Here is a 288,358-nt window from a genome sequence, read left to right on the forward strand (position 1 = left end):
TTATGCAATATTTTATTATAAAATCATAAAAATTTGCTACAATACAATCTTAAATGCAGCGAAATGCTTTATTTAAAACTTTCACTTTTAAATGCATAGGATTTATCTTGGTGTTGCTTCTTATCAAAAAAGTTAGTAAAACATAAAATTGAATATTTATTATACATAAATTGTATTATCGTGTCATGATAAAGTGTTAGCTTTGAAAAAGACGACGAAGTAGTTTTGGCAAAAAAATGAGAGTTTATCTCATATCGATTATGGATAGTAACCCAACTCCAGTTGCGTTGCCAATAATAAATTTAATAATAGAAATTTCCATTTCCGGATTGAAGTTCATACTTTTTTCCAATTAAGTTAAGCTAAAGGTTCGAAACACTGATATTGATTGAATTTGACAAAAATTTCTGTCGTTTCAATTATTTTAATTGTACGATTTTCTGTTCTGCCAACGCAATTTATCCATAACCGACCCCTTAAAGTCAGAACGGCGCACAATGGTTCAGGAATCGATTTTCCTGGCCAAAAATCAAAATTGTGCTTTGTCAAAAATGTTTAATTTCTATATGGAATTCGATAGTAAACATATTGAAAGTAAGGAAACCAAAAAATTAGGTAAAAATTTTGGAAGGTGTGGGCGTGGCGTGCCCCTAAAGACGAGCATTTTCCCCATTTTTGGGAAATGCGTAATTTTTGCAAATTTCTAGAGAAAGACGTAGCTATTTCTCGGAAACTATAACAGATATTGTGTTAATTTTTTTTTGTAAGGTAGGCAGGGTTGTGGCCTTTAAAAGTCGTTTTAGTAAATTACCGTAGCGTATACACTACATGAGCTATTTTATTTTTCCTTAGGTACTAAGTTTTATGAAATTCCAAATTTAGTGGATTAGCACTTTTGTGAAACAACATGGAACAAAGCTCTGTTTTCACAGAACGATGCCGGAGAGTCGCCTCTTTCAGTCCATGTATACTTTTGTACCCGTCCCGTCCGTTTAACACTTTTTTCAATTTAATGAAATTACATGGGTAAAAATGTGTGTTTTTCTATACTGTTTTCATATGAATTACAGATTTTTGGCACAAATTATAATTTTTTGAGTATATGAGTTTTTATACGAGTTATATAAGTTTTATGAAAACCCAAGGAGTATTTTTTTTTAATTGTTGAAAAAATTAAAAATTTTTTTGTAAAATTTTTTTTTACAAATTTTTGAATAAAATTTTTTTCGACATTTTTTTTTTAATTTTTTGGTAATTTTATTGTTTATTTGTTCGTGTTTGACCATCTTTAATACATAGGAAGATATAAAATTCACAAAAACACTCATATTTTGATGAAAAATGGTTAAAAAACTCAAAAGTTTAACTTTGACCATGAATTTCTCTGCAACTACCGGACCGAATTTGACCGATTATAATTCGTCTGAAAGCTGATTGTGTTATCTGTCTAAAAAAAAGAATTATACCCTACACCACTACCATTGTGCTTAAGAATTTCTTTTAAGGAGATATTAAAAATTTCATCCACTCTGGCTTTTATATCAAATGACTTAGGGCTAGCTGAACCAAAACAATTAATTACCAAGTAGATTGTCAGCAGTAGTCAATGCCGAATACTAAGGGGTCGATCATCGATAACAATTATCGTTGAGAGGCGTTGCCAGTTGTCAAAATTGATCCACGTATGGCAACTCTCAACTGAAGTTGCGAATCTCAGTTGACGAAGCGGCTGTTTTTCAGCAACCACCAATTTTCAGTTGCAGTAAACATTTTCGAAGAAACAAGAAGTAAAATAGAAGGAAAAATAAACATTTTGTTAACAATTGATTCTTTGCATCATTAATTAATTTTGTGTATCAATATGGTGAAAATAACGACAAAGCAGCAGTTCGAAATATCATCGATAACAATTATCGTTGAGTGGCGTTGCCAGTTGTCAAAATTGATCCACGTATGGCAACTCTCAACTGAAGTTGCGAATCTCAGTTGACGAAGCGGCTGTTTTTCAGCAACCACAAATTTTCAGTTGCAGTGAACATTTTCGAAGAAACAAGTAAAATAGAAGGAAAAATAAACATTTTGTTAACAATTATTGATTCTTTGCATCATTAATTCATTTTGTGTATCAATATGGTAAAAATAATGACAAAGCAGCAGTTCGAAATATTAATTGCTAAACTGTAAGTAAATGCCTCAAAATAAAATAAACTTCAACGACACTGGTGGTGGTCCATCACAATAAGTGAATTTATCGCCTTTGGAGCGGACAGCAGCAAATTTTTTTCAAATGAATTTGGTGACAAATACAGATCTTTCCACATGATCATCAGCTTACAGTGCAGATGGCAATTCCTATGGATTCGTCTTGTCCCTCAAATTTCTTCTAATATATGCAATGTCCTGTACATTTTCTTCATCATCAAAAAATAATTCCACCGAACTTATCATTTTTTGGGACAGCAAATAAAACTTGACAATCCGAAGATTCAATGGGCAGGTTATATCCAATCTTGGGTTGTTTTCCAAATTTGCTCGAAAACTCAGCCAAAATATTAAAATATTGTCCAGAATACACAAAAGAGTTATCCAAAGCGCAATTATTTTTAAAATGTTTTTTTTTGGCGAATAGAGGTCACAAGTTTGAAAAAACACTGATCGATAACATGTTTATCGACCACCCAGTTGAGTTGACATTCATGGTACAACATTTCGTCTCAGTCGCGCAGACAACTGACAACGCAACTCAAGTTTAGTGGCAATACAAGATAGACCCATTAATTGATAAACTGAGTGAAAATCCAAACTTAGCCCGAGGAGTTCGGGAGTTTTGGTGAAACCAAAGCCACAGCGGATGAAGCGTGGAGGTCCATTTCGGGCAGTTTAAACAGCCATGAACCTCCACCACGAACACCTGAAGAGTGGCAGAGTCTGGATTCACTTTAAAGCAAAGTTGAAAAAGAAAATGCCTCAAAATAAAATAAACTTCAACGACACTGGTGGTGGTCCATCACAATAAGTGAATTTATCGCCTTTGGAGCGGACAGCAGCAAATCTTTTGCAAATGAATTTGGTGACAAATACAGTAGGTTCAGTTTAAGTATTACAAATGACGAATATCCTCCATCTATATAGCCAACTACACCAGGGAATTTCGTTTTTGAATAAAATTGGTTTTTATTTTGCCTTTTTTCCTCCTCTGTCAACTTCGAAACGATCCAATTTTGGCACAATTTGTCCTCTATCAAGTGGACAACTTCCTTCAATACTCTCGACAATGTAGATTGAGCCATGCAATTGTTGAAATCATTGCCATGGGACTTTTGGAAACTTCCGTCCTCCAAGAATCGCAACGCTGCGCACACTTTTAAGTGGGGGTATTGCTGTTGATCTGTAACTTACTTTGAAGTCATCCTTTAACGTTTCCACAATGTAAACTACGGCATCCTTTGGCAATCGAAAATACGCCTTAAACCTGAAATAATTTACTGATTATACAGATCTTTCCACATGATCATCAGCTTCCAGTGCAGATGGCAATTCCAATGGATTCGACTTGTCCCTCAAATTTCTTCTAATAGATGCAATGTCCTGTACATTTTCTTCATCATCAAAAAATAATTCCACCGAACTTATCATTTTTTGGGACAGCAAATAAAACTTGACGATCCGAAGATTCAATGGGCAGGTTATATTCCAATCTTGGGTTGTTTTCCAAATTTGCTCGAACAGCAAAAATATTAAAATATTGTCCAGAATACACAGAAGAGTTATCCAAAGCGCAATTATTTTTAAAATGTTTTTTTTTTTTGGCGAATAGAGGTCGCAAGTTTGAAAAAACACTGATCGATAACATGTTTATCGACCACCCAGTTGAGTTGACATTAATGGTACAACATTTCGTCTCAGTCGCGCAGACAACTGACAACGCAACTCAAGTTTAGTGGCAATACAAGATAGACCCATAAAAGCTCGGATGGTCTAGTTTCACTATCAACCTCTCCCCATCATTGGAAATTAAATTCCACAAATTTAAAATTAGGATATCTGAGAGTTTTTTTTTTCTATTTCTCAACTATTTGGCCACTTTCTGTAACGCAATTGGGATTAATTTTAAGCTCAGAATGTCTTGATTATTATAGGTCACTTTCCGTTGTTGACTACCTACGTCGACCTATTTTATATCATTGTAAATTTGAGATTTTCTACGTTGTTTGGCTTTGCTTTTAGAATTTCCCTAAACAAAGCCTTGATATTTGTCATTAAAATTAAAATCCCAAAAATGAAAAATCGATATCGATATCAGTAGTGCGATTCCAACAAATAATTTTCGGAAACAACAAATATTATTTGTGAGGAAATTAAAAATTTGGAAAACTTCAACACAAAATCGAGTTCTGGAGGAAAATTCATCATTTTTTGCAATATGGATTGAAGGAATGCCACACACTATTCAATCACACACGTACACGAGGGTTCATTTGGCAGTGCAGTTTGGCAGTATAGTGTATGCCCCGCATAAAGGGGAGTACACACTTGCTCTGTTCCAGAACCTACAAGAAGCTACTATTTTTTACTACGATAACACTTTTTTTCCTTATGTTATCGAAAAAAATAGTTAAAATTAGTAGATTCTTGCAGTACTGGAACAAACCAACTATCATTCAAAACTGACAGTCAACGTACTTTTAGGACAATTTTCCGGAAAATAACAACTTTTATTTAGCTTAAAACTGTTGAAATACAATATATACGGTATTATTTAGAGATTTCAAAAGAAATTTATAAGTTAGGCTTTGATATTCACGAAATAGTCCTCGATGACTGTCAGTTTTGCTTGTCAATGTGTATCCGACAAATGTCGGTAAAATTAAAAAGCAAAATTATGACTGAAAAATTCAAATAAAAATTGATAATACTGTTGCTATCGCTAGAACGTTACGACTACTTTCTTTTGGTAGCTAACTTACCGAAATGTATCGTTAATTACCGAATATATAAGCATTTTAGATTTACCGATTTTTGTCGGTAACTCAAAATATGTGTTAGAGAATCGCACTACAGGCTTTGCTTTTGGAATGCTCTTAACAGAAACGAGGGTTTCGCATACGAATAAAAGCTTGAAGTTTTTTGCCCATTCCGACCCCTGAATGCGATCCTACCATCACCAAAATCAATAGGCTTCTTCTTCTCCGGGACCCCCATCAACGCCCAAAATTTGGTGACGATCCGATCAAAATGCGACCCGTAGTGTGATTACAAGGTTTAGATGGACAGACGGACGGACGGACACACATAGCCAGATCGACTCAACTCGCCGAGACATTCATTTTGGTATATATATGTATGGGTCTAAGACCATTCACGGTGCGCCTTAACTAATTTTAAATGGAATGTGCTTACAGGTGGGAAGTTTTTGCAGATTCTGAAACTACAATGCTCATAGATGAGAAATATCAAGAAACAATAAGTAAAAAAGTATCAGTCGGCTTTGTCGACAGAGATATACCCTCAGCTTGTGTATATTGAAACAATTTTTTCCCAAAAAAACGTATGTATTTAGGATGTTTTAAAAATGTTGGGCGTTTGAACCGACATACATACATAAATGTTGATTAGGATTAAAGATCAAAAGTTTTGCGGAGGAGGTACTAAAAAGAATGGATGTCCAGTCACTACATATGGTGCCATAGGGGGTTTTTACGCCCTTCGGGCTGTTTGCTCAAGAAGTATGGACTTGCCCCTGAAAAAACGTTTACAATCGTAATTGAGGCAGCTTATGCAAGTTGCTTCAACAAAAATCAAAGTGATTCCATATCAGATCTTAAAGTGAACTTATCCGAAATTTTGTGTGAGAGGTATCGGATGGAATGGACAAATATAGTCCATATTTGAACCTGATCTATATCTGGTAGATATATTAGGATGTGTAAAGTATGGACCAATTCGGCCACTCCCTTCAAGAGTTACCGTACGAACAATTTTTCCGAACATTTTTGAACTTTTGTGGGGGAGGTACCTAAAGGAGTGGACCGATATGGCTTATCTTCGAACTTAAACTATGTTTGGACAAAATATTACTAAGGCAAAATTTTGGACCGAATCGGCAGATCCGTTCGAGACTTATCGTGCGCTCCAACCACCTCACACGGTGTCATAGGGGGTTTTTTTTTTGTAAATTTCAGGCTATTTTCTCAGGAAGTATGGACTTGCCCCTGATGAAACTTGTACCGTCGTATGGGGGGCAGTGAATACAAGTTGCTAAAACAAAAATCAAAGCGATTCTAGAGATGACTCTAAACTGAACTTTTTCGAAATTTTGTGTGGGAGGTACCCGAAGTAGTGGACCGATTGTGTCTATATTGAAACATTATCTAAGTCTGGTACACAGTTTACGATGGGCAAAGTATGGACCACATTGGTTACTCCCTTCCAGAGTTATCTTGCGCACAAATTTTCCGAACATTTTCGAACTTTTATGGGGGAGGTACCGGAAGGAGTGGACCGATATAGTCCATCTTCGAACTTATCGTGCGCTCCAGCCAGCCAGACCAGCCAATCCACTCAAAATTGTCTGAAACACATTTCGTCAACACATTTTGCTCGTATGAAAGTTAGTATAAATGCTGAGGGTATAAAAAAATCGCCGGAGGGATTTTCAAAAAAATCGCGATTTCATTTCATTTATTATTCATACATTACAATGCCAGTAAGTCTTTCAGACCGATTTAAGTTCACATTTTTAGGGGTTCTTTAGATTTTCAAGATTTTGCTTGGAAGCCGCGAGTGCTATGCAAATTGGCCTAAAGAAAATGTTGTAGCTTTGAAAATTCTCCACAAGATTGACTTTTATGATACTTCCGTAGGTTTCACCGTTTTTGAGATATAGAAATTCAAATTGAGACAATGCACTGACTGTATCGCCTCCTTATAAAACAATGTCATTACTGCAATTTCCCAAATAACACTTATATATCTTGCAAATGGTACAACCTAGGAAAAAATAAATCATCCAATCTTGTAGAGAATTTTCACAGATTCAACATTTTCTTTAGTCCCATTTTGATATGACTTGCGGTTCCCAAGCAAAATCTTGAAGACTTAAGATAAAAACCTAAAAATTTGAACTGAACCTCTACATCTCTACGAAAAAACCTAAAGATCAGTCTTGTTGAGAATTTTCACAGCTACAACATTTTCTTTAGACTTATTTCGATACGACTTGCGGTTTCCAAGCAAAATCGTGAAAACCTAAAAACCCTAAAATTCTGAATTTTTATCGCGATTTATTTAAAAATCCCTACGGCGATTTTTTCTGTTTTTTTTTTTTTTTTTTTTTTTTTTTTTCTTATCTATGAATATTGCTATTTCAGAATCCGCGAAATCTATCCCATGTGTAAGTGGTTTTCATTAAAAGCTAGTTAAGGCGCACTGAGCATGATATTGTTTTATAAGGAGACGATACAGTCAGTGCATTGTCTCAATTTGAACTTATTTATCTAAAAAACGGTAAAACCTATGAAAAGACCATAAAGGCCAATCTTGTGGAGAATTTTCACAGCTACAACATTTTCTTAAAGTCTTTCTCGCGGTGGTGGTATTTTTGATATTTGCAGAAAAGTGCAAAAAGTTATATCCCTAATGCATATATGGTTAGGATGGTCGTAGAGAAAATCTGATTAGACAGAAACTCGTTTTATAACAAAATAAAACGAATTAGGCTCAGAAATTTTTGCATATCGTGCATATTTTGACATATTTTTACATATCTGCATAGTTCCATGTCTTCATATAGCCCCCATAGAATGGTACCTCCCGATTTTCGGTATTTTGAAGGTTGTGGCCTCAATATCCTACTGAACTGACTGAAATTTGGCATTTTGTCTTCGTTGTGGGTATAAAACTTTCCACCTGAAATTTGTCGGTATAGGTCCATGTCTTCTTATAGCCCCCATAGGATGGTACCTCTGGATTTCTGGTATTTTGAAGGTTGTGCCCTCAATATCCCTCCGAAATGGCTGAAATTTGGTATTAAGTCTTCGTTGGGGGTATAAAACTTTCCACCTGAAATTTATCGGTATAGGTCCACGTCTTCATATAGCCCCCATAGAACGGTACCTCCGGATTTCTGGTATTTTGAAGGTTGTGCCCTCAATATCCCTCCGAAATGGCTGAAATTGGGTATTAAGTAATTAACTTTCCACCTAAAATTTGTCGGTTTAGGTTCAGGCCTTCAAATAGCTCCCACAGATCTATACCACCAGATTTTCAGTATTTTGAAGGTTGTGGCTATACATTTCTCTATATTATTGACTTGTCTGAAGAGAATTTTAAACAGAAATTTATGCATTTTGCATAATTTTGCATATGTCATATGTTTCGATTGCAATGTAATCAGAAGCCAAAAGTATGCCCAGTCCCACAATTTGACATGAATCGGACCAAAAATAGGGGTTGCATAAAATTCCCCTGTCTAGTTATAGGGCAATCATGAATATTTTCCTCGGAATTTTCCAATTTTAAAAGTGAAGTTCTGAAAATACTTGAATCACTTTATTCTTGCGGAATCAACAGAAATATTCCCTTTTTTTGACAAAAATATAGAAATAAAAAATTGAGGAAAGTGAACAAATTCCGCACGTAATTTTTATTCATGATTGCCCTGTATGTCATGCGAAATTGATATGATGGTGTGAACGCAAAAACTGAAAGTCGTATGGACTTTGCCAAACATAAAGAATATCGTGCGTCCCTGCCCTAAAGCCATGTTTATATTATGGCTTTCTGCAGGGTTAACCGTCTTTATGAGGATTTATTTGAAAAATAATACCCCGTTTATATATAACCGGATTTAACAAACCGACTGGGTTTTAAATGTCAATTCCATTGCTTATATTTCAAACAAATCCTCATAAAGAAGGTTAACCCTGCAAAAAGCTCTAATATAAACAGCATATAAGCAATGGAATTGAAATTTGAAACCCAGTGGCTTTGTTATATCCGGTTATATATAAACGTACTATAACACTGTGCAACATTTTTAAGGTGATCTTGTGCAAACAATTCGAACTGACGATTTTTTGAAAGTACAGACCCAAACGACAAGAAACCCTAGTTGGGTTTTGTTGTGTCAGATCCAGCTCAGATTTTGTGGCCCCATCTAAACATGGTTAAATATTGAGTTTTTAAAGAAATTCGGGGCTATATCTCTAAAACCAATGCGAATCTTCTTCTGACCTCTGAAGCAAATTTGTAGATAAGGACAAGAATAAAATATTTGGAGAAATAATGAACTCGAAAAACTACATTTATTGCCCCAAATTTCAAAATATATGCAAAAATTCCACAATTTTTATACATTTCGCACCGTATATCCAAAACCGTTAATTTTTTCTGAACATTTTCTTTTGGAAAAATATTCCCTGGAATGTAATACACAACTTCAGAACATGTCATTGTTGTAAAATGCCTCCAAGCCGTTGTTTTCAGTACATTTTTCAACGACGATTTAATAAAAATGCCAATAATGTAGTGAAATCCGAAATGCGAGAATAAGCTGTTGGTGTGAACTGTGTTTGAAATACGTGTAGTAAAAGATATGATGCAAAATACCGCTGAAACAACATGAAGTAAGCATTTAAGAGTTTCAAAGTGTTCTAAAGAATTGTTGAGAACTTTATTTGGAAGATTTTTGCAAAAGGTTACTTGGTTCAACTCCCAATAGTTTAGCCGATACTGACCAGAATTTCAGCAACTATGTAAATTTTTCTATATTTTATATATATTTTGATGCCCTAGCTGGAGTTTTTCTTATTTGGTTTCTTCAAAAGATAAGGTCTACTAGTTAAGGGCTAAAGACAGCAAGGCCAAATTCCTATTCGTTTCTGAGATAAAGGCCTGATAAATGCAAAAAAGTGTAGATTTAGCCCAGTTTAGATGAGGCCATAAAACCGAACTGGATCTGACAGGACAAAATCCTACTAGGGTTTTGTAGTCCAAATATGTACTTTCAAAAAATGCATACAAGAAGTTGTTTGCATTTTCAGTGTTGCATAGTGTAATACCCCGGTTACACTTAACCGGATAAACCCAGTGGGTTTGGGTTTCAAATGTCAATTCGATAGCGCAAACGTCAAATAAATCCTCATGAAGTGGGTTTACCCGGCAAAAAACTCTAATGTAACCGTACTATAAGTCCCATTTCATTATCGACAAGTTCTATCCTGGTGAAACAACGAAAAGAACTTTCAATTTACGTAGATATACTAATTAGTTGTGTCAAGAGCAATGAATTTTGGTAACTGATATGTGTTACATTCGTTATGGTGTTATTGAGTTTTATACAAAGCAACTTATGTTTCTGAGGTCTTCCCGGCACGTTAAACGAACGGATAAAGTCGTACAAATGCAAGAAAAAAACCAGTCAATGTAATGGTGCTACGCCAATCGCTATCGGTAGAACTTTACGACCACATTTTATTGGTCGCTAACTTACCGAATAATATCATTAATTACCGAAATTATAAGCATTTTAATTTTATCGACATTTGTAGGTAACTCAAAAAATGAGTTAAAGAATCGCACTACTGATCTCACGTGTAATCATTTCCATTGCAGGAAATATCGTAAAGAAATTGTCAAATTCATTGACCTGTTTTCAAAATAGATACATTAGCTTACACCGCCAATGAGTTTACGAACCAACAAAAACAGTTTGTTTCTTATTTTATAAGTACATTGGTGTTAGCGATTAGAAGAAAATCATTTCTTAATTTATACTATTATGTATTTTTTTTTTTTGCTTTATAATAAACATATCATATTTTTATACATTCATATATAAAATTTATTTATACAGTCTCCAGCGTTTTTATTTGTCTTATGTTAACAAATTTGTTTTTGAGTATAATAGGTAAATATTTTTGTGGTATGTTTAATTATAGTGTAGATAATAGTTTAGTTTTGATGAATTGATCTTAATTGTTCTATATTAAGGTAATTGGCGAATTAGATAGGTATCATAATAAGAGAAATATAGATTTGCTTAGTTAATAGAATCTAGAATAACACTGTATGTAAATATGTATGTGAGCTATAAAATGTAAAATGTTGTTTTTTTTTTTTTAATTAGGATATTTGTATTATTGTGTTGTTAAAGGAATCTTGTGTTTTATATATTTTTTGCTTTTCTTTGAATAATCTACAACCAGAGCAGAGTGTAGTTTGTTTCTGCAATATGTAAATGCTTTTTGATAGTTCATATATAAATGTATTATTTGAATGTAAAATATTGAACAAACTTGTTCATAATTTCATCTCTTCATGATGGATGAAGTATGTAAACATTTTTTTCTTAAAACGGGAAATGTAGCATGACTTGACTAATGGTATCAAAAAAAATGAAAATGAACATATAATAAATCTAACACTATGTTTAATATCTAAAAAATTAAAATGCATAGCTCGTTTAAAACATTGGCAAATTATTTGATTTGATTAATTTAAATTAGGTAAGGTTTTTCGCCACAAACATACATCTAAACAAATAAAAATAATACTAGGCAAGGAGTAGTATTTATAAATAAAATTTGTTGCCCTGTTCCAGAACGAACTTGTAAGAATCTATTATTTTTTAATTGTCAAAATTTCAAAAATAGTAGACTTTTACAGGTTGTTTTGGTGCAGAACATTTATTATGTAATTTAAAAAAGGACCAGACCAAAGTTTTTCACATAGTCAATAAAATAATACTATTTGGAGGGAATTAAAGAGTCGAGTAGCAAGTTTGGGGCATTGTTTGCGTTTTGTTTCTTTGTAGAAATGAGTATTTTTTTCTAGAGATTCATATTTTGATATGTGAGTTTTAAGGAATAAATGAGTGTGTGAGTTTTCATTAATGAATGAGTGATTATGTTATGCTTTTTGTTTTGATACACTGGGATTTTGTTGTCGAGTTTTTTGTTTGTTATTTTGAGCGTATAACTTTCCTATATCTATGTATGTACCTTATATTAAAAATAATGCCATTAAATACATGACCTTTAGTATATATGTATATAGATCTATACCAACATCTTATCAGTCTCTTGAGTTTTCTATACGAAAACATGCAAATAGGATGACTGAGTAACGTTGCTGTGCGTTGGTGTCAAGGTGGGTGTCTGTGATTGTTGTTGTCATACCGATGTCTCTGAATTGAGTTTCAATACAAATTTATTGCTTTTAGGATCGACTACCTCCTCGGCTATATTGAAATGTGGCAGTTTGTGTATGGAAACCATAAGCGAGACATCATTTTGTATCAGCTGAAAGGTAACATCACCTGCCACTGGCCGTGAAACTAGTTCATCACATATCAGAGACCACGATTGTACCCAACGTCGTTCTTTTTCACTTTGCATAACTGGTGCTTCGGTGAGATATGGCTCTAAGAAGGCCCGTGGCGAGAGGTCATGTTTCAAACAGTGAGCCAAATGTTTCAATATACTTTCGAATGTGTGACGCGGTTGTTGTCTTGTTACCCTTAAATATTTCTGCAGTGCCCGGGCCATTGATGGAAATACAGCTTGAGCTGCTTCATGCGGATCCAAGGGTACAGCAGGTGCAGGCTCATTGTGAATACGTTTAACATGTGTAAATGCCTCTTCGGCAGCCGTTATCAAACGTGCCCTACGCTTTTTAACCCTTCGCTCATATTCATGTTCCTCATAGAAGCGTTCATTGTGCGATGAATCTCTTCGTCGTGCATTTGCAGCCAATACTGCACGACTTTGACTTTGCTGTTGTGAGTTATTTACACCGTCTACTTCGTAATATTTGAAACTTGTTGTAATTTTATTTCTTTGTGATTTTGAGATGGGTATACGTTCCAAATAGGGATTATAAATGGGAAAATCGACGTAGTAACGTTGAAGAACCCAAACAGCTGCACGCTGTATACTCAATTGACCCAAGGTATAGGATCGAGATACGCCATCTGGTGATCGTATTATTTTCACATAATACATAGGCTGATTATGACGCAGTTCCAACAAAACAACAGCAATATAATGAATAAAGAGTAGCGTGTCAACGAGGTTTGTAGCATAGGCAACTAGTGATTTATAGTCGACTGCATCTCCTCCAGTTTCTACAACGATTTTTGCTCCATTTGTTACCTGCAAAATAGAAAAAAAAAGATTTTTGATTTTTATACAAAAAATATTTATTTCCTATAACCATTTTGGGCCCTCAGGAATTGGTGTGGAACTCAAAGACTTATTTTCGCTCCTCTTTCCTCTCAACAAACTCTACTATCTTTGTGGTTATAACCCATGGAACTAGCCCCATTCCTAGATGAAAGCAAAGGCAGATTGATCAGAAAACGCAACAACAAATATATCAAATGCTGTCACAACAACATTAACCATAAACCAGTGTGCTACACGTCCGATTGATCTGTCAAGATACTCACACGCCTTAAAGATTAGGTTACGGTGAGTAGTGCGATTCTCTAAATCATTATTTGAGTTACCGACAAAAATCGGTAAAATTAAAACACAAAATTATGAATGAAAAGTTCAAATAAATGTTGAAGACACTATTGCTATCGGTAGAACTTTACGACTACTTTTTATTGATCGCTAACTTATCAAATAATATCGTTAATTACCGAAATTATAAGCATTTTAATTTAACCGGAATATGTAGGTAACTCAAAAAATGAGTTAGAGAATCGCACTACAGGATTGTTAAAAGCTTGCTGGAAGCGAATTTCACATATGAAAATGATACATCGGCATATTAGGTCAAAGAACATACTTTTAGGTTTCACAATCTGTTGTGCACGTGCGTTTCTTAATCAACCTCGGCTTGATGTGTTTTTCTCTGCGATGTGCCCTCAATGTGCTTTCGCAATTTGTCATCGTTCACTCGAATTTCTCTCCTAGGCATATTAGGATACATTTCCTCATATTGTTGAGTTACAGCCTGACGATTGGGTCTGTACCATCCGCAAAAACAGCAGCTTTTCTAACAATAACAAGTAAGAACGGCGTTACCACCACAATTGTATTGAAGCAAAATGGAACAAATAGTTTCCTTTCTTTTATGAAGAAGGCTAAATACCAAATTTCGATTAAAACGTCGATCTATACCAACAAATTTCTGTTGAAAAGTATTTATACACAAAGAAGACTAAATACGAAATTTCCGATATTTCGGTAAGGTTATGTTGCTAAAACCTAAAAAATACCGAAAATCAAGGAAGACGTGGATACTGATAATTCTCTTCTGGAATATTTTATAACCCCATGGAAGACTAAATAACAAATTTCAGTCATTTTGGTGGGATATTGACGTCACAACCTTCAGAATTGCGAAAATTTGGAGGTGACGTCCTGTGGGGGTATATGGAATTGTCGACCTATACCGACGGATTTCATGCGAAAGGTTTTTACTTCCAACGTAGACTAAATACCGGTGGGTTATTGTAGCCACAACCTTCAAAATACCGAACATCGGGAGGTACCGTTTAATGGGGGCTATAAAAAGGCGTGGACGTTTACCGACAACTTTTTTGGGGAAAGTTTTATACCACCAACGGATACCAAACATCAAATTTCAGACATTTCGGTGGAGAGGTAGGTACCGTTCTATGGAGGCTATATGAAGGCGTGGACCTATACCGACAAATTTCATATGGAAAGTTTTGGTGTATAAAACTGAAGACTTAAACACCAAATTCTAGCCAATTCGGTGGAATATTGAGGCAGCAATCTTCAAAAGACCGAAATTAGGATGGTACCGTTCTATGGGGGCTATATAAAGGCGTGAGAAGTTTTATATCCCAAATAATGACTAAACACCAAATTTCAGCCATTTCTGTGGAATATTGAGGCCTCAACCTTCAAAAGACTGAAAATAGGATGGTACCGCTCTATGGGGGCTATATGAAGGCGTGGACCTATACCCACAAATTTCATGTGGGAAGTTTTATATTCCAAATGATGACTAAACACAAAATTTCAGCCATTTCTGTGGAATATTGAGGCCTCAACCTTCAAAAGACCGAAAATATTGAGGTACCGTTCTATGGACGCTATATGAAGACGTGGACCTATACCAACAAAATTCTAGGGTAAAGTTTCATACTCCACATGAAGACTAAATACCAAATTTCAGCCATGTCGGTGGAATATTGAGGCCACAACCTTCAAATTACCGAAAATCGGGAGGTACCGTTCTATGGGGGCTATATGAAGGCGTTGACCTATACCAACAAAACTCTGGGGGAAAGTTGTATACCCCCAACGAAGACGAAGTACTAAAATTCAGTCATTTCGGTGTGATAATGAAGCTAAAACCTTAAAAATACAGAAAATCCGGTTGTACCGTTATATGGGGTCTATATCAAAATGTGGACTGATAAAGCCCATTTGCAATACCAAGCATCCTAAGAGTAATATAAACTTCTATAACAAATTACAAAGCTCTATCTTAAAAATTGCGAGCTGTATCTTGATTTCAACAGACGGACGGACGGCCAGACGGACATGGTTATATCGACTTAGAATTTTACCCTGATCAAGAATATATATACTTTATAGGGTCCCCGATGAATATTTCGATGCGTTACAAACGGAATGACAAATTTAATTATACCTTCCAAGTTATGGTGGAGGGTATAAAAAAATAAAATTTAGTTGCTGACTTCTGAACCTACCTGTCCATAGGAGAACGCTATAAATCCCCTGAAATATCACTATTTAAGTAGGTTTTATGTACCGCCCTGCGATTAATTGAAATTTTTTCCACAGATAGGAAAAATATATGTTTTTATCTGGGGGAAATTCATACTTCCGAAACGAGCGTAACAGGAGGAGCAAACTGCCAAGTTTATCTTATCAGCGCGCAAAGCCTCAAATAGATTTTGACACACTATATAAGTTAGAAACCACATTTTTGGGGAAGTTAATGCCTTTATACACCTCCGTACTGCCATAAATCAAACAAACATGAGTATACTATCTCCAAACATTCTACAGAATAGTGATACAACCCGTGTTGCTATTGTGTGGATCCGAGTCTCATGGTTACTAATTAATAAAATACGTCAACAAGACATTCTTGAATCAATTGGAATTAGGCTCGGAGCATGTTGATTTGAAGCATTAAGCTCGGATAAAATTATAATTTTTTCCTATATAGCCGGCCTTCGACCGGGGATTTAAGAATTTCTCCTACGGACATGAGCCAATCTAGGGAAGGGGAACATTTTCTTTTAAATTAAAATTTTTCTCTAAGTAGCCGACATTAACCAAGGGAATTTTCGGAACTTCGGAGGTCCATATCTCGGGAAGTATGGACTGCCGCAATAAATGTGGAAAAAAAATTTGGTCCCTTAGGTTTTTGATATTTCGGAATTTCTGCATGGGAAATCTCTTAAAAAAGTTTATAGAAAGCATGCATGGGTTGGGAGAAAATAACATGGATTTAATAAGTTCACTTCCCACATCAACATATTAGAAAAAATTTTTATTGTTGAGAAAATGGGGAATCCTCGACTTCCATCTATTCCGCTAAATTATTTCTTATAGGTATGTCTACACTCTACTGAATCTCTTGTCTTTTTTCCTTAAAACACTATCTGCAAAAGTACAGACATTAACTATCAATACATCCCTAAAAGATAGCTAATAGCTAACCACAATGTCCTGACAATACAAATAATAAAAAACTAACTGTCTTTGAACTTTCTGCCTTCACCATCCCCCCGTCCAAAGGTTATACAAACAAATACCAATACTCTAACTGTTGTAGGTATTTTCCAAAACAATACATACCTGTACAATATAAAACAGCCAATATGCAAATGTACTTAACGTTACCAAGAGCAACACAACAGCTCTGTACAAGAAAATGCGAGGCATTGTTGCCGCTGATCTTCGCATAAATAATGCCCATAAACCAATTGCCAGTAGTAATAAACGCACCGATATCGATATCAAAAGGCCCTTACATTCACTACCACAGGCCAATAATTGGGTACGAACGGTCTGCGTTAGTTCGGGGTGGTCAAATGCCGATGGGAAGAATCCCATGTGAGGCATTACAACCATGGCCACTGGAGAGAAAAAGGCACCAAATCCAAGTAGAAATGAAAATGTTGATTCCAAATAACGTCGACATTTGAAACCAAATCCTGTTTCATTCATTTCACGATGCCATGCATTGTTTATATCCTCCATGGAGATGCTTTGTTCTGATGTATTTCCCGTAACAGCTGTAGTATTTTCACCCCAGTTATCATCCTGTGGCAATATTTGTACCTCAATTATTTCTTGGCCATCACGCCCCTCCTCGCCGGTCATATTGACAGTAGTCTGATATGGATTTAAATCACTGCTTCTATTACTTTTGGACTTTGAATGTGAGTTGCTGCGATGTGAATGTCTTGTACGGTCACGGTGATAGCCATTATTTACAGATCCTCCGCCATTGCCTCCATTATTATTGTGACTTCGGGAGCGCCTTGAACGACCACTTTGTTCCGACTTAACAGACTCGTTCTCCATGCTAGCTGGTTAAAAATTCCTAAATAGGGCGTAAGTTGGCCAAATCCTTTGAGCTGTTACAGATACCAAACACGCCCACCTTGGCACCTGTTACAATTTCTATCACCTTTCACACCACCACCACGATTCCTCTCACTCTACTATTTCACTTGTCGATTCAAGAAAAGGCAGAGGAAAACAGAATTGTTTCTTTTAAATGAATTCTTTCACATGCACAAACACATTCACATTATCTAGCCACTGAACTCGACAGGTAAAATACACTGTTCAAGAATCGCCACAATGAAAATGAATGACTTTACGTCTACTTGACTTCACTTGGCCGTAACGTTGTTTTGTTCTTCTTGTTGTTGCACTCTTGTAAATTGTGAGGCTTTTCTTGTTTTCGTCCATTTATAGACAACAAAAGAGGAAAGTATATGAAAGGGGATGCGGGGTGCGGTCGTTGTATAGATGTTTTTTATTACATTTTTCTTGTGGATATTTCAACACGTTTTAAAAACAAATTTCAATATTTCTATTCATTTTTTATATACACTGTTGTTATATTTACGATTTTCAATCCATTTTACACAACATTTCGCAAAAAATTAGCAATATTTAAACAAATTGTAACAACAAAACCCCGTCTACAAGATAAAAAACGCAACGGATCTATAGATTGAAATGATGCTAGAATGGTAGGGATACACAAGTCGACTATCGATTAATCGAAAAGATTAGTAGATTTGTGTGGAAAAATGCATATCCATGGTTTGCTCGATTTCAACTGTAATAGCTGGTTTACATTACGAAATCGAGTCGATTTCAAACTGTCAATCCCTTTGCTCAAACGCCAAATGAAATCGAATTGATTTCATTTGAGTTTCCATTTGACGTATACACAAAGGAATTGACAGATGAAATCGAGTGGATTTCGTAAATGTAAACCTAGTCTATGCCAGAAATGAAGCAGGAAAGGCCTTAAAAAGAAAAGGGCAACTTAGACCATGTTTATATTATAGTCGTTTGCATGGCTAATTCTTCTTAATGAGGATTTATTTGACGTATACGCAAAGGAATTGACATTTGACATTCTGTTTCATTTCATAGAAACAGAATTGAGCCCCTGTACTGTAAAGCAATGTTGGACAAAATCACACATTTGCAGATTATAACTTAGGCTAGTGTGAGTGGAAACGTAAACAATGCGTTAACCGAACGAATGTGTTTACAGTGTACGTGTGTGTCGTATGCCCGCGGGCATAGGAAAGTTGTTGTTGGTGACCATCGCTGCAGTAAAGGTAGAAACACATTGAAATACGCCTCTTTTTCACACTCAGTTTCATGTAAAAGACTAAAGGCCAAGTACTACCTAATTCAAATGAATGAGGCAGCATTTAAATTAGGTAGTACTTGGCCTTTAATCTTTTACATGAAACTGAGCGTGAAAAAAGCGGTATTTCATTCTGTTCACACCTTAATGGGGCTTCTACACGGTATGTTTTACGCATAACGACTGTCACTTTTTACAAATCTGAATTTTGTACACATGGGGCTCAATTCTGTTTCTATGAAAATGTAAAATGAAAACTTTTATAATGGAGAAAACTGTCAAATGATAAAAATGATAAAGGAAATATTTTTCATTTCAAATTTTCATAGAACAAGAATCCAGCCCCAGGTATGAAAATCGCTGAAAAATACAACCCTGCAGCCATGGTTAAAAACGTCAAAAGGCATTGTACAATAAAAAAGGTAGATGTTATGTAGATGATATTTAGCCCGTTTAACAAAAATATATGGAATTTAGAACTGTTTATACGTTAGAAGCACCAAATAGAGCAATATAAAAACGAAAACAACAGAAAACGAATGTAAAATAAAATTTTGCTGTGCAGAAGGAATTACATATGGGTGAAAAAACAGTGACAGTTGCTATATATAACATATATGAAACATACCGTGTAGAAACCCCATATGACACTGATGGATAGTGTAAACACCCCTTAACACATTTTCTGTGTGTACAAGAAAATCACGACTATGGAAAAAGGTTGGACAATAAATCGTTTCTGGGATACAGCAACAGCTGCCCGAAAAACAATTGAACACAGCCACAAATCAGAATCAAATTTTGACAGGTAGTTGTTTTTAATGCATTTTCATATTTCGGATGTTTTCTGGGATGCATTGGTGAAAATAATTCATATGAGAGCAGTTCACAACTTTTGCCGGTTTTACCATTTTCAAAAGTAAAGGAACAGACCAAAAGGCAACCTGTTGCATATGCCAGTATAACAATTCTGACAGGAACGAAGCTAGTGTAAACTCCCCTTAACATATTTTCAGTGTGTACAACAAAATCACGACTATGGAAAAGAGTTGGACAATAAATCGTTTCTGGGATACAGCAACAGCTGCCCGAAAACCAATTGAACACAGCCCAGAATCAAAATCAAATTTTGACAGATATTTGTTTTTAATGCATTTTTCATATTTCGGATGTTTTCTGGGATGCATTGGTGAAAATAATTTTTGATTTGCTGAAAAAATCACATATCATTCGAAATACAAAAAATAAATTCGCAAAATGAATTCGGAAGTATTGGCAATGCATGATGTCGATTTGGAGGAGGGCGAGGTAAGTGAATGACAAAAATAAACATGAACAAAAGTTGAGATTGTGGATAAGATAATGTATTAATGGTCAATCACCTTTGTCGGATTGCAATTGCTTTTCCAGCTTTCGGATAGCTCTGATGAAGTTTATATACCACTTCAAAGACCAGTATTGAATAAAACTGCTCCAACCACACCAACACCTGCCTCCAATCAATATGCTAATAACTCGAACAAAATGGAAGATGACATTCAGGGAGGTGGCGTTCTTAATGCTGCAACAAATGACGATGACGAGGGTCAAAGTGATAGCTCTAGTTCATCTAGCTCTTCAGATGATTCCTCAGATACATGCCTACAAAAAGTGAATAAAGAGAAGAAGACACGTCCTAAAAAGCACATAAAACGTACTGTAATGGTACGCATAAATGCAACGGCTGAAGATGGTTCAGAACAGAAAAGATCTCGCTTTAAAAGATATGACATTTGGACAGCAGCATTACAGGAAGAGGCCTTAACGGAAAATATGCGTGGCTGCGATGTGACACAGAATGGATTTAATGATCGCAATGTTGAAAATTATGATTTCTCGCTGCATTACCGTTTGAATGGTGGTAATAGTTTGAAACGTCGCCTATCCGGCGAGGAGGACACTTCCGACAATGAACAACAACAACCACAAAATAAACGTAAACGACCATCAAGCCGTGGAGAGTGTCATAGCCGTTCATCGTCAAAGCAATCAGTACACCAACGTTTGGGTAAAAAGAGATGTGTTTCTGATAGCCGTTATTCATCAACAAACAGTTCCGATTCATCATATGAACCACGTCTAATCGATGATCTGGCCGAGATAGGCGATCGTAATGCGGTAGAAGTGGCCCGAGAAATGGCAAAAAAATTGCATGAAGAAAAAGATGATTTAATAGGTAAGGTTGTTGCAAAGTATAATACATTGGAAAAAAATTTAAATTAATGTATTTTGGATTTTTAGTTAGAATTGTTGAAGTACTAGGCCTTGAACTGCCATTAAAAATATTTAAGGAAACACAGCGCATTGAAGCCGATGGTGGAATGACTATAAAGGTAATTATGAAAACGATAAAATAAGAAAACTATTCGTGGACCAAAATTGGCCGACATAGCTCATCAAGAACAGAACTATCAATCCCACGGCAGCGGGTTCTTGCGTGCCGGATTGACCCGAAGCAGTTGTTGTTATCAAAAGCGGACTAATCTTAGACTTATAATTTGATGTGCAGCATACTTATATTTTTCCTTGCCTCTTTCAGAATGGTCAAAGGCGACGCACCCCTGGTGGAGTATTTCTTTTTCTAATCAAACACAATGAAACCATAAGTGCCGATGACCAGAAAGCTATTTTCTCCGAAGATCGTTCAAGTGCCAATAAAAAACATAAAGACATGAAAACCTTAATGCGTGAACGCAAGGTCGAAGAATTGAAAAAACGTCTCAGTGAACAAGGAGCCGAATTAAATACGCCACTTTGTACGCGCAAAGATTTAATATTAATGTGTGATGACACATTAAAAGAACAACAAAAAGGCAATCGTAAGAAAATATTTTGTTGGTATTTTTATATATTTTTTAAATGTATTTTGCATTCCAGTTTCTAATCCACCACCATCACCAGAAGCTGCTGAACAAAGTCCCGAATATAAATCCTTACCCATAAATGTTGTTAGTAATGAAACAGTGGAACCCTCGGAAAAGCCATCTACTTCTCGTGGTGTCTGTTCAGCTGTTGATGACGAATTAAAAACATACGAAGATGATTTTCTAGATGTTCATTGTGGTGATATGGATTTCTTTTGAAAGATTGAACGAAATATTTACGTAGATAATTTTCTATATATTGTATAGCTATAAAAAAATGTTTATTTTTTAATTTTCACTAATGTGAAGTGTATAAAAAAATAAAATTATAACAAAGAATTTGTTAACACACATTAATGTTTTTAATTTAGAGAAGTAAATAATACAATTTCTACACGAAAGATTTGGGACCATAGTGCAATGTCCACCTTTGGTCAGGTTTTTTAAGTAGTCGAGGTTTACTCCTGCCAGCAGGTATGCAATGTGGTGAAGCGGTGATTGGTAAATTCTCTGAAAACATGCCAATCAGTTTTTCCATGGTTCAGAAAAGTCGGGCGGGCGGATGATACCAACTTTGTCTGCGCCAAGCGAAATGAAGGGTTGCCAGGACACGTCATTTGTCAGGCCGTGCCACAATGGCAATGCCTGGTGGATTGTGGCATTTTCCACTTATCCTCTGGAGCGTCTTCTTTCGCCATGAAAAATGTAGATTTATCAATTTGCTCGCACAGCGCTATACTCCTTTTGTCATTGCCTAGGACGGAATGCCAAAGCTCATGTTGAGGACCTGACGACAAAAAGCGAACGAATGTTAGGCATATATGGAGGGCGGTACTCATTAAAAGCACCTCTACCTCGGCAGTCCCATATTTACTGCTACCCCATACAATCAATGTCTGCCTCACTACAGTCACGCTCAAGCGAGTTAGTTTTGTACTTGACATACTGCTGTTTAAGGAAGGCAATTCCTCCTGCTCCGCTTCATATTCGATCCTTCCGGAAAACTTTGTAACCAAGAATATTGTAACATCAGAAGACCAAGAGGTCCCCATAACGAGGTCATCCCCTAGAAGACCAAAAGTTCTTCCATAGAATACTAGATCTCCCCATAGAAGACCCAGAAGTCGTGGTCAGGTACATAAAGGATCAAGAAGTCTTCGTACATATATAGACCAATAGGTCTTCTTAAAAATGACTAACAGGCCGTCCTACAGAAGGCGAAGAGATCTTTCAATAGAAGATCTGAAATCATTCCATAGAAGAAGGAGGACGGAGGACTTCCTATAGAACATCTAGTGGTGTTCTTATAGATGACCTCAAGATGACCTGGAGGTCTTTCTATAGATGACCTGGATGTCTTCCTAGAGATGACCTAGAGCTCTTCCTATTAAAGACCAAGACGTCTTTCTATAGAAGGCCAATACGTTATACTTTATAACACCAGGGGTTCTTACTGGAGAAGACCAAGGCGTCTTTCTGTGGAATATTAAGTGGTCTTCCTATAGAAGATCAACAGGTATTTTTATAGGAAGATCGATAGGTATTTCTACAGGAAGACCTGAAATTCTTTTATAAAAGACCCAGAAGTCAACCTATAGATGACCTGAAGGCCTTCCTATAGAAGATCTAGAGGACTTCGTTTAGAAGACTTGGATGTTTTCCTATAGATGTTTTGACGCAGCAAACAGCAACAAAACTCCCATTGCAGTAGTCCTGCAGCCAGCTAAAACCTGGGCCCTATTCCACGAAAAAACTTATCGCTTTTCACTTTGCACTTATCAAAAAGTAGTTATTTTGAAAAGTGATAATTTTTGTTCCACGAAATAACTTTTCACTTTCTCTTTGCACTTAGCAAAATTTTTTAAACCGTTCTCTTTAGAAAAGTTGTTGTGCTCGCTTGCTTCATTTTTCCGCCATCTTGCTAAGTCTCTCAGTTCTCTTGCAAAGAATGGATGCTATTTGTTCCTGTAGTGGGCTTGTGATGTCCCAGCAAACCAAATGTCGGATGTCCGACACGTCTGAACAATTTCGGAAGCAACGTCGATCAGATTTCGTTCCGATTTCTAAACGATTTTTTCGGAGCGGAAATAGTTCAGATTTTGTACCGATTTCGTTTCGATTTCGGAACTAATGTCGGAAAGAAATTTCCTTTCCGAATTTCCCAAGGATTTTCTTCAGATTTCGTTAAGAAATCGGATCGAAATCGATACGATGTCGCTCCGACATTTCGTTCCGAAATTATGTCAACCACTTCATACAACTTTCGTTAAGATATCGTTACGATTTAGGATCAGACATCGGACGTATCGTCCGAATTTTGTTCCGATTTCGTTAAGATGTCGGTACGATTGGTTTGCTGGGGTGTTTCCTGTTTGCTTGTGTATTGGTAGTACCATGGTAGAATCATTACAAGGTAGGGCATAGCAAACAGCTGATTACAATTTTTTCTATTGGTTTGCTTATTCTTTCAAATCAGTATTTATGGTTTTGAAAAATATGACAAAATATTTTATACATATTAAAATTCAGTCGAAATAAAAATTGTTATTACAACATTTTTTATTTGTATTTATTACAACATTGTTATGAAACAAACTTTTGAACATATACAGAAGCTGACTCTATAAAGAAAACTTAGCCTTCCATTCATTTTGCGCGTTTTTAGTTAATGATCCAAAATATCAAATAAACAGTACAACCTGTTGCATATTTAGTTATGGTAATTCTGACAGAATAAGCAAATACACCCAGGCCTTGCTTTTCACAATTTGTTCGAACCTGACCTACCTTCCAAATTATTGTACCATGGGTAGTACTAATACATTAACGCCATTGGTAGGTAATAGTGTTCAGGATATGAGAATCATCCTTAAGGTATGCTGTGGTAAATTGGCAGTTAGCCTAATTAGATAATTGAGTCTATTTGCGATTGAAAATAGATCTGTTCTTGTCTGTGGCAGACATTTTTCTTATCACATTGAGGGCGTATTTGTAAGGAGAAGTATATACTAGCACCTAATTGGAATGAAACCGAGATTAGAAAAGGGACTCCGGCGGTAGCCATTATGCCCATTTTCGTTCGTTAGTCAACCAGTTCGCAACATTTCCTTGTCATTGTGGAAGAAAATTATTGATCTAAGTACACAAGTTTTTGAAGTCAGCCATGGTTTAATAAGAAAGGTTAGCTAAAGCTTTCTGACAATTTAATTTTTTTTCTTTCGACTGTTCTTAAAACTTCAAAACAATATACACAATCTGTGTATGTGTGTGTGCTGTTTGAATAATATGCCAAACAATTTTAAAAACAATCGAATTCAATGATTTTTAAATTTGTATTTAGAACATTTGTATGGAAGAAATTCGTCAGCTTTGCATTGAAACAAACATTTTATCATATCCACAACTCGATTATGTGGAGAAACCTTGACACTTCATTCATTTTTCGCGTTATTTGTAAAATGCTTAAAAATGGTGTTGTAAACAAACCCACTTGTTGTTTTTGTGTTTACTCATTTTGACGTTTTAGGAATTCAGGAAAAACAAGGGTTCTATAGATTATTTTCATTTAAATCTACCTCTTTACTTATACCATGAAGTCAGCTTTTGCACTCATAACCTTTGCAACACATAATACCCTAGACAGACGGCAGCGTTAATTTGAATTAGGAACTGCATTTATTTTTACCCTGACAGACGACAAATTCTGCATTTACGAAACAGCTGATTGCTGGTTAACATGTATTTTGTTGTTGTTTGAACTGCAAAATTTTGGTTGCACTGCATTATCTGTTTTTCCACTGCAATATCGGCCTTTGTCCTCTGTGCAAATCAATAGAATTTCCTACAGTATTGCCATATTAAAATTTAGTAAATGCAGATTAAATACTGTTCTATCTTCTGCATTAAGAATGTGGATAATGCACGAATTAATGTGCATTAAGGGAGTTAATGCAAATTAACGCTGCCGTCTGTCTAAGGTATAACATTCATAAGAAGTGCAAGTGGAAGTAAATGCATTGGATGCCTTCTTTGATATTTTAAGAATCACAGTGATTCACTTTCTGCACTCGGAAATATTGTGTTAAACAAACTTTTTGAATTGACCACCGAAGGCAATATCAATAGTTATTTTTTTTATCGCTGGCTTTGCTGTACTTTGGTTTTCATTTGGATTGTCTGTTTGGATGAAATCGTGTCGACTGCATTTATTTACATGCACATCAATATGTGATTTTGGGTAAGGTGAATTGCCATTCTCTTAGGTGATGTGATTCTCATAGAATTATTTTACTTCTGTCTCCTCCATCAGGTTTGTACAATTACTCCCAAAAATTCATTTAAACACTGAAAAGGAAGAAGGGGAGAATTGACATAATCAGTTGCGGCGAGATTCTCAGATCGTTGGCTGTTGTACGGTTAATTTGTGACCAAATTTCTAATCTGAGGTCTTTTATTCTGCAACTTTACCTTAAACTTGAGATTATAATCATCAAATGCTGCGTCTTTGACAGAGGGACGGGAAAAGGTGCCGCTTAAACTAATTAAAATTTCTAAGTTGTCAATTTTGTGGAGTCAGATTTCATGCAAATCTAATGTTTTAATACGTAACAACAACCAGAAGAACGTATGTGTGTGCATGTGTGTTTTTGAGAGAAGAAGAAGAGCGCTGAATTATTAAAAATTACCCATAAGAAAGGAAAATTATATTCACAAATTTGAAGTATGTATATACATCCCAGGTGAAGGAATCAATTAAGGAAACATCAGAAAGGTCTGAAATAATATAATACGTGTTATAACCAGAACCGCATATTGTTCCATTATATTTTTTTATAAAAAGAGAAGAAACCCAAAATTATTGAAACAGCATCATATACCGGCGACTGTGGATGGAAGGCCTTTCATCGGGGGAGCCAATGTCAAGTAAGTTTGTGTCAAGTGATCTATTGCTGTGTATTCTCTTTATTTCACTAATTGTTGTGAGACAATTTTTGATGATGTTTTTTTGTTGCTCTGTCATTGTTAGAAGCGGTACCGTTATTCTCTTACTAAAATCAATTGTGTCAAAACAAATTGAATAATTGTGGTTTAATTGGAAAACACGTAAATTAGTTTATATAAATTTTGGATAAAAAAAAATATGGTTATCCTTTCCTTTTCCGGGAAATAGAGTATCCATTTTCTTTCTGAATGCTAATAATTCAGCACTTTCAGTAGTACCAACGTTATCAGAATTTCTTGTATGTGCTAAAATAGTTGACATCACTTGTTTAGAGCCGAAGAGCATTCAGATTGAAACTGTTATACAAATTGTTAGGTAATTTTTTTGTTTGCAGAGGAATGGACACTAACAAACTAACTGTGTTTCTATTTTGATTCTTCACGAGCTATTTTCTATTACCATTTCATCTCTCTCTGCTATTTATTTTTGTCTAATTGTTCAGTGATCATATTCGCGTTGGGGTTATTGACCTCAATGGCAAATCAGATGTTACAGTTTGGTTGTCTTTGATAATTTACAATTCGAATTTATACACACATACATTCTATTGGATTTTCAATTCGTTACGATTGAATTATTATAGGATATGATCATAGTTATTTTCTATTATTTTTGGCATGTTATTTATACTTTATAATTTATGTTAATAATTTATCGTTAGTCTTCTTGCTATGTTATATTATGTTATTCGCTGAATCTTATATAAATGTGTTGGGCTTTCTAGCCATGAACTGAATACTTTTCTTTGTTTGACTTCGTAAGGCACCAGGGTTAGTAGGAGAGGGGGGTAGATGGTATGGGTTATCACCGGCTAGGATTGGGATAGGTGATAACATGGATGGGAGGGCAATTGATAGGCGCAACAACACCTGCGCTAATCCACTATGGTTAGTATAAGATCAAACCAATCTTTCTTTTTCTTTACTCTATATTTTCTTTTCGTGCATGCTCCTACAGATCTATTAAAATTCTTCGTGTAGCTTAACTCCCATAGACTGTGGCAAGACCCCACCCCCGCTGACGAGCAATAAGGCCGCGGACATAGAGCATGCCTTCGCCGTAAACGTTTATGCTAGGAGTAACGACGTGTCCCTCGGTACACTCAGAACATTTCTCTTTGGTTATATGCTACATTCCACAGAACATTTTATCACCTTTGCATTATTTTCTACTTAGCAATGATAAATTATAAATAAAAAAATTAAATAAAATAATATAAAATGAAGTGAAATAAAATAAAGTAAAAAAAAAATAAAATAAAGTGAAAAAAAAAATAAAATAAAATGAGATAAAATGAAGTGATATAAAAAAATTAAATAAAATAAAATAAAATAAAACAAAATAAAATAATAATACCAAGGTAAAATTAAATAATGTAAAATCAAATAAAATATAATACAATAATATAAAATAAACTTTTTTCAATGGTAAATTATAAACAAGTAAAAAAGCATCAGTCGGCTTTGACGACAGAGATATACCCTCAGCCTATGTGAATTGAAACTTTCATCTACGGTCAGATCGAATGTATTTATGGTATTTTCATTATTTTGTGGCCTTTCTTGGACATTTTGATAAGGATTAAAGTTGAAAAGTGTTGCAGAGGAGGTACTTAAAGGAATGGACCGGCATAGTCCATTATGGAAGTGGATCTTATTTTAAGAGCCATATCTTTTCGATAGATATCGCGCCCACTAGTCATTTCAGTGGGTCATCGTATAACTTATGGACCAGTATGCCAGGAAGCATGGACTTGTCCACGGAAAACATAATACCGTTGTAAGCAGGGCAACAACGAACAGCATCGGCATACATTTCCGAAGGATCTTCTAACAGACCTTAAACTGCACTTAAACACAAAAGTTTAACTTTTGTGGAGGAGGTTTCCAAAGGTACCTCCATCCATTTTAGAATTTAAACTAAATTTGGACAAAATATTAGGAGATCCAAAGTTTGGACCAAATTTGTTCAAGAGATATCGTGAATACCATTTAGGTGACATTTTCTAAATATTCGGGGGAACTACCGGAAGTTGTGGGCCGGTATTGCATATCTTCGAACTGAAAGTATGACAAAATATCAGGAAGGCAAGATTTTGGACCAAATCGGTTAGTTCGAGAGTTATCGTGCTCCCCAGCCACTACATATGGTTCCATAGGGGTTTTTACACCTTTCGGGCTGTTTTCTCAAGAAGTATGGACTTCGTCGTAATTGAGACAGCGAATCCAAGTTGCTTCAAAAAAATCAAAGTGATTCGAGAGCAGTAGTGGGATTCTGTAACTCATTTTTGCTGTTACCGACAAAAATTGGTAAAATTAAATCGCAAAATTATGACTAAAAACATAAAGAAAAGTTGGCATCACTGTTTGTGTCGGTAGAGGCTAGCGACTACTTTTTATTCATCGTTAACTTACCGAAAAATGTCGTTAATTATCGAAATTATAAGCATTTTAAGGGAAGTACACACTATCATTCAAAACTGACAGTCAACGTAGTTTTAAGACAATTTTCCGGCAAATAACACCTTTTATTTAGCTAAAAACGGTTGAAATACAATATATACGCTATTATTTAGTGATTACAAAAGAAAATTTTCAGATAGGCTTTGATATTTACGAAATAGACCTCGATGACTGTCAGTTTTGCTTGTCAATGTGTACTATACTTTAGTTTTACCGACAATTATCGATAACAGCAAAAATGAGTTACAGAATCACACTACAGGTCTTAAGGCCCCCACTCATTAGTCAGTCTGACTGCCAGCATTTATGGTAGTATGTGTAAATTTTTGAAATTTTGAGAATGTATGTGTGAGTTTTCCAAGACTGATGAAAATCAAAATAGTTTTGATTTCAAAATGAACCCCCATCAGTCTGGGTGAATTGTGTTTATTTTCAAATTGTCAATAAATAATTTTGAAAAACAGAAAATAATGTTGGTGTTGGAACACAAAAAACGTAGAATTCATTCATTTTTGGAGGAGAAATTCAAGATTTTTAGACTTGACTGATGGTTCGTGCTACACACTTGTCAGTCACACATACAAAAAGGGTTCATCGGACTGACGGCGCAGACTGATAAATGAGTGGGGGCCTTTAAAGAGAACTTATACGTAATTTTGTGTGATAGGTACCCGAAGGAGTTGACAAACATAATCCATATTCGAACCTGATCTATATCTGGTAGAAATATTTGGATGTGTAAAGTATGGACTAAATCGGTCACTCCGTTCAAGAGTGATCGTGCCAATTATTTTTCGGAACATTTTTGAGCTTTTGGGGGAGGTGCCTGAAGGAGTGGACCGATATGGCTTATATTCGAACTTAAACTATGTTTGGACAAAATATTACGAAGGCCAAATTTTGGACAGAATCGGCAGATCCGTTCGAGATTTATCTTGCGGTCCAAACACTACACATGGTGTCATAGGGGTTCTTTGTACCTTTCAGGCTATTTTCTCAGGAAGTATGGACTTGCCCCTGATGAAACTTATACCGTCTTAGGGTGGCAGTGAATACAAGTTGCTACAACAAAAATCAAAGCGATGGAGGTACCCAAAGGAGTGGACCGATTGAGTCCATATTGGAACATCATCTAAGTCTGGTAGAAATTTCACGATGTGCAAAGTATGGACCAAATGAGTTAATTCCTTCAAGAGTTATTGTGCGCACAAATTTTCCGAACATTTCCGAACTTTTGTGGAGGTGGTACCGGAAGGAGTGGTCCGATATAACCCATCTTCGAATTTACACTAAGTTTGGACAAAATATTACGAAAGCCAAATTTTGGACCGAATCAGTTGATCCGTCCAAGAGTTATCGTGCGCTCCAAGCCAGACAGACGGACGGACATGGCTAAATCAACTCCAAATTGTCTGAAACACAAAACAAAATATAACAAGTAAAAAAGTATCAGTCGGCTTTGCCGACAGAGATATACCCTCAGCCTGTGTATATTGAAACAATTTTTTCCCAAAATAAGTACGTATTTAGGGGGTTTAAAAATTTTGGGCGTTTGAACCGAAAAAAATGTAGATTAGGATTAAATATCAAAAGTTTTGCGGAGGAGATCCTAAAAGGAATGGATCGTCATCGACCGTTATAGAAGTGGATCTCCAGCCACAACATATGGTGCCATATGGGGTTTTTAGCTCTTCGGGCTGCTTGCTCAAGAAGTATGGACTTGCCCCTAAAAAACGTTTACCATCGTAATTGAGGCAGCGAATGCAAGTTGCTTCAACAAAAATCAAAGTGATTCGATATCAGGCCTTAAAGTGAACTTATCCGACATTTTGTGTGGGAGGTACCGGATGGAGTGGACAACTATAGTCCATATTTGAACCTGATCTATATCTGGTAGATATATTAGGATGTGTAAAGTATAGACCAATTCGGCCACTCCCTTCAAGAGTTACCGTACGAACAATTTTTCCGAACATTTTTGAACTTTTGTGGGGGAGGTACCTGAAGGAGTAGACCGATATGGCTTATCTTCAAACTTAAACTATGGTTGGATAAAATATTACTAAGGCAAATTTTTGGACAGAATCGGCAGATCCGTTCGAGAGTTATCTTGCGCTCCAACCACCTCATACAGTGTCATAGGGGTTTTTTGCAACTTTCAGACTATTTTCTCAGGAAGTATGGACTTGCCCCTGATAAAACTTGTAGTGTCGTATAAAGGGCAGTGAATACAAGTTGCTAAAATAAAAATCAAAGCGATTCGAGGGCAGGTCCTAAACTGAACTTCTCCGAAATTTTGTGTGGGAGGTACCCGAAGGAGTGGATCTATTGAGACCATATTGGAACCTCATATTACTCTGGTACAAAGTTTGCGCTATAAAAAGTATGGACCAAATCGGTCACTCCCATCAAGAGTTATCGTGCGCACAAACTTTCCGAACATTTTCGAACTTTTGTGGGGGAGGTACCGGAAGGAGTGGACCGATGTAGGCCATCTTCGAACTTAAACTAAGTTTGGGCAAAATATTACGAAAGCCAAAATTTGAACCGAATCGGTTCATCCGTTCGAGAGTTATCGTGCGCTCCAGCCAGCAGGACAGACAGACAGACGGACGGACATGGCTAGATCGACTCAAAATTGTCTGAAACACATTTCGTCCAAACATACTTGGGGTCTAAAACCATTATTTCGATGAGGCACATTTTCATCGTATCAAAGTGTATATCACGAATATTGTCAAATATTTCATATTCCATTTCAGAAAAAAGGATAAATTTTTTTCGCGCTACATCAACGATTTTTGATATGTAGGTTAAGAAAAAAATTCCCAGTACGAATCTGGTCGCGAGCCAATTTTTGGTTGTTGCGGACAAAAGATATGGCGCTTTTATTTCGCTTTTTAAGAAAGAAAATATTATAAAAACGCTAGTTATTTTAATGAGCACAATTGTTACAAAAAAGTTCTCTCGAAGTGACTTCAGCGAGTAGATTGCATAATACCTGCAAAATGTTACACAGAACTCGCGGAATGTACATAAAATTGATAAATTTTTGAATGTAAGTCAACTTTTTTCAAAATTGAGGCCCATTTTGTGGTCATAAAATTACACAAAAATTTGTTGTGGATCAAAACTTCACGGCGAATCAAATGGGACTACAATCACATAGATTGGTGTTATAGTTTCATTGTTACAACTAAAATAACCACATATTTTGGTCAAAAAAATAATTTTTTGTTTGAAAAAATATTTTTTCACAAGCATTATGTAGTAAAAAATATTGTAAAAATCTACAGGAATTCTTCCTTCATTTCGCTTAAGTCTCCCAATAAAATAGACGGATTTTGCTTTATTGACATTCATATTAAAGCTTTCCCATTAGGGAAGGTAATTGGGTTGATGAGGATAAATCTCAATGCTTCTAAAATGGAAAGAGAGGTCAAATAACCCATTTTAATTTATATGCATTTTAAAATACGTGTAAATCGCGTAATTATCAAAATCATTTTGTCCGCATGTGATTTTCATGTACAGCAAGGCCATATCTATTAAGTTGTATATATTTTTCGAAATATAATTTGGGCTCTAAGATGTAGCATCGGCTGCATCTTAGCATTAAAAAACCTATAAAATATCGCTAATTTGCGCAAAGTGCATACAATTTTTGTCCGCATCCGATTTCAGTGTTCACCATGAAAATCTACATCGATATATATCTGTTTGAAGGCGATCAATCAAGAACCGTGGATGTAGCATCACACATTATTTTTTGGTATAAAATTAATGTAGCTTCCTTATCAGTGAAGTTTTCAAATCTCTGTTTCCTCTAAAACGAAGATGCCGCACTAGTTTTTTCGTTGCAATGGAAACGATCCGCAGAAAACGCGATAAAATACGCGATATTTTCAAAAACAATTTTAGGTGATTTTTCTACTTTGGAATTTCTCGTAACTCGTGTTTTAGTAGATGGATTTTCACGAGGAATGATTTATTGGATCCGGAACGTAAAAAACTAAAATGTGCAAAGGAGTACGAGGTATTCTAGAGACAATTGCAAATATAAGACCCGAAAAATATGATTTTTAGAAAAAAGTTCACATGAAATATCCGCATTTGGATGCAGATTTTTATGAAGCTGTGCAGACTATATTCACAATATACGTATCGAATAACTCAGAATCGCAAGTACTACAATCCTATATATGATTTTTTGAAAAACCTGTTTGCGGAATGAAATTAGAAGAAAATTTCAAAAAACACTGTAAATCTGGCTTCAAAATGTCAGCATCATTTAATGGTAGAAGCAGTTCAAATTTTGAAAAGTAATACATAAGTGAGATGATCCTTATTTAGATTGCTTCTACTTTTACTTTGACAGGAAAATCGAGAGAAGTGTGGTTTACTCACAAATCGAGAGAAAACAAAAAAATACATGGTGGCTTCAACCCATTTTTACCCATTTTTTAACATAAATATAGCCACAGCTTCCACGCATATTATCTTTTAAGTCCAATATTTTTTTCCACGTCCAAAAACATTTCATTTTATCCAAAAATATTTAATTTGTATAATATACAATCACAAGTCGCGTGTTCTAAAAGGGTAAACCTTGGCTTCAGCTATATTAAATTTTCAAAAATATTGGTGATATACCCTCCCTAGCCTAAAGACTGAGGGTATAAAAGGAAGTGCTTCTAGAGATCTTCTTTAGATGAAGACTATCTTTAGATAGAAGACTTCTTAAAAGTCTTTTTTGGATAGCTTAAGGAGGTCTAGAGGTCACCAAAAATAAGACCTATAAAAGAAGTTCTTAAGACTTAAGGCTTCCTAAAGGTTTGAGTTCTTCCTTAAGATCTTCTTCATGAAGAGGGCTTCATATAAAAGCTTAGACTTAAGACTTCCTATAGATTTGAGATATTCTTCACATAGTAGAGCTTCTAAATGTGTTTATCAGAAAAACGACCTTAGAATACAAAACCTATTAACCGTATTCTTTATGGGTACTTTACACGATATGTATTTTACATATGGGCTGTCACTTTGCGTATACATATTGTATATAAAAAGTTACAACCCATATGTAAAATACATATCGTGTAAAGTACCCATTAGACAGAAGCCCTCCCAAAGATAGACGTTTTCCTCTATGCCTTATTTAGACTGAAGGCCGCCTAAAGGTCTTCTTGGGATAGAATATCTCCTAACGCTCTTCTTTAGATACAAACCAACCTAAACGTATTGTTCAGAGGGAATACCTCCCAAAGGACTTCTTTTGTCTATCAAAGACCTGTTAAAGATCTTCTGTATATCGAAGATCTTCCATCCATTTAACAGACCTTCGTTAAAACTCTTCTGTCGATGGAAGACCTGTAAAAGAACATTTGTCTATAAATGACTTGCTAAAAGTTTTTTCTAAGAAAGATTTATTAAAAACCTTGAAAGAATCCACGCCTATTTGTCCTTCTTGAGTCCTACTAAAAACATTGAAAGAATCCACGCCTATTTGTCCTTCTGGAGTCCTCTTAAAAACCTTGAAAAAATCCATGCCTATTTGTCCTTCTGGAGTCCTACTAAAAACCTTGAAAGAATACACGCCTATTTTTCCTTCTGGAGTCCTCTTAAAAACCTTAAAAAATCCACGCCTATTTGTTCTTCTGGAATCCTCTTAAAAACCTAGATAAATCCACGCATATTTGTCATTCTGGAGTCATCTTAAAACACTTTAAAAATCCACGCCTATTTGTCCTTCTAGAATCCTCTTAAAAATCTTAAAAAAATTCACGCCCATTTGTCCTAGAATCCTCTTAAAAATCTTAAAAAAATTCACGCCCATTTGTCCTTTTTGAGTAGCCTTAAAATCTTTAAAAATACACGTCTATTTGTTCTTCTTGAGTCCTCTTAAAATTCTTTAAAAATCCACGCCTATTTGTCCTTCTATAGTCGCCTTAAAAATCTTTAAAAATCAATGCCTCTCATAGGTTTCACAATAAAGATCGACGAAAAATTCATACTTTCCCCAAATAAAAATACCCATTTATGTTTTAAAATTCAATTCATTTTTATTTGTGTATTTAGGAAAAGTTAGAAAAATAAATAAAATAAATTAAAAATAAAATTCATATGTATGTATGAAAGTTGCATAAAAACACCAAGTGGATAATATGTGTTTATCCATGAAATTATGTATCCAATAGATATCCTTAACTTGTTGGATGTGTATAATAAAGATTTTTATATGGCATCGGTATTGGTTTTACTATAATTTTGCTTTGACCTTGAGAGTTGACTGCAGATGTGACGTACATGTTTCTGAATATTGTTGTATTTGAATTTGTCGCTATAAATATTGGCATGCCTTGAAGAAATTAAGAAGCAAACAGTTACATTTAAATACATATTAAAAAACCAAAAGGAGAAAGCTTTTAACAAGGTCTATATGAGGCGTTCAGCGATGAAATGGCCTAACCCACCTTTTAAAATAAATACTAAAAAATCCATAGTGTTATATAATGCAATAGGGTTCTTTTTAGTATTTATTTCAAAAGGTTCCGGTTAGATCTTTATAGTCTTTGATTTTTTAAAACATGTGGTTTAGGCTGTTTTGGCGCTGAGCCCTTCATATAATATGGATGCACAGGAGATGTATTCGCAACTTAAGACGGAGACACTTAAACGGCAGGCAATAATGCTTTAAGTCCTATCTCAAATTGTAGTTCCTTATTCCATAAAAGCAGCAAGTTTATCATGTGTAACACGTTTATGTTTCCAGTTTCATTAATAGGTAATCTATAATGTCATTTTTAGCAAATGATTCACAGAAAGTATGTTGACATTTATATTATAAACTTGATTTTATATCACCATGCTTTTGACTTTGCCACATACCCTAGTTTTGTAACTTTTACGAGACATTTTCAATTTCTTTGCAAGATATTTGGAAAGGCATCTCATCCATTCTTTGGCTAGAAAAAATTTTATTTACATATTTTCCACGCAAAGTACTTTTTGGTGTCATCTTCTGCAGCAAAGTTTTTTTTTTAATATTTTCTTTAACAAAATAATAACGATCTTAAATTTATATGTTATCACATTTCTAATTTGGATATTACTAAAATCCATCATTGGTGTATGGATTTACACACAATTAGGTCTTAATTTGTTTCTGTCAATATTATAAAATAACTAATTTATGATATCAAATTAGTGGCATTTGTACTAGAAAATTTCCGAAGGAAATCAGGATGTCTGACACTGCATCTTCGTATGCAGTGTTTTGCAAAACTTTCGGTACTGTTTCAATAATTACCTATATGTTGTATGGGACTACTAGGAGCAGGAGGTGATGGCGAGTCCAATGATATAATCTCCATTTCTGTAAATAAATAGTAAAATAAGAAATTTGTAAATAAAAGTACATTTGAAAATAAAATAAAAAGTTTAGGATTATCACTTAGAATAACTTATAATGAAACCTATTGGTAATTGGTAGGTATTTGAAACATTATAACGAATCTTTCGAAAACAGAAGGTGGGTAATAATTCAAATGAATTTGTTTTCGGATTGTCAAGAGAATCACACCAATAGCTCTTTATATAAAAAAATATTGGGTTTATTCTGAAGGAAAATTCCCCGTGAGTTTTTTCCCTCTCTTCCTTAAGTTGAATCCGCGGAAAGACAAGAACTCACGGCACCAGCTTAGGAATGTGTAAATTCTTATTCAAGTGAATTTACCAATCAATTCACTTCACAACAACAACAACTATATTTACTTCATGGACTAGGAGGTGAAACGGCAACTAAGGGGTCGATTATGGATGGCAACCCAACTCCAGTTGCATTGCCGACAGCAAATTTAGTAATAGAAAATTCCATTTCTGTATTGAAATTCATACTTTTTTACAACTAAACAAGTAAAAAAGTATCAGTCGGCTTTCCCGACACAGATATACCCTCAGCCTGTGTGGATTGAAGTACTTTTTCCCAAAAAAAACTTATGTATTTAGGGGGGTTTTCAAAAATGTTTGGGCGTATGAACCGACAAAAGTATAAATAGGATTAATGCTCAAACATTTGCGGGGATATCGATAGATAGGGCTTTTTATGACAGGGCCACTAGGATAACCTTTGGTAAAAATATCCAAAGGATCCTCGAACAGACCCTTAACCACACAAAAATGTTGAACATTTGTGGGGGTGGTAGCACAATGATTGGGCAGATAGGGCCCAAATTTAAACGTAAACCATTTTAGCCATTTTAGCGAATATTTTCGAACTTTTGTGGGGAAGATACAGGAAGTAGTAGGCCTATTAGCACCACCTTCGAATTTCATCTAATATTCTAATAAAAATATTACAATATCCAAAGTTTGGACGAACGCAGTATTCGGTTCGAGCTCTCCAGCCACTACATATGGTGCCATAGGGGTTTTTACAACTTTCGGGCTATTTTCTCAAGAAGTATGGACTTGCCCCTAAAAAAAAACTTTAACTATCGTAATTGAGGCAACGAGTACAAGTTGCTGCAACAAAAATCAAAGTGATTCGAGAGCAGTTCTTAAAGTGAATTTATCCAAAATTTTGTGTGGGAGGTACCCGAAGGAGTGAGCAAATATAGTCCATACACGAAACTGATCTATACCTGGTATATTTATTAGGATGTGTAAACTGTGGACCAAATCGGTCACTCCCATCAGGAGTTATTGTACGGACAATTTTTCCGAACATTTTTGAACTTTTGTGGGGGAGGTACCTGAAGGAGTGGACCGATATGGCTTATCTTCGAACTTATGCTAAGTTTGCACAAAATATTACGAAGGCCACCTTTTGGACCGAATCTGCAGATCCGTTCGAGAGTTATATTGCGCTCCAACCACTACACCCGGTGTCAGAGGGGTTTCAGGCTATTTTCTGAGGAAGTATGGACTTGCCCCTGATGAAACTGGTACCTTCGTATGGGGGACAGTGAATACAGGTTGCTGCAACGAAAACCAAAGTGACTCGAGAGCAGGTCCTAAACTGAACTTTTCCGAAATTTTGTGTGGGAGGTACCCGAAGGAGTGAACCGATTGAGTCCATATTAGAACCTCATCTAAATCTTGTAGAAGTTTTACGATGTGCAAAGTATGGACCAAATTTGTTACTTCCTTCAAGAGTTATCGTGCGCATAAATTTTCCGAACATTTTCGAACTTTTGTGGGGGAGGTACCGGAAGGAGTGGACTGATATGGCCCATATTCGAACTTAAACTAAGTTTGGACAAAATATTGCGAAGGCCAAATTTTGGACTGTCATATTGGACAGCCACTTCACTCGGAGACCTTATGGTCCATTGTGTTCATCCTGTAGGGGGTTGGAAAGAGAAGAAATGTATATTACCTGTAAAAGAAGAATAGATGTCAAGGAAAGAAGTAGACAAAGTAATGGAGTAAAAGAGTATTAATGGTAGAGAAGTCATTAGGTGTGTCTTTTTACGTGATAATTTGTAATAATTATTACGAAATGTTACTAAAGAGAGCGAAGTGAGAGAAAAATGTTGACAGTTGTTTGCTGAGAAATTGCTAAAAGTTGCTGAAAGAATTTTTCACAGCAACATTTAGCAAGTTCGATCAGCTGTTTTTTAATCATCTGCTAATGGTCGGCTGCTTAATGTTTATCATTTTTTTAATGGAAAAATACTATAAATATTACGACTCAGGTTTATTTATTGATTATTTTATTAATATATTCATTATTTTTTATTTATTTTGCTTAAAATTGAAGAACTTCTTCATTGCTTTGGAGTTATTTTTTCGTTCACGCATTGGCGCCAATGTTTTTATTTTGGTTATCAACTGTTATCTTGCTAAAGTTTGCTAAATGCTGTCTTTTTACTTTTTTCTCTATTTTTGTATCAAAGAGCAAAATCTCTCTTACTCTCTGAAAAGAAGTTACTGAATAATTATTACTGAAAAAGTAAAAAGACACAACTAATGAAAAGGATGTTTTAGATATAAGAGCGAGAGAGGAGAGTTTGCCACGCTAAGGCGCATTGGTTGGTTCTCGTTGAAGCCATTTTAAACCTTTGGCCAAAAGAAGCAGTTTCGTCGGCTCGACTTGGCAGAACGTTGTCAGAGATGTTGTGGTGTGTTCACCCACCGTTCGAAGTCTCCTGGTCATGAACACTGGAGTTGCCACCCATAATCGATTCCAAATCGGAGACAGGACAATTCCAACTGTCTAAAATCCAAAGATACAGGGAGGAATTACCTTCGACAGCCTGCTGGCAATCTTCAAACATGCATCAGTTCTGAAGACCATAGTCCAGAAACGAAAAAACTACACAAAATCATGTAGGACATCACGTAGGGCAATAATAAGGAGATATTACTCTAGAGCTCAGTACGTTGTGATGGTTACAACGTAATAAGCAAGGATCGCACCAGATGTAGAGGTGGGGGATTAGCTTTCCTTTTGCACCAGTCTGTCCAAAACAGACCTATCTCGCTTGAGCCTGCCTCTAACGACCCGTACATGGAATGTATGGGAGTAGCAGTCAGGTGTGGAACTGCCGAGATAGAGTTGCTCAACGTATACATCACGCCGAGAAATAGCTGTATCTCAGATTATAAGCCTGACAATAGCCCGCTTTTGGAAGGACATAATCGTCTGGTCCTGGGGGACTTTAATGCGCATCATGAGATGTGGCATTCGGCCCTCGGAACGACCAGAGAGGTATAGCGCTGGCTGAGCAGATTGATAGCTCTACGTTTTGCACGGTCAATGAGGACGCCCCTACCAGAATTAAAGGAGCGTGTCCAGTTCGCCAGACATAACCATCGTGTCACCTGGTCTGACAAATGACGTCACCTGGCAACCCGTCATTTCCCGTGGATCAGACCATCTCCCCATAATTGTCTCCATTAGCAGACCACCCGATTTCATCACCTCTGAACGCTGCACATTGGTCAATCACAGGAAAGCTGATTGGCCGAGTTTCAGAGAGTTCAATCACCGCTTCAGAGAACTGCCCAATCCTTCTGATGTTCGTGTAGCGGAAAAGACGTTCCGAGACATCATCTGTGCTACAGACGCTCGCCATATACCTGCTGGTCGAATATCCGAAGTAAGACCAAATTTCCCAGCAGAGGAGACGGGATTAGCTTCGTCGAACCAACCCCGACGACCCCAGAGTCAGGGAGCTGACACTGGAAGTTAACAGGCTGGTCGGCGAACATAAGCGGAACAAATGGTTAAATCATTTAAAGAGTTGCAACATCGGAGCCGGAATATGTGAATTGTGGACAACGGTTAAGTCACTCTCGAACCCCGAAAGGAGTTATGACAGGACCTCAGTCACGTTTGGCGACGTTACGTTGACTGACCCGAAGAGATGTGCAAGTTACTTCAATTGACTGTTTGTTGAGCACCCCGAGAGTGACAGGGCAAAGAGAAGAGTGTTACGTCGCATTAGATCTCTTCCTGCCGAGGATGAACCACCACAGTTTACAATGGATGATGTTGCGAACGCCATCAGGAACGCTAAGTCATCCCAAGCGTTGGGCCCTGACGGAATTTCCATGGTAATGTTGAAACAGATGCATGAGCCGGGAGTGGAGTATCTCATTAAATCTCTCAACCTGTCGCTAGCCACCCTTATTGTTCCCGAAGTCTGGAAAATGGGCAGAGTGGTCCCGCTCTACTGAAGCCAGGCAAGGATGCCAGCAAAGTTGAACCGTACAGGCCGATTTCTCTTTTGTCACCTGTAGCGAAGACCCTAGAGGCCTTAGTCCTCCCCAGCATTAGAAATAGCTATCAAGTTGCCGATCATCAGCATGGATTCCGTAAGCAGCACAGCACGACAACAGCGCTGCACGTCATCTCCACACATATTTGTCGAGGACTCCTTTGATACTGTCAAGCACTCCACGCTGTTCGAGGACATCGAGCAGACAACCCTCCGGCCAAGTCTGAAACGTTGGATAATCAACTATATGTGTGGTCGCCAGTAGTATGTGGAATTCAGGAACAAGAAATCCAAGCCCCGTAGAGTGAAACAGGGAGTTCCCCAAGGAGGGTTGATATCTCCGGAACTGTTTAACTTCTACCTCTCCTGTATTCCGCCCCCTCCAGACGGCATTGAGATCGTAACGTATGCGGATGATCGTACGATCCTGGCGTCGGGTACCTATCCTGATGACAGCTGTGAGAGACTGAACAACTATTTTACCGATCTTACCACCTTTTTCCACGTGAGGAATATGCAGATATCCGCCACTCTGTTTACCACATGGACGGCGCAGTATAGAAAAGAGTTGAATATCAGGGTCGATGGTAGCAGAAAACTGCCCCAAAATTCTAGGGGTCACATTCGACACCACTTTTACGTCGTCCGCTCATGCCACAGCTATCTGCGATAAACTGAAATGTAGGAACAAGGTCGTCAAGTCCCTAGCCGGCAGCACTTGGGGTGCAGATAAAGAAACTTTGTGGACCACGTATAAAGCGATAGGTCGGTCTGTGGTAAGCTATGCGGCGCCTGTTTTTTCCCCGAATTTATGTGACACGCAGTGGGATAAGATTCAAATTTGTCAGAACGCCACCCTGAGAACAGCAACAGGGGGGTTACTCTGTATTGCGTTTAGTATTTTGTTAACGCAAGATATTTGCGTTAACGCACGATTTTTATATTGGCTTTTGTACTACATATTGTGGCGGTGTCAGAAAGAAAAAATGAACAAAAATACTTTAGAAAGGAGATACGAAAACGCAATAGAGACGCTTTTAATTTCCTTACGCATGGCATTTTTCTTACGCATCGCAATAGAGAGTAACCCCCCTGGGGTGCCTCCTCAAATCTACACTGGACCATCTACACGTGGAGGCAAACATTCTTCCAGTACGACAACATAATGAGATGCTATCGTTGCATTACTTGCTCGGGTGTTACCGTGAGAGCCATCCCAATCACCATCTGCTGGCCACCGATACACCCAGGCATATGAAGAAGGATATTCATGCTCTGAGACGGCGGTCCAACAATATAGGAGAGAACCTCTAGATCAACAGGCATATCAGACAGGTTTGAACAGCATTCACACGGACACAGTTGCTAAGACCATAAGCAATTATTGTGTGAACGCAGTCATCGGAGTACTTCCCACATCTATCGCAGCTGAAGAGCGTCAGCTGCCACGACAAACCAGAGTAGTTTTGGCTCAATTACGCTCGGGATATTGCAGTCGCCTAAATTCCTATTGGGCGGGAATCGATCGCACCGTGCAAGACATCTGCCCAGTATGCGGCATGGGCCCGCACTAAGCACCTATTCAACTGCCATGCCAAGCCTACTCATCTGACTCCAGTGGATCTGTGGTTACATCCCATCGAAGTAGCCAACTTCCTGGAACTGGAGATAGACCCAGATCCAGATTTAACTGGAGAACGAACATACAAACATAATAATAAAACACTTTTACTTTGTTTGATTGCCCAGCTAAAACCAAAACCTGTCGCCTAATTCTTTATGGATACACCCATTTCGAATTGCAGATTTTTTTAATTTGGACACAGAGGAACCAGGTACCTAATTATGGCATTTGATTTGATCGATTTGATAAGTTGTCGACACGAAAATAAAAGGACATGTAGGTGTTGAGAAAAAAGCAAAGAAACCATTTCATTACCTTGGATTAAATTTGTATTTTCTTAGAACCTCTTTGAGTGTACCTTGCCTATTTTGTTTAACTGAGAAATAAAACAACAGTTTTTTGGTAGATTGTTTTAATGTGTTTTTTTGTTTTTTCTTTACAATATGTTAATATATATTTCATTTGTTTTTTTTTTCATATAACTTATATTTTTAGTACGTTTTTATATTCACAAAAAATAAAAAAAATCTTGTTTCTTTTTTTTTTTTGCTAATAATATTGTGTTTTGTATTTTAAAAAATTGTGTCATCTATGTATGTATGCTTTTGTTTTGCATAATATTAAAACTAAGAACAATAAAATAGTTTTTTTTTTGGTTTATTTACATTTTTAATTATATTCTTATACTGTAGCAGTATTTTTATATTTATTGATATATAATATTCATTTATATTAAATAGCCATTTTTATGTGTTTTTGTTTTTATTCTAAATTATATCATTTTTTTTTCTTTGTAATAATTTTCCTTTTTTCATGTTTGTTAATTTTTTTTTCTTATATTTATTTTTTAGCTTAGGATTTTGTTGTAATTATGATTCAGGTTTTTTATTTTTTCTTATAAAATAATGTAGCAGAGTGGTTCGCTTACCTAAAGTTTAGTTTTTTTTTCAAAGAAAAAAGAATTTTAAATAAAATAAAAAGAAAACAAAAAAGTGAAATACACTGAAAATTGTAAGAAAAAATATTGAAAAAAAAAAAATAAAAGAGAAAAAAATATTTTTGCTTTACTTAGATAAATAAATCAAGATAATGAAATGATTTCTTTACTTTATGTTGTATTTTTTATTAACACCAAGGAAGTCAATATAAAAAAATAACAATAAAGAATGGAGAACATTGTTAAGTGATAACGAGAGAATATGTATTCCGTCAAGGCATTTGAATTATTCGATACTCAGGGATAAATCAAGATACAATTGAAATTTTGATTTTAAATTCTGTTGAGAGTTCAGTGAAACATACATACATATAAGTCTTATGCCAGACTATGAAAATTTTCATTAACATGAAAATTAGTTTATTAGTAAGAGATGTGAAGGGGGTGAAACTCTGTACACAAGGTTCTGTAATCTGAAATTATTCTTTGTGTTTATGAAAATTTAAAAGAGAATAACAAAGAATTTTCTAATGAAATTTTTCATAGTCTGGCATAAGACTAATATAGAATTAGAATATATAGGATTAATGGCCTGTTTCTCTAAGACGATTCGAATTCAAATTCGTTCGAATTACTACCAAACTCCTGTTGTTGTAGGTTATATTTGTTTGATTGAAAATAAAAACAATTCAAATATTTTTCAAAAAACAGAATTTTTTTAGTAGTTCGAACAAATTTTTATTCGAATCGTCTTAGTGAAACATGCCATAAATAAAACATGTTCAACTTGGTCAAACCATAACAATAAATAATATACTTGAATGTGTCAAATCAAAGAACAACATTCTGAAAGTGGACAAGTACGGACCCCTATAATCCCTTTCACCACGAACAAAAACCTGAAGCGATTGTTTGGAGAATAATATAACAAAGCATGAGACTATGTTAACTTCATCTTGACCTGATAAGGCTCAGTGATGATTGTTCGTTCGATTAATTTATGGAACATACATTAATTAAAATTAAGTTTTGAGAAAGTTACCACACTTAGCCTGACATCAGAATCGTCAGATGCTTTGTAGTTTTTATTCCCCGTTTTTGTAACTAATTCTATATTCGTAATAATTTAGGCATCCATAGCTCTGCCTCCATATGACATACATATCAATTTTTCGAAGATGCGTTCTAAGCGTACTCAGGTCAGTTTGATATATGACCATGTGTTGGGTTCTTTACAGTGACCTGAAAAAATTACTTTGCGAAAAAAATTGAATTTACTTGTGAACATTTTCGTCCGAAAATTTTTCACAACTTTCGACGTGGATAATCACGGCAAGAGTCGATCAAACTAAATCTTTGTATGTCGATAAAGGACCATCCTATAGGACTATTAAAAACTGGTTCAATGAATTCAATCGTGGCGGACAATCTCTAAAAAAACGAAGGTCGTGAAGGTCACCCAAAAACGGCCGTTGTGCCAGAAAAAAATTAAGCCGTGCGTGAACGGATAATCCAAGGTCGCCATGTTAAAAACCGTCATATAGAGATATCCTTGGGTATTTATGCCACCAACTAACATCCGATATTGCATGAACACCTGACCACAAAAATGGATTTTTCTCGCTAGATTCAGCAAAATTGGGCAATCGCTCAAAAAAACGGATCTCGTGGATTAGTGCAAAGAAATTGTGCATAAAAACAATCGCGGTGCTTCAAAAGGCATTTATAAGATCGTCAAAGATGACGAATCTTGGATTTATGCTTAGAAGCCCGAAACAAAACAGGAATCGACCGTTTGGGTCTCCGAAAGCGAGCCAAATCCAATCAGAGTTGTTCATGGAAATAGACCTTCGAAGCAAATGTTCGCCTGTCTCTTCGGCAATACAGACCGTGTGGCGGCGACTCTACGGCTTGTAAAATAAAGGACGGTTAATTCTGAGCGTTACACTACAATATGTTTGCCTGAAGTCTCCTGAGAAATTCGAAAAACGAACAAGAGAAGAGGAATTGTTGTGCATCATGACAATGCGAGCTCTCACACATCGATTCAAACCAGCGCCTGTTTGACCGGACAAAACGTGGAATTGATGGGTCATACGCCGTACAGCCCCGACTGGGGATCCAATGACTTCATTTGATTCCAGCAAATCAAGAAAAAAAGGCGTGTGTTCAGCGATTTTTGTCGCCAGAAAATGTTGTAATGGCGTTCAAAAACCATGTTTGGAGATGTCTCAATCAAGCCACTGTAAACAACCCAACACATGGTCATATGTCAAACTGCCTGAGTACGCTTAGGCTAAAAACAGTCAAACTTTCCAAAAAAAAGTCAAATGACACCTGGCGACACTGTGACTTGCCTAGGCCAGAAGGTTTTTTTAGCACCCCTCATAGTAAAAGTGCAGTTTTATTTGCAGCAGCAGCAAATCCTCGTGACGGTATAATTTTTTCGGTGTCAAGTCCATAATTTCAGAGATAAATTACTGATATACCCGATTTGTAAACAGCGGAATTTTATGCAACCCCTTTTTGTGGTCCGATTCATGTAAAATTTTGGAACTGGACATATTTTTGACTTCTGACTAAATTGCAATCGAAACATATGACATATGCAAAATTATGCAAAATGCAATATTTTTGCATATGCAAAATGCAAAATTTATGCATTTTACATATTTTCTTATGCAACAAATATTTCAATAATAGGTTCAAAAATGTTTGTATGTACAATATTTTCTGTTTAAAATTCTTTTCAGACAAGTCAATAAAATAGAAAAATTTATAACCACAGCCCCAACCTTCAAAATACCGGAAATCGGGAGGTACCGTGCTATGGGGGCTATATGAAGGCCTGAACCTAAACCGACAAATTTTAGGTGGAAAGTTGTTTACCCCCAAGGAAGACTTAATACAAAATTTCAGCCATTTTGGCGGGATATTGAGGCCACAACCTTCGAAATACCGGTAATCGGGAGGTACAGTTCTATGGGGACTATATGAAGACGTGAACCTATACCGAGAAATTTAAGGTGGAAAGTTTTATACCCCACAAATCCTTGTACATATTTTTGCATATGCTTATTTTATGCAAATATGTCAAAATATGCAAAATATGCAAAAATTTCTGGGCCTAATTCGTTTTATTTTGTGATAAAACGAGTTTCTGTCTAATCAGATTTTCTCTACCACCGTCCTAACCATATATGCATTTTTTGCAAAGGATTCCGCTGTCTACCGATTTGTTCCAAACTTTCCAAATAGTAATATTTCTTCCAAATTTATAGCAGATTCGAATATGGAGAATTGGTCCATTCCTTCTGTTACCCACCCTCCCTCCACCACAAAGTTGACACATTTTGGCTTATGTACACGTTGAGAGCCGCCGCTAAATCTATTGCCACACTCACTATTCACCACCAGGACGACTGAAATGAAGATCTCCCCCTGAACATATTGGTCTATGGTGTCTGATTCCTACCACTAACTAACCGAAGATATTGCGTATAACGTAGTGCGTATATCAGTATAATTGCCGACAATTATCGATCAATTCCACGGCAGCGGTTTCTTTCCTACCGGATTGACCCGAAACCGTAGTGTTTCGGACAGCGGCTGCCAACCCAGCATTAAACCAATGCTTCTACGTAGGTTTCTATGCTGCTACAACGTCAACAACAGGAACAAAATCCTCAAATCCTTAACTGGAAGCACATGGGGTAAAGAAAAAGAAACCATTGTAACAACCTATAAAGCTATAGGCCGTCCACTACTTGACTACGCGGCCCCAGTCTGGACCCCCAATATTAGTGACACTCAGTGGGATAACCTCCAAATAACACAAAACACTGCCCTCAGATTGGCAACGGGATGTCACTCTAAAACGCCGAAGACCATCTGCGTCATGAATGCCAGATGCTGAATGTCAAAAGACATTCAAAACTCCTCAACAACACCAACTGAAGTGTCTCTCCCCAAACCACCCAAACCAAATCGGGGGTTATCATGAATGAAATTTCCCCTTGAGTTTTGTTTTTCCCCCTTTGCAACTTAAGGAAGTGAAAAAATTCACGGGGAATTACCGTTCATGATAACCCTAATCACCTCACATTCATAAATCCCCCCTGAGAAAGGGACACACCAATCAGGTGGGACTTCAGGAGGGACAAGCACACCATTCCCCCACTGAACACACCCAATGAGGCAGAAATAAAACGAGCAATAAACCTAGCTCACACAAATGCTGTGCAAGAAGCTATATAAGCATACACCTATAGTGTCGTCTTAGGCAGCAGACCTCCTCCAATCAGCGAAGAGGAAACTAAGCTACCACGATAGACCAGATGCATTCTAGCACAGCTCAGGTCTGGACTATAGAGGTACCTAAATAGTTACCTCGATGTCTCATAAACCCTGAAGTAGCCCAGCAAACCAATCGTACCGACATCGTAACTAAATCGGAACAAAATTCGGACGATACGTCCGATATCTGATCCGAAATCGTAACGATATCTTAACGAAAGTTGTATGCAGTGGTTGACATAATTTCGGAACGAAATGTCTTAGCGACATCGGATCGATTTCGGTCCGATTTCGTAACGAAATCTGAATAAAATCCTTGGGAAATTCGGATAGAAAACTTCATTCCGACATTCGTTCCGAAATCGAAACGAAATCGATACAAAATCTGAACTATTTCCTATCCGAAAAATCGTTTAGAAATCGGAACGAAATCTGAACGACTTTGCTTCCGAAATTGTTCAGATGTGTCGGACATCAGACATTTGGTTTGCTGGGAGAAAACGAATGCCCAGATTGTGGACAGTCTCCGCACATCACTAGGCATCTTTTCATGTGCCCACAAAAAAAAAACACAACACTGACACCTGAATCGCTTTGGACACATCCAATCCAAGCAGCAATATTCCTTGGATTGGATGTGGATATGTAAAATGTCTTATTTTTAACCTTAAATTTTTCTTTGTCTTTATTTTCTTTCTTCCCTCGAACATACATACGTGGAAAACCTGCAGGGGCTACAGCAACAACAATTATCGATAATTGGAAATTTTGGAACAAATTGAATACTCTAACAGCTGGCGGAAAAATCTGATTTTTTTTTAAATTGTAAGTTTTTTCTAATTAGGCGGGGGATCTAAAACTTTCTCCTATGGAAAGGAGCCAATTTAGCGTACGGGATCAACATTCTTTTTAATTTAAATTTGTTTCTTACTTTAACAAGGGAATTTTGGAAACTTCAGAGGCCCATATCTCGGGAAGTATGGCCTTCCCCCCCCCCCCCCCCCACAACAAACTTTATATTTTTGTAATCAGGACGTAAAGATCTACCTGTGGTATACATTTCAGATTTTTCCGCCAGCTGGTAGAGTATTCAATTTATGCCGAAATTTTTATTCGCATTGATCAACGACCAACATAAAGTTGTCGCTAACCCCTATTAATACCGCAAATTTTGCCAACTTTTATTTCAACTTTTCATTCATAATTTTACATTTTTATTTTTACCGATATTTGTCGCTAACGGCAAAAATGTTACAAAATCCCACTAAAGAAGTATATTTTTTTGGTACCGACAAAGAAACCTTGTTGACCTCTTATAAAGCAATAGGCCGGTCTGTGGTTAGCAGTGCTGCGCCCGTGTGTGGTATGCAAATGTTAGCGCTGCGCAGTGGAAGAATATTCAAAGGTACCAAAATGTCGCACTGAGAAGGACTGCACAGAGTGCCTTCTCATGACACAAGTGGACCATCTATATGAGGAAACGAAGATTTTACCGGTCACATCAGCACAACAAGTTGTTTTCGTGCAGTATCTGATTGGGTGGAGCATCCCTGAAACGATATAGTGGACAGGCTTCCCCCTCGCAGGAACGTTAGAAGAGGGAGGTCCAAAGGTACAAGCTAGAACCTCTGGATCAACGAGCCTATCAGACAGGCTTGAATAACAATCACACAGTTGCGCAGGCAGTACAAAAGAAGACCACCTCCCCCATCCATCGTTGCCTTCAACAACCACAACATTAGCACAGGAAATGTTGGCATAAAAAGTATTACAATTCAATACAATTTTTAGAATACAATCTACAGGAAGGATCAATAAAATATATGTATGGTTTTGTAGACTATAATTTAAATCATGGAAATGCATTTAATCCAATAAAAAAGTAAATAAAGCAATAAATTATTACATTGACTTATCAATCAAGACCTTAATATGCCTAAACCGAGTATCGTCACACCTAAACATCAATGGTATTATGTAACTCTTTTTTGGGTTACCCATAAAAAACGGTTAAAATAAATTATAAATATATAGGGGGTTATTCTGAATAAAAATTCCCCGTGAGTTTTGTTTTGCCGTCGCACAATGGTTCTGGAATCGATTTTCGTGGCCAAAAATCAAAATTTTGTTTTGTCAAAGATATTTAATTTCTAAATGGGATTCGATAGTTAACATATTGAGGGCCATTATTACATGTGTTCTTTTACTATCTGATGGATTTGAAAATGCAAAATAAACTAATTTGGAGGCATTAAGAATATAATTTTCACATTAAAGTTTAATGACAAGGAGCTCCTCCTTGAAATTCAATCATCACTTTCAACTTTAAGTTAACCGGAACGCTATAAATCTGTACGGTAAATCGAAACTATAACAAAAGAAGACTTATAATAATGGGGGTGAAACTAAGGAAAACAAAAAATTTTGTCAAAATATTGGAAGCTGTGGGCGTTGTGTGCCCCCATTTTTGGGAAATACGTAATTTTTGCAAATTTCTGGAGAAATACGTAGCTAATTCTCGCAAACCGTAACAGATATTGCGTTCATTGTTTTTTTTTTTTGTAAGGTTGGTAGGATTGTGTCTTACACAACATGATCTATTTTATTTTTCCTCCGGTACTACATTTTGTGAAGTTCCAAATTTAGTGGACTACAAGTTGTGTGGAACAACATGGAACAAAGTTCTGTTCTCACAGAAAGATGCCCGATAGTCTCATTTTTCAGCCTATATATACTTTTGTAACCGTCCCGTTCCGTCCGTTGAACACATTTTACAATTTATTGAAATTACATGGGTAAAAATGTGTGTTTTTCTATACTGTTCACGGTGCTCTTGAAACAATTTTAAATGGAAGGTGCTTACACCTTGGAAGTTTTTGCGGATTCTGAAACTACAATGTTCATAGATGAGAAAAATCAAAAAACGAAAAAAATCGCCGGAGCGCTTTTTAAATAAATCGCGATTTAAGTTGACATTTTTAGGTGTTGTTTAGGTTTTCACGATTTTTCTTAGAAACCGCAAGTCCTATTAAAACGGGACTAAACAAAATGTTGTAGCTATGAAAATTCTCTACAAGATCGACCTTTATGGTATTTTCATAGTTTTTACCATTTTTGAGATATAGAAGTTCAAATTTGGACAATGCACTTACTGTATCACCCCTTTATAATACAATGTCATGAAGGGTGCGCCTTAACTAACTTTTGATGAAAACCGCTTACACAGGGAAAGTTTTTGTGAATTCTAAAACAGCAGTGTTCATAGATGAGAAAAATCCAAAACCAAGAAAAAATCGCTGTAGGGATTTTTATATAAATCGCGGTCAAAATGCACATTTTTAGGTGTTTTTTAAGTTTTCACGATTTTGCTTGGAAACTGCAAGTCCAATCGAAATGAAGCTAAAGAAAATGTTGTAGCTGTGAAAATTCTCTAGAGGATTGGCGTTTATAATTTGTTCCCAGGTTGTACCATTTTTGAGATAAAGAAGCTCAGTTTACATTTTTAGGTTTTTTTGTTAGGGTTTTGCGATTTTGCTTGAGTACAGTAAGTCTTATCGATATGGGACCTGAGAAAATCTTAAAGCTGTGAAAATTATCTACAAAACTGGCTTAAGTAATTTATTCTAAGTTGTAACATTTTTTTAGATATATAAGTTTAAGTTGGAAATTTGCAGTCATGACATTGTTTTATAAGGGGGCGATACAGAATTGAATAGAATTTGAATTGTCCCAATTTGAACCTCTATATCTCAAAAACAGTGAAACCGACGAGAATACCATAGAGGTTAATCTTGTAGAGAATTTTCATAGCTACAACATTTTCTTTAGTCCCATTTTGATAGGACTTGCGGTTTCTAAGCAAAATCGTGAAAACCTAAACAACCCCTAAAAATGTCAACTTAAATCGCGATTTATTTAAAAGCGCTCCGGCGATTTTTTTTTGTTTTTTTGATTTTTCTCATCTATAAACATTGTAGTTTCAGAATCCGCAAAAACTTCCGAGGAGTAAGCACCTTCCATTTAAAATTGTTTCAAGAGCACCGTGTGTTTCCATATGAATTACAGCTTTTTGATACAAATTAAATTTTTTCTTAAGTACATATATGAGTTTTTATACGAGTTATATACGTTTTTTAATTTAATTTATTTGACAAACACAGTAACCTAGCCCATAGGACCATGAGCGGTTCCAAAAACAGCCAAAACCCCAAGGAGTATTTTTTTAATTTTTGAAAAAATTTAAATTTTCTTGTAAATTTGTTTTTTTAAAAATTTTTGAAAAAAAATTTTTTCGAAATTTTTTGTTTAATTTTTTTTTGAATTTTGTTGGTAATTTTATTGCTTATTTGTTGGTGTTTGATTATCTTTAATACAAAGGAAGATATAAAAACCACAAAAACACTCATATTTTAATTTTAATTTTGAACTTTAATTTCTCTGCAACTACTAGACCGAATTTGAACGCCTGAAAGCTGATTGTGTTACCTGTCTAACAAAAAAAAAATTGTGAAAATATCTCTATCCGTTCAAAAGTTACAGAATTTTGACCAGGAAAAAACCATTCTGAACCACTGTGCGCCGTTTCAACTTAAGGGAGAAATTGAAAAACTCACGGGGAATTTTCGTTCAGAATAGCCTCAATAATAAATTGGACATTTTTTTAGTTTTCCCCGCTTTTTATATACCATGGGAACAATTCCTAGGGGGAAATAAATGATTTCCCTTGAAGATGCCTTCTTGTCTCGACATGTTCGTTTGGTATTTTTTAGATTTTGAGAACTCGATTTCAAATTTGTCTATGCTACGTTTGAAATTGTCCCATTTGATTTAATCCATAGATTATATGACTTATTACATAATGGATAAATCTTTAAATCATACAAAAAGCCGGTTGACTTCATAAATGCAGCATAATGCGTCACGAGACATTGTCTTGACTTCATAAATGCAACAAGATGTGTCATGTTGCGCAGTAATTGCCAAATTTGTGCAGCGCTACCACTTGTGCTGCACTACAATTGGCATTTCTTTAGTACTGTTATGACAACTGACGTTTACGAAGAAAACAAGAAAAATACATAAAAAGTATTAGAAATGGCGGATTTGTGGTATGTAATATAATAAATTTATTTTCAATAGCACCCGAATTTTTTTGACAATATCAGTGTTGCCGCACGCACATTTTTACTTTGTTTTCATATTAGATTGTCAATATTTGCAATGCAAATGTTGCATTTATGAAGTCAGCCGTCATTATCCATATACTAAACCGTAAATGTCACACTACATCTCTTTTTGTGATTACGCAAACTGAAGAATTTACATATCCGCTGCATTATTATTATTATTTGTAATTTGCGTTGATGATGTAACAATACCGGCATGGGTTAAACGCGTAGCAGCTGATGGTGATGAGCCGGCAGATGCCAAGGATGTAGAGGAGCCTGTTTTAATTGTTGTATTATTTTGACGTAAATCCATAAGAATTTGATCCGGCATCAAATCGCCACCTTCTGAAGAATTGTGTTTTATCAAAGAAATCATTTGAATTCAATAAGAATTGGAAGAAAGGAGAACAAACAAAAAAAAAAAAAAAAAAAAACAAACAACGCGAGGCATCCAAAAATTCCATATTTGGAACGATGTTGTGGCAATTGCAAGCAATAAAAAAACAGAGAGAAGGAGAAAAACCAAACATAGAAATGATTTACATTGATATTTTTTTCAATATTTAAAAGAATTATATAAAACACAATTTTTATTATAAATACATATCAATGGTTTGATTTACAAGTTGTGGTAGTACAAAAAAAAATTAACCTAAACACTTTGTTGTGATTATAAAAATATAAAATACAAAAGAAAAAAATCTTGGAACACATTTTTAACGAAACATGGAAAATGAAATAATTACTCTTTTTTTTCAATAAAAAACAAAGTTGTTACATATATATGTGTGTGTTTGCACTATTGCATGATATAAAGATAAACAACACAGGAACAACAAACATGTAAAAGAAAAAAAAAACTTTGAGCTTAAGATTTTTTGGGAACACGACTAATGGTAATTTCATTAATTTGTATATTATTGAGGGCATTTAAATTTTTGGAATTCGTGCAATTATTATTATTATTGTTGTTGTTATTATTAACAGTTGTAATGACTTTATTGGTATTTATCATATTCTCAATCCGATTCAATATAACAGAACAACTTTTTAGAACATCATCGCCACCATTATCTTTACGTCCTCGTTTCTCAGTTGCACGTAAAAAACGTAACTGTTGAACGGTAGTGGAAGAAGTTACAGAAACAATGCGGGGAGGAACTAAATGGGAAGAAAATAAACTATTTATGTAAAAAATAAATTTCATAGATGAGACATTTACATGTGAGAGAAGGAGAGTCAAGGTGTCACAACACGTCGCCGTTCATTATTGTCACCAATTAACAATGGAAACGACTACTGGCAATAATGAACCGAGTGGCCTGCATTGATCCTTCTACTCTTACAAATAAATGTAACTTCAATGTCACTAAATTTAGGGACAACAACAAATCAAATTTTTTATTATATGTAATAGGATTCAAATGAGAGAGCTTTATATACATTTTTCACACTTTAAAAACAGAGAAATTCCATTTAACAACAGGTATTCACATACACGGCATAAGCCATTAAATAATTTAAAACCACTTGCCGATACTAGGCTGAGGTCTGAGGAAGGAGCATAGTATAAGATGTTATGCTTATTCTTGTTCAGCCACCCCCACCCACCTTCATATATACATACATACATCACCATTGATTTGGCGTTACTCTGTCCTCACTTAAGAACCAAGAAAAACAATAAAGAATCCCAAAATTTTTAAACGTGAATTTTAAATAATCTCTTTTACGATTTCAAATTCGCTTCATTTGCTTCAAGAGCACCGTGAAACTCTTGAAAGGAATAACGCATTTGGTTCAAACATGGAACATTTCTTTTTGTACCCTCGTCCTTTAGGCTAAACAGGGTATATACGTACATATATTGAAATAATGGTTTTAGATCCTAAGTTTGTTTGGATGAAATCCGTTTCTGACAATTTGGAGTTTTTTTAGTCATATATGTCCGTCTGTCTGGTGCGTACGATAACTCTATAACGGGTCAAACGATTTGATTTAAAGTTTTGTCTAAATTTTGTTTATGTTCAAACTCCCTTCAAACTCGTTCTATGGGGGCTATATGAACCAACAACTTTTAGGTGGAAAGTTGTTTACCCCCAAGGAAGACTTAATTTCAGCCATTTTGGCGGGATATTGAGGCCACAACCTTCAAAATACCGGAAATCGGGAGGTACCGTACTGTGAGGGCTATATGAAGACGTGGACCTATACCAACAAACTTCAGGTTGAAAGTTTTATACCCCCAAGGAAGACTTAATATCAAATTTTACCCTTTTCGGAGGGATATTGAGGCCACAACCTTCTATGGGGGCTATATGAAGACATGGACTTATACCGAGAAATTTCAGGTGGAAAGTTTTATACCCCCAAAGAAGACTAAATACCAAATTTCAGCCATTTCGGAGTGATATTGAGGCCACAAACTTCTAAATACCAGAAATCCGGAGGTACCGTTCTATTGGGGCTATATGAAGACGTGGACCTATACTGACAAATTTCAGGTGGAAAGTTCTATATTTCCAAGGAAGTCTTAATACCAAATTCCAGCCATTTCGGAGGGATATTGAGGCCACAACCTTCTAAATACCAGAAATCCGGAGGTACCGTTCTATGGGGGCTATATGAAGACGTGGACCTATACCGACAAATTTCAGGTGGAAAGTTTTATACCCACAGCGATGACAAAATGCCATATTTCAGTCAGTTCAGTGGGATATTGAGGCCACAACCTTCTAAATACCAGAAATCCAGAGGTACCGTTCTAAGGGGGCTATATGAAGTGGGCCCATGCGTACAAATTTCAGGTGTAAAGTTTCATACCCCTAACCAACGATTTTTAGACCACAAATCCTTGTATTTATTTTTTGCATATGCTCATTTTATGCAAATATGCACAAATATGTCAAAATATGCACGATATGCAAAAAATTCTGGGCCTAATTCGTTTTATTTTGTGGTACTCAGATCTTCTCTTAGACCATCCAAACCATATTTGCATTTGTATAGGATTCCGCTGTCTAGGCATAACTTTACATACATATGTTCCCACAACATCCCTGAAGGGACAAGGGAGACTTCTGTCATATCAATAATGAGTACACACCGATTCATATTGGCACAATGATGTGGGGCCAACTTTTTATTGCCGAGTCCAAACGCCGTATCTTACGACAACACTTTGTAGAGAAGTTTTTTCATGGCTGAAATACTCAGGAAATGTAAGCCGACATTATTATACTGAGGGGATTTGCCACTGCCGAAAATTTTGATCTTCCAGTTAGGGATTGAACCGCCGACTTTCCAAGTGCAAGTCCAAGGTCGTCGTGCTTACCATTGCAACACGATGGGTCATAACTTTGCATATGGTAATATTACCACGGTGCTCTTGAAAAAATTTTAAATGGAAGGTGCTTACACCTTGGAAGTTTTTGCGGATTCTGAAACTACAATGTTTATAGATGAGAAAAATAAAAAACAAAAAAAATCGCCTGAGCGCTTTTTAAAAAAAAACGTGATTTAAGTTGATATTTTTATGGGTTGTTTAGGTTTTCACGATTTTGCTTAGAAACCGCAAGTCCTATCAAAATGGGACTAAAGAAAATGTTGTAGCTATGAAAATTCTCTACAGGATTGACATTTATGGTATTATCGTCGGTTTTACCGTTTTTGAGATATAGAAGTTCAAATTGGGACAATTCAAATTCAATTCTGTATCGCCCCCTTATAAAACAATGTCATGACTGCAAATTCCCAACTTAAACTTATATATCTAAAAAATGGTACAACTTAGAATAAGTTACTTAAGCCAGTCTTGTAGAGAATTTTCAAGATTTTCTCAGGTCCCACATCGATAAGACTTTCCGGTTTCAAGCAAAATCGCGAAACCCTAACAAAAAACCTAAAAATGTAAACTGAGCTTCTTTATCTCAAAAATGGTACAGGCGGGAAACAAATGATAAAGGTCAATCCTCTAGAAAATTTTCACAGCTACAACATTTTCTTTAGCACCATTTCGATTGGACTTGCGGTTTCCAAGCAAAATCGTGAAAATCTAAAAACACCTAAAAATGTGAATTTTTACCGCGATTTATTTAAAAATCCCTACAGCGATTTTTTCTTGTTTTTGGATTTTTCTCATCTATGAACATGGCTGTTTCAGAATTCACAAAAACTTCCCCTGCGTAAGCGGTTTTCATCAAAAGTTAGTTAAGGCGCACCCTTCATGACATTGTTTTATAAGGGGGCGATACAGTCAATGCATTGTCCCAATTTGAACTTCAATATCTGAAAAATGGTAAAACCTACGAAAATATCATAAAGGTCGATCTTGTAGAGAATTTTCATATTCCCATTTTGATAGGACTTGCGGTTTCTAAGCAAAATCGTGAAAACCTAAGCAACCCCTAAATATGTCAACTTAAATCGCGATTTATTTAAAAAGCGCTCAGGCGATTTTTTTTTTTGTTTTTTGATTTTTCTTATCTATAAACATTGTAGTTTCAGAATCCGCAAAAAACTTCCAAGGTGTAAGCACCTTCCATTTAAAATTGTTTCAAGAGCACCGTGTTACTTCCAGGCATAGATTAGATTTGAATATGGACTAAAATCGATATACCGCAAGCAATTTGGAAAAAGTACAGACTCGGATTGTTTTGAAATTTTTTTGCAACAAGTTCTTCTTGCATTCCCTGTTACGATGGCTCAATTTTTTTCGGGGGCACATCCTGAGATAATGGCCCGAAAGCTCCAAAAAACCTGACGGCACCAACTAAACTGGTTAATACGTATGATAACCCCCGAACAAAGAAACCGATTTGGTCCAAAGGTTATATACATCGTACTATTTCTTTCTAATCGAATCACTCTTTCGGGTACCTCCCAGACAAAGATTGGAAAGAGTGCAGTTTAAGGACTCGTCAGGAAAATGGCAAAGAGAATTAATTTGTCTCCGAGTCAAAACACAGAATGGATGTTCCACGTTTTTAAGACATTTGCAGATTAATGAACTGGTGGCATAGTAACAAATATTTGTCTATGTATAAAATATATGTACAGTGGAGCCGATAGCCATAGTTGCTAGTGCTTCTTAGCTTTAAGTATAATTTTAAAATGTAATAAATAAAAAAAATGTACAGTGGAGTTAAAAATGCAGCAAATTCCATACAGGGTCTGTAAAAACATTCACTGTGAATTAAAAAAAAAACCTAATAGTACGTTTATACATAACCGGATTTAGTAAACCCACTGGGTTTTAAATGTCAATACCATTGCTTGTATTTCAAATAAATCCTCATAAAGAAGGTTAACCCTGCAAAAAGCTATATAATATAAACATGGCCTAACAATCATTAAAATGTTCGGAAAACATAATTTATACAATGGGGTATGTGATGGAAAACGATTCGACTCCTTTTGGCATAAATCGAAATCGTATATCTCTAATTTTGGTGAAAATTTTAATGAAATTTAAAATGGATTTTAAAAATATTATTCAAATAAGGGGCTTTTGCGAAGCAAAACTATATATATCAACGGCACTCCGATTATATACCATTTCGATTCTGCAAATCGAGTCTATTCGGTTTTCATCACATACCCGAATATTTTTGTTTTATTTACATTTAGAAAACAACACTAATGAGACGAAATATCGACTTAAAACGCACTCTTCTTTTAATTTTTAATTGAAATTTTAGCTTGCGATAATGGTTTGGCAATACTTTAAGCATTTCAAGTGAAAAATTGGGATTTGTTTATGTTGACATTGGTTATTTGTTGAGTTTTTGTAACGCGATAGAGGTATGACAATACTCAAGTGAAAAATTGGGAGTTGTTTATGTTGACATTGGTTATTTGTTGAATTTTTGTAACGATTCTTAGTCAAAAGATTATTTCATAGTTATAAGGAGGATCTTCTTACCTTTAAATTTGATCGGTATCTTTAAGTTAAGTTTCATAATATTGGCTGACTTCATAAATGCAACATTGCGTCGTCATCATGTGGGACAAAGCAGTATCAAGTTAAAAAAAAATAACATGTATCACCACACTGATTTGTCGAAAATGACAAATCATTCTTCCAAATGACCAATTAGAATTCTTTTAAATCAACCTGAAGATAGACACATTTCGAAACTAATGTATACCCAGCACTTCTTAGATAGAGCAAAAATAAAACCACTGTAATTTTGATCGATTTTTCATTTTTTTCAAATATTTGTATTTGTTTATTAAAAAAATATTGTCTTTACAAAAAAGCAGAGACCATATGCCACCAGTTCATTAATGTATTTCATTTATAAAACAAGTTTTTAATGCCGATCCATCTATGTATATCGAGGAGTTACTTGTTCCCCTTGCACCCACATCTTTTGGAAAATATAGACCAAACTCGACATCGAAATTGTAGCAAATTTAAAAAAAGAGAATTCAATAAAAACTAAATAAATCGCAACCATAGAATACGGCGACAAACATATGTACAAAAACAATATAAAACATGTTTTTAATTGCAGGTCTGGGCAATGCTAATGAAGAGGGAATTCCACTGAATTATATAAATTGACCTACTATGAGGCCTATGAGAAATAATTGTTTTGAGTTCCCATTGTTTCAATAAAATATTTTCAAAACGAAAATCAATGATGTTCCATGTAATGAAAATAATGTGTAAAATATGGTCAATTGCCAATGTTTTTATGTTTTTCTAACGAAAAATAAATATTCTTTCCTGTATTTTCTTTTCGTTAGAAAAACATAAAAACCTTCCAAAAGTTGCAGCTCACACTGTCTCCATTACATGGCAAAGAAAAGAAAGAATAAAACAAAAATACATCAATTTCAACTTCTTTGGAGAAATTTAAAAATTATAAAAAAGAAAACGATTTAACTAACCACTGCAATCTTGCTGGGCTTGTTACAAGAAAACAGTAACAAAAAAATTAAAAATAAAAAAACATTTACATTTAGAAAAAAGTAGACCTAGAAGAAACTAAAATTAAATACAAACTAATTTAAAAAGTTTTCTCAAAATGTAAACTTAGTTGGAATCTAAATAAAGTATATGAAAATTTATACTATTCTATAGAAAATAGTGTTTGATGAATGGAGTAAAAACTAGATGATTTTGTTTGTGTTTTTTTCTTCAAAGATGTTGGTAAAAATGTATAGTGCGTATGTGTATGAATTAGTTATAACATATACATAGTTATGTTATTTTTGTTTTGTATGGGTATAATTTTCTTTTTTTGTCAGTACGAGACATAGTGTTTTGTGTTATGTTCCTTCTTCTTATCTTTGTGAGAGTGTGTATTTCTTTAAAAATAATTTGTTTACTATTTCGAGTTGTTTTTTTTTGTATTTAGTACGAAAATGAATCCAACGTACCATTCTTTTGTGGCATATACATGCCTCTTTGATTGTTACCACCATTACCGTTCATCGTTGATGATGCTGCACCGGCTTGTGAAGTTTGTTTTGCAATTGGACGACGCTTTGCCAATGGTAAATCATCATCTGAATCACTGAGCGTTAGATCCACCTGAAACAAATAATGTATTTTAATATTTTTGTCATTCGACATGGATTTTCAATAGAAATTTTACCGTTTCACTGTTTGTGGTCGATGATGGTTGTTCATTTGCAGAGGCGGCTACTGATGTGGGTGCTGGTTTCACTGGCTTAACATCTTCGGTAGTTATTAATTCTGTAAATGGAACAATGTAAAGGATGATGTGAGTCGTTAAAAAATGTAAACGAAATTAAAAAATAATCAGTCGGCTTTGCCAAAGGCTAAATACCCCCAACCTTTAACTGTACAAAATAAGAGAGTGGCGGACCTAAGTGTACTATGAACTGGGGTTCTGTAACCTTTTTGTCGTTACCGACAAAAATCGGTAAAATGAATACGCAATATTATGAATGAAGTGTTGCGGTATCGGTAGGAGTTAGCGACAGCTTTATTTTGGTCGGTAACTTAACGACAAATTGTGTCAGCAGAATGGACTTGCTCACGAAAAAGATCATATCGTCGTTATCAGAATCACAAGGAATACCATCAATAATTTCAAAACAACCGTGAAACTGTCCTTAACTTTTGTGAATCTTTATCTTGGAGGTTGATTTAAGTTTAAGACAAAGGTTGGACCAATACCAGTCATTTCTTTCGATACTTCACGTTCCCAAATAACCATTTTAGTTGCCGGACTTGCCCACGAAAAACATCACATCGCTGTAATCGATCCTTGAATACCCCTTAAACGGCGCTTTAGCGAAAATTTATAACTTTTTAAGGGTGAGTACCACACTCAGCTATGTCCCATACACCCAGTACATTTGGAAGAAATTTTACCATGTGCAAAGTTTCGGCCAAATGGATACTAAATTCCTAAGTTATTGTGCTTATCGGTACTTTTAGTTGGTACCGGCTGGGTTTTTAAGAGTTTTGGGTCATTATCTATAAATTGTTTTGTGCTTCCATAACACATTAGTGTGAAGAAAATGGGAAATGTTGTTTCAGGGATTGGAGCTTAATGGATCCTAGTGTGTTTTTACTGAAATAATGAAATCGTGTTGCAAAGATTTTCCAATGTTATCAGATTTCCGTGGCTTCTGACTTCCACTCGTTCTGGGAACGTTTTTGAAATCATTTTCACTTTTTTGAGATTGGATTCTCGTGTTTCGTGTGCCCGAATACCTACAAGATGACTGAGTAACGTCAAACACTGACGATTTTCTACATGGCACTAATCCGGATTGAGAACTTTTAAAACAATGCCTTTCATTCTAAGCGCTTTTGGTCCCACAATCGTGATCGTTAATATGCATCTTACCTATGTCATCCGAAATAACTTCAACTTTTTCAACTGGTTTGGTGGGTGTATCCAACACTTGTCCTTCATTGCGCAGGCTGTGTGTACTCCATGAACCATCTTTGTGTAATTGTATTTCTGTATCGTCGGGTTTAAGCAGATTTGATGCCAACACTTCTTGGAAGTAGCTGAAAGAAAATACAGGAAAAAGGAACAACTTAATATCTTTGTCAGTTAGGGAGGATAACACGTTTGCAAATTACCCATCAATAACAAGATTATCATAAACGGCAGGTTTATCACACACCGGACAATTCCATGTGGGTTTACGTTCATTCATTTGCAGGTAAAGGCTGGCATCAAAACACTGCAAATGTGAACATGTTGATGCACGACATGGTATTGACATCTTCATTTTTCCCAGGGGACAATTCAATGACACCTTCAACATTGTGGTTGCAATTTCACAATCAGCATCTTCAGTCAATTTCTCTTTGACTAAAAAGCGCAAAAACAATTTTTTTATAAGAAATTACAATATGAGTAAGCATAGGGCAAACTTACTTAGAGCTCTGGTATAATCGGCAGGTTTAACACCCTTTTGTTTCATTCTTTGTAATAACTGGGCTGATGTTAACTTCTTAACTAAATAAACTGCAATACAATAGCCTCGTGTATAGTCGGGACACCATTGAACTGTGATTGTATTGGTAACTGTGGGTGATAGTTTAACATTGGATGTAACATTAACTGGTCGTGGTGGTCTTTTTGGCTCAACATTAGGACGATTTGTTGGAATGACATTCTGCAAATAAAGAAAACAAAAAAATGTAATTAAGTAAGTAAAGACCAAATGAAGAGAGTCTTTAAAAATGAGCCGAAAGTGGTCCGCGCTAAAGGAGTCGAGATATAGCAAGTGTTTATATACAAGCTAAGGGAGTCTTTATAGTTGAGTTAAGGGAGTCTTTATAGTCCATTTTATACGAGTCATTACAAACAAGGAGAAAGGGAGTCTTTATATACGAGTCGAGGGGGAAGTCTTTATAGACACACGTGCTGAAGGAAGCCTTTGCAGACGAGCTGAAGGGAGTCTTTGCAGATGAGCTGAAAGGAGCATTTGCAGACGAGCTGAATGGAGTCTTTATGGATAAACTGAAAGAAGTCTTTATAGACGAGGTGAAGGGAGTCTTTATAGATAACCTGAAGGGAGTCAGTCTATAGCCGTACTGAAGGGAGTCTTTATATACGACCTGAGGGGAGTATTTATAGACGTCCTGGAGAAGTCTTTATAGACGACCTGGAGGAAATCTTTATAGACAAACTGAAGGGAGACTTTATAGACGACCTGGTGGGAGACTTTATAGACGACCTGGTGGGAGACTTTATAGACGACCTGGAGGGAGTCTTTATAGACGACCTGGAGGGAGTCTTTATAGACGACCTGGTGGGAGTCTATATAGACGACCTGGTGGGAGTCTATATAGACGACCTGGAGGGAGTCTTTATAGACGACCTGGAGGGAGTCTTTATAGACGACCTGGAGGGAGTCTTTATAGACGACCTGGAGGGAGTCTTTATAGACGACCTGGAGGGAGTCTTTATAGACGACCTGGAGGGAGTCTTTATAGACCACCTGGAGGGAGTCTTTATAGACGACCTTTAGGGAGTCTTTATAGTCGACCTTTAGGGAGTCTTTATAGACGACCTGAAGGTAGTCTTTATAGACGACCTGAAAGCAGTCTTTATAAACGACCTGGAGGAAGTCTTTATAGACGACCTGGAGAAGTTTTTATAGACGTCCTGGAGGAAATCTTTATAGACCACCTGGAGGGAGACTTTATAGACGACCAGGAGGGAGTCTTTATAGACGACCTTAGGGAGTCTTTATAGACGACCTGAAGGTAGTCTTTATAGACGACCTGAAGGTAGTCTTTATAGACGACCTGAAGGTAGTCTTTATAGACGACCTGAAGGGAGTCTTTATAGACGACCTGGAGGGAGTCTTTTTAGACGACCTGGAGAGAGTCTTTATAGACGACCTGGAGGGAGTCTTTATAGACGACCTGGAGGGAGTCTTTATAGACGACCTGGAGGGAGTCTTTATAGACGACCTGGAGGAAGTCTTTATAGACGACCTGGAGAAGTCTTTATAGACGACCCGGAGGAAATCTTTATAGACAAACTGAAGGGAGTCAGTCTATAGTCGAACTGAAGGGAGTTTATAGACGACCCGGAGGAAATCTTCATAGACGACCCGGAGGAAATCTTTATAGACGACCCGGAGGAAATCTTTATAGACGACCCGGAGGAAATCTTTATAGACGACCTGGAGGGAGTCTTTATAGACGACCTGGAGGGAGTCTTTGTAGACGACCTTTAGGGAGTCTTTATAGACTACCTTTAGGTAGTCTTTATAGACGACCTGAAGGTAGTCTTTATAGACGACCTGAAGGTAGTCTTTATAGACGACCTGAAGGCAGTCTTTATAGACGACCTGGAGGGAGTCTTTATAGACGACCTGGAGGGATTCTTTATAGACGACCTGGAGGGAGTCTTTATAGACTTCCTTTAGGGAGTCTTTATAGACAACCTGGAGGGAGTCTTTATAGACAAACTGAAGGGAGTCTTTATAGACGACCTGGAGGAAGTCTTTATAGACTACCTTTAGGGAGTCTTTATAGACGACCTGGAGGGAGTCTTTATAGACGACCTGGAGGGAGTCTTTATAGACGACCTGGAGGGAGTCTTTATAGACGACCTGGTGGGAGTCTATATAGACGACCTGGTGGGAGTCTATATAGACGACCTGGAGGGAGTCTTTATAGACGACCTGGAGGGAGTCTTTATAGACGACCTGGAGGGAGTCTTTATAGACGACCTGGAGGGAGTCTTTATAGACGACCTGGAGGGAGTCTTTATAGACCACCTGGAGGGAGTCTTTATAGACGACCTTTAGGGAGTCTTTATAGACGACCTTTAGGGAGTCTTTATAGACGACCTTTAGGGAGTCTTTATAGACGACCTTTAGGGAGTCTTTATAGATGACCTGAAAGCAGTCTTTATAAACGACCTGGAGGAAGTCTTTATAGACGACCTGGAGAAGTTTTTATAGACGTCCTGGAGGAAATCTTTATAGACCACCTGGAGGGAGACTTTATAGACGACCAGGAGGGAGTCTTTATAGACGACCTTAGGGAGTCTTTATAGACGACCTGAAGGTAGTCTTTATAGACGACCTGAAGGTAGTCTTTATAGACGACCTGAAGGGAGTTTTTATAGACGACCTGGAGGGAGTCTTTTTAGACGACCTGGAGAGAGTCTTTATAGACGACCTGGAGGGAGTCTTTATAGACGACCTGGAGGGAGTCTTTATAGACGACCTGGAGGGAGTCTTTATAGACGACCTGGAGGAAGTCTTTATAGACGACCTGGAGAAGTCTTTATAGACGACCCGGAGAAAATCTTTATAGACAAACTGAAGGGAGTCAGTCTATAGTCGAACTGAAGGGAGTTTATAGACGACCCGGAGGAAATCTTCATAGACGACCCGGAGGAAATCTTTATAGACGACCCGGAGGAAATCTTTATAGACGACCCGGAGGAAATCTTTATAGACGACCCGGAGGAAATCTTTATAGACGACCTGGAGGGAGTCTTTATAGACGACCTGGAGGGAGTCTTTGTAGACGACCTTTAGGGAGTCCTTATAGACTACCTTTAGGTAGTCTTTATAGACGACCTGAAGGTAGTCTTTATAGACGACCTGAAGGTAGTCTTTATAGACGACCTGGAGGGAGTCTTTATAGATGACCTGGAGGGATTCTTTATAGACGACCTGGAGGGAGTCTTTATAGACTTCCTTTAGGGAGTCTTTATAGACAACCTGGAGGGAGTCTTTATAGACAAACTGAAGGGAGTCTTTATAGACGACCTGGAGGAAGTCTTTATAGACTACCTTTAGGGAGTCTTTATAGACGACCTGGAGGGAGTCTTTATAGACGACCTGGAGGGAGTCTTTATAGGCGACCTGGAGGGAGTCTTTATAGACGACCTGGAGGGAGTCTTTATAGACGACCTGGAGGGAGTCTTTATAGACAAACTGAAGGGTGTCTTTATAGACTACCTGGAGGGAGTCTTTATAGACGACCTGGAGGAAGTCTTTATAGACGACCTGAAAGGAGTCTAGGAGAAAGTCATAAACGCAGGCCGAAGGCCGGCTATTACAAATTTTTCGATTCAAAGAACATCTTTTTATTTTCTTCTGCGAAAGTTCGTTAAAGGAAATTGGTTCCTTAAAGATCAGCTGAACGGGAGTTTTTATAGACGAGCTAAAGGGAGTTTTTTATAAAAGTACTGTATTACTTTCACTCTATTATTCAATCAACTTACCGGCAGTTGGCAAAGTTTATTGTTGACCTTAACACTGACACTGGGTGGAAAACAATCCTCCTGTTCGCACGATGTTTCTAGCAAACAAAAACGCAATTGGACCTGTATGGCATGTTCGATTTTAGAACTGTTGCGTATGTCACGGTTAGATGCTATTTCTGTGGCCTGTTGTGGTGTCAATGTGAAATAAAATGGAACTTCTTGTATACGTTGTGCATTACGTGGCATTAGCGAAGATGGTTTAATTAAAGTACCCAATACATCGTAGAACGCTAATTTTTTCAATCGAACATCTGGATGTATGGGCATTTGTGTTGGTATGGCGTGCATAAATGGCACCACATTATTGCCTTGTGGTACCCCCGTTTGCATAGCAGCCGGGTTAGCTGGATTCAGTATTTGTTGACCACCGACCATGGGTGAACCGGCTGGGGCACCAACCATGCCACCAGCATTTGCTTGCATTTGCATTTGAGAATACATTCTTTTGGGATCTGTTGGTCCAAATTGATTGGCTTGTTGATCAACACTAAAAATGTTGAAGAGACAAGGTTTTTCTTAGCTTTTGTTGGTTTAATAAAATATAGGAAAATACTTACATGGATTGTGTATAAACTTCACGTATTTTAGGAGCAATCAAATCAAAATTTGTTCGTAACAATGACAATATGCGCCTTTGGTAGTCGACTTTGCGTCCAGTAAATGAAAGATTTAAATATGAAAGTATTTTTTGTAGCTCTACCACACGAAGAAGACTTAGCTTCTCCTCACATTCCTGAAAATAGAGAAATATAATTTTCATTAGTTTTTAAATTTGTTACTAAAAATGTTATTATTGGTAGAGCCGCAGGGCTTAAGTGCGGTTCAAATAAATTTCAGGAGAGGAGGAAACGAGGAGCTAAGTAGACAATGTTGGTGACAATTGGTTTATAATTTCACTGATTTTGTTCTACCGTATCCAAACTGAAACTATGTGTAGCCTGAACAGGCTGCAACCATAAAGAATCGGAAGACAGGTGATATTTAGCCAGGTTCATTCTGAAAACTTTCTGGACAATTTTTAAGTTGTTTTTGGTAGAGAGCGGAAATTATGGAGCTATTGCCTCTCCGATCTCTTAAAAATTAATTACAATAAAGAGTATTCACTTTTTGGCTGCCTTCGTGTGGTTCAAGTCCACATGCAGGCCATTGTGTTGTCAGTTCGGTCCCAATACCGCCCTGATCTTATCTTTGCATTGGTAGTTGGTGTTTTGCTCTAAAGGAACGTGGTGGTGAACGCTATTCACACCTCCCTATACATCTTTCTCCAGATTATGAAAATCTTTCCCAATGTACGTGACGCCTCCAAAAGATTGTAGCAGGAATTCTCGTGCCGATAGCACCCAATCAGGTACTGCATAGAAAACAATTTGTGCTGATGAACTCTTCAAGATGATAGCCAAGAGGTGACATAAAGAGGCACTCTGTTTCAATACTCAGGTCGGCGTTATGACAATTATGAGTCTATAGATTTGTAAAGAGGATCTTTGAAATGTTTACCACATATAGGTGCTACTGTCCTGAACACAAAAAAAAAAATAATATTTATATACCTATGTATATTTTTTTAGGAAGGCCACACTTCCCCATATATGCGCTTGTTCTCAAGATTTCTTTGACATTTTTAATACTTCAGGTTTAATCGGAAATAACAGTGATAGTTAAATAAGCATACACTAAATATGTTGGGGTAGTTGGTGGCAGGAATCGGACTTCATTTCAGTAGTTAATGCGGTGAATAGCGTGGTAGCAGAGGTTGAAAGTTATTACTCCTGAACTCCACAGCTTAGCTATTCTATCTAGACTAACTAAGCCTATCCGTAGACACACAAAAACAAAAACTAAGGGGGCAATTGTTGTACGGTTGAAGTGGTTTGTTTTTAAGACTATTTCGAAGTTAAGCTCACTAGCTTGCTATTATCTATCACCAGCTTCAAAATCCCCTTTTTAAAATTTATCGCCAATAATAGTAAATTACCGGAGATGGAAAACAAAATTATCAAAATATACAACAAAAAACCACAGCTTAGAAACAAAACTAACAGAGACAGATGGGCCAAAGAATTAAGAAAATGTTGAGTAGTTGTGGAAAACATACGCACTCACACAAACACAAAGAAAAATGTATATAACAACACACATACACTCGTATACCGCACTCACACGTATAAATGGACACACATACATTAACACAGTACACACACACCCAACAATAACAACAATTGTTGGTGTAAAAACTCTGCACAAACACACTGACAACAATACTAACACATACCTGCCGCGCAACAACTACAATTGCAATAACAAATATATGTGCATTATACATATACGCCAAAACACACACAATTTCACGAGTGTCAAAACAAAAGAAGACGAATAAATGAAGACCCAGCAATAAAACATAATAGTTGGCAACCTCATTTGTTACAAAAAAAAAAAAAACTATATGAAAAAATACAACACAAAACAAAATAGGCGAAAAAAGAAGTATAGAAAAAATGTTGGCCACTGTGTTTTGTTGCAACTCCCATTTACCTAGAAATTATTTAACATTTTCGCAAATGCGAGGTTTCTTCATATTATCATCGTCGGGGTATACAGCACAGAAAAATATTGTCTTCGATTTTGTCACACAGAATAAAACTCTTGTTCGTCTTCTTCTTTTCAAACTTAAGGATATCGTGTTTTCTTTTGCTGAATTTCTCCGACTTTTTCTTCACACACACGCACTACTCTGCTCAGCTTGCAAAAAAGACTTTGACTTTGTTTGCTGCCGTCGATTTTTTTTCTTAGAATTTGCGTAATTTTTTTGTTTTCTCAACATAAATAATCTTTTCCACTTCGACCAATATTTTGGCTGTGTGATTTTAATTTATTTGGCAGTTTATTTTACATTAATTCCCTCTTGATTTTTTTATTCTGCACAACACTGCGCTCTCATGGGGAAATCGAAATAATTCTGTCGTCAAGAATATGATGGCGGCGCGACGGGACTTTACTTTCGTGTGTAGAAAAATTTCCCACTATTTGTGATATGTCAAACATAGGTTTGTTAGTGAACACAGCCAACGCCGGCATACAGAGTTGCTTTGCGCTCATACCACAATAATTAAGGTAGATGCAACAGCCCAGCCGTCGAAACATTTTGTTACAAATTAAAGTTGTTTTGCAAAAACATACACGAAATTAGAACTACAAAATTTATGTTGGAAATTACCGCAAATAAAGTTAATAAAATTAATATATATATATATATATATATATATATATATATATATATATATCACAACAATAGATTTTTGTTTTAACAATTTACTGAGTTATATATGTAACTTGATTATTGTGCGATGCGTTGGGTAAATGTGTCTTCCAGTTATTAGTAACGTAGTGTAAGAGTACGTTTACACTAGGCCCTCATGATCATGATTGTCGTTTCTTAAGCGGGGTACACACGATCAGTTTTGACTGTCAGTTTTGCTCAAATAATCGGTTGCTTGCCAGTGTGACCGTTCACTTTTGTCAGTCATCAGGCAACCACAAAATATTTTGTGGTTGTTGGACTGTTTGACATTAATCGATAATTCCGAAAAATCGACAGTCAAAACTGATCGTGTGTACCCCACTTTAGAGGTAGTTTACACTATCTATCGACGTCATATGACACGAAATAAAAACATTCAATATTTACCCACGGACGCAGTGTGGAGACGTAGTTTTTTTACATTTTTGCTGGTGTGGACGCATAGAGTAAATGGCGTAAGGAAAATCTCCAATATTACATATCGACGCCTCCAAACAATAGTATGCTAAGTCGACTTATGCTTGGTTTACATTTACGAAATCCACTCGATTTCAACTGTCAAATCCATAGGTTAAACGTCAATTGAAATCCAGATGAGATTTCATTTGACGTTTGAGCAATGGAATTGACAGTTGAAATCGAGTGGATTTCGTAAATGTAAACATAGTGTTAGCATGTTTTCAAGTTCTTTACATTTTTATATTTAACGTCCTTTAACTTAAAATTTGGTAATGATCGGACAATCCGAACAGAAGTTATAAACAAATATTTCCTTAGCATAGTACTGAAGGTCAAAGAAATTTCCAAACTTTTAGAGCTTGTCCTGCAAAACTCACTATTCAGAATTAGCAAACTATTATTTAGAGGTGTCGAACGTCCTTTAACTTAAATTCTGTCAAATTTTGGTAATGATCGGTCAATCCGAACAGAAGTTATAAACAAATATTGACTTAGCATAGTACTGAAGTTCAAAAAATTGTCCACACTTTGAGAGCTTCTCCTGCAAAACTCACTTTTTAGACTTAGCATACTATTATTTGGAGGTGTCGATATATTAGCGAATATATAACGATGGAAAATTTCATGTCATATGACATTTACATATAGTGTGAGATTGTTTAAGAGATGTAGGAAGTGGAGACGCCAAGAGCAAATCTCGTCGAAAAATATATAATTGTAATTATATATAAATTTAATTTAATTTTAATTTAATTTATTTCAAGATTGGTAACCAAGCCAAAAAGGCCGTATATGTTACAAAAACAAACTTAACACAAACTACACTCAAATCTTATATTAGAACTTAAATCTAAAAAATACATAATAATGCAAAAAAAATTATTTTCCTAAAAAAAGACATGGGAAAATGCTGACTACTCATAAAAAAAGAATACAAACATTACAATTTTCATAACATAATATTACAAATTACATCATATTACAAATTTTAATAAAAATAAATTAATTATTTTGTTTTTCAAAATAGTCAGGCTTAATCCCATAGTCGTTGTCTTAATATTTTATTAAAACAACTTTAATTTATTAGTGGGAAAAAATTGCAAGTGAAGTTGCTAGAGTTTAGGTAGTGCCAAAGAAATTCTCGATCAGAGTGTTTCTTTGCGCACGTATCTATTTGAGCTAGCAATTGACACTTGGGTATAAAAAGTTTCTTGTTGAAAAACAAGAAATAAGGGAACTGATGAAGATCTGTGGCGAGATCTGAAACTATAGTATTCCCTGCCTTACCCCTTGGTATACATCGCCAATTTTTTCCCACTAATAAATTAAAGTTGTTTTAATAAAATATTAAGACAACGACTATGGGATTAAGCCTGACTATTTTGAAAAACAAAATAGAAGTCGTCATCCCAAACAAAAAACGCCAACCCACCTAATAAATTAATTACACTGTGATACAAAAGTGGACAAAATTTTTTTGCAGGATTTCTGATGCACAAATTCGGTTTTGTGGGAGTCCATAGAAGACGAAAATACCATTGGTTTCTTTGGGTCACTTCGGGTTTTGATTTTATAACGGTAAATGTAGTGAAAAATGGGCTTTCCTGGATTTTCAAATTTAAACGGACATTACTTCTTTTTTCCACAACCGATTTGCACACACTAATTTTCGTTATAAAGGGGAGAGTAATGCCTTTCGAACAAGCCATAGATTTTTAAAATCGGTTAACAAATGGCTAAGTAATAGTGGTTTAAGTGTGACAAAAACGCATTAAAAACAGTAAAATGTTTTTCCTTGTGCTCCAGGCTGCGTAAACGACACCTAACAGTACAATTATTTACTGGTAGCAAGTAGGAAATTTAGTTGGCTTTCCAAAATGGGAAACACCAACGAAATCGGTTGAAAAATGAATGCGTTACGGCATATTTTGTGTTTCAACTTTTTGGTTTTTTTCATATTTTCCTTTATAAAAGATGGGTATCTTAGCATGTATGATTCTAATTGTGATTATCCTGCTTAACAATTACGCACAAGGTATCAATGTTTTATAAAGGAAAATATGAAAAAAAACCAAAAAGTTGAAACACAAAAAATGCCATAACGCATTCATTTTTCAACGGATTTTGCTGGTTTTTCCCATTTTGGAAAGACAACTAAATTTCCTACTTGTTAACAGTAAATAATTGTACTGTTAGGTGTCGTTTACGCAGCCTGGAGCACAAGGAAAAACATTTTACTGTTTTTAATGCGTTTTTGTCACACTTAAACCACTATTACTTAGCCATTTGTTAACCGATTTTAAAAATCTATGGCTTGTTCGAAAGGCATTACTCTCCCCTTTATAACGAAAAACAGTGTGTGCAAATCGGTTGTGGAAAAAAGAAGTAATGTCCGTTTAAATTCGAAAATCCAAGAAAGCCCATTTTTCACTACATTTACCGTTATAAAATCAAAACCCGAAGTGACCCAAAGAAACCAAAGGTATTTTCGTGTTCTGTGGACTCCCACAAAACCGAATTTATGCATTAGAACCCCTGCAAATTTTCACTGTAGCACAGTGTTATTAAAGAAAATACAAAATGGACCAAAAGAAAAACAGTATTTCATTAACCCAGCTATGCAATAAATAATAAATATAATAAATGGTTTATAAATAAGGACTAAAAGGGAATTGAAACTCTCAAATTTACCGAACCTCGTTTAATTCACCAAAATGTGTGTAACATACAATAAATTAATGGATAAATGCTAATTATAATTCTAATTTATTCCCATTTTTGATATACGGGGACAATTTTTGTCTAAACAAGAAACAGCTATTATTAACCAACAAAAGGGTAGTAACTCAAAATTTGATATTTTTCAGTAAGAGACCCCAAAAACTGTTGATTCGTAGTTAGTTACTCTCAAGGTATAAAGAGAATAAAAGAGAAGAAAATCATTGATTTTCACAGCGGGTGGAGTTGATTATTGTGTATCGTTTTTTAATAAAAAGACACATTTTCAAAATTATGAGTTACAACCCTTTTGTTGAACAGGTGCGATATCTGTCTGTTCCAGAACCTGCAAGAAGCTACTTTTTTACTACGACAACAATTTTTCCTTTATGTTATCGAAAAAAAAAATAGTAAAAATGAGTAGGTTCTTGTAGTTCTGAAAAAGACCAAGAGTTAACAAATATTAAATTGAATATCAACTGCATTTCTAAAATGCTAATACAGAATAGTCTCGATATTCCGGACACTAGAATTTTTTACATTGAAGACTCTGTAATCCGGACATCTCATAATTTTCGTACCTCGATAATCCGGACATCGACATTTTTTTTCCTATATTGAGCATTAGATTCTTATTTATTTCATTGGTATTTTCGTACTTAGCAATAGCAATTGGTGTATAAATAAGAAAAATTAACTTTTTTAAAGTTTTCGGTCCACTTCTCGTCTTTCTAGCTAGCCACTGCTGACTCAGTTATACAGTCAATATGGAATTAACTATCTGAATATGTCGAAAGATTTTTTTTCCGGACATCGCCGAAACATGTGGTGTCCGGATTATCGAGACTATACTGTAATTCAAATATAAAGTGTGTCTGCGTACTCGATAATTTGTAATAATTATTACAAATTATTACTGAATGTTGTTTTTTTACACAAATGTTCAGTAAAAGAGAATGAATTGAGAAACTTGTTTTGAAATTTTTATTACTAAGAACTTATAATTTTTACTGAAGGAATTTTGTTCAGTAACATTTTGTAGCTTTAGGCAGTTGTCAAAAGTTTAAAATATTCAAATATCATAAATATTAGGGCGAAACCTATAGCTCTGCGTGTTGCGTGTGCGTTCAAAAATACAAAAACAAAATACATGTATTTCAAATTGAAAACAACAACAAATACATGTATTTTGTTTTTGTATTTTTGAACGCACACGCAACACGCAGAGCTACAGGTTTCGCCCTTAATCAAATTGAAAATTTTTACTGAATGTTGTCTTTTTACTTTTTATTTTGAAAGAGTATAAAATGCTTTACTCTCTAAAAATAAGTTACTGAGTAATATTTACTGAGAAAGTACAAGGACAAACCTATATTTTAAGATGAAAAATAAATTGATCTGAATGACATATACTCTGATTTTTAAATTTATAACTAGAAATAATTCATTTACAAAGATAATTTGTGAAAAATTCAGCTACTCATAACTCAGAATTTCAAACGTTTGCGAGAAGTAATCTCGGTTCAATGAAGTTTTTGTCTTTGTTTTTTAGTCAAAAATTGCAGAAATATTACAAAATACTACGATTTTGTAGGTTCCGGGACACAACAATTGACAGCCTCCCAATTATTGCAGAATAGATGGAATTATTATAGATGTGAAGGCATGTGTATGGCCTGTTTCACTATTACGATTCCTGTTTTTGTAGAAAATGTTTGTTTGATCGAAAATAAATATTAAGCTGACGTTTTTTTTGAGACTTGTATAAAAATTATGGTAGAAGAATATAACCCGATGATTACATATGCAAGTAACTTTCGGACAGTGGTGTATACCACGGAACAATTACCAAGGTAGTGGTATCGTAAAATTTTGAATATGTTATGTCAAAACTTTCTTCAGTATCCTCTATACCTATAAGATGTGCTTGTGTCATCCAGAATAGGGATACGCAACGAAATGTTGATATCAATAATTTTTGTTGTATCTCAAATTGGGGGGTGCTTTAGTTTTGTCCGCTTGTATTTCCGACCTTAAATGTTTTTTTTTTAATTTGTGTATTAAATTCAGAATTCCTTATTTTGTATTTTCCAATAATAAAGATAAAAATAAATAAATAAAAAGAAAGAAAAATAAATTTATAAATTTTCTTTCTTAAAAAATTATCATTTAAAAAAAATGTACTGCTTTAGTTTTGGCAGACACTGTACATAAAATCGAGAGAAACTCTCGAAAACATTATTTGTATATTTTTTTTTTGGTCCCTTTATTCCTCCAAAATAGTATACATATACAATTTGTATATCGTCACCATACATTCCCGAAGATGTAAACGCAAAAAATAAAATTTGTTTTTGACTGAATCTATTGCCTATTACATTAGGTACGTCCAAGCCGAATTTAACAAGGTGGTCCAAAAGGCGAATTTAGGCCCTAGTCTTCTTTTACCGCCATTTTTGTTTTTTTTTTGCTCGAAATATCCACAAATGTAAGCTGTAAAATATTCTTTGCGAAGCTTAAATAAAGATGTTGTACACAGATATTCACTATAGAAGGGAAATATTTGTTATTTATTTTTAATTAAAAAAATGTTTTGACAGCATAATTAAGGCATCAGTACCTACGTCCTTGTACTCCAAAATTTTTGATAAATGTTGCCTGAACACTTTTTTAGCAACTTTTCGGTTATACAACTGTCAAAATTCGAAACATTTGCAGTAATTATTACAAATAATCGAGTACACGGACAGGGATATTTTCTTGTAATATTTCAAGCCTCTACGTTCCAAAAATAATGATACTATTCAAGAAATGACATTTCGGAATATGGAATAACATTGCACATGAATGTAATTCATCAGCCTTGTGATAAATCAAACGTTTGAGCCTGTACAGAATCCTTAAGGAACACTTCATTAATTTTTTGCGTTTTAAGTTAATGACCCAAAAACACAAATAAATTATTGTACCCTGTACCCAGAGGATCCTTTTTATACCTAGGCAATAAATACATTGGGTATTTAAGATAAATTCGATTTGTTAATGTGGCACAACGTTTAAAATACATCAAATGGCAAAGTAACGCTACATGGAGACTACATTAAAATTTGGATTCATATAGCCGATTATCAATTTCAAACATCCAATGACTAACATAGTTTGGCATATCTCTTTTTAAGCGACAGCTTTGGAGAAATTGCAAATATTAACCCAAAATAGGCATTTTTATTCTGATTCCATAATGTATAACTTTTGTTCCGCAAATCTATACTTTCAGTGTTATGGGCCGTTAAAATTCAAGAGAAAGTCTTAATTAAACACCATGTGATGTTCTAATTTTAGTGTAAATTTTAAGAAAAGTAAATTAATTTAATGGAATCTTGATACAAAGTATCGAGACCACCTTCAATGAATTGTTTAAAGTTTACTCTCGTGACCAGGAAATATGTTTTTAGAACCCAAATATATTTGGACGAAATCCGTTTCAGGCAATTCGTAGCCGATTTAGCCCTGTCCGTCTGTCTAGCTGGAGCGCAATAGAGCAATAGAGAGACCTATCTGTGGTAAAAATTTCAGAAGAATAGGGAAGTCGCAGGTTTACCCGTCATAAAGGGTATGACAACTTACAAATTTTAAAATATCGGTACTTTTATTGCCACATTTTAAAGTACAGATAGAATAGAATGTGTTTCAAAAATTTCGAGTCGATTGGACAAAAATTAACTGAGTCCCAATTTACATTGGGCGAGTTTACTTGCGGCAACTGTCAGGTTGTGGGTGAGAGAAGGTGTTGAGAGGCAAAGGGTTACCATATACCTCACCTCTCTCTCCATCAAACTGACAATTGCCGCAAGTAAACTCGCCTAATGTAAATTGGGACTGAGATATGAGCATTAGAAAGAGAAAATTCATTAAAATCGAAATTTTGACTTTAAGCTTGACTTTCGCTTATGTACAAGATGCTGATCGGTTTATTCGTTTTCGAGCTACAGTGTCATTTTTCGTGCTCAGTAACACGATGCGTTGGGTAAATGTGTCTTCCAGTTATTAGTAACGTAGTGTAAGAGTACGTTTACACTAGGCCCTCATGATCATGATTGTCGTTTCTTAAGCGGGGTACACACGATCAGTTTTGACTGTCAGTTTTGCTCAAATAATCGGTTGCTTGCCAGTGTGACCGTTCACTTTTGTCAGTCATCAGGCAACCACAAAATATTTTGTGGTTGTTGGACTGTTTGACATTAATCGATAATTCCGAAAAATCGACAGTCAAAACTGATCGTGTGTACCCCACTTTAGAGGTAGTTTACACTATCTATCGACGTCATATGACACGAAATAAAAACATTCAATATTTACCCACGGACGCAGTGTGGAGACGTAGTTTTTTTACATTTTTGCTGGTGTGGACGCATAGAGTAAATGGCGTAAGGAAAATCTCCAATATTACATATCGACGCCTCCAAACAATAGTATGCTAAGTCGACTTATGCTTGGTTTACATTTACGAAATCCACTCGATTTCAACTGTCAAATCCATAGGTTAAACGTCAATTGAAATCCAGATGAGATTTCATTTGACGTTTGAGCAATGGAATTGACAGTTGAAATCGAGTGGATTTCGTAAATGTAAACATAGTGTTAGCATGTTTTCAAGTTCTTTACATTTTTATATTTAACGTCCTTTAACTTAAAATTTGGTAATGATCGGACAATCCGAACAGAAGTTATAAACAAATATTTCCTTAGCATAGTACTGAAGGTCAAAGAAATTTCCAAACTTTTAGAGCTTGTCCTGCAAAACTCACTATTCAGAATTAGCAAACTATTATTTAGAGGTGTCGAACGTCCTTTAACTTAAATTCTGTCAAATTTTGGTAATGATCGGTCAATCCGAACAGAAGTTATAAACAAATATTGACTTAGCATAGTACTGAAGTTCAAAAAATTGTCCACACTTTGAGAGCTTCTCCTGCAAAACTCACTTTTTAGACTTAGCATACTATTATTTGGAGGTGTCGATATATTAGCGAATATATAACGATGGAAAATTTCATGTCATATGACATTTACATATAGTGTGAGATTGTTTAAGAGATGTAGGAAGTGGAGACGCCAAGAGCAAATCTCGTCGAAAAATATATAATTGTAATTATATATAAATTTAATTTAATTTTAATTTAATTTATTTCAAGATTGGTAACCAAGCCAAAAAGGCCGTATATGTTACAAAAACAAACTTAACACAAACTACACTCAAATCTTATATTAGAACTTAAATCTAAAAAATACATAATAATGCAAAAAAAATTATTTTCCTAAAAAAAGACATGGGAAAATGCTGACTACTCATAAAAAAAGAATACAAACATTACAATTTTCATAACATAATATTACAAATTACATCATATTACAAATTTTAATAAAAATAAATTAATTATTTTGTTTTTCAAAATAGTCAGGCTTAATCCCATAGTCGTTGTCTTAATATTTTATTAAAACAACTTTAATTTATTAGTGGGAAAAAATTGCAAGTGAAGTTGCTAGAGTTTAGGTAGTGCCAAAGAAATTCTCGATCAGAGTGTTTCTTTGCGCACGTATCTATTTGAGCTAGCAATTGACACTTGGGTATAAAAAGTTTCTTGTTGAAAAACAAGAAATAAGGGAACTGATGAAGATCTGTGGCGAGATCTGAAACTATAGTATTCCCTGCCTTACCCCTTGGTATACATCGCCAATTTTTTCCCACTAATAAATTAAAGTTGTTTTAATAAAATATTAAGACAACGACTATGGGATTAAGCCTGACTATTTTGAAAAACAAAATAGAAGTCGTCATCCCAAACAAAAAACGCCAACCCACCTAATAAATTAATTACACTGTGATACAAAAGTGGACAAAATTTTTTTGCAGGATTTCTGATGCACAAATTCGGTTTTGTGGGAGTCCATAGAAGACGAAAATACCATTGGTTTCTTTGGGTCACTTCGGGTTTTGATTTTATAACGGTAAATGTAGTGAAAAATGGGCTTTCCTGGATTTTCAAATTTAAACGGACATTACTTCTTTTTTCCACAACCGATTTGCACACACTAATTTTCGTTATAAAGGGGAGAGTAATGCCTTTCGAACAAGCCATAGATTTTTAAAATCGGTTAACAAATGGCTAAGTAATAGTGGTTTAAGTGTGACAAAAACGCATTAAAAACAGTAAAATGTTTTTCCTTGTGCTCCAGGCTGCGTAAACGACACCTAACAGTACAATTATTTACTGGTAGCAAGTAGGAAATTTAGTTGGCTTTCCAAAATGGGAAACACCAACGAAATCGGTTGAAAAATGAATGCGTTACGGCATATTTTGTGTTTCAACTTTTTGGTTTTTTTCATATTTTCCTTTATAAAAGATGGGTATCTTAGCATGTATGATTCTAATTGTGATTATCCTGCTTAACAATTACGCACAAGGTATCAATGTTTTATAAAGGAAAATATGAAAAAAAACCAAAAAGTTGAAACACAAAAAATGCCATAACGCATTCATTTTTCAACGGATTTTGCTGGTTTTTCCCATTTTGGAAAGACAACTAAATTTCCTACTTGTTAACAGTAAATAATTGTACTGTTAGGTGTCGTTTACGCAGCCTGGAGCACAAGGAAAAACATTTTACTGTTTTTAATGCGTTTTTGTCACACTTAAACCACTATTACTTAGCCATTTGTTAACCGATTTTAAAAATCTATGGCTTGTTCGAAAGGCATTACTCTCCCCTTTATAACGAAAAACAGTGTGTGCAAATCGGTTGTGGAAAAAAGAAGTAATGTCCGTTTAAATTCGAAAATCCAAGAAAGCCCATTTTTCACTACATTTACCGTTATAAAATCAAAACCCGAAGTGACCCAAAGAAACCAAAGGTATTTTCGTGTTCTGTGGACTCCCACAAAACCGAATTTATGCATTAGAACCCCTGCAAATTTTCACTGTAGCACAGTGTTATTAAAGAAAATACAAAATGGACCAAAAGAAAAACAGTATTTCATTAACCCAGCTATGCAATAAATAATAAATATAATAAATGGTTTATAAATAAGGACTAAAAGGGAATTGAAACTCTCAAATTTACCGAACCTCGTTTAATTCACCAAAATGTGTGTAACATACAATAAATTAATGGATAAATGCTAATTATAATTCTAATTTATTCCCATTTTTGATATACGGGGACAATTTTTGTCTAAACAAGAAACAGCTATTATTAACCAACAAAAGGGTAGTAACTCAAAATTTGATATTTTTCAGTAAGAGACCCCAAAAACTGTTGATTCGTAGTTAGTTACTCTCAAGGTATAAAGAGAATAAAAGAGAAGAAAATCATTGATTTTCACAGCGGGTGGAGTTGATTATTGTGTATCGTTTTTTAATAAAAAGACACATTTTCAAAATTATGAGTTACAACCCTTTTGTTGAACAGGTGCGATATCTGTCTGTTCCAGAACCTGCAAGAAGCTACTTTTTTACTACGACAACAATTTTTCCTTTATGTTATCGAAAAAAAAAATAGTAAAAATGAGTAGGTTCTTGTAGTTCTGAAAAAGACCAAGAGTTAACAAATATTAAATTGAATATCAACTGCATTTCTAAAATGCTAATACAGAATAGTCTCGATATTCCGGACACTAGAATTTTTTACATTGAAGACTCTGTAATCCGGACATCTCATAATTTTCGTACCTCGATAATCCGGACATCGACATTTTTTTTCCTATATTGAGCATTAGATTCTTATTTATTTCATTGGTATTTTCGTACTTAGCAATAGCAATTGGTGTATAAATAAGAAAAATTAACTTTTTTAAAGTTTTCGGTCCACTTCTCGTCTTTCTAGCTAGCCACTGCTGACTCAGTTATACAGTCAATATGGAATTAACTATCTGAATATGTCGAAAGATTTTTTTTCCGGACATCGCCGAAACATGTGGTGTCCGGATTATCGAGACTATACTGTAATTCAAATATAAAGTGTGTCTGCGTACTCGATAATTTGTAATAATTATTACAAATTATTACTGAATGTTGTTTTTTTACACAAATGTTCAGTAAAAGAGAATGAATTGAGAAACTTGTTTTGAAATTTTTATTACTAAGAACTTATAATTTTTACTGAAGGAATTTTGTTCAGTAACATTTTGTAGCTTTAGGCAGTTGTCAAAAGTTTAAAATATTCAAATATCATAAATATTAGGGCGAAACCTATAGCTCTGCGTGTTGCGTGTGCGTTCAAAAATACAAAAACAAAATACATGTATTTCAAATTGAAAACAACAACAAATACATGTATTTTGTTTTTGTATTTTTGAACGCACACGCAACACGCAGAGCTACAGGTTTCGCCCTTAATCAAATTGAAAATTTTTACTGAATGTTGTCTTTTTACTTTTTATTTTGAAAGAGTATAAAATGCTTTACTCTCTAAAAATAAGTTACTGAGTAATATTTACTGAGAAAGTACAAGGACAAACCTATATTTTAAGATGAAAAATAAATTGATCTGAATGACATATACTCTGATTTTTAAATTTATAACTAGAAATAATTCATTTACAAAGATAATTTGTGAAAAATTCAGCTACTCATAACTCAGAATTTCAAACGTTTGCGAGAAGTAATCTCGGTTCAATGAAGTTTTTGTCTTTGTTTTTTAGTCAAAAATTGCAGAAATATTACAAAATACTACGATTTTGTAGGTTCCGGGACACAACAATTGACAGCCTCCCAATTATTGCAGAATAGATGGAATTATTATAGATGTGAAGGCATGTGTATGGCCTGTTTCACTATTACGATTCCTGTTTTTGTAGAAAATGTTTGTTTGATCGAAAATAAATATTAAGCTGACGTTTTTTTTGAGACTTGTATAAAAATTATGGTAGAAGAATATAACCCGATGATTACATATGCAAGTAACTTTCGGACAGTGGTGTATACCACGGAACAATTACCAAGGTAGTGGTATCGTAAAATTTTGAATATGTTATGTCAAAACTTTCTTCAGTATCCTCTATACCTATAAGATGTGCTTGTGTCATCCAGAATAGGGATACGCAACGAAATGTTGATATCAATAATTTTTGTTGTATCTCAAATTGGGGGGTGCTTTAGTTTTGTCCGCTTGTATTTCCGACCTTAAATGTTTTTTTTTTAATTTGTGTATTAAATTCAGAATTCCTTATTTTGTATTTTCCAATAATAAAGATAAAAATAAATAAATAAAAAGAAAGAAAAATAAATTTATAAATTTTCTTTCTTAAAAAATTATCATTTAAAAAAAATGTACTGCTTTAGTTTTGGCAGACACTGTACATAAAATCGAGAGAAACTCTCGAAAACATTATTTGTATATTTTTTTTTTGGTCCCTTTATTCCTCCAAAATAGTATACATATACAATTTGTATATCGTCACCATACATTCCCGAAGATGTAAACGCAAAAAATAAAATTTGTTTTTGACTGAATCTATTGCCTATTACATTAGGTACGTCCAAGCCGAATTTAACAAGGTGGTCCAAAAGGCGAATTTAGGCCCTAGTCTTCTTTTACCGCCATTTTTGTTTTTTTTTTGCTCGAAATATCCACAAATGTAAGCTGTAAAATATTCTTTGCGAAGCTTAAATAAAGATGTTGTACACAGATATTCACTATAGAAGGGAAATATTTGTTATTTATTTTTAATTAAAAAAATGTTTTGACAGCATAATTAAGGCATCAGTACCTACGTCCTTGTACTCCAAAATTTTTGATAAATGTTGCCTGAACACTTTTTTAGCAACTTTTCGGTTATACAACTGTCAAAATTCGAAACATTTGCAGTAATTATTACAAATAATCGAGTACACGGACAGGGATATTTTCTTATAATATTTCAAGCCTCTACGTTCCAAAAATAATGATACTATTCAAGAAATGACATTTCGGAATATGGAATAACATTGCACATGAATGTAATTCATCAGCCTTGTGATAAATCAAACGTTTGAGCCTGTACAGAATCCTTAAGGAACACTTCATTAATTTTTTGCGTTTTAAGTTAATGACCCAAAAACACAAATAAATTATTGTACCCTGTACCCAGAGGATCCTTTTTATACCTAGGCAATAAATACATTGGGTATTTAAGATAAATTCGATTTGTTAATGTGGCACAACGTTTAAAATACATCAAATGGCAAAGTAACGCTACATGGAGACTACATTAAAATTTGGATTCATATAGCCGATTATCAATTTCAAACATCCAATGACTAACATAGTTTGGCATATCTCTTTTTAAGCGACAGCTTTGGAGAAATTGCAAATATTAACCCAAAATAGGCATTTTTATTCTGATTCCATAATGTATAACTTTTGTTCCGCAAATCTATACTTTCAGTGTTATGGGCCGTTAAAATTCAAGAGAAAGTCTTAATTAAACACCATGTGATGTTCTAATTTTAGTGTAAATTTTAAGAAAAGTAAATTAATTTAATGGAATCTTGATACAAAGTATCGAGACCACCTTCAATGAATTGTTTAAAGTTTACTCTCGTGACCAGGAAATATGTTTTTAGAACCCAAATATATTTGGACGAAATCCGTTTCAGGCAATTCGTAGCCGATTTAGCCCTGTCCGTCTGTCTAGCTGGAGCGCAATAGAGCAATAGAGAGACCTATCTGTGGTAAAAATTTCAGAAGAATAGGGAAGTCGCAGGTTTACCCGTCATAAAGGGTATGACAACTTACAAATTTTAAAATATCGGTACTTTTATTGCCACATTTTAAAGTACAGATAGAATAGAATGTGTTTCAAAAATTTCGAGTCGATTGGACAAAAATTAACTGAGTCCCAATTTACATTGGGCGAGTTTACTTGCGGCAACTGTCAGGTTGTGGGTGAGAGAAGGTGTTGAGAGGCAAAGGGTTACCATATACCTCACCTCTCTCTCCATCAAACTGACAATTGCCGCAAGTAAACTCGCCTAATGTAAATTGGGACTGAGATATGAGCATTAGAAAGAGAAAATTCATTAAAATCGAAATTTTGACTTTAAGCTTGACTTTCGCTTATGTACAAGATGCTGATCGGTTTATTCGTTTTCGAGCTACAGTGTCATTTTTCGTGCTCAGTAACACCTTAGGGATTTTTACAATATCGAAAATAGGGAACAAATTTCCTTTACCGACAATTCGCAGAAAAGAATGCAAAAATTTCCTTTAAATCGCAAGTTTTCTTAAATAGACGGCCTTCGGCCGGGTAATTTGGACTTTCTCCTATGAACAGGAGCGAATTTCGACTACCCGAACAAACTTCTTTTTAAGTCATAAATTTTTTCCTGAAGTAAACAAGGGAATTTTCGGAACTTCGGAGGCTTATATCTCGGTAAGTATACATTTCCGCAACAAAAGAAACACATAGTTGGAATCGGCATGAAAAGCACTATCTGTGGTAATTTTTTCATAATTTTCTGTGGTGGGTCGTTAAAGGAAAGATATGCCATTGACTTTTTGACAGATTTATGTCAAAAAAAAAAAAAGAAAACTATCCATTTTTCAGTTCAAATCGAATTTTTGACATCGATATTTCACTATTTTTTCAAAAATGGATATTTTTCTTAATTACTATATGTTTAGGTTCTAAATGATTCCACTAAAACGTATACTGATCGGGGTTTATCCGTTTTTGAGCCACAATGGTACAGCTTTCAAAAAATTCCGAATGTATTGCAAGGTGTGACCTTTCAGATGAAAACAAAATCTTTTTAAAAAATATGGAAGATTTCAAAAAATTCATGAAAAATGTTTATTTAATGGAACAAGTTGAGTTGACGCACTATGCTCAAAAATTTTTTTTATTGTATTTTTTTATGTAGCGGGCCTTCGGCCGGGGATTTATGACTTTCTCCTATGTACAGGTGCAAATCTAGGGCACGGGAACAACTTTTTTTAAATTTAAAATTTTTCTCTTATCAGCTGTCCTTTAACAAAGGAAATTTTGGAACTTCAAAGGCCCATATTTTGATCCGAGCATAGTTGGCCAGCTCGTCTTATGCCCATTTATTAAAAAAAAAAATTGCTGCGTTCCAGAACCTGCTAGAATCTAAATTTTTTTACTGTGATAACATTTTTTCCATTATGTTATCGTAAAAATAAGTATATTCTTGCAGTTCTGGAACAGACCAATAATGTCTGTTCCAGAACCAGCAAGAATATACAAATTTGGCTTATTCCTAGTTTAGCTATAACTGTCGGATAAATCTGAAATTTTTACCATAGATATATCTCGATGCCCTGATTACAAAAATATATAACTTTACCGGCGGTCAAAACCGGTTATCCGATTATTTGAACCGAAATTATGGGTAAAAAGCGGATATATAACCGATATGGGTATCAAATGAAAGCTTAAAATATCACCCTTTTCATAATATATTTTCTGTTAAGAAGCTAAACCCGGTTTGCAAGTTAGAGAAAAAAAGAGTATTTTTAGTATATTTTTTGCTTAAAAATTGTGGTAATTATTAAAATTTTAAGGAAGAAAACTTACAATTTTAAAGAATCTTTTGTCCGCGTAGCCGAAATTCAAAGAAACTTTTGCCCGAGAACCAAAAATATGCTCTAGAATTGTAACCGGTTTATATACAACCAGAAATATTACATTTCTGAATAGGTGTTTTCCTAAGCTTTCTTTTGATATCCATATCGGTTCACAAACCCGGTTATATACCCTGTTTTTGACCCGTAATTTCGGTTCAAATAATCGGTTATGACCGCCGGCAAAATTTTATATTTTCATAATCAGGGCATCGAGATCTATCTATGGTGAAAATTTCAAATCGATCGGACGATTATAGTCAAATTAGGAATGTTCCACAAATTTTTATTAATTTAACAACTTTTCAAAAAAACAAAAACTAGGGCATGCGTTGAATTTAGTGGCTGGAATCAGAAAATTATGTAATTTTTATACCAATTCAAAACATTCTTATATATACCAATATCTAATTTGTTTGCCATTTAGGATTCATATAAACGTGGTTTTATTTATATCCTCCAAAAAATTTAATACGGAACGTTTTTAGTATGGTTGGCACGTAACAACATCATGTTTTTATGAACACAACCAAGCCGTTGGGAAATTTTGTAATACTGGGAATTTCCCACCAGAAAAAAAATCATTTGCAAATTAAACAAATCAAAACATTAATTAAACAACTTAAAAAGAGCGGTACCTCTCATACCCCGACAGCACTATGCATATCAATCAATGTAATGTAAACAACAAATATATCACTTGGTTAGATTTTGCTATTTATCTATGACAATGACCAAGAATATTCCTAGGACCTACCTTAATCCGTGCAGGATCAACATAGACGCCGCCCGCCGCCGCAGAAGCCGAGGATTGTTGTGTGTTGCTGCGTTTCTGTTGTGAATTATTGGCATTAACTTGATATTGTGGCGAATGCTGTTGCTGCTGCTGTGACGATGAATTTGATGAAGTGGAAGAGGATACAACACCAGAACGTGATGAATTATTTCGCGTACCACCAGAGAGTATTGCATTTTCTGCATGGGTTTGTGATCGCGTCTTACGCATTACTAATGTTTTATTCTTGTTCCAAGTAGTTTATCAGGAGGAAAAATTGTATCAAAATATAAAAACCACACACACACCGCACATGAAACAATATAAACAATCTTAAATTTGCTTATAGTTAGTTTCCACAAATATTTAACAAATTGTAATTCAATTAATGTACAAATTTTCTTTTTTTAATTAAAACAATACAAATGGGCCAGCAAATGTAATTCAATGTTTTCACTTTTAAACAATTTAAGCGGTGGAAATTTTTTTTGGTGATTTGTGTCTCCTTGATAATCTGTCTGAATGCAAGTGTTGAAAACAGCTGCAGAGGCTTGCAGTGTTGCCAAACCGGTACTTTTTATAAATTCCCAGTATTTCTTGGTTGTGTTCACGGTGCAAGTGTTGTCAACTAGATTAGGTTTAACAAAAACGCTTATTCGTTATATAGGTAATTATGTTTATGCAGTGTTTACATGAACATGATTTAAAGATATGTATTTGATGGTTATTGATCTGTTCCAGAACTGCAAGAATCTATTAATTTGTACTATTTCTTCGATATTATAAAGGAAAAATTGTTATGGTAGTAAACATTTGAAGATTCTTTCAGGTTCTGGAACAGACATATTTATTTGGTATTTGGTTTATTCTTCTAAGGACATGTTTACATTAAACAGATTTAATTAATCACTCTATTAAATTTATTAAAAAATAATTTTGAAATCTGCTGTATGTAAACACGTCTTAAAGGTGTGAACAGAATGAAATACGAGAAGATTAAAGGCCAAGTACTACCTAATTCAAATGCTGCCTAATTCATTTGAATTAGGTAGTACTTGGCCTTTAGTCTTTTACATGAAACTGAGTGTGAAAAAGCGGCGTATTTCATTGTGTTTCTACCTTAACTGAAACATCAAATTTATTCGAAAGTATTAATTTGTTACCCTAAATTTTTAATAGTAATAGCATGGTACAATAATGTAAAAGGTAGCTAACAGCTGATTACAATTTTTTTCTTCCCAGCAAAAAGTTTGCATCCGTGGATGCAGTTTAATCGTTACAAGTGTACAGTACAAGTGCCGTTGGAGTATATCTTTTTCTATGAATTCACTTACAGCCAGTTTCTGTATGTCGAAAGAAGAATGTGTGCGAATGAAACAGTTTTCGAAATAATTTTACCTTTGCTTTTGCTTCAAAACAAAAAACAAATTTGAAAAACACACAAGAGTTTGGACGTTGCACACATTCTTCTTACGACATACAGAAACAGGCTGTTAGTCCCGGTCTACACTAGAGTGATTTCATTAAAAATACTTCATGAAATTATGCTTTTCTAGATCGAGTTTCATAGTAGAGCAAAATCATAAAATGGCTGTAGTGGGGAATCCGATCTAAGAACGCCTAATTTCATGACATTTTTTAATGAAATTCTCTTTAGTGAGGACCGGGACTTATGAATTTAAAAGAGAGCGCGTAGCTAGGATGCACTCCATTTTGCTTCCACAGTACGCAGCTAGGATGCAGTCCATTTTCGATCCAAATCACGGCTTTTGATGTAGTGTTTTGGATTGAATTTAGATGCAGTCTAATGCTATGTTTAACAAAAAAACATTGTTCCACAACATCCCATACGGGACAAGGGAGACTTCTCTCATATCAATGAGTGCACCCCGATTCATATTTAGCTCAATGATATGGGACCTACTGTTTATCGCCGAGTCCGAACGGCGTGTCCTAAGACACCACTTATAGAGAAGTTTTTCAAGGCTGAAATACTCAGGAAATGTCGCCAACATTACTGAGGGGTATTTTGCCACCGTTGAAAAATGTTTGATGTTGCCTGGCCGGGGAATCGAACCACCGACCTTCTGCGTGCAAGGCGGGCGTGCATACCATTGCACCACGGTGGCACCCTATGCTATGTTTACATTTACGAAATCCACTCGATTTCATCTGTCAAATCCATAGGTTAAACGTCAAATGAAATCCAATGGATTTGAGATGAGATTTCATTTGACGTTTGAGCTATGGAATTGACAGATGAAATCGAGTGGATTTCGTAAATGTAAACTTAGCATAAAGATGCTATAAAATGCAAGCCATTGAATAATTAAAGCGCATTTATTATTTGTGTAAAATAAGAACTTTATTACATTAACACAAATTATAAAAACTCTTCATTAAATTTAATCGTGACTGAGTTTACTTCCTCTCCTCTGCATTTTATGCCACCGCAATTGATTTTGCTTCGTCATCCAAAGGGTTTTATACGTATTGTCCTCCCACTCCAGCTAATGCTTGGTTTACATTTACGAAGCCCACTCGATTTCAACTGTCAATTCCATAGCTCAAACGTCAAATGAAGAACCATCCGAAATACATTGGATTTCATTTGACGTTTAAGCAATGGAATTGACAGTTGAAATCGAGTGGATTTCGTAAATTTAAACTAATATGCCATTTAGATATGACATCATTAGCCGGATTTAGCCCATTATCAGGTTTTATTTGCTAAATCCAGCCAAAATCTACCAGATTTCCCATACAAAAATAAATCCTCCTATTGAGTGGATTTGTTTTAAATCTGGCATAAATCCTCGTATACAACTCTGTTTTTTGCAACATGTTGCTAGAAAAAACAAAAAGTTGCAAGCTGGCACAAGAAACAAGGTAGATGCATCGATGAATTGCTACACTAAAAATAATTTAAAATGTAAAAATTTGTAAACAAGGAGGAAAAATTAAATTTGTTTTGATGTACAAAGTTAATTTTAATCAACCAAGACTAATATTTATGATGTCTAAACGATAAAATAATTCGTTTATTTATTTTAGATGTTCAAACAGCGATAAAATAATTCTTTATTTGCTCTTTAGTTAGCATTAGTAGCATAATGTGCTAACATTTTACGTATTAAACAATAAATTTGTAATTTGACGTATGTTTTTTTAGACGAATTCAATTTACAAAAAATTCTTTTGACGTTTCAAATTCTTTCAGATGGGCTAATGCATCTACCTTGGTAATTGTGCTATGAACAAAAATCAGCTGACTGCCATTTAAATCCTCCAAAATGTATATCTAAATGCAATGAGATTTGTACTGGATTTATTAAATCCAGTCGAGGATTTATGGCTAGTCTAAATGAGCTATAAGCACAATTGTGTGTACTTCCTCCGTTCTCCATTTAATAGCTCATTTAGACTAGTCATAAATCCTCGACTGGATTTAATAAATCCAGTACAAAACTCATTGCATTTAGATATACATTTTGGAGGATTTAAATAGCAGTCAACTGATTTTTGTTCATAGCAAAATTACCAAGGTAGATGCATCAGCCCATATGAACGAATGTGTAACGTCAAAAGAATTTTTTTGTAAATTGAATTCGTCTCAAAAAACATACGTCAAATTACAAATTTATTGTTTAATACTGAAAATGTTAGCACATTATGCTACTAATGCTAACTAAAGAGCAAATAAATAATTATTTTATCGCAGTTTGCCCATCTAAAGTAAATAAACGAATTATTTTATCGTTTACCCCCAGTTTTTGTAACTTATTTTTGTTCGTTCGTCTATATTCGTAATAATTTAGGCATCCATAGTTCAGCCCACAGGCGATATACAGACTTAATTTTTCGGAGATAAGGTCCATATATAGCTAAGAAATCCTCATTTAAAAATCAGCGCTTTACATTTGCACTAAGTCGAATAAATTGATCTACAAAATTTGACAATTCGTGTGAGAAGATTAAATTTTTTTACAAAAACAGGGGGTTAGACATCGTAAATATTAGTCTTGGTTGATTAAAATCAACTTTGTATATCAAAACAAATTAAATTTTGCCGCCTTGTTTACAAATTTTTACATTTTAAATTATTTTTAGTGTAGCAATTCACCGATGCATCTACCTTGTTTCTTGTGCCAGCTTGCAACTTTTTGTATTTTCTAGCAACATGTTGCAAAAAACAGAGTTGTATACGAGGATTTATGCCAGATTTAAAACAAATCCACTCAATAGGAGGATTTATTTTGTATGGGAAATCTGGTAGATTTTGGCTGGATTTAGCAAATAAAACCTGATAATGCGCTAAATCCGGCTAATGGTGTCATATCTAAATGGCATATAATCTAAGCGCAACTGATTTTGCTTCGTCATCCTAAAGGGTGTTTATGTTGTACAGTCGGACCTCGATTATCCGTGATGGTCGGGACCGGAGGCATTACGGATAATCGATTTTCCCGGATAATGGAGGTAATGTTTTTATGCAGTTTTTGAACATATTTTTAAGTAAAAATGACATAATAATGTGCAATAATAATAAACTCGGTAATTTTGATTATATTTGTTAAGGTAATCCACCAAATTTTAGAAAGATACATACATAACATCATCATCAGATTCATCTTAATTGAATTTGTCCCGTGGGTTTTGTAATTTATGGTATTACAAATTGTGTAATGCGGGAGAATTTCCAGTTTTCTTTTGTTTGCCTTTTGTTTACTTAATCAAATTAATTGGAAACTGTGTTTTTCTCCCGGATAATGACGTTTATAACGAAAAATACAGGAAATGGAAAAATACCAACACTTCTTTTCTATCCCGGATAATGGAGGTTCCCGGATAATCGATTCACGGATAATCGAGGTTCAACTGTATTCCCATGACTAGTTCAGCTTTCGGCATGGACTCCACTCCATTAAAAATTTCCGTCTCGTAAATTATCACGAAATGTTCGCAACATTAATTTGTATTTTTTTTTTATTTTATAACAAATTCTTTGAAATATATTCACACTTGTTTCTCTTTTCAAGAAATTATAGCTCTGTTCCTTTACGCGCAAGAATCTTCAAGTTTTACCACTTTTTACTTGAAAAGCGTTCCTTTACTTCAAACACTGTACAATTCATATGGGAGCCGTTTACAAATTTTACTACTTTTGCCGGTTTTACCATTTTCAAAAGTAAAGGAACAGACCATATGTCGGCAGCGACGGGTAGGGATCAACCAATTGTTTTTGTTTTGTAGGGATCTCTAAAGCAACTGCTTATAAAATGTATCGAACGGAGTGCATTTTTCATAACTCTGTTGCACTATGTTTACATTTACGAAATCCACTCGATTTCATCTGTCAATTCCTTTGTGTATACGTCAAATGAAATCTCATCTGAAATCGATTGGATTTCATTTGACGTTTGAGCAATGGAATTGACAGTTGAAATCGAGTGGATTTCGTAAATGTAAACATAGTATTGGACTACATCGAAATATGTTGTGAAATCATAACTTCAATTACACAACTTCCAATTTTTTTGCTGGGTTTGCCCTCAATTTTTTCTTGTTTTTGGTGAAGCATACTCTCGGGCACACTTCAATTTTTAAAAGGAAAACAAACCTCCTTTTAATTTGTCTGACACTTATTATTAAAGGAAACATGTAAAAACAAAAAAACGGGTTATCTGTCCGATACCGACCAAAATTTAACTACAGAAAGAATGTAATAATGGGCCTAAGTATGTTTGGACGAAATGTGTTTCAGACAATTTGGAGTTGATTTAGCCATGTCCCTCCATCTGTCTGGCTGGAGCGCACGATAACACTCGAACGGATCAACCGATTCGGTCCAAAATTTGGCTTTCGTAACATTTTGTCCAAACTTAGTTTATATCGGTCCACTCCTTCCCGTAACCCCCAAAAAAGTTCGAAAATGTGCGGGAAATTTTTGCGCACGATAAATCTTGAAGCGAGTAACCGATTTCGTCCATACTTTGCACATCGTGAAATTTCTACCAGACTTAGATAAGGTTCCAACATGGACTCAATCGGTCCACTCCTTCGGGAACATCTCACACGAAATGTTGGAAAAGTTCAGTTTAGGACCAGGGGCTGGATTCTTGTTCTATGAAAATTTGAAATGAAAAATATTTCCTTTATTTTTTTCCATTTGACAGTTTTCTCCTTTATAAAAGTTTTCATTTCACATTTTCATGGAAACAGAATTGAGCCCCTGCTCTCGAATCGCTTTGATTTTTGTTTGTAGCAACCTGTATTCACTCGCCCCCATACGACGGTACAAGGTGACATGTCCATATTTCCTGAGAAGATAGCCTTAAAGGTGCAAAAAACCCCTATGACGCCGTGTGTAGTGGTTGGTGCGCAAGATAAATCTCGAGCGGATCTGCCGATTCGGTCAAAAATTTTGCCTTCGAAGATAAGCCCTATCGGTCTACTCCTTCAGGTACCTCCCCCACAAAAGTTCAAAAATGTTCGGAAAAATTGTGCGCACGATAACTCTTGAAGGGAGAGACCGATTTGGTCCATACTTTGCACATCCTAATATATCTACCAGATATAGATCATGTTCGAATATGGACTATATTTTTCCACTCCTTCACTTTAAGTCCAGCTCTCGAATCACTATGATTTATATTGATGCAACTTGCATTGGCTGCCTCAATTACGGCAGTAAAAGTTTTTCCAGGGGCAAGTACATAAATCTTGGGAAAACAGCCCGAAACGTGTAAAAATCCCTATGACACCATATGTCGTGGCCGGAGAGCTCGAACCATTATCCACACTTTAGATATCGTAATATTATGCTTGGTTTACATTCGGCGTCGTTTCGTGATTTCGCGCGGAATCAAGCAAAAATTATCATGATTTCGCATACAAAAACTTTGTTACAATGCTATTTTTTGTTGTGTTCTCGTACTTGTTTAATGTTAGTGCTAGAAAAAAGAGCGAATTGTCAAAAATTGCTTCCCCATACAAATTTCTTAAAAAATAGGGAAACGGAAAAATGACGGAAATTGCAAAAACTCCAGCAGAAATGTCAAAATCAACGTATCAGCGTATTCAGATGCCAATAAACAGACAGCAGAAAACAGGAGAAGAGGGTGTTACTCAGCGCTATTTTTGCTAGATTTCGCAGTACGGGAACGCATTTGTAGCACTAAACGGGAAAACTACTGCAAGTACTAATATTTTGCAGGTTCTGAACACAACTTTTATATATCAAAATTAATTATTATGATGTCTCAACGATAAAATAATTTTTTATATTTTCATTTGTTAGTATTATACAAAATTAATACGATATATAGATAATTTTTGAAATTAAGCGGTAAAGTTCTATATTGTTGTATGTTTTTGATGATTAATTCAATTTACAACAACTTGTTTTGAAAATTCATGTTCGATCAGCTGCTCATATGCATCTACCTTGATTATTGTGATATGTTTGAAATCAACAAAAAATAAGTGTAAACACCGGGGTGTATTTCAGAATTTCATGAAATCCAGTGAGTTTTGGAGCGTAATGCTAAGTTTACATTTACGAAATCCACTCGATTTCAACTGTCAATTCCATAGCTCAAACGTCAAATGAAATCTCATCTGAAATCCATTGGATTTCATTTGACGTTTATCCTATGGATTTGACAGTTGGAATCGAGTGGATTTCGCAAATGTAAACCAAGCATAAGTGTAAACTTGGTTCCGGGCCACACTAGCGTGAATTTCATTACAAAATTTCATGAAATTAGGTGTTCTTAAATCGAATTCCCCACTACAGCAATTTTATGATTTTACTATTCTACGGACGTCGATCTAGAGACGCATAATTTCATATCAAAATTTCAATGAAATTACGGCAGTGTGGCCCGGGACTTGGCATTAGATGAAATTCGAAGGTGGTGTTTATAGGTCCACTCCTTCCGGAACCTCCCCACAAAAGTTCGAAAATATTCGCTAAAATGGTACGAGCGATATCTCATAAACGATAATTTCCGAAATAAAGCGTTATGCTTGGTTTACATTCACGAAATCTACTCGATTTCAACTGTCAATTCCTTTGCGTATACGTCAACTGAAAACTCATCTGAAATGTATTGGATTTCATTTGACGTTTAAGCAATGAAATTGACAGTTGAAATCAAGTGCATTTCGTATATGTGAACCTAGCATAAGTTTACATTTACAAAATCTAGTGGATTTCATCTGTCAATTCCTTTGTATACGTCAAATGAAACCTCATCTGAAATGTATTGGATTTCATTTGACGTTTAAGTCCCGGGCCACACTAATGGGTAGTTTACACGATATGTTATTTTACATATGCGTTGTCACTTTGCGTATACATTTTGTATATAAAAAGTGACAACCCATATGTAAAATACATGTCGTGTAAAGTACCCATAAGAGTAATTTCACTGAAATTTTGACATGAAAGTAAAAGAAAATGTAAAATAAAACGGTATGTTTGTTTCATACGAATATTGAAACAAAGCAAAATTGCAGAACCCATGAAACCGTGTACACTAGTTTCTTGAAATTATGAATTTTTCCCAAAAAATGCAAAGTTTCACTCAAAATTCCATTGAAATTATTCTACAGTGGCCCGGGACTAAGCAATGAAATTAACAGTTGAAACAGAGTGGATTCCGGCAATGTAAACCTGGCATAAGAAATATATGGCAAAAATGCAAACCACATAGTAGATGTAAATGTAGCTTAACGTGTATCGCATTACTGCCATCTGTTGGTATTCTTAATGAACTAAAAACGTTTCTTTGACCGCCTAATCTGGCATCTCCATTTCATTTGACAAAATTCTCATTCTCTCTGTCTCAAAACAACGTTCTCAGTGCGAAACTGTCAAATCAGAATGGAAAAAAAATAGAATTTAACACGAAAAAATAAGAATAATAAGACAAAAATTCACGACATATTTTACTCAGTTAAAAAATTAAAAAAAAAAACTATTATATCGGAAATCGCGGCAAACTTGTATGCCGATAATGTGGTTTTACGCCACCTGTGAAAATTAATATTATCTAAAAGGTAAAACACAAATAATCATGAAAAGACTAAAAAACGTAAAATCATCGGACGGATAGTGGAGTGAGAAAAACATCGACAAAGTTGAGCAATCTAAAAGTTTTTTTCTTTTCATTGAAAAACAACAATAAAAACAATAAGAAAGAATTTGTGATATATTTGATATATTCTTCAGCAAATAGACTTTTTGTGGAAATTTATTTTATTGGAAATATTTTATATTCTGTGAGAAAGTGTAAAATAGAATAACAATTGGGGAACACACCACACACCTTCGTATTTGATTTTTATTAGTTGTTGTTGTTGTGTTCCGTGAATATTAAAAAAAGGTTTGTTGATTTGTGTTATATTTTATTTTTTATTATTGTTTTTGTGATTTGGCAAAAGCTGAAAACACAACACACTCGCCAGAAATAATTAAGAATAACCACCGCCACCACCTTAACAACTATAACAACAAAAAGCCCAACATAAATTATAACTAGAAGTTTTTTAATTTTGAACTATGGGATGAAGGAAGGTTAACTATAGAGCCAATTATCTTTGTTTCAATCAGGTTAGATTGAATTGAAATCAAATAAACTCAAAAACAAGTAGAAAATTAATGCCATTTTAGGCGGAAGTTTCGCTCTTCAAAACTTATTTGGCGTTTTTTAAATGATTTTAAAATCGATCGGATAATAAACAAATCGTTATAAACAAATTAAAAGAAACGTGATACCAGCTACTGATGTGAAATGTATAACCCAATATCGTTTCAATGCAAAAACGCGATGTGGACAAATTACTTACCCATGGAAGCGGTAAATATTTCTTGAAAGTTCATCTCGTCAGATGTGGAATTTTCGCAGTTATTATGGGAGTGTTGTTGTAACAGTATTTGATATGTTTGGGTCTATCTCCAGTTCTAGGAATGTAACCACAGATCTACTGGAGTTGAGTAGGCTCGACAGGACAGTTGAAAAGGTGCAGTGTGTCGTGCGGCCTGTGTCGCATGCTGGGCATATGTTTTCCATGGTATCATCACTCCTTGTCCTATAGGAGTTCAGACGGCTGCACCATCCCGAGCGTTGTTGAACGGTCGTGGCAGCTGACACTTCTCGGCTGCGATATATGGGGGAAGTTCTCCGAAGACCGCATTCACATGATAATCATTTATGGCACCAGTGACTGCATCCGTGCGAATGCCTTTTAAAGGTGCTTGATAGGCTTGTTGTGTTCTTTCTTGTAACGTTGAACCTCTCTTTCTAGACCATGAAGATCCTTCCTGAATTCACCACCCAATGGAGATTAGGATGGCTCTCACACGAGCAAGTACTGCAACAAAAGCATGCCTTACCGGTAGAATCTTTATCTCCTCATGTAGATGGTCCAATGAAGACATGAGGAGGCACCCTGTCGCGGTTCTCAAGGCGGTATTCTGACAGTTTTGAATATTTATACCCTACACCACTATGTGGTAAGGGGTATTATGTGTTAGTGCATTTGTATGTAACATACAAAAGGAAGCGAGATAGACCCATAGTTCCTTCTAGGGATATACATAGAATCACTTTCTGAGTCGATTTATGCTTGTCCGTCCGTCCGTCCGTTCGCAACATACAGGTCGCATTTGTTGACCGATTTCGCTGAAAATTGGGGAATACCATTTTTTTAGCCGTCGGAAGATCAAGTTCGAAGATTGGCTATATCGGTCCAAGTTTTGGTATAGCCCCCATATAACGGTACCTCCCGATTTAAGGTATTTTAAGGATCTTAGCCGCATTTGTTGCCCAAACCAGCTGAAATTTTACATTTGAGGTTCCCAATGGCCGCGAAATTGCTCCACTAAAAATTGTCAAGATAGGTCCACGGTTCGGTATAGTCCCCATATAACGATACCTCCCGATTTAAGGTATTTTATGGATCTTAGCCACATTTGTTGCCCAAACTAGCTGAAATTTTACATTTGAGGTTCTCAATGGCCGCGAAATTGCTCCACTAAAAATTGTCAAGATAGGTCCACGGTTCGGTATAGTCCCCATATAACGATACCTCCCGATTTAAGGTATTTTAGGGATCTTAGCCACATTTTTTGCTTGAACTAGCTGAAATTTTACATATGTGGTTCACAGTGGCCACGAAATTTCGCCACTTAAAATTGTTAAGATAGGTCCATGTTTTTTTGTAGCCCCCATATAACGGTACCTCCCGATTTTAGGTATTTTAACGATTTCCCCCAAATATGGCTCCAATTTGCCATTTGGAGTTTAATGAGTTCAAAAAATGTACTTTAATGTAATTCTCTTCTGGAATATTTTATAACCTAAAGGAAGACTAAATAACAAATTTCAGTCCTTCGGTGGGATATTGACGTCACAACCTTTAGAATTACGAAAATCGAAAGGTACGAACATTGGGGGCTATAGCGGGCCCGACCGACTTTGGTATTTTCCTACTGGTTTTCAATTGCGTTGCGCTTATATTCGCGAACCATACTGGCGCCGCATAGCTTACCACAGACCGACCTACGACAAGGTCTCTTTATCTGAACCCCAGTACTGCCTCTAGGACCTTGTTTCTACATCTAAGCTTGTTGCAGATAGGATGTGACCCCTAGAATTTTGGGGAGTTTGTGGTCGGAATTCTGTTACCATCGACCATGACATTCAACTCTGTTCTCACCTCTGCCGTCCATGTTGTGAATAGAGTGGTCGTAGATTAATTGGCGGATATTTGCATATTCCTCGCTTGGGAAAAGGTGGTAAAATCAGTCAAATAGCAGTTCAGCCTTTCGGAAATTATATCATCGACATAAGTTACGATCTCAATGCTGTCTGGAGGGGGCAGAATACAGGGGAGGTAGAGGTTAAACAGTTCCGGAGATATCACCCCACATTGGGGAACTCCATGTTTCACTATGAAATTTCCGGAGATTTGGGCCTCTGAAGTTACCTAATTTATAAGTCCGGCTACATAGAGAAAATTTAGTAAAGACAATTTTGTCCATAGGTGAAAGTGTCCCTGGCTCGGTATTTCTTATAAAGTTCCTGTAAAGTTAAATTAAAAAAAATTAATGTTGGCCTTCAAGATAGGAAAAGGGATTATGGAATTGACCTTGTATTCATTATCATTATCAGATATAGACTGACGCTACCACCAGTTCCTTGCCATTTCGACCGTTTCCTTGTAGTTAGGAGTAACTCCGTTCAATACGATGATACTGATCGACATCTTCAATGTGTACATTCCGATTTTCAGCAATCGTAGCATAATCCATCTGCTTCAGGGGAATAATAGAATTGTCCTTGGCGATATCAATGCTCATCACAGGATATGGCATTCCCAGCTTCCGAACGATCCACACGAAGCTCTTATTCCAAATCAGACCCAGCAAATGAATGAATTGTACAATTGTTCGCAGAAATAGTGGCCAAGTGGCTACATCTTGACTGGAAAGAGGTAGAAATAGATATATTAGTGAGTAAGTTAATATGGCTACAGGGTCTATGGAGCAAAAACAAGGGAGAAATACCATCTCATGTACACCACACAGCCAATGTCTTCTGGGTGACAGTCTAAAGCAACGGCAGAGAAGGTGCTCTATTGTTTTAGTCTCTTCCACATCCTCCAAAAACTCAATGTTGTTATGCTCCCACTTACTTATTGATGCCTCAGTGACCAGTAATGACCCCATATAGCCATTTTGATTTTTGATTTACGTAGTGAGAGAAGGCCAGGTACGTCTTGCCAAATAATTTTTTTCTGTACATAACTTACTGAGTTTTTGAGGAAGAAGCAAAGCGGTGCCTTGACACAGTCCTCCACCCGTAGGTCTCCTGCAGAGTGCCCTTTGTTCTCGATACTCTAAAAAGGTTCCCTCCTGCCGTCAAAGCCCTCATTACACAAGGCACCTATTCAACTGCCCGTCCGCATTCGCGAATCTAAATTCTACCGATTTGTGGCTACAGTCAACAGCTGCCGAATGCAAATGAACTGTTACATTCACAACACAAAACATTTGTTCAGTCTTCAGCTTAAAATTGAAGAATTTTTTAATATCATTCTACGTCATAATTAGTGGTCAAGAAAACTCCGTATAATGTGTAACGTCGTTTTATTTATCCAAAACACTAGGAAGTGCATAGATTTATTCGAAATATGTATATGTTGGGGTTTTTGAACTTTAAAAACAAATCAACAGCTAATTATTCATCATCATCTAGTCAAAACTTGTTTTCTGTTTTTATAATTCTAGCAAGCGGGTTGGTGCTCTGCTTCTCTTTGTCGGAAGTTGTGCTTCAGATATTAGTCAATGTTGTTGGCGCTGCAGTTGGCATTTTTGTCCAATAGAAACCTCACGTTAGCTTAGAAACGCAACAACAACGCCGACAATATTTGTTTATAATGTCGGAATCAACAGCAACGGATGCATCCCAACATCCTGGGGATGTATCAAGGGACTCTTCCAATTCGACAACAATGGAAAATCGTGAGGGTCAACATGAAACATCACCAACAGTAACATCCACAACAAGTGGCGGGGAAACTACAACAGTGACCAGCCAACAAGAGACCACAACAACATCAACAGTATCGTCGTCACCATCACCATCAACATCACAGCAACAACAACCTCAACAGCAAAATTCGTCGGAACCTCAACAACAAAATGCTGGCCAGCAGCAGCAGCAACAACAACAAAATCCAGCTCAACAACAAGCACCACCACAACAGCAAGCAGCTGGCGCCGGCGCTGCTGCTGTAGAAATTGATGTCAATCAAATAGCAAATGTAATTAGCGTTAGTTATTTAGCCGCCAATGGCTTAAATAATCAACGTAATCGTGGTGCCGCAGCTGGGGGTGTAATTGGAATTGGAGCACCTGGACAGGTATACTTTTTTTTTAAATTATTTTATTTCAAATACTAAAATTTCAAATTGGTTTTGTTTTATTTTCTTGCAGAACAATATTATGAACATGCGAAACCGTTTATTCCATGCTATTTACTTCAAAGTGGCACTAATTTATGCCCAAATGTTTCCCAAGTAAGTACCATGTTCAGCGTATACTAATTTAAGGTTAATTGAATATGTAAATATTTAAAAACAATCGAATTCAAATGTACATATACATATATTTTGCTTGTTGAATATTATTTAATTTCAAAACAAACGCAAGTGCCAAGTTCAGATTGCCGGCCAGATTGCATCCATGGCTAATGAGAAAAAATAGAATGTTTTAAATACTAAGTAGAATTTTTATACCCTCAGCCTTTAAGCTACAGAGTGTATATACATACACTTTGCTACGATGAAAATGTGCCTCATCGAAATAATGGTTTTGGACCATTTGACAATTTGAAGACGATATAGCCATGTCCGCCTGCCTGTCTGGCTGAATGGAGCGCAAGATAACTTTCGAACGGATCAACAGGTTTTCTTCTCATAATATTTTGTCCAAACTTAGATCAAGTTCGAAGATGGACCCTATTGATGCACTTCTTAGGGTACCTCCCCCACATAAGTTCCAATTTTTTTTTAAAAATGTTGATGTCGATTTGGTCAAAACTTTGAATGAATATATCTTCCAGACATAAATGAGCTTCGAATATGGACTACATCGGTCCACTGTTTCGGGTACCTCCCACACAAAATTTCATAATTTTTTGTACAAGTGCATTTTAGGAACACTTTTTGGATCGTCATTAAATTTTTTGCAGAATGTTGTGCTTGCGGCCCCTTTAAGGATGGTACAATGTTTTTATTGCGTAAGTCCATACTTCGTGAGATAATGTCCCAAAAGCTCTAAATAAGCAACAGGGTGTGCCTTAACCAAATTTAAATGGAAGTTGCTTACACCTGAGAAGTTTTTGCAGATTCTGAAACTACAATGCTCATAGATGAGAAATCTCAAGAAACAAAAAAATCGCCGGAGGGATTTTCAAATAAATCGCGATTTAAGTTCACATTTTTAGGGGTTCTTCATGTTTTCACGACTTTGCTTGGAAACCGCGAGTCCTATGTAAATGGGCCCAAGGAAAATATTGTAGCTGTGAAAATTCGCCACAAGATTGACCTTTATGATATTTTCGTAGGTTTTACCGTTTTTGAGATATAGAAGTTCAAATTGAGACAATGCACGCACTGACTGTATCCCCTCCTTATAAAACAATATCATGCTCAGTGCGCCTTAACTAACTTTTGATGAAAACCGCTTACACATGGGAAGATTTCGCTGATTCTGAAACAGCAATGTTCATAGATAAGAAAAATAAAAAAAATCAGAAAAAATCGCCGGAGGGATTTTTAAATAAATCGCAATCAAAATTCACAATTTTAGGGGTTTTTTAGGCTTTCGCGATTTTGCTTGGAAACCGCAAGTCGTACAGAAATGAGTCTAAAGAAAATGTTGTGGCTGTGAAAATTCTCTACAAGATTGTCCTTTAGGTTTTTTCATAGGTTTTACCATTTTTGAGATATAGAGATTCAGTTCGAAGTTTTAGGTTTTTATCTTAAGTCTTCAAGATTTTGCTTGGAAACCACAAGTCATATCAAAATGGGACTAAAGAAAATGTTGAAGCTCTGAAAATTCTCTACAAGATTGTATTTTTCCTAGGTTTTACCATTTTCAAGATATATAAGTTTAATTTGGGAAATTGCAGTCATGACATTGTTTTATAAGGAGGCGATAGAGTCAGCGCATTGTCTCAATTTGAACTTTTATATCTCAAAAACGGTAAAACCTACGAAAATATTATAAAGGTCAATCTTGTGGAGAATTTTCACAGCCATTTACATAGGAATCGCGGTTTCCAAGCAAAGTCGTGAAAACCTAAAGAACCCCTAATTATTATTTATTTAAAAATCCCTCCGGCGATTTTTTTTTTTTGTTTCTTGATATTTCTCATCTATGAGCATTCTAGTTTCAGAATCTGCAAAAACTACCCAGGTGTAAGCACCTTCCATTTAAAATTAGTTAAGGCGCACCGTGACAACCAACCCCAGAGTCAGCTGACACTGGAAGTTAACAGGTTGGTCGGCGAGCATAAGCTGAAAAAGTAGTTAAAACGCCTGAATAGTTGCAACATTGGAGACGGAATAAGTGAATTTTGGGCAACGTGACAGAGCGATGAGAAAAGTACTACATGGCATCAGATCTTTTCCTGTCAAGTATGAACCACCATAATTTAGAATGGATGATGATGCAAATGTTATCAGGAACGGAAAATCATCCAAAGCGTTGGGCACTGATGGAATCTCCATGGTAATGCTGAAGCAGCTGGCTGAGTCGTAAAGTTTTCAACCTGTCGCTAGCCATCCTCATTGTTCCCAAAGTCTGATAAATGGGCAGGGTGGTCCCACTACGGAAGCGGGGCAACTATGCCGGCAAAGACGAATTCAGGAATAAGAAGCCCAAGCCCCGTAGAGTGAAACAAAGAGTTCCCCAAGGTGGGATGATATCTCCGGAACTGCTTAACCTCTACCTATATTCCTGTTTTCTACCCCTTCCAGACGGCATTGAGATCGTAACGTATGCGGATGATTGTACGATCTTAGCGTCAGGTACTTTCCCTGATTTCATTTATTAAAGGCTGAACTCCTATTTGACCGATCTTACCAAATTTTTCCACGCGAGGGAGAGGAATATGCAAGTATCCGCCTCTAAATCTATGGCCACTCTGTTCACCACATGGAGGACAGAGAACAGAGTTGAATGTCATCATTCACATTCTATCTGCAACAAGCTTAGATGTAGGAAGGATAAAGAAACCTTGTTCCCCACATATAATGCGATAGGTCGGTCTGTGGTAAGCTATGCGGCGCCAGTATGGTCCGCGAATATATGTGCAACGCAATGGAAAAATATTCAATTCTGTCAGAATGCCGCTTTGAAAACCTCGTCAGGGTACCTCCTCATGTCTTCATTGGACCATCTACATGAGGAGACAAAGATTTTACCGGTATTGCATGCTTTTGTTGCAACACTTGCTCGGGCGAAAGCCATCCTAATTACCATTTGGTGGTGATGTGAGCAGGGATCTTCATGGTCTAGAAAGAGAGGTCCAACGTTACAAGAAAGAACCACAACAAGCCTATCAAGCACCTTTAAACAGCATTCACACGGATGCAGTCGCTGATGCCACAAACAACAACCTTGTGAATGCGGTACTCGTAGAACATCCCCCATCTTTGGCAGCTGAGGAGTGTCAGTTGTCACGACAAACCAGAGTAGTTTTGGCTCAAACTACGTTCGGAATGATGCAGCCGTCTAAATTCCTATAGGGCAAGAAGGATCGATGACACCGTGCAAAACATCTGCCCAGCATGCGGTACAGGCCTGCCGACGCACTGCACCTTTTCAACTGCCTGCCAAACCTACCTAACTCCAGTAGATCTGTGGTTAGATCACATAAAAGCAGCGCCATTCCTAGAACTGGAGATAGACCCAAATTAATAGAGCCAAATTAAGCAGGAAAACGAGCATACAAACATATCCATTCCATTCGAGGAATATGCAGATTTCCGCCACAAAATCTACAGCCACTCTGTTCACCACATGGACAGCGCAGTTTGGACGTGAGTTGAATGTCGTGGTCGACGGTAGCAGAATTCCGACCACAAACTGCCCTAAAATTTTAGGGGTCACATTCGACACTACATTCACGTCGTGCGCACACGCCACAGCTATCTGCGACAAGTTGAAAAGTAGGAACAAGGTCCTCAAGTCCCTGGCCGGCAGCACTTGGGGTGCAGATAAAGAAACCTTGTTGGCTACATATAACGCGATAGGTCGGTCTGTGGTAAGCTATGCGGCTCCAGTCTGGTCCCCGAGATTGTGTGATACGAACTGGAAAAAGATTCAAACTTGCCAAAATGCCGCCCTGAGAACAGCGACAGGGTGCCTCCTCAAATCTTCAGTGGACCATCTACATGAGGAGGCAAAAATTCTTCCTGTAAAGCAACACAATGAGATGCTTTCGTTGCAGTACCTGCTTGGATGTTATCGTGTGAGCCACCCAATCACCATCTTGTGGGTAGGCCCGGCCCATTCAGGGAGATCAGGAAGGATATCCATGCTCTAGAGGGAGAGGTCCAACGATACAGGAGAGAACCCCTAGATCAACAAGCATATCAAGCAGGATTGGATAGCATTCGCACGGACGCAGTTGCCAAGGCCTTAAGCAATTATAGTGTGCATAAAGTACTCGGAGTACATCCTCCATCTATCGCAGCTGAGGAACGTCAGCTGCCACGACAAACCAGAGTAGTTTTGGCTCAACTACGCTCGGGATATTGCAGTCGCCTAAATTCTTATAGGGCGGAAATCGATAGCGCCGTGCAAGACATATGCCATATGAAACCAAATTGACTATATCGGTCTATTCCTCCAGATACCTCCTCCGCAACACTTTTGCTCTATAATTCCATTAAAATTTGCTAGCAAACGTCCTAATTTATTCCGCCCACAATCGTTAGGACGAATTAGAAAGTTTTTTTACACCCAAAAAAATGCCACAAAATTCTGAAAAACTCCTAAATACATCATTTTTGGGGATCTGTTTACATATCAAAGTCTCAATTCGCGAACAACGACGAAGTCCTGGCAAAAGTTCTGATTCATAGAACCGGCCAGTTTCTGTGTTGGTCTGGTCGTACATTTTTAACTACGTTATAGGCAGCGAACTGATGTTTGCTCCTCGAGGGGCACATACAAAACATTCGGACCACAATATGATCAAGATGGTGCCTTTAACAATGATTTGGAGACAGCCACGGGGCTTATTGTATATGAAAGTGCAAAATCTTTTGCTTTCAAATACCCGATTCCGTTGTCGGATGGTTCTCTGCGGAGTTTCAATTTTCAAGCAATTGGGCCAAAGATGTTCTTTACTCGTCAAATGTATATATATGTATTTGGGTGGCCATGGGAAGCACTAATATTGAAGTTTCATATTTTTAAAAGAAAAAAAAAAAAAAGGAAATAGGATATAGGATATAGTCAATCCAAGTGCAGTAGACAGATGGAGTAAAAACATTCTCCAAAAGGTTTGGGAGCATTAGAGGATTCATTCGTGTTTACAAGTTTGTATCACTCTTAGGGGTGAACGAATTGTGTCGTACATGTTAGTTCATAAAAGGTAGCCTCTTAGGTTACCCTATGGGAAGATTATTGTCCATTTAATAAATGAGGAATCGTAATCAATTCCGAATTTCAATGCTTATCAAGATCATCATAATTTTTAATCATGTTGCATTTCTTCTCCACCTCTTTATTGAAACTGTATTTGAATTTGAATTTAATTTAAATTCCTTTTTTTTCATTTTCAGACCCTTCCAACGTGCATTGGAATATTTTTTCCTTGCTAAAGCTTTACTCTTCTTCTCGGCTTTAGTATATATCCATATGTCATTTATAAAAAATCCAGCTACTTGTTTAGAGCACGTACAGGATTGGCCAAGAGATGGAGTTCTGAGGTAAGGGAACAATAGATTATTTTCCAAAAAAAAAGGTTAAATAAATTGTAATATTTTTTCTTTTAGAGTTGAAGTCATTCCTAATTTAGATAAACGCATGGAATTGTATGAAGAAAGTCAGGTCTATGAAAGAAATATGCGAAATCTTTACTATGATTAGTAAGTAAAACAATAAAAATTTAGAATATACATATGTACATAACACACCATTTAAATAAAAAATTGCTAAACAGAGCAGAGCAAATAATTACAAATTAATAATTCAATTATTTTTTTCATTTGTTTCTCCCCCTGCCCCTCACCTATAGTTTTTATGGGATTGGACCAAAAACTAAAAATCAATTGTATCATCATAAATATGCTACAAATGAAACGTTTACTTATTATCTACAACATGAAGGAGTCTATCAAAGTTACTTAAAAGACAAACAACAACAGGCAACAGAATATCATGAAAATCCCGAAATGGAAGATGGTAAGTACCAATATGACAAGATCTACATTAAAGTCACGTTAAATATTTATCCTTCTTTACAGATGAACAATATATTGTGGAATATTCTCTAGAATATGGCCATTTACGTTTATCACCAGCCACACGAAAACGTTTGCAAATACCCGTTAGAGTTGTACGTTTGGATCCCATGACCAATAAATGTTTTGGTGATAAATTTAGCAAATTTTTACTTAAAGAACTTTTAGGGTAAGTAGTTTGGAATTCTGTTTTTTTTTTAAATTTCAATTCCTAAATTTGTTACTTTTTTCACAGCTATGATGATTTACTTATGACTTCTGTACGTGTCATTGCTGAAAAGGAAGAAAATAAGGGCTATCTGCGTAATGTTATTACTGGTGAACATTATCGTTTTGTTTCAACATGGTGGACAGCATGGAGTTCATATCCTACGGCATTTTTTGTTATGCTATTATTTGTAAGTACATATTTAATTGTTTAAAGGTAGATAAATTGATACTATTACTATACAAAGGTTGATCCATTTCGAGGTTCTCACCTATAAAGAAGAAGAAAAAACCCAGAAAATTCAAATTAAATGAGAAATGTTAATTATAATTTGAAAGAGCACTCTTCGTCATTTTTTTAACTTTATGGCTAATTGTCGCGTCCACGTCCGTAGAATCCAATTTTCGATGACTCGCTCGAGCATTTCAATTGGTAACTGACGAGTGACACGCGTGATGTTTTGCTCCAAGGCCGGTATCGAAGCGGGTTTGTCCGCATAAACTTTAGACTTTATATATCCCCACAGGACCGCCCCAAAACATGAAATTCTCTGCTCATCGAAGAGTTCTCTTAATAAATCCAATGATTGATGCCAAGTGTGGCGTGGAAGTGGCTCTGTCTTGTTGAAACAAAATATCGCCGAGATCAGTAGCTTCAATTTCAGACATCAAGTAGCATGCTGTCATGGCACGATAGCGTTTGTCTATCAAGGTTAGGTACTCATCGACATAATTTTTGATGTAATATGGGCTGATATTCCACCGGCAAAAAAAAACACACAAAACCGTTGTTTTTCTGGATGAAGTGACATCTTTTGAATCTCTTTAAGTTGGTCTTCATCTTAAATGCGTCTATATTTCCTTGTTTAACTAGCCACTAAGATAGGTTTCATTGCTGAACAAAATTGGGCTCGAAACACATTCCTCAGAGAACGCGAATTCTCGTAATTAAGTCGAGGGCTTCTATTCATGAAACCAAATTAATTATCATATCAAAGGCGACCAAATCGAGGAACAATCATTGATACACTACTACGATGTAGAAAAGAGTCACTGCCTTCCAAACAATCGTTGGTGTTCGCTTATATCCCATAATGCTTTTCCCGAGCTGTTTTGAATCGTGCCGAAATAACGAAGAACTCCGGGACAGGGTTTTGTTTTGTTTGCCTGATCCACATCTACCTCATATCAATATCAGTGAGATATAATAGATGTTCGGAAAGGGTGCATCGAAGTTGTACTGGTCTTAGGCGCCTCCGAAATTACTGTGATATCTGCTGCGCCAGAGCATATCCCAGCGTGTCTCCAACTTCTTTGTTGTCCGATTCATCATCGACGCCGTCCTCTTGTTGTTGTAGCAGTGTTTTATATTACATGTTGGTATATTCGTTCTTCTGAACTGACTCCTGACTCCTTATAATACAATGTCATGCACGGTGCGTCTTAACTAACTTTAAAATGAAAACCACTTACACCAGGGAAGTTTTTGCGGATTCTGAAACAGCAATGTTCATAGATAAGAGAAATCAAAAAACTAACAAGAATCGGCGAAGTGATTTTTAGATAAATCGCTGTCAACGTTCACATTTTTAGGTTTATTTTAAGTTTTCGCGAATTTGCTTGGAAAGCGCATCTGCAACTGCGTCCGTACGAATGCTATTCAACCCCGCTTGATATGCTTGTTGATCTAGAGGTTCTCTCTTGTAACGCTGGACATCTTCTTCTAGATCATGAAGACTCTCCTTAATCTGCCTGAATGGGTGGGACCTATCCACCAAATGCAGATTGGAATGGCTCTCACGATAACACGCAAGCAGGTACTGCAACGAAAGCATGTGTTTGTGTAGTGGAAGAATCTTTGTTTTTTTAAGTAGATAGTCCACTCGAGTGGGTGCCACCGTGGTGCAATGGTATGCACGCCCGCCTTGCACAAGAAGGTCGGTGGTTCGATTCCCCGGCCAGGCAACATCAAACAGGAGATGTAGGTGTTAACAGTTTCGGAGATATCACTCCACCTTGGCGAACTCCCTTTTTCACTGTACGCGGCCTGGACTTTTTGTTCATGAATTCCACGTATGACTGGCGTCTACACATATAATTGATTGTACAACGTTTCAAACTTAAGCGGAGGGTAGCCTGCCCAATATCCTCAGACAGTGGGGAGTGCTTGACAGAATCGAAAGCTTTCACCGTTCTATCGCACGGCTTGCTCTGGTTGAGTCCTCGACTAATATGTGGGGAGATGGACTGAGTTCCTACCTTCCATTTTTCCTGGGTTCCAGAGTGACTTAACCGTTGCCCAGAAATTACTTATACCGGCTTCAATGTTACAACTCTCCAGGTGATTTAGCCATTTGTTCCGCTTATGCTCATCACCCAACCTGTTAATTTCCAGTGTCAGCTCCCCTACTCTGTGGTCACTGGAGTTGGCACGAGGAAACTCATCACGCTCATTTACTAATACCGACGCCTCTGCTTGGAAATTTGGTATCACTTCGGGTATACGACCAGCAGGTATATGACGAACGCGTGTAACGTAGTACTCTTTTCTTCACCTGTCACTCCCGCCGTTCCCGACAAACTGTCAACTGAAATAACTTGCACACCTCTTCGATCAGTCTGCCTAACGTCGGCAAACGTGCCCACAAATTACTTATACCGGCTCCAATGTTGCAACTCTCCAGATGATTTTGCCATTTGTTCCGCTTATGCTCATCGCCCAACCTGTTAATTTCCAGTGTCAGCTCCCCTACTCTGTGGTCACTGGAGTTGGCACGAGGAAACTCATCACGCTCATTTACTAATACCGACGCCTCTGCTTGGAAATTTGGTATCACTTCGGGTATACGACCAGCAGGTATATGACGAACGCGTGTAACGTAGTACTCTATTCTTCACCTGTCACTCCCGCCGTTCCCGACAAACTGTCAACTGAAGTAACTTGCACACCTCTTCGGATCAGTCAGCATAACGTCGGCAAACGTGATTTAGGTCCTATCTTCTTTTTACCAGGGTACGAGAGTGACTTAACCGTTACCTACAATTTACTGATACCGGATCCAATGTTGCAACTCTCCAGATGATTTAGTCTTTTATTCCGCTTATGCTCACCGATTAACCTGTTAATTTCTAGTGTCAGCTCCTCTACTCTGTGGTCACTGGAGTTGGCAAGAGGAAACTCCTCACTCTCATGACGCCTCTGCTGGAAAATTTGGTCTCACTTCGGGTATTCGACCAGCAGATACATATATGGCGAACAGCTGCAGGTGATAATGTCTCGGAACGTTCTTTCTCCTATCCAAAGATCGGAAGCGTTGATTGACAGGATTTTTCCACTCAGTCACGTCAGGAGAGATCCTCATTATCTAGAAAGAGATATCCAATGTACAAATGCGAACCTCTAGATCAAGGAGCCTGTCAAGCAGGCTTGATGCAGTTGTACAAGCTGTATTATATCTCAGATACCGCATCCATTGCAGCGGAAGATGGCCATCTGCTGTGGCAAATTCAAATAGTTTTACTCCAGTTAGGATAAGGGTGCTGCCGTTTAGTATCTGTCTGAATTGGCATCACACAGATAGTACAATGAACTTATACACATACAATCTAATATGAGTTGGACATTGTGTCCTTTTGGTGTTGAGCCGTTCGATCGAAAATATGTTTGCAAAAGAGAAAGAAAAGCCGCAGAAATTCTACACAACCACCAAAAAATCGTTAAAAAAATAAAATAAATAAGTAAATTAAATAAATAAATAAATAAATAGCACATACTTTTATTCATAAATTACATTATTTTATGTTTTGAATTTTAATAATTTTAAGCAAATTCTCTATGAAATCAAAGAACTAAATAATTTTATATCTCTCATTTCAGACATTTTCAATATCAATGTTATTGAGATTTTCTCATCATCAGATATTTGTATTCATAGGTGAGATTTGATTACAATTATTTAAGCTGTTTTATTATAAATATATTTTTTGGTATTTTAGTGGATCTTCTACAAATGTTGGAATTCAATGTAACTGCACGTTTTCCTATAGCTCCTCTGTTGATTGTCATATTAGCTTTAGTTGGTGAGTAAGAAAAACAAGAAACGCGCATAACCTGCAATTTTTTAAATCTCATTTTCAATTTCCTTTTATAGGTATGGAGGCTATAATGTCGGAATTCTTCAATGATACCACAACGGCATTCTATATAATATTAATTGTGTGGGTTGCCGATCAATATGATGCCATATGCTGTCACACCAGTATTACCAAAAGACATTGGTTAAGGTAAGTGCTTAGAATAAGTTTAGGACAAAGAACGTAATTATTATAATAGTATAAAAAATGAAAATTCAACAGTCAGTGATCATGTACTGACTTAAACGTAAAGTTTCCAAAATTTTTTATTTTGCATTATATCTGCCAAACTGCAGGTTTTTGTCGTAACCTGATATTAAAAAAACATTCACTTGAGTATAATACAAATCTTCAGCACATTGTTTGTAAAGTTTCTGCTCGCTGAAAAGTAGAGAATAATACTGCGTAACTGCAATATTAGATCGATGTCTTGCAAATGGAAAGAAGGCGAGATTGCTGTCCACTGCTGTCGGCTTTACGAAGATGTAAACGGAATAGGGACAATAGAGCACTTAGTCGTTGTCCAATGGCCACGACCAAAGTTCTCATATGTGAACGTGGAGGCTTTAGGCATGTAAAAGGCACGAACTTTTAATCCGAGACCTTTCTCCCAGCTACGTTGAATTGTCAGCGACTGTTTATTGTTATTCGTACATCAATCTGCGGACATGACTGACTGGTAGGTATGCCCCTCTATAGCGTGGATTTGTATTTTAACTTGTAGAAGGGCTATAGGCTCAAAATAGGGTTTTAATCCTAGAATGATACACTGGCTATACAGAAGCGTAATAAGACCGATTCTTACTTACGCATCTGTTGTATGGTGGACAGCTATGGACAAAAAGTACAATGTGGAAACATTGCAAAGAGTCCAAAGAATGTGCTGCCTAGGCATTAGCGGGGCGATGAGGACTACACCAACTAGGGCTTTAGAGGCAATTCTATTTGTCCACCCGATAGAAATACAGGTAAGGTATGAAGCAGCCATCGCGGCTATAAGACTGAAAGCGATGAGCGAGTGGATCGAAAGAGACCACCAAACATACCACCAATGCATATTACGGTTCACAACGGGTGAATCTATAAATCAAATAGTATCGGACCGGATCAAGTGAAGTAGCTCTGTGTGAAGTTCTAATACCGGACAGAGATATGTGGATCGATGGAACCCTTGCACAGATTCCCGCTGGAAGCTGCGGGTTTACGGACGGGGCTGTGTTAGGGGGGAGAACGGGACTGGGTCTTTATATCGTAGACACGGAAACGAGGATCTCCCTTCGTCTGACGGATCATAACACGATCCTCCAGGCCGAAATCCGAGCGATCACAGAATGTCTGAACTGGTTTAAAACAAATACAAGGCCACTCACAGTTAACATCCTTACGGATAGTAAAGCAGCAATTAGAGCTATAACAAGTAAGGCAACAATATCGAAAACTGTCTTAGAGTGTAAAAATTCAATTAACGACTATTCCCATTATGGCTCGGTAAACATTATATGGGTACCAGGACACATAGGGATTACGGGAAACGAAGAAGCAAACTCCTTAGCAAAACAAGCCAGGGAGCTACCTACAGTAAGTCTAGACAATGCCAAACCATTAAAGGCGGCGCGTATAGAACTAAAAGCTTGGGCAAAGAATGCTCATGTATCCCTATGGAATGACCAGGAAAAGGGAAAAACTACAAAAATCCTATGGGGAAAACCAGACCAGGACAAAACAAGTGACCTCCTAGTGATGAGTAAAAAGGATATCAGTAGACTGATCGGTGTCCTCACAGGGCATCTAGGACTACAAGCGCATCTGCACAGGATAGGCTGTGCAGAGAATAGTGAATGTAGGGCATGTGGCGAGGACAACGAAACGTTGCAATCCCACGGCAGCGGGTTCTTACGTACCGGATTGACCCGAAACCAAAAGTGTTTCGGCCAGCGGCTGCCAACCCAGCATTATATGCTGCTACAACAACAACAACGAAACGTTGGAACACTATCTCTGCCACTGCCAGGCTTTCCCAAACTTGAGAACTTAACTAATGGGAAACGACATAATTACAGGACTCGACCATATCAAGGACATCGGGTTCAAAAACTTGAGGGACTACGTCAATGGGACGGAACTCCTAAACTAACAACAACAACAACTTCCAGGACACATAAAATTAGAGCGCACAACAGGCCTCTTCTGGCTTAAGTGTATGCCCTTTCTTTTTAAGGACATGTGGTGATCTTAAATCACCCCGCTTCTCAACCTAACCTAACCTATACAAATTGGATTTGTATGCAAATGAATGACTAAGTTTACTCCAAACCAGGTATGACCAAAAAGAGAACGGAGAAAATGTGAATGTATGTATTGGAGTCCAAACACATGAAGCAAAATATAATAAAACTTAAAAACTTCATATCTTGTATAATTCGAAAAAAATGGAGGTTAAAAACAGTTTTGCCGGGGGGTTCTATTTAAATGAGCGGTAGTGTATAACCGTCCGTCTCGGTTTGAGGTTAGGTTGTAGGATGCGCTGTTGTCATTAATTATAGACAGCTGCTTCTCTAGGAGAACAGAAGTCCACTGTGTTAATCCTGAAAAGAAATAAGAGAAAGAAAATGAGATATGGAAAAAAGGAAGAGGAGTCTATAGATGAGAGGTAATACCATTGGTGAAGGCTTCATGCGAGTAATTGCGAGCGAAATTAGACGATGACATTGATCTACTTATATCAGAAGACTTTGATCTACTTATATCAGAGATATGCCTTATCTGGACAGCCACTTAAGATACTTCGAGTATTTTACAAGGGTGATTCTATGAAAGAGAGGTAGGCGAGATAAACGATCACATAAGCCCTAAACAGATACTTCGAGTATTTTACAAGGGTGATTCTATGAAAGAGAGGTAGGCGAGATAAACGATCACATAAGCCCTAAACAGTCTGTGCTAGTAATTATAATATCAGCTATATCGAAGTCAAGAGTTAAGAGGATATAGCTGAGTTAAGATATTGTTCCCTTATAACCCATATCAATCTGAGTACAAATTCCTATACAGGAAGTTGGATATTTAGTTTCGCATGCTAGGCAGTCTGATGAGAGTTTTTTATAGTTCCAATATCAAATATTGAGTAGAGTTGCGTCGTTCATGAACGAACCGGCTCAAAGGAACGATTCCGTGAAAAGAACGAACGGATCCGTATCCAGCTTATTCTTTTATATCGTTCATTTAGATCCCCGATGGACGAGTCATTGCTGCTTAGACCGTGTTTAGAAAAGAAAATTTTTCTTCTCAATTTCTTTTAAAATTTCCTTGTTGTTTAGACACGGAAATCATGTTTGTGTCAATTTTATAATTTTTCTTATTCTTCTTCACACTCATTTTCTCATTGCGCCGTTCAAAAACAAAGCCAAGGCAAAATTGTAATGAAAAGTAAAAATGGACGTGTATGATAAACAATTAATTATTAAAACCCTTGAATTGCATTTTAATTTTGATATTTCCACTTATTTCGAATTGTTTTTGCTTAAAAAAATAGTTTTTCCTCCAAATGGGTTTTTTGCAATTGTCTCCGCTGTTGTTAGTTTCTCGACAGAAAAAATAAAATGAAAGAAAATGCAAAAACAAATCTGCAGCCAACTTCAGGTTGTATACGAAGAAAAACGAAACAAAACAGATTTTGCCAGTACAGAGGTGTGTGTACCCCCTCTTATTTCTCTCTACTCCCTCGCCCAAAAACTCAATTTTCTTTCCCATCAACTTTCCCTGTGTACACACGGACTTACAAAATTAGCAGCATTGGTTTTGCAGTCAAACTCTAAACAAACGCTGCGTTAGCGCAAGCAGCACAAATTTCCACACAAAACAATGATTCATAGAGCTACTCTCGCTCAGTAACTCACCTCATTCATTATCACATCTCGGTCATATCTTTCGTTTGCATCATTCGTTAATCTCGTTCTTTCGTATCAAAACCACCATCACTACGTTCAGAAACATTTTTGCAAGAATTCTACTTTCTGCGAGATATTATCCATTTAGTGGAATGATATGGAAACATTCAAATTGAAAATCTAACGAGTTTTCATTCATGTTTTCCAAAATATACAATCAAATGTGAAAAAATATTAGTTTTTTAAATTCCAATAATTTATAGACATTTCCTTATTTTGTTTACATTTACCGTTGACACTAACATTACAAACCAAAACAAATTTCTATGTGGTTGCTGATGAGTTGTATTTGTTGTAGTATTTACTTTACCAGGTTTGTTCTAACATGTCTATGAGGAAAGAAGCCCTTAATTTTTTGTTTAATGTTTTTAAATTGAATGCCCTTTTTACTTTCTTCCCTTTTTTTGGGGTGGATTTTTTGTCGAATTGTGTGTTTTTCGCCCTAGAACTTCTCATGTTAAAACCTATCAAGACCTTTGCTTGGTATCTATCTATCCTCCCTCACATTTCTCAGAGATAAAAATATATTTTAATTAACAAAATATTCTATTGGTAATTATGCAACAAATTTTTAGCTCTAGGCGGGCTTAAATTAATTGATTCTTTATTATTTTTTGGTAGAATTCCCATGGCATTATTATGTGACATCACGCCGTTTGGTTAATTAGGTTGTCCCCCATCACCCCCACCCGCTACGCACTTAGAAACTAATAAGCATTGTTTTCGTTCGCATACATAGTTCTCTTTCCTTCTTTCTAGTTGTTCCTGGTAATTGTTTTTTGTTTTTCACAAAAACATGCGTTAATTAATTTCATCAGTTTCCTCCTCCTTCTCATCCTTTCACAAACAAACAAAAACAACACTAACAAACCCACACAAAAACAAATACCTTAAACGTTTGTTGCCTTTGCAGAGAATTTACTTTCAACGAAATGGGGTATTATTTCAATAAAATTTCAATTTATTAAAATCGCAAGTGTAAATGAAGAAAAGGACTCAGCGCTGTTCTGCTCAGCTGCGACACTTACAACGTAAATTTGTTGCTTGCTACACCAGTGTTGACGATGACGACCTACTTTAATGTTGGGTCATAATACCCGTAATTAGTATGTTATTAATTAAATATTGTCATAATACCTTTCTAATTCCCGAGTTTCCTGTGTGCTGCCACTCTACCCCCTTTTCGCCGCTTCCATTCATCCGTTGCCCGTGCGTCAAGTGGCCAAAAAAAGAGGTCTTCATTTTTTCTTCACATTTTTCTTAAGTCGCACAATCAACAACAGATAAAAGAAGGAATAACAAATAAAACAGCAGCAGCAACAACAACAACGGTAATGAGCCATAAAATATACGATGTTAAAAATAAGTCTTAAATAAATAATTGGGATTGGTATCCTCCTCCAAAGCAATCAACCAACCAGGCAACACCAACCAACATCATTATTTTGATTAGTTGGTAAACACGGGGCGGGCGGGTACTGTTTTGATATAGGCTCTGAAATGGTTAACATAATGAAATTTATTGTTAATCAAACTATGAGGTTACGCAAAGAGGAACATTTATGCCCGTAGTAGCGGAAATGTATCTTTAGAAGACTTTTAGAAGGTCTTCTCTGTATTGAATTCATTAAGACCTTTCTTTCTATAGAAGACCCTTAAATGGTCTTCTGTCTATAGAAGTCCTTTGGAAGGTCTTCTGTCTATAGAAGACCTATAGTAGACTTTTAGAAGTTGTTCTGTCTACTGAAGACCTTTGGAAGGTGTTCTGTCTATAGACGACCTTTCTTTCTATAGAAGACCCCTAAAAGGTCTCTCTAGAAGACCTTTGGAAGGTCTTCTGTCTATAGAAGACCTTTGGAAGGTCTTCTGTCTATAGAAGACCTTTGGAAGGTCTTCTGTCTATAGAAGACCTTTGGAAGGTCTTCTGTCTATAGAAGACCTTTGGAAGGTTTCCTGTCTATAGTAGACTTTTAGAAGTTGTTCTGTCTATAGACGACCTTTCTTTCTATAGACGGCCCCTAAAAGGTCTTCTGTCTATAGAAGTCTTTTGGAAGGTCTTCTGTCCATAGAAGACCTTTAGAAGGTCTTCCCTCCGTAGAAGAACTTTAGAAGGTCTTCTGCCTATAGAAGACCCTTAAAAGGTCTTCTGTCTACAGTAGACCTTTAGAAGATAATCTGCCTATAGAAGACCCTTAAAATGTATTCTGTCTATAGAAGACCCTTAAAAGGCCTTCTCTCTATAGAAGACCTTTGGAAGGTCTTCTGTCTATAGAAGACCTTTGGAAGGTCTTCTGTCTATAGAAGACCTTTTGAAGGTCTTCCGTCTATAAAAGACCCTTTAAAGGTCTTCTGTTTATAGTAGACCTTTGGAAGGTCTTCTTTCTATAGCATACCTTTGGAAGGTCTTCTATCTATAGAAGACCTTTGGTAGGTCTTCGGTCTATAGAAGACCTTTGGAAGGTCTTCTGTCTATAGAAGACCTTTGGAAGGTCTTCTGTCTATAGAAGACCTTTGGAAGGTCTTCTGTCTATAGAAGACCTTTGGAAGGTCTTCTGTCTATAGAAGACCTTTGGAAAGTTTTCGGTCTATAGAAGACCTTTGGAAGGTCTTCTGTCTATAGAAGACCTTTGGAAGGTCTTCGGTCTATAGAAGACCTTTGGAAGGTCTTCTGTCTATAGAAGACCTTTGGAAGGTCTTCTTTCTATAGCATACCTTTGGAAGGTCTTCTATCTATAGAAGACCTTTGGTAGGTTTCCTGTCTATAGTAGACTTTTAGAAGTTGTTCTGTCTACAGAAGACCTTTGGTAGGTTTCCTGTCTATAGTAGACTTTTAGAAGGTCTTCTGTCTATAGAAGACCTTTGGAAGGTCTTCGGTCTATAGAAGACCTTTGGAAGGTCTTCTGTCTATAGAAGACCTTTGGAAGGTCTTCTGTCTATAGAAGACCTTTGGAAGGTCTTCGGTCTATAGAAGACCTTTGGAAGGTCTTCTGTCTATAGAAGACCTTTGGAAGGTCTTCTTTCTATAGCATACCTTTGGAAGGTCTTCTATCTATAGAAGACCTTTGGAAGGTTTCCTGTCTATAGTAGACTTTTAGAAGTTGTTCTGTCTATAGACGACCTTTCTTTCTATAGAAGACCCCTAAAAGGTCTTCTGTCTATAGAAGACCTTTGGAAGGTCTTCTGTCCATAGAAGACATTCAGAAGGTCTTCCCTCCGTAGAAGAACTTTAGAAGGTCTTCTGCCTATAGAAGACCCTTAAAAGGTCTTCTGTCTACAGTAGACCTTTAGAAGATAATCTGCCTATAGAAGACCCTTAAAATGTATTCTGTCTATAGAAGACCCTTGAAAGATCTTCTGTCTATAGAAGACCTTTGGAGGTCTTCTGTCCATAGAAGACCTTTGGAAGGTCTTCTGTCCATAGAAGACATTTAGAAGGTCTTCCCTCCGTAGAAGAACTTTAGAAGGTCTTCTGCCTATAGAAGACCCTTAAAAGGTCTTCTGTCTACAGTAGACCTTTAGAAGATAATCTGCCTATAGAAGACCCTTAAAATGTATTCTGTCTATAGAAGACCCTTGAAAGATCTTCTGTCTATAGAAGACCTTTGGAAGGTCTTCTGTCTATAGAAGACCTTTGGAAGGTCTTCTTTCTACAGCATACCTTTGGAAGGTCTTCTGTCTATAGAAGACCTTTGGAAGGTCTTCTGTCTATAGAAGACCTTTGGAAGGTCTTCTGTCTATAGAAGACGTTTGGAAGGTTTTCTGTCTATAGAAAACCTTTGGAAGGTATTCTGTCTATAGAAGACCTTTGGAAGGTCTTCCGTCTATAAAAGACCCTTAAAAGGTATTCTGTCTATAGTAGACTTTTAGAAGTTTACTGCCTATAGAAGACCCTTAAAAGGTCTTCTGTCTATAGTAGACCTTTAGATGTTCTTCTGCCTATAGAAGGCCTTTAAAAGGTCTTCTGTACGTAGAAGGTCATTAGAAAGTCTTCTGCCTATAGAAGACCTTTAGAAATTCTTCTGTCTATAGAAACCATTGAAGGGTCTTCTGTCCATAGAAGACTTTTAGAAGATCTTTCTATAGAAGACCTTCCGAAGGTCTTCCGTCTACAAAAGTCCCTTTAGAAGGTCTTCCGTCCACAGAATTCCCGTAAAGGTTTTCTGTCTATAGCAAACCTTTCGAAGGTCTTCTGTCGATAGAAGACCTTCCGAAGATCTTCCGTGCATTCCAGACCTTTGGAAGGTCTTCTTTCTATGGAAGACCTTTGGGACGTCTTCTGTCTATAGAAGACCTTTAGAAGGTCTTCCGTCTATAAAATTGCCTTAAAAGGTCTTCTGTCTATAGTAGATCTTCTTAAACTTTGTTTTTGCTATACGGGAAACTAAGTGTCCCTATAAGGGAAACTATGTATGCCTTAGTAATTTTCGTTTCCCCTTAGAGATATTAAAACGAACTCAACGTAACAAAGATTGCATAGTTACTCCAAACTCCACTCCAGACTAGCACCTGCCAATCAATGGTCCGATTTCAATGGTCGTGAAGCCACACAAATTCATAAAAAACCACACAATTCCTGCCTATTCCCCAAAATAAAATACTTTTGACCACAAACAGAAATTTAATGAAAAATGGAAAATTAATGAGATGTGTATGTACGTGTGTATGTTTGGGTAACAAAACAGCATGCCTTGATGGTTCGGAAGAACTTTAAAAGTGGCGACAATAATACCACGCTTCAACACTCACAAGCAATACTTTGAGGTTAAGAACATTTTGTTATGAAAAAAATGGACACGCGCGGTTAATTTTATGGCCATCGACCTAAAGGTTGACTAATTAATTGTGCAACCAAACTATGCCCACATAAACACCTTCGCTCCTTTTCCTCTTACGCACACACACACACACCCAGTAAACCACCATTCCCCAACATAATGAGAACGAAATTAAAACAGATTTCAAAGCAAATTAGCCAAAACAGTTATGCAAGAAAGCATTTGCTGGTATGTATCATTGTGGTAGTGACGACCTTGGTTGAAAAGTTTAACTTTCTCTGTATGTCTCTTTCTGCCTTTTTGTCCTGACATTCTGTTTTCAACATTAATTATTCATCATTGATATAAAAATAAAGAGGAAATATTCTCCACTTGTTGAAGTCTTTAAATCTCCATTTTTCTTATTGGCCATTTAACGGTCGTTTAACTGTTAATGACCCTTCTTCACTTTTTTTGGCAATGAAAGGAAGTAACATTTAGTCGGCCAGTCAGCCAGCGAGTCATCCATCCATCCGGTGCTACATATTTAATCAGCTTTTAAAATCATTGTACTTTGGCGCTTCTGCTTGGCCTCCCTCTAAATGATGGTGATGATGACGAGGAGGACTATGTTTTTGATGTCTGTTAATTGCTAGTCGGTCGGTTTCAATTTCAATGAATAATTCATTGATTTGTGGTGAGGGTGGAGGAGGTGTACGAGGGTGGTGGCTATCTACTAAGTGCCACTTGAAGTTTCAATTTGTAAAAGGGACTCCAGACTAATTGAAGGAAATGAAGTGATTAGTCGGAAAGAGGGATATAATTGTTTTGGCTAAATTGCGCTGTGTGATTTTAATCTAGAAGTGTTGTCCTACAAAAATATACTCAGAATACCCTCTAAAGGTTTTCCATAGCCTGAAGACCTTCTAAAGGTTTTCTATTGAGAAAAGATATCCCAAGGATGTTGTATAATTAAAAGACTTTCTAAAGGTCCACTATAGAAAGAAGACCTTCTGTAGAGAGAAGGCCTTCTTCTATAGAAATAAGACCTTCTGTAGAAAGAAGGTACTCTTCTTCTATAGAAAGAAGACATACCAAAGGTATTGTAAAAAAAGAAGACCTTCTAAAGGTCTTCTATAGAAAGAAGACTTTCTAAAGGTCTTCAATAGAGAAAAGATCTTCTAAAGGTATTTTATAGAGAAAAGACCTTCTAAAGATAGCAGATCTTCTAAAGGTCTTCTATAGAGAGAAGACCTTCTAAAGGTCTTCTATAGAAAGCAGATCTTCTAAAGGTATTCTATAGAAAGAAGGCATTCTAAAGGTCTTCTATAGAGAGAATATCTTCTAAATTTCTTTTATAGAGAAAAGATCTTCTAAATGTCTTCTTTATTGAGAAGACCTTCTAAGCGTCTTCTATAGAGAGAAGGTCTTCTATAGAGAGAATACCTTCTTAATTTTTTAATAGAGAGAAGACTTTCTAAAGGGCTTCTATATTAAGAAAGTCTTCCATAGAGAGAAAATTTTTAAAATTTTTTTATAGAGATAGGGAGAGACCCTTCTAAAGGTCCTCTATATACAGAAGATCTTCTAAAGGTCTTTTTTATTAAGAGGATCTTCTAAAGGTATTCCATAGATAGAAAACCTTCGAAATTTCTTCTATAGAAATAAAACTTTCTGAATGTCTTCTATAGAGAGAAGACCTTCTAAAGATCTTCCATAGAGAGAATATCTTATAAAGGACTTCTACACAGAGTAGAACTTCTAAAGGTCTTCAAGGAGAGAAGACCTTCTAAAGGTCTACTATATAGAGAAGACCTTCTAAAGGTCTTCTATATAGAGAAGACCTTCTAATGGTCTTCTTTAGAGAGAAGACCTAAATGTCTTTTATAGAGAGAAGCCCTTCCAAAGGTCTTCTATAAAGATAAAATCTTCAAAAGAGAGGACATTCTAAATGTCTTCTATAGAAAGAATACCTCCTAAATTTTTATAGAGAGAAGACTTTCTTAAGGGTTTCTATGTTAAGAAGACCTTCAAAAGGTCCTCCATAGATAGGAGGCCTCATAAAAGTCTTGCATAGAGAGCAAATTTTCTAATTTTTTTATAGAGATAGGGAGAGAGCCTTCTAAAGGCCCTCTATAGAGAGAAGAACTTCTAAAGGTCTTGTTATTAAGAGGATCTTCTAAAGGTATTCCATAGATAGAAGACCTTCGAAATTTCTTCTATAGAAATAAGACCTTCTGAATGTCTTCTATAAAGAGAAGACCTTCTAAAGGTCTTCTATAGAAAGCAGATTTTCTAGGGGTCTTCTATAGAGAGAAGGTCTTCGAAAGGTCTTTTATAGAGAGAAAATCTTCTAAATGTCTTCTATAGAGAGAAGATCTTCAAAGGTTTCTATATTGAGAAGACCTTCTAAAGGTATTCTATAGAGAGAAGACCTTCTAAAGGCCTACTATATAGAGAAGACCTTCTAAAGGTCTTCTATATAGAGAAGACCTAAATGTCTTTTATAGAGAGAAGACCTTCCAACGGTGTTCTATAAAGATACAATTTTCAAAAGGTCTATAAAGAGGACCTTCTAAATGTCTTCTATAGAAAGAAGACCTTTTGAACGTCTTCTACAGGGAGAAGACCTTCTAAACGTCTTCTATAGAAAGCAGATTTTCTAGAGGTCTTCTATAGAGAGAAGGTCTTCGAAAGGTCTTTTATAGAGAGAAAACCTTCTAAATGTCTTCTATAGAGAGAAGATCTTCAAAGGTTTCTATATTGAGAAGACCTTCTAAAGGTCTTCCATAGAGAGAATATCTTATAAAGGACTTCTACACAGAGTAGAATTTTTAAAGTTCTTCTGAGGAGAGAAGACCTTCTAAAAGTCTTCTAAGGAGAGAAGACATTCTAAAAGTCTTCTATAGAGAGAATATCATCTAAAGGTCTTCAATAGAGAGATGACATTCTAAAGGTCTTCTATATAGAGAAGACCTTCCAAAAGGTCTTCTATAGAGAGAAGACCTGAATGTCTTTTATAGAGAGAAGACCTTCCAAAGGTGTTCTATAAAGATAAAATCTTCAAAAGGTCTATAGAGAGGACCTTCTAAATGTCTTCTACAGGGTCTTCTAAAGGTCTTCTATAGAAAGCAGATTTTCTAGAGGTCTTCTATAGAGAGAAGGTCTTCGAAAGGTCCTTTATAGAGAGAAAACCTTCTAATTGTCTTCTATAGAGAGAAGATCTTCAAAGGTTTCTATATTGAGAAGACCTTCTAAAGGTCTTCCATAGAGAGAATACCTTATAAAGGACTTCTACACAGAGTAGAACTTTTAAAGGTCTTCTAAGGAGAGAAGACCTTCTAAAAGTCTTCCATAGAGAGAATATCATCTAAAGGTCTTCTATAGAGAGATGACATTCTAAAGGTCTTCTATATAGAGAATACCTTCTAAAGGTCTTCTATATAGAGAACACTATATAGAAGAGAGAATACCTTCAAAAGGTCTTCCATAGAGAGAAGACCTTTTAAAGTCTTAGATAGAGAGAAGACCTTCTAATGGTCTTCGATCGAGAGAAAACCTTCTAACGGTCTTCTATAGAGAAAATACCTTCTTAAGGTCTTCCATAGACAGTAAGAGATCTTCTAAAGGAGTTATATAGAAAGAAGACTGTCTAAAACTCTTCTATAGGGAGAAGACCTTCTAAAGGTCTTCTATAAAGAGAAGACGTTCTAACGGTCTTCTATACAGAGAAGACCTTCTAAATGTCTTTTATAGAGAGAAAACCTTCGAAAGATCGTCTATAGAGAGAATACCTTCTAAAGGTCTTCCAAAGAGAGCAGACCTTCTAAAGGTCTTCTATTGATAGAAGACCTTCTAAAGATCTTCGATAGAGATAAAACCGCGTTCTGCATTTTCCATAGAGAGAAGACCTTTTAAAGGTATTCTATAGAGTGAAGACTTCTTCTATAGAAAGAGGACCTTTAAATGTCTTTTATATAGAGAAGACCTTCGAAAGATCGTCTATAGAAAGAAGACCTTCTAACTGTCTTCTATAGAGAGAAGACCTTCTAAAGGTGCTCTATAAAGATAAGATATTCTGAATGTCTTTTATAGAGAAGACCTTCGAAAGATCGTCGATAGAGAGAAGATCTTCTAATGTTTATCTATAGAGAGAACAACTTTAGAGAGAAGACCTCGTTCTACAGTTTCTATAGTGTGAAGACCTTCTAAAGGTCTTCTATAGAGAGAAGACCTTCTAAAGGCATTCTACAGAGAAAAGACCTTCTAAAGATCTTCTATATAGGGAATACCTTCTAAATTTCTTTTATAGAGAGAAGACCTTCTAAAGGTCTTATAAATGAGAAGACTTTCTAAAGGTCTTCTATAGAGAAAAGACTTCTTAATGTCTTCTATAGAGAGAACTTCTAAAGGCTTTCTACAGAGATACGACCTCCTAAAGGTCTCCTATAGAGAGAAGACCTTGTAAAGGTCTCCTATAGAGAGAAGACTTTCTGAAGGTCTTCTATAGAGAGAAAACTTAAATGTCTTCTATAAAAAGAAGACCTTCTAAAGTTCTTCAGTAGAGAAAAGACCTTAAGGTCTTCTATTGAGAGAAGGCTTCTTAAAGTTTTCTATAGAAAAAATACCTTCTTATGGACAGGAGGTTTGCTATAGGGAGAACATTTTCTAAAGGTCTTCTTTAAAGGACAATCCAAAAGTTTAAACTGAAGAACTTCTAAAGGTCTTCTATAGACAGAATACCTTCCATAGAAAGAAGACCTTTCAAAGGTATTCTTTAAACAGAAGACACTCTAATGGTCGTCTATAGACATAGGTTCTTCGGTCTATGGACAGAGTCGTTATTATGGTCGTCTATGAACAGCAGACCTGTTCAAAAACTTCAACAGCCAGAAGACCTTCTAAAAGTCCTCCATAGATAAAAAAATCTTCTGAAGGTCTTCTACTGATGCTAGACCATCTTAAGGTTTTCCATTGACGGAAGAGTTTTTAAAGGTCTTCTATAGACAGAAGAAGACTTCCTTAAATTATTCAGATGTCATTGATGTTGACAGCTACTCCACTCAGTGATCAGTGGTCCATTGGAGGATACTGAATCCGAATATCCATATGCTGAATATTCAGTGTAATATTTAAGGCCGCATTTAGGAGTGCATTTTATTGCTCCAGTAATTAGAACTGTTGCAGCTCACTGTAAAGTAGCTAACTTGAAGAGGCTCACATTATTACTCAAGACATGCCATCCGACCAGACATCCACAGCTTAATATAGGACAGACTAGTGTACACTATACAAATATTCTTTAATAAATCCAAGCCTTGAAATGCCAAGTAAAAATATTCTTTAATAAATCCAAGCCTTGAAATGCCAAGTAAAAATATTCTTTAATAAATCCAAGCCTTGAAATGCCAAGTAAAAATATTCTTTAATAAATCCAAGCCTTGAAATGCCAAGTAAAAATATTCTTTAATAAATCCAAGCCTTGAAATGCCAAGTAAAAATATTCTTTAATAAATCCAAGCCTTGAAATGCCAAGTAAAAATATTCTTTAATAAATCCACGCCTTAAAGGATCAAGTAAAAATATTCTTTAATAAATCCACGCCTTAAAGGGCCAAGTAAAAATATTCTTTAATAAATCCACGCCTTAAAGGATCAAGTAAAAATATTCTTTAATAAATCCACGCCTTAAAGGGCCAAGTAAAAATATTCTTTAATAAATCCACGCCTTAAAGGGCCAAGTACAAATATTCTTTAATAAATCCACGCCTTAAAGGGCCAAGTAAAAATATTCTTTAATAAATCCACGCCTTGAAATGCCAAGTAAAAATATTCTTTAATAAATCCACGCCTTAAAGGGTCAAGTAAAAACATTCTTTAATAAATCCACGCCTTAAAGGGCCAAGTAAAAATATTCTTTAATAAATCCATGGCTTAAAGGGCCAAGTAAGAATATTCTTTAATAAATCCACGCCTTAAAGGGGCAAGAAAAATATTCTTTAATAAACCCACGCCTTGAAAGGCCAAGTAAAAATATTCTTTAATAAACCTACGCCTTGAAGGGTCAAGTTCAAATATTCTTTAATAAATCCACGCCTTGAAGGGCCGAGTAAAAATATTCCTAAATAAATCCACGTCTTGAAGGGCCAAGTAAAAATATTCTTTAATAAATCCACGCCTTGAAGGGCCACGTAAAAAAATCTTTAATAAATTCACGCCTCCAAACCCAAATAAATCCGATTTGGCATTTTTGCTTTTTCGATTTGACATACATACTGATTTTCGAACATTTTAAGTTGTACCTCAGATTGTAGCCTAGAAAAAGTTCCTTGGCGATATTTTAAATTTAAGTGAATTTTAATGTTTTTCTTCCTGCAAAATACCAACAAAAAAACTTTTTCTCATTGATTTAAAGTCGATGTCCGTTCCCCAATTTTTATGTTGCTGCTCCATGTTCCAGGCTTGTTTATGTTTTCTATTTGTTAAATTGGATGATGAATACAACAAGCACAACAATGTAATGTTTGTGTGGCCTTATTTCCTGTGTTCCTTTTCCCCAGAACATATACCCAAAGTAGCTGCCGTCGCTTGGGTATTGTTGCTTTTGTTTGTTATAATCAATTTATATTATTGCTGTTTTATGTTATGTTGTTCGATAATTTTGTTGTTGTTGTTCCTAGCGTGGTTGTGTGGTAGTTGTTGTCTTGTTTGTTTGGTCAGAAGTACTTTGGTGGTTGTTGCTTGTTCTGCCATCCTGCCATCCGTCCATTGTTGACTTTTTTTTTTTGATTCTGTTTATAAAAGTGCTTATTTAAATGTTTGCTAATGGTTGGGTTCCACCGGAAAACTACAACAAAAACAACAAAAATATAGCGCCATAGCTTTCTACACTCCCAATTCGTCTTTACGACCACTACAACTTTAACTTTCTAGTCAATTCGTTTCTGGGTGGGAGAGAGGTGGAAATATTTTCAAGTATTGGTGTGTGTGTGTGTATGTGTGGGAGTGTGCTTTCGAATATTGACTTAAATGATGATGTTATGAGTGGTGGCCAACCGACAACAAACCCTTGTTATGGAAAGTATACATATCACTTATAAACAGAATATTCACATCCGCTGGGGTTAATGGTACTTTTCAACATGGTTGCAGCCAGCTGTTGGCCTAGTAACACACTGTAATAAACATAGTCTCAGTTCTCACAAAAATCTGTATGGAAAACTTAACAAGTGGAAAAGCAAATTTTCATCCGAATTTATATCCGCATAGACCTCAAGTAGAACTTACCAAAATTTCCTTTTCTTAAAATGTTACTGAATATCTTCTCATCTCGGGGCATAGAAGTTTCAGCTGCAAATCATGGTAACTATTGTTATAATTTCATTCTTCTTTAATAGAACATATTTAGGAGGTCGTCCGTCTATTGAAAACCTTTAGCAGGTATCTTATCTACAAAAGATCTTTAGAAGTTGTTTTTTTGTAGAAGATCTTTAGTAGGTTTTCATCCAATACAAGGTCTTTAGGAGCGAGATCGTCTTTCTATAGAAGGCCTCTAGGAACACTTTATTCTTTAGAAACTCTTTATGAGGTCTTCCTTCTACAAATGACCTTTAGGAAGTCTTTTATCTATTGAAGGTCTTTAGGAGATCTTTCAGACAATTTGGAATTTATTTAGCCATATCCGTCCGTCTATATGGCTGGCTGGAGCGCACGATAACTCTCGAACGGATCAACCGATTCGGTCCAAAATATTTTGCACAAACTTAGTTGAGGTTCGATGATGGGTTATATCGGTCTACTTCTTCCGCTACCTCCTCCACAAAAGTTCAAAAATGTTCGGACAATTTGTGCGCACGATAACTCTTGAAGGGAGTAACCGATTTGGTCCATACTTTGCACATCTTGAAATTTCTACAAGAATTAGATGAGATTACAATATGGACTCAATCGGTGCACTCCTTCGGGTACCTCCCACAAAAAATTTCGGAAAAAGTTCTGTTTAGGACCTGCACTCAAAAACCTGTGTGTAGTGGTTCTAGCGCAAGATAACTCTCGAACGGATCTGCCGATTAGGTCCAAAATGTTGGCTTAGTAATATTTTGTCCAAACTTAGTTTATGTTCGAAAATAAGCCATATCGGTCCACTCATTCAGCTACCACCCCCAAAAAAGTTCAAAAATATTCGAAAAAATTGTGCGCAGCATACTTTACACATCCTAATATATTTACCAGCTATAGATCAGGTTCGAATATGGACAATATTTGTCCACTCCTTCGGGTACCTCCCACACAAAATTTTGGATAAGTTCACTTAAGGACCTTCTCTCATACCACTTTGATTTCCTGATGGCATTCACAACATTCATCCATTGTAAACTGTGGTGGTTCATCCTCGACAGGAAGAGATCTCCGTGTCACTCCCGGGGTGCTCGACAAACTGTTTGAAATAATTTGGGCACCTCTTCGGGTCAGTCAACGTAATGTCGCCAAACGTGACTGAGGTTCTATCTTCATTTTTTCCAGGGTTCGAGATTGACTTAACCGTTGCCCACAATTCACTTATACCGGCTCCGATTTTTAAAATCTTCAGATGATTTAACCATTTGTTCCGCTTATGCTCCCCGACCAACCTGTTAACTTCCAGTGTCAGCTCCCTGACTCTGGGGTCACTGGAGTTGGCTTGACGGAGCTTATCACGCTCATTTGCTAATCCGGTTGCCTTTGTAGGGAAGTTTGGTCACACTTTTGGTATTCGACCAGCAGTTATAAGGGGAGCGGCTGGAGCAGTTATGATATCTCGGAACGTCCTTTCCGCTACCCGAACATCAGAAGGATTGTGCAGTTCTCTGAAGCGGTGATTGGTGAACACTCTGAAATTCGGCCAATCAGCTTTCCCATGATTGACGAAAGTGCGGCGTGGAGACAATTATGGTCTGATCCAAGAGAAATAACGGGTCGCCAGGTGGCGTCGTTTGTCAGACCAGGTGACACGATGGTTATGTCTGGCGAACTGTGACATTCCCCTCATTGACACGTAGAGCTATCTTTTAGACCTTTAGGGGGTCTTCTTTCTATCGAAGACCTTTAGCATGTGTTTTGGTCTTTATAAAGCCTTTAGGAGGTTTTCTGTCTGCAAAATGCCTTTAGGAGGGATTCGGCCTATAGAATGCCTTAAAAAGATAATCTTTCTATAGAATGCCCCTAGGAGTTCTACTTTTCATAGAAGGCCTTCAGGATGTCCTCTGTCTACAGAAGAAAATTACCTGGTCTTCTGTCTATAGACTACCTTTAGGAGGTTTTTTATCTGTAGAAGATTTTTAGAAGGTTATCTTTCTATAGGAGGGCGTTAGGAGGTATTATGTCTATAGAAGACCGTAAGGAGAAAGTCTTTCAATAGAAGACATTTAGGAGTTCTACTTTCTATAGAAGGCTTATAGGATGTCTTCTATCTTTAAAGGGCTTTAGGAGGTCTTGGGCTTGTAGAAGACCTTTAGGAGGTCCTCTCTCTGTAAAATGCCTTTAAGAAGTCTTCTGTCTTTAAACTGCCTTTAGAATGTATTCTTTCTCTAGAAGGATATCTTCTGTTTGTAGAAGATCTTTACGAGGTCTTCTGCCTATAGAAGGCCTTTAGAATGTCTTCTGTCTATAGACTGCATTTATGTCATTTTTTTCTATAGACGGCATTTATAGAAGGCCATTAGAGGGTGGCTCCTATCTATAGAAGGCCTTAGGGAGGTCTTCCGCTAGTAGAAGACCTTTTGAAGGTCCTTTTTCTATAAAATGGCTTTAAGAGGTCTACTGTGTTTAGGAGGTATTCTTTAAGAGGTTTCCTTCCTATAGAAGGTCTTTAGGATGTCTTCTGTTTCTAGAAGACCATTAAGTGGCCTTCTTTCTTTAGAAGATCATTAGAATGTATTCACTCACTAGAGTGTTTTTAGGAGGTATTCATTCCTTCAAGAGTTATTATTCCTATAGAAGGTGTTTAACATGTCTTCTGTTTATAGAAGTCCTTTAAGTGTAATTCTTTCTTAAGCATACAATTAGTATGTCTTCTGTCTTTAAGCTGCCATTAGGAGGTACTCTGTCTATATGCTACCTTTAGAAGGTCCCCTTTCTATAGAAGGCCTTTAGCCTTTGAGGTCTGCTATCTATTCAATACATTTATGTGGCGTGCTATCTCGAAGGCCTACTATCTGTGGAAGAACTTCCCGGGTTCTGCTATCCTCTAAGAGGTCTGCTATCTATGGAAGACCAACTATCTACACATTTAAGAACTTTCGGAGTTATGCTATGCTATGCTTTCGGAGTTCTGCTATCTATAGAAGACCGTCAAAGGATCTGATACCTATAGAATACCTTTCGGAATTTTGCCATCTATAGAAGGCGTTTAGGAGGTTCTATCGAAAATCTATTTTCTATGAAAGAACTTTCGGAGTTCTGCTATTTAAGTGGTCTGCTATTTATAGAAGACCTCTAGGGGGTTTGCTTTCTACAGAAAACCTCTAGAATACCTTTCGGAGTCCTGCTATCTACAGAAGACATTTTATAGGTTTGCTATCTATAGAAGACCTTTAAAAAGTCTAATATCTATGGAAGACCTACTGTCTATGGAAGAACTTTCGGAGTTCTGCTATGCTTTTGGAGTTCTGCTACCTATAGAATACCTTTAATAGGTCTGCTATCCATTGAAGACCTTTAATAGGTCTGCTATCTATAGACGACCTTTAATAGGTCTTCTATCTACGAATTTAATGAATATTCTTTAATGAATATTCTTTCTATAGAAGACCTTGTCTACTATGGAAGTCCTTTGGAAAGTCTGCTATCTATAGAAGACCTGTAAGAGGTCTGCTATAAATAGAGAACCCTTAAGAGGTATTCTTTCTATGGAAGGCTCCTAATGGTTGTCTGTCTATTGAGTTCTACTATATATGGAAAACCTTTTGAAGATCTGCTACCTATAGAAGACCTCTACGAAGTCTTCTGTCTATAGAAGACTGATAGAAGGCCTTTAGGTTGGCTTCTGTTTTTAGAATGTCTTTAGGAGATGTTCTGTATGTAGAAGACTGTTAGAAGCTCCCGTTTCTATAGGACTTTGAGAATTCTTCTTTATATAATAGGTCTTTAGGATGTCTTCCATTTGTAGCAGACCTGTACGAGGTCTTCCGTCAGTAGGAGACCTTTGCGAGGTCTTCTGCCTGTAGAAGGCCTTTAAGATGTCTTTTGTCTATGACTACCGATAGGAGTTTTCTTTCTTTTAGAATGTCATCTGCCTATAGAAAACCTTTATGAGGTCTTCTGCCGAAAAAATGCTTTTGGAATGTCTTCTTTTATGAGGCCGTAAGACGCTCTTAATTCTACAGAAGGCCATTTGAAGGCCTTCTTAGCACATCTTCTTTAGGATGTCTTATCTATATAGAAGACTGTTAGAAGCTCCCGCTTCTATAGGACTTTTACACTTTATATAAAGGGTCTTTAAGATGTCTTCCGTTTGTGGCAGACCTGTACGAGGTCTTCTGTCTGTAGGAGACCTTTGCGAGGTCTTCTGCCTATAAAAGGCCTTTAAGATGTCTTTTGTCTATGACAACCGATAGGAGTTTTCTTTCTTTTAGAATGTCATCTTCCTATAAAAAACCTTTATGAGGTCTTCTGGCGAAAAAATGCTTTTGGAATGTCTTCTTTTATGAGGCCGTAAGATGCTCTTAATTCTATAGAAGGCCGTTTGAAGGCCTTCTTAGCACATCTTCTTTAGGATGTCCTATCTATATAGAAGACTGTTAGAAGCTGTCGTTTATATAGGACTTTGAGAATTCTACTTCATATAAAGGGTCTTTAGGATGTCTTCCGTTTGTGGCAGACCTGTGCGAGGGCTTCTGTCTGTAGGAGGCCTTTACGACGTCTTCTGCCTATAGAAGGCATTTAAGATGTCTTCTGTCTATGACTACCGATAGGAGTTTTCTTTCTATTAGAATGTCATCAGTCTATAGAAAACCTTTATGAGGTCTTCTACCGAAAAAAGGCTTTTAGAATGTCTTTTTTATGAGGCCGTAAGGTAGTCTTAATTCTATAGAAGGCCGTTTAAAGGCCTTTCTTAGGACATCTTCTTTCTGTAAAAGACCATTCACCCTTATTACGGTTGGCGTTGTCGTATCCAAAATTGCAAACTGACGTGTCGTAACGTCTAATTGGAATTATGTATGTTTTTGTACAAAAAAGCAAAAATTTCAATTTTTAAAGAACTCTTTTTGTAACAAACATTTTTAGAATTATTAGTAGATCATTTTTAAACTTTTAATTCAGAAGAAAAACCTACCCTACAGTTTTTACAATCAAAATAAGTGTTTGGCGTAGACGTTTTTGTGATCGTTGGCGTAGTCGTTGTCGTAGGGATATTTTTTGGTACCACGTAACATTTACGACAACGACAATTTTTTTCTCATACAAAATTTAAAAAATATATATTTTTTAATTGTAAAACAATTTGTTTGAAATCATCTTTTGAGTACGAACTAAGAAATTTACATTGCATCAATCGTTATATGAGGACTCTAACAGATTTTCAATAGAAAGTTTGTCATCTGATAAAGACACGAAATTTATCTTATGCAAATGAATCCAAGTAGTAAAATTTGTATTTATTATAGTTATTTTCCAATATATTTTAATAATCATTGCCAAAAAATTCCTTTGAAATTAATTTGTTTTTATTTTTATATGCTGTCGTTTACAAAATCGGTCACGACTCTTTCCTCGTATTTCAACGCCACACGTAATACCAATTTGTCGTATCAAAAAAATAAATGTTGTATTTAAACCAAGAAATGCGTTCTGGGAATTAGAAATGTATTTCTTTCGATTTTTTAGGATATAAAATGCTATAAAGGACAAAAAATTTCGTTGTGCATAATTTTTCATCATATAAAAATGTATCTTACGACTACGTCTACGCCTACGTCTACGCCTACGTCTACGCCTACGACAACGTGTACGTCACTTGAACGATTACGACTACGCTAACCGTAATAAGGGTGATTGTTTTTCTCTATAGGAGATCAGTCTAGTGCTAAGTAGGCTGTAGAAGATTTCGATCTCTTTAGAAGATCTTTAGGAGGTTTTATTTCTATAGAATATCCCAAAAAGGTCTCCTTTCTAGAGAGGATCATTTTGAAGATCTCTACAAGGCCTCAATTCAAAAAAGTTCTTTTGGAGGTGTTCTTTTATAGAAGGCCTTTTGGAGGTGTTCTTTCTATAAAATGTTTTTACGAGGTATTCCGTTTATAATAGGCCTTTAAGTTTTTCTTTCTTGAGAATAGCTTTAGGAGGTCTTCTTTCGATAGCCGATAGATGGATATCGTCTCTCTGTAGAGGACATTATTTCTGTAGATGACCTTTAGGAGATCTTTTGTCTATGTAAGGCCCTCAGGGACGTACGCAGGATTTCATTTCGGGGGGGGCACAACTTGACCAAAAATAATGAAAAATTCAAATGTTGTGTAGCGTTACGTAAAGCTATTTTAAGGGGTTATGGCCACTTATAAGCATGAGAAAAGCCATTTTAATGCATTTTTTATAAAAAATTCATTAAACCTTAAGTTACCTTCTATTTTTTTTTTTTTTTTTTTTTTTTTTTTGAAAAATCTTACATTCAAATGCCCGCTTATAAAGCCCTGTTTTTACTAAAGCAGTTTGCGGTACCCACTGTAGTTTGAAAAAGAATAAACCGATCAGCATATATTTTTGTGGGATCATTACGAACCTAATAATATTGTCCATTATCGAAAAGGTATTAAAAAAAAATCAATTTTTAAAAATTTTGAACAGTTAAAATCAAGATTTCGATTTTAACAAAAACAAAACACCGTACAAAATTGATATTTTTTCTGACTCCGTCAGCAGTTTTTTAAAGACTCTCTCGGTTAAGCACATGATTTATGTGTACAATAGTCCCACAAAAACATATAAAGTGCCACTTCGAGGAAAAGACGTTTTTAGTTTCTATGCTATATACAAAACACAATAAATGTTTCCCTTCGAAATTTTTGTCCGATGGACTGGAAATTTTGGCACATATTCTATTCTATATTCTATTCTATATTTTATATGAAATAATGGTACAACGTATATAAATTCAATAGAAAGAATTCATAATATTTAGTCCCAATTTACATTAGGCGAGTTTACTTGCGGCAAGTCTCAGTTTGTAGGAGAGACACGTAAGGGGTATGGAAGTGGAAAAAAATTGCTCGTACCGGCCATTTTCAGGCAATTCCTTTTATATTTTTCGTTTTTGACATTATTTTCATTGTTTTGAAAACAAAACTTGCAGAAACAGAATCGTTTAATGTAAATTGGGACTAAGGATACAATTTTAAATATTTACAGAGTGGGATATTTAGAATTGAAAATAGACAAAATCGGGCCACGTTCGGTAATGTCGTCATGTAAAATTTATTGAAGTATATTGAAGTTTTTAATCATACAGGTCCACGTTATGGTTTATCGCAGAATTTTACAACAACAAAGAATTGCCGTTGTCTTTGCTATAGCAAGATTTTCACTATTTCGATGATCTTAGCCTAATTATACCCTCAGCCTTTAGGCTAAGGAAGGTATATACACTTTGATACGATGAAAATGTGGCTCATCGAACTAATGGTATAAGTATGTTTGGACGAAATGTGTTTCAGACAATTTGGAGTCGATCTAGCCATGTCCGTCCGTCTGTCTGTCTGTCCTGCTGGCTGGAGCGCACGATAACTCTCGAACGGATGAACCGATTCGGTTCAAATTTTGGCTTTCGTAATATTTTGCCCAAACTTAGTTTAAGTTCGAAGACGAGCTACATCGGTCCACTCCTTCCGGTACCTCCCCCACAAAAGTTCGAAAATGTTCGGAAAGTTTGTGCGCACGATAACTCTTGAAGGGAGTGACCGATTTGGTCCATACTTTGTATAGTGTAAACTTTCAGAGTAATATGAGGTTCCAATATGGTCCACTCCTTCGGGTACCTCAGCTTAGGGCCATCTCTCGAATCGCTTTGATTTTTGTTTTAGCAACTTGTATTCACTGCCCTCCATACGACGGTACAAGTTTCATCAGAGGCAAGTCCATACTTCCTGAGAAAATAGCATGAAAGTAGCAAAAAACCCCTATGACACCGTGTAAGGTGGTTGGAGCGCAAGATAACTCTCGAACGGATCTGCCGATTCGGTCCAAAATATGGTCTTAGTAATATTTGTCCAAACATAGTTTAAGTTTGAAGATAAGTCATATCGGTCCACTCCTTCAGGTACCTCCCCCACAAAAGTTCAAAAATGTTCGGAAAAATTGTTCGTATGGTAACTCTTGAAGGGAGTGGCCGAATTGGTCTATACTTTACACATCCTAATATATCTACCAGATATAGATGAGGTTCAAATATGGACTATATTTGTCCAATCTATCCCGTACCTCCCACACAAAATTTCGGATAAGTTCACTTTAAGACCTGATATAGAATCACTTTGATTTTTGTTGAAGCAACTTGCATTCGCTGCCTCATTTACCATGATAAAGTTTTTTAGGGGCAAGTCCATACTTCTTGAGCAAACAGCCCGAAGAGTGTAAAAACCCCCTGTGGCACCATATGTTGCGGTTGGAGATCCACTTCCATAACGGTCAATGTCGATCCATTTATTTTAGTATCTCCTCCGCAAAGCGTTTGATCTTTAATCCTAATCAACATTTTTGTCGGTTCAAACGCCAACAATTTTTAAATACATACGTATTTTGGGAAAAAAAATTGTTTCAATATACACAGGCTGAGGGTATATCTCTGTCGGCAAAGCCGACTGATGCTTTTTTACTTGTTTTTAAGAATATCGGCTGCCGTTGTCGTTGATATGTTTCCAAATGAAAACATTAAGAAAAATTTAACAGTTTTGGAGATATGGGCCCCCCGTGCCCCCCCCCTGCGTACGTCCCTGAAGGCCCTTATTAGGTTTTTTAGCATGTGTTATGCATAGACAAAGTATTTAGGTTGTCTTCTATATTCTATAGATTAGAATAGTAGCTTTTCTTTCTATTCTCACTATAGGAGGCGCTGGCTAAGAATATATTTAGCGTGCATTCTGCTTATAGAAGATTTTTTGTCGAGAAGAGGTCATAATTTTGTAGAGTCTTCTCCTCCTGTCATCTTTAGAAATGTCCTCAGTCTATAAAAAAATCCTTTATCCTATCTATAGAAAGTAGAGGTATTAATGTATTAAATGACATTAAAGGCTAACATTAGGAAGATTTCTGTCTAAAGAAGTCCTTTAAGAGATGTTCTATATACTCAACACCTTTAGGTGGTCTTCTAGCTATCACCGTTCTCTTCCGGCTTTGATAAATCAAGAAGTTAGTTTGTTGAACACCCAACTCCCTATATGTATGTATATTTTATCCAACAGATTATCTATGTCCCATGGTAATCATTTGTATGTGTCCGTCCCATAACTACCACACTTTAGGGGAATTAAAGAAAGAGCACTTGTGTGGCCAGCAGCACTTCTGAGTATTATCATTATTATTTTATTATTTTATTCATTTATTTGTATATTTGATAGGTGACGTCGTTTTTCTACTTCATTGGAAATCTACAAGTGGAGAAAGTTGTTTTTCCTAGACTATAAATAAACGGCGACCCATTTCGATTGGCCCTTAGTTCTTAGTTCTTAGTAGACCACAAGGTTTGTGTTTTTTTTTTTGTCATTTATTACTTCGAATAGTTGATGTTGTCGTGACGGTGTGGTGTCCTATTTTCTTATTGGTGCTTATTCCTCGCGTTTTGTTTGACTTTCTTTTTCAGTTTTCTATTTTCTCTTTTGCTTGCATTCTCCTCATCTTCTCTCTACTCGGAAGTTTAGATGGCAGGCGTCTCTATTACAAATAGTCTTCGTTTGTTCTTCTTTCCGTTTTTTCGTTTTTTTTTCGTGTTGTTCTCCATGTTTACGCTGTAACTGACCAGGAGCTGATGATAGCAGATGGGAAAAAGGATATGCTTTGCTGCAAGAAGCACTTGCGTAAATATTAGAAATTATGCAATAGACTAGAAAGAAGTGGCAGTGGCCTTTGGGGTATACCGCTTTCATAACCACTGAAACCGACACTAAGTTAATTTACAAAATAAATTATATAAAAAGGATGAACCGAAAGAAACGGGGGGAAATGTGTTTGGGTTTTATTGGTTGTTGTTGTAACAGTGTTCATTATTGTGTGTTTGCATGTTCGTTCTTCTGCTCAATCTGGCTATGGATCTAACTCCAGTTCCAGGAAAGTGGCTGCTTCGATGGGATGTAACCACAGATCCAATGGAGTTAGATGAGTAGGTTTGGCAGGGCAGTTGAAATGGTGCAGCGCGGGCCCATGTCGCATATTGGCCAGATGTTTTGCACGGTGCTATCGATACTTGCACAATAGGAATTTAAGCGACTGCAATATACATCCTTAGCGTAGTTGAGCCAAAACTATTCTGGTTTGTCGTGGCAGCTGACGCTCTTCAGCTGCGATAGGTGGGGAATGTATTTCGAGGACTTTGTTCACACTATATTTGCTTATGGCCTTCGCAGCTGCGTCCGTATGAATGCTATTCAGACCTGTCTGATGATATGCCTGTTGATCTAGGGGTTTCCTCCTATATTGTTGGACCTCCCTCTCTAGAACATGAATATCCTTCCTGATATGCCTGGGTGTGTCGGGCCTAGCCAGCAGATGGTGATTGGGATGCTCTCACGTTAACACCCGAGCAAGTACAGCAACGAAAGCATTTCATTGTGTTGCTGTACTGAAAGAATCTTTGCCTCCTCATGTAGATGGTCCACTGAAGACTTAAGGAGGCACCCTGTTGCTGTTCTCAGGGCGGCATTCTGACAAGTTTGAATCTCTTTCCAATGCGTTTTAACTAAATTCGGGGACCAAACGGGCGCCGCATAGCTTACCACAGACTCACCTATCGCGTTATATGTGGTCAACAAGGTTTCTTTCTTTATCTCCACCCCAAGCGCTGCCGGATAGGGACTTGATGACCTTGTTTCTGCATTTCAGTTTGTCGCAGATAGCTGCGGCATGCGGTGACGACGTGAACGTAGTGTCGAATGTGACCCCTAGAATTTTGGGGCAGTTTATGGTCGGAATTCTGCTACCATCGACCAAGACATTCAACTCCGTCCATGTGGTGAACAGAGTGGCCGTATATTTAGTGGCGGATATCTGCATGCTCCTCGCGTGGTAAAAGTTGGTAAGATCGGCTTAAATGCAGTTCAGTCTCTCACAGATGTCATCAGGGTAGGTATTTGACCCCAGGATCGTACAATTATCTACATACGTTACGATCTCAATGCCGTCTGGTACAGGTAATGTTAAACAGTTCCGGAGATATCACCCCACCTTGGGGAACTACCTGTTTCACTCTACGCGGTTTGGACTTCTTGCTCCTGAATTCCACGTACGACTGGCGTCCACACATATAATTGATTATTCAACATTTCAAGCTTGGCCGGAGGGTTGTCTGCTCAATGTCCTCAAACAGCCTGGAGTGTCTGACAGTATCAAAGGCTTTTGATAAGGCAAGCGCCACAATCACCGTTCTATCACACTGCCTTTCCTGGTTGAGTCCTCGACAAATATATGTGGAGATGGCGTGCAGCGCTGTTGTCGTGCTGTGCTGCTTACGGAATCCATGCTGATGATCGGGAACTAGATAGCTATTACTGACGCTGGGGAGGACTAAGGCCTCAAGAGTCTTTTCTACAGGCGACAAAAGCGAAATCGGCCTGTACGATTCACTTTTGCTGGCACCCTTGCCCATTTTTCAGACTTTGGGAACAATGAGGGTGGCTAGCGACAGGTTGAGAACTTTAGTGAGATACTCCACTCCCGACTCAACCAGCTGTTTCAGCATTACCATGGAGATTCCACCAGGGTCCAACTCTTTGGATGATTTAGCGTTCCTGATAGCATACGAAACATTATCCATTGTAAACTGTGGTGGTTCATCTTCGGCCGGAAGATATCTGATGCGACGTAGTACTTTACTCTTCTCTTCGTCCTGTCACTACCGGGGTGCTCGACAAACTGTCGGTTGAAAAAACTTGCGCACCTTTTCGGGTCAGTCAACGTAACGTCGCCAAACGTGACTGAGGTCCTATCTTCCCTCCTTCCTGGGTTCGAGAGTGACTTAACCGTTGCCCACAATTCACTTAAACCGGCACCAATGTTGCAACTCTTCAGATGATTTAACCATTTGTTTCGCTTATGCTCCCCGACCAACCTGTTAACTTGCAGTGTCAGCCCCCTGACCCTGGAGTCACTGGGGCAGCCATGCACGCGTCTTTACGAAAAAAGTTAAATACAACTCTCTTTCCCATACAAAAACCCAAAATAGCATTCTCTTCTTGTGCACCATTGCACTGGGGTAGGCTCGACGAAGCTCATCACGCTCATTTGCTAATCCCGTCGCCTCTGCTGAGAAGTTTGGTCTTACATCGGGTATTCGACCAGCAGTTATATGGCGAGCGGCTGCAGCAGTAATGATATCTCGGAACGTCCTTTCCGCTACCCGAACATCAGAAGGATTGGGCAGTTCTCTGAAGCCGTGATTGGTGAACTCTCTGAAACCTTAAGATTGACGAATGTGCGGCGTTCAGAGGTGATGAAATCGGGTGGTCTGCTTATGGAGACAAATATGGGGAGATGGTCTGATCCAAGGGAAATGACGGCCTGCCAGGACCGGTGACACGATGGTTATGTCTGGCGAACTGTGACACTCTCCTCCAAAAGGTCTTCTATATATCGAAGACCTCCAAAACGTCTTCTATAGATAGAAGACCTCCATAAGGTCTTCTATAGATAGAAGACCTCCAAAAGGTCTTCTACAGATAGAAGACTCTTTAAGGTCTTCGGTGGGTTAAATACCTTCTAAAGATATCCTAAAGGTATTCAATAGGTAGAAGACCTCTAAATGATATTCTATAGATAGAAGACCTCCAAAAGGTCTTCTATAGATAGAAGACCTCCAAAAGGTCTTCTATAGATAGAAGACCTCGAAAAGGTCTTCGGTGGGTAGAATACCCCCTAAAGATATCCTAAAGGTATTCTATAGATGGAATACCTCTTTAAGGTCTTTGGTGGATAGAAGACTTCCAAAAGGTCTTCTACTGATAGAAGACCTCCAAAAGGTCTTCTATAGATAGAAGTCTCTTTAAGGTATTCGGTGGGTAGAATACCTCCTATAGATATCCTAAAGGTATTCTATAGATACAGATAGAAGACCTCCAAAAGGTCTTCTATAGATACAATACCTCCAAAAGGTTTTATAGATAGAAGACCTCCAAAAGGTCTTCTATAGATAGAAGACCACAAAAGGCCTTCTGTATATACAATACCTCCATAAGGTCTTCTATAGATAAAAGATCTCCTAAAAGTCTTCTATGGATAGAAGGCCTGCTAAAGGTCTTCAATGGGTAGAAGACCGCCGAATGGATTTTTATATAGATGGAAGATCCTCTAAAGGTTTTCTATAGATAAAAACCTTCTAAAGGTCATCTGTGGTAAGAAGAGCTGAGAAAGTTGGATCGAGTTCATGGACAGGCAGTAGACTTCCTAATTCGTTATATAGGAGACATCCTAAAGGTCTTCTGTACATAGAAGACATCCTAAAGGCCATCTATATATAGAGGAGCTCCTAAAGGTCTTCTATATATACAATACCTCCCAAAGGTCTTCTATACATGGAAGACCTCCTAAACGTATTCAATAAATTGCAGACTTCCTAAAAGTCCCTCTATAGATATACAACTTCTTCTTTCTCTCTCATTAGTTTAGGGGGTGTGAGTATAAAAACCTATCTTGTTATACCCTCAGCCATTAGGCTAAAGAGGGTACATATATTTTTATACGACCAAAAATGTGCCTCATCGAAATAATGGGTTTAGACCCCAAGTATGTTTGGACGAAATCTGTTTCAGGCAATTTGGAGTCGATTGAGCAGACGGACTGTCTGGCTGGTGCGCACGTTAACTCTGGAACGAAGCCACCGATCGGGTCCAACATTTGTCCAAACTTAGTTTAAGTTCGAAGATGGTCCATATCGGTGCACTCCTTCCGGTACCTCCCCTACAAAAGTTCGAAAATGTTCGGAAAATTTGTGCGCATGATAACTCTTGAAAGCAGTAACCGATTTGGTTCATACTTTGTACATCGTGAAATTTCTACCGGACTTAGATGAGTTTTCACTATGGACTCAATCGATCCACTCCTCCGGGTACCGCTCACACAAAATTTCGGAAAAGTTCAGTTTAGGACCTGCTCTCGAAACGCTTTGATTTTTGTTGTAACAACTTGTATGCACTGTCCCCTATACGACAGTACAAGTTTCATCAGGGGCAAGTCCATACTTTCTGAAAAAATGACCTAAAAGCTATAAAAACCCGCTATGGCACCATGTATTGTGGATAGAGCGACCAGTAAATCTCGAACGGATAAATCGATTCTATCCAAAATTGGCAATCGTAATATTTTGCCCAAAGTTAAATCAAGTTCTAAGATGGACCTTATCGGTCTACTCTTTTGGGTATGCGCTTTATCTCATAAACGGAGCAAACGATTTGGTCCAAACTGTGGATCTTGAAATATTTTGCCAAACTTAGTTTATGCTCAAAAGTGGGCCCTATCGGTCCATTCCTTATGATAGCACCGGCACAAATGATCAACATTTTTGTTTAAGTGCGAGAAGGCTTTAGAAATTTTTACCGAAGGTACTCCTAGTAGCCCTGTTTACAGCGATATGATGATTTTCGTAGGCAATTTCCAAAAAACGCACTTCCAAAATGGTCTATGTCGGTCCATTCCTTTAGGTACTTCTCCCGCAAAACTTTTGAGATTTTATACTAATCCATATCTTTGTCGGCAAGTTCATACGCCCAAAATTCTGAAGACCCCCTAAATACATAGGTTTTTTTTTTGGGGAAAAGGTGTTTCAATTCACACAGGCTGAGGGTGTACCTCTGTCGGCCGACTGATACTTTTTACTTGTTGCTCCTTTTTTTCTGTGGTTCAAAGCAAAATGAACATCTGGAGTGTATTGTTTTAAAAATAAATAAAACATCCCATACATCTGCGAATCCTCCTCTACACAGTCTATAAATAAAAATGTCCACTTTTAAATGTTCCGACTCCTTCGACCCGTTACACAAATGGACATTTTCAATTGAAATTTTCGATTTACTCACCAAGATAACCAAATCCATTTTTACCTCTTGGGAATAATTTGTCTTAGTGACCAGTTGTTGGATAATCTAAGAAAATGCTGACCGTACTTTGTGTCAAAGGATATTCGAATTTATCAGAATTTGATGAAGCATTTCCTCCAGACTCCAACCACCCATCAAGATGAAGATATTTCATTTCAATTTTCTAATTACATTGACAGTCATTTGTGGGTATTTTTTCTGCATAAGCGATTCCATGGCAGTTGTTTCGTCTTCTTTTACTTCATATTCTCAACATTTATTCCCACTTCATTCAGACGAAATGTTCCTTTTCTTTTGGATTCGACACAAAAGTAATGTTGCGTAAAAACAAATTGACAGCACCATCATCATAAACAACAGCAACAAAAACAACAAACATTGACATAGACGAGAGAAACATAAAAATGTCAATGAATGTCGTCGTTGTATTCGTTGTTGTCATCGTCAACGACATTGTCGTCCCTGTCGTGCAACATAACTTACTTAGTGATAACAAGTGTTTGTTCTCAGCAGTGCACTGTGGGTTGGAAGTGGGAAGAATATTGGGGAAAAGTAAATCGTTTAAAGGGGAACTCCAAAAATAAGCAAGTTTTTTTTTAATGATGCCGTCTTCCAAGGTGGTCACTTGGTTTTTCTGATGGATGGTCAAAAGATTGCCTCTTTAGATTAGATTGTCAAACCCTTCATAACGTCATCTTTACAGACTAGCATCAGGTGTCTGTCCCACATTAAAGGACGAACTTGCTTTAGAGTTTGTTCCTCATGTGTCTCCAACAAAATCACCTAACATGGACCCACTGTCTGCCGTTGTCGTCCATTACATCCTAAAAAAAAAACAATTTCAAGAAGACTATCATATTGCTACAAATCTCAGGAGCAAAGTTATTCAATTCTATTTGTAATAATGACAGCCAAAGGATGTGGTTGAGAAGGATTTACAATGTGTGGCAGTTTACTCTATATCCTCCTCCCTCCTTCCCCGTCGCCATCTTCATCACCAGCAGCCAACAACATCTTCTTTCTTCTGCTTTAATGCTTTCACATGAAAGTGACGTGTGAGTATTTCAACACAGATTTATTAAATTGCAGTCGAATTTGAATAATCTAAACATTCGACGACGACGGACGACACATTCCTTCTTCCAACTATCGCCTTAAATGGGGTATATCGTCGTTTTTTGCATTATTTTTTTTTTTCAATATCTCCTTTCTTCATGAATGAATAACTGGATTTTGAAGCATCAACGGAGCCAACATCATAAAGGTTTTTTTTTGTAGCTAAACACCACAGAAAGTGATTGATAAATACTTAGCATATGAAATAGACAAAAAGCATGGATAGATGAAATGGACAAGTATGGAGATAGAGGAGCAAAGGAATAGTCCGACATATGAATGTGCAAATGAGAAGTACGTATGTACATTGATGGATAAGTGGAATAGGGATTTCGGTATGACATGGTTTTGAAATAGAAAAGGAGGTTTTCTATCTGTAGAAGACCTTTAGGAGGTCTTCTGTCTATAGAAGGCCCTTAGGAAGCGTTTGGACCATTAGATGTTTTTCTATCTATAGAACGCAATTAGGGAACCTTTCATCTATAGAATGTCTTTAGGAGTTCTTCTATCTTCAAAAGGCCATTATAATATAATTTTTCTTTAGAAAAGACCTTTTGCAGGTCTTCTATTTATAAAAGACCTTTAGGAGTTTCCACCATTCTCACCTGCTTTGCACTCAAAAGGTCTGCGGTTCGATTCCCAGGTCAGACAACATCAAATTTTCAAACGGTGGAAAAATAGTCCTCAGTGTAATGTTGGCGACATTTCCTGAGTATTCAGATATGTAAAACTTCTCTACAGGTGGTGTTGTAAGACACGCCGTTCGTGACCGGCGATAAACAGTAGGTCCCATATAATTGAGGTAATATGAATCGAGGTGCACTCACTGATATGAGAGAAGTCTCCCTTGTTCCTTCTGAATTGTTAGTGGGACTATTTAGGAGGTTTTCTGGCCTTTAAAAGGTCATCTATCTATAGAAGACCTTAATGTGGTCTTCTATCTACAAAGACCTTCTACAATTTAGGAGTCTTTCTTTCTATCTATATCTTTAGAACGCCTTAAGAAACCTTCCATCTATAGAAAATCTGTATAATAAAAGACATCTCCGGTGAACTTTTGCATAGGAAAAGTCATCTCCGGTGAACTTTTGAAAAGGAAATGTCATCTCCGGTGAACTTTGGTATAGGAAAAGTCATCTCCGGTGAACTTTTGTATAGGAAAAGTCATCTCCGGTGAACTTGTGTATAGGAAAAGTCATCTCCGGTGAACTCTTGTATAGGAAAAGTCATCTCCGGTGAACTTTTGTATAGAAAAAGTCATCTCCGGTGAACTTTTGAAAAGGAAATTTCATCTTCGGTGAACTTTGGTATAGGAAAAGTCATCTCCGGTGAACTTTTGTATAGGAAAAGTCATCTCCGGTGAACTTTTGAAAAGGAAATGTCATCTCCTGTGAACTTTGGTATAGGAAAAGTCATCTCCTGTGAACTTTTGTGTAGGAAAAGTCATCTCCGGTGAACTTTTGTATAGGAAAAGTCATCTGCGGTGAACTTTTGTATAGGAAAAGTCATCTCCGGTGAACTTTTGTATAGGAAAAGTCATCTCCGGTGAACTTTTGTATACGAAAAGTCATCTCCGGTGAACTTTTGTATAGGAAAATTCATCTCCGGTGAACTCTTGTATAGGAAAAGTCATCTCCGGTGAACTTTTGTATAGGAAAAGTCATCTCCGGTGAACTTTTGAAAAGGAAATGTCATCTCCGGTGAACTTTGGTATAGGAAAAGTCATCTCCGGTGGACTTTTGTATAGGAAAATTCATCTCCTGTGAACTCTTGTATAGGAAAAGTCATCTCCGGTGAACTTTTGTATAGGAAAAGTCATCTTCGGTGAACTTTTGTATAGGAAAAGTCATCTCCGGTGAACTTTTGAAAAGGAAATGTCATCTCCGGTGAACTTTGGTATAGGAAAAGTCATCTCCGGTGAACTTTTGTATAGGAAAAGTCATCTCCGGTGAACTTTTGTATAGGAAAAATCATCTCCGGTGAACTTTTGAAAAGGAAATGTCATCTCCGGTGAACTTTGGTATAGGAAAAGTCATCTCCGGTGAACTTTTGTATAGGAAAAACCATCTCCGTTAAACTTTTGTATAGGAAAAGTCATCTCCAGTGAACTTATGTATAGGAAAAGTCATCTCCGGTGAAGTTTTGGGGTATTTTACCTTTAAGAGGGCATCTATCTATAAAAGGAGTTAAGAGGTATTCTATCTATCCGTAAGTGATATTTAGGTGGTCTTCGCCCTATGGATGATCTTTGGTAGGGCTCCCATCTATATAAGACCTTTTTGAGGTCTTCGTATTCTACTGACTTTTATCTCTAGACAACGTTTAGGAAGTCTTCTTGGAGGCTTTCTATTTGTCTATTTATCAATAGAAAACCTTTCAAATACCTTCTATGAATAGGGTATCATTAGGAGGTCTATCTATAGAAGACCTTTAGGAGATCTCCTATCCGTAGAAGTCTTTTAGAAGGCCTTCTATCGATAGAGGACCTTTAGGAGGTCTTCTACCTATAATAGATCTTTAGGAGGTCATCTATTTGTTGTACATGGCTATTAGGAGATCTTCTCCATATAATAAACTTTTCTGAGGTCTCCTATCTCTAGAATAATACTATGAAAGAAAACAACTCCAAAGGTCTTATATAGATAGAAGATCTTTAGGAGGTCTTCCATAGATAGAATATCTTTAGGATGTCTTCTATAGATAGAAGATCTATAAGATGTCTTTGTCCCTATAGAAGAATTGTGCTAGTTCGCCTATCTATATAAGGCCTTCAGGAGTTTTTCTATCTCTAGAATATCATCAGGAGGTCTTCTATCTCTAGAAGGCCTTTAGAAAATCTTAGAGGCAGCATTTTTTATTTATAAAATACCTATAGGAGGCCTTCTATCAATAGAGGACCATTAGGTGGTGTTCTATTTTTAGAATACTATTAAAAAGTAGTCTATCTCTAGAGGACCTTTAGAAAGTTTCTATCAATAGAAGACCTTTAGGAGGTCGTCTATCTAAAGAAGAGGACCTTTAGGACCCTATGTAAGACCCCTGTGTGAGGTCTGCTATCTATAGAAGAATTCTTAGTATAGAACATCACTCTAGGGGGCCATATCTATAAAATACCCCTTTCGAATGTTTTCTATCTCTAAAAGTCCACTTTAAGTGTACTTTAGGACCTTTTCTATATATAGAATACCCTTTGCGACCTCTCATATCTATATAAGGCAACCCCTTAAGGAGGTATTATATTTAGAGAAGACCCCTTTAAGACGCCTTATATTTACAGAAAACCCCTTTAGGAGGTGCTGTATCTTTTGAGGTGTCCTTCTATCTACACATGATCCTTTAATAGGTCTTCTTACAGAAGACTCATTTAGGAGGTCCCCCTATTGAAGACCCCCTTTGGAGGTCTACTGTTTGTAGAAGACCTCCTTAGAGGGTCTCTTAGGAAGTCTTTCATCTATAGAAGACCCATTTAGAAGGGGTTCTATCTATAGAAGACCCTTTTATGAGACCTTCTATCTATTGAAGTCCCCTTTAGGAGGATTTCTTTCTATAGAGGACCCCTTTAGGACTTCTTCTATGTATAGAAGACCCCTTTAGGAGGCCTTATATTTACAGAAGACCCCTTTAAGACGCATTCTATTTACCGAACTCCATTTTAATAGGTGCTGTATCTTTTGAAGATTCCTTTAGGGCTATACAAGAGCCCTTTAAGAGGACTTCTATCTATAGAATACTCATTTAGGAGGTCCCTCTATTGCCCCTATTGGAGGGCTAATGTCTGTTGAAGACCTCCTTAGAGGGTCTACTATCTGTAGAAGACCCTCTTGGGAAGTCTTCTATCTATAGAATACCCTAGGAGATCTATCTATAGAAGACCCCTTTTTTGGGGATTTTCTATCTATTGAAGACCCCTATAGGAGGTCTATCATTTATAAAAGACCTCTTTAGGGCTTCTTTTATCTATTGAAGCCCTTGTTAGGAGGTCTATTTATTGAAGAACCGTTTATGAGGTCCCTTATCTATGGAATACCACTTTAGGAGGTATACTATTCATAGAAGACCCCTTTGAAACTTTTTTATCTATTGAAGACTCCTTTTTGAGGCCCTCTATCTATTTAAGGCCAATTTAGGAGGTCTACTTTTCATGGAAGACCCCCTTTTTAGGTCTTGTGTCTATAAAAGATCCCTTCATCACATCTTAACTATTGAAGACCTCCTTTTAGAGGGATTATATTTACAGAAGACTGATATTGGAGGTTTAATATTCCTAAAGATCCTTTTAAGAGGTCTTCTATCTATAGAATTCCCCTTAGGTCATCGATGTATAAAACACACCTTTAGGAGGTCTTCCATTAATAATGGGTCTTTAGGAGGTCTTATATATATTGAATACCCCTTTAGGAAGTCTTCTGTCTATAGAAGTCATCTTTGGAGCCTTTAGAACCTCATCTATCTATAGAAGACCGGTTTAGGATGCATTCTATTTACAGAAGCGCCTCTTAGGGGATGTTGTATCTATAGATAGAAGACCCGTTATTAGAAAATACCTCTTTAGGGCCTCTTTTATCTATTGAAGCCCCAGTTAGGAGGTTTATCTATTGAAGAACCGATTAGTAGTTCTACTATCTGAATAAGTCCCCCTATGAGGTCTTCTATCTATAGAAGACCCCTTAAGAAGGAGTTCTACCTGTAGAATTTTCGTTTTGGTTGTCTTCTATTTATAATAGTCCCCTTTAAGATGTATTCTACCTATTGAAGACCACTTTAGGAGGTCTACTACCTATTGAATACCCCTTTAGGAGGTCTACTACCTATTGAAGATCCCTTTAAATGGTCTTCTACCTGTTGAAGACCCCTTAAAGACCTCTTCTATCTATTGAGATCTCCTATCTTGATTGAAGGCCAATTTAGGAGGTGCACCAACCATAGAAGACCGCTTTGGACCTCTTCCATCTATTGAAGAATTCTTTTGGAGGTCTTCTATTTACATAAAACACCTATAGGAGGTTTTCTATTTTTTTAAGACACCTTTAGGAGGTCTTCTATTATTCAAGACCTATTCAAGACCCCATAAGGAGGTCTACTTTTCATTTATGAGGTCTTCTATCTATAAAATATTCCTTTATGACATCTTCTAACTATTGAAGGCACCTTTTGGAGGTTCTCTATTTACAGATGACTCCTATACGAGGTTTTCTATTTTTTAAGAATCCCCTTTAGGAGGTCTTCCATCTATAAAAGACCCCTTTAGAAGGTCTTCTATATATTGAAAACCCCTTTAGGAAGTTTTCTGTCCATAGAAGACCCCTTTGGTGGAGCCCTTTAGAAATTCTTCTATCTATAGAAGACCGGTTTAGGATGCGTTCTGCATCCATGCCATTTAGCAGATGTTGTATTGTTTGAAGACCCCTTCAGGAGGTGTTGGGTCTACTTAAGACACCTTTAAGAGATCTACTATCTATAAAAGACCCCGTTAGAGGTCTACTATCCATAAAAGAATCCTTTATTAGTTCTTCTATCTATAAAATACCCCTTTAGCACCTTTTCTATCCGTAGAAGAGAACTTTTGGAGTCCTTCTATTTGCAGAAGACTCCTTCAGGAGGTGTAGTATATTTTGAAGACCTGCCTAGGAGGTATTCTATGTAGAGAATACTCCTATAGAAGGTCTTCTATCTTTTGAAGACACCTCTAGAAGGTATTCTATATATTCAAGATCCTTTTAGGAGGTGTCCTATTTATAAAATGCAGCTTTAGGACCCCTTTCCATCTATAGAAGACCCTTTTAGGAGGCCTTCCATTTGCAGAAGGCCCCTATAGGCGGTGCTGTGTCTTCTGAAGATGCCTTTAGGATATCTTCCCTCTATTAAAGACCATTTTAGGAGATCCGCTATCTATAGAAAATCAATTTTGAAGACCCCTTTTGAAGGTATTCTATCAATAGAGGACCCCTTTAGGAGGTATTCTATCCATTCAAGACCATTTTAGGAGGTCTTCTATTTATACAATACACCTTTAGTAACCTTCTTTCTATAGAAGACCCGTTTACGAGGTCTTCTATTTGTAGATGGCCCCTGTAGGAGGTGTTGTGTTTTCTGAAGATCCTTTTACGAAATCTTCTATCTAGAGAAGACTCCCTTAGAAGGAGTTATACCTATAGAAGACCCCTTTATAACCTCTTCTATCTGCTGAATACACCTTTAGGAGGGCTTCTATTCATCTTTAGGATGTCTTATATCTATCAAATAGCCCTGTTGGAGGCATTCTATTTACTGAAGACCCTTTTAGGACGTCTTCTATTTATCTATAGACGAACCCATTAGAAGAAGACTTTAGAAGTCTGTTTTATCTATAGAAGACCTTTCGCAGGTAACTCCTATCTATAGTAAGTATTTAGGAGGTCTCTTGTATCTATAGAAGAACTTTAGGAGTAGTTCTACCTATAGAAGACACCTAACGGATCTCTTATATCTATAGAATAACCCATTAGGAGGTTTTCTATCTATGGGGGCCTTTCATCTGTAGAATACTTTTTTAAGAAGTCCTGTATTTATTGAAAACTTGGAAGAGGAACTTTATGAGCGAACTTTAGCGATATGTAGAAGACCTGTAGCAGACCTTTTATCTACAAAACACCCTTAGGAGGTCGTCTCTCGATAGGATGTCTTCCATTTATAGAAAACCTTTTAGGAGGCCTTCTATCTTTGTAGGACCTTTAAGAGGTTTTGTACCTATAGAAGACCTTTAGGAGGTCTTTCATCTATAACAGATTTTTGGGGGCCTCCTATCTATAGAAGGCTTATAAAATACCATCTATATAAGACCTCATCATATATAGAGAACCTTGAAAAAGTCTTTTTATTAACTGAATATCTTTATGAGGTCTTCTACCTGTAGACAACTTAAGGAGGCCTCTTCTATCTATAGGGGACTTTTCGGAGATCACATCTATCTCAAATATATTCTTAGGAAGTCTTTTCTATCTTTAGAAGACTTTTAAAAGCTCACTTCTATCTATAGAAGATCTTTAGTAGGTCTTCTAGAGAAGACCTTTAGGACGTAGAATACTTCTATGAGGTCTCTATAGAAGGCTTTTCTATAGAAGGCTTTTAATTGCTCACATTTAGAAGGAAGGAAGACTCTTCTATCTTTAGAAGATTTATAGAAGCTTAGTTCTATCTATAGACGACCTTTAGGAGGTCTTCTATCTGTAGAAGACTTAAGGAGGAGGAGACCTTTCGGAGGTCACATCTATCTAAAGTAGGTTCTTAGGAACTCTCTTCTATCTTTAAAAAAACGTTTATGAGTTCTAATATCTATGGATGAGCTTTTGGAGGTAGACTACCTTTATGAGGTCACTTCTATCTATAGAAGACCTTTCGGAGGTAGCTTCTATCTATAGTAGGTTTTGTAGGATCTCACTTCTATCTATTGACGACCTTAAGAAGGTCTTCTATTTATACAACAACTTTAGTAGGTCCTCTATCTATAAAAACCTTAAAGAAGTCTTCATTCTATAGAAGAACTTTAGTAGGTCTCCTATCCATGGACGATTTTTAAAGTTATATATGTTTTTTTGCGATTTCCTACCCGCCATATTTTTCCATTTGTCGCAAAAACCTTATATGAAATTTTGAATTTGTATGGGGCCAAAGGTGCATTTTCACGAGAATTCTCCAAAATCGGCCCAATCGGTCCAATCGATGAAAATTTTTTTACCAGTTCATTGTTATAGCTAAAAGCGAATCCTACAACAAATTGTGAAAATTGGATCAGATTTCGATATAGCTACATAGGGCCCAAAGTATTTAAAATCGGCCTAACGGAGCTATATCAAAATCCCATCCGATTTTCACAATTTTTGTAAGATTCGTTTTTTAGCAACAACAATAAACAGGTAAAGTTTTTACGTCGATTGGACCGTAATTGCGGATTTTAGAGAATTTTCGTGAAAATGCACCTTCGGGGCCATACGAATGACCATGGAAACAAAAATCCCTCTGGTGGCACGATTTAATGTTAACCTATGGCCATGAAATTTCATATATAATAGTCAAATCAAATTCCATATTTTGGTTCAAATGAAAAAAATTAGGGAGTAGGCGTTTCAAAAAAAAAAGCGTCTTTACTTGGGCCGCCACAATGTACATACATACATAGAATGTAATAGTTTTTGTAATTGTCATTCCTACTATGTTTGCACTCACAAGCATCTCCCTTTTCAGCTGTCAATCATTCATTGATAGATATGAGCTAGGGCAGTGTTTTTTTTGCTTCTTTCGTTTCTTTACGATTTCTCCTTTCATTTCAAATTGGTTAACAAAGGAATTATCGGATTGAAGTTTGAATATGCACCTACACTATTTATACAAAGAACGTCTACACCTGTAATGCTACAGCAAATCATGAGCATGACCTTAAGATAACGATTGATGCTTTTGTTACAACATCAGCTTAGGAATTATAAGCTGCTTCTAGCAAGCCGTTTGTCGATGATAAACATCTCACACGTCTAGTGGTGTAATTAAAATTTTCAATAATTACATTGCCATGCGGCAGGCAGGTACCTCCTCAAATAATCAGATAACACTCACATATTGTACATACACATATAAAACTTCAGATGTGTGTATTTATTTCTTCATATCAGTATCATACTACTGCCTATGAAGAAATTCGTCTTTGAATGCAATGCCACATAATTAAGAGAACAACAACAATAGCTGCAAATTACTACTATTGTCAATATGGGAGGAATATGGATGGATGGATGAATGAATGAATGGTGTCAAAAGATCTCTCCCAAAAGCCACTTATTACACCAATCAAGGGTAATTAGCTTCAGTATAAATATGCTGCCTGCATTCATTCATGGCTTATGTTGTCGCAAGTTGCAACAATGCGTATCGCAGATATGGAGAAGAACGAATCCCCTTTTGTAAGCATTCGAATATAATTAACACTATTGCATTCATGGGAATAATTGCCATAATTACAACACCTATAATGAGGGATGAGTACACGATAAACACTCGAAACTATCGTTGGAGAATTCTGTAATTAAGCGTTGTACAGTTGTAGGAAGACAATACACAAGAATTTGTTATAGCTCTGGGAGGACAATAGGCCTGTGTATTTATTCGAGATTTTTAGGTGCAACCAAAAAAGACAGTGGGCTTGTATAAGGAAGGGCTCTTATGTACCTTCGATATAAGTCTTCCTTTGTCCCTGCTTTAATGTTCCTGGGAAATAGTTTATTTTCTTGTTTCAGAGTAACAGAAATCTTTCGAATTTTCTCTCAATTCTAGACAAAAGATTTAATTTATAAAGCCAATGTTTTATATTTTGTGCCTTTCTCCCAAAAATGTTCAACTCGTATTTAATGAAATAAAAGTGTCCACTGCAGTTACATACATAGTACATACATACATATTTACGTACATTATTATGTCCTTCGTATGTGGACGATACGAGTATGTAATGTCGTAAGTTACACAACAAATGACATATTCATTCCATTAAAAATGTCCGTTACTACTGTTTGTACCGATACAAATACACGTACATTAGGTCTGTTTGATAACACAAAAGTTTGTACAAACTTTTATAAAATACTGTTCGATAACAAACATGTTCAGTAATGGGTACTTTACACGATATGTATTTTACATATGGGTTGTCACTTTGCGTATACATTTTGTATATAAAAAGTGACAACCCATATGTAAAATACATATCGTGTAAAGTACCCATAAAAGAGAAATGAGAAATAGTTGCAAGTACTTGCAAGAACTTGCAAATACTTTTTACATTCGAAGTTATCGAACAGGCCTATTCATACATCCTCACACATCCACACACATGTTATTGGTAGTGCACTAGGCACGCAAACTAACGAACGAGAACAGCAATAATTTTGTTCCTGTTTTGAAATAAATTTAATATATTTCTGGGTGATATAAATCGTACCTATACATATGTATGTGTGTGTGTATTAGGGTGATGCATTTTCGACTTTTTTCTCAAAAATGTTCTCCGGAAGCCAGGAATGGATGAACCTGTAGCAGAACTAATGAAATTCATTCCACTTAATTAGTAACAGTCGGTCTTCAACTCCATTGCGTATACGCCTCCCCCATCCTCGTATCAGAATCACAAGGACTACCTTTGAAATTTCTATCTGTAAAAGACCTTTATGACCTTTTTTCTCTATACAAACACCCGTTTGGAGGTATTCTATCTATAGAAGACCCATTTAGGAGTTCTTTCATCCATTGAAAACCTTGAAGAGAATCTTTATATAAATATATAAAAGACCTTTACGATATATAGAAAACCGGTGGGAGTCCTTCTATTTATATTAGACCTCTAGTAGGTCTCCTAACTGATGAAAACCGTTAGTACAAGGACTACTTTCGATGAAAATTCTATCTGTAGAATACCTCTTTTTGAGAAAAACTCTTTGGGAGGTTTTCTATCTATAGAAGACCCCTTTAGGGGGTCCCATATATGAAATACACTCTTTCGAAGATTTCCCATCTATATAAGACCTCTTTAGGAGTACTTCTATGTATAGAAGTCGACTTTAGGGTGTCTTCTTTTTATAGAGGTACGACCTCTTCTATCTACAGAAAACCCCTTTGGACATCTTCTTTTTATAGAAGACCCCCCTAGAAGACCTTTAGGAGATTTTGTTTCTATAGAAGATTTTTAGTAGGTTTTCTATCTATAGAATACCTTTAAGATGTCTTCTGTCTATAGAAGGACATTGATTACGTATTCTATCTATAAAAGTTCTTCAGAAGATCTTTCATCTATAGAAGATCTTTAGACGGTCTTCTAACCATAGGTCCCTTTATAGGAAACCTATAGGAGGTCTTCTATCTAAAAAAGGCATATAGACCTGTAGAAGGCCTTCAGGAGGTATTCTATCTATAGAAGACTTTTAGGAGGTCTTTTATCTATAGAATAGCTTTAGCAGGTCTTCTATCTATAGTATAACTTTTAGAGGTCTTCTATCTATAGAAGACCTTGATTACGTATTCTATTCAAACTTATAAATAGACAGCGCAATTTTATGCAAGCCCTATTTTTGGTCATATTATGCAAAATGCAAATTTTAGATGGTCATTTTTTACCCCCAAGGAAGAAGTAATATCAAATTTCAGCCATTTCGGAGTGATATTGAGGCCACAACCTGCAAAATACCGGAAATCGGGATGTACGGTTCTATGGGGGCAATATGAAGGCGTGGACCTATACCGACAAATTTCAGGTGGAAAGATTTTTACCCCCAACGAAGACTAAATACCAAATTTCAGCCATTTCGGAGGGATATTGAGGCCACAACTTTCTAAATACCAGAAATCCGGAGAAACAGTTCTATGGGGGATACATGAAGACGTGGACCTATACCGACAAATTTCAGGTAGAAAGTTTTATACCTCCAAGGAAGACGTAATACAAAACTTCAGCCATTTCGGAGGGATATTAAGGCCACAACCTTCAAAATACCAGAAATCCGGAGGTACCGTTCTATGGGCCTATATGAAGACATGAACCTATACCGACAAATTTCAGGTGGAAGGTTTCATACCACCAACGAAGACTTAATACCAAATTTCAGCCATTTTGGTGGGATATTGAGACCACAACCTTCAAAATACCAGATATCCGGAGGTACCGTTCTATGGGGCTATATGAAGACATGATAGTCCGGACAAAATAGACATGCGTATAAGGGGGAAATAGCAAAAATTCCCACAAAGCTGAATTTTGGTGGAGAGCTAGGGTTGGCCATTAGAAGCAACATCCTAAAAGTCCCCATCGATCCCATGTGTGCAAAACAAGTTATTCGGGGTCAAAGGTCATTTTTGGAGGCATTATTCAGTTTTTTTTAATTTTTCTCAAAAACGGTAATACTTAGCAAAAGCCCGCTAAAGTAAAAGTTGTAGATTCAATAATTGTCTACAAGATTGGTCCTTATGATTCTTAAAAAAGACTTACCATTTTCGAGATATCTCGATCTAAAGGTCAAATAAAAAATTAGCCGCGTAAGTACATTATGAGGCGAACCGGTTAAAGTAACGACACTATGTGTTAGATACTTCCGTAAGCTTTCAAACGATATCCACTTTGCAGTAATCGGTTCAGTAGAACCGGGTCTAACCCGGTTTTTAAATTTGGCCTTTCGGGTCTAATAACCGGCGAACCGGATCCGCAACCGTAGAAAATTATACATTTCCGTAATAAGTGCAACAAACCCTACCTTCGGACAAAACTTGAAAAAAATCGGAGAGTTTTCGTTGGGGTCGTTCCCGTTGGGCTTTCGATTATACATGTGGGTTAAATGGGCTATTTTTGCATAAAATGACTCTAACATTGAATAACTCTAATAAACACACTCCGATTTTGTTGGAATTTTTTTTAGAAGATAGCTATAATTTCGCTCTTCAAGAAAATATATATATTTTTGGGGGACAGACCCGATTACTTCGCTTATTTTAGCCGGTTCGTCTGAATATGTGCATATTTCCCTTATAAGTGCAAAAAAATCATGTGTTTTTTAGAACAGCTATATCTCAAGAATGGTTCCTTCTAAGAAAAAAATTATAAGGGTCAAACTTGTAGATAATTTTTCTGTCTACAATATTTACTTTAGTCACTTTTTGATTAGATTAACCGTTTTCAAAAAATAAATCCGAAAACCTAAAAACCCTTAAATTTTGACCTTTGACCCCGAATAATTTTGTTTGCACACATGGGATCGATGGGGACTTTTAGGACGTTGCTTCTAATAGCAAACCCTAGCTCTCCACCAAAATTCAGCTTTGTGGGAATTTTTGCTATTTCAATGTCTATTTTGACCGGACTATCTGTATAGAAGACATTTAGGAGGTCTTTTATCAAAAGAAGACCTATAGGAGGTCTGCTATCATTAAAAAACATATTCTTCTTCTATTAAGAGAAGATCTATAGGAGGTTTTCTATCGATAGAAGGTCACCAATCCATAGAAGAGGTCTTCTATCAAAAGAGGGTCTTTAGTAGGTCTTCCTTTTCTGGAAGATTTTTATTAGATCTTCTATCTAAAGAGTACCTTTAAGAGGTTTTCTATCTATAGAAGACCGTTAGGAGGTCATCTATCCATAGAAGATCTCTAGGATAACCTATCCATAGAATACCTCTATAAGGTAATCTATCCATATAACACCTCTAGAAGGTCATATATTCATGGAAGACCTCTGGAAGGTCATCTATACATGGAAGACCTCTAGAAGGTCATCTATCCATAGAATACGTCTAGGAGGTCATCTTTTCATAGAAGACCTCTGGGAGGTCTAGTAGGTTTTCTTCTATCCAAAGACGAACTTTAGTAAGTATGTTGCCTGGGCGCGAGGGTACCTATCCACTAGATGGTGATTTGAATGGTTTTTGCTCATAGCATCCATGCATATATTGCATAGACAACATCCTGTTGTGCAAGTCCAATCAATGGTCCAATCAAGACATGGGGAAGCATCCTGTTGAGGTTCTCATGGCTTTATTTTGGCAAGTTTGTAAGTTTTTCCATTGCGTTGGCATTCTGGTGCCGCAGATTTATAAATTCAAGTATAGGGTGCCACCGTGGTGCAATGGTATGCACACCCGCCTTGCACGGTCGTGGGTTCGATTCCCAGGCCAGGCAACATCAAATTTTCAACGGTGGCAAAATACCCCTCAGTGCTGTTGGCGACATTTCCTGAGTATTCGGACTCGGAAATAAACAGTAGGTCCGATATCATTGAGCTAATATGAATCCGGGGTGCACTCATTGATATGAGAGAAATCTCCCTTGTCCCATCTGGGATGTTTGTGGAACAATTATATTATTATTTTTATATAGGGGAAACGACCATTGGGAAAAATCGGATACTCCTCAGGGTGGAGTACTCTCTCATCGTTGCTGTTGCTACTCGTGATCAACAACATATTAACGAAATTGGACAATCAGGACACTGAAGTTTTTGCATACGCAGATGACGTAGTAGTACCACAGATTATTGGCGGATTCCTGTCTACAATTTCGAAACTTATACCTATAACGAGTGGTTTTATCGAAGGCTGAGGTTAGCTCAGCCGTTGCCAGGGTCGACTTAAGGAATCACGAACCCTAAGTAAGAACAACAGTTAATTGTGTTTCAATGCTTTATTGCTACACTTACGTAAATATGAAAATTCAATGATTTTGAGATTAGTTGGATATATAGTGTATGTTGGTTGGCTGATGTTACGAACAACCTCGGGTGAATTCTGTCGGCTCGATGGTGCTCGGGTTGATGTAATCGGACAGATGGATAAGATCTTTCGATGACAATTGTGTTGTTGCTGTCGGCTGGTTGGTAATCGGGTGTGGGGTTCGGATTAGTGCTATTCGGGTGGCTGTCGGCTCGACAGTCGTCGGACGTGTTGCTCGGCTCGGTGGTATTCGGCTGTTGGTGGCTTCTTTGCAATCGTTGGGTGTGTTGCTCGGTTCTGGGTAATCGGATGCCGTCGGCTCGTTGACAGTCGTCGGGTGTGTTGCTCGGATCTGGTGTAATCGGATGTTGTCGGCTCGTTGGCAGTCGTCGGCAACACTCATCTCGGCAGTACTCGGATCAGCAAACGGCTGGGTGACGTTCGGGTGAATGATGGTACTCGGTTGTGTGACGATCGGTTGTGCTACTCTGTAAAGAGAAGATCCGGGAATGGTTAGGTTATGGAGCGAACGAATCGCAAGGAGTGAACGAATCCTCAGGAGCGAACGAATCGCAAGGAGCTAACGGATCGCAGTGCCGACGACTGTCGCTAGATTCGGTTCATGTGACTGCGGTCAATGCCACACGTCTTATCTTGTACTTCGTTTAACGCCAGCACTCGACAAATTCAGCGACGAAAACTAAACATCTTAACCGTCTAGCTGTGTGGAGTGAATGAGAATTATGTCCGAACATAACTCACAGATTGTGCGTTAAAGTTTAAATCATGTAAGGTAAACAGAGAGAACTGGCGATCTTTTCTTAGTTCGGTCCATGGAACAAATGTTCTTAATGGGCCAGCTAAGTAAGTAAGTAATAAGGTAGTTTTGTATTGATACGGGGTGTAATATAAGAGAGGCGGCTGTGCAATGTAGCAGTCACGTTATATACCCTTGATGGGCCATCGAAGTTAAGTACCTAAGTAAAATTGCGGATGTAGAGGGGATTAATATCACTTTTTCTTGATTGGAAAGAACAACAATAATTCCTTTTGGAGATAAAAGCACTTGGTGAGTATATTAAGAATCCCAAAGGACAGATCCGCCGTGAGTCGAACTTCTGCGTTATGGCGTGGTGAAGTTTTTGCTTGAGACCCTGTAAGCCATCTGGAATTAGCGTTATATCTTCGTTCACTGTTGCTTTAGATTATTTATGAGATGAAATGTCTTCAGTCAAATCGAATAAGGATTATTTTCGTAGAGCATTTCGACCTTCTGACTTGCTTTCTTCAATGTCCGTTTCGTCCTTTATTTTAAAAACCGCTATAAAAGTACCACAAGATGACGTTTTTCAGCTTCGAAATATTCTGCAAAAATGTCGCTCAGAAAATTTTAGGTACGGCTCTCCTTGACAACTAATCGATTTTGTCGCGTTTTCTTGGTCGTTTTGTGCATTAACCCTGTTTTTGTTCAGAAAAAGACTATATTTTGTTTTTTGTATATTCGTCACAGAATATACAAAAACACAAAACATAGTTTTTTCTGAGTCAAAACAGGGTAAATGTCAAAAATGACCATGAAACCGCGACAAAATCGATTAGTTGTCAAGTCGTATCTAAAATTTTCTGAGCGACATTTTTGCAGAACATTTCGAAGTTGAAAAACGTCATCTTGTTGTACTTTTATAGCGGTTCTTAAAATAAAGGACGAAAAGGATTTTGAGGAAGCTAGTTAGAAGGTCGAAATGCTCTACGAAAATAATCCTCATTCTATTCGACTGAAGACATGTCATCTCATAAATAAGCTAAAACGGCAGTTAACAAAGATATAACGCTAATTTCAGATGTCTTACAGGGTCTTCAGCAGAAACTTCATCACGTCATAACTCGGAAGTTCGATTCACGGCAGATCTGTCATTCGGGGTTCTTAATATACTCACCAAGGCCTTTCTTCCCCAAGAGGAATTTTTCGCGCCCCAGACTTTCACCTCCATTTTGTTGCACAGTTTTATACGCAGGCTCTATAACAATATCGTAAGTTCCATCCTGTTATATATAGATCTCTTGTCTGGTGGAACTCATTATGATATGAGGTTGTAAAAAAGTCATCACCCTACTGTATATACATATATTGTCGATGATGAAAATGATGTATGTACATATGTATGTGTAAAGCTGTGCGTGTTTTTTTTTTTGTGTGGAGTTTATTTGGTTGGGCTTCTTACTTCCTTCCTTTATTTGATTTAAATATGTACAATTTAATTCCAGGAATTGCTTGTGGCTTTTGTTTATATAATTCTCTTGTTCATATTTATGTGTTGGTGGGTGATTGGGTGTACGACTCAGATGTTTACATGTGACACACATAAATATAACAAATATTTTTTAAGGTGCATACATATGTTTGTAAACATGTTTTTGTGGTTCACATGTTTTATTATTTTTCGATTCTGCACTTCTGTGGCGTACACAGGAGGATATTTAAAGTTTAATTGGATCCTCATGTCGTAGTAGTTTGTAAGACTAAATATTGTTGATTTTCCAACAGAGATAAATTTCACTTTAGAGAGCAAACTTAAATTTTTTATGTATACAATTTTCGAACGATTTACGTACTAGTTTCCAAGTTAAGCAACTGGAACACGAATGCCGCAGATATAACCCACACCCACTAAATTATACTGTCGTTTAAGAAGTTAGTTACGCACCTCATTAGACGTACAATGTATCTGCGTCAAACAAGGTTCATGTAGTAAGATTACACCGAAAGCAAATTCAGTCCTAGGTCTTCTGTGTCACCTGGTTATTACACACGGTGCTCTTGAACCAACTTTAACTGGAAGGTGCTTACACCTGGGAAGTTTTTGCGGATTCTGAAACTACAATGTTCTGTTGGAAAATTTGGTTTTACTTCGGGTATTCGACCCGCAGGTATATGGCGGGAGCGACTGCAGCAGTGATTATGTATCGCAACATCCTCTCTGTCATGTAGAACATCAGAAGAGTTGGACACAATTCCTGAAGCGGTGATTAGTGAACACTCTGCAACTATGCCAATTGGCTCTCCCATGATTAATGAAAATGCGGTTTTCGGAGACGATGAAATCCGGCGGTATGCTGATGGAGATAATAATGGGGAGATGGTCTGACCCATGTAAAACGACGGGTTGCCAGGTGACGTTATTTGTCAGACCAGCTGAGACGAAGGTTATTTCTGGCGAACTGTGACACTTTTCGCTAATTCAGATAGGGAATTTTCATTAACCGTGCAAAGCCTAGAGCTATCAATCTGCTCAGCCAGCACTATATCCCTTTGGTGATTGCCGAGGACCAAGTGCCACAACTCATGATGAGCATGAAAGTCCCCCAAGACCAGTCGGTTATGACCTTCTAAAAGCGTGAAGGTCATGCTGGGGCTATAACCTGGAGTACAGCTAGCTATTTATCAGCGGAATGTATACGTTGAGGAATTCTACCTCGGCAGATGCACACGTGACTGCTACACCCATATATACCATGGACGGGTCATTAGAGCCAGACTCAGCGATATAGATGTGTGTTGTACAGACTGGTGCAAAAGGAAAGCTAATCACCCATCTCCATTTCTGATGCGATCCTTCCTGAGTTCCTACCTCAAACCGCGATAAGCTGCAGTTGTTGTTGAGCATGGTTTCCTGCACCGCCGCTTTCATCTTTCGACTCATAAAATCCACGATTTTAAGTTTAAGACCTGCTCTCGAATCGCTTGATTTTTCTGGTGACCACTTGTGTTCACTGCCCCCCTTACGACGCACAATGGTTCAGAATCGTTTTTTCCTGGTCAGAATTATGTAACTTTTGAACGGATAGATATATTTTCCTAATTCTTTCTTTTTTAGACAGATAACACAATCAGCTTTCTGATGAATGATGAATGTAAGCGGGCAATACATGTCTGGTAGTTGCAGAGGAATTCAAGGCCAAAGTTAAACTTTTGAGTTTTTTTTACTATTTAGTGTTTATGTATTGTTTATACCTTCCTATATATTAAAGATTGCCAAACACCAATAAATAAATTAAAAAATACGAAATTTTTTTTTTTCAAATTTAAAAAAAAAATAAAATTTTTTTTTCAAAATTTAAAAAAAAAAAATAAATTTTTTTTTCAAAAAAAAAAAAAAACAATTTTTTCAAAAAATTTTAAAAAAAATTTCAAAAAATTTAGATTTTTTAACAAACTAAAAAAATTCTCCTTGCGGTTTTACAAAACTCATATAAAAACTCATGTACTCCAAAAATGTTCATTTGTGTGCAAAAAAATTGTAATTCATATGGGAACTGGTATGGAAAAATACACAAATTTTTAACCATGTAATTTCAATATATTTAAAAAAAGATTAAACGGACTGAACGGGACCGTACAAAAGTATATATGCGCTGAAAGAGGAGCCTCTCTGGCATCTTTCTGTGAAAACAGAACATTGGTCCATGTTGTTTCACAAAAGTTCTAGTCCACTAAATTTGGAATTTCATACAATTTAGTACCAGAGGAAACATAAAATAACTCATGTTGTGTAGACGCTACGGTAATTTGTTAAAACGAGTTTGAAAGGCCACCTTCCTACCTACCTAACAAAATAACACAATGAACACAATACCTTTTAAAGTTTCCGAGAAATAGCTACTTCTTTCTCCAGAAATTTGCAAAAAATACGCATTTCCCAAAAATGGGAAACATGTTCGTCTTTAGGGGCACCCCACGCCCACACGTTCCAATATTTTGAGCTAATTTTTTGGTTTCCTTATTTTTAATATGTTTACTATCGAATCCCATATAGGAATTAAATATCTGTAACAAAACAAAATTTTTATTTTTGGCCAGGAAAATAGTTTCTTGAACCATTGTGCGACGGTACAAGTTTCATCAGGGGCAAGTCCATACTTCCTGAGAAAATAGCCGGAAAGGTGCAAGAAAACCCCTATGACACCGTGTGTAGTGGTTGAATCTTAAGATAACTCTCGAAGGGATCTGCCGATTCTGTCCAAAATTTGGCCTTCATAATATTTTGTCCAAACCTAGTCTATGTTTGAAGATAAGCCATATCGGTCCACTCCTTCAGGTACCACCCCTACCAAAGTTCGAATATGTTCTGTATGTCTTGAAGGGAGTGACCGATTTGGTCCATACTTTACACATCCTAATATATCTACCAGATATAGATTAGGTTTGAATATTGACTATATTTGTCCACTCTTTGGGGACCTCCCACACAAAATTTCGGATAAATTCACATTAAGACCTGCTCTCGAATCACTTTCTGTTGAAGCAACTTATTATGTCAATTACAACGGTGAAATTCTGAATGTTTTTTCAGGGGTAAGTCCAATAAGTATCTTGGGAAAACAGCCCAAAAGGTGTAAAAACCCCTATGATATGGTGCCATTATCGCTGCAGAGCACGATAACTCTCGAACTAATCAACAGATTTGGACCAAAATTTGGCCTTCGTCATATTTTGTCCAAACTTAGTTTCAGTTCGAAGATGGGCAACAACTTCCGGTACTCCCCCAATATTAAACCAGTAAGGATAGGATCATAGCCGGGCGGGGCCGACTATATGATACCCTACACCCCTGTGAATATGTAAAATATAGGAGATATATATCAGTTTGAACTGATTTCTATATACTATGGTACACTTATTACTAGAGAAAATTCCGTCACACATTCCAAATTTCATCAAAATTGGACAGATCGGGCGAAAATATACATAGGAGCTATATCCAAATCTGAGCCGATTTCGATATACATAAGTTGGTACACTTATTTCTAGACCAAATTCAGTCACACATTCTAAATTTCATCAAAATTGGACGTAAATAGCGTGTTTGGTGCAGCAAATACGTCAAATCGGTCGAAAATATGTATGGAAGCTATATCCAAATCTGAACCGATTTCGATTTAGTTTGGCACATTTATTTTTAGACCGAATTCAGTCACACATGCCAAATTTCATCAAAATCGGTCGTATATAGCGTGTTTGGTGCAGCAAATACGTCAAATCGGCCGAAAATATGTATGGAAGCTATATCCAAATCTGAACCGATTTCGATATAATTTGGTACATTTATTAAAAGACCTAATTCCGTCAAAATTTCAAATGTCATCAAAATTGGACAGATATAGCGTGTTTGGTGCATCAAATACCTCAAATCGGACGAAAATATATATGGGAGCTGTATCCAAATCTGAACCGATTTTCACCAAAAGTAATAGCGTTCTTCCGACAGCTAAAAAATGATCTTGCCCAATTTTCAGCCAAATCGGACAACAAATGCGACCTGCACGTTGCGAACGGACGCACGGACGGACATGCATAAATCGACTCAGAAAGTGATTATATGCATATCCCTAGAAGGAACTATGGGTCTATCTCCTTTCCTTATGCATGTTACATACAAATGCACTAACACATAATACCCCTTACCACAGTGTGGTGTAGGGTATAAAAAAATGTCGCTAAAATGGTATGCACGATGTCTCATGGACGGGCAACCAATTTGGTCCAAAATTTTTATCTTATAATATTCGGTCCAAATTTAGTTTAACTTCTAAAATGGCCAATATCGATCTTCTTCTTAGGGGTATCTCTCCCACAAAATTCATCATTTGTTTCTAAGTGCAGTTTAGGGTCTTTTGGAATTGCATACTGATGCTGTTCGTTGTGGTATGTTTTCCGTGGACAAGTCCATACTTCCTGGCATACTAGTCCAAAAGTGATACGATGACCCACTGAAATGACTACATTCCATCTGTCCGTTGATGAAAGTTTCAATTCACATAGGCTTTTTTAATTAATTTTCAATCAAATTTCATTTCATAAAAATTGTTTACATTTTTGTGACATCCAATAATAATGGCCTTAATTAGTGGCAACTTTCATTGAACTTTCGACAATCAATTTAAGTACAATTAACAACAACATGTACACACATACATACATATGTACATACATACATATTTTTAATTTACTGCCTATTTTCCTTTCGACTCTCACGTCGTTCGTTGTTAATAAGCCGTGGAATTCTTTTGTAATTTGGTGGCACTTTTCTCTTTTTGAGTTGTCGTTGGAAGAAACAAAAAAAAAAAAAAAAAAAAAAAAAAAAAAAAAGAATACAAATTTGGATATAAATAAAGCAGTCATTTAGCTTTATAATAGTAAAATATTTTTCAAAGCTATATTTATATATTTTGAAAAAGAGTGTATTTTAATGACTCAATAATACGGATTGAAATGTAGTCACATAAATTTCGTATTTATGTTTATATTGATTTCCTATTGTCTTATTTGTATTTTCGGAATCTCTGCCATGTTAATAATTGATGTATCTTTGTTTGTCTTTGCAGATTCTTCTACTTATATCATTTTGCGTTTTATGCGTATCACTATCGTTTTAGTGGACAAAATCGCAGTTTAGCATTGGTCTCATCGTGGTTGTTTATACAGGTGAGTGTAATGGAATTTTAAGTAGAAAATAATTGAGAAGCAATTTATGTGGTCGTGTTATTCCTTATTATATCCTATATCTACAGCTTTATATATCAGAAATTCAATATTTTAAATAATTATACCCTCAGCCTTTAGGCTAAGGAGCAGGTTATAAACACGTTGATACGATGTTAATGTCCATCATCGAAATAATGATTTTAGACCCCAAGTATGTTTGGATAAAATCAGTGTCAGATAATTTGGAATCGATTTAGTCATATCCGTCCGTTTGCCTTTCTGGGAGGAGCGCACGATAACTCCCAAACTGATCAATCGATTTGTTGATTTGTTTTCTTTAAATATTACATACAGACGTAGATCAGGTTCGAAACTGTATTACATAGGTCTACTACTTCGTGTACCTACAAAAGTTTAGTTTTAGACCGGGTTTTCCAGAAGGTTTCCTCGCTGCTGCCCCTATTACAACTTACAGTATTTCTCGGCTACCTCCTAAGAATATGGCCCAAAAACTCTACAAAAACTTCCTCCGGTATCAACTAAAATTACCGATGAGCACGAACTGAATATCCGATTTGGCTGAAACTGTATACATCGTAAAATGTCTTCCAAAATTTTATCATGTTTCAAGAAGGTCTATATCGGACTATACCTTCGGGTAGATCCCCCACAAAGTATACAATTTTCGCATAAGTGCAGTTTAAGGACTGTATGAGCATCGTTTTGAAATTTTTACCGCAGATACTCCTAATGGCGCTGTTTACAGCGATATAATTTTTTTCGTTAGCAATGGTCTAAAAGCTTTATAAAATCCCGCCGTGGCCCACAAGAATTGCGGGTGGGCACGACAAGGAGTGAGTCACTGCAATCGGTCCAACGTTTGTACATAATAATATTTCTCTCAAATTTAAATCAAGTTTAAGATAGACTATATGGAACCCATCGAGGTGCTGTGGAAAGCACGTCCGTCTTGCCCTCAGAAGGTCTGCGCTTCAGTCCCCGACCAGAACATCAAAGTGTTTGCCGGTGGCAAATTCCTTCAGTATAATGTATGTTGGCGTACATTTCCTAAATATTTTAATCATGAAAATCTTCCCTACAAATGGTCTAGTAGGACACCCCGTTCAGACTCTGCGATAAAAAGTAGGTCACATATCAGTGATATGATATGAGAGAAGTCTCCCTCCCTTGTACCTTAGGGGGAACATACGAATGTATATCGGACATCTCTTCGCGGTACTTCCTCGCCCACAAAAGTTTATAATTTTTCATAAGTGCAGATTAAGGGTTGTGCAACGATTGTTTTGAAATGGTCCTGACCGGTCCTGGCCGTTTTGAACATGGCAAAGCCCAGGATTTATCTTGGTCCCTTTTTCATCTTACGTGGACACTGACTTTTCGCCGACATTAGTGTCATAAAGGAAATACGATGGATTGGGAAAGACGTCATAACAACACCTAAAGGTAACGCACTCTGGATTATAGCTGCCATGACAAAAAACATGAGTTTGGTTGCGGATTTGTAGTTGGTCGGAGATTAAAACATCTGGTCTCCAGTTTTATCCCAGCGAATGAAAGACTTGCTGCAATACAGAAAATTCTTCAACATCAGCTTTATTTGCCCTTATGCTGTCACTGAAGACAAGAACAAATAGACCAAAGATATATTTTACGAGCGCATAGAATAAACATATGACCGTTGTCCTGCCCATGACGTTAAAATTATTCTAGGCGATTTTAATGCCAAAATTGGAAAGGCCCAACGTCGGGAAATTCCACAGTGAAAAGTCTCACAATGGTATGAGGCTGATAGTTTCGCAGCGTCAAAAACATGTTAGTTACCAGTACCAGATTTAAGCGGTAATATAATGCCACTTGAGGTCTTTTTAGGCAACAGAAGACCTCTTCAGATCTTATTTAGGCATCAGACAATCTTTTGAAGTCCTCTATGAAAGCAGGCGGCCTCAGGAGGCCTTATTACGACAACAAAGGACCACTGGAGTATTCTTTGAACAGCATAAGACTTCTTGAAGCCTTCTAAAGACAACAGAAGAAATCTTAAGTTCTTCTATAGACAGCAGAAGACCTTTTGAGGTCCGCTATAGACAACAGAGGATCTCTCTTGATTTTCTTAAAACAACAGAAGACTTTATGAGGTCTTCTATAGGCAACTTAAGACTAGATGGATAAGACCCTGGATGTCTTATTAAGACAAAGGAAGAAAATCTCTTAGGTCTTCTATTGACAACGAAAGACCTCTTAAGGTGTTTTATAGACAACAAAATTCTATAGACATCAGTAAACCCCTTGACATTTTATAGACTGATGATTATGAGATCATCTACAGTCAACAGAAGAACTCTTGTAGTTTTCTATAGGCAACAGTAGACCTTTTGAGGTTTTCTATACAAAAGAACTATTGAATATTGAGGTCTTCTAGGGACTACATTAGTCCTCTTGAGGTCTTTTATGTACAACAGAAGACCTATTGAGGTCTGTTATAGAGCATGGAAAACTTCATGAGGTCTATAGGCAAACGAAAGCCTCTTGAGGTCTTCTACGGAAAACTTCATGAGGTCTATAGGCAAACGAAAGCCTCTTGAGGTCTTCTATGGACAACAAAAGGCCGCTGAGGCCTTCTATAGATAAGAAAATACACCTTGAGGTCTTCTATATGTAACACAGAACCACTTGATGTCTTGTATGGATAACAAAAGACCTCTTAAGATCTTCTCTAGACACCAGAGGACCTCTTGATGTCTTCTATAGACAACAGAAGACTTCTAAGTACGAACAGACACAACACGGAAGTTAGACATCATCGGTAAGCTGCAACCACAACAGATATCGCCAACATATTCCGTTTAACCGGCCCAATTACTAAACAAAATCACTCCTCGTTCCGATAACATATCAGCACAGTAACAAAATATTACCCACTACATTCAAACAGCCGCATAATTTATAATTCTACCAAAGAGTGAAACACCAAATTTATGGCTTTGGTACAGGCACATCCTCCTGTAGAGACCAGGAAGTAATTTTGTAACTGATACATATAATGTGATCAGGATATGAAAAAAAGTATTCTTCCGAAACTGTTGCTATCCAATAGTAGCGAAGACGACGAAGATACCACTGATCCAATCCCCGAATATGGTATTGAATGTATACCGCCCGGCCAAGATAAGGTAAAGACAGCAATAATCCTGCTGAAGAATAATAAGGCTGAAGGAGCCGATGGTTTACCAGCTGAGCTGTTCAAAACCGTAGACGACGTAGTACGCAGGTGTAGGTGTATGCATCAGCTAGTTAGCACCATCTGGCAGGTAGAATGCATACTTGACGATTGGAAGCTCCGCATCTCGTGCCCCGTCCACATGAAAGGAAATAAGACTATATTCTTTAACTAAAAGGTCATAATTCTTCTCACTATTGCCTACAAGATAGTGTCAAGGATATTGTGCGAACGACTAAAGCCTATGGTAAACGAAATAATTGGAACATATTACTGCGGCAAATTCTGGAAAAGACCAAGAGATGCAGAACGACACTTACCACAATTTTGTCCATTATAAAGCAGCCTTCGACAGCCTCCTACGTTCATAGGTATTGCTAGCTATGTCTGGCTTTGGCATCCCCGCGAAGCTTATTCGTCGGCTTTGTAAAATTGCCCTAACTGAAACTCGGTCCTCAGTTGAAATAGGAAGCCTCCTTTCGGAACAGTTTAGTACCAAGAGAGGTTTCAGACAAGGATACAGCCTTTCGTATGATCTCTTCAGCATTCTATTGGAAAAGGTAATACGAGATGCAAATGTCAAAAAAAAGGACAATTTATACCAATATCCGAATGTTACTTGCGGATTCTGAAGATATTGACATCTTTGGTCGATCAGAAAAGGAAGTAACTGATACCTTTAAGAAGGTCGAAGGAGAATCTGCTAAAGTGTGTCTGGCGGTAAAAGGCGACAAGACCAGGTTGATGGTATCGACGCGAAATGCGTCCATAGAGCTCGGACCAACTGTGGAGGTTGGTACCTATAATGTTGAGGTAGTAAAAGACTTCGTCTACCTCGAACCGCCAAACACACAACAAAAGCCAATAGATGATACTTTGGCTTAAGTAAGCAGTTTAAAAACAAAGTCACATAAACACTGATACTACCCGTGCTAATGTATGGTTCGAAGCCTGGATACTTGAGGAAGCAGATAGACCAGGTGTGTTTTTGAGAGCAATATTCTTCAAAAGATCTACGGCCAATCTGCGTTGACGGTGAATATCGACGTCGCACAATGGTTCAGGAATCGATTTTCCTGGCCAAAAATCAAAATTTTGTTTTGTCAAAGATATTTAATTTCTATTTAGGATTCGATAGTAAACATATTGAAACTAAGGAAACCAAAAAATTAGCCCAAATATTGGAAGGTGTAGGCGTGGCGTGCCCCTAAAGACGAGCATTTTCCCCATTTTTGGGAAATACGTAATTTTTGCAAATTTCTAGAGAAAGACGAAGCTATTTCTCTGAAACTATAACAGTTATTGTGTTCATTGTTTATCTGTAAGGTAGGGAGGGTTGTGGCCTTTAAAAATCGTTTTAGTAAATTACCATAGCGTTTACACAACATGAGCTATTTTATTTTTCCTCAGGTACTAAATTTTATGAAATTCCAAATTTAGTGGACTAGAACTTTTGTGGAACAACATGGAACAAAGTTCTGTTTTCACAGAAAGATGCCCGAAAGTCTCCTCTTCCAGCCCATATTTACTTTTGTACGCGTCCCGTTCCGTCCGTTTAACACTTTTTTCAATTGATTGAAATTACATGGGTAAAAATGTGTGTTTTTCTATACTGTTTCCATATGAATTGCCGTTTTTTTTGACACAAATTACGACTTTTTTGAGTAAATGAGTTTTTATACGAGTTATATAAGTTTTATTAAAACCCAAGGAGAATTTTTTTAATTTTTGAAAAAATTTAAATTTTTTTTGTAAATTTTTTTTTTTTACAAATTTTTTTTTTAATTTTTTTCGAATTTTTTTTTAATTTGTTTTGGTAATTATTTTGTTTATTTGTTGGTGTTTGACCATCTTTAATACATAGGAAGATATACAAACCTAAAAAACACTCATATTTTGATGAAAAATAGTTAAAAAACTCAAAAGTTTAACTTTGACCTTGAATGTCTCTGCAACTACCAGACCGCTCATAATTCGTCTGAAAGCTGATTGTGTTATCTGTCTAACAAAAAAAGAAAGAAAAGAAAGACAAAACAATTTTTGGCCAGGAAAAACGATTCTGAACCACTGTGCGTCGTATGAACCACGAGCTGTATCTGCTATACAACGACATCAGTATACACAGTTAAACTTATCGAGATACAACGATTACGTTGGCTAGGCCATGTCATGAGAATGAGCGACAATGGACACACGCAGAACTGTCAGATCAAGGCTTCGATGGAGCAAACAAGTGGTAGACGAGATCGAAAAAAGCGGTATTCCAAAAAGCAAAACAACAAATAGAGTGGAATGGAAATCTTTTCTTAGTTCAGCTTATAGGTCTTTTTACTGAAAGTCAACAATGTTAGTAAGTAAATTAGCCAAAGATTGAATTCTTATTGAATTTTTTTGATGGTTTCATTTAAATACTCCGATTCCACAATATCTGTGATCCTCTATCTAACGTGATAAAGTGAAAACAGTAATGCTGAATTAATTTTATATTCAATACATTTTTTTCTGGCATGAACATCATCATTATAAATTTATCGTCTCAACAACAATTCAATGCAAACAAATAAATCAAAACATCATCAGCAAAAATAAATAATTTTTTTCACATACAAATAAATTTATTCGAATATTTTGTGAGTAATATACACAAATACACAAATACACAGATACAATTTGTATACTAATGTAACATAATACCATTTTGCAAATTGTATATATTTTGTCACAAAGTCGGTGATTTATATATTCAGATTGAAATAAAATTTCATTAATATTAAGCAAAAATTAATAACTTTTCAAAGAATTTCTCTTGTTCTCACTTGCTCTCTTTATCTCTGTGGATAACATGGCGTATACATGTTGACAACTTGTATACGCAATGATAAATAAAGTTTACTGACAATAATTATCTTGCCACAAGGTTTTCTGGGAATCGAAAATACCGAACTACAGACAAATCGCTTGCAAAATGTGTCAATATTGAAAATTGTGAAAGTGTTTGTTATATATGAGGTGTCTTTTAATTGGCAGACAAGTGTCAAATTGCCACCAATTCGTTTGGGGAATGCCTAAAATTCAATGTACATATCGCTCATTTACTCAAAGAGTGGCATAAATCAAAAAATGCGTTTTCTGAGTTAGAAATTTCTATTTTTTCTACAACTTCTACTTTATATTGTGTCAATTTTTATCTCTAAAACTCAACGAGTTTCATCCCATTTACTACGAGTTTCGCATAATTCAACACAAAAGTTTTTGAGTTTATGAAGCACTAAAACACGTCAAATCATGCAATCCCGCGGTAGAGGGTTCTTTGTACCGGATTGACCCGGAACTACCACCTCAGTGTACATATGTTTGTATTTGTTTCGTTTTTCTGTGTTGGGAACAGCATATCCCGGAATGCCTGTTCCGAATCCTTTTGGTCCGTGCCGGGACGGAGGAAAACCCAGGATCAATATATTTGTGCTCAGTTTGTCACCTCCGCATCTTCACCCACATCCAGCCTTCGGTGAGATGCAATAGATGTCAGGGATGGATGCATCTAAGGGGTTGCTCTGGACTTGTCCACGTGAGGGACCAAGACAGGGACTACGTTGCTGCATGCTATGTGAATACAGTCCCCAGTGAGCCGTCATCGGATTACGAAACTCCCTCGTCGTCTGGTTATGAGACTCCCCCGCAGTCCCCTCGACCACAACCGCACATGCAGCCTTTAACACCAGCCGTTTTTGTCCCCATCCCGGAAAATGCATCCTTTTTGCAATTTAATTGCAATGGACTCCGAGGTAAGATCGAGGAAATAGTAGATTTCATGAGACGGAGGAATATCAAGGTCGCTGCGGTGCAAGAAACCAAGCTCAACAACAACTATAGCTTACAACGTTGCGATGGTTGCAACGTGCTAAGGAAGGATCGCACCAGAAGTGGAGGTGGGGGATTAGTTTTCCTATTGCACCAGTCTGTCCAATACAGACCTATCTCGCTTGAGTCTGTCTCTAATGACCCGTACATGGAATGCATGGGAGTAGCAGTCAGGTGTGGAACTGCCGAGATAGAGTTGCTGAACGTATACATCCCGCCGAGAAATAGCTGTATCTGAGATCACTTGCCTAACATTAGGCCGCTTTTGGAAGGTCATAGTCGTCTGGTCCTGGGAGACTTTAATGCGCATCATGAAATGTGGCATTCGGCCCTCGGAAACGATCAGAGAAGTACAGCGCTGGCTGAGCAGATTGACAGCCCTACGTTTTGCACGGTCAATGAGGACGCCCCTACCGGAATTAGAGGAGAGTGTCACAGTTCGCCGGACACAACCATCGTGTCACCTGGTCTGAAAAATGGCGTTACCTGGCAACTTTTCATTTCCCTTGGATCAGACCATCTCCCTATAATTGTCTCCATTAGCAGCCCACCCGATGTCATTACCTCTGAACGCCGCACATTCGTCAATCATAAGAATGCTGATTGGCCGGGTTTCAGAGATTTCACCAATCACCGCTTCAGAGAACTGCCCAATCCTTCTGATGTTCGGTTAGCGGAAAGGACGTTCCGAGACATCATCACTGCTGCAACCGCTCGCCATATCCCTGCTGGTCGAATATCCGATGTAAGACCAAACTTCGCAGCAGAGGCGACGGGATTAGCAAATGAGCGTGATGAGCTTCGCCGAACCAACCCCAATGACCCCAGAGTCAGGGAGCTGACACTGGAAGTGGTCGGCGAGCATAAGCGGAACAAGTGGTTTAATCATCTGAAGAGGTGCAACATTGTAGCCGGTATAGGTGAATTGTGGGCACTCTCGAACCCTGGAAGAAGGGAAGATAGGCCCTCAGTTACGTTTGGCAACGTTACGTTGACTGACCCGAAGAGGTGCGCAAGTTATTTCAATCGACAGTTTGTCGAACACCCCGAGAGAGACATGGCGAAGAGAAGAGCATTACGTCGCATCAGATCTCTTCCTGCTGAGGAGGAACCAGCACAGTTTACAATGGATGATGTTGCCAATGCCATCAGGAACGCTAAATCATACAAAGCGTTGGGACCTGATGGAATCTCCATGGTAATGCTGAAGCAGCTGGATGAGCCGGAAGTGGAGTATCTCACTAAAGTTCTCAAACTGCTAGCTACCCTCATTGTTCCCGAAGTCTGGAAAATGGGCAGGGTGGTCCCACTACGGAAGCCCGGCAAGGATGCCAGCAAAAGTGAATCGCACAGACCGATTTAGCTTTTGTTGCCCGTAGCAAAGACCCTTGAGGTCTTAGTCCTCCCAGTACCGGAAATAGCTATCAAGTTCCCGATCATCAGCATGGATTCCGTAAGCAGCACAGTACGACAACTGCGCTGCACGCCATTACCACACATATTTGTCAAGGACTCAACCAGAGGCGGTCGTGCGATAGATCAGTGATGGTGGCGCTTGACTTATCAAAAGCCTTTGATACAGTCAGGCACTCCACGCTGTTTGAGCTGACAACCCTCCGGCCAAGCTTGAAACTTTGGATAGTCAATTATATGTGCGGACGGCAGTCGTACGTGGAATTCAGGAACAAGAAGTCCAGACCACGTAAAGTGAAACAGGGAGTTCACCAAGGTGGGGTGATATCTCCGGAACTGTTGAACCCCTACCTCTCCTGTATTCCGCACCCTCCAGACGGCATTGAGATCGTAACGTATGCGTATGATTGCACGATCCTGGCGTCGGGTACCTATCCTGATGACATCTGTGAGATACTGAACAACTATTTAAACGATCTTACCATCTTTTTCCATTTGAGGAATATGCAGATTTCCTCCACAAAATCAACAGCTACTCTGTTCACCACATGGACAGCGCAGTTTGGAAGAGAATTGAATTTCGTGGTCGACGGTAGCAGAATTCCGACCACAAACTGCCCCAACATTTTAGGGGTCACATTCGAGACTACTTTCACGTCGTGCGCGCACCCCACAGCTATATGCGACAAACTAAAAAGTAGGAACAAGGTCCTCAAGTCTCTAGCCGGCAGCACTTGGGGTGCAGATAAAGAAACCTTGTTGACCACATATAACGCAATAGGTCGGATAGGTGGTAAGTTATGCGGCGCCAGTCTGGTCCCCGAAATTATGTGATACGAATTGGAAAAAGTTTCAAACTTGCCAGAATGCCGCCCTGAGAACAGCAACAGGGTGCCTCCTCAAGTCTACAGTGGATCATCTACATGAGGAGGCAAAGATTCTTCCAGTAAAGCAACACAATGAGAAGCTTTGGTTGCAGTACCTGCTTGGATGTTACTGTGTGAGCCATCCCAATCACCATCTTGTGGGTAGGCCTGACACACCCAGGCATATCAGGAAGGATATTCATGCTCTAGAGGGAGAGGTCCAACGATACAGGAGAGAACCCCTAGATCAACAAACACATCAAGCAGGTTTGAATAGCATTCACGCGGACGCAGTTGCCAAGGCCTTAAGCAATTATAGTGTGAATAAAGTCCTCGAAATACATCCCCCATCTTTTACAGCTGGGGAGCGTCAGCTGCTACGACAAACTAGAGTAGTTTTGGCTCAACTACGCTCGGGATATTGCAGTCGACTAAATTCGTATTGGGCGGAAATCGATCGCGCCGTGCAAGACATATGTCCAGTATGCGGCATGGGCCCGCACGACACACAACACCTTTTCAACTGCCCCGAAACCTACTCATCGAAGTCCAGTGGATCTGTGGTTACATCCCATCGAAGCCACCACTTTCCTGGAACTGGAGATAGACCCAGAGCCAGATTGAACAGAAGAACGAACATACAAACATAATAACAAACACTGTTACAACAACAACAATCATGCTTTATCTTGCACAGCAATTTATGGTCCAAGTAGTTATTTTCAGGGTAATCATGAATATTTCCTCGGAATTTTCCGCACGGAAAATAATTTTAAAAAGTGCAATTTTTTTAAGCGGTATATAAAAACGTTGAAGACCTATTAGAATCGCTTAATTATGGAAAGCTTTCGTCGAATCGACAAAAGTATTCTCTTTTTGGACATAAATATGGAAATAAAAAAATTTGAAATTGGGGAAAGGGAAAAATTACGCACGGAATTTTTATTCCTGATTGCCCGTATATTTTTTGTGTAATAATCTTTTTAAGTTGGGATGTCAAATTTCAATCGCCAATTTAAAACGCGTTTTTCTCGAAACAGGATTTGTTTTGAGATGTGTCACTGTTTGAAAAAATGAGCGATAATAGTTAGTTATGTTGAAACTAAATTTAAACGTGCTACAATTTACCACACTTCTCCAATATGTATTCCAAAATTAATTTTTAGTCTTATGCAAAATCGCCGATATTTTAAAGGTTCTTGCGGTCGTATAAGTATTGACAGAACGTATATGTACAGGTGAATTATATGTGAGGTATATTTTTTTACAAACCTTCATCCTTTATTAATTAGTTTCCACAAAGATACATACATAAGTATGTATACCACATATCTCACACACATAACATTCGAAAGTAGAGCACAAGGAGTGCATGTGTGTGTCTTTATGTCGTTCAGTACAGTGACATTTGCCCAAAGCACGCATCGTCACCATAAATGCCCGAAGACGAAACCAACATGAAAATCGAAATTCCTTTTTTAATGAAATCTGATTAGGGTTTTGGGGTTTCCCGGTTTTTATCATTCCCGGGAAACGGGAATCATAAAATCGCCATTCCCGGGTATCCGGGATTTCCAGGGATAAAATAAGAGATTGGATCAATACAACAATACTTCTGACGTTTCTAGGGGCTTTTTGAGTTTTTGAGCTAATTTCTTAGGAAGTATGGATTTGCCCCGAAAAATTTGTACCGTTTTAACTAGGGTCGCACACAAAACATATTGCCAAACATTTAAAAGAGAGAGTGTGGGATATTTCTCCCTTCGACTGTTTTCTTACGTACTACCTACCCTATGTATTTGTTACCGGCAGTCTTTTCTGATAATTTGGGCCTTTACCTCAGGAAGAGTGGACTTGCCCTCCCAAAAACAATTTCGCCATCGTAACTCGGCCTTCAAGTAGAACTTTTTGGAAGGAATTTCAAATCGATTTGAGATAAGCTGTTAAACTGCACTTTTCCAAAATTTTTGTGTTGGAGGTACTTGAAGGGCTGGGCCCATATATAGCCCATATTCCAACCTGATACATGACTAGATGAAATAATACAATGTGCAAAATTTGGACCAATTAGAACATCCCTGCGGGAGTTATCTTTCTCATTTTCCATTTTAGGTGTTGCCGTCAAGGTTTTTTGGAGCTTTTCAGACATTATCTCAGGAAGTGTGGACTTGCCCCTTACAAAATTTTTACCGTCGCGTCGTAAAGGGGGCCGTAACGACAAACTGCTAAAAAATTTCAAATCTCATCCGAGAGGAGCTTCTAAACTTCACCTTTTCCGAATTTGGTACGGAACCCGTTCTATGCCTGGAACTAATATTACCATGTGCAAAATAATGGCCGAGTCGGTTACTCCCTTCGAGAGTTGCGTACGAAACGCACCATTTTAGTGATAATTGTTGAACTTTTGTGGGGAAGGTACCGGAAGTAGTGGACCACTGATATGGTCCATCTTCGAACTTAAACTAAGTTTGAAAAAAATCTCGAATGACAAATTTTTGACCTGATCGGTGCCTTTGTTCGAGAGTTATCGTGCGCACCAGCCAGCCAGCCAGCCGGAGCCTCTTTAGCCCAATGACTGAGAGTATAAAAATGGGACTTCAAAATAGAAAATATTCTTTCACACTTAAATGGAACAGAATAAAAATCCGTCATTATAGTCCACTTTTTTGGTGTGGCTCTTATAACTTTTTCCCTGAAAACACTTTGGTAGATTAAAGTTATTTCCAAATATTTTGTAATTTTTTGATTCTGTAAAATCTAATCGAATTCTGATTCTATGATATAAAAGTGACGGGCATAGTTTAGTCATTCATTCAATATTAGTTGCGATATATGTAAAAATATATTTCCCGATTTCCCGGGAAATATGATTTTGTTTCCCGGGAAAATCCCGTAACCAAAAAACCGAGAATTCCCGGCAATTCCTGGTGCGGGATTTCCTTACCCAAAACCCTAAATCTGATACATAAAGCTAAAATACATGCTCTGGCAAAATTTCAAGCTTCTACGTTCAAAAATAACGATCCTATCAAGAAATTACTTTTCGAAACATGGGACAATATTTCAGATGCCGTTGTAATGACGGATGCCAAAACCAAGCATTTTCGCGGTTTTAGATTCATTACTTACTCTCATTCCTACATGATTGATAATACTCCAAATACTCGCCCTAATAACATTGATATTCTATAAAACAGTTTTTAATTTTATAAAGTTTTGATTTTGTGGGTTACGCCTTCGGGCATTTATGGTGACGACATGCATGTCTATACATACATATCAGGAAAAATGTCTAAAATTGTCTTTTTCATTTCAAAAAAATCAAAAAAAAAATTTTGATACTACATCAATGATTTTTGGTACATAGATTAAGAAAAAAATAAGCATTCCAAATCTGTTTTCGTTACTAACTTTGATCGTTGCGCGCAAAAGATATGACTGTTTTAACTATAATAATTAGAAAAAATTCTAAAAAAACGCGGCTTAATATTTTTAGCTGTTATATCTTATTATCGTGAACTGAATTCGTAACCTTTGCGATGATGCAAAAAATAAAATCGCAAAGTCTCAATGGATTCGCGAAAAATCAAATTTGTTAAATAATTTCACGTATTTACAAACATATTTTTGAAACAATAGCGCTCATTCTTACGAAAAATATATAAAAAAAATTATAACAGCATCCAGACATTTTGAGGAGTAAAATGAAACATAAGTTGTGAAGGTAGGAGCTATAGTATTCAAGTTATTTGCAAAAATACGAAGAAAATATTACGAAAAAATTAAAATCATATTATTCTAATTTTATTTTTTTATGGTTTTCTAGGAAAAGTTGGAGAAAAAATGTTTGAGTTCTTCGGCATTTTCGTCAAAATTTCACGCAATAATGATAATATTTCGTTGTAACAAAATTTTCGCTTATAGTCTTCCTGTTGGATAATATTATTAGAACCTTATAACAAATCACAAGGAATTCCAATGGTGGCATAACGTTGAAATAATGTCATATTGAATATTACAACATTTGAGATGCATATAAACCGCGCAATTATGAAAATGACATGATGCGCATCCCATTTTCCAACACAGCGAATCAATCCCTCTTATTTGATATACAGTTTGTCAAATTATATTTGGCGACCACGATGTAGCATCTGCTGCATATTATGGTGCAAAACACAGTAAAATGGTCATAATTTCCGCGAAGTTCATTTACATTTTATGCGCATCCGATTTCAATAATCACCATTAAAAAATACATCATTCTATGCCGTTTCAATGCGATCCATCAAGAACCGTGGATGTAGCATCCCACTCAATTTTTAGAAAAAATTTATTATATCTCAGGATTTACGAGAGTTTTTAAATATCTGTTTTCGCGCAGTTTAAACACGCATATCGATCTATTTATTTGAGTAGAACTGACACACCCAAAACGCGTTTTATTATGCGATATTTTCAAAATAATTTTTTGCAAATTTTCGAAATTTGTGGGGTATCATATCCGCCGATCTAGTGGGTGGATTTTTACGCGTCGTGGCTTGTTAGATTCAGAACGCAAAAAAACTAAATTTACGCGGGTTTCCACGGAAATCGATTGACGTTTGTAAATTTTAAAACAAAAAAATAGGTTTTTTAGAAAAATTTACGCACAAAAATTTTGTGTTTGGGCGCAGATTACTGTGATCCTGTGAGGGCTACAACCTCATGTTATACATTAAAAAATGCGAAATCGCGGGTACTATAATCAAATAATAAGCTTTTAGGGAAATCCAGCTGCGCGTCCGGATTAGAGCAAAAATTCAAAAAACCCAATTTTTCTGGTTTCAAAATGTCAGCATCCGTTTGAGGTAGATACAGTGGATATATTAAAAATTATACATTAGAAACTTCAACTCTGAATTGTACTCTTTAACTTCTCCTTTGAGCATTAAGCTCTACATTGTGTTGTAAAACCACTAATTGGAAAATAACATAATGAAACTCGTTTTTTTCAACGATTTTTTCCGATTTTTTTACATTAGTACGACCACAGCTTCCGCTCAATTTATTATTTTAAGAAACCCCTCGGTGAATCGGGCTAAAACAGTTTATTTTACCGAAATGCGGTCAAAAGTTATGGTACAGTAAAACTGATCGCGAGTTACAATACCCCATACCTCAGTTTCAACATAAGTTAATTTTCTACAAAAAGCTTGATATGTATCTCATACAAATGTATCTGTTACAACATCAACAACATTTATATGACACGTGTATTGTTTGGGTGACGAGTAGCGAATAACGATGATGACAGTTCAACAAAAACAAATAACACGGTACACGTGAAATAAAAAAAAAAATTGGCTGCGGACGGAGAAATGAGTTTTTATTTTATTTGGAAATAAAGCGGTAGATTAAAAAAAAGGACAGTTAAAACAACTCAGAAAGTAAAGATGAGATCGACATCGAAAAATTATTTACCAGCCATAATTGGGTCGGGATTAATTAAAATAAGTTAAAAAGTATCAGTCAGCTTTGCCGACAGAGATATACCCTCAGCATGGGCAAATTGAAACACTTTTTATTCAAAAAACTTATGTATTTAGGGGGTTTCAAAATTTTGATCGTATGAACCGACAAAAATGTTGATTAGGATTAAAGTTCAAAATTTTTGCGGAAAAGGTACTTAAAGGAATGGACCGACATAGGCCATCGGGCGCCATAGGGGTTTTTTACACACTTCGGGCTGTTTTCTCAAGAAGTATGGACTTGCCCCTGAAACAACTTTTACCATCGTAAATGTAAGTTGCTTCAACAAAAATCAAAGTGATTAAATAGCAGGTCTTAAAGTGAACTTATCCAAAATTTTGTGTGGGAGGTACGGGATGGAGTGAACAAATATAGTCCATATTCGAACCTGATCTATATCTGGTAGATATTATGAGAATGTGTAAAGTATGGACCAAATCGGTCACTCCCATCAAGAGTTATCGGGCGCACAATTTTTCCGAATATTTTTGAACTTCTGTGGGGTAGGTACCTGAAGGAGTGGACCGATATGGCTTATCTGCGAACTTAAACTAAGTTAGGAAACAATATTACGAAGGCCAAATTTTAGACGGAATCGGCATTTCCGTTCGAGAATTATCTTGCGCTTCCACCCATAAACATGGTGTCATAGGGTTTGTTTTTCAACTTTCAGGCTATTTTTTCAGGAAGTATGGACTTGCCCCTGAGGAAACTTGTACCCTCGTATAGGGGACAGTGAATACTAGATGTTACTACAAAAACCCAGGCGATTTGAGAGCAGGTCCTAAACTGAACTTTTCCGAAGTTTTGTGTGGGAGGTACTCGAAGGAGTTTACCGATTGAGTCCATATTGGAACCTCATCTAAGTCTGGTAGAAATTTCATAATGTGCAAAGTATGGACCAAATCGGTTACTCCCTTCAAGAGTTATCGTACGCACAAATTTTCCGAACATTTTCGAACTTGTGTGGGGGGAGGTACCGGCGGAAGGAGTGGACCGATATAATCCATCTTTGAACTTGAACTATGTTTGGACAAAATATTACGAAAGCCAAATTTTGGACCGAATCGCAGATTCGTTCGAGAGTTTTCTTGCGCTCCAACCACTACACACGGTGTCATAGTGTTTGTTGTAACTTTCGGGCTATTTTCTCAGGAAGTATGGACTTGCCCCTAATGAAACTTACAGCGTCGTATACAGGACAGCGAATACAACTTGCGTAAACAAAAATCAAAGCGATTCGAGACCAGGTCCTAAACTAAACTTTTCCGAAATTTTGTGTGGGAGGAGTGGACCGATTGAGTCCATATTGAAACCTCATCTAAGTTTGGTAGAAATTACACGATTTGCAAAGTATGGAGCAAATCGGTTACTCCCTTCAAGAGTTATCGTGCGCACAAGTTTTGCGACAATTTTTGAACATTTGTGGGTGAGGTACCTGAAGGAGTGGTCTTATATGGCCCATCTTCGAACTTAAATCGAATCTGGACAAAAAATGTCGATACCCAAAATTTGAACCGAGTCGATTGATCCGTTCGAGAGTTATCGTGCGCACCAGCCAGACAGACCGACAGACAGACGGACAGACAGACAGACAGACGGTCGGACATTGCTAGATCTACTCAAAATTGTCTGAAACGGATTCGTCCAAACATACTTGGGGTCTAAAACCATTATTTCGATGAGGCACATTTTTGGTCGTATCAAAGTGTAAATACCCTCTTTAGCCTAAAGGTTGAGGGTATACAAATTTAGCGATACGAATTGAAAACTAAATTTGACTGTTTCAGTGATGGTGAAACTGCAAAAAAATAGGATTCTTAAATGTGATATAATCAACATAGTTTACGCATAAGCTACAGATTGTTCAGGGGTTGTGGTAATTCCTAGTCAAAAGTTTCCAGCTCACAATGGTACAGAATCGTTTATTTCCTGGCCAAAACTCCGTAACTTCCGAACGGATAAAGACATTTCTGATGCGACAAAAGCGACACGGTGCGCTTTAGCTAACTTTAAAGGAAGCACCCTACACCTGGAAAGTTTTAGCTGATTCTGAAACTACAAAGTTCATAGATGGGAAAAATTTCTCGTAATGGGACTAAAGAAAATGTTGTAGCAGTGAACATTTTCTACAAGATTGACATTAATGGTATTTTCGTCGGTTTTACCATTTTTGAGATATAGAAGTTCGAATTGGGACTATGCATGGTATCGCCTCCTTATAAAACAATGTCATGTTCGGTGCCTTTAACTAACTGCAACTGAAAACCGCATACACCTGGAAAGTTTTTTGCGGATTCTGAAATAGCAATGCTCATAGATGAGAAAAATCCAAAAACAAGAAAAAATTGCTAAAAGTGAATTTTTTAAAAAAAATTGCGGTCAAAATTCACATTTTTGTACCCTCCACCATAGGATGTGGGGGTATATTAAGTTTGCCATTCCGTTTGTAACTAATCGAAATAATCATTGTAGGCCCCACAAACTATATATATTCTTGATCACCGTGCGATATAGCCATGTCCGTCTGTGGAAATCACTCTAGCGTCCGAACGGATTCACGTAGGTGGATGCAATTTTGGGAAAATCTATTATATGTGCGTAGGACTTTTGGTATTAAAAGCGGGCTATGTAGGTCCACGCTTTCGTGTAGCCCCCATACAAAATGACGCGTGACGCGTCGAAGGAGTTTTTAAGATATTTGTCCCATTTTACAACCGAATTGGTTGTAATTTGATATTGTGTGTCTCCAGAGGCCAAAAAACATTCCTACCAAAGTTGGTTTATATAGGTCCATGTTTTGGTATAGCCCCCCATATAACGCCCCATATAAAGTACGCATCATTTTAATATATTTTGAATGTATTAGTCCCATTTGACAACAGCATAGGTTGTAACTTTGTATTTTGTGTTTCCAGAGGCTAAGAAACATTTCTACCATAAAATGTTTATATAGGTCCACGTTTTGATACAGGCCCCATAGGACGATATCTCCCGATTTTCGGTATTTTGAAGGTTTTGGCCTCATTATCACACCGAGATGGCTGAAATTTGGTATTTAGTCTTCGTTTGGGGTATAAAACTTTCCCCCAGAAATTCGTAGGTATAAGTCCACGCCATCATATAGCCCCCATAGAACAGTACCTTCCGATTTTCGGTATTTTGAAGGTTGTGGCCACATTAATCCACCGAAATGGCTGAAATTTGTGGTGGAGGGTATAAAAAGTTCGCCCCGACCGAATTTAACGCTTTTCCTACTTGTTAGGTTTATTTTATGTTTTCAGGATTTTGCTTGGAAACGCCAAGTCCTATCGAAATGGGACTAAAGAAAATGTTTCCACTGCTACAAAATTTTCTTTAGTTTCATTTCGATACGACTTTGCCGCTTCCTAGCAAAATCCTGAAAATCTAAAATGAACCTAACAAGTAAAAAAGCATCAGTCGGCTTTGCCGACAGAGATATACCCTCAGCCTGTGCAAATTGAAACACTTTTTTCACAAAAAACTTATGTACCGACAAAAATATTGATTAGGATTAAAGTTCAAAAATTTTGCGGAAAAGGTACTTAAAGGAATGGACCGACATAGACCATGGGGGTGCCATAGGGAACTAAAATTGGAACTTAAACTAAATTTGGAAACAATATTGCGAAGGCCAAATTTTGGCCGGAATCGGCATGTCCGTTCGAGAATTATCTTGCGCTTCCACCCATAAACATGGTGTCATAGGGTTTTTTTTATCAACTTTCAGGTTATTTTTTCAGGAAGTATGGACTTACCCCTGAGGAAACTTGTACCTTCGTATAGGGGACAGTGAATACAAGATGTTACAACAAAAACCAAGGCTATTCGAGACCAGGTCCTAAACTGAACTTTTCCGAAATTTTGTGTGGGAGGTACTCGAACCGATTGAGTCCATATTGGAACCTCATCTAAGTCTGGTTGAAATTTCATAATGTGCAAAGTATGGACCAAATCGGTCACTCCCTTCAAGAGTTATCGTACGCACAAATTTTCCGAACATTTCGAACTTTTGTTACCGGAAGGAGTGGACCGATATAATCCATCTTTAAACTTGAACTAAGTTTGGACAAAATATTACGAAAGCCAAATTTTGGACCTAATCAGCAGTTCCGTTCGAGAGTTATCTTGCGCTCCAACCACTACAAACGGTGTCATAGGGTTTTTTGTAACTTTCAGGCTATTTTCTCAGGAAGTATGGACTTGCCCCTAATGAAACGTACAGCGTCGTATAGAGGACAGTGAATACAACTTGCGTAAACAAAAATCAAAGCGATTCGCGACCAGGTTCTAAACTCAACTTTTCCGAAATTTTGTGTGGGAGGTACCCGAAGGAGTGGACCGATTGAGTCCATATTGGAACCTCATCTAAGTTTGGTATAAATTACACGATGTGCAAAGTATGGAGCAAATCGGTTACTCCCTTCAAGAGTTATCGTGCGCACAAGTTTTGCGACAATTTTTGAATATTTGTGGGGGAGGTACCTGAAGGAGTGGACCTATATGTCCCATCTTCGAACTTAATTCGAATCTGGACAAAATATTTTGATACACAAAATTTGAACCGAATCGATTGATCCGTTCGTGAGTTATCGTGCGCACCAGCCAGCCAGATAGACAGACAGACGGACAGACAGACGGACAGACGGACAGACAGACAGACAGACAGACAGACAGACAGACAGACGGACAGACAGACAGACGGACGGACATTGCTAGATCGACTCAAAATTGTCTGAAACGGATATCGTACAAACATACTTGGGGTCTAAAACCATTATTTCGATGAGGCACATTTTTGGTCGTATCAAAGTGTAAATACCCTCTTTAGCCTAAAGGCTGAGGGTATAAAAATGTGCAATTGACCGCGATTTATTTGAAAATCCCTCCGGCGATTTTTTGGTTTTTTCTCATTAATGAACATTGTAGTTTCAGAATCAGCAAAAACTTCCCAGGTGTAAGCACCTTTCATTTAAAGTTAGTTAAGGCGCAGATGAATTCAAGGTCAATGTTAAAATTTTGAATTTTTTCATATTTTGCCGACAAAGATATGGATTAGGGTAAAATCTCAAAAAGTTTTGCGGGGGAGGTACCTAAAGGAATGGACCGATATAGTCCATTTTGGAAGTGTGTCTCATTTTGGTAGTCATTCCTCTCAATAGGAGCATTATATCAGGAAACATGGACTTGCCTGCGAAAAACATCATATCGCTACAAAGAGTACCAACTTCGTTACAATGTTTCAAAGGATTCTCGCACAGACCTTTAACCACACTTAAACAAACAATGTTGATCATTTGTGTGGGTGGTACCCTAAGGAGTGGAGCAATCGGGTACACTATTGAACATAAACTAAGTTTGGACAAAATATTTCTAAATCCAAACTTTGGAACAAATCGGTTGCTCCGTTAATGAGATATTGCGCTTACCATTTTAGCGAATATTGTCGATCTTTTGTGGGGAAGATACCGGAAGGAGTTTTATCCAACATTCGAAGAAATACCACAATATGCAAAGTGTGGACCAACGCAGTATTCGGTTCGAGAGTGGTCGTGCACACCAGCCACTACACATGCTGGCCGTAGGGTTTTTTTTTACAGCTTTTGGGTAATTTTCTCAAGAAGTATAGACTTGCCACTCAAAAAAACTTGTACCATTGTAATAGAGGCGTTCAGAGCAACCTATTGCAAAAAAAATAAAAACGATTCGAGAGGAGGTCCTAATCTGCACTTTTCCGAAATTTGGTGTGGGAGGTATCCGAAAGAGATGACATATATTGTCCATATTCTAACCTTACCTCGTAGAAATATTACTATGTCCAAAGTAAGGACCAAAGCGGTTACTGCCTTGGATAATTATCGTGCGCGCCATTTTAGCGAAAAGTTTTGAACTATTGCGTGGGAGGTACTCAAAGGAGTAGGCCGATAACGCCAATCTTAGATCTTGGATTTTTGAAAGAATTTTTATACCACACAAAGAGCCCCATAAACGTGGATTTTTTAAAGAAATTTTCTACCACTCAAAGAGCCCCATAAACGTGGATTTTTTAAAGAAATTTTCTACCACTCAAAGAGCCCCATAAACGTGGATTTTTTAAAGAAATTTTTTACCACTCAAAGAGCCCTATAAACGTGGATTTTTTAAAGAAATTTTCTACCACTCAAAGAGCCCCATAAACGTGGATTTTTCAAAGAAATTTTCTACCACTCAAGAGCCCCATAAACGTGGATTTTTTTAAAGAAATTTTCTACCACTCAAAGAGCCCTATAAACGTGGATTTTTTAAAGAAATTTTCTACCACTCAAAGAGCCCCATAAACGTGGATTTTTTAAAGAAATTTTCTACCACTCAAAGAGCCCCATAAACGTGGATTTTTTAAAGAAATTTTCTACCACTCAAAGAGCCCCATAAACGTGGATTTTTTAAAGAAATTTTCTACCACTCAAAGAGCCCCATAAACGTGGATTTTTTAAAGAAATTTTCTACCACTCAAAGAGCCCCATAAACGTGGATTTTTTAAAGAAATTTTCTACCACTCAAAGAGCCCCATAAACGTGGATTGTTTAAAGAAATTTTCTACCACTCAAAGAGCCCCATAAACGTGGATTTTTTAAAGAAATTGTCTACCACTCAAAGAGCTCCATAAATGAGGACTTTTTAAATAATTATTCTACCGCACAATGATCTCCATAAACGCAAAATATTAGGACTGCAAATCTTGGATTGAATTTGTTTACCAGATAGAGATTTATAGTGCGCATGGGGCCATAAGGTTATTTTGCAGCTTTTGGGCAATTTTCTCAGGAAGTATGGACTTGCCCCTGATAAAACTTGTACCGTCGTAATGCGGGCAATGAATACCAGTTGTTACAACAAAAATCAAAGCGATTCGAGCAGTTCCTAAGATGAACTTTTCCGAAATTTTGTGTGAGAGGTACCCGTAGCAGTGGACCGATATAGTCCTTATTAGAACCTAACCTATGTTTGGATGAAATTTCACGATGTGCAAAGTATGAACCAAATTGGTTACTCCCTTCAAGAGTTATCATGCGCAAAATTTTGGAAGTTTTGTGCGGGAGGTAACCGAAGAAGTGGACCAATATGGACCACCTTCGAACTTAAACTAAGTTTGAGCAAAATATTTTGAAGTGGAAAATTTGGTTCGAATCGGTTAATCTATTCGAGAGTTATCGTGCGCAACAGCCAGCCAGCCAGACAGACATACGGACGGACATGAATAAATGGACTTCAAATTGTCTGAAACAGATTTCGTCCATACTTGGGGTCTAAAACCGTTATTTCGATGAGGCACATTTTTGGTCATATGAAAGTGTTTATACCCTCGATAGCATAAATGCTGAGGGTATAAATAGGTACTCTATTGATAAAAGACCTTTAATGCCCCTAAAATGTTTTGTATAGACGGAAGTCCTAGTCCTCCATAAGGTTTTCTATGGAAAAATGACCTCCTCTATGCATAGAAGCGATGCAAATTATCCTCCTCTTAAAATTCCTTTAAATTTCCCAATATAAAGGGCCTTTCCTTCATACACCTCCCGCACAAGGGTGCACTTAAAACCAGCTGTTTACTGAAAATAGTCTTTGTGGTCTCTACTATGTATGCTCCCCACAAACATTCCCGAAGGGACAAGTTAATGCTGGGTATCGAAATCGGGCACACACACACACCTTGCCTGGGCATACAATTTTATCAAGGTGCCTCTATTTCAACGGCATAATTTTATTCTCCATACTTCCCTCGATTTTGGGTTCATTAAATAACTTAGTAATGCTTCATAACTTTACAGATTCAACTTAAGCCCAAAAAACCTTCACTTACACACTACCAAAACCCTGTTAAACCTGCTCCAGTTATTTTATTAATTCAAATTAAATTAAGCCAAATTTTGGACTTGATCGGTTGTTTCGTTCGAGAGTTATCGTGCGCACAAGCCAACCAGAAAGACGGACGGATATAGCTGATTGTCTAACCTCTTTAGCATAAATGCTGAGGGTATAAAAATCATTTACGAGTCACTTATGGGGATGAGTGGATAAAGACTTCCAAAAGTTCTTCTATGGATACCACGCCTCTAAAAGGTCTTCTATGGGTAGACGAATCTCAAGGGTCATCTATGGATACTATACATCCTATCCTTTGAATAGCATACATTGTCTTCTATAAATAGTAGACATCTTAATGGTCTTCTATGTACATAAGACCTCTTCTATGGATAGATCTTTTAAGTATAATATACCTCCTAAAGGTATTCTCTACACATCCATAAGGGCTTATATAAAATGAAGGCCTATTAAAGAATAAAATACCTTCAATGGATAGAAGGCCTCCGAAATTTTTTCCATAGACAGTAGATCTCAAAAAAGTATTCTATGGATAACAAAGCTCTTCATGGTTTTCTTATCAATAAAACTTCGTCAAAACGTCTTCCTTTAATAACAGACCTCCAAACCCGTTTCTAGGTATAGAAGACCCCCACAAGATCTTCTATGGACTGAAGACTTTCAAAAGGTCTTCTATGAAAAAAGAGCTCCTAAAAGTTTTTATGGATAAAACAACTTCTGAAAGGTCTTCATGGATAGGAGACATCCGGAAAATAATTAATGAAAAAATGCTTTCGAAAGAATGTCTATGGATAAAATGGCACCAAAAGGTCTTCTTAGCATAGAATACCTCTTAAATGTCTTTTAATTATAAATTATTTCTTAAAGGTCATCTATGAATAGAAGACGTACTTAAGGTCTTCTATAGAAAAAAGACTTCTAAAGATTCTTCCATGGACAGATGACTTTCAAAAGGTCTTCTATGGATAATATACCTCCTAAAGGTTTTGGTGGTGCAATGGTATGCACGCCCGCCTTGTACGCAGAAGGTCTGGGGTTCGATACCCCGGCCAAGCAACATCGAACATTTTTCAACGGTGGCAAAATACCCCTCAGTAATGTTGGCGACATTTCCTGAGTATTTCAGCCTTGAAAAAATTCTGGTGTCTTAAGACACGCGTTCGGACTCGGCGATAAACAGTACGTCCCATATCATTGAGCTAAATATGAATCGGGGTGCACTCATTGATATGAGAGAAGTCTCCCTTGTCCCGTATGGGATGTTGTGGAACAATGTGTTTTAAAGGTTTTGAATACGTTAGGAGGGTTGGCGTTTTTTATTTGGGATGACGACTTCTATTTTGTTTTTCAAAATAGTCAGGCTTAATCCCATAGTCGTTGTTTTAATATTTTATTAAAATAACTTTTTTATTAGTGGGAAAAAATTGGCGATGTTTACCAAGGGGTAAGGCAGGGAAGACTATAGTTTCAGATCTCGCCACAGATCTTCATCAGTTCCCTTGTTTCTTGTTTTTCAACAAGAAACTTTTTATACCCAAGTGTCAATTGCCCGCTCAAATAGATACGAGTGCAAAGAAATACTCTGATCGAGAATTTCTTTGGCACTACCTAAACTCGAGCAACTTCACTTGCAAACAAACCCAAATCTTTCCCACTGCTATGCGTTCGTTTGAAATCCTCCAAAAGGTTTTCTATGGATAACATACCACCTCTGTGCATAGAAGCGCTGCAAATGATCGTCACTACAACAATATAATTTACATAGCCTTAGTCTTAGGCTACAAGAGGGAATATGCACTTTTGTAGGACCAAAATGTGCCTCATTAAAATTATGGTTTTAGACCACGTTTCAGACAATTTGGAGTTTATTTAACAATGTGCGTCAGTCTATATGCTGGCTTGCTCATTAAAATAATGGTTTTGGACCCCGTTTCAGACAATTTGGAGTCGATTTAGCAATGTTCGTCAGTCTATCTGCTGGCTGGCTGGAGCGCATTCGTAATATTTTTGTCCAAACTTAATTTAAGTTCAAAGATGGACCATATGGGTCCACCCCTTCGGTTACCTCCTCCACAAAAGTTCAAAATTTAAGTATCCGAGTTGGTCCATACTTTGCAAATCGTAATATTTCTACCAGTCATAGATCAGTTTGGAATATGGACTATATCGGTCCACTGCTACGGGTACCTCCCCACAAAATTTCGGAAAAGTGCAGTTTGAAACCTCCTCTCGAATTGTTTTGATTTTTTTGCAACAGGTAGTGCTCAAGGCCTCTCAATTACGAAGGTAAAAGATTTTTTAAGGAACATGCCCATACTTCCTGAGAAAATGACCTAAAAGCTTTAAAGACCTTCCTACGGCCGGCCACGACGCACAATGTCGCGAGTTCATATTAACTGTGGCCAAAAATAGAAGGAGTTGTCGTAGGTACATCAATTTTGGTACACGTACCTATTATTGACTTACAATCTTCAGGACAATAAATTGGGTTGGTCGGTCCACGTTTTGATATAGCCCTCATAGAACCGTAGCTCCCGATTTTCGGTATTTTGAATGTTTTAGACACAATGACCAACCGAAAGTATTCAAATTTTGTGGTTAGTCTTCGGCAGAGGTATTAAACATTCCAACAGAGAATTGTGGGCTTATGTCCACGTTTTGATATAGCCCCCATAGAACCGTACCTCCCGATTATCGGTATTTTGAAGATTTTAGCCTCATTATTTCACCGAATTTGCTGAAATTTGGTATTTCGTCTTCGTAGGAGGCATTATACCTTTACCTTGAAAATTGTCTGCATAGGTCCACGCCTTCATATAGCCCCCATAGGATGGTACCTCCCGATTTTCGGTATTTTGGAGGTTTTAGCCTGATTATCACACCGAAATGGCTGAAAATTGGTATTAAGTCTCCGTTGGGGGACTTACAACCTTCCACCAGAAATATGTCGGTATAGGTCCTCGTCTTCCTATAGCCCCCATAGAACCGTGCCTACTCATTTTCGGTATTTTGAGTGTTGTGGCCTCAATATCCACCCGATATGACTGAAATTTGGTGTTTAGTCTTCATATTGTTTATATTGAATATATCAAACTCTGGTCTTTATATATGAGAAATTTCCTTTAAAAATTTTTTTTGACCGATTAATGGTCAAAAAACGGTTAATTTTTTGTAAAAAATCGAATTTTGATTTTCGCTGTTCACAATTTTTTTTTTAAAAAATTAATATTTTTAAAATTCTCTCGTTTTAAAGCAAGATTATTAGGTACGTAATAAGCCCACACAAATATATGATGATCGGTTCATTCGTTTTCGGGCTATAGCCAAAACCGCAAAACGATTTGTTAAAAAGGGGGTATCCTCTCAGTGAGGTGGTCGCTGAAAAAGAGAAATAACACATTCGTCTGCAAACCTCTGCAGCCGGGACCTTTATATATTTGAAGTACTCACTTTTCACTACTCATACAGCAAAAAATATCGATATACACTTTTATACAATTTTTTTCCCACTCCACTCAATTTAAAATTTGCTTCAGAAAATTAATAAACTTAGTAATACATGTTTGGGTAAATGTAAACACCATATGATTAATATTTACATGCAAACAAAGGTGTAGCCAAGTTTATTACATCCCAAGAGAACTTTGGAACCATTTTTGTAGCGATCGTTACTTTTAAATTTTAAATATTAACGCATAATATAATTTATTAATTTTAGAAAAAAAAAACACAAAAATACGTTTTAACTAAAATTGTCGGATTTAAATCCTCATATAGTAAAAACTACTTCACGTATCAGTACCAAAATTCAGATTCTTCTAATTAATATGTTTTCTATCACTCCCCATCAATAAGTTTGTTCAACGAAGTATTTAGCTTTTACCATTTTTGGCCACGGTCGTAACACTGTGCGACGTGTTGTGGCTGGAGTGCACGACAAATCTTGAACCAGATACGGTGTTGCTCTATACTATGTATATCGTAATATTTTTGCAAATCTTAGATAAAGTTCAAAGATGATGCTTATCGGTTCATTCCTTTCGGTACCTTCCCCAAATAAGTTCAAAATATTCGCTAAAATGGTACGCGCGATATCTCTTGAACGGAGCAATTGAAGGTTGGCCCAACCTATGAATGCCGTAATATATTGTACAAACACAAACTTAGTTTATGTTCGAAATGACTCACATCGGCCCATTCCTTTTTATACTTAGTTAAAGTTCGAAAATGGGCCACATCTGCGCACTTGTTCGTGGATCTCAAAAAGTTTTATATTTTCGTTTTGTTTCAAAATGTTTGTTTAGACATTTTTATTGAAGGTATTCGCTGTGGTGTCATGTTTACAGCGATAGAATGGTTTTTCGTGGGCAAGTCCATGCTTCCCCATATAACGTTCCAAAATCTCTAAATTATATACGGTGACCAACTGAAATGACTGGTGGGTGCGATATTTATCAAAATAAAATCCATTTCCAAAATTATAATGCGATCCATACTTTCAGGTACCTCCTCCTCCTCCTCCTCCTCAACCCTTTTGAGATTTACTCCACATCCATATTTTTGATGGCAAGTTAAAACGTCGAAAAATTGCCACAAAATTCCTGAAAACCTTCTAAATACATAAGTTTTAGGAAAACGATGAAAGTTTTAATTTTCCCAGACTGAGGGCATATCTATGGAAAGGCAATACATTCGAGATATTGTCCTGAAAATTTCTTTGTGGTCTCTATTATGTATGTTCCCACAAACAAGAAAATGTTGGTAATTTTTGTCACCATTCTAAATGTGATGTTGTCTGGCAGGGTATCGAAACCGGACATTCATTGTACACACCCGGTCTGTGCCTACAATTGCACTAAGGTGCCTCCATTTCAACGGCATACTTTTATTCTCCACACTTCCCTCGATTTTGGGTTCAAAGTAATGCTTCATAGATCTACAAATTTAATTTAAGCCCAAAAAACTTTCTCCCAAATTAACAAACTCCAGTTAAACCTGCTCCTGTTATATCTATCATAAATTCAAATTGGCAAATTCAATATCATTTTAATTTCAATACTTTACATAATTATGTTGTTGTTGAATTTCAGATTCTCATGTCGCATTTGTGGCATATTTCTGTTGTTGTCTTCACAATGTTTTGTTGTTGGTTTTTGCTGTATTATTAAAAATTGCAACTGTATTCCGCTCAAGGGCTATTTCGATTATTATATTGAATTTCATTAATTATCTTTGCTGTTTTTTTCAGAATCTGTTGTTCATATGGCAACCAAAGCAAACAGTCAGTCAGTCGCTCATGAATCATTTGTTCTTCTCTTCTCTTCTCTTTTGTTTTTTTTTTTTTTTCATTTTAGCATTCCATGTTGTATTTCTTCCATCATTACGAGCTGCCGGTAATTATGCAACAGGCCCAAGTACTCATATTAACACGTAATCAAAATGATGGCGGCGGCGGTGGTGTTGGTGGTGGCGGAAATATTGTTGCCGGTCTTATGCAACAGCAACCGCAACAACAGCAGGGACAACAAACCAATCGAGCGGGTGGTGTTGGTGGTGTGGGTGGCCAACAAGGACAGCAACAACAGCCAGGAACCTTTGTGGCGAATCGCATTTTCCGTTTGGTACCATTGCCTCATCAGCAACAACAACAACAGCATCAGCAACAACAACACCAACTCAATGGCCAAGGTTTACAAATGCAGCCACAACAATTGCCATTTGTTGGCGGTTTGTTACAACACTATGCCGGACAAAATGTTGGCGGTGCCCTTGGTATGATACGCAGGGCCCTTTCAGCTCGTGGCTGGCGCCAGCCACCCATCAGGGTGCGCATACAAACAACTGGTAATTTGCAACGTATCAATTTGGGTTCCATACAAATAAATCCGGAGAATTTGGCACGTGTACCAGCGGCAGCAGGAGCATCAGCAACAACACCCACAGCCAATGCAACTGTGGTATCATCATCATCGACATCGTCGCAAACAGCAGTCAATGGTGCATCATCAGCCACAGCCACATCACAAACCACAACCGCAGATCCAGCTGATAGTGGTACATCAAGCAACAGTAGCTGTAGCTCGAATCTGAATGCCATGGATGACAACTCAACAAATAGATTTGTTGTTACGGGTTCTGGTTCAGGTGGTGGTGGTAATAGTTTGTCATCTCAAGCCGTGAGTTGTGAGAGTTTATCATCAACACAACTCTCATCATCGTCACTATCACCATCATCGTCATTAACAACCTCCAATGCAACGGCAGTTGGAAAAACCTCGCCAAATATTGTTGACGGTGTGGATTCAGTGCAACTAAATGGTAAGTAAATGCGGATTTGTTAAAACCGCAGTTTTTTTTTAGAAAATTCAACAAAATATTCAGTCTTGCAAATAGTTAATGGATTTGTTTTGACAAGCAGCAAATGCAACAGGTTTTGCAGATTATTATTTTTGTAAACATCATTTCTTTTTAGAGGCATTAAAAGGAAATGGAATTAAAAGGAAATCTCATATTAACAGGATGTCTTCTAATGACAGCATTAGACCAAGCATGGTCACATTTGGGACGGCGGTGCCGATAATTTTCGGCAATTTACACGCACACGACCCGAATGCCCAGAAAGAGCATACAAAAGAGAACAAATGTTTTGATTTGTTTTTGTCAGACCTGACGTGATGATACGATGTATTTATATCCTTACCGGAGCATGTGAAGCCCTTACTCATGTGTCTGGGAGGTGGATTTTCCATCAGATTTTCCAGAAGAATTGGGGCAATATAGTTGAATATGTGTAGAGTGTCATATGACTTTGCAGTCCCAATAGGGTAGTCCATAATTATACCCTCAACCTTATGGTCACAGAGGTTACTTTGTTGCACAGAGGTCACTTTGTCATGATCAGAAATGTGACTAAACGATGTAATGGTTTTACACAATTTGGCGAAAATCGCCATATTGTGATTAGGATGGTAACACCCGAGCAATAACTGTAACAAAAGCATGACAATGTGTTGCTGTACTTGAAGAATCTTTGTCTCCTCATGTAGATGGTCCTGTTGCAGTTCTCAGGGCGGCATTCTGACAGGTTTGAAAATTTTTTTCATTGCGTGGCAATTATATTCGCGGACTGGAGCTGTATAGCTTACCACAGACCGACCCAACGCTTTATTTGTTGTCTACAAGGTTTCTTTATCTGCACATCAACTGTTGTCGGCTAGGGACTTGAGGACCATGTTCCTACAACTCAGCTATTCGCAGATAACTGTGACATGCGCGAACGATATGAACATGCTGTTGTTGTAACAGTGTTTATTGTTATGTTTGTATGTTCGTTCTTCTGTTCAATCTGGCTCTGGGTCTATCTCCAGTTCCAGGAAAGTGGTTGCTTCGATGGGATGTAACCACAGATCCACTGGACTTAGATGAGTAGGTTTGGCGGGGCAGTTGAAAAGGTGTTTTGTGTCGTGCGGGCCCATGCCGCATACTGGGCAGATGTCTTGCACGGCGCGGTCGATTTCCGCCCAATAAGAATTTAGGCGACTGCAATATCCCGAGCGTAATTGAGCCAAAACTACTCTAGTTTGTCGTGGCAGCTGACGCTCCTCAGCTGCGATATATGGGGGATGTACTCCGAGAACTCTATTCACACTATATTTGCTTATGGCCTTAGCAACTGCATCAGTGTGAATGCTATTCAGACCTGTCTGATATGCCTGTTGATCTAGGGGTTCTCTCATATGTATATTGTTGGACATCCCTCTCTTGAGCATGAATATCCTTCCTGATATCCCTGGGTGTGTCGGGCCTAGCACGCAGATGGTGATTGGAATGGCTCACATGGTAACATCCAAGCAGGTACTGCAACGAAAGCATCTCATTGTGTTGCTTTACTGGAAGAATCTTTGCCTCCTCATGTAGATGGTCCACTGAAGATTTGACGAGACACCCTGATGCTGTTCTCAGGGCGGCATTCTGGCAAGTTTGAATCTTTTTCCAATTCGTATCACATAATCTCGGGGACCAGACTGGAGCCACATAGCTTACCACAGACCGACCTATCGCGTTATATGTGGTCAACAATGTTTCTTTATCGGCACCCCAAGTGCTGCCGGCTAGGGACTTGAGGACCTTGTTCCTACTTTTCAGTTTGTCGCAGATAGCTGTGGCGTGCGCGCACGACTTGAAAGTAGTGTCGAATGTGACCCCTAACATTTTGGGGCAGTTTGTGGTCGAAATTCTGCTACCGTCGACACGACATTCAATTCTCTTCCAAACTGCGCTGTCCATGTGGTGAACAGAGTGGCTGTAGATTTTGTGGCGGAAATCTGGAAAATCGGGAAGGTACCTGACGCCAGGATCGTGCTATCATCTGCATACGTTACGATCAGCCCACCTTGGGGAACTCCCTGTGTCACTCTACGGGGTTTGGACTTCTTATACCTGAATTCCACATACGACAGGCGTCCACAAATATAATTTATTATCCAACGTTTCAAGTTTGGCCGGAGGGTTGTCTGCTCAATGTCCTCAAACAGCGTGGAGTGCCTGACTATATCAAAGGCTTTCGATAAGTCAAGCGCCACCATCACTGTTCTATAACACGGCGGTCTCTGGTTGAGTCCTTGACAAATATATGTGGAGATGGCGTGTAGCGCTGTTGTCGTGCTGTGCCGCTTACGAAATTCATGCTGATGATCGATAACTTGAAAGCTATTTCTGATACTGGGAAGTACTAAGGCCTCAAGGGTCTTTGCTACGGGCGACAAAAGCGAATTCGGCCTGTACGATTCACTTTTGCTGGCACCTTTGCCTGGCTTCAGTAGTGGGACCACCCTGCTCATTTGGCAGACTTCGGGAACAATGAGGTTGACTAGCGACAAGTTGAGAACTTTTCAGCTTCTTCAGCAATACCATGGAGATTCCATCAGGGTCCAACGCTTTGGATGATTTAGCATTCCTGATGGCATTCGCAATATCATCCATTGTAAACTGTGGTGGTTCATCCTCGGCAGGAAGAGATCTAATGCGACTTAATACTCTTCTCTTCGGCCTGCTACTCTCGGGGTGCTCGACAAACTGTCGATATAAATAAGTTGCGGGCCTCTTCGGGTCAGTCAACGTAACGTCGCCAAACGTGACTGAGATCATATCTTCCCTCCTTCCAGGGTTTGAGAGTGACTTAACCGTTGCCCACAATTCACTTATACCGGCTCCAATGTTGAAGCTCTTCAGATGATTTAGCCACTTGTTCCGCTTATGCTCGCCGACCAGCCTGTTAACTTCCAGTGTCAGCTCCCTGACTCTGGGGCCATTGGGGATGGCTCGACGAAGCCCATCGCGTTCATTTCCTAATCCCGTCGTCTCTGCTGAGAAGTTTGATCTTACTTCGGGTATTCGACCAGCAGGTATATGGCGAGCGGCAGCAGCAGTGATTATGTCTTGGAACGCCCACTCCGCTAACCGAACATTAGAAGGATTGGGCAGTTCTCTGTAGCGGTGATTGGTGAACTCTCTGAAACTCGGCTAATCAGCTTTTCCATGATTGACAAATGTGCGGCGTTCAACGGTGATGAAATCGGGTGGTCTGCTAATGGAGACAATTATGGGGAGATGGTCTGATCCAAGGGATATGGTGACGTTATTTGTCAGACCAGGTGACTCGATGGTTATGTTTGGCGAACTGTGACACTCTCCTCTAATTCTGGTAGGGGCGTCGTCATTGACCGAGCAAAACCTGGAGCTATCTGTCTGCTTAGCCTCGGTTCCGGGGACCTAATACCACAACTCATCCTCCCAAGACCAGTCGGTTATGACCTTTCTAGTACAGCTATTTATTGGCGGGATGTATACGTTCCGCAACTCTACCTCGACAGTTCCGCATCTGACTGCTACCGCCATAAATTCCATGTACGGGTCGGGTCATTAGAGCCAGGTTCAAGCGAGATAGGTCTGTATTGAACTGACCGGTGCAATAGGAAAGCTAGTAACCCATCTCCACTTCTGGTTCGATCCTTCCTCAGTTGGTTGTAAATTCACTTAAGCCACTCTTATTTTGTCTCTAGGATCAGAAGTAGACCTCAGAGGAAGAAACAGAGCCTCGAGTGTAAGGCTTAGTTGTTAGATTATTGTGTGACAATGAAATGGACTGTAGTCATGGGCGGGGACGACATACATAAAAGTTTAAACAGGCAGGGTACTCCTCAAGGAGATAGTCCTCCAAAGTTTCAGGGAAGATAACAATTAAGCTATTTGCCATAAGATCGAGATGAGTTATATCTTCAGGTCGCCGGCGGTAGCGCTTATGATGCATAGGAACAAAGCTTTCTCCAAAAGCCAGGTTTGTGGTAAGCTAGCGGTGCCAGTACGGTATCCAAACTTTGGCGGTGCGTAGTAGCAGAATATTCAAACTTGAAATCAAGGACAACAACAGGGTGCCTCCTCATCACACCAATGGCCCATCTTCATAAGGTGGTGAGTACTCTAAGAGTTCATCAGCACAACATGAGGTTGTCGATGCAGTACCTGCTTAAGTGTTATTTTTCGCAATTTGAGGACAGACACGTCAGGAATATTCTTCATGACCTACATAGAGACGTTCAAAGGTACAAAGGTAAAAGATCTAGTTCAAGAAGCCTACAAGGCAGGCTTCGATTGCATTCATTCTGATGTAGTCATACAGACAGTAAAATCACTGTAGGAGACGTACTCCAAGGCAAAGTCTTGTGGCTTTTGCCAGTTGAAATCAAGGCATCCGTCTCAATTTTTATTGGGAGTTGACAACAAGATACCCAACACAATGCCTACATGTGGACTGAGACACCCGATACTCTGCACTTCGTTAATTGACCAGGTAAACCCACCCATATCCATATTCCTATGGAAATTCTGCAATCGAAACCGGTTGCTTTTCAGATAACTAAACACGGTGCTCTTGAAACAACTTTAAATGGAAGGTGCTTACACCTGGAAAGTTTTTGCGGATTCTGAAACTACAATATTCATAGATGAGAAAAAAAACAAACAAGTTGGCATTTAGGTTTTCACGAGTTTGCTTGGAAACCGAAAGTCCTATCAAAATAGGACTAAAGATAATGTTGTAGCTATGAAAATTCTCTATAAAATTCTCTCATAGATGAGAAAAGTAAAAAAAACAAACAAAAATTGCGGAGCGCTTTTTAATTAAATCGCGATTCAAGTTGACATTTTTAGGGGTTTTTAGGTTCACGATTTTGCTTGAAAACCGCAAGTCCTATCAAAATTGGACTAAAGAAAATGTTGTAGCTATGAAAATTCTCTCATAGATGAGAAAAGTAAAAAAAATCGGCGGAGCGCTTTTTAAAAAAATCGCGATTCAAGTTGACATTTTTATGGGTTTTTTAGGTTTTCACGATTTTGCTTGGAAACAGCACGTCCTATCAAAATGGGACTAAAGAAAATGTTGTAGCTTTGAATTCTCTACAAGATTGATCTTTATGATATTCTTGTAGGGTTTACCGTTATTGAGATATAGAAGTTCAAATTGGAACAATGCATTGACTGTATCGCTACCTTATAAAACAATATTATACGTGGTGCACCTTAACTAAATTTAAGTGAAAACCGCTTACACCTGGGAAGTTTTTGCTGATTTTGAAACAGCAATGTTCATAGATGAGAAAAATCCAAAAACAAAAAAAATCGCTTGTGGGATTTTTAAATAAATCTCGGTAAAATTTCACATTTTTAGGTTTATTTTAGGTTTTCACTCTATACTACCTGTACTTCAAAATAAGCCAATAAAATTTTGTTCGATTTTTTGAAATTGACAAGTAGGGATAACCTCTTAACAAAATGATACTTTAGCAAAACAATTTACAATTTGTCTGTGAAACCTTGCAATTTGGCATCTTCAAAATGCAGAGCATACTTTTAGGCTCTTGGCTTGTCTTTTCTCTAAAATATCATAGTAAACATTTCATCATTTGTAAATGGTGTATCACATCCGAGGTCTACATATTTAAACTAAATTATTCCCGTAGCATTAACACATTCATGACCTTCGTTTGGAGATAACAGCATTAGTTTCACGGTAGGTGAATTTCCGTTTTCGAAAAAAAAAAATATTTAAAATTGTAAAGCATTTTAATAAGAATTCAATTTAACTGATATTCATTCTCTTTGCAGGTGGCAGTACTACGACGACTGGTGGCAATGATGCGGTTCAAGTTGAGGATTGTGGTAAAAGTGAAACAACAGTTGATGATGGGACATCAAATGCACTCTAGACTGGATGGCAGAAGCGGGGCAGGAGAATTGCCACACCTAAAACAACAACAACCATAAACTATGTTTTATACAGATTTCAACTAAAAAAAAAATAAGGAAAAACAAAATGAAAACATCTCTCCTTTGAAGATAAAGCCGAACAGATGTTTATTAGGAAAACATAATAAATAACTACTGAAGGAAAAATAAAAGCAAAACAACAACAAGAACAGAAAATTGCTCTAATATGAAAGACTTATTATTAAAAAGAAGAAAAAGAATGGAATGTTTCCATATAATAATTCCCTCCCAGAAAACACACACACACGCGAACACCAGCAAAGCCTATCCCGTTTATTATATTTTTTTGTTTTTAGTTTTTAATTTATTTTGTAGTTTCCTTGAAGAAAAAATGGAATATTCCCCTACATTTGGCATTGTATTCTAACTGTACTATATAATTTATATGTTTTTATTTTTTTTGCGCTTAATATTGATAATAATTAAATAAAAGAATTATCCTACAAATGTAATTAACTCGATCTCAAATGACGAGGAAATGTTGTCACGAAAAATGAAAGAAAGTGAAGAAGAAGAAGTTATATAATGAAATCCATGTGTGTTATTAATTTCAATATATTTTGTCTTGTCATTTTTTTTTTTTTTTTTGGATTTATTTGGAAAATTGGTTGGGTGAATTAGGGGATGAAAGATACCAGCAGACCATGACAGGATTTAACATGGCAAAGACCAGGACCTATCATGGTGCCTTTTTCATTTCAAGTGGACAATGACCTCCCTGTGGTGTCACTTGGGGAGTTGCCTTTAACACCCGTTAAAGGTAGCTAGCAAATATGTGCAGCGCATTCACCTATAAGAACGTTAATAACTTGGGTTAGGGGGTTGGACTAGTAACCCTTCTCTCCAAAAAGCAACTTACTATGAAAAACCAAAGAAAAACGAACCCTTCTAAAGTTTACGACCCCTGCAACGTTTTAAGACCACGAAATGCCAATTTGCAGCTGGAATGTTCGCACTCTTTACTTGAAATTTGATGTATTGGAAAAGGTGTCACAACAACACCTAATGGCGATGCACTTTATTATAGCTGCTATGACATAAAGCATGAGTTTGGTTACGGATTTGTAGTTGGTCGAAAGTTAAAACATTTGGTCTCCAGTTTCACCCCATTGAATGAAAGATTTGCTACAACTCGGATAAAAGCAAAATTCTTTGCTTTATTTGCCCTCATGCTCCCACTGAAGACAAGGACAAACAGACCAAAGATATATTTTACGAGCGCTTAGAAGAAACATCGGTACGTTGTACTGGCAATGACATTAAAATTAGTTTAGGTGATTTTAATGCCAAAATTGGAAAGGAGAGTATCAGGGTTATCATGAATATTTCCCTCGGAATTTTCCGCACGGAAAATAATTTTAAAAAGTGAAGATATTTTAAAATCAATATTTTAAAAAGTTGAAAACTACTAGAATCACTTAATTATGGAATATTCTTGCCGAATCGACAAAAATATTCCCTTTTTGGACATAAATATGGAAATAAAAAATTATGAAATTGGTGAAAGGGAAAAATTCCGCACGGAATTTTTATTCATGATAACCCTGTATATCTTTGGCCCAACTGTTGGGGTAAATTCACTACCCACAGTGAAACTTTTGACAATGGAATGAGGCCGATAGACTTCGCGTCGTCAAAAAAGATGGTAGTTAGTAGTACCAGATTTAAGCATCTCGATATCCATACGGGCACCTGGTTGTCTCCTGACCAAACGTCTTGTATAGACAATAGAATACTACTTGAGGTATTTTTAGGCAACAGAAGACCTCTTCAGATCTTATTTTTAGGCAAGAGACAACCTTTTGAAGTCCTCTATAGACAACAGGGGACCTATTCAGTAACTTTTTAACAACTTTACTCATTGCTTATTTTACAACAATTTCATTTGTTTTGTAGTTGTTACAAAAACAAAAGAAATTTTAACAACTTTTTAATCAATAAAAGTTACAGAATAGGTCTACAGCCCCCCTATTCAGTAACTTTTTAACAACTTTACTCATATCCTGAGCGTAATTGAGCCAAAACTACTCTGGTTTGTCGTGGCAGCTGACGCTCTTCAGCTGCGATAGATGGGGGATGTGCTCCGATGACTGCATTCACACAATAATTGCTTATGGTCTTAGCAACTGTGTCCGTGTGAATGCTGTTCAAACCTGCCTGATATACCTGTTCATCTAGAGGTTCTCTCCTATATTGTTGGACCGTCGTCTCTAGAGCATAAATATCCTTCTTGATATGCCTGGGTGTATCGGTGGCCAGCATATGGTGATTGGGATGGCTCTCACGGTAACACCCGAGCAAGGACTGCAACGATAGCATCTCATTATGTTGTCGTACTGGAAGAATCTTTGCCTCCTCATGTATATGGTCCACTGTAGATTTGAGGAGGCACCCTGTTGCCGTTCTGACAAATTTGAATCTTATCCCACTGCGCGTCACATACATTCGGGGACCAAACTGGCGCCGCATAGCTTACCACAGACCGAACTATCGCTTTATACGTGGTCAACAAGGTTTCTTTATCTGCACCCCAAGTGCTGCCGGCTGGGGACTTGAGGACCTTGTTCCTACATTTCACTTTTTCGCAGATAGCTGTGGCATGCGCGGCCGACGTGAAAGTGGTGTCGAATGTGACCCCTAGAATTTTGGGGCAGTTTGTGGTCGGAATTCTGTTACCATCGACCCTGATATTCAACTCTCTTCTATACTGCGCCGTCCATGTGGTGAACAGAGTGGCCGTCGATTTAGTGGCGGATATCTGCATATTCCTCGCGTGGAAAAAGGTGGTAAGATCGGTTGAATAGGAGTTCAGTCTCTCACAGATGTCATCAGGGTAGGTACCTGACGCCAGGATCGTACAATCATCCGCTTACGTTACGATCTCAATGCCGTCTGGAGGGTGCGGAATACAGGAAAGGTAGAGGTTAAACAGTTCCGGAGATATAACCCCTCCTTGGGGAACTTCTTGTTTCACTCTACGGGGCTTGGATTTCTTGTTCCTGAATTCCGCATACGACTGGCGACCACACATATAGTTGATTATCCAACGTATCAGACTTGGCCGGAGGGTTCTCTGCTCGATGTTCTCGAACAGCGTGGAGTGCTAGACAGTATCAAAGGCTTTTGATAAGTCAAGCGCCACCATCACTGTTCTATCACACGGCCGTTCCTGGTTGAGTCCTCGACAAATATGTGTGGAGATGACGTGCAGCGCTGTTGTCGTGCTGTGCTGCTTACGGAATCCATGCTGATGATCGGCAACTTGATAGCTATTTCTAATGCAGGGGAGGACTAAGGCCTCAAGAGTCTTCGCTACAGGGGACAAAAGCGAAATCGGCCTGTACGATTCACCTTTGCTGGCATCCTTGCCTGGCTTCAGTAGCGGGACCACCCTGCCCATTTTCCAGACTTCGGAACAATAAGTGTGGCTAGCGACAGGTTGAGAACTTTAGTGAGATACTCCACTCCCGGCTCATCCAGCTGTTTCAACATTACCATAGAAATTCCGTCAGGGCCCAACGCTTTGGATGATTTAGCGTTCCTGATGGCATTCGCAACATCATCCATTGTAAATTGTGGTGGTTCATCCTCGGCAGGAAGAGATCTGATGCGACGTAATACTCTTCTCTTCGCCCTGTCACTCTAGGGATGCTCGAAAAACTGTCGATTAAAATTACTTGCGCACCTCTTCGGGTCAGTCAACGTAACGTCGCCAAACGTGACTGAGGTCCTATCATTCCTTCTTCCAGGGTTCGAGAGTGACTTAACCGTTGCCCACAATTCACCTATACCGCCTCCAATGTTGTAGCTCTTCAGATGATTTAACCATTTGTTCCGCTTATGCTCGCCGACCAACCTGTTAACTTCCAGTGTCAGCTCCCTGACTCTGGGGTCATTGGGGTTGATACGACGAAGCTCATCACGCTTATTTGCTAATCCCGTCAACTCTGCTGGGAAATTTGGTCTTACTTCGGGTATTCGACCAGCAGGGATATGGCGAGCGGCTGCAGCAGTGATGGTGTCCCGGAACGTCCTTTCCGCTACCCGAACATCAGAAGGATTGGGCAATTCTCTGAAGCGGTGATTGGTGAACTCTCTGAAACTCGGCCAATCAGCTTTTTTATGATTAACGAACGTGCGGCGTTCAGAGGTGATGAAGTCGGGTGGTCTGCTATTGGAGACAATTATGGGGAGATGGTCTGACAATTATGGGGAGATGGGACAACAACGGCCGGTTGTTTTCGAGGGGACTGCGGGCGAGTTTCGTAATCAGACGACGAGGGAGTCTCGTAATCCGACGACGACTCACCGGGGACTGTGTTCACGCAGAATGCAGCAACATAGTCCCTGTTGTAGTCCCTCACGTGGACGAGTCCAGAGCAACCCCTTAGATGCACCCACTCCTGACATCTATTGCATCTCACCGAAGGTTGGATGTGGGTGAAGATGCGGATGTGACAAACTGAGCACAGATATATTGTTCCTGGGTTTTCCTCCGTCCCGGCTCGGACCAATAGAATTCAGAGCAGGCTTTCCGGGATATGCTGCTCCCAATACAGAAAAACGAAACAAATACAAACATGTACACATGTTCCCTGTAGTGTCACTTGGGTGGGTAGCTGCCTTAAACACCCGTTAAAGGTAGCGAGCAAATATGTGCCGCGCATTCACCTATAAGAACGTTAATAACTTGGGTTAGGGGGTTGGACTAGTAACCCTTCTCTCCAAAAAGCAACTTACTATGAAAAACCAAAGAAAAACGAACCACTTTAAAGTTTACGACCCCTGCAACGTTTTAAGAACCACAAACTGCGGAATGTTTGCACTCTTTAATGCATTGGAAAAGGTGTCACAACAATACCTAAAGGCGACGCTGCTATAACAAAAAGCATGCGTTTGGTTGCGGATTTGTAGCTGGTCGGAAATTAAAACATCTGGTCTCCAGTTTTACCCCTGTGAGTGAAAGATTTGCTACAATTCGGATAAAAGCAAAATACTTCAACATCAGCTTTATTTGCCCTCATGCTCCCACTGAAGACAATGACAAACAGATCAAAGATATATTTTACGAGCGCTTAGAAGAAACATCGGAACGTTGCCCTGGCCATGGCATTGAAATTAGTTTAGGCGATTTTAATGCCAAAATTGAAAAGGAGAGAATATCTTTGGCCCAACATTCGCGGGAAATTCAGTCTCCACAATTGAATGAGGCTGATAGGCTTCGCAGCGGCAAAAACATGGCAGTCAGTACCAGATTTAAGCTTTTCAACATTCATAAGGGCACTTCGTCACCAGACCAAATGTCTTGTTAAGACACTAGAATACCACTTGAGATCTTTTTAGGTAACAGAAGATCTCTTTGGGCCTACTCTAGACAACAGAAGACCTCTTCAGATCTTATTTAGGCAACAGATAACCTTTTGAAGACCTCCATAGACAACAGAAGACCACTTGAGGCCTTATTACAAGAGCGGAAGACCTCTGGAGTCCTCTGTAGACAGCATACGACTTCTTGGGGCCTTTTAAAGACAAACGGCTATAGACAACAGAGGATCTCTTTAGATCTTCTTATAACAACAGAAGTATTTTTGATGTCTTCTATAGGCAACATAAGACCTCTGGATGTCTTATTAAGACAACAGAGAACCTCTTGAGGTCTTCGATAGACAATGGAAGAGCTCTTGAGGTGTTTTATAGACGGCAGAAAACATTTTGATGTCTTCTATAATCTCCCGACAACTCTTGAGGTATTCTATAGACAACAGTAAACTCTGTGACCTTTTATAGGCAGAAGATCTTGAGATCAGCTATAGCTGGTAGAAGAACTCTTGTTGTCTTCTATAGACAACATTAGACTTTTTAAAGTTTTCTATAGACAAGAAAATTCATATGAGGTCTTCTAGGGACAACACTAGACCTCTTGAGGTCTTTTATGGACAACAGAAGACCCCTTAAGGTATTTTCTGGACCATTGAAAACTTCATGGGGACTTTTATAGACAATAGAAAACATCTTGAGGATGTTTACAGGCTTACGAAAAGCTCTTGTGGTCTTTTACGGCCTTCTATAGACAAGAAAATACCCCTTGAGGTCTTCTATATATATAACACAGAACCACATGAAGTCTTCTATGGATAACAAAAGACCTCTTAAAGTCTTCTCTATACAACAGAGACAACAAAAGGCATATTGAGATCTTCTAGGGACAACATTTGATCCCATGACGTATTTTATAGCCCATGGAAAACTTCATGCGGACTTCTAGACAACATATCTACACAGTAACAAAATATTACCCACTCCATGCAAACAGTCGTAAAATTCATACGACCGTGGTATGACCAGGAGTGTAGTGCTGTTACCTGAGAGAAAAATGCGGCATACAGGGCTACACTACCGTCAGTAGCAACGCGTAGCGCACGAGAGATATTGTGGAAAGAGGATAGAGGAGAAACGTCTTTTCCGCAGGCAAAAGCGAGAAATGGGTAAGCGGGAGTGTGAAAAAATCGAGATGTAAGGAGCCAAATGAAGTCCGAAAATTCTACCAAAGAGTGAAACATCAAACTGATGGTTTTGGTACAGGCATATCCTCCAGCAAGATAATTTGGTAAGTGATACAGATGGTGTGATCAGGATATGGAAAGAGCATTCTTCCGAAAATTTTGGTATCCAAGACTAGTGAAGGTGACGAAGATACCACAGGTGAAATCCCAGAATGTATATCGCTCGACCAAGATAAGGTAAAGGCGACAAAAAACCGGCTGAAGAATAATAAGGCAGCAGGAGGCGATGGCCTACAAGACGAGCTGTTCAAAACCGGCTGACGACACGCTGATAAGTTGTGTGCATCAGCCAGTTAGCACCATCTGGAACCTGAGCATGCGGGACGGGACACAGCGTCCACAAGAATGCAGAAAAGACTGTGTGATCTAACTAATGGGACATCAGTCTGCTCCTCCTCATTGCTTATAAGATAGTGTCAGGGATATTGTGCGAACGACTAAAGCCTATGGTCAACGAAATTATTGGACCATACCAATGCATCCTTAGAACTGGTAAATCCACCATTTATCAGATATTTACCGTGTGGCATATCCTGGAAAGTACCTAAGACACCTACCACCTTTTTGTCGATTATAAAGCAGCCTTCGACAGACCTCTTTGTTCAATGTTATTTCAATTTGTGTATGAATTTTGTATCCCCGCAAAGCTCATTCGGCTTTGTAAAATTACATAACTGATACACGGTCCTCAGTTAAAATAGGAAACCACCTCTCAGAACAGTTTGTACCAAAACATGTTTCAGACAAGTAGACAGACAGCCTTCGTGTGGTCTCTTCAACATCCTGCTGGGAAAGGGCATACGAGATTCAGCCGTCAAAAGAAATGGCACAAAATACACCAATAGCCACATGCTACTTGCTTATGCTGACGATATTGACATCATGGGTCGATCAGTAAAGGAAGTAAGTGATACCTTTAAGAAGGTTGAGGGAGCATTTCTGGCAGTAAAAGGCAAAAAGACGAAGTTGATGGTACAGACCCGCAATGCATCCATAGAACTCGGACCAACTTGGTGTTGTTGGGAGAAAATTTCTTCGAAAGATATATATATATATATTGGCCAATATGGGTTGATGATTGTTTTTCTTGTGGCAACAGTATTCCATATGTTTGTATGCTCGTTTTCCTGGTTAATCTGGCTCTGGGTCTATCTCTAGTACTAGGAATGTGTGCCTATTTCCTAGGGATTCTCTCTTGTAACGTTGAACATCTCTTTCTGGATCATGAGGATCCCTCCTGACATGCATGGTGTGGATCCTATCCACCATATAATGATTAGGATGGCTCCAACGGTAACACCCGAGCATGTACTGCAACCAAAGCATGCTACTGTGTTGCTGTACTGAACCTTTGTCTCCTCATGGTCCACTGAAGAAGTGAGGAAGCACCGCGTTGCACTTATATTCGCAGATCAAACTTGTGCCACAAAGCTTACCACAGACCAACCTATCGTGTTATAGATGGTCAACAAAGTTTTTTTTCGGGTATGTGATGAAAACCGAATCGACTCGATTTGCAGAATCGAAATGGTATATAATTGGAGTGCGGTTGATGATATATAAAGTTTGCTTCGCAAACGCCCCTTATTCGAAGAATATTTTTAAAATCCATTTTCAATTTCATTAAAATATTCATCAAAATTGGAGATATACGTTTTCGATTTATGACAAAACGAGTCGAATCGTTTTCCATCACATACCTGTTTATCTGCACGCCAAATGCTGCCGCCTAGGGACTTGAGGAACTTGTTACTACATCTCAGCTTGTCGCAGATAGACCATGACATTCAACTCTGTTCCTGAATTCCACGCATGGCTGGTGTCCATACATATACTTGATTATGTAACGTTTCAAAGTTGGCCGGAGGGTTGTCTGCTCGATGTCCTCAAACAGCGTGGAGTGCTTGACAGTGTTAAAGCTTTTGCTCTGAGTCAAGCGCCGCCAGCACTGTTCTATCACTCTGCTTGCTCTAGTTGAATCCTCGAGTTATATGTGTGGAGATGTCGTGCAACGCTGTTATCGTGCTACTGCTGCTTTCGGAACCCATGCTGATAATTATCGATTATAATCGACAACTGGGGCCTAATTACGTGATTCGATTCGATCGAGTATTTGCTCGTGAAAAAGATTTCGACACGATAAAAAAGCGGCATGACGAGATTCGATCGAAATCATTCAGCCTTATTACGGTTGGCGTAGTCGTATCCAAAATTGCAAATTGACGTGTCGTAACGTCTAATTGGTATTATGTATGACGTACACGACATTTTCGCAACGACTAATTGGTATTATGTATGTCGTATACGAGATATTACAACTCTGTATGCCATTCTTTTACAATTTTGCTACCACGAGAGGCGTTTTATTACGAGAAACGCTGTGAAATTAGTCGTTAGAGATTTTGTTGACGACAACAGACAAATTTCTTAAAACGTTAATAAAAACGAACAAATAAAATGGATTTAAACAAAAGGTATGTGTCTATATGACAAAAAGATTATATATTCGTATAAATTTTATAATATTGCACACGTTTTAGAACAAAAGTCACCACAAAAAAGCAGTTTGACACAATGGTCCAGATTTTGCAGAACAATCCAAATTTGGCCAGAGGTTACAGCAATGGAATAAAAAAAATTAGCGTGAAAGAAGAGTGGAATAAAATTAGTACGAAACTCAACATTTTAGGACCGCCAGTACGAACGTACGAACAGGTGAGGGTTGGATGAAAGTCTGGGCTGACTACAAATTCAAGTTAAGGAAGAAGTTAGTTCACAATAAGGCGGAATGTCGTGCTACAGGTGGAGGATCCTTCAAACAGTACATACTAACAGACACGGAAGAAACAGCATCCAGCTTGTTACAATTGGATACAATTGTAAACGCGGCCAATCAGTCAATTGGAATCCAGCAGCCTTCAACGCTTCGAGAAACAACCACTGAGGAAGAACTGTTTGAAGCATGTATAATCCATGAAGATTTAGAAAACCACGATCCCTGCACAGTTACTCCCCAAAGCGTAATCAGGCCTCATGCAAAAGAGCCGCAGGTCGTAGTGAATCAGGATCCCCGCACAATAACCCCTGTAAGCATAGGTATCACTCATGGAAATGAGCAACAGGTCCAAGTGAACCAGGATCTATGCCCACTAGTCACAAATACCCCTCACAGAAATGGATTTCAGCAACAGCAACTGAGTATCAGTCATGGAAAATATGTTTGATTCTTGTCGTAACTGTTTTCGTCTTACTTTTAAATCGTTCGGAGTATATTCATCCTCATCGTCGGATATAAAATAACCCACACTTAACATTTTTATGGTTTATTAATAAATAATTGTTTTTTTTTATTTTAACTGACTCTATTTTTTGTTTTCTTTTTTATAACAGGGTGGCGTGTAATAGTCGAAAATGTTAATAATCTTCAACACCCTGTATTTTTGCAATCTATTACAAAACAGACGTAGTCGAAAATTTTACATAATACCAAAAATTATTGACTACGACAACGCCTACGACTACGTCTACGACACTTGAACGCCTACGACAACGCCAACCGTAATAAGGGTGATTGATCGAATGTTTCGAGAGTAACCGGTAGTCGAACTATGAAAACCTATGTATACTATAGGGAATATTATGAAGGTAGATGTAAAAAAGGTGTTTTTTTGAAAGCAAGAACCAAAAAAACAAAATTATGAATGAAAAATGTAAATATTTGTGGAATTTTTTGAACAATACATTGAATAATAATTTCGGTATGAAGTTGTGCTAAGAAAATAAGAAAATTATTAATTCTTGCAAAATCTTTTTGACATTGTTGTAACGGATTGCTAATACATCTACCTTAATAATCCTCTCTCAAAATAAATGAGAGAGAGTTTGGTGGGTGTTTTGCATTAGCCTCTCTGAGACAATATTTCCTTTGGTAAACAACGGGGGATGAAATGTTTAAAATGTACTTCACTTATAAAATAAAGGCTAATAGCCTTTAAAATATTTTTTTCTGTTTTGCAGAAATGCTTATTTTTCAACTTATTTTTTAACGACTGCAAAACTAGTTTTTGTTTAATGATTGCTTGCATTTTGATTCTAAATTTATCACAATTTCTAAAAACGACTGTAAAGGACTTTTCCCAATTTCTCTTGTTATATTGTCTAAAAAATGCTGCCAATTATTTACTAACATCGTTTTTCTTCTATAAAACGACAACAAACAACAATTTTTACATTTTTAACAAAAAGACAATAAGAAATCTTTAATTTTATTTGTTTACGATAGGCAATTTGGCCTCGATAAATTACTCGCAAATTTATGCTCAATTACTCGATAATTTTACTCGATAACGAATGTTGTCATCCCAACTTTGAGTACTCAGGTCGAAACAACTCGATATCGAATCACATAATTAGGCCCCTGGATAGCTATTTCTGATTCTGGGAAGGATGAACATACAGGGGGTTATCATGAATGGCAATTCCCCGTACATTTTTCACTTTCTCCCGGAAAAACAAAACTCACGGGGAAATTTCATTCATGATAACCCCCACAATGAACATGCTACAAAAGGGAAATCAGTCTGTACGATTAGCTTTTGCCGGCATCCTTGCCTGACTTCAGAAGCGGGACCACCCTGCACATTTTCCATACTTTGGGAACGATATAGGTGGATGGGAACTTTAGTGAGATACTCGACTCTCGGCACATTCAACTGTCCAACGCTTTTGATGCGACTAATGCGACGTGGTACTATTCTCTTCGACCTGTCACTACTGGGGTGCTAGAGAAACTGTCGATTGAGATAACATCTTTGGATAAGTCAGCGAAACGTCGGCAAACGTGACTGAGGTCCTATCTTAGTCCATTTTCCTTCTTTCCATGGTTCGTGAGTTCTTAACCGTTGCCCACAATTCAGTTATTCCGGCTCCAATGATGCAACCCTTCAGGTGATTTAACCACTTGTTCCGCTTATGCTCACCGACCAACCAGTTATCTTCCAGGGTCAACTCGCTGACTCTGGGGTCACTGGGGTTGGCACAATGAAGCTCATCACGCTCATTTGCTAATCCCGTCCCGTTCTCTGCTGGGAAGTTTGGTCTCAATTCGGATATTCAAGTAGCAGGTATCTGGCGAGCGGCTGCAGCAATGATGATGTCTCGTAACGCCCTCTCTGCTACCCGAAAGTGTGTCGTTGGCGACGGTATGATCCAAGAGAAACGGGGTTACCAGGTGATGAAAGTGCAGCGTTAATAGGTGATCAAATCGGGCGGTCTGCTGATGGAGACAACTATGGAAAGGTTGTCTGATTAAAGAGAAACGACCAGGTGACACTCTTCGCTAATGCTGGTAGGGGCGTCCTCATTGACCTTGCAAAACGTAGAGCTATAAATCTGCTCAGCCGGCACTATACCTCTCTGGTTGTTTCCGAGGAGCGAATGCCACCACTCATGATTGACATTAAAGTCGCCCAAGACCAGACGGTTATGTCTTTCCAAAAGCGGGCACATAACATTAGTTGGGCCTATAGTCTGTAGTACAGCTATTTATCAGCGGGATGTATACGTACAATAACTCTACCTCAGCAGTTCCACACCTGACTGCTACCCCCATACACTCCATGTACGTCGTATGAACCACGATAGGGATACGCAGTGAATTGCAATAATCGATTTTTCGATTTTTCGGTTATCGTGAAAAACTTAAAACTCGATTTTCGGTTAGTCGATTACTTGAGATTATTCTAGAAGTCGACTTTCGATTAATCGTTAACCGCAGAAAACCGATTATAATCGAATATAATCGACCATTTTCGTTGAGGCGATCCGTGATGGTTATATGTATAAAAAAGTACCGTCGATTACACGGTTTTAGCACACCCAATAGTCAGCTACGACTAATAGTCGACCACGAATAATAATATACTGCGACTAATGGTTGACTACGAATAATAGTTGACTCCGTCTTCCGAAAGTCGACTAAGAATAATCGATTATCCGGTTTTCGCACAGTCAGTAGTCGACTACGACTTTTGGAAATTGTATGGTTAAAAATCGATTAACCGAAATCGATTTTACGTATCCCTAAACCACGAGCTGTATCTTATGAACCACGCGGGCCGCATTGTGGTACACGCAGCACTGGAGGGTCAATGCTTCGATGGAGTAAACAAGTGGAAGACGAGATTGACAAGCGTGGTATTCCAAATTGGGGACATACGGCAACTAATTGAGTGGAATGGAAATCTTTTCTTAGCTTATAGGACAAAGGTTCAGTAGAGGGCCAACTAAGTAAGTATGAATGACTGAAAATATACACCTGCATCCTTTTTGGGTATATGAATCTTTCCTAATTTACTCAAAACCTCGGATCAGTGAAATTGTAAACTAATAAAATAATCCATTAATACAGCGATGAGCGTTCAATTCGGAGATCTATTCATTAGCATAGGTTTAAATATTTATAGTTACCTTCCTTCCATAGTCGAACAAACCCAAACCAAATACATTTACCCCCAGTTTTTGTAACTTATTTTTGTTCGTTCGTCTATTTTCGTAATAATTTAGGCATCCATAGCTCAGCCCAGAAATGACATACAGATTTTATTTTTCGTAGATGAGTTCCATATATAGCTAAGAATTCCTCATTTAAAAATCAGCGCTCTACATTTGCGCTAAGGCGAGTAAATCGGTCTATAAAATTTGACAATTCGTGTGAGAAGAATAAAAATTTTTACAAAAACTGGGGGTTAAATTACATTTTTCCAGTCTGGATATTTATTTCTAAAAAAATTGTTTGGTTGTGTTGGTATCGATTTTCCTCCTTAACAAACTCACCTATCTATGTCCAGATACTGGGCGTTCTTCTACATTTCACACCAACTATCCTTCGCATGAAGTTTGCAATTATATCAAAACTATTTAATAACAACATTATTGTGGTAATCATCAACATCACAACTCCAGCCTTGGCGGCAACTTCATCATCATCATTATTATTTGCAACCTCAAGCATCCTTACCGACTATTTGTTTTTTTTTTGCCCTACAGACATACACACAGAATGATCCCAGACTGGACAAGGTTGTAAAAATATTCGCATTCATCTGTGAAATTATTTAAAAGAAAAGAAATGCAACAAAACTGAGGATAAGAAGGAGAAGTAGTGCAGGAAAAAGAGAAAATAAATGAGAAAAAACAACTGCATAAAGAACTACTTTCATTAAAGTTGGCTTATTTTATTGGTGGGGCAGCAAAATTATGGCAGCAGATAATGGCACAGTGATTATCACAATTCGTATAGCGGTTTGAGCCGGAACCACACAACAACCGTGTTCCGGGCAGCTGAGGTCAACTCAGATTTGTGTCTTTATTTTGTGTTGGGATCAGCATATCCCGGAATGTCTGCTCCATGCCGGGACGGAGAAAACGCCAGGAACAATATTGATGTGCTCAGTTTGTCACATCTGCATGCACCACACTCAAACTTCGGTAAGAAGGAATAATTGCTGGGAGTAGGTGCATATTAGTTGTTTTGGACTCGTTCATGCGAGGGACTACGGCAAGGATTATGTTGTTGCATGTTGCGTGAAGTCAGCCCCCAGAGAGCCATCGTCGTCATCAGAATACGCGACTCCTCCTCAGTCGCCCTAACAGCAGTCACACGCGCAGCACTTAACGCCAGCCGTTGCAGTTCCCATCCCCGAAAATGTACCCTCTTTGCAATTTAATTGCAATTGACTCCGTTATAGTAATAGTAGATTTCAAGGTTTGGAAGAATATTATGGTCGCAGCTGTGCAGGAAACCATGTTCAACAACCACTCCAAAACCCCAGAAGAACCCTTGCACCAAGATGTTAAATGTTAGACAGCATTCAACCACCACCAACTTAAATGTACTTCCCCCCAATCACGCCAACCACACCACATACATGAACAAATCCCAATAAGACATGACTTTCGCAAAAACAAGGACACGCTCCCCAACCAGACCCAACAAGCGAAAGAACAATATTAGAAGCCTTCAGACAACTCCACACTGACATTGTCCAGGATCCCATAAACTCATACACCTACAGTGTTGTACTTGGAGGCAGACCCCACCCATTAATGATGAAGAATGGAAATTGCCTAGAGTTACTAGATGCTGCACCTTATCGCAACTTAGGTCGGGAATTTCTAGGTATGTAAACAGCCACCTAAGTCAAATAAATCACGAAATCCTAGACCAATGCGCCAAGTGCAGCAGCGCCCTCCACACGATCTGACACCTAAGGCGTTATGGACACATCCAATCCAAGCTGCAATCTTCCTTGGATTGAATGTGGAATCGTAAAATGTCACTACTTCTAATTTTCAAAATCTTTCTTTTTCTTTCTTTTCTTTACTTTCTTTCTCCCAACCACATACATACTTGGAAACTTTGTAGGGGCTACAACAACAAAAACTGCAGCTTACAGCGATGTGATGCTTACAAAGTTTTGAGAAAGGATGGCACCAGAAGTGGAGCTGACCCTCCAGCTTTCCTATTACATCAGTCTGTTCAATATAGATCTGTCTCGCTTGAGCCTGGCTCTAATGACCCATAAATGGAATGTATGGGGGTAGCTGTCAGGTGTGGAGCCGTCGAGATAGAGCTGCTTAAAGTATACATCCTGCCGATAAATAACAGTACTCCAGGTTATAGGCCCAACAATAGCCCGCTTTTGGAAGGTCATAACGACCAGAGGAGTACAGAGCTGGCTGAGCAATTTCATAACTCTACGTTTTGCACGATCAACGAGAACAACCCTACAAGAATTAGCGGAGCGTGTTACAGTTCGCCAGACATAACCATCGTATCACCTGGTCTGAAAAATGACGTCTCCTGGCAACCCGTCAGGCTATATGCCCATAATTGTCACCGGTTTTCATAACCTCTGAACGCCGCACTTTCGTCAATCATGGGGAAAACTAATCGGCCGAGTTTTAGACAGTTCATTAATAACCGTTTCAGAGATCTGCCCAATTTTTCTGATGTTCTGGTAGCAGACATCATCATTACAGCAGCCGCTCGCCATATACCTGCTGGTCGAATACCTAAAGTGAGACCGAATTTTCCAACAGAAGGGATTAGTAGAGCCAGGAGCTGATACTGGAACTTAACAAGTTGGTCGGTGAAGAAGATTTACAACATTGGAACCGGAATAAGTAAATTGCGGACAACGGTTAAGTCACTCTCAACGGTTAAGTCACTCTGGAAAAAAGGAAGATAGAAGTACTACGACGCATCAGATCTCATTCTGCCGTTGGGTCTGTCGCTAGGCACCCACATCGTTTCCGCAGTCTGGAAAATGGGCAGCGTGGTCTCGCTACTGAACCAAGGACTGATGGAGGAAACCCCAGGACCAATATGAATGTGCTCAGTTTCTCACATCCGCATGCACCTCACTCAAACTTCTGTGAGATGCAATAGATGCCGGGAATGGTCATATCTCAGGGGTTGTTCTGGACTCGTGCATTCGACAGACTACGAAAGTGACTATATTGCTGCATGCTGCGTAAACATAGCCTCCAGTGAGTCGTCAGACGAGTTCGGAGCATTCGGTCCTCGAAAACCGAGGAACCCCTCTCTATAGTACAGGCTGAACAGATTGAAAGCTCTACGGTCAATGAGGATGCCTCTACCCGAATTAACGGAGAGTTCGCCAGTCATAACTATTGTGTCACATAGTCTGACAAGTGACGTCACCTGGCAAGCCATCTTTTCTCTTGGGTCAGACCTCATCCACAAATTTGTCTGCATCAGCAGACCGCTTCATTTCATTCACCTCTGAACTCCGCACTTTCATAAAGAATCGGAACGCTAATTGACCTAGTTGCAGAGAGTTCACTAATCACTGGCAATGATTGGCAACGTTATGCTGACTGATCCGAAGCAAGCTATTTGAATCGTAAGTTTTTCGAGCACTGCGGGTGTGACAGGGCGAAGAGAAGGGTACTAAGTTGCATTAGGATGACGTTGCGAAGCCACCGTGGTACAGGGGTAGGCACCTCCGCCTTGCACTCAGTAGTTCTGTGGTTCAATCCCGGACCAGAGCATCAAACATATATTCAAAGGTGGCATAATGTTGGGTTACATTTCCTGAGTATTTCAGAAATGAAGAACTTAAGGCACGCCGTTAGAACTCGGCGATGTATGATGATGCAAACGCCATCAGGAACGCTAAATCATACAATGCGTTGGGTCCTGATGGAATCTCTATAGTAATGCTAAAACAGCTGGGTGAGGCTGTAGCTAGACACTCACACCGTTTCCGATGTCTGGAAAATGGGAAGGTTGGTCACGCTAGTGCAGCCAGTCAAGGATGCCGGCAAAGGTGAGTTACCATCATCGTGGGTTCCGTAAGCGGCACATCATGACAACAGCATTGCACGCCATATCTACACATATTAGTCAAGGACACAGCCAGAGCAAGCCGTGTGGTAGAACAGCAATGGTGGCACTTGATTTGTCAAAAGACTTTGACACTGTCAAGCACTCCATGCTGTTTGAGGACATTGAGCAGACTACTCTCGGGCCAAGCATGAAACGTTGAATAATTAATTATATGTGTGGACGTCGGTCATACGTGGAATTCAGAAACAAGAAGTCCAAGGCCCGTAGAGTGAAACAAAGAGTTCCCCAAGGTGGCTGTGATATCTCCGGAACTTTTTTAACATCTACCTTTCCTGTATTCCACCTCCTCCAGATGGCTTTGAGATCATTACGTATGCGGATGTTAGTACGATCTTGGTCGCATATACCTTCCCTGATGTCATTTGTGAAAGGCTTTACTCCTATTTGACTTAACCTACCACCTTTTTTTTCGCAAAATCTACGCCCACTCTGTTCAACACATGCACGGCAGAGGTGAGCACAAAGTTGCATGTCATGGTCGATTGCGGCAGAATTCCGACCATCAAAATTCTAGAGGTCACATTCGCCAGCATGTTCATTTAGTCCGCGCATACCAAAGCTATATGCGACAAGTTGGGATGTAGGAACAAGGTCCTTAAGTCCCTAGCCAACAGTACATATAACGCTATAGGTCGGTCTGTGTTAAGCTATGCGGCGCCAGTATGATCTGTCAGTGTGTAACGCGATGGAAAAATATTCAAACTTGTCTGAATGCTGTCCTGAGAACTGGAAAAGGTTGCCTCGTGTCTTCAGTGGATCATCTACATGTGGAGACAAAGATTATTACAGTACAGCAAAATAATGACATCGGGTGTTGCCGTGAGAGCCTTCCTAATCACCATATGGTGGATAGAAGCCCAAACCCAGGAAAGCGGGCCTCTGACTGACGGCCACGATTTTAATGACTGCTTTTCGGTCCTCCATAAGAAGACCTAATAATTTTCTTTAAGAAGACCTAGTGGTTTTCTATAACAAGTCATTGTGGTCTTGTACAAGAGGACCTTGTCCTCTATAAAAGGTATTCTATGCCTCAAAGACCTTTATGATGTATTCTATACGTCGAACACCTTTATAAGGTCTTTTATCAACTAAATACCTTTATGAAGTCCTCTATCCATCAAAAGCCTTCCTTTATAAGTTATTCTATCCATCGAAGACTTTTATGAGGTCTTCGGACTATCAAATACATTTATGAGGTGTTCTGTACGTCGAAGACCTTTATGAGGTCTTCCAACCATCAAAAACCTTTACGACCTATCCGTCGAAGACTTCTGTGAGGTCTTCTATCCATCAAAGACCTTTATGAGGTCTTCTATCCTCATAAGGCCTTTATGAAGTCTTCTATCCTTCAAAGAATTTTGTCAGGTCTTCGATCCCGCAAAAACCTTTATGAGGTCTTCTATCCATCAAAGACCTTTATGAAGTCTTTCATCTATCAAAAACCTTTATGAAGTCTTCTATCTTCCAAACACCTTTACGACGTCTTCTATCCATCAAAGACTTTTGTCAGGTCTTCTATCCATCAAAGACTTTTATGAGGTCTTCTATCCTCCAAAGACCTTTATGAGGCCTTTTATCCATCGAAGACCTTTGTGAGGCCATCTGTCCATCAAAGAACTTTATGGGGTCTTCTATCCTCCAAAGACCTTTATGAAGTCTTCTATCCATCAAAGACTTTTGCCAGGTCTTCGATCCATCAAAAAACCTTTATGAGGTCTTCCATCCATCAAAGACCTTTGTGAGGTCTTCTATCCATCAAAGACCTTTATGAGGTCTTCTATCCTCCAAAGAACTTTATGAGGTCTTCTATCCACCAAAGACCTTTATGAGGTCTTCCATCCATCAAAAACCTTTATGAAGTCTTCTATCCTTCGAAGACCTTTGTGAGGTCTTCTATCCATCAAAGAACTTTATGAGGTCTTCTATCCTCCAAAGACCTTGATGAGGTCTTCCATCCATCAAAAACCTTTATGAAGTTGTCTATCCTTCGAAGACCTTTGTGAGGTCTTCTATCCATCAAAGACCTTTATGAGGTCTTCTATCCTCCAAAGACGTTTATGACCTATCCATCAAAGACTTTTGTCAGGTCTTCGATCCATCAAAAACCTTTATGAGGTCCTCTATCCATCAAAGACCTTTATGAGGTCTTCCATCCATCAAAAACCTTTATGAGGTCTTCTATCCGTCGAAGACGTTTGTGAGGTCTTCTATCCATAAAAGACTTTTGTCAGGTCTTCGATCCATCAAAAAGCCTTTATGAGGTCTTCTATCCATTAAATACCTTAATGAAGTCTTCTATCCATCAAAAACCTTTATGAAGTCTTCTATCCATCGAAGACCTTTGTGAGGTCTTCTATCCATCAAAGACCTTTATGAGGTATTCTATCCTCCAAAGACCTTTATGAGGTCTTCTATACATCAAAAACCTTTGTGAGGTCTTCTATCCATCAACGACTTTTGTCAGGTCTTCGATCCATCAATAGCCTTTATGAGGTCTTCTATCTATCAAAGACCTTTATGGTGTCTTCCATCCATCAAAAACCTTTATGAAGTCTTCTATCCTTCGAAGTCCTTTGTGAGGTCTTCTATTCATCAAAGACTTGTATGAGATCTTCTATCCTCCAAAGACCTTTATGAAGTCTTCTATCCATAAAAGACTTTTGTCAGGTCTTCGATCCATCAAAAAACCTTTATGAGGTCTTCAATCCATCAAAGACTTTTGTCAGGTCTTCGATCCATCAAAAACCTTTATGAGGTCTTCTATTCATCAAAGACCTTTATGAGGTCTTCCATCCATCAAAAACCTTTATGAAGTCTTCTATCCATCGAAGACCTGTGTGAGGTCTTCCATCCATCAAAGACCTTTATGAGGTCTTCTATCTTCCAAAGACCTTTATGAAGTCTTCTATCCATAAAAGACTTTTGTCAGGTCTTCGATCCATCAACAAACCTTTATGAGGTCTTCTATCCATCAAAGACTTTTGTCAGGTCTTCGATCCATCAAAAACCTTTATGAGGTCTTCTATTCATCAAAGACCTTTATGAGGTCTTCCATCCATCAAAAACCTTTATGAAGTCTTCTATCCATCGAAGACCTGTGTGAGGTCTTCTATCCATCAAAGATCTTTATGAGGTCTTCTATTCTCCAAAGACCTTTATGAAGTCTTCTATCCATAAAAGACTTTTGTCAGGTCTTCGATCCATCAAAAAACCTTTATGAGGTCTTCTATCCATCAAAGACTTTTGTCAGGTCTTCGATCCATTAAAAACCTTTATGAGGTCTTCTATCCATCAAAGACCTTTATGAGGTCTTCCATCCATCAAAAACCTTTATGAAGTCTTCTATCCATCGAAGACCTTTGTGAGGTCTTCTATCCATCAAAGACCTTTATGAAGTCTTCTATCCATAAAAGACTTTTGTCAGGTCTTCGATCTATCAAAGACCTTTTATGAGGTCTTCCATCCATCAAAAACCTTTATGAGGTCTTCTATCCATGGAAGACCTTTGTGAGGTCTCCTATCCATCAAGGACCTTTATGAGGTCTTCCATCCAGCAAAAACCTTTATGAGGTCTTCTATCCATGGAAGACCTTTGTAAGGTCTTCTATCCATCAAAGACCTTTATGAGGTCTTCTATCCACCAAAGACCTTCATGAAGTCTTCTATCCATCAACGACCTTTATGCGGTCTTCTATACATCAAAGACCTTTGTGAGGTCTTCTATCCATCAAAGATCTTTATGAGGTCTTCTATCCTCCAAAGACCTTTATGAAGTCTTCTATCCATAAAAGACTTTTGTCAGGTCTTCGATCCATCAAAAAACCTTTATGAGGTCTTCTATCCATCAAAGACTTTTGTCAGGTCTTCGATCCATTAAAAACCTTTATGAGGTCTTCTATCCATCAAAGACCTTTATGAGGTCTTCCATCCATCAAAAACCTTTATGAAGTCTTCTATCCATCGAAGACCTTTGTGAGGTCTTCTATCCATCAAAGACCTTTATGAAGTCTTCTATCCATAAAAGACTTTTGTCAGGTCTTCGATCTATCAAAGACCTTTTATGAGGTCTTCCATCCATCAAAAACCTTTATGAGGTCTTCTATCCATGGAAGACCTTTGTGAGGTCTCCTATCCATCAAGGACCTTTATGAGGTCTTCCATCCAGCAAAAACCTTTATGAGGTCTTCTATCCATGGAAGACCTTTGTAAGGTCTTCTATCCATCAAAGAGCTTTATGAGGTCTTCTATCCACCAAAGACCTTTATGAAGTCTTCTATCCATCAACGACTTTTGTCAGGTCTTCGATCCATGAAAAACCTTCATAAGGTCTTTTATACATCGAAGATCATTGTAAATATCGTAGTCGTTGTTGATTTTTCTGCTATAAGAAGACCTTGTGGTCTTCTACAAAAAGACTTTGTGGTATTATACAATAGGTCCTTCTGTCGTCTATAAAATTACCTTGTGGTCTTTCAAAAGAAAGCATTGTGGTCTTCTAAGAAAATTCACAGCCAACCACTGTCCTTCTTTGGTAATAAACTCAATTCATAAGACCAACAACCAAAGAGTTTTATGCAAAATATTTTCATATTACTTCGTTAGAATACTTTTTATATTTTTTTGTTTGTTTTATTTTCTTGGGATTTTCATGCAATCTTGTTGATGGACGAAGTAGACCAACAGCAGCAGCAGCTTCTTTCTGAATGTGAATCCATGTGATTTTCTCTGTTAGACATAATTTCTAATTAATTGAAAAAGTAGATTTTATAAATTCCATATTGAAACGTGATTATCCTGAAAGGAGAATCCATAGAAAGCGCAGTGATGGTAAACCTCAGGGATTCAGATTAAGGAAATGTGTTGATGAAGTTCACAAACGACATTGCTGCAAAGAGAAGGTATGTATTAAAGGTAGGTTTTAAAGCTATGTCAGGGTTATTTCCTGGTAAAATAAATAAAACAAAAAGCATACCGGATACTAATTCATGGTGATATGTCCCCATAGAGACATGTGACTGACCGTTCTTTCCTATTTGCCAAAAATCCATAGATAATAATTTTTCAAAAAAAAAAATCCTAAGTTTTTCTGTGTTCTGTTGCTCTTTTGCAAAAGCAAAAATTATCCCAAGTACCAACAAAAAGGTCAACTTTATATTTTTACCACCCCTCCCCCCATTCCATATGGCTGCTTTTGTAATAAAATACCAATTAAAATGACATTTTAATGGGGGATAATGCCAACAACAACAACAGCGATGACACAAAAACAAACAGTTACATTGACAACGACAGTACTTATCCCATCATTACTAAAGATGTACTTTTTTGTTTTTGCTTATCACTTGTTGTTGTTGTTTTTGCTGTTACTTCCGAAGAAGATAAAATAAATGTTTGTTGTACAACAAATTGGATACGAGAAAAAAAAATCGTTCATTTATGACAGTTTTGTGTTAATTAGCTTAAAATAAATATTCATTTCGAATGAATGGAAGAAATATTCCCAAGAAATGAAGACAAGGCTGAGGCGCAGGAGGAGGAGGGTTTCGCATCAAATAACAAGCTTTACTATCCATAATAAAACACATACACTCATACACACTTCCATAATACATGTTTATAAAAATAATAACAGAGCCAACATTATCCTTATTAAGGAACTCGTGGAGGAAGGAGGTTGGTGAGCGCAGTCGTTCCATAAACAATGAAATGTCATATTTTGTTTATTATATAACGGCAAATTATCTATGCAGATTATCTGAAATGTACAATTTACATACGTATAGATTTTCAAAGAGGAAATAATTTTAAGCGAAACTTTTGAAAACGGACATAACTCTATAATACTGAGCCAGTGCTAATGAGGGTGTGATGACGAATTCATAAATTTCTTAAAGGTAAAGAACACCTTATAAAAAAGACCTCATGAAGATCTTTGAAAGATAGACGACCTCGTTAAGGTCTTCGATATCTAGAACACTTAATAAAAGTCTTTAATGGATAGTAGTTCTCATAAAGATCTTTGATGGATAGAAGATCTCCTAAAGGTCTTTCAAGGAGAGAAGACTTCATAAAGGTCTTTAGTGGACAGAATACCTCATAAAGGACTTCGATGTCTAGAAGACCGTATAAAGATTTTTGATGGAAAGAAAAAATCATAAAGGTCTTTGAAGGATAGAAGACCTCATAACTGTTTTTGATGTCTAGAAAACCTCAGAAAAGTCTTTGGTGTCTACAAGACCTAAGAGAGGTCTTTGTTGGATAGAAGACCCCATAAAAGACTTTGAAGGATAGAAGACCTCAGAATGGTCTTTGTGGATAGAAGACCTCATAAAAGTCTTTGGTGGATAGGAGACTTCATAAAAGTCTTTGTTGGATAGAAGACCTCAGAAGGGTATTTGATGGATAGAAGACCCCACAAAGGTCTTTAATGGATAGAAGACCTCATAAAAGTCTTTGTTGGATAGAAGACCTCACAAAGGTCTTGGATGGATAGAAGACCTCATAAAGGTCTTTGGTGGAGAGAAGACATCATAAAAGTCTTTGATGGATAGAAGACTTCACAAAGGAAGAAGACTTCATGAAGGTCTTTGTTGGGTAGAAGACCTCACAAAGGCCTTTAATGGATAAAATACCTCATAAAAGTCTCTCTTGAATAAGAGACCTCACAAAGTTCTTTGATGGACAGAAGACCTCATAAAAGTCTTTGATGGATAGAAGACCTCACAAAGGTATTTAATAGATAGAAGACCTCATAAAGGTCTTTGGTGGATAGAAGACCTCATAAAAGTCTTTGTTGGATAGAAGACCTCAGAAAGGTATTTGATGGATAGAAGACCCCACAAAGGTCTTTAATGGATAGAAGACCTCATAAAAGTCTTTGTTGGATAGAAGACCTCATAAAGGTCTTTAATGGATAAAAGACCTCATAAAAGTCTTTGAGGGATAGAAGACCTCATAAAGGTCTTTGGTGGATAGAAGACCTCACAAAGGTCTTTCATGGTTTGAACACCTCATAAAAGTCTTTCTTGGATAGAAGACCTCAGAAAGGGGTTTAATGGATAGAAGACCTTATAAATGTATTTAATGGAAAGAAGACCTCACAAAGGTCTTTAATGGATAGAAGACCTTATAAATGTATTTAATGGAGAGAAGACCTCACAAAGGCCTTTAATGGATAAAATACCTCATAAAAGTCTCTCTTGAATAAGAGACCTCACAAAGTTCTTTGATGGACAGAAGACCTCATAAAAGTCTTTGATGGATAGAAGACCTCACAAAGGTCTTTAATAGATAGAAGACCTCATAAAGGTCTTTGGTGGATAGAAGACCTCATAAAAGTCTTTGTTGGATAGAAGACCTCAGAAAGGTATTTGATGGATAGAAGACCCCACAAAGGTCTTTAATGGATAGAAGACCTCATAAAAGTCTTTGTTGGATAGAAGACCTCATAAAGGTCTTTAATGGATAAAAGACCTCATAAAAGTCTTTGAGGGATAGAAGACCTCATAAAGGTCTTTGGTGGATAGAAGGCCTCACAAAGGTCTTTCATGGTTTGAACACCTCATAAAAGTCTTTCTTGGATAGAAGACCTCAGAAAGGGGTTTAATGGATAGAAGACCTTATAAATGTATTTAATGGAGAGAAGACCTCACAAAGGTCTTTAATGGATAGAAGACCTTATAAATGTATTTAATGGAGAGAAGACCTCACAAAGGCCTTTAATGGATAAAATACCTCATAAAAGTCTCTCTTGAATAAGAGACCTCACAAAGTTCTTTGATGGACAGAAGACCTCATAAAAGTCTTTGATGGATAGAAGACCTCACAAAGGTCTTTAATAGATAGAAGACCTCATAAAAGTCTTTGGTGGATAGGAGACTTCATAAAAGTCTTTGTTGGATAGAAGACCTCAGAAGGGTATTTGATGGATAGAAGACCCCACAAAGGTCTTTAATGGATAGAAGACCTCATAAAAGTCTTTGTTGGATAGAAGACCTCATAAAGGTCTTTAATGGATAAAAGACCTCATAAAAGTCTTTGAGGGATAGAAGACCTCATAAAGGTCTTTGGTGGATAGAAGACCTCACAAAGGTCTTTCATGGTTTGAACACCTCATAAAAGTCTTTCTTGGATAGAAGACCTCATAAAGGTCTTTAATGGATAAAAGACCTCATAAAAGTCTTTGTTGGATAGAAGACCTCAGAAAGGGGTTTAATGGATAGAAGACCTTATAAATGTATTTAATGGAGAGAAGACCTCACAAAGGTCTTTAATGGATAGAAGACCTTATAAATGTATTTAATGGAGAGAAGACCTCACAAAGGTCTTTGATGTAAAGAGTACCTCATAAAGGCTTTATTTGATAGAAGACCTTATAAAAGTCTTTCTTGTATAGAGGACCTCAGAAAGGTCTTTGGTGGATAAAAGACCTCACAAAGGACTTTAACGGATAGAAGACCTCATAAAGGTCTTTGGTGGATAGAAGACCTCATAAAAGTTTTTCATGGATAGCATACCTCATAAAGGTCTTTAAGGGATAGAAGACCTCAAAAAGGTCTTCGATGAATAGAAGACCTCATAAAGGTTTTTGATGGATGGAAGACCTCATAAAGATCTTTGATGCATCGAAGACTTGAGGCCTTGTGTTGAAAGGAATTATTTTGTCAGGCTCATATCTGCCTTGACCAAAAACCCTTAGTCAAGTACCGCTGTTTAGGAGGTCTGTGGGTTGATTGTTTGAGAAACTGGCGTCTGAAGTGACAACATATTTTACAGTTTTTTTGCACGTTGCTCGCCGCAGCTTCTTTAGAGACTTTGACTTGAGCATCTACAAGGTCTGAGAGGGAGGAAGATATTATCCAACTGAAGCTCGGACAGAGGTTCTTTCGAATTTTCTCAGGTACATTTTCATAATACAAATTCGGATCTCTTCCCAAGAATTTGCGAAAATACATTATAGCACCATTGTACTGCTTTGTATATTTAACTTCTTTGGTAGATCTGTCCTTAAAGTCAGTGCTGGAGTCTCCTTAAATTCTACATTGTTAGTCAATGGTGTCTGGCTCTGAAGTTGTTGTCTGTCTGTCCATGTACAATTCATCTTTCATGTCGCAATATTGATCGATTCGGTGAGAAGCAATAGATGCCGGGAGTGGGTGCATTTCCCTTGTATCAGACTATCACCCCATAATTGCCTCCATTAGCTGGATACCCGATTTCATCACCTCAGAACGCCGCACATTCGTCAATCATGGGAAAGCTAATTGGCCGAGTTTCAGAGAGTTCACCAATCACCGCTTTAGAGAAGTGATCAATCCTTCTGATGTTCGGCTAGCGGAAAGAACGTTCCGAGACATCATCACTGTCGTCGGCAACAGTAAAGTCAATCTGGAACCCTGGAACGAGGGAAGATAGGACCTCAATCACGTTTGGCGACGTTATCTTATATTATGAGCCGAAGAGGTGCGCAAGTTATTTAAATCGGCAGTTTGTCGAGCAACCCAGGTCTGGCCGAGCGAAGAGAAGTGCTGTACGTCGCAACAGATCTCTTCCTACCGAGGATAAACCACCACAGTTTACAATGGATGATGTTACAAATGCCATCAGGAACGCTAAATCATCCAATGCTTTGGTCCCTGATGGAACCTCCATGCTTATGCTGAAACAGCTGGGTAAGCCGGGAGTGGAGTATCTCACTAAATTTCTCAACTTGTCGCTATCCACCCTCATTGTTTCCGAATTCTGGAAAGTGGACAGTGCGGTCCCGCGCTGAACCCAGGCAAGGATGTCAGTCAAACTGACTCGTACAGGCCGATTTTGCTTTTATCGCCCGTAGCAAAGACACTTGAGGCCTTAAAGGCCTGCGTACATAAGCTGCCTTGCCTGCTTTCCTGCTTCATTTCTGACAATTAAAGAATAAAGAAGGCCGATCCAATAACGAACTAGGTTGCCCTTTTCTTTTTTATTCTTTTATCAGAAACAACCAAGGCAAGCAGGCGAGGCTGCTTATGTACCCAGACCTTTAGTTCTCCCCAGCGTCAGAAATAGCTATCCATTTGCCGATCACCAGCATAAATTCCGTTAGCAGCACGGCACGACAACAACCCTGCACGCCATCTGCCTATATATTTGTCAAGTACTCAACCAGAGACTGCCGTGTGATAGAACAGTGGCGCTTGACTTGTCAAAAGCCTTTGATACTGTCAAGCACTTCCCACTGTTTTAAGACATTGAGCAGACAACTAACCTGTCAAGCTTGAAACCTTGGATAATCAATTATATGTATGTGTGGACGCCAGTCGTACGTGGAATTCAGGAACAAGAAATCCAAACCATGTAGAGTGACACAGGGAGTTCCCTCCAGGTTGGGTGATATCTCCGGAAATGTTTAACCTCTACCTCTCCTGTATTCCACCGCCTCCAGACGACATCGAGATCGTAACGTATGCGGATGATTGCACAATCCTGGCGTCAGGTACCTTCCCTGGTGACATATGTCAGTGACATATGTCCTATTTAACCGATCTTACAACCTTTGGTAGCAGAATTCTGATCACATACTGCTCCAAAATTCTAGGGGTTACATTCGACACTACGTTCAAGTGGTGCGCGCACGTCGCAGCTATCTGCCACAAACTGAGAAGTAGGGAAAAAGTCCTCAAGTCCCTAGCCGGGTGCCTAGCTGGGGGTGCAGACAAAGAAACCTTGTTAGTGGTATAAAAAGGGTGTGCAGAATTTGTGAAGCACCCCCTGGTGGTCAATAACTGAAGCCAACGATAATAGCAAAAACACAAACCAAAAGATAGTGGTGACAACGATAATAGCAAAGATACAATCCAAAGGTCTAATACCAGCTATGTTCAACAATTGACCACTAGCTGGCGCTCCAAAAATTCTGCATCCCCCTTTTTATACTACAAGAGCAAAAAGAGCACATATAACACGAGGGGCCGGTCTGTGATAAGCTATGCGTCTCCAGTTTGGTCACCGAGATTATGTGATACGAATTATGCAACGATTCAAACCTGTCAGAATGCCGCCCTGAAAACAGCAAAGGGGGCCAGAGAAGGCAATGATTCATCCAGTACAGCACCACAATGAGATGCTTTCGTTGCAGTACTTGATCGGGTGTTACCGTGAGAGCCATCCCAATCACCATCTGGTGGGAAGGCCCCACGCACCCCGGAAGAGGTCCAACGATACTGGAGTGAACCCCTAGATCAACAGGTATTTCAAACAGGTTCAAATAGTAAATATAGTGTGAATAAAGTCGTCGGTGTACATCCGCTATCTATCGCAGCTGAGGAGTGCTAGCACCGATCACACCGTGTAAAACACCGAAATAGCTGAAATTTGGTATTTGCTTTGGGGCCAGAAAATTGTATCCCGGAAATTTGTTAGTATGGGTCCACGTTTCGCTATAGCCTCCATAGAACGGTATCTTCGGTTTTCGGTATTTTAAAGGTATAAGGCCTTATTATCAAACTCAAATGGCTGAAAATTGGAACTTAGTCATCTCTGGGACTACAAAACTTTTCCCCATAAATTTGTCAGTACAGATCCAGGTTTTGATATATCCCCCCATAGAACGGTACCTCCCGATTTTCGGTATTTTAACAGTTTTAGCCTCATTATTACACCGAAATGGATGAAAATTGGAATTTAGTCTTCTGTGAGGCTGCAAAACTTTTCCTCAGAAATTTCTCAGTATGTGTTTTGATAGAGTTCCCATAGAAGGGTACCTCCCGATTTTCGGTATTTAACTAGTTGTACCCTCATTAGCACACCGAAATGGCTGAAATTTGGTATTTATTCTCCTTTGGGGCTAAAGAATTGTATCCTGGAAATTTTTCAGTATGGGTCCACGTTTTGACATAGCCCCAACAGAACGGTATTTCCTGATTATCGGTATATTTATTATTAGGTTGTCATTGAAAATTTTTCAGTATAGGTCCACGGCTGGATATTGCCCCTGCAGAAAGGTACCTCCCGATTTTCGGTGTTTTAAAGGCTTTAGCCTCATTATTATACCGAAATGGCTTAAAATTCGTATTTTGTATTCCACCGAAATACATGAAATTTGGTTTTTTGTCTACTTTTGAGCCGCGAAACTTTCCCATAGAAATTTGTTGATGAAAGCCCACGCTTAGATGTAGCCCTCACAGAATTGTACCTCCCGATTTTCCAAATTTTAAAGGCTTTAGCCTTATTGTTATACCGAAATGGCTGAACATTTGTATTTAGTCTTCTTTTGGGGCTACAAAACTATTCCCCAGAAATTTGTCAGTACAGGTGCACGTTTTGATTTTTAATATTTTCAAGGGCTTTTTCCACATTAACCTACCGAACTGGCTGAAAACTGATTTCGATATATAAATCATGGTCGAACTTAACTACGTTTTACTTATTTTATCTACTCTCTCTCAATCAAAAACAAAAATCACTTCCAAAATTCCCAAATACTGTTTAACTTTTGGCCAAGGATAAATCCATGTTCACCTCTGTTTCTCCACCACTTTAAATGTTTTGACTGAAATAAAAAATAATAATAATAACAATAACAATTACATACAGTTTAACTCAAACACTCAAATAAATTTGCATGCATTCTTTATATCGAAGATATCCTTTTTATAGAAAAAAAGGGTGGCAGAGAAGAGGGTCCTCAAAAAATAGGTACAACAACAAAATACAGAACGCACACACACACTCGTACAATTCCACTCCCACAATTGTACAAACAGATGCTGTAACATGTAAACCTGATTGCTTTCACTTGGTTAACCCTTAAGCTTAAGCCTCAATTAAATTGATTGTTCAAGCGGTTGAAATCACCAACAGCTACAACAACAACACCAATACAATCCAAACAACACCAACAACGACTAACTTAAATTGATAGTAGAAGTCAGGAAGATGATGATGAAGAAGAAGAAATCATTCGTTTTGTATTCCTTCGACTTATGCACGCTACAGGTGACGGTGGGGGTTACTCGTATAATATGCTGTGGAGAGAGAGTCTGTTTTTAAATTCGATTCTATAACACCCTTCGAACGACATGTTAAACATAATACGACAACGTTGACTAACAGACTCTCGCAACCCCTCGGCGGAGGGTTCATTGATACCGGATTGACCTGGAACCACACAACATGGGAAGGACTACCGCGGGGACTATGTTTCTGCAGCATTTAAAACCAGTTGTTGCGGCTCTAATCCTGAAAATTCATCGAGGAAATAAAGGATTTTAAGAGTTTTCCAGTCTTCTCAATGCGGACCTATATCGCTTTAGTCTGGATCTAATGACCCGTATTTGAAATGTTAGGTGTGGAACTGTCTACTCCAGATTATATGCCCAACATTAGTCCGATTTTGGAAGGTCATACTCGACATGTCTTGGTTAGGAGACCTTAATGCGCATCATGAGTTGTGGCATTCGGTCCGCGCTGGCTGAGCAGATCTATAGCTCTACGTTTTGCACGGTCAATAAGGAACAGAAATAGCGAAGAGAGTCACAGTTCGCCAGATATAAACATCGTATAATCTAGTCTGGCAAATGATGTCATCTAGCAACCCGTCGTTATCATGGGCCTGACCATCTCCGCATAATTACCTCCATCAACAGACTTCCCAATTTCCTCACTTCTGATCGCCGCACTTTCATCAATCATGGGAAATCCTAGTTTTAGAGAGTTCCCAACCCAACCTTTCTGATCTTCGGGCAGCTGAGAGATCACAGATGCTGATGCAATCGCCATATACCTGTTGGTTGAATACCCGAAGTGGGAAAATCCCAGACGAGGCGGCAGGACTAGCAAATCAGCGCCTGATTAGCTTCGTCGGGACTAGTTTCCTGTCTGTTCAATGCAGGCCTATATCGCTTTAGTCTGGCTCTAATGACCCGTACTTGGAATTTATGGAAGTAGCAGTTAGGTGTGAAATTGTCGAGGTAGAGTTGCTTAACTTATACAGCGCGTTGATTAATAACTCTACTTCAGGTTATAGGCCCAACATTAGCCCGATTTTGGAAGGTCATAGCCGACTGGTCTTGGTAAGGATACCTTAATGTTCATCATGAGTTGTGGAATTCGGTCTGCGGCATTGACCAGATGGGTACAGCGCTGGCTGAGCAGATCGATAGCTCTACGTTTTGCACGGTCAATGAGGAGGCTCCTAACAGAAATAGCGGAGAGAGTCACAGTTCGCCAGATATAACCATCGTGTTATCTAGTCTGACAAATGATGTCACCAGGCAACCCGTCGTTTCTCTTGGCCCAGAACATCTCCATATAATTATGTATGTACATTAACAGACTTCCCAATTGCATTACCTGTGATCGCCGCACTATCATAAATCATGGGAGAGCCTAATTTTAGAAAGTTCACCTATCACCGCTTCAGAGGACTATCCAACCTTTCCGATCTTCGGGCAGCTTAGAGAACTTTCCGGCACATCACCACTGTTGTAGCCAATCGCCATATAAATGTTGGTCTACTACCCGAAGTGAGATTATTTTTCTAACAGAGGCGGCAGGACTAGCAAATGAGCGCGTGATGAGCTTCGGCGAGCCAACCACAGCATTTAACACCAGATGTTGCTTCAGAAGTGATGGTGGGGGGACTACTTTCCAGTCTGCTCAATGCAGACCTATAGCTTTAGTCTGGTTCTAATGACCCATGCTTGGAAATGTATGGAAGTTAGGTGTGAAACTGTCAAGGTAGAGTTGCTTTACTTATACAGCGCGCTGATTAATAACTTTACTTCAGATTATAGGACCAAAATTAGCTCGATTCTTGAAGGTCATAACCAATTGGTCTTATGCTACTTTAATGCTCATCATCAGTTGTGATATTCGGTTCTCGGCAATGTCCAGATGGGTATAACTCTGTGTGAGCATATTAATAGCTCTACGTATTTCACGGCCAATGAGGAGGCTCCTATCAGAAATAGCGGAGAGAGTCACAGTTCGCCAGATATAACCATCGTATCATCTAGTCTGATAAATGATGTCACCTGGCTACTCGTCGTTTCTCTTGGGCCAGACCATCTCTCCAAAATTATCTCCATTAGCAGACTTCCCAATTTCATCACCTCTGATCGTCGCACTTTCAACAATTTTGGGAAAGCTAATTGGCCTAGTTTCAGAGAGTTCATCTATAACCGCTTGTTAGACCAATATCCGAAGTGAGACCAATTTTCCCAGCAGCAGGACTAGCAAATAAGCCCATGATGAGCTTCGCCGAGCCAACCTTAGTTGATAGGCGTGCATAAGCGGAACAAGTGGTTAAATCATCAAGAGTTTCAACATTGGAGTCGGAATAAGTGAATTGTCGACAACGGTTAAGTCACTCTCTAACCTTGGGAAGAATGAAGATATGACTTGCAGAGAGTTCACTAATCACCGCTTTAGGAATCTGTCCAACCCTTCTGATGTTCCGGATGGCAGAGAGAACGTTGCGAGACATAGTCACTGCTACAGTCGCTAACGCCATATACCTGCTGGTCGAATACCCGAAGTGAAACCAAATTTCCCAGCAGAAGCGACGGGATTAGAAAATGAGAGTCGTCGAACCAGTAACTCCAGAGTCAGGGAGCTGACACTTGAAGTTAACTGGTTAGTTGGTGAGTATAAATCATCTGAAGAGTTTCAACATTGGAGCCGATATAAGTCAATTTGCTGACTCGAACTTTGGGAAGAATGACGATATGACTTCAGTCACGTTTGGTGACATTACGCTGACTGATCCGAAGAGGATCTAAGGTTATTTTAAACGACAGTTTGTCGAGCACCCCTGGAGTTGCAGGGCGAAGAGAAGATTACTGCGGCGCATTAGATCTCTTCTTTCCATGAAGAAACCACCACAATTGACAGTGGATGATGTGCGAAACACACGTGGTGCAGTGGTAAGCTCGTTCGCTTTGCACTTAAAAGGTCTGCGGTTCAATCCCTGACCAGAACATCAAAAAAATTTTCGACGCTTCCAAATCCCCTCAGCTTAAGTTGGCTCACATTTCCTGAGTATTTCAACCATGAACAACTTATAGACAATTGGTGTCGTAAGGCACGCCGTTCGGGCACGTCAATAAAAAGTAGGTCCCATATTGTTGAGCTAATATGAATCGGAGTCCACTCATTGAAATGAGAGAAATCTCCCTTGTGTCTTCGAGGATGCTGTGGGAACATAAGTATGTACGTATGATGTTGCAAAAGCCATCATGAATGCTCAGCCCATCAGCAGACCGCCGGATTTCATCGTCTCCGAACACCGCACTTTCATTAATCATGGTAGAGATTATTGGCATAGTTACAGAGAGTTCGCTAATCACCACTTCGGGAATCTGTCCAACCCTTCTGATGTTCCGGATGGTAGAGAGGACGTTGCGAGACATAGTCACTGCGGCAGTCGCTAGCGCCATATTCCTGCTGGTCGAATACCCGAAATGAGACCAAATTTACCAGCAGAAGGGACGGTATTAGCAAATGACCGTGATGAGTTTCGTCGAACCAGTAACTCCAGAGTCACGGAGCTGATACTAGAAGTTAACACGTTGGTTGGTGAGCATAAATCGTCTGAAGAATTGCAACATTGGAGCCGAAATAATTGTATTGCGGACAACGGTTAAGTCACTTTCGAACCTGGGAAGAATGAAGATATGACTTCAGTCTCGTTTGGTGACGTTAGTCTGAGTGATCCGAAGAGGTGAGCAAGTTTTTTTCAATCGAAAATTTATCGAGCATCTTGGGAGTGACAGAGAAGGGTGCTATGTCGCATTAGATCTGTTCCTGTCGAGGAGGAAACACCTCTATTTAGAATGGATGATGTTTCGAAGCCACCGTAATGCAGTGGTAAGCACGTTCGCCGAAAGTCTGCGGTTCAATACGTAATCAGAACATACAATTTTCGACGTGACAAATCGCCTCAGCGTAATGTTGGCTTTCTTTTCCTGAATATTCCAGCCATGTAGTGTCGTGAGACATGTCGTTCGGACCCGGGGATAAAAAGTAGGTCCCATATCATTGATATGAAAAAGTCTCCCTTGTCCCGCCGTGGTTGTTGTGGGTACTTATGTATATACCCAGCAAACCAATCGTACGGACATCGTAACGAAATCGGAAAAAAATTCGGAGGCTGCGTCCGATATCGGATCCGAAATCGTAACGATATCTTAACGAAAGTTGTATGAAGTGGTTGACATAATTTCGGAACGAAATGTCGGAGCAAAATCGGATTGATTTCGGTCCTATTTCCGAACGAATCGGAACGAAATCGGTACAAAATCTGAACTATTTCCCCTCCGAAAAATCGTTTAGATATCGGAACGAAATGTTAACGATTTTGCTTTCGAAATTGTTCAGACGTGTCGGACACCCGACATTTGGTTTGCTGGGTATGTATATATGATGCTGCAAATGCCATTAGGAACGCTTAATCATCCAAAGTTTTGGGTCCTGATGGAACATCCGTGGAAATGCCGAAATAGCTGTATGAGTCGGGAGTCGAGTATCTCACCAAAAGTTCTCAACCTGTCGCTTTCCTTGAAATGGACAGGGTGTTCCATCTACTGAAGCCAGACAAAGATGACAGCACGGTTGAATCGTACAGGTCGATTTCGCTTTTGTCGCCCGTAGCAAAGCGTTTTGAGGCTTTACTCCTCCTCAGCTTCAGAAATAGCTATGCAGTTGACGATCATCAGCATGGATTCCGTTAGCATCACGGAGATGAGCTATGAGCTGAATTTCATGGTCGATGGTAGCTGAGGTACGACCACTTATTAAGTCATGATTGTATGGATCACATTTGACATCATGTTCATGTCGTCTCCGCATGCCGCAACTATCTGCAGTAAGCTGAGATATGGAAAAAATGTCCTCAAGCCGCTAGTCCTTAGCAATTGGGGCGCAGTTAAAGAAAACTTTTTGCAGTGGTAAGCTATGCGGCGCCAGTGTGGTCTGCGTATAAAAGTGATAGAAATATGTATCCAGTTGCCGATCAACAGCGTGAGTTCCGTAAGCACCACGGAGATGAGCACTGAGCTGAATGTCATGATCGATGGTAGCTGAGCTACGACCACTTATTACGCCAAGTTTGTAGGGGTCATATTTGACATCATGTTCTTGTCGTTGTGGCATGCACAACTAAAGCTGAGATGTAGCAAAAAGGTCCTCAAGTCCCTAGTCGGCAGTAATTGGGGTGCAGTTTACGAAAACTTTTTGACTGTGCTAAGCTATGAGGCGCCTGTGTGGTCTGCGTATAATCGCGCTAGAAATACGTATACAGTTGCAGATCATCAGCGTGCGTTCCGTAAGCACCACGGAGATGAGCACTGAGCTAAATATCATGGTCGATGGTAGCTAAACTCCGAACACTTGCTCAGGCAAGATTTTAGAGGTGACATTTGACATCATGTTCATGTCGTCCGATCAAGCCACAACTATCTTCTAAAAGCTGAGATATAGCAAAAATGTCCTCAAGTCCCTAGTCCTCAGCAATTGGGTGCAGTTAAAGAAAACTTTTTGCCTGTTTGTAAGCTGTGTTTCGCTAGTATTGTCTGCGTATTAAAGTGCAACGCGATGGAAAAATATTCAAACCTGTCAGAATGCCGCTCTGAGAACTGCGATAGGGTGGCTCCTCAAGTCTCAAGTGGATCATCTATATAAGTAGAAATTTTACCTAGTCTTCCCTGTCTTACCCCTTGGCGAACAATGCCAAACTTTTTCCACTTAGAAATTAGTTGTTTTAAAATAATAAAACAACAACAATGGGATTAAGCCAGACTATTTTGAAAAATTTTTGTCCAGTATAGCAAAATTCTTCCAGTGTTACCGTGAGAACTATCCTAATCACCATATGGAGGATAGGACCCAATACGCAGTCATGCCAGGACTGATAGAGAGAGTTCCAACGATATAAGAGAGAAACGTTATATCAGCAAACCTATACGGTCCTCGGAGTACATCCCCCATCTATCGCAACTGTGGAGCGTCAGCTGCCACGACAAATCAGAGTAGTTTTATCTCAACTACGCTAGAGATGGTGCAGGTGTCTGAATTCCCATTGGGCAAGGATAGATGTCACCGTGCAAAACATCCGCCCAGCATTCGGCCGCAATGGCCCACACGTTACACTTCACACTTTCAAATGCCCAATCAAACCTACACAATTAATTCCAGTAGATTTGTGGTTATTGAGTTTCTTCTTCTTTTCGTTATGTCACAGGCTGAGGGTACTTCTTTGTCGGCAAGGCCGACTGATACTTTTTAACTGTTTTGCTATTTTTACCCTTCCCTTAAACAATCCTTTAAAGTATAGAAATGTTATAAATCGTTCTCTGTGTAGGTCGGCATATATTGACGACTGTTTGAGAATTTCCCAAATCAAAAAGAAGGGTATGGGGGTAGGAGGGAGATATGTTTATGTTTTTTCTCCTTGAAATGCGAAATGTGTGGAAAATTTCAAACGAAATTAAGCTGAGATTTTAAGTGATTACTGTGAAGTGACTGTTGCTACCTCAATGTTCGATGGTACGAGTATGCCTGTAATTTATAGGCCATTATCACTCCATTGAGCAGAACCCCTTTCTTTCTTTTGCTACGCTTTGCCTGACTGGCAGGCACTAGTGGAATTAAATGGTTGGCAGGTTGGTTGGTTGGTTGCAGGGGGAAGCAAATTTTTGTTCAATCAACAAGGACCATTGTTTTTTTGGGAACATGTAATATCATTGTTGATTTCCATTTCAGTGGAAGGGGGAAGAGTGGATTGGTGTGATAGTGCGCTCCTTCCTGCTGATGATGACGATGACTGAAACAGAATGTAAATGCTAATGTGGTGTAGCGTATAAATTCAGATTAAAATTGTATCTTTGATATCTTCTCAATGATTGCATGTTTGTTGTTGCTTCTTGTTTTCTTGGCCAGCCAGCATCAACCCCTTGACAGCCTTCCCATTGTTACGGTTGTTGAGAGCTTCATGCAGATACAAAAAAAGAAATCTTTTTTAAATGTTATTTTTTATTTGTTTTGACATTAACAACCGTGTAATAGCCTCGAATTTGTTCATATTTGAAATACAAAAAACACTGATTTAAATACTTCTTTATGCTGTTTACGGCAGAAGAGGCTTATACGAACTCATAAGACTCATGGAGAGGGGGAATGGGAAATAGCTTAAAAGGAATTGTAATAAATTGTGTTAAATATATTCTTTTAAGGTCTGTTGGTGTAAGCCTTTAATTATAGAAATTGCTTGGAAATTATATCTCCCAGCCAGTGTTACAAAAGAAATGTGTTTAAAGCACCGACGTTGCCATAGCGACATCGTTTAGGTGAACAACATTTGAAGATTTGCTACTAAAATATACAGAAAGTATCTTAGAACAAGTAAAAAAAGTATCAGTCGGCTTTGCCGACAGAGGGACAGATCGAATGTTTGTAGGGTCTTTTCAGAATGTTGTGTCCTTTTTGGACATTTGAACTTGCCGACAAAAATGTGGATTAGGATTAAAGTTCAAAACTGTTGCAGAGGAGGTACTTGAATGGACCGACATATTCCATTATAGAGGTGGATCTTATTTTGGGAGTCATATCTTTTCGATAGATATCGCACCCACTAGTCATTTCAGTGGGACATCGTATAACTTTTGGACCAGTATGCCAGGAAGCATGTTTTTATCCACGGAAAACATAATATCGCTGTAAACAGGACCATATCGAACAGCATCGGTATGCATTTCTATAGGATTTTCGAACAGACCCTAAACTGCACACGGACACAAATTTTGAAATTTTATGTGGGAGGTACCCTAAGGTGAGGACCGATATTGACCATTTTAGAAGTTAAACTAAATTTGGACAAAATATTAGGAGATCTAAAGTTTGGACCAAATTGGTTGCCCCGTTCAAGAGGTATCGTGCATACCATTTTAGTGACATTTTTCCATCTGCCCATCTTCGAACTGAAACTAAATTTGGACAAAATATTACGAAGGCCAAATTTTGCACCAAATCGGTTGATCAGTTCGTGAGTTATCGTGCTCTCCAGCCACTACATATGGTGCCATAGGGGGTTGTTTACACCTTTCGGACTGTTTTCTCAAGAAGTATGGATTTGCTCCTAAAAAAACTTTTACCGTCGTAATTAATGCAGCCAATGCAAGTTTCTTAAATAAAAACAAAGTGATTCGAGAGTTGGTCTTAAAGTGAACTTATCCGAAATTTTGTGTGGAAGTACTGGAAAGAGTGAACAAATAGAATCCACATTCGAAGCTGACCTATATCTGGTAGATACATATAATAGGATATGTAAAGTATTGACCAAATCGTTCACTCCCTTCTAGAGTTATCGTGCGCACACATTTTTGTGGGGGAGTTACGTGAAGGAGTGGACCGATGTGGTTTAACTTCGAGCTTAAACGAAGTTTGGACAAAATATTACGAAGGCTGATCAGTTCGAGAGTTATCTTGCAATCCAACAACTACATACGGTGTCATAGGGGGTTGCACCTTTCAGGCTATTTTCTCAGGAAGCATGGACTTGTCCCTGATGAAACTTGTGCCGCACTATGTCGCGAGTTCATATTAACGATGGCCAAAAATAAAAGGAGTCATCATAGGTGCATCAACTGGGATGTTCGGTCCACGTTTTGATATAGCCCCCATAAAACCGTACCTCCCGATTTTCGGTATTTTGAAAGTTTTAGTCATAATAACCAACCGACATGATTGAAATTTGGTGTTTAGTCTTCGGTAGAGGTATGAAACATTCCAACAGAGAATTGTGAGTGTAAGTCCACGTTTTGATATAGCCCCAGCGTTGCCGACAGTTTTTGGTCGGAAATCGTCAAAAAAATCGTCAAATCGTCAACAAAATTTGGAAAATCGTCAAAAAATCGTCGTCATGATCCAAAACTAGGTTTGGTTACCGTTTAATGCAATTTTTTAGCCGATAGGTTTGTCAATTAGACCGACAACATAAAATATACAACCCACAGCAATAAATATAACCCAATCTCACTTAAAGGGTTGTCCCTAGTTGTGCAGACCACAAAAACTCATTTTCTTGAATTGTTTTCAAAGAAACTACCATTTTTTTGTTTTAAAGTTCGTTCATCAAGAAAGAAAGAGCACATCTTATACTACTTTTAGTATTTTTGTTGTTGAAAAATATTGCAAAGTCTTGTGGTAAATGGCTATCTGCGAAACCCTTTTTTATGAAAGCGTTTTGCGATGCCAACGATGACTCGAAAACGAATGGGTCGATTATCAAACATGTGTGTAAGCATTTTAAGAACCTATTAATCTTACCTTAAGGCGAAACAGAATTTTAAACAAACTTTTTTATAAAAAAATTTAACTGTCAAAGTCAAAATTTTGATTTTAACAAAAAAATTGACTTTTTTGTCAAAAAATCTGGCAAATTGTTTAAAAACTGTCTCGCTTAAGGGCAGCCTTTTATTTATTTAATAAGCTCACCAAGCCATGTGAAGATCGGTCAATTCGGTTTCGAGATATCGTTGGAACCGACTTCAAAAATGCCATTTCGAAAAAATCGCGTTCAAAGTATCAAGAAATTGTTCCCTCAAACTTCGCTTGCTTGACAGTGTGACCGTCCATGTTTGTCGGTACACGTACATTTGGTTGATGGGCAGTCGAAAATCGACAAAAACTCTCATTAAAGAGGACATGGGTCGGAAGTATTATATCTCGAAAAATTTTAAAGGAAGATTTTCATTCATTAACAATCCTACATGAAAATGTTTAGCTGATGTAAATCCAAGATGAGGCAAAAACTATGAAAATACCTCTGTTCCAGATATGTATGTGCCTAAATAAAGCCATTCCGTCTCGAAATTGTTTAAGAACATTAAAATAGCTCATGAAACCGAGTTTGGAATATTGCTTTCCTTAAAGACTTTCGTGAAATTCTGGTCAAAATATAGTTATCATGTTTTATTTCATGCAATTCGGTATTACGTGAAAAATCGTCATTTTGGACCATAAAATCGTCAAATCATCATTTTTCAATTTTAGGCCAAAAAATCGTCAAAATGACGATAAATCGTCAAATTCGGCAACACTGTATAGCCCCCATATAACGGTACCTCCCGATTTTCGGTATTTTGAAGATTTGAGACTCATTATCACACCGAAATTGCCGAAACTGGGTATTTAATCTTCGTTGGGGTATACAACTTTCCCCTTGAAATTTTGTCGGTATATGTCCGCGCCTTCATATAGCCCCCAAAGGACGGTACCTTCCTATCTTCGGTATTTTGAAGGGTTTAGCCTCATTTTCACACTGAAATGGCTGAAAATTGCTATTTAGTCTTCGTTGGAGATACAAAAATTATCACCTGAAATTTGTCGGTATAGGTCCACGTCTTCATATAGCCCCCATAGAACGGTACCTTCCGATTTTCGGTATTTTGAAGGTTATGATCTTAATATTACACCGAAATGGCTGAAATTTGGTGTTCAGTCTTCGTATTTTTTGTGGGATTATTGATATATCGCATTCTTGTCTTCAAAAATGAGAATTTTTCTTTAAAAAAGTTTTTTTGACCGATTAGTGGTCAAAGAAGGCACATTTTTTGAAAAAAAATCTAATGTTGACTTTGGCTGTTCGCCATTTTCTAAAAAAATTTATATTTATAAAAGTCTCTTGTCCAAAAGCTGGGTTATTAGGTACTTAATAAGCCCACAAAAATATATAATGATCGGTCCATTCGTTTTCGAGCTTTAATGAACACCGCAAAACATTTATATAAAAAGGGGGTAACTCCCTAATGAGGAGGTCACTGAAAAAGAGAAATAACATGTTCGCCTGCAAACCTCTGCAGCTGACACCTTTATACGTTTAAAGTACTCACTTTTCACAACTCAAACGGCAAAAATATCGATATACACTTTTATATAATTTTTTTCCCACTCCACCAATGTTTACACCTGGAAAGTTTTTGCGGATTCTGAAACTAGAATGTTCATGTGTGAGGATACCCCAAATGCCTTCGGCCAAAAAATATGGTTAAATAAAAAAAAAACAACAGGTAAGACTGTATCAGTCAACTGTGCTGACGGAGATATACCCTCAGCCGCTGACAAAAAACCAAACACAAAAGTATTCGGTTCGAGAGTTGCAGTGCGCGTGGCTGGTGGTGAAATTCGAAGGTGATGCTTGCTGGACGTAGGCGTTTTTACAGCTTTCGAGTCATTTTCTCATGATCCTAAACTGCACTTTCCCGAAATTTTTTGTGGGAGGTACCCGAAAGAGTAGACATATATAGTCCTTAATCTAACCGGATCTATGTCTCGTAAAAATATTACGATTTAAATATGGATCATATCGGTTACTGCCGTGGAGAGTTATCGTGCGCACCATTTTAACGAAAAGTTTTGAACTTTTGGGGAGGAGGTACCCAAAGGAGTGGGCCTATATAGCCCATCATAGAACTTGATTTAAGTTTGCGCAAGATATTACAACTGCCGAATTTTGGACCGATTCGGTTTATCCCTTCGAGAGTTATTATGCGCTCCATCACCTACACATGGTGCCATAGGAAGGGGGTTTTTACAGTTTTCGGACCATTTTCTCAGGAAGTATGGACTTGCCTCTGAAATAACTTGTACCGTTGTAATGGGGGCAGCGAATACAAGTTGTTACAACAAAAAATCAAAGCGATTCGAGAGCAGGTCCTAAACTTAACTTTTCCGAAATTTTGTGTAGGAGGTACCCAAAGAAGTGGACCGATAGTGTCCATATTCGAACTTCGGTCTATGTCTGGTAGAAAGTTTTACGAGATGTAAAATATCTACCAAATCGGTTGCTCCCTTCAAGAGTTATCGTACGCACAATTTTTCTGAACATTTCCGAACTTTTGTGGGGGAGGTACCTGAAGGAGTGGACCTATATGGCCCATGTTCGATCTTAAACTAAGTTTGGGCAAAATATTACGAAGTGCAAAATTTGGTTCGAATCGGTTGATCCGTTCGACAGTTATCGTGCGCACCAGCCAGACAGACAGACTGAAGGACGGACATGGCTAATCGATTCCAAACAGACTTGGGGTCTAAAACCATTATTTCAATGAGGCACATTTTACCCGTATTAAAGTGTAAATACCCTCATTAGCATGAATGCTGAGGGTATAAAAACTGAAATAAGGAGATACCATTGACAAATTTCGGTGGGTAAATTGTGTGACCAGTGGGAACCTAAATTACCAAATAAGAAGTAGCTCAGTCAAAAAATGTAGCTAAAATCCTCAAAATACCTAAAATTGGAAGTTACCGTTTTATGGGGACTATACCAAAACATGGACTTATGTTGGCAATTTTTAATGGAAAAGTTTTGTGATCACTAGGAACCTCAAGTTTCAAATAACTACCGGTTAAGTCAAGAAATTTGGCTATAAACCGAAAAAAAAACCTAAAATCGGGAGGTACCGCTAAATATCAAATTACGGGTAGTTCAGTAAAAAATGTAGTTAAAAACCTCAAAATACAGAAAATCAGGAGGTACCGTTATATGGGGGCTATACCAAAAGATTTGCATACGTTGAAAATTTTGGGTGGAAAAGTTTTGTGACTACTGGATCACTTCTTCTCATAGAAGACTAAAAATGTTGCTCATAGAAGACCTAGAATTTTGGAATCGAAATTTTGCTACCGTCAACCATGACATTCAACTCAGTGCTCACTCTCCAGTCCATGTTGTGAACAAAGTGGCTGTAGATTTAGAGGCGGATATTTGCACATTCCTCGCGCCACAAAAGATTGTAAGATTCGTCAAATAGGAGAGTAGCCTTTCACAAATGACATCAGGGAAGGTAACTGATACCAATATCGTACAATCATCCGCCCACGATACGGTCTCAATGCCATCTGGAGGGGATGAAATACAGGAGAAGTAGAGGTTAAACAGTTTCGGAGATATCCCTGTTTCACATTGCGGGACTTGGACTTCTTGTTCCTGAATTCCACGTACGATTGACGTCCACACACAATAATAATTATGCAACGTTTCAAACTTGGTCGGAGCAGACTACCGCTCGATGTCATCATAAGTCGAGCGCCACCAACACTGTCCTATTGCACTGCTTGTTCTGGTTGAGTCCTGTGTGGAAATGGCGTGCAGCGCTGTTGTCGTGCTGTGCTGCTTACAAAACCCATGCTTATGATCGGCTACTGAATAGCTATTTCTTACGATTTGAAGGATTAAAGCCTCAAGGGCCATTGCTACGGGCGACAAAAGCGAAATCAGTTTACCTTTGCTGGCATCCTTGCCTGGCTTCAGAAGCGGGACCACTCTACAATTTCCAGACTTCGAGTCTGATGTGGGTGGCTCGTGACAGGTTGAGAACATTGGTGAGATACTCGACTAGCTCATCATCCAGCGTTCCTAAAAGCGACATCATCCATTGTGAATTGTGGCGGTTCATTCTCGACATTCTCTTCACCCTCGACATACTGTCGATTGAGATAACTTGTGTACCTCTCCGGATCAGTCAGCGTAACGTCCCAAACGAGACTGAGATCATATCTTCCTTCTTTCCATGGTTCGAGAGTGACTTAACTCTTGCCCACACCTCACTTATTCCGGCTCCAATGTCGCAACTCTTCAGATGATTTAGGCGCTTATGCTCACCGACCCACCTGTTAAATGTCAGTATTTGCTCTCTAAAACTGGGGTCACTGGAGTTGGCACGACAAAGCTCATCACGCTCATTTGCTAATCCCGTCGCCTCTGCTAAGAAATGATGTCTCGGAACCTCCTTTTTGTTACTCGAACATCAAAAGGGTTGGGCCCATTAGCTCTCCCATGATTGATGAAAGTGCAGCGTTCAGACGTGATGAAATCGGGCGGTCTGCCAATGGAGACAATTATGCGTAGATAGTCTAACCCAAGAGAAACGACGGGTTGCCAGATGACACGATGATTATGTCTGACGAAATGTGACACTCTCCGCTAATTCTGGTAGAGGCGTCCTCATTGATCGTGTAAAACATATAGCTATCAAAACGTAACAGCGAGCCCTATACTCCTCTGGTCGTTTCCGAGAACCGAATGCCGCAACTCATGATGAGCATTAAAGTCCCCCAAGACCAGACGGTTATGACCGTCCAAAAGCGGAGTACAGTTATTTGTCGGCGGAATGTATACATTGCACGACTCTACATCGGCATTTCCACACCTGAACGCTACCCCATATATTCCATGTTCGGGTCATTAGAGACAGACTCAAACGAGAGAGGTCTGTATTGAACAGACAAGAGACGATCAGGACGCCAGCTTCATTAATGCTATCATGGAAATACTATTTTGTAGCTCTCGTTCTTCTCTTCACTCATAGGTCCTCTGCGAGCAGACAAATGGTAGACCAATTGTCTTCTATGAGAAGATTTTGTGGTCTTCTATGAGACGACTTGCTGGTCTCTAATGAGCAGACCTATTGAGAAGAGTTATTGGTACTCTATGAGAAGACCATGAAGTTCTTTCATCGAAGGGCAATGAGCCTTTTTAGAAAAATAAAGAAGAACCAAGGTCCAAAAGGTCTTCTCAAAGAAGACTAAAGGTATTCTTATGGAAGACAAAGAGGTCTTCATATAGATGGCCAAGATGTCTTTTTATAAAATACCAAGAGTTATACAATTGGTCTTCTCATAGGTCACCCAAAAGTACTTCTCTATAGGTCGGCTCAGAAGAGACCAAAATTTCGTCTCATAGAAGACCACCAAATCTTCTCAGACCTAAAGATCTTCTTAGAAAAGACCAAAGGTCTTCTGATGGAAGATTAAGGGACCTTCTAATAGAAGACCAAAAATTCCTTTCATCAAAGACCAACAATTCTTTTCATAGAAGACTAATATTTCTTAACCCATAAGCCTTCTTATAGAAGACCGATGGCCTTTCTAAATATGTCTGCTCAAAAGAGACCAAAAAGTCTTCTAAAAGAAGACAAAGATGACCTTATAGAAAACCAAGAGATCTTCTTATAGAAGACCAAAAAGTCCTTTCATTGAAGGCCAATGTGTCTTCTCATAGAAGAACAATATTTCTTCTCTTAGAAGACCAATAGATGTTCACATAGAACTCCAACATGTCTTCTCATAGATACAATATACAAGAAAGTCGGCATGGAGAAGACCACAAAGCTTCTCGTAAAAGACTATTGGTCTTCTTATAGAAGATAATTTATCTTCTCATAGAAGGCCTATGAGCGAAGTGGAGAACGAAAGTTACAGAATAGTTTTAATAAGTTAATATTAAAGAAGCAGAGACATCCTGATTGCCCAAAAAAAAAAAAATGCATGGTGCCAAACCACTGAAACAAGTAAAAAAGTATCAATGTGTCGACAGAGACATACCCTCATCCTTGGTCCTAAAGAAAAGAAGCAAACACAATCCTTTTGATGTCTATAGTGTTTTTTTTTTGAGTTTTTGAGCCAATTTCTCAGGAAGTATGAACAAAATTGTCCTGTCTTAACTAGGGCCGCATATAAAACATGTTGTCAAAAATTTAAAAATTATCCCAGACGAGTCCTTAAACTGAACTCTTTCCAAATTTGGTGGTTCCCTAAAAAGTGGTCCGATGTAGTCAATATTCGGACATAATTCGAGGCTGTATGAAATAATACGATGTCCAACGTTTGGACCAAATCGCTTTCTACCTTTGAGGGTTAACTTACTTACTAGCCAGTTTAACAGTTACCGGCAGGCTTTTTATACCCTCAGCCTTTAGGCTAAAGAGGGTATTTACACTTTGATACGACCAAAAATGTGCCTCATCGAAATAATGGTTTTAGACCCCAAGTATGTTTGTACGATATCCGTTTCAGACAATTTTGAGTTGATCTAGCAATGCCCGTCCGTCTGTCTGTCTGTCTGGCAGGCTGGTGCGCACGATAACTCTCGAAAGGATCGATCGATTCGGTTCAAATTTTGGGTATCGAAATATTTTGTCCAGATTCGATTTAACTTCGAAGATGGGCCATATAGGTCCACTCCTTCAGGTACCTCCCCCACAAATGTTCAAAAATTATCGCAAAACTTGTGCGCACGATAACTCTTGTAGGGTCTATACTTTGCGCATCGTGTAATTTCTACCAAACTTATATGAGGTTCCAATATGGACTCAATCGGTCCACTCCTTCGGGTACCTCCCACACAAAATTTCGGAAAAGTTCAGTTTAGGACCTGGTCTCGAATCGCTTTGATTTTTGTTTACGCAAGTTGTATTCGCTGTCCTCTATACGACGCTGTAAGTTTCATTAGGGGCAAGCCCATACTTCCTGAGAAAATAGCCTGAAAGTTACAAAAACCCTATGACACCGTGTGTAGTGGTTGGAGCGCAAGATAACTCTCGAACGGATCTGCCGATTCGGCTTTCGTAATATTTTGTCCAAACTTAGTTCAAGTCCAAAGATGGATTATATCAGTGCACTCCTTCCGTTACCTCCCCCACAAAAGTTCGAAAATGTTCGGAAAATTTGTGCGTACGATAACTCTTGAAGGGAGTAACCAATTTGGTCCATACTTTGCACATTATGAAATTTCTACCAGACTTAGATCAGGTTCCAATATGGACTCAATCGGTAAACTCCTTCGAGTACCCCCCACACAAAATTTCGGAAAAGTTCAGTTTAGGACCTGCTCTCGAATCGCCTTGGTTTTTGTTGTAACATCTTGTATTCACTGTCCCCTATACGAAGGTACACGTTTCCTCAGGGGCAAGTCCATACTTCCTGAAAAAATAGCCTGAAAGTTGAAAAACAAACCCCATGACACCATGTTTATGGGTGGAAGCGCCAGATAATTCTCGAACGGAAATACCGATTCCGGCCAAAATTTGGTCTTCGTAATATTGTTTCCAAACTTACTTTAAGTTTGTAGATAAGCCATATCGGTCCACTCCTTCAGGTACCTACCCCACAAAAGTTCGAAAATATTCGGAAAAATTGTGCGCACGATAACTCTTGATGGGAGTGACCGATTTGGTCCACATTCTCATAATATCTACCAGATATAGATCAGGTTCGAATATGGACTATATTTGTCCACTCCATCCCGTACCTCCCACACAAAATTTTGGATAAGTTCACTTTAAGACCAGCTATTGAATCACTTTGATTTTTGTTGAAACAACTTACAATCGCTGCCTCAATTACGATGGTAAAAGTTGTTTCAGGGGCAAGTCCATACTTCTTGAGAAAACAGCCCGATGGGTGTAAAAACCCCCTATGGCATCCCCATGGTCTATGTCGGTCCATTCCTTTAAGTACCTTTTCCGCACCTTTTTTGAACTTTAATCGTAATCAACATTTTTGTCGGTTCATACGACCAAAATTTTGAAACCCCCTAAATACATAAGTTTTTTTGTGAAAAAAGTGTTTCAATTTGCACAGGCTGAGGGTATATCTCTGTCGGCAAAGCCGACTGATACTTTTTTACTTGTTTTTTTTGGAGATTTTGGGCCATTATCTCAGGAAGTATGGGCCCACAAGAAGAACCTTTTGGATAAAAATTCAAAAGTGTTAAACTGTGCTTTTCTCTAATGTTGTGTGGGAGGCACGGGCCGATGTTCCAACCTGATACAATGCTAGATGCAATAATACGATGTGCAAAGTTTGGACCAATCAGAAACTGTTTGCGAGAGTTTTCTTGCGGATTTGCCATTAGGACATTATCTCAAGAAGTACAGATTTGCCCCCGAAAAAATTGTACTATCGTTAAAGGAGCGGAGATCTTAACTTCACTTTCTCCGAATTTTGTGTTGAAGGTACCCGACGGAGTGGACCGATATACATACATCTGAAAGGAATAATATGATGTTAAAAGTTCGGACCAAATCGATTACTGCCTTCGGGAGTTATCATTCACATAATTTTACAGAAAACTTTTGAACATTTATGCAAACTTTGGTTCGAATCGGTTGATCCGTTCGAGGACGGACGGACAACCCTACATCGCACACTGGTCGAAACCAATGATCTAGCGGCGCGAAAGTCAAAAAAACGCGAAATATTTATCATTGTATCGATTACAGACACTTTGCAGACAAAGATTTTGTTTTTTTCATTTTTGTTGTTGTAAATATTCACTCAGTTATTCACTATCAAATACAAAAGTTTTTGTTGGATCAGATTCTAAAAAATTGTTGCACAAAATTAACTTCATATTTGTTAAATGTTAAATAAATTCGTAATGAAAATGGACAAGATATATTTTTAATTAATAGCAGAGGGTGTGATTTAAATTATAAAAATTAGTTTGGGGTCTGGAGGAACTTAGTTATATAGTAATAAATTTTCAAAAAATTAAATTTTTTAGTGTTTTTATGGAATGTACGCGCTTGTTCCATAGAGTGCATCTTGTAAACTTGGCCGAACTTAGGTCCGATTATATTTTAGGGAATGAAATTGGACTCTCTGGATACTGAATAACCACATTCGGGCTGCAAATATTTGCAAATCTTTTGATGACTGCACTTTCAAAATAAGGGATTTTGCATGAAATTCATACAAATTTAGCTGTGCATTTGTATGGGAGCTGAATCAATATATGGACCTATCTTGAGAAATGTTTGCAAGGAGGAGTTCTACCCCCGGAGACACTATAATACCATATTATAGCTAAATATGTTATTAAATATGGGATAACAAGTAAAAATTCAACGAATCGGGGGTACCTACCATAAAAGGGGCTACATCGAAACATAAATCCGTATTGAAAATGTTTTGCAAGAAGATTTTATACGCAGTGAGAACACGGAATGCAAAATTACAGCCAAGTTGAATTAAAAATATGGTCATGATATTCAAAATACCTTAAATTGGGAGGTACGGTTACATGGGGGCTATATCAAAACGTGGACCTATGTTCATAATTTTTAGTGGAAATATTTTGTGACCACTAGGAACCCTAAGTACAAAATTACAGCTAATTTGCTACCAAATTGTGGCTTAAATCCTCAAAATACCAAAAATCGGATGGTACCGTTATATGGGGGCTATACCAAAACATTAGCCGATATTGTTCATATTTGGCCCATTTTTATCCACAGGTACAAGCTGAGTTTGTGCAAAATTTCAGTGGCGTATCTCAATGCGGTTGCAAGTTATGAATTTCGCGCCGCTAGATCAGTGCTTTCGACCACCGTGCATCGACTCCAAATTGTATGAAACGAATTTCGTCCAAAAGTACTTGGGGTCTAAAATCATTATTTCGATTAGGAGCATTTTTGGTTTAGCCTAAAGGCTGAGGGTATAAAAATCGATATTTGAAGGCAGCAGTTCGAAAAAACTCAATCTAGAATCGATAGATTCGTATCTCTCTATCTTCTAACTTAATAAATGTTTTCTGACCCAACTTTTATTGACAATCTACATCCAACATTATTATTAGGCTTATTTGTTTATTTTTCTATCCTAAAAGTCAACATACGGATGATGTTGGAATTATGATTTACGGAAATTAATGACCAATGTTTGTTTGTTTGCAGTCAGTCATCCATATCTTACATTCTGTGCTAACATCCTTCCAAACACACAGCCACTCAACAATAAATGTAGAAAAAAACAACTTTAAAATACTCACTCCCACACACACTTCCACAAACCTACAACGACACTTTCAAAACAATGATAATAGCATTTTGCTGTTCGGCTGTAAGAGTGGATTGAAAAGTTCGAAAATTGTCCTTTTTATGGATTTATTTATGATGTGTCAATTTCATTCATGTCCTTTTGAATTTGGCAAATCGTTTTTCTTTCAAATTCAAAAGGACTTTTGTTGAGGTGAATGTTGTTGTTGTTGTGTTTAGTGTGGTGATTTCGGGGGAGTTGGAGGAGGGTATTGGTTTTCATTTTCGGATGCGGGGGTAGCTTTTTTTGAGTTCCTGTTGCTTTGGCAATAAACATCAATCTGTTATATAAACTGGGATTATTAATGATTGTTGTTGTTGCTGTTGTTGTGGTAGCTATGTTGTGCTTTTTTTGTTTCGCTTGTTGTTTTGCAGTGCGGCATCAGGATGAGTTGTTATGGTGTCTCCTGAGTTGCCATCCAAAACTTTAACACAGCATCATTTATTCGGAAAAGAAAAATGTATGTGACCATGAAATGAAGGATACGGAAATACTTGAAAAAAAAAAAAAAAAAACAACAACAAGAACAAGAAAATATAAAACACCACATTAAGCGGAAGCTGAGGGTGTTTAACAACTGCAACAGTGAAAAGAAATACAACAAAAAGAAAAGAATAATTGCCAACAATGCGTAAAGTTACAAGGCTAACAAAATAACAACAACATGAGTAATAGAGGGAAGTGGTGATGAAGACTGATGGAGTTTGCAACTCAGCAAAACAGAATCAAGGAGTGGGTATCCTTTCGTTTTGGAAACATTATGGTGTAGTAGAAGAATTGGTTTTAAATATATCTTGTCTATAGAAAACCTTTTGATGGTTTTCTGTCTATAGAAGATCTACTGATAGTCTTCTGTCAATTGAATCTATTGACCATAGAAGACCTGTTAAAGCTTTTCTATCCATAGATGTTCAGCAAAGGTATTCTGCCTATTGAAGATCTGTTAAAGGTCTTCTGGTGTTAGGAGTCCTGTTAAAGGCCTTCGATTTACAGAAGGTCCGTTAGAGGTAATCTATATATATAAAAGAGCTTAGTGAGTGAGTGAGTGACTGAGTTACTGAGTGACTGAGTGACTGACATATCATCGCCCAGACGAAACCGCTGAAGCTAGAAAGCTGAAATTTTGACTGTGGGTTGCTGTCGGTGTGTAGGGGTGAGATAAGGCTGGGTTTTTGGAAATTCGACCTAGAAGGGTACGAAAAGTACTAAAAGGTACTAAATATGGTACCCTTTGTATTAGGCAAACGGGAAGACCTAGAATTCTGAAATTTGGAATGAGAGTAACTGATGGAGAGTTAGAAAGAAGTACCAAAGGGTTTTTGGAAATTCGACCTATAAGTGTACGAAAAGTTACTAAATTTGGTACCAATTGTATATTTTGAGCGGATATAGCTACAATCTTCATATTTGGTATTTGAATCAAGGTTGGGAAGTGGTGTTGATATAAAGAAATGATTTTGGAAGTTCGTACTTATGTGTACGAGTAGTACTTAATGGTACTAAATTTGGTACAATTAGGATTTGTGCGAACGGATAGAGCTGAAAACCTGAAATTTGGAATTTAGATTACAATTGAAGTGTACGATTGAGATATGGGGGTAGTTTTGGAAATTCGTACTTATGTGTACGTAAAGTACTAAATGGTACCAAATTTGGTACAATTTGGATTTAGATAGACATGGAAACCTGAAATTTGGAATTAAAATTACTGATGGAGGGAAGGATTGAGGTAGCTTTGGAAATTCTTACTTATGGGTACGAAAAGTAGTAAACGGTACTTAATTTGGTACAAATTGGATTTGGGTGAACGGATAGAGCTGGAATCCTGAAATTTGGAAATTAATTACTTTTGGAGTGTAGGATTGAGTTAGACTTGGAAATTCGTACTTATGGGTACGGAAAGTACTAAATTTGGTACAATTACATTTAGTTGAACGGATAGAGTTAGAATACTGACATTTGGAATAAGGATTACTGATAGAGTGTATGATAGAGGTAGTTTTGGAAATTCATACTTATGGGTACGGAAAGTACTAAATGTACTAAATTTGGTACAATTTATATTTGGGTGAACGGATAGAGTTGGAATCCTGAAATTTGGAATTAAGATTACTGATGGAGTGTATGATTGAGATAGTTTTGGAAATTTATACTTATGTGTACGGAAAGTACTAAATGTACTAAATTTGGTACAATTTATATTTGGGTGAGCGGATAGAGTTGGAATCCTGAAATTTCGTAGTAGTTTTGGAAATTAATACTTATGGGTACGGAAAGTACTTAATTTGGTACAATTTATATTTGGGTGAACGGATAGAGTTGGAATCCTGAATTTTCGAATTAAGGTTACTGTTGGAGTGTAGGATTGAGGAAGTTTTTTGAAATTCGTACTTATGGGTACGAAAAGTACTAAATTTTGTACAATTTGGATTTGGGGGAACGAATAGAGCTGGGATCCTGAAATTTGGAATTAAGATTACTGTTGGACTGTAGGATTGACGAAGTCTTGGAAATTCGTACTTATGGGTACGCAAAGTACTAAATGGTACTAATGTGGTACAATTTAAATTTAGGTGGACGGATAGAGCTGGAATCCTGAAATTTGGAATTATGATTACTTATGGAGTGTAGGATTGAGGTAGTTTCGGAAATTTGTAGTTTTGGGTACGGATAGTACTAAATGGTACTAAGTTTGGTACATTTTGGATTTGGGTGTACAGATAGAGCTGGAATCCTGAAATTTATAATTAAGATTGGTTATGGAGTGTAGCATTGACGTAGCTTTGGAAATTCGTACTTAATACGAAAAGTATTAATGGTATTATGAATAGAAGTGGAATTCGGAAATTTGGTATTATAGCCGCTGTTGGTGTGTAGGGTTGAGATATGGATGTGGCTGTGGATATACGTACAATAAGTGTACGAAAATTACTAAATGGCACAGAATTTGGTCCAAATTGTTATTGTGTAAAGGGGTAGAGTTGAAATTGTGAAATTCGGTTTTAGTATAGCAGTTGACGTTTAGAGTGGAGATAGAGGAACTTTTGGAAATTCGTACTAATGTATATGAAAAATACTAAATCGCGGTTTGGATATAGTTTTGGATAAAAGGAAGTAATTTTTGAAACTTAAACATACTATAAGTTCTAAGTTGGTACCAGTTTGGTGTTGTTGTATGAGGGATTGTGTTGGTGTTTAGATAGATACGGATTTTTTGAAATGCATACAAATTCTAAAATTAGGCTGAGGGCTGGATGATTTATTGCGAAATACGAAATGTACTAAATGCTATTAAATTTGACGTTGGGTGTAGCAATGAAGACGGAATTATATCATTAGTGCGTGAAAAGTACAAAATTGCAATAAATTTGGTATAGAAGTGAAATTCTAATATAATATTGATTTGTCAGGTTCATTGTTAGAGGTGGTCGTACAATAAGTGTACTAGAAGTATTAAATAATACTAAATATTGATGCAATGGTACTGGGTGAATCGATAAATGAAATTTGTTTTGAGGATAACTGTTGAGATTGGATCAGAATGTTTATTTAAATCCGCCTTTAAATGTATGAAAGGTTTCTACATGTAATACCATTGACATTGGGTGAACAAGCAGAGCTAAAACTGTAACATTTGAGCTAAAGTCCTGGATTTTAAAAATTGTACTGAATAATGTACTATTGTTTCTAGGTTAACACGAATTTGGTTTCTAAATAATGTACTGAAATCAAAAAGTCAAACGTACCTTTTCAACAAAATTGTTTTTATATTTGTTGTCTTTTCTAAACGTTATTGTAAGTTCATTTGAAAAGGTGGATCTATGCGGCTAATGTTTTACAAGAAGGTTTTTACATCCTGAGAAAAAAGGCATAAAATAAAATATCTCTAAAACTAACTGTTATATAGGGTAACATCTTCTGAATAATGGTTTTCTACATTTTGATATCACAAATTCCAAAATTCGCTTGGAAAATGTGGGTAAAATTTTCAAAATACCCATACCGTTCTAATAAAACATGGACTGGAATTTAAAATGTTGGCCGCTGTTGAAGTGTAGAGGTTTAATTGAAATTCGAACAAAACATATACGAGCAGTACTTGAAAGAAATTAAACATTAAATCAAATAGGTATTAGTACATCAAAATTGTCAGTGTTCTCCATATTAAATATTTTTTATTTGTATATTATTCCTTTTCCGTTACGAAGTAGCGGGCATTTTGCTAGTGTAACCATAAAAGACCTGTTAAAGACCTGTCCATAGAAGTCCGGTTCAAGGTCTTCTGCCCATAGAAGTCCTGTTCAAGGTCTTCTATCAATAGATGTTCTGTTAAAGGTCTTCTGTCCGCAGAAGACTTTGGAAGGTCTTTTGTTCGCAGAAGATCTGTTGAAGGTCTTCTGTCTACAGAAGATCCGTTATAGGTCATTTGATTATAGAATAGCAGTTAAAGTTTTTCTATCCGTAGAAGTCCTGTTAAAGGTCTTCAATCCATAAAAGTCATGTTTAAGGTCTTCTGTCCATAGAAGTCCGGTTCAAGGTCTTCTGTCCACAGAAGAATTGTTGACGGTCTTCTGTTCGCAGAAGACCTGTTGAAGATCTTCTGTCTAAACATGATCCATCAGAGGTCATGTGACCATAGAAGACCTGTTCAAGGTCCTAGAAGACCTGTTGAAGGTCTTCTGATCGCAGAAGACCTGTTAAAGTTCTTTTGTTCGCAGAAGACATGTTGAAGGTCTTCTGATCGCAGAAGACCTCTTAAAGGTCTTTTGATCGCAGAAGACCTCTTAAAGGTCTTTTGATCGCAGAAGACCTGTTGAAGGTCTTCTGTTCGCAGAAGACCAGTTGAAGGTCTTCTGTTCGCAGAAGACCAGTTGAAGGTCTTCTGTTCGCAAAAGACCAGTTAAAGGTCTTCTGTTCGCAGAAGACCAGTTAAAATTCTTCTGATCGCAGAAGACCTGTTGAAGGTCTTCTGATCGCAGAAAACCGCTTAAAGGTCTTTTGATCGCAGAAGACCAGTTGAAGGTCTTCTGTTCGCAGAAGACCTCTTAAAGGTCTTTTGATAGCAGAAAACCTCTTAAAGGTCTTTTGATCGCAGAAAACCTCTTAAAGGTCTTTTGATCGCAGAAGACCTGTTGAAGGTCTTCTGTTCGCAGAAGACCAGTTGAAGGTCTTCTGTTCGCAGAAGACCAGTTAAAGGTCTTCTGATCGCAGAAGTCCTTTTGAAGGTCTTCTGTTCGCAGAAGACCTGTTGAGGGTCTTCTGATCGCAGATGACCTGTTGATGGTCTTCTGTTCGCAGAAGACCAGTTGAAGGTCTCCTGTTCGCAGAAGGTCTTCTGTTCGCAGAAGACCAGTTAAAGGTCTTCTGATCGCAGAAGACCTGTTGAAAGTCTTCTGTTCGCAGAAGACCAGTTAAAGGTCTTCTGATCGCAGAAGACATGTTGAAAATCTTCTTTTCGCAGAAGACCAGTTGAAGGTCTTCTGTTCGCAGAAGACCAGTTAAAGGTCTTCTGATCGCAGAAGTCCTTTTGAAGGTCTTCTGTTCGCAGAAGACCTGTTGAGGGTCTTCTGATCGCAGATGACCTGATGATGGTCTTCTGTTCGCAGAAGACCAGTTAAAGGTCTTCTGATCGCAGAAGACCTGTTGAAGGTCTTCTGATCGCAGAAGACCTCTTAAAGGTCTTTTGATCGCAGAAGACCAGTTGAAGGTCTTCTGTTCGCAGAAGACCTGTTAAAGGTCTTCTGATCGCAGAAGACCTCTTAAAGGTCTTCTGATCGCAGAAGACCTGTTAACGTTCTTTTGTTCGCGGAAGACCTGTTGAAGGTCTTTTGATCGCAGAAGACCTCTTAAAGGTCTTTTGATCGCAGAAGACCTGTTGAAGGTCTTCTGTTCGCAGAAGACCTGTTGAAGGTCTTCTGATCGCAGAAGACCTGTTAAAGTGCTTTTGTTCGCAGAAGACCTGTTGAAGGTCTTCTGATCGCAGAAGACCTCTTAAAGGTCTTTTGATCGCAGAAGACCTCTTAAAGGTCTTCTGTCAGTCGCATTTTGACTGTGAACGTGTGCTAACGTCTGTTTATTTATCTCTCTCATCTGTTATACTCATATTTTCGTAATGAGCAAACAACAAGTTGTAAAACAGTCTAATTTGCAATACGAATTAGACAACAATAAACTATTAAGAGTTTTATCTGCCGGTCCAAAATACTTATTAATGTCAAGAATTGAAAGTGAGGAAACATTAAAAGGGGTATCCCCCTTCCTCATAAAAAAAATCATCGACAGTGTTTGCGGTGAAATCGATATGTGCCAAAAACTAAGGAGTGGTGATCTTCTAATAAAAACAAAAACAGCCACACAGGCAACCAAACTAATTAAACTCATATCGTTGACACCCGATATTAAAGTAAACGTAACCGAGCATAGCTATCTTAACTATACTAAAGGTGTAATATACAGCAACGGCCTGCGAGATATCTCTGAAGAAGAGATTCTTGCAGAATTAAAGCAGCAAAACGTAATCGCCATCAAAAAAATAATGAAGAAAGTTGAAGAAAATATTGTTGAAACAGGTCTCCTCATAATAACCTTTTCAACTATCACTCTTCCTGATTCATTGAAAATTGGGTATGAAACAACCGATGTACGTCCATACATTCCATTGCCCATCAGGTGCCACAACTGCCAACGCTTTGGCCACTCAGCAAAATATTGCAAAACTGACGCAGTTTGCTTCATTTGTTGTGAACAACAACATTTGGCTGAAGAGGAATTATGCTCTAACCCACTAAAATGCATAAACTGTGAAGAAAACAACATTCCAAATTTCAATCATTCTGTTCGTGACAAGAAATGTCCAATTTTTCTCAAACAGAAAGAAATACAAGCTATTAAGACCTTGAGCAAAGTCGACAACAAAACAGCTCTCAAAATTTACAAACAACGTCACCCATCTAACGTCTCTACTTCAGCAATTGCACGTAAAGTCGTAACATACAATTCTGATGACCAACCAAGCTGTTCAAACAAAATTAAACCACAAGAGAACAAAAAAGAAACAGACAAAGGAGATGAAAAATTAAACACAACTAAAAAAACGATCTCTCAAATTCCAATAGACACTAAAAAAATAACTGAGAAAAAAATACAGATTCTCCCAAAAAACACATCAAAAAGAACACTCAAAGATATTAAACTTGCTCTCTCAAATGATGCTAAGAAACATTGCAAAAGCAACAACGATGATGGTAATGATTTGGATGATTAAAACAGCAACAACAACACCTAATCTCTTTAACGGGACATCAATGTCATTTACAATTTGCTCAATTACTCCATTTTTTGCAGTCTCTACATTCGATGCTGAGTACAAATTATTATTGATAATCTCATTTTATAAATATTCTCTCTCATGCTACTCTTTACATTGTTTATTTCTATTACTCTTGTTAATTAATATCTCTTCTTTTTTGTTGCTCTCCAGTATAACATTATTTCCTTACTCTCAATTATTTACAAAATACATGTTAATATGTTCATACTTTGATCTCATTTCATATCATTGCAAACAACCTGTTTATTTTGTAGTTCTCTTGCATATTACAAGTACCGCATATTTACTCAAATTTTATAAATCATTTTATCTCTTTTATTATGACTCTTAAAATTCTCCAATGGAATATAAAAGGTTACAAAAACAACTACTGTGAACTACAAACTCTTATAAAAAAATTTAACCCATCCATAATTTCTCTACAGGAAACACACTTTAAGAGTACACAACCTACCCCAACACCAATAAATTTTACCATTTATAAATCTAAAAATTCTGCGCTACTTATACATAACTCTGTACAACACCAATATATAGCGACTTATGAAAACTTCGATTCGGTAGCAGTTAAAATTTTTTCCAAGATAGTTTTCACAATTTTTTCGACATATATCAATCCTTCTAAAACATATTCAATTTCAGAACTCGAACAAATGTATGATAGTTCATATCAACCACTATTAATAACTGGTGATATGAACTGCTGGCATTCTTTATGGGGTTCCAAAACAAATAACTGTAAGGGCAAAATTTGGTACAAATTTATTACCCAATCAAACCTCATCGTTCTTAACGATGGATCACCGACTCACTTTTCGACTCACAGGACATTTACACACATCGACTTAACTTTGGCCTCACCATCATTAGCAATTCACTCTAACTGGGAAATAGATACTGACCTTTATGGCAGTGATCATTACCCAATTTTAACATCATGTTTCATAGAAGACACGGTAGAAAACAACATGCGCCATAAAGCTTTATTTAATACAAATAAAGCAAACTGGCCCAAATATCATGACTTATCCAACAAATGCTGCAATGAAATACAGTTAAGTACTAATATAAACAAAGAAGCAGCCAACATACAAAAAATTATTCTAAAATCTGCTAACGAATCCATACCAAGATATCCTCTTAACAAAAATAAACCCTTTGTTCCCTGGTGGAATCAAGAACTAGCCGATCTAAAAAAGAAAAGAAACCATCTCTTTAGCAAATTTAAAAGAAATTGTACTAATGAAAATCTCATTAGCTATAAAAAAGCCAACGCAATATATAAAAGAAAACTTAAAATTTCCAAAAAAACATCGATTGAACAATTCACAGCAGTAATTAACCAACACACACCTTCTGAAAAAGTCTGGACGAATATACGCAGATTTTGTGGAATAAATCCCAAAATCGGAATCCACTGCATATCTGAAAATGGTAACGCAACAATTACAGATAGGACTGATATTGCAAACTCATTTTGCAAACATTGGTCCGATCTATCACACGACTCCAATTTTCCTCAAATATTTAAAAATGCTAAGAAAACCGTTCTCCAAGGACCAAAACATTTGGTGCCTTGCAAAAGTGCCGAAATTATCGACAGCAAAATATCCCTAATAGAATTTTCTAGCGCATTGGCGAAACTTAAAGGTAAAACCCCAGGAATCGACGGCATAACTTACAAAATGATAAAAAACCTTTCTCTCTCTAGCAAAATAAGAATTGTAAACTTATATAATCATATTTTTTCAAAATTTATACCTCAACTCTATAAGAATAGCTTGGTTATCCCTATTCTAAAACCCAACAGTGACAAAACATGTGTAACTTCCTATCGTCCAATATCATTAAATTTATGCTGTTCCAAAATACTGGACAAAATAATAGCCAACCGACTATGGTGGTTTGTTAATTCTAACAAACTTATCAATAGTAATCAATTTGGCTTTAAAAAAGGGAAGTCAATAGCAGATCCTCTCATTTACTTAGATTACTTTATTACAAAGGCTCTGAAAACTAGCAGCCACTTATCTATAGTATCTCTAGACTTTGCAAAAGCTTTTGACAAAGTCGGAATACATACCATTTTAAATCAATTGGAAGATTGGAAAGTTGGACCCCAAATGTATAATTATATCCGCAACTACTTAATAAATAGAAAAATTAGGGTCAGAATAAACACGTCTTATTCAGAACCAATGAAATTAGAAAATGGAATCCCGCAAGGATCTCCCCTTTCTGTCATCTTATTCCTCATAGCTTATAACAAACTTTCTCAATCGATTCAACTGCACAAAAACTTAGATTTCATAGCATATGCTGATGATTTCATTATAATAAAAAAACTAGGAAGGAAATATAAACAAGACGTTGTTATTGACACTCTGGTGAGTGATATTGAAGAATGGTGCAAGTACTCTGGCGCAGAACTTTCATTAAGTAAATGCAAACATTTGCATATATGCAGGAAAAAGAATTGTTCGCCAATTTTAAAATCCAACAACATACATATACAATCAGTCGATAACCTAAAAATACTTGGAATAATTTTCAATAAACGATATAGTTGGAACAGTCATATAGAGCAATTGACAACATCACTAAACAAACAACTAAACATATTAAAATGCCTCTGCAACAAAAAATTTTGCTGTAGCACTGCATCCCTGATATCATTAATTACTCCCTTGATTCTATCTAAAATAGTTTATGGTATTTACCTCTATGGTAATACTTCAAAAAGTAATTTAAATAAACTAAAAACAATATTTAACTCTGCATTGAGAATGTGTCTTGGTGCTCACCGGACAACAAAAATATCAAACATGCTTTTTGAAGCGAATTTATCTACCATAGAAAATTATAAGTACTTATATACTTGCAAACTCTTCAAAACAATACTTATAAATGATGGATCCCCAATACCTCTACTTTTAAATAAAGTCAAAAACACTAACATATTCAAGGCCACAGATTCCGTTTTAAATCGCATAGTCTCCATATGCGATGATTGGAACATTCCGTATAACAAAAAACCAAGCAATATTTCCCAACCATACTTGAAATTCGATCCATTACTTATTGATACCTCTCTAAGAAGATACAATAAGGAACATACTATCAGTGAAATATACAAACATGAACTAGACACTATTCAAGAAAAATTAAGAGGATTCACTCACATATACACAGACGGTTCTAAATATGATGACGAGGTTTCATTCAGTGTAATCGAAAACTCAGATATCGTTAAAATATCAATTCTACCATCATACACCTCCTCATTTTCATCTGAAGTTATCGCATTACATGAAGCCCTTCAACATGCCAAAAAATCGAATAAAAAGTATGTCATATTCACTGACTCTTTATCTGCATTAGATTCAATCTTAAATCTTAATAACTCTGATTTCTACATATCGTCCATAAGGAATCTATTAATCCAACAAATGCCAAAATGTAAACTCGTTTGGGTACCAGGACATAAAAACATAACCGGCAATGAAGTAGCTGATAAAACCGCAAAATCAGCTCATAGCAGACCATTGATGCTAACAGAAAACCTCACAACATCAGATATTAATAAATTTTTTAAATCAATTTTTCTCATGAAAAGTAATGAAATCTGGAATATGACTTCTACCTGGTACAAAACCCTAAATACGGACAGAAATTCGATTCCTGACTATCTTAATAAAGACAAAATTTTGACGAGAAAAGATGAAATTGTGACTATTCGTCTTAGACTAGGTCACACCAAACTTACTCACGATCATTTAATGGACAAACAAAAAGATAAGCGATGTTGTCTGTGTAAACAAACAACTTCTAATATTCAACATTTTGTATCATGCCCCAATTTAAAAACCCTAGAAAGAATGCACTTACCACATACAAATATCGTAGAGTTACTAAAAAATTTAAGTAATGACAATAAAAAATATCTCATTGATTTTCTGAAAATTTGCAACCTTTACTATTCCATTTAAGAATAATTATTCATTTAAATTTAAATTTTATTATATTAAGTTTACAAATGTTTAATTAATAAATACCTGTGAAAGCTTAAGACCTCAGTTGTCATGGCTTCACTTCCTTTATGCTTATAATTTAGTTATAAGTATAAATATGAAATAAATAAATAAGGTCTTCTGTTCGCAAAAGACCAGTTAAAGGTCTTCTGATCGCAGAAGACCTGTTGAAAGTCTTCTGTTCGCAGAAGACCAGTTAAAATTCTTCTGATCGCAGAAGACCTGTTGAAGGTCTTCTGATCGCAGAAGACCTCTTAAAGGTCTTTTGATCGCAGAAGACCAGTTGAAGGTCTTCTGTTCGCAGAAGACCAGTTAAAGGTCTTCTGATCGCAGAAGACCTCTTAAAGGTCTTTTGATCGCAGAAGACCTCTTAAAGGTCTTTTGATCGCAGAAGACCTGTTGAATGTCTTCTGTTCGCAGAAGACCAGTTGAAGGTCTTCTGTTCGCAGAAGACCAGTTAAAGGTCTTCTGATCGCAGAAGTCCTTTTGAAGGTCTTCTGTTCGCAGAAGACCTGTTGAGGGTCTTCTGATCGCAGAAGACCAGTTGAAGGTCTCCTGTTCGCAGAAGATCTTCTGTTCGCAGAAGACCAGTTAAAGGTCTTCTGATCGCAGAAGACCTGTTGAAAGTCTTCTGTTCGCAGAAGACCAGTTAAAGGTCTTCTGATCGCAGATGACCTGTTGACGGTCTTCTGTTCGCAGAAGATCAGTTAAAGGTCTTCTGATCGCAGAAGACCTGTTGAAAGTCTTCTGTTCGCAGAAGACCAGTTAAAGGTCTTCTGATCGCAGAAGAAATGTTGAAAATCTTCTTTTCGCAGAAGACCAGTTGAAGGTCTTCTGTTCGCAGAAGACCAGTTAAAGGTCTTCTGATCGCAGAAGTCCTTTTGAAGGTCTTCTGTTCGCAGAAGACCTGTTGAGGGTCTTCTGATCGCAGATGACCTGATGATGGTCTTCTGTTCGCAGAAGACCAGTTAAAGGTCTTCTGATCGCAGAAGACCTGTTGAAAGTCTTCTGTTCGCAGAAGACCAGTTAAAGGTCTTCTGATCGCAGAAGTCCTTTTGAAGGTCTTCTGCTCGCAGAAGACCTGTTGAGGGTCTTCTGATCGCAGATGACCTGTTGAAGGTCTTCTGATCGCAGAAGACCTGTTGAAGTTCTTTTGTTCGCAGAAGACCTGTTGAAGGTCTTCTGTTCGCAGAAGACCAGTGGAAGATCTTCTGTTCGCAGAAGACCAGTTAAAGGTCTTCTGATCGCAGATGACCTGTTGACGGTCTTCTGTTCGCAGAAGATCAGTTAAAGGTCTTCTGATCGCAGAAGACCTGTTGAAAGTCTTCTGTTCGCAGAAGACCAGTTAAAGGTCTTCTGATCGCAGAAGAAATGTTGAAAATCTTCTTTTCGCAGAAGACCAGTTGAAGGTCTTCTGTTCGCAGAAGACCAGTTAAAGGTCTTCTGATCGCAGAAGTCCTTTTGAAGGTCTTCTGTTCGCAGACGACCTGTTGAGGGTCTTCTGATCGCAGATGACATGATGATGGTCTTCTGTTCGCAGAAGACCAGTTAAAGGTCTTCTGATCGCAGAAGACCTGTTGAAAGTCTTCTGTTCGCAGAAGACCAGTTAAAGGTCTTCTGATCGCAGAAGACCTGTTGACGGTCTTCTGTTCGCAGAAGACCAGTTAAAGGTCTTCTGATCGCAGAAGACCTGTTGAAAGTCTTCTGTTCGCAGAAGACCAGTTAAAGGTCTTCTGATCTCAGAAGACCTGTTGAAAATCTTCTGTTCGCAGAAGACCAGTTAAAGGTCTTCTGATCGCAGAAGTCGTTTTGGAGGTCTTCTGTTCGCAGAAGACCTGTTGAGGGTCTTCTGATCGCAGATGACCTGTTGAAGGTCTTCTGATCGCAGAAGACCTGTTGAAGTTCTTTTGTTCGCAGAACACCTTTTGAAAATCTTCTGTTCGAAGAAGACCTGTTGAGGGTCTTCTGATCGCAGAAGACCTCTTAAAGGTCTTTTGATCGCAGAAGACCTGTTGAAGGTCTTCTGTTCGCAGAAGACCAGTTGAAGGTCTTCTGTTCGCAGAAGACCTGTTGAAGGTCTTCTGTTCGCAGAAGACCAGTTGAAGGTCTTCTGTTCGCAGAAGACCTATTAAAGATCTTCTGTCTAAAGATGATCCATTAGAGGTCATGGGACCATAGAAGACCTGTTCAAAAAAGTCATGTTCAAGGTCCTAGAAGACCTGTTGAAAGTCTTCTGTTCGCAGAAGACCTGTTGATGATTTTCGGTCTAAAGATGATCCATTAGAGGTCGTGGGACCATAGAAGACCTGTCCATAAAAGTCCTGTTTAAGGTCTTAGAAGACCTCTTGAAGTTCTTCAGTTCACAGGAAGTTCTTCTGTTCGCAGAAGACCTTGTGATCGCACCTGTCGACCATAGAATACCCGTCCATAGAGGTCCTGTTCAAGGTCCTAGAAGACCTGTTGAAAGTTTTCTGATCAACCTTCAACAGGTCTTCTGTTCGCAGAAGACCAGTTGAGTGCTTTCTGATCGCAGAGGACCTGTTGAAGATCTTCTGTCTAAAGATGAACCATTAGAGGTCGTGTGACCATAGAAGACCTGTCCATAAAAGTCCTGTTTAAGGTCCTAGAAGACCTCTTGAAGTTCTTCCGTTCACAGAAGACCTTCTGATCGCACCTGCCGACCATAGAATACCTGTCCATAGAGATCCTGTTCAAGGTCCTAGAAGACCTGTTGAAATTTTTCTGATCACAGAAGACCTGTTGAAAGTCTTCCGTTCGCCGAAGACCTGTTGAAGGTCTTCCGTAACAGATGATCTGTTGCAGGTCTTCTGTCCACAGAAGACCTACTGCCGGCCTTCTGTTCGCAGAAGGTAATTGTGACTATAGAAGAGGTAATTGTGACTATAGAAGACATGTCCATAAAAGTCCGGTTCAAGGTCTTCCGTCCATAAAAGTACTGTTCAATGTCTTATGTCTATAGAAGACCTGTCGAAGGTCTTCTGTCTTTAGAACACCTGTTAAAGATATTTTGTCCATTAAAGGCCTGTAAAAGGTCTACCGTCCGTAGAAGACCTGTTAAAGGTCTTCTGTCCGTAAAAGACCTGTCAAAGGTCTTCTGTCCGTAAAAGACGTGTTAATGTTCTTCTGTCTATAGAAGACCTGTTGAAGGTATTCTGTCTATGGAAGACCTGTTGAAGGTATTTTGTCCATTGAAGGCCTGTTGAAGGTCCTCTGTCCGTAAAAGACCTGTTAAAGGTCTTCTGTCCGTAAAAGATCTGTTAAAGGTCTTCTGTCTTGGAAGAACTGTTAAAGTTCTTCTGTATAAAGAAGTCCTGCTGAAGGTCTTCTGTCTACAGAAAAGCTGTTAATGGAAGTCCTGTTACAGGTCTTCTATCCAAATGAGTTAAAGGTATTTTCTCCAATGAGTCCTGTTGAAGTTGTTCTCTCGAAAGGAGTCCTGTTAAAGATGTTTTCTCCAAAGTGGTCCTGTTGAAGGTATTCTGTGCATAGAAGTCCTCTTAAAGTTATTTTCTTCATGGGAGCCCTGCTAATGGGCTTCTATCCAATGGAGTCCTGTTAAAGGATTTTCCTCCATAGATATTCTGTTCACAAAGTACTTGTTAAAAATCTTCTGCCCATAGAAGGCCTATTAAAGGTCTCCTGGCCATAGAAGACCGGTCCATAGAAAATCTGTTGAAGGTCTTCTGTCTGTCTATAGAAAATAAGTTAGAGGGCCTGTGTTAGGTCTTTTGTCTATAGTAGACCTGTCAAAGGTCTTCTGTTTATAGAAGACTTGTTAAATTTCTTCTGTCTATAGAAGACTTATAAAGGTCTTTTGCCTATAGAAAATGATCTGTCCATAAGAGACCGTTTAAAGACCGTCTGTCTATAGAAAACCTTTTAAGGTCTTACGTCTATAGGAGATTTTAAAGGTCATCTATCTATAGACTACAGATTAAGTTAATAAAATCCGTGCTTAAATTGTATCTTAAATTACAAGCTAATTTGAACAGCTCGGGAGTTGAATTATCCAAAGGGCGACACACACAGTTGCAGATTCACCAGTATGGTTGCGGAAAAGTCAAAATAACAAACGAAAGAGGAAAATTTGATTTCATCGCTGTAATGATTGATGATGATACAATAAACAAACCGAACTACAGACCACAATAACAACAGCTGTCCAATTCAATGCCAGTCTCCCATCGAATGTATCAAACTGGCCTGCCAGAGAATTGAAGACCATAAGGTCAATGCTATATTTGGATAGGCAATGAGCTGAGCAGAAGGGCCAAAATTATTCGCCATCATGACCATCATCATCATCATCGGTGGCAACATAATGTTTGGCACCCAACCCTCCCCTGGCATGGCTTATATAAATTCCAACTACAAACTAGCCCTCATCGAGTTGGTCATGACAACAATAATCCGCCACTGATTTCAAATGGCAAATGCATCATCAGTCTGCTGCCAGTTCGGAATTTTTGTTGTTGAGAAAAGTCCTAGGAAAATACATCATCATCAGCAGCAGCAGCATCGTTGTCGTCCGATGAACATCACCAGCAGTAAAATTGATGACTTCTGACAGACAATCTGCCACACAAGTTTGTTTTGGGCGTTTGTTATTGTTGTCCTTCCCTTTCATTAGACTGGCCTCCATCCTCCAGTTTTATTTTTGTTCTTTGGGAAGAGGATTTAATTTGGTCGTTGTTGTTGTTCTTTTTTTCTTCTTCTTTGAATGGTAAACAATTTTCTGCCTCCATCCAGTTAACTGACAGATAAATATGCTCGTATGCATATGGGGTATTGACAGGGTAGGAAAGTACCAGCCTCTCATTTATTAGGCATAACTAGGCGATGTGACAAGAAATTGGCTGCCAAGATTTTTATCGTTCTCTAAGAAAACAAAAGAAGGAATTTCAAAATCAAAAAATGTTAAGAAAAATTATAAAAGTTTTTCTTAAGATATGTCGAAAGGCCGAGGCTTATTTTGCAATAAGTGTCATTACGGAAAAACTAAATTACGAATCCATAAATCTTTAAATCGAGGATCAATAAGTATTCTTATGGAAGACCTATAGGTATTTTTATAGAAGACCTATAGCTATTTTTATAGAAGACCAATAGGTATTCTCATAGAAGACCAATAGGTCTTCCCAAAGAAGACCAACAGGTCTTCCCAAAAAAGACCAACAGGATTTTTCATAGAAGACCAAAAGGCCTTCTTTTAGGACTTTTTAGAAGATTAATAAGTTTTCTCATACTAATAGAAGGCCAAAAGGACTTCCCATAGAAGACTAATAGGCCTTCTCATGGGCGACCAACAGGTCTTCTCATGGAAATCCAACAGGTCTTCCCAAAGAAGTCCAATAGTTCTTCTCATAGAAGAACAATTGGTCTTCTCACAGAAGTCGAACAGGTCTTCCCAAAGAAGACCAAAAAGTCTTCTCGTACTCATTGAAGACCAATATGACTTCTCATAGAAGACCAATAAGCATTTTCACGAAACAGCAGGTCTTTTCAAAGTAGGCCAAGAGGTCTTCTTCTGGTAGACCAATAAGTCGTCTCAAAGAAAAGGGAAAAGAAACTCCTCTAAAGTTGACGACCCACGGAAACCTTTTAACGACCATGATCTGCATATCTGCACCTGGAATGTTCCGACTCTTTATAATAGAGAAGTTAAAGTTGACCCACTGGCAGATGTACTTGAAAAATATAAGGCCGATGGATTGGGAAAGGCGACGCAACAACACCTAAAGGCGGTGCACTCTATTATAGCTGGAATGACTTAAAGCACGAGTTTGGATTCGGTTTTGTAGTTGGTCGGAGGTTAAAACATCTAGTCTCCAGATTTAACCTGGTGATTAATAGACTTGCTACAGTTCGGATGAAAGCTGAATTTTTCAACATCAGTGTTATGCTTCCACTTCATTCCCACGGCAGCGGGATCTTTCGTACCGGATTGACTCGAAACAATAGTTTTTCGGTCTGCAGCTGTCAGCCCAGCATCAAACCTATGCTTCTACGTAGGTTTCACGATTTGACTGTCAAGGAAAGTAGAATATCTTCGGTCCAACAACCGGAGAATTTAGTCTAACAGTGTAATGAGGCTGATATACTTCGCGGCGGAAAAATGGTAGTTAACAATAACCGATTTAAGCATTCATAAGGGCACCTGGTTGTCAACTGACCAAATGACATGTATAGACAATAGAATACCACTTGAGGTCTTTTTAGGCAACAGAAGACCTCTTTAGACAACAGAAGACCTCTTCAGATCTTATTTAGGGAACATACAACCTTTTGAAGTCCTCTATAGACAGCAGGCGACCTCAGGAAGCCTTATTACGACAACATAAAACCTCTTGAAACTTCCGTAGACAATATAAGATTTTTTAAGGCCTTCTAAAGACAACAGCAGAAATCTTAAGTTCTTCTATAGACAGCAGACGACCTCTTAAGGTCGGCTATAGACAACAGAGGATCTCTCTAGATCTTCTTAAAACAACAGAACACATTTTGAGGTCTTCTATAGGCAACATAAGACCCCTGGATGTCTTATTAAGGCAATATTAAACCTATTAAGGTTTCTATAGACAACAGAAGATCTTTTGAGGTGTTTTATAGACTTCTATAATCTACCGACAACCTCTTGACGTATTCTATAGACAACAGTAAACCCCTTGACCTTTTATAGGCTGAATATCTTGAGATCGTTAACAAACAGCAAACCGAACTTTTGTAGTCTTGAGGTCTTCTAGGGACAACATTAGATCTATTGAGGTTTTTTTATTGGCAACAGATGACCCTGTGAGTTATTTTATAGACCATGGAAAACTTCATGATTACTCCTATAGACAACATAAAGCTTGCGGCCTTCTATAGACATAGACAAGAAAGGTCTTCTCTATATATAACACAGAACCACTTGAAGCTTTCTATGGATAACAAAAGAACTCTTTATGTCTTCTCTAGACAACAGATGACCTCTTGATGTCTTCTATAGATAACAGATGACATCTTGTGGTTTTCTATAGACACCAAAAGACCTCTTGGTTTCTTCATAGACCCGAACCACCACATTTTTGCAGCAAAGCTACGTAGCCGATTAAACGTAGCAAATAAAGTACGAACCGATACAACACTTAAGTTGGACATCGGTAAGCTGTAATCACAACAGATTACCATTGCATAGTCCAATCAACAGGCCCAATGGCTTATTGAAAGCCATCCTCCTTCCGATACTTAGCACAGCGGCTAACTACTGCCCACTCCATGCAGACAGCAAAAAACATAACAAACGAAATCCATACTTAGATGCCAGAGACCTCCAACAAAGGAACCCATGGTATGACCAGGAGAGTCGTGCTGCTACCGAAGAGAAAAATTCGGCATATAAAGCTACTTTAAAATCAGTAGCATTTGAAGGGTCCCCTATATAAAGGTGTAGCGCACGAGAGTGGTATCGGGAGAGGAGGAGAAACGTCTGTTCTGTTGGAAAAAGAGAGAAATGGAAAAGCGGGTGTATGAAAACCAGAATGAAGTCCGAAAATTCTACCAAAGAGTGAAACATGAAAACGATGGCTTTGATACATACCACCGACATAGCCAGGAGGTGCCCCATAAATGTAAATTTTTAGACATTTTTTGTATATTTTACTGACAAAAGTTCAAACGTTGTCCATTGGGCCACCCCAAAATGGTGCGGAGATGCATTTCTATAGAGACCAACAAGGTAATTTGGTAATTGATACAGATAGTGAGCTCCGGATATGAAAAGAACTTTTTTCAAGAAGATACCACAGATCCGATACCAGAACATGGTATTGAGTGTATACCGCCCGACCAAGATGAGGTGAAGACAGCAGTAAACTGGCTGAAGAATAATAAGACAACAGGAGCCGATGTCTTACCAGCCGAGGCTATTGGTTCAAGATCCCTTTGAAAGGACTTATGTCTATAGAAAACCCTTGTGTGGAATTCTATTTATAGAAGACCCCTATTCTATTGTTTCGTGGCCTCTGCCTCTAAAGGAACATATATCTACAGAAGACCCCTTGGAAGCAACTTCTATGTAAGGAAACCCCCTTTGAATACGACTTCTATCAACAGAAGACCCCATTGAAGGGTCCTCTATCTAAAGAAGACCTCTGTAAATGGAGCTGCTATGTACAAAATATCTCTTTGAAGAGTATTTTATATATAGAAGCTCCCTTTGAATGGCTCTATCTATAGAAGACCTTTTTGAACGGGGGTTCTATCTTCTGAAACCCCATTGAAGTGGCTATTATCTGTATAAGACCCTCTGAGGGGGCTTCAATCTTTAAAAAAATAATTTGAAGTGGCTTCTATCTATAGAAGGCAACTTTCAGTGGGTTCCTGTCTATAGAAAACCCCTATGAAGGGCTTTCTATCTTTAGCAGACCCGTTAGAGGGACTTCTATGTATAGAGAGCCCCGTTGAAGGGAACTCTATGTGTATGAAGGGGATTATGTTTTAAAAATTCCTTTGAAGGAGCTTCTACCTACATAATGCAACTTTGAGGGCTTTGGTACAGGTACATTCTTCTATAGAGACCAACAAGGCAATTAGGTAACTTGTTTAGATAATGTGCTCAGGATATGTAAAGAGCATATTTCGAATACTAGAAGACGACGAAGATACCACAAATTCGATTTCAGAAGATGGTATTGAGTGTATACCCCCGCCGAGATCAATTGAAGACAGCAATAAATGAATAATAAAGCAGCAGAAGCCGATTGCTTACCAGCCCAGCTGTTGAAAACATAAGGTGTTGTGCATCAGCTAGTTAGCATCATCTAGCATGAAGAACGCAAACCCGACGATTGGAATCTGAGCATCATATTTCTCGTCCACAAGAAAGGTGATAAGACTGTGTGCTCTAACTACAGAGGTATAAGTGTACTCCCTATTGTTTAGAAGATAGTGTCAGGGATATTGTGCGAACGACTAAAGCCTATGGTCACTCGAAATAATTGGCCAATACCAAGGGGGCTTTAGATCTGGATAATCCACAATTGACCAGATATTTACCTTGCGTAAATCCTGGAAAATACTCAAGATATACAGATCGACACCAATTATCTTTTTTGGAGAATGGCAGACTTTGCAGCTCCCTATTCCAAGCCATGTCTGAATATGGTATCTCCGGAAAGTTCATTCGGCTTTGTAAGGTGACATTAACTGATACTCGGTCCTCTGTTAAAATAGAAAGAAGACAGCCTTTCGCGTGGTCTCTTCAACATGCTTCTGGAAAAACTTATACAAGATGCAGATGTTAAAAGAAATGGCACAATTTACGAGTAAACCATAGCCACATGTTACCTGCTTATGCTGACAATATTGACATCATGGGTCGATCGGAAAAGGAAGTAACTGATACCTTTAAGAAGGTCGAAGGAGAATTCTGCTAAATTATGCGAGAAAACCAAAATTAAGATGACGTCATTTGTCAGACTTGGTGACACGATGGTTATGTCTGGCTAACTATGACACTCTCCTCTAATTCTGGTTGGGGCGTCCTCATTGACTGAGCAAAACGTAGAGCTATCAATTTGCTCAGTTATCACTATTCTCCTCTGGTCGTTTCGGAGGACCGAAGGCCACAACTCGTAATGAGGATTAAAGTCGCCTAAAGATGGTTACGATCTTCCAAAATCGGGCTAATATTTGGCCTATAAACTGGAGTATAGCTATTTATCGGCGGGATGTATACATTGGGCAACTCTACCTCGACATTTCCACACCTGACTGCTACACACATACATTCAATGTACGGGTCATTAGAGCCAAACCAGATCATATCTATGTCATGCGAACCACGAGATGTATCTGCTATATAACGACATAAGTACGAGTACATTTAAATATATCGAGATACAACTATTGTTTGGCTAGGCTATGCCATAATAATGATCGATGATGAAACCACTAAAAAGGCGAATAGATATGGGCCGCATGGTGGTTTAACCAGATAAAAAAACACAATTTTTCAAATTGGAGATGTAAAGCAACAAGGAGAGGAATGGTTCGGCTTGTGGGACAAATGTTCTGTAGAGGGACAACTAAGTAAGAAACAAGTAATAAAGGCGTTAAGTTCGGCCGGGCCGAACTTGTTATACCCTCCACCACAAGTTGTATTGAAGTAAAATGGAATAATTAGTTTCCTTTCGTGTATGAAGAAGACCTAATACTAAATTTCAGCAATTTCGGTAAAACAATGTGAGGCACCATTCTATGGGGCTATTTCAAAACGTCGATCTATACCGACAAATTTCTGACGGAAAGTTTTTAGGCTCAAAGAAGACCAAATACCAAATTTCCTATATTTCGGTAAGAGAATGTGGCTAAAACTTAAAAAAATACCGAAAATCAAGAAGTAAGCTTCTATGGGGATAAAGGAAGAGGTGGACCTATACTGATAATACTCTTCTTGAATATTTTATAACTCTTGGAAGATGAAATAACGAATTTCAGCCATTTCGGTTGGATATTGACGTCACAATCTTCAGTATTACGAAAATCCGGAGGTACCGTTCTATGGGGGCTATATCGAAACGTGGACCTATACCGACGAATTTTAGTCAGAAATGGGGCAATATGAAAGCGTGGACCTGTACAGACATATTTCTTGCGAACAGTTTTATATCACATTGAAGACTAAATACCAAATTTCAGCCATTTTGGTGGAATATTGAAGACACAACCGTCAAAATACGAAAAATCGGGAGGTACTTTTACATGGGGCTATATGAAGGCGTGGACCTATACCGACAAATTTAAAGGGGAAGTTTGAGTACCCCCAACGAAGTCTAAATACCAAATTTCAGCCATTTCGGTGGAATATTGAGGTCACAACGTTCAAAATACCGAAAATCGGGAGGTACCGTTCTATGGGGGCTTTATGAAAGCATGGACCGATACCGACAAAGTTCTGGGGGAAAGTTTTATACCACCAACGTAGACTAAGTACCAAATTTTAGCCATTTCGATATGATAATGAAGCAAAAACCTTCAAAATACCGAAAATCGGGAGGTACCGTTGTATGGGGGCTATATGAAGGTGTGGACCAATACCGACAAAATTCTGGGGGAAAGTTTTATTCCCCTAAAGAAGACTACGTACCAAATTTCAGCCATTTTGGTAGGACAATGAAGCTAAAACCTTCAAAATACCGAAAATCGGGAGGTACCGTTCTATGGGGGCTATATGAAGGTGTGGACCGATACCGACAAAATTCTGGGGGAAAGTTTTATACCCCTAAAGAAGACTACGTACCAAATTTCAGCCATTTTGTTAGGATAATGAAGCTAAAACCTTAAAAATACCGAAAATCGGGAGGTACCGTTCTATGGGGGCTATATGAAGGTGTGGACCGATACCGACAAAATTCTGGGGGAAAGTTTTATACCCCTAAAGAAGACTACGTACCAAATTTCAGCCATTTTGGTATGATAATGAAGCTAAAACGTTAAAAATACCGAAAATCGGGAGGTACCGTTCTATGGGGGCTATATCAAAACGTGGACCGATATATCCCATTTTCAATACCAACCATCCTGCAAGTAATAAAAACGTCTGTACCAAATTTTGACTCTCTATCTTTCAAATTGCGAGCTGTATCTTGATTTCAACAGACAGACAGACGGACGGACAGACGGATATGGTCAAATCGACATAGAATTTTATGCTGATCAATAATATATATACTTTATAGGGTCTCCGACGAATATTTCGATGTGTTACAAACGGAATGACAAATTTAATTATACCCTCCATATGGTGGAGGGTATAAAAAGTCTTCTCATACTCATAGGAGATAAGTTGACTTCTGATAGAAGACCAAAATGTCCTCTTTTAGGAGACCAGTAAGAGCTTTCATATTCATAGAAAACCAACAGCTCTTCTCATAGAAGGTCAATATGACTTCTCATAGAAGACCAATATGACTTCTCATAGAAGACCAATAAGTCTTTTCATGGAAGTCCAATAGGTCTTCTTTTAGGAGACCAGTAAGTCTTCTCATATTCATAGAAGACCAACAGCACTTCCTATAGAACCTCAATATGACTTCTCATAGAAGCCACTAGGTCTTCTCATAGAAGACCAAGAGATCGTCTCATGGAAGATCAGCAGCTCTTCTTATAGAAGGTCAATATGACTTCACATAGTCGACCAATAGGTCTTCTCATATTCATAGAAGGCCAACAGCTCTTCAACAGATGAAATAACGAATTTCAGCCATTTCGGTTGGATATTGACGTCACAATCTTCAGTATTACGAAAATCCGGAGGTACCGTTCTATGGGGGCTATATCGAAACGTGGACCTATACCGACGAATTTTAGTCAGAAATGGGGCAATATGAAAGCGTGGACCTGTACAGACATATTTCTTGCGAACAGTTTTATATCACATTGAAGACTAAATACCAAATTTCAGCCATTTCGGTGGAATATTGAGGTCACAACGTTCAAAATACCGAAAATCGGGAGGTACCGTTCTATGGGGGCTTTATGAAAGCATGGACCGATACCGACAAAGTTCTGGGGGAAAGTTTTATACCACCAACGTAGACTAAGTACCAAATTTTAGCCATTTCGATATGATAATGAAGCAAAAACCTTCAAAATACCGAAAATCGGGAGGTACCGTTGTATGGGGGCTATATGAAGGTGTGGACCAATACCGACAAAATTCTGGGGGAAAGTTTTATTCCCCTAAAGAAGACTACGTACCAAATTTCAGCCATTTTGGTAGGACAATGAAGCTAAAACCTTCAAAATACCGAAAATCGGGAGGTACCGTTCTATGGGGGCTATATGAAGGTGTGGACCGATACCGACAAAATTCTGGGGGAAAGTTTTATACCCCTAAAGAAGACTACGTACCAAATTTCAGCCATTTTGTTAGGATAATGAAGCTAAAACCTTAAAAATACCGAAAATCGGGAGGTACCGTTCTATGGGGGCTATATGAAGGTGTGGACCGATACCGACAAAATTCTGGGGGAAAGTTTTATACCCCTAAAGAAGACTACGTACCAAATTTCAGCCATTTTGGTATGATAATGAAGCTAAAACCTTAAAAATACCGAAAATCGGGAGGTACCGTTCTATGGGGGCTATATCAAAACGTGGACCGATATATCCCATTTTCAATACCAACCATCCTGCAAGTAATAAAAACGTCTGTACCAAATTTTGACTCTCTATCTTTCAAATTGCGAGCTGTATCTTGATTTCAACAGACAGACAGACGGACGGACAGACGGATATGGTCAAATCGACATAGAATTTTATGCTGATCAATAATATATATACTTTATAGGGTCTCCGACGAATATTTCGATGTGTTACAAACGGAATGACAAATTTAATTATACCCTCCATATGGTGGAGGGTATAAAAAGTCTTCTCATACTGATAGGAGATAAGTTGACTTCTGATAGAAGACCAAAATGTCCTCTTTTAGGAGACCAGTAAGAGCTTTCATATTCATAGAAAACCAACAGCTCTTCTCATAGAAGGTCAATATGACTTCTCATAGAATACAAATATGACTTCTCATAGAAGACCAATAAGTCTTTTCATGGAAGTCCAATAGGTCTTCTTTTAGGAGACCAGTAAGTCTTCTCATATTCATAGAAGACCAACAGCACTTCCTATAGAACCTCAATATGACTTCTCATAGAAGCCACTAGGTCTTCTCATAGAAGACCAAGAGATCGTCTCATGGAAGATCAGCAGCTCTTCTTATAGAAGGTCAATATGACTTCACATAGTCGACCAATAGGTCTTCTCATATTCATAGAAGGTCAACAGCTCTTCTTATAAAGGACAATATGACTTCTCATAGAAGACCATTAGTTCTTCTCATAGAAGACCAAGAGGTCTTCTCATAGAATATCAATAGGTCTTCTCATAGAAGAAACAGAGGTTTTCTCATAGAAGACCTAGAAGACCGATAAGTCTTTTCATGAAAGTCCAATAGTTCTTCTTTTAGTAGACCAGTAAGTCTTCTCATATTCATAGAAAACCAACAGCTCTTCCTATAGAACGTCGACATGACATCTCATAGAAGCCACTAGGTCTTCTCATAGAAGACCAAGATATCTTTTCATAGAAGATCATCAGCTCTTCTTATAAAAGACCAATAGCTCTTCTCATAGAAGACCAATACGTCTTCTCAAAGAAGATCAATACGTCTTCTCATAGAAGACCAATACGTCTTCTCATAGAAGATCAGCAGCTCTTCTTATAGAAGACCAATAGCTCTTCTCATAGAAGACCAATAGGTCTTCTCATAGAAGACCAATAGGTCATCTCAGAGAAGACCAATAGGTCTTCTCATAGAAGACCAATAAGTCTTCTCATAGAAGATCAATACGTCTTCTCATAGAAGACCAATACGTCTTCTCATAGAAGACCAATAGGTCTTCTCATAGAAGACCAATAGGTCTTCTCATAGAAGACCAATACGTCTTCTCATAGAAGATCAATACGTCTTCTCATAGAAGACCAATACGTCTTCTCATAGAAGACCAATAGGTCTTCTCATAGAAGACCAATAGATCTTCTCATAGAAGACCAAGAGGTCTTCTCATAGAAGATCAATAGGTCTTCTTATAGAAGACACAGAGGTCTTCTCGTAGAAGATCAATAGGTATTCTCATAGAAAACCAATAGGTCTTCTTATAGTAGACCAATAGGTCTTCTCATGGAAGTCCAATAGGTCTTCTTTTAGGAGACCAGTAAGTCTTCTCATATTCATAGAAGACCAACAGCTCTTCCTATAGAACGTCAATATGACTTCTCATAGAAGCCACTAGGCCTTCTCATAGAAGACGAAGAGATATTCTCATAGAAGATCAGCAGCTCTTCTTATAGAAGGTCAATATGACTTCTCATAGAAGACCAATAGGTCTTCTCATAGAATATCAATAGGTCTTCTATGAGAAGACCAATAGATCTTCTCATAGAAGACCAAGAGGTCTTCTCATAGAATATCAATAGGTCTTCTCATAGAAGAAACAGAGGTTTTCTCATAGAGAACCAATAGGTCTTCTTTTAGGGGTCCAGTTAGTCTTCTCATATTCATAGAAAACCAACAGCTCTTCCTATAGAACGTCGATATGACATCTCATAGAAGCCACTAGGTCTTCTCATAGAAGACCAAGAGATCTTCTTATAGAAGGTCAATATGACTTCACATAGAAGACCAATAGGTCTTCTCATAGAAGACCAATAGTTCTTCTCGTAGACGACCAATAGGTATTCTCATAGACGACCAATAGGTATTCTCATAGAAGACCAATAGGTATTCTCATAGAAGACCAATAGGTCTTCTCATGGAAGACCAAGAGGTCTTCTCATAGAAGATCAATAGGTCTTCTCATAGAAGAAACAGAGGTCTTCTCATAGAAGAAACAGAGGTCTTCTCATAGAAGATCAATAGGTCTTCTCATAGTAGAAACAGAGGTCTTCTCATAGAAGATCAATAGGTCTTCTCATAGATGACCAATAGGTCTTCTCATAGAAGACCAATAGGTCTTCTCATAGAAGACCAAGAGGTCTTTTCATAGAAGATCAATAGGTCTTCTCATAGAAAACCAATAGGTCTTCTTATAGTAGACCAATAGGTCTTCTTTTAGGGGACCAGTTAGTCTTCTCATATTCATAGAAGGCCAACAGCTCTTCTTATAAAGGTCAATATGACTTCTCATAGAGGACCATTAGTTCTTCTCATAGAATACCAATAAGTTCCTTAATGGAAGTTCAATAGGTCTAATTTTATGAGACCAGTAAGTCTTCTCATATTCATAGAAGACCAAAAGCTCTTCTTATAGAAGGTCAATATGACTTCACATAGAAGATCAACAGCTCTTCTCTATATGGGGTCTTCTCGTATAGGACCACAGGTCTACTCAGTGAATTCTAATTCAAAGAAGAGAAATAGGTCTTCTCATTATAGACCAAAATGTCTTCTCATAGAAAGTCTATATACATATATCTCCATCTAAGACCAATAGGTCTGCTCACAAAAGACCTTTGGGTCTTTTCATAGAAGGTTAATACTCCATTTCATGAAGTGTCAATAATCTTTTAGACGTTATGACCTTCTCTAGGACCTACTTATATGGGGGTATCTGAGTATCCTTTTAAAATATTATAATAGATTTATTATTTATTGGAAATGAATTTTAGCTAATTGACATATGTGGTGTTATATTCGCATTTATGAAAAGCGTTAACTACTTTAAATCCCACTAATTTATGAGAAGTGAACAGAAGAGAATTTTACAACAAAAGGAGAAACAAAAATTTCAACAAAAATATTAAAATGGAAATTCTTTTAAACTCGCTGTGAGGTTATGTATTCATCTCACACCCGCATACGCATACACACATACTTACTTATGGACCCACAATTTTGCCTTTGTAAGTGAAAAATGAAACAGCTTTTTAAATCATTGTTGTTTTTGATGTTGTTGTACCATCACTCCCGCTGAATTTTGTTTAATTCGTTTTTTTTGTGCAGTTTATTTTTAAATCCCTCCATTATTCCCGTTGTTGTTGGAGTTGTTTTCACCGTTTTGCCTGTTGAAGGTTTTTAGTGTTCATTGGAGGTATTTTCTGTTGATGTTGTTGTTCTTGTTGGTGCTGTTTTTTGCCTTTTGTGGATTTAACTTTTGATAGATTACTGCAGTCATTTATAACACGAACAGCAACAACAACAGTGACAGTAACAGCAACACGTTTGATTCCCCATGGAACCGGGAAGGATGTGCATGTAAATGTGTCTATATTAACAACTAAAAGCCTGAGAAGTGAAAGCTTCCACTGCATGTGAACTGTGTTTACAAGGGGATGTAAAGTAATCAAAATATTTAAATACGAACAAAGTATTTATACCCTCAGTTTTTAGACTGGAGTATATTTAGCAATGTAAGTCCGTCTGGGTGGCTGGCTGGAGCGCACGATAACTTTCGAACGAATAAGCCGATTTGGTCCAAAAGTTGGCCAAACTTAGTCCACTAGGTCCACTCCTTCAGATACTTTCCCCACAAAAGTTCAAAAATGTTCGGAAAAATTGTGACCGCATTGGTCTACATTTTTAACATCTTGAAATTTCTACCAGACATAAATGAGTTTCCAATATGGACTTTATAGGTCCACTCTTTCGATTACCTCTAAGCAAAATTTCGGGAAAATATAATTTACGAGCTGCTCCCGAATCCTTTTGATTTTTGTTGTAACAAATTGTATTCATTGGCATCATTACGACGGTATAAGTTTTTCGGGGGTAATTCCATACTTCCTGAGAAAATGGCCCGAAAACTGTAAAAAATGCCTATGGCACCATGTGATGGGATTGGAGCACACGAACTGATCAACGGATTTTATTCAAAATTTGGCTTTCGTAATATTTTATTCAAACCATAGTATGGAGGTATCCCGAGTATCTTTTTTTCCATAGGCAGGTCAAGATCGAAGATGAGTTATATCGGCTCATGTTTTGATATGCCCCAATATCGGTACCTCACGATTTTCGGTATTTTGAGGATTTTAACTACAATATTTAATCGAATTGGATGTAATTTGATATTTAAGGTTATCTGTGGTCACGAAACTTCTCCACCAAAAATCGTCAACATAGGTCCATGTTTTGATATAGCTCCCATATAACGGTACCTCCCTATTTTCGGTATTTGGAGGCTTTTAGCTACAATTTTCAATCGAACTGTCTGTAATTTGACATTTGAAGTTCTATGTGGTCACGAAACTTCTCTACCAAAAGTCGTCAGCATAGGTCCACGTTTTCATATAACCCCCATATAACGGTACCTCCCGAATTTTGGTATTTGGAGGCAATTTTTAATCGAACTGTCTGTAATTCGACATTTAAGGTTCCCCACCAAAAGTCGTCAACATAGATCCATGTTTGGATATAGCCCCCATATAATGATACCTCCCGATTTTCGGTATTTTGAGGATTTTAGCTACGATTTTTAACCGAACCACACCTCTCCACCAAACATTGTCAACATAGATGCATGGTTGGATATAACCCATATATAACGATACCTCCCGATTTTCGGCATTTGGAGGATTTTAGAATCAATTTTTAACCGAACTAGCTGTAATTTGACATTTCAAGTTGTTAGTGGTCCCCACACCTCTCCACTAAAAATTGTCAACAAAGATCCATGTTAGGGTATAGCCCCCATATAACGATACCTCCCGATTATCGGTATTCGGAGGATTTGTTCAATAATTTTTAACCAAACTAGCTGTTATTTGACATTTAAGGTTTTCTGTGGTCACGAAACTTCTCCACCAAAAGCCGTCAACATAGGTCCATGTTTTGAATAGCCCCCATATAACGGAACCTCCCGGTTTTCGGTATTTGGAGGCTTTTAGCAAAAATTTTTAATCGAACTGGCTGTAATTTGACATTTAAGGTTCTCTGTGGTCACGAAACTTCTCCACCAAAAATTCGTCAACATAGGTCCATGTTTTGATATGGCCCCCCAAATAACGGAACCTCCCGGTTTTCGGTATTTGGAGGCTTTTAGCAAACATTGTTAATCGAAATGGCTGTAATTTGACATTTAAGGTTCTCTGTGGTCACGAAACTTCTCCAACAAAAGTCGTCAACATAGGTCCGTGTTTTGGTATAGCCCCCATATAACGGTACCTCCCGATTTTCAGTATTTTGAGCATTTTAGCAAAAATTTTTAACCGAACTAGCTGTACTTTGACATTTGAAGGTGTTAGTGGTCACCACACCTCCCCACCAACAATGTTCAACATAGATCCATGTTTGGATATAGCTCCCATATAACGATACCCCCGATTTTCGGTATTTCGAGGATTTTAGTTACAATTTTTAATCGAAGCGGCTGTAATTTGACATTTAAGGTTCTCTGTGGTCACGAAACTTCTCCACCAAAAATCGTCAACATAGGTCCATATTTTGATATAGCCTCCAAATAACGGTACCTCCCGATTTTCGGTATTTCGAGGATTTTAGTTACAATTTTTAAACGAAGTGGCTGTAATTTGACATTTAAGGTTCTCTGTGGTCACGAAACTTCTCCACCAAAAGTCGTCAACATAGGTCCATGTTTCGATATAGCCCCCATATAACTGTACCTCCCGATTTTCGGTATTTGGAGGATTTTAGTTACAATTTTTAATCGAAGTGGCTGTAATTTGACATTTAAGGTTCTCTGTGGTCACGAAACTTCTCCCCCAAAAGTCGTCAACATAGATCCATGTTTGGATATAGCCCCCATATAACGATACCTCCCGATTTTCGGTATTTTGAGGATTTTAGCTACGATTTTTAACCGAACCACACCTCTCCACCAAAAATTGTCAGCATAGATCTATGGTTGGATATAGCCCATATATAACGATACCTCCCGATTTTCGACATTTGGAGGATTTTATCAACAATTTTTAACCGAACTAGCTGTAATTTGACATTTCAAGTTGTTAGTGGTCCCCACATCTCTCCACTAAAAATTGTCAACAAAGATCCATGTTTGGGTATAGCCCCCATATAACGATACCTCCCGATTTTCGGTATTTGGATGATTTTTCCAACAATTTTTAACCAAACTAGCTGTTATTTGACATTTAAGGTTCTCTGTGGTCACGAAACTTCTCCAACAAAAGTCGTCAACATAGGTCCATGTTTTGGTATAGCCCCCATATAACGGTACCTCCTGATTTTCAGTATTTTGAGCATTTTAGCAAAAATTTTTAACCGAACTAGCTGTACTTTGACATTTGAAGGTGTTAGTGGTCACCACACCTCCCCACCAACAATGTTCAACATAGATCCATGTTTGGATATAGCTCCCATATAACGATACCCCCGATTTTCGGTATTTCGAGGATTTTAGTTACAATTTTTAATCGAAGCGGCTGTAATTTGACATTTAAGGTTCTCTGTGGTCACGAAACTTCTCCACCAAAAATCGTCAACATAGGTCCATATTTTGATATAGCCTCCAAATAACGGTACCTCCCGATTTTCGGTATTTCGAGGATTTTAGTTACAATTTTTAAACGAAGTGGCTGTAATTTGACATTTAAGGTTCTCTGTGGTCACGAAACTTCTCCACCAAAAGTCGTCAACATAGGTCCATGTTTCGATATAGCCCCCATATAACTGTACCTCCCGATTTTCGGTATTTGGAGGATTTTAGTTACAATTTTTAATCGAAGTGGCTGTAATTTGACATTTAAGGTTCTCTGTGGTCACGAAACTTCTCCCCCAAAAGTCGTCAACATAGATCCATGTTTGGATATAGCCCCCATATAACGATACCTCCCGATTTTCGGTATTTTGAGGATTTTAGCTACGATTTTTAACCGAACCACACCTCTCCACCAAAAATTGTCAGCATAGATCTATGGTTGGATATAGCCCATATATAACGATACCTCCCGATTTTCGACATTTGGAGGATTTTATCAACAATTTTTAACCGAACTAGCTGTAATTTGACATTTCAAGTTGTTAGTGGTCCCCACATCTCTCCTCTAAAAATTGTCAACAAAGATCCATGTTTGGGTATAGCCCCCATATAACGATACCTCCCGATTTTCGGTATTTGGATGATTTTTCCAACAATTTTTAACCAAACTAGCTGTTATTTGACATTTAAGGTTCTCTGTGGTCACGAAACTTCTCCAACAAAAGTCGTCAACATAGGTCCATGTTTTGGTATAGCCCCCATATAACGGTACCTCCTGATTTTCAGTATTTTGAGCATTTTAGCAAAAATTTTTAACCGAACTAGCTGTACTTTGACATTTAAAGTTGTTAGTGGTCATCACACCTCCCCACCAAAAATTTTAAACATAGATCCATGTTTGGATACAGCCCCCATATAACGATACCCCCGATTTTCGGTATTCGGAGGATTTTTTCAAAAATTTTTAACCAAACTAGCTGTAATTTGACATTTAAAGTTCTCTGTGGTCACCAAACTTCTCCACTAAAAGCCGTCAACATAGGTCCATGTTTTGATATAGCCCCCATATAACGGTACATCCCGATATTTGGTATTTGGAGGATTTTAGTTACAATTTTTAATCGAATTGGCTGTAATTTGACATTTAAGGTTTTATGTGGTCACGAAACTTCTCCACAAAAGGTCGTTAACATAGGTCTATGTTTTGATATAGCCCCCATATAACGGTACCTCCCGATTTTCGGTATTTTGAGGATTTTAGTTACAATTTTTAATCGCAGTGGCTGTAATTTGACATTTAAGGTTATCTATGGTCACGAAACTTCTCCACCAAAAGTCGTCAACATAGGTCCATATTTTGATATAGCCCCCAGATAACGGTACCTCCCGATTTTCGGTATTTCGAGGATTTTAGTTACAATTTGTTATCGAAGTGGCTGTAATTTGACATTTAAGGTTCCCTGTGGTACGAAACTTCTCCACCAAAAGTCGTCAACATAGGTCCATGTTTTGATACAGCCCCCATATAACGATACCTCCCGATTTTCGGTATTTGGAAGATTTTAGTTACAATTTTTAATCGAATTGACTGTAATTTGATATTTAAGGTTTTCTTTGGTTACGAAACTTCTCCACCAAAAGTCGTCAACATAGGTCCATGTTTTGATATAGCTCCCATATAACGATACCTCCCGATTTTCGGTATTTGGATGATTTTGGCTAAAATTTTTAATCGAACTGGCTGTAATTTGACATTTCAAGTTCTTAGTGATCACCACACCTCTCCACCAATAATTGTCAACATAGGAAAATGTGTGCATATAGCCCCCATATAACGGTACCTCCCGATTTTCGGTATTTTGAGGATTTTAGCTGCGATTTTTAACCGAATTGGCTGTAATTTGACATTTGAAGTTCTTTGTGGTCATCACTCCTCTCCACCAAAAATGTTCAACATAGGTTTATGTTTGGATATAGCTCCCATATAACGTTACTTACCAATTTTCGAACCGAAGTAGCTGTAATTTGACATTGGAAGTTCTTAGTGGTCGGCACATTTCTCCACCAAAATTTTTCAATGGTACCTACCGATTTTCGGTACTTTTAGGATTTTACCTACACTTTTTTACCGATCACACAAAAGTTCTTCACCAAAAATTGTCAACATAGGTCCATGTTTTGGTATAGCCAAACGGTGTCTCCCGTTTTTAGTATTTTGAGGATCTTAGCTAAATTTTTTGACGGAACTTAGCATAATTTGACATTTGAGGTTCCCTGCAGTTTCAAAATTTGTCCACCACACTTTGTTATAGCCCCCCTCTATAAGGTTACCGCCTGGTTCTACACAGTTTTTTGATTATATGATTTAGGCATTTGGGGGTATCCTTGGACGACACATTTTTATACCCTCAGCATTTATGCTAACGAGGGTATATACACTTTCATACGGGCAAAATGTGCCTCATCGAAATAATGGTTTTAGACCCCAAGTATGTTTGGACGAAATGTGTTTCAGACAATTTGGAGTCGATTGAGCAATGTCCGTCCGTCCGTCCGTCTGTCTGTCTGGCTGGCTGGAGCGCACGATAACTCTCGAACGGATCAACCGATTCGATCCAAAATTTGGCTTTCGTAGTATTTTGTCCAAACTTAGTTTAAGTTCGAAGATGGGTTATATCGGTCCACTCCTTCCAGTACCTCCCCCACAAAAGTTCGGAAATGTTCGGAAAACTTGTGCGCACGATAACTCTTGAATAAATCGATTTGGTCCATACTTTGCACATCATGAAATTTCTACCAGACTTAGATGATGTTCCAATATGGACTCAATCGACCCACTCCTTCGGGTACCTCCCACACAAAATTTCGGAAAAGTTCAGTTTAGGACCTGCTCTCGAATCGCTTTGATTTTGGTTGTAGCAACTTGTATTTATTGCCCCCATACGACGGTATAAGTTTCATCAGGGGCAAGTCCATACTTCCTGAGAAAATAGCCTGAATGTTACAAAAAAACCGCTATGACACCGTGTGTACTGGTTGGAGCGCAATATAACTCTCGTTCGGATCTGCCGATTCGGTCCAAAATGTGGCCTTCGTAATATTTTGTGCAAACATAGTTTAAGTTAGAAGATAAGCCATATCGGTCCACTCCTTCAGGTACCTCCCCCACAAAAGTTCAAAAATGTTCGGAAAAATTGTGCGCACGATAACTCTCGATGGAAGATACCGATTTGGTCTATAGCATACAAATCCTAATATATCTACCCGATATAGTTCAGGTTCGAATATGCACTATATTTGTCCACTCCTTCGGGTACCTCCCACACAACATTTTGGATAAATTCACTTTAAGACCTGCTCTCGAATCACTTTAGTTTTTCTTGAAGCAACTTGCATTCGCTGCCCCAATTACGACAGTAAACGTTTTTTCATGGGCAAGTCCATACTTCTTGAGAAAACATCCCGAAAGTTGTAAAAACCACCTATGGCACAATATGTAGTGGCTGGAGAGCTCGACCCGAATACTGCGTTTGTCCACACTTTGGATATTGTAATATTTCTTCGAATATTAGATGAAATTCGAAGGTGGTGCTTATAGGTCCACTCCCTCCGGTGCCTCACACGCAAAATTTCAAAAATATTGGCTAAAATGGTACGCTCGATTTTTCATAAACGTAGCATCCGATTTGGTCCAAACGTTGGATCTCTAAATATTATCGAAACTTAGTTTATGTTCGAATTTGGGCCCCGTCTGTCCAACCCTTGTGGTACCACCCACACAAATGTTCAACATTTTTGTGTGGTTAAGGGTCTCTTCGAGGATCCTTTGGACATTTTTACCGAAGGTTTTCCTAGTGGTCATGTATACAGCGATATTATGTTGTTCGTAGGCTAGTGTGATAAAAAGCTCTATCTGTCGATATCCCCGCAAATTTATGAGGTTTAATCCTATCCATACTTTTGTCGGTTCACACGCCCAAACTTTTGAAAACCCCTATTTCAATTCACACAGGCTGAGGGTATATCTCTGTCGGCAAAGCCGACTGATACGTTTTTACTTGTTTTACTTAACTATCCGTTATTGGATATTTGAGGTTCCCTGCAGCCACGAAACTTCTCCACCAAAAAAGTTAAACATAGGTCTATATTTTAATATAGCGCCCATATAACGATACCTCCCGATATTTTGTATTTTGAATGTTTTGTCCCGATGTTTGTCCACCACACTTTGATATAGCGCCCATATATAAGGGGGGCCATCTGGCGGTGTACTATGTAAGAAGGCCATCTGTAGGCGAAATTATTAGTCTGTTCCTTTACTTCTGAAAATGGTAAAATCGGCAAAAGTAGCAAAAGTTGTAAACTGCTCTCATATGAATTGTATAGTGTCTGAAGTAAAGGAACGCTTTTCAAGTAAAAAGTGGTAAAACTTGAAGATTCTTGAACGTAAAAAACATATCTTATGAAAAAAAGTTGAAATAAAAGTTGGTGACACTTGCGGCATCGGTAAAGTTTAGCGACAACTCCATTTTGGTCGGTAACTTACCGACAAATTTCGTTAATTATCGAAATTATAAGCAAATAAAAATTTTAGGTTATTGATAATTATCGGAAATTCTATTGTTAACTAGTTACAGAATCGCACTACTGGTGGTCTTCCATGTAAAAACCCCATCTGGGGGTCTTTTATTTAAGAAGGACATCTGGTCGTCTGCTATAAAACAAGGCCATCTGGATGTCTTTAATGTTATATTGTTATTAAATTAGATAATTTAGGCATTGGTCGAAAAATTGTTGTAACTAAAATTGTAGACCTAAATGAAAACTAAATACTCCTTTTTAGTTAAAAATATTTTATGGTGAAAGGTATGAAAAGTTCGGCCCCTCCGAACAAAATGCGTTTTATCTTGTTTTTGTTTTATTTTGGTTCTTATCCAATATTTGCCATTATGAACTATAACTTTGCATGTATCCTTGACGAACCACTGTTTTGCACCACTCAGTCACTTTCACGTGAAACATTTAACACTCACTTCTGACTACTAACGTTGTTTTATTTTTGTATTTTTGAGTACCGGCTAAAAGTAATTCATAAAACTTATTTTTTCACATCATTTTTACAGAATAACAGCGGGAAATACCTTTGTAAAGCCTCTAATAAAAGCAATGGCTAAAAGCAAAAGCAGCACAAAAAACGTGTATGGGACATTCCGTGTGCCGGTTAAGTTCCACAAGGTTCCGAGGATCTTAAATGGGGAGGACAAAGGGTAGCGATTTGGAGATTCCAAAAAAAGGATTAGCTTAATGATGTCGTGTCGGTTATAGTATCAGGCTGCTTGTAGATAAGTTTGATTGTCTTGTTTGAGGGGAATCGGACTTAGGAATTCAGTGCGGTCAGTGTTTCAGGTTTTTAGTATTTGTGATTTAAGAAAAGTATTGCCCAGGATTGAACCACATTAGTTCCTAGGAGTTAGGAGTTGGAAGGACCCATATTTACATCAACATCCACACACACACTCACACTGAAAAACATAATTCCTCTTGTTAATATTTCGTCAATTTCATGGTATTTTCAACTCTCTTCTTTTATTTATTTACTCATATTTTTTATTCTTTTTGCTTTAGTTCGTCAATCCCCTTTGTCGTTTTGTTTGTTGCTTTCCTTTTAATGTGAAAAAAATACTGTAGAGTGAAGTCAAGTTGAATGAAGCGGCTTATTACTCACTGCTCTACAGCCACCTTAACGGCTGTTCTCGTCAGTCGAGGAGGCCTTGTAATTTGTTATTACATTTGTAGGCAGCTTAAGAACGCCGAACATCATTGTACAAATGTTGCCGTTTGGTTTTTCACTCACACACCATTACTACACTCCCACACGTTTTACGCATATTAATTTTGGGCGTTAGATGCTGCATTTTGTAGCGTCATTAGTTAAGGTGGGAGCGTGCTCAAACAAAATGTAACAATTACTTATGAAGAACTTTTGAGGATGAGTATTTAAAAAAATACATTTTAATAATTTAACTCTATTTAAGGCCTGAGTGGTTAAAATATAGGTTAATGAATATAAATGGATAGATATTTTTCGTTTTGAGTTTAAAGCAGCGACGACCACAGAAATACAACCAAAGCGAAGACATGTATGAACGTATGAGTGAAAAAAGCAACAACCACATTATGTTTTTGTTTGTTTTCATTCAATTACACTGTATGTGAGAGAGAGAAGCAAATGCAAAAACAACTCAGTGGGCGCCCTCACTATACGATCTAAGCAAAGAAGCTCGTCCCTGGTTTAAAGGAACAGAGTTCTGTATCAGTTTCAGGCACTGGAACGGTGAAACTCACTCCTCAGGCGGCCTTTAATACTGTACTGAATATTCAGCCTCTGAACCTAAATCAGCATCTGGTAGTCAGGAGTGTTTTAGCGCTCGAAGAGCCAGACCAGGTTGAGATAAGTGACAGAGGGTGGAAACAGTTTACATTTCTAAAACATCGGATTTTGACAAAGCGGATGTAACTTTATGTCGTATCTCAGCCTTTATGCTAACCAGGGTAAATAGACTTTAATAATTCCAAAAATGTGCCTCATCGGAATAATGGTTTTAGACGGTTTGGACGAAATTCGTTTCAAACAATTTGGAGTCGATTTACCCATGTCCGTCCGTCTGTCTGGCTGGAGCGCACAATAACTCTCGAACGGATCAACCGATTCGAACCGCACTTCGTAATATTTTGCCTAAAATTAGTTTAATTCGAAGATGGACAATATCGGTCTACTCCTTCGGGTTCCTCCCTAACGAAGGTTCAAACTTGGCACGTCCTATTATTCCTTCCAGATATAAATAGATCGCGTTCGAATATGGACTATATCGGTCCACTCCTTCCAACTTTTGGATCTCCTAATATTTTATCGAAATGTTGTGGCCCATATCGGTCTTCACCTAAGGGTACCTACCCCACAAAAGTGTAACATTTTTGTGCAGTTTAGGATATGCTCTAAGATCCTTTGGACAATTATACCGATGCTACTCTTTGTGGTCCTGTTTAAGCGATATTAGCCTTTTCGTGGGCAAGTTCATGCTTCCTGTCATAGTGGTCCAATATCTATCGAAATTAATGACTTCCAAAATATGATCCACTTACAAAATGAGCTATGTCGGTCCATTCTTTCAAGTACATCCTCTTCAACACTTTTGAGCTTCAAATCGTTTTAGATTCGATATTGTCACTACATGGACGTTTATATTTACACAGGCTAAGGGAATATCTCTGTCGGCAAATCCAACTGATACTTTTTTACTTGCCGAAACACCCTTTCTTTGAGAAAGGGTCTATCGAAGCACCCTTTCTTTGAAAAAGGGTCTATCGAAGCACCCTTTCTTTGAAAAAGGGTCCATCGAAGCACCCTTTCTTTCAAAAAGGGTCTATCGAAGCACCCTTTCTTTCAACAAGGGTCTATCGAAGCACCCTTTTCTTTGAGAAAGGGTCTATCGAAGCACCCTTTCTTTGAAAAAGGGTCTATCGAAGCACCCTTTCTTTGAAAAAGGGTCCATCGAAGCACCCTTTCTTTCAAAAAGGGTCTATCGAAGCACCCTTTCTTTCAACAAGGGTCTATCGAAGCACCCTTTTCTTTGAGAAAGGGTCTATCGAAGCACCCTTTTCTTTGAGAAAGGGTCTATCGAAGCACCCTTTTCTTTGAGAAAGGGTCTATCGAAGCACCCTTTCTTTGAGAAAGGGTCTATCGAAGCACCCTTTCTTTGAGAAAGGGTCTATCGAAGCACCCTTTCTTTGAGAAAGGGTCTATCGAAGCACCCTTTCTTTGAGAAAGGGTCTATAGAAGCACCCTTTCTTTGAGAAAAGGTCTATCGAAGCACCCTTTCTTGGAGAAAGGGTCTATAGAAGCACCCTTTCTTTGAGAAAAGGTCTATCGAAGCACCCTTTCTTTGAGAAAGGGTCTATCGAAGCACCCTTTCT

At 37.7% G+C, this 288,358-nt stretch overlaps 4 protein-coding genes across 11 annotated transcripts; 2 read left to right on the forward strand and 2 right to left on the reverse strand.

The window, feature by feature from the left end:
- Positions 1 to 10,819: 10,819 nt before the first annotated feature.
- Vang (Strabismus domain-containing protein Vang) lies at positions 10,820 to 18,259 on the reverse strand. Its single transcript, XM_073989247.1, has 2 exons — positions 16,821 to 18,259; positions 10,820 to 13,154 (listed from the first exon to the last, which is right to left on the reverse strand). The coding sequence occupies exons 1-2, from the start codon at positions 17,550 to 17,552 to the stop codon at positions 12,174 to 12,176; spliced, it is 1,713 nt and encodes a 570-aa protein (XP_073845348.1). The 5' UTR covers positions 17,553 to 18,259; the 3' UTR covers positions 10,820 to 12,173.
- Positions 18,260 to 20,014: 1,755 nt separating this feature from the next.
- On the forward strand, positions 20,015 to 22,121 carry Phax (phosphorylated adaptor for RNA export). Its single transcript, XM_073957371.1, has 5 exons — positions 20,015 to 20,175; positions 20,278 to 21,082; positions 21,148 to 21,239; positions 21,446 to 21,725; positions 21,784 to 22,121. The coding sequence occupies exons 1-5, from the start codon at positions 20,125 to 20,127 to the stop codon at positions 21,987 to 21,989; spliced, it is 1,434 nt and encodes a 477-aa protein (XP_073813472.1). The 5' UTR covers positions 20,015 to 20,124; the 3' UTR covers positions 21,990 to 22,121.
- A 13,146-nt stretch (positions 22,122 to 35,267) lies between these two features.
- Su(var)2-10 (E3 SUMO-protein ligase Su(var)2-10) lies at positions 35,268 to 86,658 on the reverse strand. 7 transcript variants are annotated; one of them, XM_073955976.1, is made up of 10 exons: positions 86,083 to 86,658; positions 66,784 to 66,959; positions 66,185 to 66,713; positions 62,360 to 62,600; positions 62,059 to 62,293; positions 61,817 to 61,983; positions 60,590 to 60,690; positions 60,372 to 60,525; positions 36,541 to 36,606; positions 35,268 to 35,589 (listed from the first exon to the last, which is right to left on the reverse strand). In XM_073955976.1, the coding sequence occupies exons 1-10, from the start codon at positions 86,329 to 86,331 to the stop codon at positions 35,435 to 35,437; spliced, it is 2,073 nt and encodes a 690-aa protein (XP_073812077.1). In that variant the 5' UTR covers positions 86,332 to 86,658; the 3' UTR covers positions 35,268 to 35,434. The 7 variants fall into 7 exon arrangements, with proteins under 7 accessions (XP_073812077.1, XP_073812081.1, XP_073812082.1 ...); XM_073955980.1 differs by lacking the exons at positions 35,268 to 35,589; positions 36,541 to 36,606 and adding an exon at positions 43,336 to 43,509 and having other exon boundaries at positions 86,083 to 86,655; XM_073955981.1 differs by lacking the exons at positions 35,268 to 35,589; positions 36,541 to 36,606 and adding an exon at positions 43,362 to 43,583 and having other exon boundaries at positions 86,083 to 86,655.
- Positions 86,659 to 94,923: 8,265 nt separating this feature from the next.
- Positions 94,924 to 199,924, forward strand: LOC141387650 (uncharacterized). Of its 2 annotated transcripts, none has more exons than XM_073957613.1 (14): positions 94,924 to 95,166; positions 99,401 to 100,035; positions 100,109 to 100,191; positions 105,475 to 105,621; positions 105,688 to 105,780; positions 105,930 to 106,096; positions 106,159 to 106,324; positions 106,391 to 106,553; positions 110,240 to 110,297; positions 110,359 to 110,442; positions 110,514 to 110,646; positions 164,174 to 164,273; positions 192,401 to 193,364; positions 199,209 to 199,924. In XM_073957613.1, exons 2-14 carry the CDS (start codon positions 99,550 to 99,552, stop codon positions 199,307 to 199,309), a joined length of 2,745 nt encoding a protein of 914 aa, XP_073813714.1. In that variant the 5' UTR covers positions 94,924 to 95,166; positions 99,401 to 99,549; the 3' UTR covers positions 199,310 to 199,924. The 2 variants fall into 2 exon arrangements, with proteins under 2 accessions (XP_073813714.1, XP_073813715.1); XM_073957614.1 differs by having other exon boundaries at positions 94,950 to 95,492.
- Positions 199,925 to 288,358: the final 88,434 nt, after the last annotated feature.

This window comes from Musca autumnalis, unplaced genomic scaffold (assembly GCF_047663935.1).
Source record: "Musca autumnalis isolate F117 unplaced genomic scaffold, ASM4766393v1 scaffold_5, whole genome shotgun sequence".
Taxonomy (NCBI): Eukaryota; Metazoa; Arthropoda; class Insecta; order Diptera; family Muscidae; genus Musca; species Musca autumnalis.

What these genes read in the sequence shown, in the direction of transcription:
- Vang (XM_073989247.1), bottom strand. Translation starts at nt 17,552, where the DNA reads ATGGAGAACGAGTCTGTTAAGTCGGAACAAAGTGGTCGTTCAAGGCGC. An exon ending in GGCTGTTTTATATTGTACAG is followed by an intron (nt 13,155 to 16,820) that starts GTATGTATTGTT and finishes TCTATTTTGCAG; the next exon opens with GTAACAAATGGAGCAAAAAT.
- Phax (XM_073957371.1), top strand. Translation starts at nt 20,125, where the DNA reads ATGAATTCGGAAGTATTGGCAATGCATGATGTCGATTTGGAGGAGGGC. An exon ending in ATGGTGGAATGACTATAAAG is followed by an intron (nt 21,240 to 21,445) that starts GTAATTATGAAA and finishes TGCCTCTTTCAG; the next exon opens with AATGGTCAAAGGCGACGCAC. An exon ending in AGAACAACAAAAAGGCAATC is followed by an intron (nt 21,726 to 21,783) that starts GTAAGAAAATAT and finishes TTTGCATTCCAG; the next exon opens with TTTCTAATCCACCACCATCA.
- LOC141387650 (XM_073957613.1), top strand. Translation starts at nt 99,550, where the DNA reads ATGTCGGAATCAACAGCAACGGATGCATCCCAACATCCTGGGGATGTA. An exon ending in TATGCCCAAATGTTTCCCAA is followed by an intron (nt 100,192 to 105,474) that starts GTAAGTACCATG and finishes TTTCATTTTCAG; the next exon opens with ACCCTTCCAACGTGCATTGG. An exon ending in TGTCATATTAGCTTTAGTTG is followed by an intron (nt 110,443 to 110,513) that starts GTGAGTAAGAAA and finishes TTCCTTTTATAG; the next exon opens with GTATGGAGGCTATAATGTCG.